This window comes from Balearica regulorum, chromosome 2 (genome assembly GCF_011004875.1).
Source record: "Balearica regulorum gibbericeps isolate bBalReg1 chromosome 2, bBalReg1.pri, whole genome shotgun sequence".
NCBI classification, from domain to species: domain Eukaryota; kingdom Metazoa; phylum Chordata; class Aves; order Gruiformes; family Gruidae; genus Balearica; species Balearica regulorum.
Genome location: NC_046185.1, coordinates 47,076,091 through 47,330,531, shown reverse-complemented (window position 1 = coordinate 47,330,531; position 254,441 = coordinate 47,076,091). Strand labels below are relative to the sequence as shown.

At 40.6% G+C, this 254,441-nt stretch overlaps 1 protein-coding gene and 1 long non-coding RNA gene across 6 annotated transcripts; both read right to left on the bottom strand.

The window, feature by feature from the left end:
* Positions 1-41,216: 41,216 nt before the first annotated feature.
* Positions 41,217-241,866, bottom strand: NOL4 (nucleolar protein 4). Of its 5 annotated transcripts, none has more exons than XM_075744150.1 (12): positions 239,891-241,866; positions 205,402-205,551; positions 194,760-194,871; positions 194,140-194,252; positions 189,969-190,101; positions 124,264-124,547; positions 89,783-89,962; positions 88,839-89,030; positions 75,871-75,984; positions 53,291-53,471; positions 49,149-49,229; positions 41,217-43,241 (listed from the first exon to the last, which is right to left on the bottom strand). In XM_075744150.1, the coding sequence occupies exons 1-12, from the start codon at positions 240,155-240,157 to the stop codon at positions 43,048-43,050; spliced, it is 2,001 nt and encodes a 666-aa protein (XP_075600265.1). In that variant the 5' UTR covers positions 240,158-241,866; the 3' UTR covers positions 41,217-43,047. The 5 variants fall into 5 exon arrangements, with proteins under 5 accessions (XP_075600265.1, XP_075600269.1, XP_075600266.1 ...); XM_075744154.1 differs by lacking the exon at positions 239,891-241,866 and adding an exon at positions 238,984-239,399; XM_075744151.1 differs by lacking the exon at positions 49,149-49,229.
* LOC142600378 (uncharacterized) lies at positions 115,290-116,268 on the bottom strand. The gene is made up of 3 exons (XR_012833835.1): positions 116,038-116,268; positions 115,660-115,812; positions 115,290-115,551 (listed from the first exon to the last, which is right to left on the bottom strand). It is a non-coding gene; the product is annotated as an uncharacterized LOC142600378 (long non-coding RNA).
* Positions 241,867-254,441: the final 12,575 nt, after the last annotated feature.

Sequence of the window (254,441 nt, the reverse complement as noted above, 5' to 3'; positions counted from 1 at the left end):
GGCCCTCGGTAGGTCATTGAGCCCAACCTCAGAACTCACGGTCCCATCACGCAGCTCAGTAACTAAAATGCTGGAAGGAACTGGAGCTGTGCCAGAACTGACTCTGCTATGGTTGCCGCTACAACTGCGTGAGAAGGGTTTTCCACCCACTTTTGGCTAACTGAGTAACAGTTTTGTCTAGAACATATTTTTCCAGTTTACTTATGAAAATGTCAGGGAAGTGGTGCTAAAAGCTTTACTGAAATCAAGATGTGAGATCTATTGCTCCTCAGTCCACAGTGCCTGTTACTCTGTCATGGAAGGAAGGTAGACTGAGCTGATCCAGCTTCCTCTTGACAAATTCATGTTGACTGTTTTACTCGTTTACTTTTTGTCTCTGAGGGTGCTTATAAACTTCTGCTAGCACTTTTCCAGAGAGTGAAATAAAGGTCATGATATTAATTCCCTCCACTCCTCCTTTCCCCTCTTTTGGAATATAGGCAGTTACTATGTTTGTCCTTCCCCAGTCTTCCTTGCATCACCCATTTTCACCGGTTCTGCACCGAATCAGTCACCCCTTCGAGAGCCTTCCATTATTCCCACCTCATTTTAAAACATATAGCTCATACAAGTGCTCTCTAACCTATTCAAGGCTGAGATAGTACCCTCTCCATTAAGTAGCCAACCACCTGGCACCTGGGTGTTCCTCTCACTGCTGATGTATTTCAAGAGTGACTTCTTTTGCTGTTTTTAATGTCCTTTACTGGTCAAACCTAATTTTGTGCTTGGAATTTCACTCTTACATGCTTGTATTATAGGTTGCTGCTTTCTGTGTACTACCTTTCCTCAAGGAAAGAAATGCTCATGAAGAGAAGGTGTTATTAAAAGCTGTCCTCTGGCTATACTTCTCCCTTCTCTGAAGTAAAATTGCCTTGCTTCTTCAAAACTTTGGTTAAACTGAAAATAAACACAGGAAAACTCTCTGGACAGTCCCAGTCCATAAAGTCATTTTAAACTAAATATTGAAATACCTATCAATCATTATTAAGAAGTTCTAAAAATTAAAAGATGACATGGATTTCAAGATCTTCAAGATCAATAATATGCAATATACAAGAGATGAACTATGGCATTAAGATCATAAGGACTCATTATAAAGAAAACTACTTTGACACAGCATATGTATTTCTCAAGTTACAGCTAGTCCTGAAACAGAGTGGTCTGCACTGAATATCAGAGAATGAGCTGAAAAACTAACTATATCTCACAGTTTAACCCCAGTCAGCAGCTAAGCACCACACAGCTGCTCAGTCACTCCCCGCCGCAGCGGGATGGGGAGAGAATCAGAAGAGTAAAAGTGAGAAAACTTGTGGTTGAGGTAAAGACAGTTTAATAAGTAAAGCAAAAGCCACACACACAAGCAAAGCAAAGCAAGGAATTCATTCCCCACTTCCCATGGGCAGGCAGGTGTTCAGCCATCTCCAGGAAAGCAGGGCTCCATCACGTATAATGGTGACTTGGGAAGACAAGCGCCATCACTCCGAATGTCCTCCCCCCGCCCTTCTTCTTCCCCCAGCTTTATCTGCTGAGCATGACGTCATATGGTATGGAATATCCCTTTGGTCAGTTGGGCTGTCCCAGCTGTGTCCCCTCCCAACTCCTTGTGCACCCCCAGCCTGCTCGCTGGTGGGGTGGGGTGAGGAGCAGCAAAGGCCTTGGCTCTGTGTGAGCACTGCTCAGCAGGAACGAAAACATCCCTGTGTTATCAACACTGTTTCCAGCACAAACCCAAAACACAGCCCCATACAAGCTACTGTGAAGAAAATTAACTCTACCCCAGCCAAAAGCAGCACACTATAAAAAAATGATAAAGTAATAATGAGCATAATGTCTGTATAGTTTAAAAATTGGAAAACCTAATAGATTAAGTAGATACTGTACAAAAACATCCATTTCAAAGGACTACTTCATGTGTCATAAACAGTGAATTAAAACTAATTGCACTTTGTTACCTTGCTACACATTTTTCAGAATTTAACATTTTTCCCTGATTTTCTGTGGCTTGTAGTTATTTGACCCAGTGTTACAAAGTGTAAAAGGGTACCAGTTCATAATTGTAGGATTTTAGATCAATTTAATGTTTCTTTTACCTGTGTAAAGATCTATGTCACTTGTAAAGGAGCAAGAAACTATTTCCTCTAATGTTAATATATGGTTTGGGGCCACCTCGTGCAGAAGCATTACATGTGCATGAAGTAAAACCTCTAGTTTGGGGGACAGTCATATTCAAAGCACGTACACAGAAAAGAAAGAAACCAACTGGCATTATTTATGTTTTGATTTTTTTTCCTTAGAATAGGTTGAGATTTGTTTGGAACTGGTCTGCATGTGCAGAAGGACCCCAAATTTGAACATCCGACCAAAGTGCAGCAAAACCCACGCTGAGGCAGCTGCTATCAGCCTGGTGCAGTAATGCCCCCTGTCACTTCGCCAAGAAGCGGCTGTTGCAGGAAATAAATAAATTCTCTATCATTTTACCAAACAGGACAGGTCTCAGCTTTGGCAGATGCAGGAGTGTAAAGGAAATAAATGCTAATCAGACATTTAGTAAAGTAAACACTCCTTGTTTGTGCCTCAAAAAATAATCCTTCTGCTGGTTGATACAAAATGTTATTAAAGAGTATGGGGTTTACACACGTGAATTTTCTTATATTGAAGATCAATGGTGTAGAGAAGTAGATTTATTATTGCTTAAATGATAGGACTTTATTAATAAAGTACTTGGTTTTACAGAATAACCTTTTCTTGTATTTTTAAATTATTACTATTTGTCTGCCTACTTGCACCCTCAGAGTTATTAACATACTTTATGCTCATCCTCCCACTGAAAAGTGCATGAATTCACAGTGTTCACGCTGCAGTAACTGGGGATGCAGCTGCGTTACGCAGCACAAGAGCACATAAACTGTCCCAAAGTATGTGGGGACATAAGTTAATTACATATGCATTTGGGTACGTTACGCACAGAAGTTTCATCCTATTTACAGAACATATCTGCCAAAATCCTCTTTTTCTGCTGGAGAGTATTACCCTAGTAGATAGGAGGACGTTGCCCAAAATTTCGTGCTGTCCAGCAGGCCATACTGGCTCTATCTAAGCTACTGAGTTACCTGTGCCTGGGAATGCCTGTGAGCTCTCAGGCCAGCTGGCAGAGCCATCCTCAGGTCTCTCCTGGAATGGTGCTTCTTGGCCTGGGCCGCAACCTCAGAGGAGGTTATTCCTGCAGTGTATTAGTAGGCCTGATCGTGTTTAAGTGCTGGCAAAGGTCCTCGACACTTCTTAATTTACAATCATAGATGTAGCCAAGGTGTCCGTCAGGATGTACAGGATTTATTTCCTGTGCGTGAGTTGCATAGGTGATGTGTGAAGGCCCAAGCATACAGGGAGCTCGAGATGCATCACTTTTATGGGCATACCTCGGTCATCAGTAAATTTGGTGGATCCTGGGCATGTCAGACTCTCCGCGTGTGCAGTATAGACACACTTTTAGCCTGAAAATCTCAGGCAGTAAAATGATAACCCTAAGAGTGGGGCTGAGTCTGTGCAAAGAATTTTTTTAGCCTTTTGATCTTAAGGACGTACGCTTCCTTCTAGCATTTGCTACTGTGCTTTGTTGAAAAGCTGTAAGATTGACAAGGTTGCAGATTTTATTCATTATCTCCTTATTGTTGTGTTTCCCAGTAGTTTTTCACACTCAGCGACTTAGCACGCTTATGTTCTCAAGATGGAAATACAGATGTGGCTTGCGTATACTGTTGGCCTCAGCATTACACATCTATCACCTGTACTTTATTCCAGTATAATTTGGTCCTTTTCTTAGACTCATAGAATCATAGAATGGTTTGGGTTGGAAGGAACCTCAAAGATCATGTAGTTCCAAACCCCCCATTTTGAAATTTTCATTGTCTTCTGCAAAATCTCAATATTGGATTTTTTCCCCAGGTAAGAACATTCATAGTGTAAGCACTCTCACTTTTTCATCATCTCTCCTCTGCCTCACAAATGTAACCTTTCTCCAGTTCCTCTTCTAACCCTCTGACTGTATCTCCTCTATATCTACTTTCCTTCTCATTTTACTGCTCTGACTTGTCTGGTGGTGCTGTGTCTCCTGCATCTGCTGCCTTTGCTCTAATTCTTTTGGTTCCTCGGACTTTTAATTGCTCAACACTTGTTGGCTGCAGACATTTTGAGGGAACCAGGGTGTGTTTGGTCTTTGAGACAAATCCTCACTTCCCAATGATGTTTATCTCCAAAGGATAGTGGAGACTCGGTTTGATGTGTTTAAGATGAAGAGTGATTTTTTTTTATGTATCCAAAAGTCCAAGGATCTGCTTGGGAGAATCCCATGAGATACAGCCTTGGAGAAAAGAAAGGTCCAGGAGGGGTGGCTGATTTTCAAGGATGACTTACTCTGAGCTCAAGAATGGTCCATCCCTACAAATAGGAAATCAAGCAAAGCCAGCAGGTCTGCATGGATGAAGAAGGAGCTCCTCTGTGAATAGAAACAGGGTCTTATCTTTTTTTTCTAATTTCATCTTTCTAACCTAAGGACTATATGTTTTTCTTATGTTTATTTCAGACTTTTCACTGTATTCTGGTCTCTGAATAGGACTCCTCAGTATATGACAGTACATGAAATCCACATACCAACTTTGATTTCTGTTTCTGCAATTTGTGTCCTCAGAGCTGTCAGATGGAAAAATACATAGAAATATTGGGGGGGGAGAAAATTCTTTCTAACACCAAACTAAAATTTTATTGCGATAAAGAAAATAGTATTATTCTTGTAGTTATTAGTTATTAATTATGTTGTAGTTTAACTCCAGCCAGCAACTAAGCACCACACAGGTGCTTGCTCACTTCCCTCCTCCCAGCAGGATGGGGGGAAGAGAATTGGAAGCATAAAAGTGAGAAACTTGTGGTTTGAGATAAGAACAGTTTAATAATAATAACAATAATAGTAAATTGTAATGAAAAAGAAAATAATAGAGAGAAAACCCAAGAAAGACAAGCAATGCAAATGAAAACAGTTGCTCACCATCAACCAACCAACGTCTAGCCAGTCCCCAAACAGCAGCCCCCTGGCCAACCTTTCCCATTGTTTTATTGCTGAGGTTGACATCATATGGTATGGAATATCTCTTTGGTCAGTTGGGGTCAGCTGTCCCGGCTGTGTCCCCTCCCAACTCCTTGTGCACCCCCAGCCTGCTCGCTGGTGGGGTGGGGTGAGGAGCAGCAAAGGCCTTGGCTCTGTGTGAGCACTGCTCAGCAGGAACGAAAACATCCTTGTGTTATCATCAACACTGTTGTCAGCACAAACCCAAAACATAGCCCCATAGCAGCTACTGTGAAGAAAATTAATTCTACCCCAGCCAAAACCAGCAGAAATTATTATTATTTATAAGTAGTAATAGTACTAGTTATCAATTATTGTCTTCCTCTCCTTCTGTTTTTCACTATTTAGCTTTTGAATATCCTTCTTCTGTTTGCCTCTCAATTACAAACTGGGAAAAATCCAAAACTGTTTATGCAGTCTGACAAGTCCCAACATAATACTTCTTATTTTTGGCTTATGCAAGCTGTGTGAAAGCATGGTCCCACCAGTTTCTGCTGAGAGAACATTCAGTGAAGAATGAAAAAGGAAGCTTCCATTGATGAACATCCTGTTCATACCACCTCTGGCTTTCCACAGGACTCTGTTATTCAAGTTATATACAGCAAAGGAGTTGCTTTCCTGGGTATTAACCAATCTATCGATACTGGTCACCAAGATTTATAGCTAAATTACTGGGTCCAGTGTTGTTGAACACATACCGTGTCCACATCCCAATTCTGTACTAGAGTCATGCATCAGCCTCTGTGATTGTTTTTCATTGAAAGAAAATCTTGGCTTGCAAAAGAGTCAAAACTACCACTTTGACCTCTGAAAACACCTGATGAGGACATTTGATGAGCAGGATTCCAAGGTGTGCTTAGTAAGCTTAAGAGGTAAACATGGGTCAAACCCAGGTGACATTTCTAGTAAAAATAACCACTTTGAACACAGTATGTGCTATATCCAAGAGAAGTAAGCCTGAATAATGCCTGTAAAATGGTGTTTGTATAGGATTTGGTCAGTAAAAGCAAAAAGTCAATCCACAGTTCAGAGATCTGTAAATTCCAATAATATACTCTAAAGCAACAAAAGAGCACAGAACTTTAGGACTGAATTAATTTAACTTAAAATTCCTTTAGCAATATAGCTGTAATTGCTAATAAAGCTAAATCTGCCTCTCCTGAAACACAGTGCTGAATGAGGCAAGCGCCCTCAATCATTTCTTCCTCTTTTTGATGCCTTTTCATTGCTTTGGGAGAAGTGACTGGACTCAGAAATGTTATTTAAATGAAGATGCAGGTATATAAAGCAACATTTTGTTTGGCTAATCACCTGTTTTTCTATAGTCCACTCTAAGGAATCTAACTTTGGCTTCTCAATTCTGTTAAGACATTTGGAGTCAGGATTTCAGGATAAAAATAACTTCTCAAAATCAGAAGTTATCCTGATAGTGTTCTGACCTTGTCAAGAAATATCCAAAAGGTGAGAGTTGTTCTGATAGACTATCAGATTTTATGTATTCCTTTTCATGGTATTGATGATCTATACATATTTAATATAGCTAGTTTAACAGAAGAAAAAGCAGACAGGTTATTCTAGGAAGAATACATTTACATTTTGTTTGAAATATTTGCCTGGCTACATTTCCCCATTATTTAAGTGCATATTGTACTTTGATACATAATTAACCCAATTTTTATTTATCCTTTCTGAGAATGGTGTTGAACTTTCAAAAATATAACTTGACTTTCAAGAAACTATGGTTTCACCACTGTTTGTGTACCTATGCCATCCATGAAAATAAATTGATATTTTCTCCATGAAAACTGAGTAACAGCATATCACAGCAAGTATTGGTCCGAGATAAAATTCGCAAACACAAAGGCTGAGTTCAAAATATGTTACCCTTGCATGTGTAATCATCAAATTTAATAGACTGAGTTTAACAAATTACTGTATCTTTTGCAGGCAATAGAGAATCCAGTTTAGATTTAAATTGGAATGTAGAGATTGTGTTACTTCTTTCTTTGGCTTTGATGCATCTGCAACTAACACCCACCAATTCAGGTGTCCATAACTAACAACTAACATGGAAAACTTGGTTAAAAATTGCCAAATAACTGTAGAATGATTTAAAACCTAGAAAATCTGAAGTTAAAAACCTGAAGGTTCATAGTATCTAAATACTGAAGGTATTGAAGACTTGAACATGGATTATTAGTAGCTCACTATTTGTTGAAGGTATAACAAAATCTGTCAGTTGGAAGCTAAACTGGGCAATTTAAAATATATGTTTTTAACAATGACAGGAAAGTGATAAATGGTAAAGAGGTCTTGAAGCATCAAGAGTTGTGGCCGATTCTCCATCATCCATTATAAATTTGTTAGTCAAGCGTGACATGACATTTCACTAGATCTTTTCTATTTCAACAACTACAACTGAAGAGACACAGGTGTCATGGGCAAAACAGTCTCAAATGGGGAAATTTTTACTTGACTGTATTTACTGCCAATTAACACCATCTTCTGATTCAGGTATTGGGGAGGAGGGGACAGACATAAATGAGAAAACAGGCACTTAATTAACCCACTTTCCTTCCTCTTTCCCAGGCTCGTCTTAAGGCAAACACCTCCGCTCTTCTCTTCTTAGTGTCACCTTGCCTTGTTTTTGCTGTGGATTACGCTCAGTCCCTCCTTATCCATTGCGTGAGCCCACGGGCAGGTCCTGTGCCCAATGGTTTCTGCTGCTCCTTGTTTCTTGCTCACTTGCCCCCTGCCCTAGCGAGGACCACCCACAGCCACGGTCCCTCAGTGGTGCCCCTGCCCTGGCATGGGTCACCCCGAGCTGTGGTCCCTTGAGGTTGTCCCCACTTTGACACGGGTCACCTCTACGCCCCAAAATGTCTCCTTTCCTGTGACTTCTCTGTGCATCTGACCAAGAGCATGTCCCCATGTGTCCCCTCCCCTTTGCGGCTGCTGCTTTTTCTGAGCTGCATTTGAGCAGCGGCACCACGTGCTCCTTCAGTGTTGAAGTTTTGGCAGGCAATGGATTGCTCACACCAGTTCCGGAGCTGGACACGGCTGTTACCTGCTCAGGGCAATTCATGACCTTCTCCTGTGCAACCCCCAGCTACCCAAATGTTGCCAGTTATGCTCAATATAACAGGCATTAGGTTAACTTTTATTTTTCATATGTCAGCGTAGCTCAGGACCACAGAGTTTCTAAGCAAATGCTGTCCTACCTGTGCCTAAAGCAAGGCAAAGCAGATGCCATTTTTGGAGTTCCCAAACAGCCTGTGTTATGTGACTTGTTCTGCCAAATGCCTCCTGGTACCACAGAATAAAGTCCTGTTTGGAAGCACCATGTTCTTCCAATCGTCTGAGAATTATTTTCAGCTACTTTGTCAGCTTGTTCTATAATGACAAGAAAGCATATCCCATTACGTCGCCAAAAAAAAGGTGTAAAAAGAGTATTTTCTCTGAAACTAAAAGCAACCTTTCCATTTGACTTCAGTTATTCCCTGATCTCAGTAATGTGCAAATTCAGAAACTCTTTGCTCAGTCTTTAAATCTTCACTGTTAAAGTCACCCGCCTCAAAAAAGGTCCCATTTCAGCAAGGCAGATTTGCCAGGTTATAACTATTAAAACATGTATTTAAGTCGATCCTTTTTTATCAGAAAGGCCCTTCTAAAAACCTCAATGTAAAGTAGAAATTACATTCTCTACATTTCTGAAGTAAGCTCTTTTTTGAAACTCAGATGTTGCTACCTTTTTGCAATCGACACTCCCATTGAGTACCATTAGGTGTCAAAATTTGGCCTTCAAGCATAATCTTTTGTTGGATGTTAACAAACAGAAGTATGAGAGCACTCTGAACATGGGAGAATGAAGCCTACCGGTGACATTTGTTACTGATGATGTGGGGACCTGATAGATGATTTAATTGGAGAGTGCAAATTCAATTCCTGACCCACATGTCACTACACAGAAGGTTTATGTAATTATCATTAGTGTGTTGTTATTTATCCATGTGTAGATCCTGCTGACTTTTTATTACTCGCTGCTAATGTTGTCATTAAAAATGTATGCCAATTAACATAATTTTAAAAGGAGACATGAAAAAATATCTAATTTTGCGTTAAATTTCAATTATTTCTTTGATTTATTTTTCTTTCTTTTCAGCATTTGCAAAATAACAGTCTGGGTAGACAATGGATAGGAAAATAGTAGCCAAGTCCAGTAATTCTCTTACCTCTGTAGGTAAAGGTGGCAAGCTTCTCATTTTCTGCTAGGCAAATCATGTGCTGTCACCACTCCTCAGCCAGTCAGTTCTTTATTTTTTTAAAAAAGCACCAAACCCTAGCACAGATGGCATATCTTGTTGCAGCATTACACTTTCAGGCTCTTCATGAATCACTTGAGTAGGTAAAACAGCATCTGTCAATTTTATTCTATTGGATTTATTGAAACCAGGAAATTAGTAGCATGTAAGTATGTATTAGTCTCTACTTGGCACTTTATTGTAGTACTCAGTTATCCAAGATGGCAAATTCAGAGGTGTTTACTAAAACCTTTAGAGAGATTTTTTTTTTCCTGCTTTACTTGACTGAGGAGGCTTAACGATTGCAATGTTATGAGCCTCTGTTTCTTATGATGGTAAAAGCCTTGACATTTCTTTTTTAGATCAGCTTTTCAGAACCTTATACAGAGCACAGGTTTCATGTAAGCTTCAAGAATAAAATGGGAGGTGGGGAGGGATCTTAGCAGGGAGCTGACTACCACCAATTTTGGCACTAGGAAATGCTCGCTTTACCCAGGAGAAACTCGGTCCCTGGAACTGCTGCTGCCTCTCATCTTCTGCCAGGAGGGCTCAGTCCCAAGGGGCTCCCAGATGTCGGAGAGAGTTAAGGACCAAATGTCCAAAATGTTGAAAGGAACCCGTGGCGGTGATTGGGTCCCTCAGGCGAGGCAGGAGGTTGCTTAAGTCTAATTTTCTTGCTAGAGGACCTTATCTATACGCAGCTCGTTCAGTAATGATGTTCAGTTGCACGTAACATGTATAGCACCTTTTCTAAATGTCATCTTCTATTTTATACCTTCAGTTTTGAGCACATCAGTAATCAGACCAAAGTTGCAGGGTTTTTTTTCCAAAACTCACACTCTTAATTCATTAACAGGAATATAAATTACACTCAAAAGTAAACATTTCGATACTCTTTTCTTTTATTCTTTTGATTATATGCATTCTTAAAACCAATCAATTTGTGGTGCGTTTGCGTTTATTGATTTGAACAGAGTAAAACAGTGAACTCTTCTAATGTTGAGGTGTGCAGCTTTTAAAGGTACTCTGTCAGATCCAGCAAACGGTGCTCCCCCAAAATCTGATCTTTTACCTGTCCAGTTAGATCTTATAAAAGCTATTTCTGATATTGCCATCTGGTGAAATGCCAGTCATGTTACAACTCTGATTGTTGTTCCATTTCTCTGGTAGCTAAACCGCATTGTTTATTGTAAGTGAAGAGAGACTTGGAAGTTGGAACTTACATTCATAAACTCTTCAGTCTTTGGTCTTTCATTTCTTTTTCCAGCAGTCCCATCTGAAGAACCTGCCAGCATTTCCATTTTCTTTCCTGGTTTCAATAGTGAAGCTGTCCCAGAACTGAAGCCATGGGCAATCTCTGCACTGATGTCAGATCCTGAAGCATGACCTCAGCCATATGGAGCAGAAGTGAAACATGATATTGATGGAGGTCACTTGAGCAATGGCAGAAAGAAAATGCTGCCACAGTGAATTATTTTTGTTTGTTTGTATGCATGCTAAGCTCTTGAATGACTCTATAGGGAAGATTTGTCATGTATTTCAGTGCAGAAAGACAAGCAGTGTTGGAAGTTGGCTTGTACAAATGTCACTGGAAAACGAACATTCTGCTCATTAAGTGGATTCATAACAAGTTTCTCCTCTAAATGGAAGGACTGTTCTCTTTTCCTGCTTGCTCCTTTTCTCTCTCTCTCTCTCCTTTTTTTTTTTTTTTTTTTTTGATATGTATTTTGCTGGCAGGACTTACTAGCAGATCAAGTGATGTTTACTAGCACTAAACTCATATTGTTTGCTGAAGCACAGTGACATTAGCCAAAGGTATGTAACGTACTGTAGTACACTATCTGATACTAAAAGTTTCAGGTTTTTTGACAGCAGCACACTCAAGGCTTTGAATCATTATTCTCCTCTGTATGAGGAAGGCTAAGGCAAAGATGGTGATGAGATGGGAAATGCTCCATTACTGCAGTAGCAGAATACCAAAAGATGTTGGTTTGTGGCTGGCGCGTTCACAGGGAGGTGCTCAGGGGAAAAGGGAGCCTGTCTGCCAGCCAGGATTTAAGGGCAGGATGCTGACAAGTTGAATCAGGAGAGAGCACTGAAATAAGTTGAGGACTGTCAAAGGTTCAATAACTTCTAACATTCCTTTTATATTATTTCTGATGACAGGGACCAAATGACTTAAAAAAATCATATTGATTACAATTTAATTGGACATATTTATCCTGGCATGCAAAGCATTTATCAGAAGTGGAAGAATGATATGTATATACTGTGATCAATCAAATGCTAATTATAACTGCGGTAGCTTCCTATTTCAGAGGTCAAAGACTAGAAAATCTCTGTTGCTACGAAATATATTCACTGATAGAGAAGTCTGGGAGTTTTAGTGGTTTATCTTGTGCTTTGTTTTAATTCACAGCTTTAAATAAAGATCAGATAAAGCAGCTTCATAAGAGAGCTTTATGGGAGCAGGTTTATGTGTTAATTTACAAAATTATCCATGAATAATTTAGAACAAACATTAGATTTAGAGAAATGGACCTTTATCTTCTAATAATAAAATTAAAGAAAAATTAAGAAACAGGTAAGTTTATTTCTTGAATCAGCGAAGCAATTTTCCTCTGATGGATTAGTCCTATTTAATCAGAACAGTGAGCAGCTGGATAAATCCAAGCTAGAAGAATATTAGGTCATTTGTTAGCCCTTCAGCCAATTACAGCTGCAGCTGCTCTATGGTATCTTTTTCTTCTCATCATTGAGCTTCATTTTTTTCCTTGAAAACACTAGATGATGAGCCCTCAATAGATAAAAATGTAGGGCACAGAGATCTTACAGCATCAGGGTGCTGCTGGATAAAATACAGTCCCTCTCATCACCAGCGGAGAGTGTCAGTGAAACTTGTTTGTGGAACCGGAGAGCTGCAGGACCACAGTCCTGTTCTGACTTGGCAAGAAGACAGCTGAAGTGCCTTTTTGTCTTCTGCCCAAGGAACAACTTTTTCCTTTTTTTTTTTTTTTGTAAAACAAACTACTTAGTTCTCTGATGTTTTTTAATTGTTTTTTTTCAGGCTGTCATTATAATGGTAATGTAGATAGCGTTTGTGCTGAGCAGTTTGCTTTTGGTTTTATTATGGGTTTTTCTTTGTTAAAAACCAGGTGAACCCAGATGAGAAAATAGCTGGAAAATCTTCTCAGAGGTTTTGTGGTGGTACCAAAAGAGAGGCAGAAAATACTAGAGGAGTTTGTGAATACTGCCTGATTTTTTTGATATTTTGTGTGTTCCCCAGGACTAGGAAAAAAAGCTATTCTTCCTACAGCTCTTAGTTAATGTCCTGCGATTCACAATGTGTTTCAGTACTAAATAGGTTTTAGTGACCCCCCTATAGAAAGGATTTGATTTTATCTATTTTATTATCTCTAGAGCTTGAGATTTTTGCCTCCTCCCTCTCGTCCCCACAGTTACTTTATAGCAGCTTAGTTAAAAGAGAATTATGTTGGATCCTTTTACCTCTACGTATAACTAAATATTGGCTGTTTGTTTCCCCCCCCCCCATCCTTGGGCCACCCTGTGAATACAGAGGTTGGAGAGCTCACTGCCAAGGCAGCAGAGAAAGGATGAAGTGATGTGAGGGCCAGGACAGCCAACTCTAGGCTGCCAGTGTAACAGGGAAGGGTATAAATTGATGGAAAACCATCTTTGGGGTGTTTTGTTCAGCCCTGGTTACTGAGACAAGAACATCAAAGCCTTGCGAAGGATGAGTTATGGATCACTGAACAGCACAGGCACTGAAAGAAGTGCTGTGGATGTTCAGAAATGCATGTGTGTGTTTAAGGAGCATTGGGGTCTACTAGTTCAGGGCTGCGCTACTCAGACACATTTTTCCTCTGCGTGTTGGGGAAATTGCTACGCTGCAGTTGACCATGAAAAAGGAAGGGATCGCATACCTTTCTCTTTCTTTCCTCAGGGTGGTCGAAAGACAAAGTCACCAGACAGTGGCAGGCGCCCAGGGAGGAAAGAGTGAGGGTGGTACGAATGGTCCTCAGAATGGGAGTGAGTGAGGTCTTCCTGCAGCTTCAGAGCTTGCTTGTTTGAACTGGAACCTGGTACTTGCCCAAACTGAGAAGCACTCCTATGGATAATGTGCACGAAACCCAGCATGTGCAGCACGAGAAGCCAAATATTACATGAAGTTGTATAAATCTATGATTCGAGACTTGCCGCTCCAGCTGGATGCACATAAATCTATGGGGCCTGATGGGATTCATCCCAGGGTACTGAAAGAGCTGGCTGATGTCGTTGCAGGACCTCTCTCCATTATTTCTCAACTGGAGAGGTCCCAGTTGACTGGAAGCTGGCAAATGTTGTCCCAATTTTCAAGAAGGGTAAGAAAGACGACCCTGGTAATTACAGGCCTGTCAGTCTCACTTCAGTGCCTGGTAAAATTATGGCGAAGGTTATTCTGGGAGTTATTGGAAAACACTTGAGAGACAATGCAGTTGCTGGTCATAGCCAGCATAGATTCACAAGGCGAAAGTCCTGCTTGATCAACTTAATTTCCTTTTATGGCAAGGTCACCCATCTAGTTGACCAAGGAAAACCAGTAGATGTGGTGTTTGTGGATTTTAGCAAAGCTTTCAATACTGTATCCTTCTGGATAAACTGTCCAGCACACAGCTAGACAGGTCCCTAACACATTGGGTGAGACTCAAGGGCAAGATTTAGGATTAGCAGCTGAGGTCACTTGGCTTGTTCAGCTTGGAGAAGAGAAGGCTGAGGGGTGACCTCATTGCAGTCTACAACTTCCTAAGGGGGCAGTGGAGGGGGAGGTGCTGATCTCCTCTCTCTGGTGACCAGCAATATGACACGAGGAAATGGGATGAAGCTGCATCGGGGGAAGTTCAGGTGGACATTGGGAAAAGGTTCTTCACTGAGAGGGTGGTCAGTCACTGGAACAGTCTCCCCACGAAGTGGTCGTGGCACCAGGTTTGTCAGAGTTCAAGGAGCATCTGGACAACACTCTCAGTCATATGGTTTAGTTTTAGGTAGTCCTGTGAAGAGCAGGAAGTTGGACTCAATAATTCTTATGGGTCCCTTCCAACTTGAGATATTCTATGATTCTATGATTCTATGAAATATTTAGACCATGTCATGTAAGCTAAGTTTTGTTTTCTAACCAGTTGTGCAAGGTAGGTGGGAGTCTGTTTCTTCAGTGTCCTGTAGAGGAAAGAGAGAGGTATGTTGGTACCCAGAGCATCGCTCTGTCCCAGGCACTGTCCTTTGTTGGACTTCTAGCTGCAGCTACAGCTCTCCCTCGCAGGCAGCCCCGACTTGGTTAGCCATGCCATCTTTTGCACCCTCGCTCACTGCCCCTCTTGTGGCTTGCAGGGAGCTACTGGTGCTAGCACAAAAATGGACTCTAGCTTTGTAGCAGCCAGCAGCAGTTGGAGTTTATGAGATATTTAGGTGGCAAATTACACCTTGCATTTTATTGACTATTTCTGTCTATTATACCAGCTTTGTGCTATGGTGCATCCCCTGGGTTACTCCACATGGTAATAATAGTATGTGCTCTATCTAGTATGTGTTAATTTTAAATTATGTTTACACCGTGCATGAATGTGAATCAATTGAAGCTTGACACTACTATTTCAGGGTAGAAATAGCTAGTCGATATGAGCCGATATTATTGATTGGGCTGTTTGCGTGTCTGTTATGCAAACCATACAGGTAATGAATATCAATATACGAGAGTCTGCTGAAATGTTTTATAGTCAAAAGCATGGAGAGTTTGCTGAACGTGGAAGGCAGTCTCCCATGTTGGAAAGCAGCTGCCAATATTTTGGTACAATAGATTCATCTGTAATCTAAAGTATATATAAAAAATGAAATGTGAAATACTCTATCTTAAAGGGAAAACATGAACATATGTTTCACAGTACACTTCTGACACGTGGCGTCTCACACTCCAGAGCGACTTTTTTTTTTAACATCAGATACAGAGCTGGTGTTACAGCTATGGAGTTTCCAGGCAGAAGCAGAGGCACGGTGGAGTCTCTCTTCTACCTGTACTCTACTGTCTTGCACTGCTACCTCCTCCAACTTCGGTGGACCTTCTCCTGCCCTGTCCTCAGATCTCACGCGGTTGCTCTGATTCTTGCCTTTAAAACTTGTTCTAATCAGGTACATGTTCCAAGGAGACAATTAGGATTGAATAGCAATTAGGAATGGATAACATGTCATTATTGTAAATCAGGATTACTAAGCAGTCACATCATCTTAATTACAGTATTTGTAAAAGAAGAGACCAAATCCATGGCTGGTAAGGGAAAATTAAGACTAATCATAAGCCAATTGTTAGCATTATAACATGACCCCTGCAGCAGTCGTGGGGTACAGCTGGGCTGTCTCGGGAGCAGACCAGGGACGGAGCTGTGGCTCTGGAAGCTGTCACGTGGCTCCATGCTCCCCGAGACATAATGAAGAAGGATTAGTCGGTGCTTCCTTACTAACAGAAGACTGACTGTGCTGACTTGTGCACTCGGGGTGACTGCAGCACAGGCACCAAGTCTATTGTTTGTAACAAATAAACCCACCTGTTTTGCTTCTCTTATTCCCCCAGTCTGTGTATATGCCTACACATGCCCTAAGCAGACATGAGCTTACTTCACTGATGCTATAGCCTTACTGGAAGCTGCATAGCCTTGCTAATGTTTTGCCAATCTACAGCAACAACAAAAAAAAATTGTCAACAAGGCTTATTAGCTTGGGCTCAGTTTTATGCAAGCGTGGCTGTTGAGCTTTCATTTGGAGCTCGCTTGCTTCTAGCTAACTCCGAGTGTGGGCAGAATAAGTTAATGATGGTACAGAAAATGCCACGTAGACATGAGTTCCTCATGTTTTTTAAAAACATGATGTTCTTTAACACTTCAATTTGAGAATGAGTGATTAAGTTAAAAGGAAGCAAACTGATGAATCAACTCTCCCTGTTTAGAATGGGATTCCTCCTAGAAAAGCTGCTTCATTTATATTTTAGTGTTCCTTATATTAAATCAATCATCCCCATGTTGGCATTTTTTCTGAATCTTAGATGGCATTTTATGGTCTTGAGATGAACTTCCCATTGCTTGCAAATAGAGAGGCTAATACAATTCCAGGCACAAGGTACCAGGAGACTGATTTTTTGTTGTTGTTTTGATGGCAATATGGGAAGAATAATGACGAGTGCTATATACACACTAAGCAACATAGTAGCTCTAGCTCAGTGTACACTGGAAAATAAGAACTACCTGCTTGGGAACAAAAAGCTTCTCACTTCATCCACAAGGGCACAGAACCTTGCCCCTGTGAAGCATAGCTGGGGATGCTGATGTAAGGGCTACCAGTGCTTATTTTTCATTAAATAAATGAAGTTACAAATGCAGAATAGTGGTGTGAATATCTAAAATTCATAGACACAAACACTAATATTGTTCCATGTTGCCTACCTTGGTTATTAATCCTTTCCGGAAGATTAAGGAACAGACATTTTGATTTTTATTCAATATGCTATGATGAACCTGAAGAATATTGAAGAAATGTTGAGTTCTCCCTTGGCACTACTTCATCTAATTGAATCCCAATGATTTTATATTTAAAATCTCAACTCTACTTTCTTTTCTACTTTAAATCTGTCTCACGAATACTGTTCATTTGACTTGCACTATGACTTTCTGGAAAGATCATATTGTAGAATTATTAAATATAAATACCTTTGCCTTATCAGGCTTATCAACATATTGGAGGGGGAGTTTTCTACCTTTCTTGAAGAAAAAGGAATTACTATTTTCAAAGTTTGATCATTTTCTCAAGTTTAGGGATAAGTTTATGGTTTTTAGAGTGAGGTGGTATTCCAGTTCATGGCAGACTGTTACAGCAATCAGTTACCCTATACCAAATGCATTCCTTTTTGTTTACCACAGCCAAACTCTTTTTATCTGCATGAAAGGCATTGGCTGGTTCAACCAAATACTTCCTACGGGCTTGATGTTGATGGTCCGTATTACCTTCAGGATCATCTCATTAGATAGCCCACAGTGACTGCAGTAGTCTAGGGTATTTTATCTTTCCAAGAATATGTTCCTTCTGAATATGTTAGGTGACATTTAATTAGAAAATGCTGTTTTCAGCCACAACTTTCTCAAAGCACCCAAATGATAAGGAAGTTGCTAGTAACATTTTTCTAAAACTTCTCTTTCTTTTTCTCTTCCCCTTCTCCTTCTCTTGTGACCTGAGTTTGCAGGTGACATTTTGGAAGACTATATTTGCATGTTTCAAGTAACTCTGCATTTATCATACGGTGTGTTGTCGCCCAAGAATCTAACATTAGACAGGAAAAAGGTGGACGATGGCCTTTGGTGTAAAAAAAAAAAAAAAGGGAATTAGTAGGTTAAATTCAGTCTTGTATGCATCTGTTCCTTCACTGGACAGACAGGAATATTCTACAAAGTGTTTAACTTACTTTGATGGTAATCTCTTTGGGAAAAGGATTATAAAAGTCATGCAGTCTTACTACATATAAATTCACAAGAGGAGCCTCTTGGTTTTTACTATTGGGTTTAAAAAAAGAGGTATACGAATGTATGTCAATTAATGCTCTTATACTTTGCAGAAGATTCAGAGTTGCAGTTATATAATGAATAGATTAGAAGAGAGGAAAACTGTATTTCTACCAATTCTGCTCCTTGGATATTCAGGGAATACCAGCTACATTCTTCAAACTGGCAGCTCCCCAAGAGTCAGCACTTGGAGCCCAGAATAGAAGAAAAAGTCTTGGATTTTGCGTGGTGTATTCATGTGTTTAACTTATCGCTGTCATGTTTATCTCATGCAGATTGCATTGAAGGCAGTTGCTGCTCACGTATGCGTTGCTTTTTTCCCCATTACGTATGCAGAGTTTTGGAGAACAGGTGCGAATGAGACAGCCATGTGTTGCAAGTACATTCATAGATTACAGAGCCAAAGAGGAGGACTGCAACAGTCTAATCTGACTTCTTATATAATGCTGTTCTGTACCTGCATGTAGTAGTTTGAGGGAAAACATCCCATTTTGAGTCAAATATTTTTTTTCTTTAGCTATGTTAATCAGTAGTCTTCAATACTGAGGGCCTTGTTTCTTCTGCAGTAACAAACAGTTTACATGTTGAAGCAGAGGGGTGCTGCTGGGCTGTTGAATTTTAAAAAATGCCCACTCCATCAGCGACTGGATTCCTCTCCAGGCCCATGCATCTGTCATTGACCACCGGCTCCTTGTAGTCTGTGCAGTTGAAAGTCTTTCATTCAAATTTCTTACCAATTTGTTTTCATTTTCTTCATCTGTCTTGTAACAGGCCTCTTATATTTTACTTACTGTCACATTTTCTTTCACCCTCTGAGCTGACGATCCAGTCTTTGTTTCTCCAATGATTTAGCTTCTGCTTCTAATTTTCAGCTGTAATTCTATTTCTTCTCCTTCTGTTCTTTGTGTCCAAACTGGTTTTCCCTCCAGCCTTAGTTTTGTACATCAAAGGAGGAAAAAAAATTGTCTTCCATATCTGTGTTTCTTTAAATAGTGCACAGATTTGGCCATTTTCATGTGGCTCCCTCTTTCAGTGATGTAGCTTAGTCACTGTTTTCTTGCTGTCATTTCTAATTCCTCTTCTTGTAATGACTTTTCTCGCATTTGCAGATAAGCATTTTAGGATCCAGCCCTGCAGATGATCCTGAAGGTAATATGGACCATCAACATCAGGTCCATAAGAGGTATTTTGCTGAAGCAGCCAACACCTTTCAAGTGCGGCCCCTTCAGATGAAATTATGTTTACCTGCAGATAAAAAGAGTTTTGGTTAGCAGCCTCACTAGTGAATTTTTCCTCTAGCAAATCTGGGAGGGCAGGCTGCCCCATCTGGCTTCTCTTTCTCTCCTACTTTCTGTATTCCTGAATCTACCGACTTAAATATTTCCCTAACTTATTTCTGTTTTCCAGCACTACCTGGTTTTTCCCCTGTCACTAAGATGGAGACCGCCCTGGTTCTCAGAGTCCAGTAGACAAACCCCGTCCTGGAGGTCTCCTTCAGCTCCAGTTCTCATGGGTGTTGTGCAATCAGTATTTTGAAAGAAATCACTTCACTTTTCTTGATTTTTAAAATTTTCTTTCTCTGTGCTCATGCGGGAGAGACAGGCCTATTCAGCACCATGAGTTGATAAACTTCCGCTGCTTTGGCTTGCTACAGGTGGTGGAGAGCTTAAAACATACTCAAAACTTCTCCTAGAAGACACTCAAAACAAGCAGTAATGTGTGTCAAAAAAGGGACTTCTCTTGTGACTCTTCTTTCTGGCCTCCTAAGCAGTACAGAGCATGAGTCCTGTCGGACAGCTGTTTCTCCCCTAGAAGGAATTAAAAAAATATTCACTCTGAATATATTTGTGGAAGAGTATCCTGAAACCTTTGTGGTAAGAGGGAGCTGGGGCCAGCCACTAGAAGGCAACGTGATCCCACAAAAAAGCCAAAGGTAATAACCCTTTCAGAGCTACTTAAGCTGAAAACAGCACTTCTGCTCAATAAATTCACTTTTATCTGTTGAATGTGTAATTAGTAGGGGATCCATTAAAAATACAGCATTTAACTTGGGCAGCGATTGCAGCACCGCGGTGTTTGAAAGGCAGAGCATAAGAAGAGACAGTGGTCACTGCTGGCACATTTCAGTCTCATGCTTTACCAGCATTTACTGTATTTATCGGCTATGTTTGCAAAGCAGGCTGATGGCAATTTATTTGAAAATAGTTAAATGCAAATAATGGTCTCTTGGTGATCTTGATTTCTTAGACCTCAAGCTCTGTATGACTGTGTGAAGGGGATTTGCTGTGCCACCTTGTTTTTGTGGGCTATTAGCAGTAAATAACTTGTCCCTGTCAGGAATTTAATGCTACCAAAGCGTAGTCAATATATCCCTATGTCTGGGTGGATATACAGCTAGAAAATGTTCCTGTTCCACCTTTTTTCTTTCATCCCTCTTGTAGCTGAGAGACCCAACAGATGGTCCTTTCTGTGTCTGTGTATTAAAACTGTAGTATAAGAGCTGCCACTAAGTATTTTCTGTCTTTTAATTTTCAAGAAAACATGTAAATGGAGGAAATCCTGCTCTACGGATCAAAAGAACGGAGCCCAACTAGCATGGGGCTCTGCTCGCGGAGTGCTGCCCCAAACTAAGTCCCATACAGCTTTTAAATGGACCATCTTGATCTTTTGTCACCTGTTTTTTGGGGAGGTTTCCTTTGTTTCCTCGCATTCACCTGGAATTCCGCTCTCTTTGCTGTAAGTGCTTTGTCTCCTACAGTGGCTTTTGTCTCACCGGTGGGTAACAAGGAACTTTTTACTCACTTGTGGTTCACATGCAGCTTCTTCAGGCATCTGCCGCTGGCTGGAGGCTGCAAGATACGCCATGGTGTCGCTCAGAGCTCGTCTTGTTCGACAGCGTGAAGGGGAAGGAGAATAGAAAACCAGAGGGGAAGCATCCTGGCAGAAGGTAAATAACTTCTCCTCCCCACTATTCCTCCTGATTTAGTAAGTTTGTGGATCCAGGCAAGTGTATTTACTGTATAATCTAATAATATGCCAAGATTAAATTAAAACTGATAGAAAGGGGGATGATAAAATAATCATTTATGGCTTTGAGAGTACAAGCTCAGCTGTTACAAGTCAGGACACATAGTTGTCTTGTCTTTGCTGGCTATACCTAACAGAGATCTGGTTTTTGCACAGCTTTAGTCCTTGGAGAATAAAAAACCCTGTCCTGTACCAAGCCTTTGGATCCTCAGAAACAGCTCAGGATTGTTCTGTACTGTATCAAAGTGCTCTACAAGGGACAGGCACTTGGCTATCATGCAATAGCCATTTTTTCTCATTACCACTGTACTTGTATGTCTGGGGGGCAGGGGGGGCTCTGTGTGTGTGTGTGTGACAAGAATCAGCCACAAACCAGAAATCTAATTACAGAGATTTTCACATGTCCCAGCTCAGTAAAAAACCCTGGAGAGAAGGACAGGCAAACCTCCGCAGCCGAAGGACAAATCAATACTGATGGACTCCTACTAATCCCCGAGGCCACTGTGCAGGGGGAAGGCAGGGTTACCTGTGTGCCTGCTGGCTGCCTGGGAGCCGGGTCAGGATTTTGCTCAGGCAGGTGCAGAACCTGTTGTTTATTTAACAAGGTTGGTGGCAGCTGCTGCTACTGATTCGGAGCAATTAAAGAATGTGTTGTTCGGTAGGAGGTTGCCAGGTGCTGGCTGTCCTATATGCTATGACAAGCAGGGCAAAATTTCATGTAAACACCTGCCAGCATCCCAGGCAAACCTGTACTAACGGGCTATTATGTACCTGCCATTAAGCCATTTGTGAGTTTAGCTGACAGCAACATGTGCACGCCAGCTATCACAGCAAGGGCTTGAAGAGATAAGATATGCCAGTGTTTCCTTACCTCCGACAGATGCGAGGCCAGGATGTTTGAGAAACACCAACAACCGCTTCAGACTTTACCCTCTCAAACACGCAGAGCCCAGTCTGTAAGTGAGGTGAACCGATGCTGCGCTGCTGACGGCAGGAGAAAGGTACAATGCACATGGCAGAGCTCAAACGTGGACCAGGCCTGCCAACCTCAGCCTCGTGTTTCAGCATGGGGTTGGTTTTCCCCTGGGAAACCCCTGGGAACCTGGGTTTTGGGTGGGCTTTCTTGCCTCCACATGCACGGCAGTCAATGGCTTATAGGTTAGCCATTTAATTGATTTGCAAGTGTGTATATGATCTCTGCTCTGTTAACTGAGAGTGGTACAATTAGTGTCATTAGTCACAAATGACCCCCTGAAAAGAACAGATGCTACTACTGAAATAATCAGATCTTTGAAATGTTTAAAAGCATATCTTATGATGATTAATACCCTTCTGAGAACGCATGTGATGAATAGTGCTTCTGTTACTTTGGTGTATGAGGGACCCAGATATTGTGCTGCAGTCATCCTCTGAGAGCATAGTTCAGGGAAAGATGCCACAGTTACAGGCTGTTCCTTCTTCGCGGTGACTCAGCCAGAGATCAGTAGTAGTCTCTCAGAGCTCCTCTGCACAATGTCTGTGGCTAATAGCCCTCAAGGGACCATCAGCCAGCCAGAAATGGCTGGATCCCAGCAGCGACGTGGCCCCTGCCCTCCCGCTCTGGGTGCAGGAGTGATGCTGGAGGAGCGGGCAGGAGGGCTGGGTGCTGGCAGCGCTGAGCAGGGGCTCTGGGAGAGGCTCGGGAGAGGGTCCTGCAGCTTACAGAAATACAACAAGTAGTAACAATCATAACATGAGGAGGGGGAACCAATACGTAGAAGGTTTTTCAATTCATTGCCATACATTAGACAGTAAGAATGGTCTGCTTTATGAAGTTTGAGACAGTCAGCAGATTGCTGTTCTGAATTGTGCTTTGTTTTGAAAGTAAAAGCAAAAAAACTTACTCTGAATATGGTTGTGAGAACAGTCGCTTAAATCACTGACCTTACTGAATGGATGAGTTCAACAACAGTGACAGCGCTGCAGAACTGCAGCCTACCCCCCTTCCTGCAACCCCCATCCAACCACTTCTGTTTGCCACTCTGGGTACACTCTGTGACCGCTTCTTGCATTTAGGCAGATGGACTGCGTGCGCACGCCTGTTAGTACGGGTAATTGTGCATTTTGGACTGTTCAACTGAATGACAGAAATTCACAAATTTAAGAGAGATCCCTTTTGTATTGTAACAAGACAATCCCAATACTATTAATAGATGAGTATCCCAGGAGTAACTTAGCCGCGTTCCTTCATGGGGAAGGGAGTGACTCTTACTCAGCCTCACTTTCTGTGTACTGTGTATGTTTTGCAACAGCAATTATTATGTATGCATTTTTTCTTCCTTATTGAAAGGAAAACCTGCAGTCTCTTGCCCCCTGCAGTTTTTAGTGAATATTGTACATAAATGATTTATTTCTTTCTTTACAGAGGGCTTTGCTCTGCACGGCATCTGTCATCTTGGGATTTCCCCCTCCCCCTCTTGCAGAAATGTAGCTGGAAGCTGTTTGACTCAATTTTAACACAACTCAAAGTTGGTTGTATTAATTCCATCAAGCGTCTTTAACATTCTCTTTCATCTGGTGAGGACCTTCATTAATATGCACCATTCATGGTTAAGGTAGCACTTACAGGACCATCACAGGATAATGTGCGGATTACTACACTTCAGAAACACTGCCCTGTCATTCATCCATGAAATTTAGATTTCTGGAGTTGAAAAAAACAAAACACAACAACTTAATAAAAAAGGCTTTTTCAATCACTTTTTTACTTTTAATCAAAAAAAGTCATGCTAATAATTGCCCTTTAAGACATGATCACTTCATTTGTTGTGGCAGAGAGATGGGCAACAAGACAAGATTTCAACTGAAAGGCAAGAAAACACATAAATTAAGATGGATCAAAAAAGCTAACCTATAAAAAGTCAATAACTCAGTGGGATGCTAGGGTCCATTGCTGGTAGCTCTTCCTTAAGGGAGAAATAACTGTGTTACACTAGGTACCACATAGTAGTAACTGTTAGCAAATGCCATCAATTGTGACTTTTATTTTTTATTTTTATTTTTTAAACAAAGTTCAAAGTAGCATTCTGAAGTATCTGAGCCATCAGGTGAACTTCTGTGTAGAGGCCAAGGAAATGCAATTGCTGGCATGAGATAAAAGACAAAAATAAAATGGGTAACAGGACAGAGAAACTTTGGAAGTAGATGATGTATCAAAGAGAAGAACAACAGAGGTCGATACAGAGGAAGATTAAAGTAGAATAGGAAAAGTAATCGGAGGAGGTCTCAAGTGAAAGCTGTTGGAGGGTAAACTACATATTGCCAAGAAGGAAGTCTTTGAATCATTAAGTACACCTAGTGTAGTCATGCCTTTTCTGATGGTCAAAACTGCTCCCACGAAGTGAGTACAAAGATTTCAGCGGATGCAGAAATGAACCTACAAAGATCCTGAGCAGTGTCACCACTGGAAATGGCAAGTGTCACCTGCTGGGGCTTTGCTGATCACAAAGAGCTGGAAAACTGTTACCAACACGAAGCACATGCAGCTCAGTTGTGCATGGTTGATGGGAACACCCTTTCTCAGGCATGCCGTTGCCCGAGGACCTGGGGCCAACCACAGGGTGCTGGGACTCCGATGGGGAGATGAGGAGGTACGTAGGGCAGCTCATGGCAAGCATGTGAAATGCTTTGGTGTATGATTGTGTCTGGGTGTCTTGCAGAGAGAGACATCAAAAAGAATGGGAAGATAGGAGGCTTACCAGCACATCAAAGTGGAAGATGGTGCTAATGTGCCTGCACTGAGTTTGAAAGCACGATCACTTGTTTGGTGAGCAGAATACAGAGAACCTAACTTTATTTCAGCCTAAAGTAATAATATTTATTTCAGTTATTTATCAATACATTTTTATGCCTTGTGGAGGCCAGAGCAAAGGATCAGGGCTGGGATGTAGGAACACATTTGTCACAACAGAGTTTTCAGGAATGTGGTGGCATGAATTGCAGTTGAAGCAAGAAACCAAGGAAGAAGGAGCTTCATATGAGAAGGAGCACCCTTGTATACAGGATTTTTTTTTCTGCCCTCTGTGCCTATAAAAGGATAACTCTGGCTTTCCGGAATGGTCCGTACTATCTGCTGGAGGATGGATGGCTGCAAGGGTGGAAGGAAGCTGTGGCTCCAGACTCCCAAGAAAGTTGAGACTTAAAACATATTGGGTGGACAGATAAGTTCCAGGATAATGACCTGGAGAAGAAAGGAGAACAAAACAAAAATTACTAAGAGAATGAGATTATCTGTAAGCAACAGACAAAAAAGGGGTTCAGGTGAGACCTTGCAGCTCCATGGTGAACTACAATTTAAGTGCCTTGTCCTGTATGTGGACAGGCACATGAAGCCTGACCTCTCTCGGTGCTGCTGGTGAGAGATGGGCTGGAGATGTGCTTCATGCCGCATGCGTGCACAATGATGCGTTGAGCTGGAAACCATTTACAGGGACCTTTGTGGCTGAGGGGTCAGGAGAAAGGAAGGAAAGCAAAACAGCTATGGCATGGGAAGTAGGAAAAGCAAGGTGTTGAAAGTTAGGGAAGAACAACAGGTGAGGTGGGAGCTATGGCTGCAGTTTCTCTTCTCAGACTGCATGGGCCACTTGGAACTGGGAATTACTTTCCCTGCCCTTAACCCCAAATGTCTGTATTTGTGTGAAGTATCATTTATGGGGCAATTCCATAATTTTTATAAAGATGTTGTAACTTGTGTATCACAATTGCATTATATTAGTTATTCGTATACCAATCCCACTTAGTTTCTCCTCCTGCATTTAAAAATTTCAGATATATTGTACCTACAAGCAAATATTGAACATTTAGTAACTACTAGCTTCTCTAAAAATAACATTTAATCATGGGACTGTGTACTATTTATTCATGGCAGGAATATTAGCAAATGCTCAAAGGATGTGGAGAAATAGTAGAAGGTATCAGGAAAAGTTTCCAGAGTGAAAACTAGGTACTGGGTTTAGAGTGTTCAAAAAGAGTGTGCTGCCAGTGGATAATGGTTGGTGTTGAGGAAGAGAGGAATTGCTATGATATCATTAGGCCTTCTGCTTCGGAAGCTGCTGGCTAGGGGCGGTGAGGGGGCAGAGAAGGAAGCGGGTTTAATGAATTGCTTTTCTCAGGAAAAGGGAGCTTCAGTCTTGAAGGGGAACCAGAGATTGGAGTAGGGTAAGGCAGACTTATTTCTGCTTACGAGGAGGACAATTAGCCCAAAGAGGGGAAATAAAGATACTGACAGATTTCTGTGTGGGAAGGGAATGCACTGCTGGCCTGAGGAGTGCAACAACCTCCGTGGAGCTCTAGATAGTAGTTGGGACTCCATCAAGAATTTGTGGTTCTAGGAGCACTGTATATCCCGAATTTATTGAAATTGTTCTTTGTTTTAATCTTGCAGCACTGCTGAAAGCAGTATCCGCTCTTGGGTTGCTTTCTGCCTCAGAGAAGAGAGCAGGATGTTGAACAGAAGAGACATGGTTATCTCCACTGGGACTGGGCAGCTCCTCCATGAATCACTCCATTTTCCACTTGAAACTAGGGCACATGATAGGAAAGGATTTTCTGATGAGATATGTAGAAATATATCTTCACTCTTTTGCTATTGACTTCTTCCCCTCTCACCAGCCTTCCCCTCCCCTGTCCTCTTTGCCAGTTACTCTCTCATCTGTTTTACCCCCTCTATTGTCCCTGTCTCAGGTCTCTCACACAAAGCCTGATCTTCTTCACTATAGTAAGAAGGGATTGGAGTAACAAGGGATTTGAAGAAGCAAAATACAAGCCAGAGGAAAAAATACTCAATTGAAGGAGGAGTGCCATATTGGTTGTCTTGTGTAGTGTTCTCATTCAGTGAAATTAACTGTACATCCCCATAATTAATTCCTTTTTCTTGCAGTTACATCAATTAGTATATAACACAGATAAAGCGAAGAAGCAGTGTTTGGTATTTTGCCTTCACAGCCGACAGTGCAATATGTTAAAACATTGAATTGTCTATGTGCTGCAGATCATTTCTCCCTTTGGGGAAAAAAAAAAAAAAGTGCCCACCATTAAGTCACTAGCAAAGAAAAATGAGCCAGAAGTTTAAGGCAAGGGGGCAGTGCTTCAAATGTACGTTTTATGCTGCTAAAGAGATCCACAGTACTGTGACCAAAATCCCATTAAACGGAACACTTTCTATTTAAATCTTCCCATGACATGTTTCTGGTATTGCTGTACCAGGGAGGCACATAACTGTCAGGCTGAAAGGCTGCTCTTCTTCCTTTCCTCAAACGGCTCCGCAGACTCAGGCTGTCACTTCCAGCTCAGGATCTCAGGCTAAGTGCCAAACTTCTGGGCTGAACAACACCTTACCTCTGACTGCTGCCAAACCCCTTGACTTGCGTACCTTACCCAGCGAGACATTAGCAACTGAGTGCTCAGGTAGGAAAGGTGAAGACCTCCCAAGGGAAAGTGTGGTGCCATCGCTCCAGCCCCAGCCTCCGTGGGCCACCAGCTTTGCTGTGTCCTTCACGGGACGAACGCCAGCATCAATGTTTTGGAGGGTGCGTTGCCTGTCCCTCCCCGCTGGCAGAAAGGAGTGGTCAGCAGTAACTCAAACGAGAAGGTTTTGGTTGCTGCTTTTTCAGCCAGCCTTTGGGCGCTCGAGGCAGGCTGTGTCTTCTGACCTGCGCGGGCAAAACGTTTCTCACCACGCAGGGTAGCAAACTGCGGTGAGTTACAATTACAGCCTGCGTTCACCCACTGTCTGACGTTGTCTGAAATACCACACTTAGCTTGCTTTCAAGGGCTGATCCCAGCACCTTGGATATACTTACGTGCCTTCCATTAAACACTTGTTAAATGCTTTTAATAATCCCAAGTGCTGTGTATACAGAGTGGGGTGCAGGGGTTGGTTCAGAGGAGCAGAGAAACAGACGCTTACCTGAATCTTAATAGATTGTCATCCCCAGCTCCCCAATTATAGATGATGTTACAAACAATAGTGTAAGAGAAAGAAGGAATCTAAATGATAAACTAAATCTAGGAGTCTTACTTTGTTCGCTGATAGGCTAAAATATTCCTCCTTTTTTTCAGTTCAGTATAGGAAGGGCAGCTTTTTTTGCTCCCATGTCAAGTGCTTTGGTGCAATCATAATTTTTACAATGTGGTCAACTATAGCACTATTTTTATATTTACTTAGTTTGTAAAGTGTGTAGAAAACTCATTAGATTTGGGATTCCTCCTAGAAACAACTAGTGGTATCCAGTAGCTGAACAAGAGTTGTTATTTGTTGTAGTTAGACATATTTTTCATTTTTGCATGTTGGCTTTGATTTTTCATGTCTTGTGCTTGGATACTGAACTTTGTATCATGGCTAGATGTGTTGTCTTAGCTTTGGTTTTCATGCTTTATCCCAGCATGTCAGCAATATTGAAAAAGGGAATAATTTTCAGGTAACTATTTGGTGTCTATCTAAAGTGATTTTACACCCTTCTTGCAGTTTACAGTGAACATCACAGTTACTGGCAACACTGGTAACCTCCTTGATGGTCTCAGAAAGGACACAAAGACCTGAATCATCAGGTAAGTACTAGCTCCAAGGCACCTGATTTCCCATATTATTCCTTAGTCGTATCGGGCGATGCAGAAGTCTGAATTAATGTTTATCTCTTCCGTGGCTGAACAGGACCCTAGCATCCTTCCTAGTTCTGGCTACATGAGAAGTAAACTCAGCTAAACGTCACACACCCCCCTTCCCCAACCCCCAATCCCAAATAAACTAAGAGAAATAATATATTTAAGGGAAGGGCATGTTAAAATATTGTATCTGTCAGGTAACTGAGCCCATACTTTGTTGCAAATATTTTTAAATCATTTTCCTGGCCAGTATTACTATTTATCAAAGCTCTCTTTGTTTAAGCAAGGGCTTGCTGCCTCACAGCCTGTCTGCTTGGTCCTGCAGCGCAGCCATTATGCTGAATTTATGACACAACAGTAATTACTGTGCCAAACCCAACCAGCTGCTGTTTAAAAATGAACACACACACCCCCCCCCCCCCCCCCCAAATCCAAGAAACAAAACCACTGGATTATGCCTCACAATGCAGAATTAGATGGTAGAGGACAGGGAAGCTTTATTCAAGCGCTAATGTTCACCGAACTAGCAGGGCCACTGGAAATGAATGGCTAAGTAGCACGCTGAAGAAAGGTCTCCTCCAAGTTTGGTCCATTGTAAGAGCCCTTCTCAATGTACAGTGTTGCCACAGTATAAGGCACACAGAGAGCCAAATGCTCACTTAGAGTGAACAAAAGCCTGTCTCCCGCTGTTGCTTAATGCTGTAACTTTTATTAGCAGCAAGTGACAGCAGTTTAGCCTCCCTTCCTTTTTCTAGATGATTACATTCTTAAGCCGATTGACTGTGTTGACTAAAGGCAGCTGTTGATCCACACTCTTTCCTCTTACACACACAATGGCACACAAAGAAAAGAAACGCCAGATTTTGTGTGTTCAGGATAAGCTTAAGATTTTGATTGCCTCAATAGAGGTGAAAAATTGCTTGCTGTATCAGGAGCCTGGGATCCCTAAGGACACAATTTCCTAGCAAAAGCAGGTGGGGCTGTGGTGAGTTTGGGAGCCCAGAGCTGAGCCTCCCTCCTAAGGTCCCCTTCCCTTCCCTCTTGCCCCAGACATGGGGGGAAGTATGGGCAAGGGGAGCACAGTAATAGTTTGTATTTGGTTGGATTTGGGCCACTAAGTCACTAACCTTGTAAAGGGAAAACCCTACCAAGGATTAGTGAAACAAATATAAATGCAGTCTGCAATCTTCACACACAGTTAAAAGGAGACGTGTAAATGGAATTTGTTTTCTTTTTCCTGCGTGTAGTGGTTGTTAATACCTAGATCTGTTTTGACCACTAAGTCTGGGTGGGTGCTTTGCTCCACGCTCAGAGGACCCTCAGGACATCCAAAGTGGTAGCTGTCTTTTTTGCTGAGGCTTAGGGATACGACGCCAGTGCACGGGGATGTGGATGGTGTTGAACCTTCAGTTCACTGAACTTGCAAGCCATCCTTTGAGCTTGTAGAGAGCACTACTATAGGGAACGGCATTGGGAAAGCATTTGTCATAACCACAAAACAGCTGAAAAAGCTGGTTCTTGGAGGTACTCCCTTTAAATAACTTGCCTGTGTGAATTGGCACAAAATTTTACCCAGGAGGAAAGATGACAGTGGAAGTGGTGTTGCAGCTATAATTACCCAATTAAGCATTTTTCAAGGAGAAACATGTCTTAGATATCACCTTATCCGGTGTAAATTACTGGAAAAAAACAGTGTCTTTCTGCAAAGATTTAGGAGACAAATTTCCTGGCTCAGCCTCTGTTGGCTGCAATGCACAGTAAATACATCAGCTAAAAGTCTCAGGAGAGGTTGATCTAACAAGAAGTCTCCTGCCACTGTCTTATCTCAGGTGAGAGGCAATTTGCTGTTGAAAGGAACATCCAAGAGCAAGTCCTCATTTGCAAAAAGAAAATACAAGTGAAGAAAGTGGGATTTTTTTCTCGTGCACAAACCAGTGAGGCAACGTGGCTGCAGTAAAAAGGGATCTAACCACAAAATTCAAATCTACGTTTTCCTCCCTGGCAAAACTGTGGGGTATCTGCTTAGGAGCTTCTCCAGCTAATACAAAAACACACGCTGAAAAATTTGTTCCAGGTGAAATCCAACCGAATGCAGCCAAAATACAGTCACAGCTTTTAAAGGAATGGTCACGTGGGAAAAAATATTTTGACATCTCAAACTGCAGTTTTCAAAAATGGTTAAAGCAAAAGGTACTTTTCCTGCTGGGAAACTGTGCCATCTGTGTTACTGCTTTGGAAACTACAATAGGAAAAATTTCTTTTTATTGTGTTCCTTCTTTCTAGAAGGAAAGAGCAAACAACAAATGAGAAATGCTGGCATCCTTATTATCTTTTTTTCTCCTCTCTCTCTACATATACCTAAGCTCCCATTCATATTTGTGTGACATAAGATGATTTATGCAGCTGAAGTATTGGCCAGACATACCGCTTGTAAACTGCTGGAAAAGCTGCTTGATTCTGCCTTGTGCAGTGTGAAAATGGATTTATGCACAGTGGAGGAACTTAACAGGGATGACAATTGGATAACTGACATTGTTACGGTAATTTAATAAGAGGAGAAAACCTAGACTAGATCTCAAAAGCTTGAGTAGACATAGATAATAGCTCACTGGTAAACCATATCCTGAGGAATGAAAGTGCTGCCAGTGTGCTGTCAAATAGGGAAATTCTATTCAGTAATGAAACAAGACACATTAGTGAAGCAGATGGCTTTCAAGGTGGTAACAGAAGTATGAGTGTGGCTCAGAGTTGGAATAAAGTGGTTGGGAGGGTCAGAGTCCAATGGAGTTAGCACTGAGGAACGGAAAGATGCTTTATTTTTATGAACATGCCAAAAAGGTGCTTGTTTCAGAAACGTCTTGGAAAGTTCTGTACCCATTGATGGCATTGTGTGCTAAAATATGGTATTTTAATTTCAACCCACCAGTGCCTCATTATAGTTCATACATATCTATTTTCTGTATTTGTTCGTATGGGTATTTTTGTCCCAACAAAGGACAGATAATATAAGCTGAGAAGATCTGTAAGAAAAAAAAAAAACAAAACCAAAAAAAAAACCCCAACAAACAAACCAACCCAAAAACCCCTGATGATGACAATCATATGAAAGGGTTTAAAGCTGAGTTCCACAGCGTCTCTTCACAGCACCTTCAATCCCTCCCTACTGTCTTCGGAATAGTCCATCAACTGTTACATTACCTCAGTTAAAAGAAATTCAAGCTTACTTACAGCATCCCATGTAGAATACGTCTGTTAAAGCTGCTTCTTAGTGAAGAGCTGTTGCTCTCCAAAAGCTTAGGCTAAAGCAGGAGCTATGCTTTTCAGGTAGGGATGGTGTCTTTGACACGATCGATCTGCTCCCTTAACTAGGACAAACCAGAAATGAAATACAGCTTTAACTGAAGCTAAAACCCCAAATGACTGGGTTATCTGGACTCCAGGGCACAGGAGCTGAGTATGCAATACTTACCGATCTGGGACACGCCGATCTGGGGTGCACCTGTCCCTTGCAGACCCTATTGTGTTTGAACACAGCACCTCCTTTTCCTCCTCACCCCTTTCCCAGCCACAGTGGCTGCCCTGCCCGTGTGAACGTACATGCACCAGTAATCACTTCGATGTGAAACAAAAATCCCAGACAGATCTTTTTCATCATTCGGAGTTGCATCTACTTATTTTGGTTATCTCTACCAGTAGGTGTCATGATACAGCAACCTGTGAAATTTCTTGGTGTAGCAGGACACAAAGTGGTTAAATAAACACTAGTAATTATGGAATTTTATTTAAATTATTGGATGTCAGTGGTTAAAAGGGTGGTTAATTTTGCTAGATGCTACCACCCAGCCATTAGACTCCTTGAGTGTGCTGCAAATAAAAACCTCAGTCACTACCCAATTATTATTTTTTTTTATGCCTAACATACCTTTTTCCCTTGTTCTAGGCCTGGTACCTGCCCTTCAGCGGGACACACTAACAGTGGGGTGGGTCAGTAACTGAGGAGTGACATCCTCTGAAGAAATTCATAACATCTCCTTTGAAGAAAGAGATTCAAAACGAATGCCACACACATTTGCTACATCAAGAGCAGCCCCCCTGGCTGGTTTTGTCACACATCAAAGCACACTCACAGCCATGTCCATTTTTGTAATGAACCCAGTTTCATCCTTCTGTATGGAAAAAAAAAAAAAAAAGAGCTGTCTAGTCTGAGAAATTAATTAAAAGTAATTGTAATATGTCAGGTAGTCAGGTTCCTGGGCTAACTAGGATCATCTCCATTCAGTAATGTTGCTGTGCCCCACTGCCGCTGCAGTTCTAAATGTAAAAACATCACAGCAAACTATGACTATAACTACACATCACATTTTTTCGCTGCTCTTCCCTCCTGCTAGGAGAATGATCAAACATTAAAATACTTTAAATAAGCATGAAAGAATGCCATGTTAATATCCATATTTCAGAGTGGGGTAAGTGACCAGAGAATGGGGAAAATGTTTTGGCATAGGCACACCTGTATTCACAGACATGAGCTGCTGCAAATTACAGTATGACACGTGCTTTCTTTCACCTTCGTCGTAGCAAGCCTGCAGAGCAGCAGGCGCTCTCAGCGCTCACACATGTCCGTGAAGCTGAGGGTACAAACCCCAGTCAGAGTGTTTCGTTTTCAAGCCTTTGCCTGTACAGGCATGCTGCAATTTAAGTGGCATAAAGTAGAGTTGCTTTTAAGTTTGATCAGATTGCTGGCCTGATGACTTCTTCTGAATATGTCTCCTGCTCCCAATGAAAGCATCTGGTAAAATGCTTTAAGTTTGGTTTTCTTTTTTTGTATTTATCTTAGCCCTTAAAAATTCTGGTTGCAAAAACAAACACCCAAACCAACTACATTACATGAAAGGGCCTGTTACTGTTCAGTGAGGGAAGAAAAACTACAGATTGTAACATCTTATTAGAAATATATAAACCATCTACCCTTGCTTCGTGTTCTCAGCAGAATTCGTGGTCTGAGCTCCAGGGATCTTGTATATCCATTCTAGGTATTTTAAATTGTTTTTGCAACATGTATTTTGAAGCTACTATTGTGTTTTTAAGGCATTTGTGTTTACAAGTGAATTTCTAGATTCTTGAATTGTTAGTATGAGAAAATAGATGGAGTCTTATTAAATGGATTCCTCAGGACAGATGATAGAAGCAAAATGTTTAAGAATATGCATTTCCTTTTAGTGAAAACCCCCAATCCTACAAATTCGGTAAAGCCAAATGCGAGTGAGAACGAATATAGCATGAGGTGAAGAAGGCACCATGGAAGTGTAGAGGGTTAACCACGAAGAGCCCATGAGTGACCTCTAGGCAGGCAAGACTTGCCGGTGCTCTAGCTCAAACTCCCTGAACCCTTCTGGCCCTCTGACTCGGAGGGGCTGGTCACTCAAGTCTTGAGCATTGGATGTAACACAACACTGCAATAAGCACTGCCATCTGCAGAACAGAATCAAAACTGCTTAATGGTTAATAAAACTTCTTCAGTTTGACAAGTGTGGGTTTTACACAGCGCACCTCCGCCATGTCATGTTGTCATTCTTGAAGGAAATTAGATAAGATCACTACATTATTTTGGTATCTCAAAATACTATTCAAAGTTTTACTTCGGGGAGAAGTCCAGTCTCTGTTGAATTCCTACCATAAACACACTTACTTTAAATACACTTTGGGAAAAGAGAAGGCAGTGACACAGGAGCAGGTATTGGAAATACTTACCTTAAATCCTGTTCCTAGTTATGCAAATGTTTCTCAAACATGGAGAAAATCAGCTATCCTCTTCTGGGGACCTTTCTGGGGATTAATTTTCAAAACTGCTGCTGCTCAGCAGCTTGCAAAAACACAGGTTTGGTTGTTTGATGCCAGACTGGGGCAGTTTTTCACTTGTCTCTGGATTCAGTTTCAAAGCAATACTCTCACATAAAACCACAGAGAAATATTCACAAGGAGAAGCTACCACAGTGTACCTGCTTGTCACGAATAACCATCACTTCAGAGTGGTTTACCATTTATTAGTGCTTACATGGAAACTAAATTTTACAAGTGAACATTAGCAAATTAGCTAGCAGGTTTCAGTGTATGACCGTAAGGTCTCTGGCACCCAAACCAAATGCTTACCCTTTTTGAACTGGAGGAGAACCAGTCAGTGGTGAAAGAGCTTGCTACCTTCATCTTAGAGCTGTCAGCTTTCCAGAAAGAAACATATAGTCGGAGTATTTGGTACGGGCCTCCCAGCTCTGCTGTGGTCATTGGAAGAACTAGTATCTTGAGAGACATGTAATCAGCTCTGCACTTCATCCAGGTAAATGATGTAATTGTTTTAACTGAATATCTTTCTTATTGTTTTAGTTGCAGTTATGACTGAAATTCCACTTCAGCGTAAGTGCATTCTGTTGGTGGGTGTTGCCAAATCCTGAACTGGTAAAGCTACGGCTTAAGTGAATGCTTCTCATTTTTATTAAGATTTTCTAAGCTCTTAGCTGGAGAGCTGCTTTCTGTTCAACAAGTGCCATCTCTTTTCCCATTCAAGAGAGGCCCCAATAGCTGTTATTCACAGCCTGGAACAGTGTCTGCTACGTTTGAGCTGTAAGTAAGTCTTTCTAGTTGTTCACTAATATAAATTTAGTGAACAAAATGTTGACAAGTCGAGTAAACTGTGCCCACTCAAAATGTGTCGAGTTGAGTCTTGACTCAACTTAAGACAAACAGATCTGGATCTGCAGAGTCCTTTCAGAGCTTGGTGCTCATCAGGGCACCTGATGCCTACTGATTTCTTTCATTGTATTGTGTCATTCACACTGTATTACCATAACAATGACATCCTCTTATTGGTGGGGAGCAATAGAAGGCTAATAAAAAAATCAGTACCCTTGTTAGTATTCTCATTCTTCTGTACAGAAGAAAAGAAGGAAGTCGCCTTTTACAGTAACTAGGATGGGCAGATGGCCCTTTTTAAGCAAAGAAGATTCATTTTCACTTCTTTACATCATAAAAATGTACGATGTAGCATAATGTACAGAGAGACAGCTAATAACAACATTTCTCTCTCAATTTCTTGACAATGGAATTCTCTTTAACGTTCTAAAACATCAGTATGAAGTTCCAGTGACAGTGATATAGGAAACTGTGCCACTGGAAGGTTTTCTGAAATGCTACTGAAACATCCCCAAGCTGTCCACAGTACCTGAGCTATTAGCATTTCACTGAGATTTTCCCCAAACTCTTCATCCCAAAAGTACTGGGAATGCAATGACCAGCCAAAAGGCCATCGGGAATGAGCATCATACACTAATCATAACAGCATGCTCCTATGCATATGGTAGTAATGGGTCAAGACACATACCTCTGGGATGCCATCCAGAGGGACCTTGACAGACTGGAGAAGTGGGCCCATGTGAACCTCATGACGTTCAACAAGGTCAGGGGCAATCCCCAATATCAGTACAGCCTGGGGGCTGAATAGATTGAGAGCAGAGAAGGACTTGGGGGTCTGGGTGAATGAAAAATTGGACACGACCCAGCAATGTGGGCTTGCAGCCCAGAAAGCCAACCATATCCTGGGCTGCATCAGAAGAAGCGTGACCAGCAGGTCGAGAGAGGTGATTCTGCCCCTCTGCTCCGCTCTCATGAGACCCCACCTGGAGTACTGCATCCAGCTCTGGGGGCCCCAGTACAAGACAGACATGGAGCTGTTGGAGCAGGTCCAGGTGGGTTACAAAAATGATCAGAAGGCTGGAGCACCTCTCCTGTGAAGACAGGCTGAGAGAGTTGGGATTGTTGAGCCTGAAGAAGAAGAGAAGGCTTCGGGGAGACCTTAATGCAGCCTTGCAATATATAAGAAAGACAGAAAGAGACTTTTTACCAAGACCAATAGTGTCAGGACAAGGGGCAATGGCTTTAAACAAAGAAGGTAGATTTAGATTGGATGTAAGGAAGAAATTTTTTCAATGCAGTTGGTGAGACGCTGGAACAGGTTGCCCAGAGAAGCTGTGGATTCCCCCTCCCTGGAAGTGTTCAAGGCCAGGTTGGATGGGGCTTTGGGCAACCTGGTCTAGTGGAGGGTGTCCCTGCCCATGGCAGGGGGGTTGGAACTAGATGAGCTTTAATATCTCTTCCAACCCAAACCATTCTGTGATTCTACCAGGATCTAAATTATTTGGTGCTTAAACCGCTAAACTTTAGTTAATAACCATGTGGTAGTTTTTTAATTTAGCGTGATTTCAAGTCCTTCATGAGCAATGTTTCTAAGGTAACGGAGTGACAAAGAACTTGGCGGGGAGAATAGACACAGTGTGCTGCCATCTTTGACACCCAGGTCCAAAGAAGAGAGTGCACTTCCACTGTGAGATTTCCCCACACAGCAGAAGAAATCTGGGCTCCATATACTGTAAACAAACACTATTAATAATAGTTTTAAGAAATGGAGCAATCACATGATTTTGTGCTTTAGCACTGAGACTATTAAAGTTTTCTGAATGTGAACCTCAACTGTATGCTGGATATTAAAGATTTATATTAAATTTATAATTTTATTTTTTGTTTTTTCTTTATAGTTTAATGTTTACATTGAAAAGAAAAGAATAAGCTTGGACAAGGACATTAAAAAAAATAGCTTGTGCCTCTAATTATAAGAGAACAGATCTGCAAGTTAAGCTTTCCTTGTAGCTTGTAATTTTCCAATATCGGGGCAGCAAATGAGCGCCGATAAGGCTGCCTGCTGGTGAGGGCAGTAAGAGCTTTTCTCAGCTAGAAGCTGTTCCTTCACATAGCAAATGTTTCCCTCCCTGCTGCAGAATATGAGAGGAAATAAATAGGTCAAGCTTGTGGTGCTAAAGCACTCTGAGTTTGTAACCATAAATAAAATTACTTTAAAACAGTTAGAGACACGTTTGAAAAATTAATGACACTTATCCTTTCTATTTTTCCCGGTTTTCCTAGTGCTTTTCCTGCTATGAGTACTTCACTGTGTTGTGGCTGAGTGTGAAAAAAAAACTCACCAGCACTAAGAACTGATTAGCAACCCTACAAAACAGCAGCCTTGCAGGAAAAAGGGAAAAATGTCTGATTTAAGTTTCCAGCAGAGCATTAGGAAAAACTTCAATTAAAGTTATTTTCTAAAAACCTTGAAAATTCAGCAACTCTGTTTCTTTTTAATTAGCTACTGTGATCCACACCCCTGCTGAGTCAAGGGTTGCCTAGACTCTCAGGGAAAATGAGGACAATCCTATCTATGTGCAATTGGGAGACCTGATCCTTCTCCCAACTCCCCTTACATCATAATTTTATAGTTGGCTTACCACAGCAAAGGTGTACTTTCAAAACAAATTATACGTGTGTGTATATATATATATAGTCACAATAATTAGAACTCATTTCCATTGTGTTTCCAGACATTATTAGAAAAGGGAACAAAAAACTTTGCATAAAATATTGTTCTCCCCACTCAGAGAAATTAACTGAATTAGGTGGCACAACATAAAATTTCTATTCATAAAGCAGTTATTAATTTTACAGCCTTTGCAGCTCCTTTGTGCTCCTTTGTTCAGTGGTGAAAAAAGAAATTTAAGCAGGTTATTTGGGTTAAAGAACTATTTCTGCACCCTCTTCCCCAACATTTGATCTAGTCCAGAGGACAGCTTAGCAGAAAAAGAGAATCTGATTTTTGGACTTTATGTACTACACTTGGCACACCTGGAGAGGACAGGACATTGGAAAGGAGTCAGCAGACTTGGCTTGGGCATTCACAGATTGCATGGCCTCAAGCAACATCTTTGCCTTTTGTGCCCAATATTTCTTTTAAATGATATATCACACCGTATGATGTCATTCTCAGCAATAAAACATGGGGTGGGCTGGAGTGGGGTGTGTGTCCAAAGTAGCCATTGCTCAGGGACCTGCTGGGCATCATTCTGCTGGTGGGAGGTGGTGAGTCATTGCCTTTGCACCATTTTTTTCTTTTTTTGTTCTTCACTTATTAAACTTGACTCACTTTTTTTGCCTCACTTTTGCCCTTCTGTTTCTCTCCCTGTGCAGCTGTGGGGAGTGACTGAGTGACAGGGTGGGGGTTTCCCTCAAACTGTTGTAGGCTATAGACATCCAATTAGAAAGCATTGCTCTATGCTTATTCTATTCTTCTGGTCAGCTATATCATCTACATGTTTATCTGTTTCATTTATTACCAGAGCCAGGATACAGGCTATGTGAACATTTGGCCCTGCCTGCTACAGCCATTTTATAGTCTTACATACTTACTCCAGTAACCATTTGTGTGGCACCGCTTGATTTCTGCCATTATTTCACAGTTCATTTTCACGTGCCGGTAACTTTTTCAATAGTGGTTGGAGTCAGGGCTAGATCCTGACTCCAGGATTTACTCAGATCAGCCTTTCTTTACATAGAAAAACATATGTCTTCCTTATGAATGCCTCACAGGCTGCTCAAAGCCAAATTTAGAGGAGTTTTAACAAACTTATGGGAAGTTTTTAGCACTGGAACTGGAGAGAAATTAAATTGCTTCTTGTTTCAATGGAGTTTTACCAACAAAACTTACCTCTGCTTCAGCTGTAGTCAGCAAGGACCCAGGTCATTACAGGAAGAATATTCAAACCTTTCAGTATAACTGATTTCCACTTAGTTTTGTAACTATGGCCATGTACATGTTCACCTGCTTTTCCTCATTCACAAAATTCATTCTCCATATGGGATGGGCAGGTTTTGAACTGTCAAATACTTGCTTACCTATGCACTGGTTTTCTGCAGCTTTTGATACTCATTGTGGCCAGTATGGCAGTGATGAGGTTCTGTAATGAGACACGTATCAACTTCAAGCACTGGTATAATAAAGATAGTGGATACAAGGATAACACTTTTCTGAAGGCGGCCTTAAGCAGACATACTCAGGAGACATGCCCACGCTGGAAGGGACTGGCCTTATCCTAACAGCAATATTTAGGCTGAGGTGATCAGGCACGGATTACAGAAGATGTGGATAAGAAAAGTTATTTCTGGATACCTGACTCAGTCTATGGCTGGAGCAAGATCTTCTCCACCAGCACCTTTACTTCCTTAGGAGGTTCAAAGCAGGCAGAGAGTAGGTGCTTCTGAGACCTAGAATGGATCCAAGAGGGTGATGCTTGGATCTAGATTTGCACACACAAAAGCAGACTGAGTTTTATGGTCTCTCCTTCACAGGATGAGACTGACTTTCAGTACCCTCTTAGAAGAAGAGAAAGTTAAAACTATAGTTGAATCTATGATTGTTCCAAAGAAGAGGTAAATAAACCCAGTCCTTAGAGGTGGAAACAGCTATAGAGTAAAAATCCCACCAGTCTGCTAGAATTTGGCACAGATAAAGCGTTGAGGACTGAAAGCTAAGTATCAGTATGAGCCTTTAGAGAAGGACATCAGCTGCTCCAATAATTGAAGAAGGCCCTAAATATTTCAGAGAAGGCAGCCAGAAGAGGATGTATGTGCTGTAGAAGACATACTTGGAGAACTATTAAAGTAGGCTGGGGGCGGAGAAGGAAAAAGACTAGCCATACGCCTTGAACATCATATGGTGACCCTCAACTTTCCTACTTCTCCTTCAAGAGAAGGATTAATTGAGGGAGAGCAAAGAGGAGTCAGAAGGCAGAGCACTGAAGTAAATCACTTACCTCCTCTTCCTTGAGCCTCTTGTCCTTATGTGGATTTAGCAACAGAGCTTGAAAAAGCATTGAGGCTACCCAGTTGAGAAGCATCCCTGGCTGGCAAACAGCCTCTTAGACAAACTGCTGGTTGCTGCTTAGTTGGCAGTTTGAGGCTCACTGCCCTGCACAACAGGACTAAGGAAACTTTGAAACCTATGCATAGTTGTCACTCTTCTTCTCTGTGGAAGATGTATGACAGAGCTTTTGTTTGGATGAGGCCAAGATAGTGACCTGGCACAAGATGCCGCTTCATCCCCTCTGAGAATGCAAGAGACAGAAGAAGCTGTAGGTACATGAAAGTGGAATAGAGGAAAACGGCACTTGAGTCCTAAAAGGCTTTTCAGTCCCTGGTGAGACAAAAGCTGAGGCAACCACATATCTACGGTAGAGACAAGCAACGGGCTTTCAGAAGCATGGTGAGATGATGTTAGGAAAAAATGCATCTCTCAAGTGAAGGGTAGCAACTAGTAAGAATTTGCAACAATATTCTTATATCCAAGAATAAGTGCCTTTAAAAAGACATCAAATAGATTTTTAAGAATAAACGTAGAGTGGCAAAATGGTGATGCCTCCAGCCGACTTAAAATTATAAAATGCTAGTGACTCAGATCTTGTGGTTTATGGACCAGCCGCTTCTACTCTTCTTGAGGAAATTCTTCATTAAAACAAAGCTCCAGCTAGATCAGCCTACTGGATTTACTCAATAATTTTGAGAAATGAGGCTTGTGTGCCTGCATGAATTGGACTGGAAGGCCCTTTTTCCTTTTTAAAGACCACAGTATTTACAGCTTTAAATGCTATGTCAATTTAAATGTTATAATGTTTCACAATCATGTATTTAAACACAGAAATCTGTTTATTTACTCAAACAAAACAGAGGAAATGATTCCAGCCCTCAAGTTTTGAATTCTTGTTTAAATATGTGAACATCAGTCCACAACTTAGAGATGTTTGTGTATCTATGTACCTCCAAAATACTCATATTTCATAGGCTTTTTCACATTAATATTCACCAACAGTATCACAAAAGTTCTTTTTCTTTTACATAACTGTAAGCAACAGTAATTCTAGAAACACTAGAGAAAAAAAAGCATAGCAATGTCCACAGTTACAAGAAAAAGTGCACATTACTTGGTCACAATCACAGTCATTACTTGGAAAACTATATGTAACAAGTAGATATAAAATATCACTGATGCCTTAAACTCATTGTCAAAAATGGAATTACATAAAATTTTGTACATGAAATAAGGCAAATTTAGGAATGCACAAGAAACTTGTTATTCAACAAAAGCTAAACAACAGAACAGATAGTACAGTAAGCATAAACTAAAGTACTTTTTACTATATACTTAAAAATAAGCCTGCCGTAGTGCACAAAGAAAACACCATTAATGTGTAATCAATATTATAAAATAAGAAATAGAGGGGTTGGGAAGAGTGGGGAAGGGGAGAGAAGAGTTTTATTATACTTGCAGCTGCATCCATTTACAGTTTTGTACAGGTTTTAGCTAGGCCTGTATTTGTATTATACAAATCATACCAGAAGTGTCAATGATGACCTTCCTCCGTAAGAATTTTGTTTAAATTAAGGAAAAAAAAATAAATACACACAAGAGTGCAAATTTTCAGATTGTCACTTGCAACCTCTTAACATTCATCATCTACATCCAATCACAACTAGAGGGACTTGTACAGGACAGCAGCAGTGATCATGGAGTTAGATGAGCTTACCGTAAGAAATCAATTTATCTTTTTTTTTTTTCTTTTTCTCAATGATATGTCTTTTTTAAAAAACCCTCAACTCTTTATTAATTGCTAATAAAGCTGCAATATATTACAGAATGGAGTTGAGAATGGTATGAATGCAGGAAATGCATGCTTCCTTTGGAAGGTATTCCATAGATGACAATTTACAGTACACGGGGGAAGAATTATCCAGCATCAAGAGTTACTCGTTGTAGAAAGAATATGAAGTTGGGGAGAAGGGCACAGTCAGGGGTTTCAAGAGAGGAAGGAGGGGGGGGACTTACAATAGCTCCTCAAAACATTTTCAGGACCAGTGAAAAAGTTTACCAAAGTAAAAATGAAAAATCTTGAATGAAAACAAAAATTTTTTGTTTTGTTTTTTATAAAAATTACATTTTTTTAAAATACAAGATCCTTTTAATTGCAATTGTGCCCTGTAGCAACAGGACATTTGGCAACGTTTTGCCATATACTGCAGCTTTAAGTCCAATGAGTCAGTATCACATTCCACTAATATTGCACTTGGATCTTGAACCTTTTTTTTTTTTTAAACCATCACAGCATCTTCTGTTTCCTCCACTTCTTAGAACGAGTTAATTTCTAGCCACTTTTTTGATATTTATGCTGACACACTAAAACAAAAGCAATAGGCTGGACACAGTAAAGTACCTCAGAAATACCAGAGGTTGAAGTTCACTCGAAGCACCTTAACACATCACTTTATGGATCAAGAACAGTGTGGCATTATGGTAATTAACTCTCCTAAAAGACTGTGCAGTAACTGAAGTGTGTGCTCTGGGAAATCAAAATGTCATTAGTGGAAACTCTGAGATAAGACCAGGCCAGTGTGAAGGTCACATGACTCAGTTCTGCTGCAAAATAAGGTTTTCCAGTTCATCTGCAGAACGCAATAAAAATGCGGCTGATTCTCGATACCCTGCCACAAGCTGCCTCACTGCATTTATTTCAGTTGGACTCAGCTGGGGTCTAGAGCTTGAACTACTGGAGGATCCAGAGCTGGTTGCTAACTGCCTCTTCATACTAAGATCTGTTGGACCTGCAGATAACAAAAGAAAAGAAAAGAAGCTTCAGATCTGCTGCCGGAGACTTTTCACAGGTTTGTAGCTACAAGTGCAGAGTAGCAAAATCTGCTCTCAGCTGTGAGAGTGCCAGTGAGAAGCAGCAGAAACAAGCAATAACTGTTCAGTTACCAGTTGCCTTGACAGGAACCACAGTGATTTATATTTATATATGACAGACACCCTTTAAGTTCTACTTACGTAACACGAGCAGCAAGCCCACTGCCAGCAGAAAATTAGCCTCCTGGGGGCATCCCAACAGCGTAAGCCCCTTGCAACCCAACACTGCCCTGGGATCTGAGGCTGGTGAGCAGGCAGAAGGTTCATATCCTGTGCCTCCCCCAGCTCCAGCTGCCATTATAGTCCCCATGGCAATCTGCACACTTGCAGTTTTTATCACAGAATATCAAACTTACATTCTCTAGATATCTATTTTCACATTTTATGCTTCAGTCAGCATGCAGCCAGATCGTGAATCCCTTACAGACGCAGATAAATGGTCATTCACTTGACTAGCCCTGACGCCATGTGATCTCTTATATAAATAGCTGGTCATGAATGAGATTAGGCTGGTGACAATCTGGCTGCTACACCGAGGAGTACACTATCATCTGTGGGGGCTGCATACAGCTGGCAATATATTGCAAGGATCTTGCAAGGCCCGAACAGTGACAAGACAATCTGCAGCCCTCACCATGTTGCACTGGCAGCTTACACCAACGTGCTTAGCACTTTTCGTCAAAGAATATTCTCAAGACTATGTATGCTGCGTGCAGAAGACAGCACTCCTGAGGGCAGTCAGGAAAAATGACACTGTTCAATTTCAGCTGGACAATGTATGTCAATGCCAAGGCTTTCTCAGCATTGGCTCATTGTATGGACTTTGCTTCCTAGAAAAAGACCAGAATTATTTTAAAATTTAGCATATTCAACTATGAATGGATGTGTTCTGTATTCTATACTCTAGAAATTCTCCTAAATAATGCCACCAGAATCACAAGATTCCAGTGAGTCCAGAGGAGGGCCATGAAGCTGATCAGAGGGCTGGAGCACCTCTCCTGTGAGGACAGGCTGAGAGAGTTGGGGTTGTTCAGCCTGGAGAAGAGAAGGCTCCAGGGAGACCTTATAGCAGCGTTCCCGTACCTGAAGAGGGACTGCAGGAAATCTGGAGACGGACTGTTTACAAGGGCACGGAGTGATAGGAGTGAGCTGGAACTATGAAAAGAAACTACACAAACAGAAAGGGTCCTATTAGATCTTCTTTGCTACTACGCAACTAGCATGAACAGCACCTAGCCTTACAACTGTATTATCCAGTTTTACACGAGCATAAGTGAACTGACTTTTAAATGACTTCCAGTGTACAAAGGATAGATAACAGGACAATTAACTCAGTGAATTTGTTTCAGTGTGACCGCACGCTGCAGGAAAACAATCACAGTGTGAAGACGCTCAGAGGATATTTCTAAGTAAAATCTTAACCCAACATAGAGAAGAAGGGTATACAAATCATAAAGCCAGCTGGACTGAATGGTTGTAAAAAGCCATTAAAGACTTCTGTATTTATTGAGGTGATAGTGAAAAAGCTACCACTGACATATTGAGGGCATTGAGCTCCATATGAACCTACTTTAACTTTTATGTTCTTTCCTTGACTCTCATTCATGTCACAGCCAAAACCACACACACAATATGTGGCAAAACTGAGCTTTTGTGGCAGACACCATCTTTTTCTGAAATGAAACTGAAGGGCTTTTCTCATTGTAAATCCAGATTTTTAAGTGATTGAGTAGAATATTAAGTTTATTTCACTCATAAGTAGAAAATACATAGAAATGCACTTGCTTATGTCTCTCAGATTTTCCTTACAAAAACTGATGACACAAAGTAAAAGCACCACTCTGAAAGAAAAACTAGAAGACCAGATGCCCAGCATGCATAAATCAGCATAACTCCTCACAAGTCTATGTAGTCACAGTGATTTATGCAAACTGAAGATCTGGCCCTGTATTCCTAGCTGTCCTGATCAGATATCATGAGGAAAGTTTTTTAACCCTTCAGAATATATATCTTTGAACCCCTGAAGGTACTGGAAATAAAGTTTTGTGCAAATGCAAATCTCCCGTCTGCACACACAAGACACCATTAGGAGCCATAACCCCTCTTGGTCTCGGAGACTTTTGTTGTATACGGTGTTCTTGTATACAAAGGAAGTAAAAAATCTCAGATTTTAACTTAACCCCAGCTACTTCAAACTATTTGATTATTTTTTTTTAATTTCTATATACTAGGAAAATAGGATTTTCATTCACTTCCCAATTCCTGCCTTGTACTTAACAAGTAACAGTGCTGTCCTCCTTCCCTTCAAAGAAAAGCCCTCTAAGCAAAAAAGCAAAGAAATCCAGGCACACAGGAAAATGTTCATGGCTATGGGCTCAGGACGCTGGGTACACCCATGCCTTTTCAGGAAGGGAAGCTGGCAGAGAGCTGAACAGAAAGAGAACAAGCCATGCTTGATGTGGGGATAAGGATTTTAGTTCTTTTAATTATGTGACCCCTACACCTCACCTCCGAAGCTTGCCTATGACAGCCCAAGCTTTATATCTGGAAGAATACCTCACTCAGAGACTATCTCCAGGATGTATTAATAGCTTTTAATAGCTATGATAGACACTCACTGGTAGTATTACTGATTCTTAAAGGTTGTCCAGGCTGCTATATGCTAAAAATGCTGTATCTTATCTGTAGCTTCATCAGTCATACCTGGTCATTCAGAAAAAAAGGAATAAATGCATCTTATTCTTATAGTGTAGATTTTTCCTGTATAATTTTATACAAATCAGCTACTGAAACACAGGAATCTATATCTTACTAATAAATATCCCCCACTTCTCTTTCACCAGAAAAATAAATCACAAATATTCTGAAGGCTTAAAATAGCTGCTTAAGACACACACTTGATGTACCTCCGTAGAATCATAGAATCATTTTGGTTGGAAAAGACCTTTAAGATCATCAAGTGCAACCTGTCTCCAGAAGCCATCACTACAGATGACTAAATCTGGAGAAAGCTGAACAGCTTTGCCACCATTTCTTTTAATAACCACCCTTACTTTAAATAGAACTATTTTCTTACTGTACTTAACATTATTTATTAAGCTGCCAGCCTTCACAGGAACAAGGAAGTGTATCCTTATACAGAGGGAAATCTGAATATTTTTGCAATGAATTTTGCAGTGTCGGGTTCCTCCAAGGTGATACTGCACATTTTAGCATATTGCTTCCTATCCTAGAGTACTTCGAGACAATTAAAAATCTTGACTGAAAATATTATCAGGTTCCACAATGTCTGTGACAGTGTGCAAGCAAAGATTAAGCATATATTGCAGAGATGAAGACAGGATATCTTTTTTATTTATTTATTTCTCTTAGTGCATACTATTATAACTCACAATTGTCATCTCCCGTGTTTTTATAATGGCACAACATTCTCTTAAGCAGCAGGTTAAACAAATTGCTGAGACAGATCCTTTCTTTTATACTCTTTCAGAAGTCTGAAGTATCGTTCCTCTGCCTCTTGCCAAGGCCACCTGATTGTCACTTTAACACAGGACTATTTTCGATTTACCACCTCAGTCCAGTTACATAGACCTAATTTCCCCTGTGAGGTGAAATGGTTCTTGTTGGAACCACATCCAGCTGAATACGAGAACTCTGAAAAACTGCTGTTCATATGCTAGACAATCATTTATCAAATTAGCTGCTGGGAATATCTGCCATTAAATACACTGTAGGACAAATGGCTTTTCTGTAAATTGCAAGACTTAAATGGAACTAGTTATTGCCTCATGCACCGCTCATTAGCAACATGATTTATATCAAATTCCAAAATATGGGTCAGATGTAGATGTGCTGTTACTGATTGCTTAGACACTATCAACTGTCACAGCAAAAATCCCTTAGGAATTGTATGCTGTCACTGGGTAGCCACCAATCTTATAATTAACAACTACTAAAGGAATAATAAATGTGTCAATGACTCTCAAAATTGTTATCACTACTGCAAATAATAACTTAGAATAAAAAAAAGTTTAAAAAGCGATATGTGTTTAAGCATCTCTGCTTGTACATTTTCATTAACAGTTCAGCAATCTTTTTCATCAGCAAAGATGTAAAAAGCAGTGACACTTATTTATAGAAAAACGCACTTGCCCATGCTTTGAAATCTCTCTTGTGTATCTTTTCTATTGCACCTATTCCCCTCTCCATTTTTTTCCCATGAGTCCATTTAGAAGTGAGTACGTACTAGATTCTCATCTACTCCAATAAAACTAAACAGAAGCAACTATCAAAATATGCTACTTTTTCCAAATCAGATGTATTTATTATTGCAAGAATGCTTATTGTTATATTATGCATCTGTCAATGTTTCTTTTCCTCCTGCCTTCAAACAGAGAGAGCAGATATGCCTAAAACTATTGTTTTAAGTGCCAGGAGATCTCGGATCAAGAAAACAGGGACTAATGAATTGGACCTTTTAAGATTCTTTCTCCCTTCTACACCTTTCCCTCTGGGAAACATACCTTCAGCTAGTCTAGATACCTTAAAAATCTGCTGTGTTGCCTGAGGAAAGATGTGAAAACACAGAAATGCCTATAGCCACTGAACATCATGCATTTTCAACAATCAGCAAACACACTGGTTTGTGACAAAAGAATTATGTGAGATCCTCAGTAATGTTTCCTATCCACCACAGGAGATGAATTATGTGACATACAACTGTCTTGCTTTAAAGGCTGGCTCCTGAGCTTTGTGCAAAGGGAAAAAAGTAGGATACTGCCAAATATATACACAGACATTCCATCTCCATTCCTATGGTAGGAGCAGACTAATACTTGCATATGCCATGTGTCTGATAATTTGAAGAGGAGGAAGAAGGGAGAAGAGGAATGTGAGGATGATCTTCATACAGAATCCACCCAGCATTTCCCCACGAGAAATTCCCAGCTTTGTCACAACATAGGTCAAAACATTTAACCTCTCCCAACCCCACAGTCTGCCTTTTTTTTTAAGTGGGACTAAACAAACTCTCCCAGGTTCCTAATTCTGTCACTCTTGTTGCGTGTCTCTTCATGCCCCAGGCTCCAGCTGAGTTAGAAACAAGCTGTTTTGTCTTTCCTTTCTCTCTCCACTTTGATGTCATCAGGGTAACACTGAGAACACTGAAGACTGTGCAGGAGTAGAGGTATAAACAAGAGCTGGAGAGAGCAACCACAGGGAAAATCCCTTTCAACCCCTACACCATGGCCAGCCATGCTGTGGGTAACCCAGTCAGCACTTTAAGAATTAGCTGCATACTGGATATTCTCAGCTGGACTTTATTTTTCCTAGTTTATTGCCAAGAAGCCTCTACTGATCATGCAAATGCTAAGATTTTACAGAAGGTTACAACTTCACCAAATTTGATGATGCGGAAATGAGGCACCCTCCCTACTGCCACATGCAAAAGTGGACAAGAGTGCTCCTCTCCTGGCTCCAGAGCAGCACAGCCATGCTGATTGCTGGGCTCAGCAGCATCAGCTTTGAGAACTTCTCCTAGCTACTCTTTCACCTTCAGCAGGGCTGCACTGCCTGAAGGACCAGGAGGCAGAAGGACCAGGACGGTTGATTTGCATGTGGCTAAAGTGGGGAACAACTGGGAGAGTGCAGTCCTTCTGTGAAAGGTGAGCAGGGTGGTGGGAGTCCAGCAGCTGCCGGCTGGACCATGGGGTGACTGGTCATGGTCGGCAGGCCCTCCTGTGGGAGAGGAGGCTGAAAGAGAAGCCTGCCAGGGCTCAGGATTTGCTTGTGGTGTGAATGTGTATGGACTCGGCGGGAGGACTCACCTGAGCTGGAAGGGGACTGGACGTTTGTGGTGCCTGGGATGCAGTGCTGAGTTGCGGCTGTGGTGGAGGTAGGCTGCAGATCTGTGTAGAGAAATGGAGACACAACAGCTGTTTTGTCTTACCGTGACATGAGAGCATGTCCTGCATGTCCAGTCTACCATCAAGTCTGAAACACTCTCTCTTTTTAGACACACAAAGGGAAATGACTGACATTTCTGCCTATAAAACCAGGCAATGATGCAGAAGAAACAGCCCCAAATCACCTCCAGAAAACCCAGCAATGGCAGCAGAAACACTCTCCACACCTCTTAGGGAAAATGAACTTCAGCAAATGAAGTGGCTGTGGAGAGCAAGGCTCTGACAAGCCCACCCTGGCTTCAGAGAGTGCTGACAGTCATTGGGAGAGGGCGGACGGTGACCCACTGGACAGAAACACATGGGGAGAAGGGGCAATCCCACTCTGTCAGGAGAGGCTCAGGCAGCATGCAGGGACTTCAACAGCTTCTGGTGGCAGCAAGAGATTTTGCTCCCAACAGAGCAGCCTGTCTCCTGTCCTCACCCTCCTGCCCTCAAGCTGGGCATCTGTTCAAGCTTGGTGCAGGTGTGATGGAGCAGGGCCAGCTGAAGCCTTTGTGGCTGGCTAGGAGCTCGCGAGCAAATTTTGTTTACACTCACTGGGCTACTCCACCTTGGAGATTGTCTGTTCAGTTCTGTAGCAGGAACTGCATTAGCCTTAAAAAAAGAGAGCTGTGGAAATGCACCCTTCTCAAAAAGCAGGTCTGCCTTAACATCTATGAGAATCAAGGACAATGTGCCTGAAGGCTTCTTCCCAGCCCATGTACAGGCTCACAGAGGTTCTGTCAACCCCGAGACTGCTTGGTGATGGGGTGAAGCTTTCCAGCCGAGCTGGCTTGGCCTAAAGGGTTTAAAAGCAGGGGAAAAAGAGACCTTGGTGCTGTAAGCCCAAACCTTTTCCTGCTGTGCTTTTTTCCTGCCCACAATAAAGGAGGCATCACTGTACAAGCTGCTGTATTCCGCTTGCTCATATTGAGCAGTTGGCATGAAGTGTTGCCCCATACAGTTGTGTAAGCAGCTAATTATGGTTCTGCAATTAGCCATGTGGAAGGACAGGCTGAGGAGGGAAGCACTGCAACAGCAGGCACAGAAAGGTCCCTGAGCCAGAGCCACCAAACAGTTGGGTGAGCAGATAGCTAAGTCTGGAAGATAGGATCAGAGTAGGGATGAACTTTATAGGGGAGGAAATAACCAAATTAAAGGAGTGACAGCATACAAAATACATGCATCAGTTGGACTACTAGATAGGAGAGCTAATTGGACACAGTCATTATATTACTGTGGGCGGGGGGGAAGTCCAGAAATAGGTATTCAAGCAGTGACTTTTAGCTAGCTTTTGCAACTTCTCCTTTTTTCTGTCTTAGCAGATACAAAACCAGACTGTATTTGTTTATACATATATCCTGACTGAGATGTATATTTATTTTTACACTAGGAGAACATTTGTAATGGTGTCATTTGATAGGTTACTAAATTGAAAAGGAAATGCATTCTTAAATTACTTATTAGGTCCTGAAAACAATTCACAAGCAAATATCCTGTTCTCCAGAGAGGGAACTCATTAACCATTGTAACAGCCTTGCATATGCTTGGAACAAGAGTCCTTGAAACAGAATAATGATTGCAAACAACTGTCCTTTGAGGTCTGTCAGGAGGGCAATGGTTACCCCTCTCAACTGCAATTCCATTCAGTCCTCTTAGTCTACAAATGAAAAAGCAAATATCCATGAACATATCAGAGAGGATTAACAGATCCCAAAGAACTGGCCTCCAAGTCCTCCCATTTCTCCTGCAGGGAAACCAGCTAATAGAGCCAGAGCACTTTACCCTCAATAGCCAAGAGATAATTAGGTTGGCTACTGCTTGCTTTTGTGTCAATGAAACTAAAAAATTGATGGAGTTGCCTTTCCACAGCTTTCCTAATGATCTTCCTGAAATGGCAAGTGGGTCACAAATCAGCAGCCAGCTAGACTGTTAGCATCAACAACTGGTTTCCAAGTGCTGGCACACAGACTTTCAGTTCATGGAGCTTATGTGCTTTGGATCCTGTAGGATCCCTGTGGAGAAGACGGACACCTTTTCACAATGCTCCAACTACGCACAACCATCTCGGAGAGGTCCAATGGTTTACTAGTCTTCCAGAGTAAGAGGACATACAGACAACATTTTCCAGTGCAAGTAGGGAAAGGCAAGGAAGAAGAAATGTTTAGGCATATGTCAGTATGCAAACTGTAAGCATCCACTGGTCCATTCACTCCAGTGATGTGACACAGGGAAATGCAGTGCACTGCACGGTTCCCTGGCTACGTTAGCTGTGCAGCATCTGGCAGTGTCTGAGTAATCACTGTTTGTCCTGCAAAACCCACCTTGATCTTTAATTGTGGAAAAACACTGGAGTCCTCTACATTAAAGGTACAAAGAAAATGTTCCTTCTAATCAGAAAGCAACACTAATTTATCATGTTGAATTTGTACCTCATTTTTAAAAATTGCATGCTGAAGTGACATAGAATACTTTTACCTAAATCCCACAATTGACTGAAAAATGGGAGTTATGAAAATGTATCCTGTTACATGAGGTTTGAAGCGAAGAACAAGTACACAAAACAGTTGTGACTCCTCACAGTTTATGTAAAACAGGACAATTCCGATGGCTTCTGCTGACAAATAACACATGGGGAGTTTAATCTTACTCTTAGTTGGGTGAAAGAGCAAATGCCAACTGTTTCAGTGGGAACTGGCTCAGACCTTCTCTGGTCACAATGTAAAAGACAATTTTAAAGTTCTTGTGCATTTTCCCAAGAAAACAGATTTCCACAGCCTGTCTTACTCCTATGAAAATATTTGATCAGAGATCATATTCAGTACCTCAGATGTGTTTTTCATGCATATGGAAACAATTGTAATCATCGTTCACTCTCTTTAAGTCAAAGACTTTTGACAACTAAAATATTATCTTTTAAAGCTTTTTGAAAACTTAATGCAAATTGTTCACAAACCTTTGAGGATTTTGGGGGTGGGGGGTGAGGAAGCAGACATGACTGAAGGTCACCAGGACACCGCATACCAATAACTCCTTGCAGGCTGCAGCCCTGATAGTGTTTTGAAAATCACTTAGCATGTTGAATATAGAGGCTGTAGCTGAACAATTACCATCTTGCCTCAGTCAGCCCATGTACCTGAAGCAGCATTCTCCTCAGCCAGAGAGGTATCTGCCAGGATAAAAACCCAGGGATTTCTCTGCCTTCTGAGAGATTTTTAAAATACCTTCTTGGAGGCAAGAGACCCTCAGGCTTCCAGAGTAATCACTTCCCTCTGACAGGCAGATAATACCCTTGTTATCAGAATGGGCAAACCTTGTCCTTTGCTCTGAATTTGTAGGAAATCAATATGGGGGACTATTTCAAACAAATAATACAGTTCATTTACATTTGTTTGTTACAAAAGCTTGCTAATGTAAGAAGAAAGGAATGTTGTCTAAACAAATGACACCACTGTTTGTTTCAGAGGGGCATACAACCCCATGGTGACACATAATTGCCTGCACCATTTTTAGTTTAGATGGATATGCTGATTTGTCATTTAACACTTGGTATACCAGATCCTTATCTGCAAAAATTAAAGTAGCTAGAGAGACCATGTGAGAAATCTAGGTCAATTCATTTGTGTTACAAAATATGGAGTTCAGTGTTTTCAACCTCCAGCCACAAAGATACTAATGGCCTCATTTTGTGATCAGTGTAGGAGAGGACAATAATGACAGGGTAGGTCCTCATAAAGTCATGCAAATCGACTGAAGATCTAACCTGGCATTTTTGTAGTCAGCTTTGTTAGACACTTCAGTTCAGTCTTGCCCTATTGTGAATTAGTCCCTAAAATCTGAAAGAAGACTAGCATGCAGTGAGCAACTATTTTGCTCAGCAGTGGCTGTTTGTGGGATTGTGTTCCTGCTCGTTATCTGATAATAGCCAACGGATATTGAACCCCTTGGACTAGCTTTCTGTACAGCAGGGGGAAACGTACGCATGAGCACATATACACCCAGGCGCATTTTGTAAGGAAACTCACCACTGCTAGAAGCATCATTGAGATTTAGCAGCCCACCTCCGAGCCCTCTGTAACTATGGTAACTGTAGGTCCCATTGCCATTGATGTACAACACCTCCTGTGTGCTGGAAACAGCTGATGTTGAGTAAGTGACCTGGGCTGGCTCCTGTTTGTACTGTTTGTCAGCTGGAGCAGCCTCATCCTGAAAAAACAAGGAAAGGTTTTGAATTATCGTTACATTTTACCTTGCACGGGAGGGTCTTCTCCATTGTTAAGACTCCATATCTATTGTTTTCAGAAAAGTATAATACAAGTTAAATAAGCACAGATATGTTTGTGACTGACTAAATATCAGCTGAAATGAAACGATGGAAATAAGCAAGAATACAGGTTTCCTACAAATCTGAGAATATTCATTTATTTGTGCTCCACAAGCCAATCATACTGTTTCTCAAAGGAGAAGATGCATCCCCTCACCCTGAAGACCCCACAGTCTCCTGCAAAACTCAACTCTGTCCAGAAACAGCGTAGGAAAGGATAGAAAAAAGCCATTACTTTCTGAGTACAGGAGTGACTCTTCCAAGCCAGAGAATCATATCTTTCTTGATAAGACAAACCAATACAGAATGCACCAACTACTTCTTTTAATGTATCAGCCTCAGAAATTATAGAAGGAATAGAGGAATGGAATAAAACAGCATTTCCTACATCCGCAGAGGGCTGAGTGTCCATCCACAGAAGGACCAAGTGGTAAGGATGCCTCTGCAAATGAGACTTGAAAGCATTTGCTACCTGTGTATGAGTGGTGACTGTTTGTACACCATCAGTTCCCCTCCATGCTTCCTGTGTGCCTCTTGGATGCTTGCATAATATTTAAGAGGATTTAGCACAACGGCCCTCCAATTTTTCCCTCAAGGAGATCATGTTTCACGTGAAAGTGTATTTTTCCCCATCTGCACTTACTGTACCTACTGCTTAGAGCACCTCAGCTCCACTCACCATCACAGAATGCCCCTGTGGCAACTTTAGTAATGACACAGGTGAAAATAAGAAAAACATTAAGAGAAGATTTAATGTGGTTTCATAGTTGGAAACAAGGAAAACTATCAGTGTGTGACTGCTCAGCCCATCACAGGGACCTGAGTGCCAGAATTTCTGATTTAGTCTGCAAATGTATTTGAACTTTTTCTTTGTTTCTTTTAACTTGTAGACTTTTTTTTATGGGCCTGATTTTACACTCTTATCTGATGAAAATATATTTCAGTGATTTCAAATAAAATGGATCTATGGAAGAACAGCATTTAAAAAAATAGAGGTGAGAATGTTAGCAGACCTTTTCTGAGTAGTTAACTGAAAAATGATGTTAGCATTTTGTCCTCTTTGTGTAAGATTTTGTCAGTTTTATGCCTCTCTTCTGCACAACCCTTTTATGGTTGCTAAATATACTAAACTTATTAAGAATGTAATAAAATATCTCAAACCTTTTGACAATGTTTACTTAAAAATAAGAATGTATATACCGGCACAGAGTAGTCGAATAGTTCAAACAGTGTCCAGTCTCTGTGTTGAAGCAAAAAGGGTTGTGAAGCAGCTTCCCTGCTTGCATTAGGAGCAGTCGTAGGTTCCACCTCTCAAATAAGATGCTACCAATTTTTCTGAGATAAAGATATCCCTGTCTTGTAGACATTTATTGGTTAAAGAGGCTTGGGTGCAACTGAGATGACTCAGGAGAAGGAATATATATTATTAACAGAAAATTTAATATTTAATACAGAACACTGAACCATTGGATAATTAATTCCATAAACAATCAGAATGAAGCCTCTTGGGCACTAATATGAGCTGAGGCAAAGCTTTGCATTTTTCAGAGAGTTGGCCAAACTGGTCTCCTGTGCATTTTCTTAAGTAATAATAGGCTTAAACAAAGGGCCAAAATTGCAATGTATTTTTGCCAGGAATTCAACTTTAATATCATTTACCTTTCATCTCCAAAGGTCATTGCTGTCTCTTACAAAAGAAAATGTATTATTTTCTATGAGAAAATATTCATAAGCTATACAGTAAAGTTCTATCTTGGCAACAAAGCTTAAATCATCATCCAAATCTTTAACACTCTCAAGGCTGAGATGTTCTGGGTCCTTATGTCTAAAACTAGATGATACTTCCTGCCATAGGCTTACTCAGAGCCTCATTTTATTCTCACAAAGATCAGTAAAGGATCTTCTGCAAATTTATCAAGGACTGGACTGTGTTCAAGGGGTGCAGTGGAAAGGGGACTAACTCCTATAGCTGAGCAGAGTATCTCAGCGCCTGTCTCTTTATCCTGACTGTCTGGCACCCACAAATTTGCTGTTCCTCAATTTACATGTCCTCTGGAGCCCCTCTAGTCAGTGCACTGAAAACCTAACAGTGAGTTTATTGCAGAGCTGATGCAGTGAGCTTCTAGCAGAGCACAGCAAGCAGAGCCTGGCCGGAGGGCACAGCAAGGGCGCTTGGTGCACCTTGGTGCGTACCAGCTCATGTGTCAGAGCACATCGCCAAGACGTGGGAGACAGAGTACTGGCTTCTTGTTGCGAAACACAGTGAAGAGGCGGAAAATTTGGGATGCAAGGTCTTTGCTAGCTATGGTGAAGAGGGGACCTGAACTCAGAGCTGCCATCTCCTAGCAACCACACTCAAAGCAAAACTGTGGTGGGAGTCTCGCTGAAGCTGTGCCACTGTATGGAAAGAAATGCACAATTCATAGGGCTACAGAGATAGCAAACAGAAAGGGAGCATGACTCAGTTCCCTTTCAGAGAAGAGCTGCCCTGGGAGGCTTCCAGCCCTGCTCCCTTCCAGCTGCTCCCTAACACAAAATTCAGAAGCTGCTCTGAGGTTGGGAATCCGAGGCTGGGGCCGTGCTGTCTAAAGGGGATCTTTGTATCAAAATAATCACGGTCCTGTGCAACACCGTTGCGTGCCACAGCCGGGGCCTTGGGGTATAGCCCAGGCATCCTGGTGAGGAAGGCACCCCTTGAGGGGTGAAAGAGGTTGAGGAGGACGCTGAGCCCAGGACTCGTGGTTCTGCGTGTGAGCTCTAATCTCTCAGCCACAATACAAGAGGTTACTTCCTCTAAGTATTACAGATATTTTTAAAGAACAGACCAATCACCTGTACCTAAATGATGAATAAGTTGCCATACATTTCAGACCTGAAATCAAGGCCTCATCTAAGTGCTTCGCTCAGTGCTTCAGGATGACTAAATGCAGAAGCAGGGCAGGATTTTTGGCAAGCATTTTCTGAGCAGGCTCAGGTGTCAGCCCTACCGGTAGGATCAGGGGGGTTAGGTGTTACCTCTCATACATTCCCCTGGGATTTAAGCATTTTTCAGAAATGTTTTGTACTTCAAAAGGCAAAACTATGTTCTTCCTTGCAGCCACACCAAGGATAAAGAAGCCAGGCTCTCTTTTTCTTGGGAAGAGAAAACATATTCACTTTTGTATACCTGAGATTTATTCTGCAGAGGTTCATCCTCTTCTTTCTTTTCATCTCAATTGCTTTTGCTTTTAAACCAATGTAGAAATTAAACAAACATAATGTTTTTCCAGAACTGAGATTTTTTTAATATTCTATGATGTTAGTCGTTCAGCACCTCTTGTTTCCCCCTATATTATGTTTACACTGGAAAGGCTTAAAAATTTATTTAAAATTATATTTTAAAAATATTTTCATTTCCTAATAATCAGTAACAATTAACTAACCATTTATTAATATGTTTGACCTAACTACCTGGAGCACACACTGTTGCAATTCATAACAAATTTATAAAACCTGCAAAGTATTAACTAACCATTTTAAACTCTTTATAATTTACTTTTAATAAGAAGTATGAACAAGATGCGGATAAAACATTTGTCCATCTAGAATTTGACTTATACCATCTTCATTTTGTATATGGCAATGGAAATAAGTAATCCTTCTAACAATATTTCTCTTCTGAGTTTATTTTGGAGGAGAAGTAATTTAAGTCTTGAGCATATCATCTGGAAAATGATGGAAATCACAGAAATGCAGAAATACTTCTTAGGTACAAAAGCATGCTAAAGTACAGAGTTATCTGTTCACTTGAAGAAGTGGAAGCATGAAGTACATACTGTGATCCTCAACTTGGTACGTATCAGAGGTATCTATGTCTCAGTTTTATGTCCAGGTCTGTCCTAAGAGAACACAGTTTTTTCCTTAAAAGAGCAGATAGATGCAATTTATTTTGTTTTTAATCACAGAACCAATTAAGGAATCCTCTAAGGACAGTACATACTAAGAAAACATTTCATGAACTATTGCATAACTTGTATATTGAAGAAACCCTGCTCTGCTCTGACTGATATTCTGAGCAGCTAATGAATAGTTTAAAAGGAAATACCATCCACTGCAACACAGATGCTAGTGCAGAATGTCACGACTGTGGTACAAACAGCGAGGCTCACGGGCAGTGCCCCAGCCTCCTGCTCCCCATGCCAGCAGAGGCACAGCGTACACATTTCTTTTCAGAGTCTGTCCTTTGTGGAACCCACTCTAACAATGCCATTGCTCCTTTCTGTTCCCCATCTCCTTCACCACCACCAAAATAATACAAAGAAGTAATAGCTTGTTAAAATAAAAAGCCCTGGCAAATCTGTGCTACGTTGAATTTTGATCCCATATGTACACAAGCATCAGGAATTCTATGTATTCCCATTAAGAGAGAGCAGTGCTATTGCTTTGGCTCCACTGTTAGCAATAGGCATTGCTAACATGTAAATGTAAATCCTGAAAGGGAGTGTGTACACAGACCAATTCACCTGGACAATGTTAGCTGACCATAAAGCTAACGAAACTTTTGCAACAAGAATATAAATGGTAATATGTAACACAAATGGCAAAGATGGTGACATGCATTTAACTACTGCTTTCATGAAATGCAGTGTCTACCAGACTGACAATTAACAAGTCTGAGAATGACAGCTTTTAACTGCCCCTATGTCAAGGTGATTTTTTCCCACTCAACTAGGAAAGAGACAAAAAGGCAAACACATTTTTGCCTCATGTTTCTTGATACAGTCTTTTTTAATATGTTAATCTGAAAAATGCGGCTTGCTTGTTCTTGTCAATAAACACTTCTCTTCGAATACCACTTTGAGGTTAGGAAAACTCAAATACAGATTAGTCTTCAAACAAATAGGCAAGCCAGGGACCCAATATTTGCATATGGTCTTCCAATTTTTTCTGCATAGGAAAAAAAATTCATTCACATGAAAAAACAGAACATGCTTTCATGTGCTTTAAATTTTTTTTTAGCCTCAACAGCTTGTAGTATGGCTTTAGAAGAAAGGAGATAATGTTTTGTATATTTTTCCTATTTGGAACCCACCAATTTATTTCTATGATTTTTATATCAAAAGTAAAATAAATAGAAATGCATGATAAAACCATGTGGCACTTTTCAAAGCATACCCAATTAATCCTCACAATACTTCTGTTAGACGGGACTTTTATCAGAGCTTTTCAGATGGCGAGATTCTGGCAACAAAGGCAACCTTAAGCTAGCAGTACCTAATATGTAAAGTGCTTGAGTTTTGCAATCATAACAACATAACAGGCTTCTCTTTGTGTAACTTAAGTTTTAAAATAATGGGCAGGAACTCAGAAGTTCTATCATGGGGCACCCTGCTGAATTTGCAGAAGACTGTGGGGCTGGGAGCTCTCTGGCCATCTCAGCTCTTGTGCAGAGAAGCAGCTGCCGGGGCAAGCGGCCATCACCGCCTGCACGGAGCAAGGTGTTTAAAGGAGGGTGAGCCACAGGATTCCTGGCTCCCATTGCAGGGCCCAGAAGGTGACCCCTTCTTAGACACCTGGAGATCACAGCCATTTCCCTGCCTGTGACCTGATCATGAATACATACCTTGTGCTCTGTCTCTTCAAACTTATTTCATACTGTCTCTTCAAAATCCCTGACTCCTCATCCCATCCTCCTTGCTTCTCCAGTTTCATCTTCTACCCTCCATCTCAGTTTCAGTCTTCTTGCCTAGAAAATCCTAATATCTTCTTTCCAAACAAGTGTCTTGATGCCTGATACCTCAGCAGCTTCAGCAACTCAAGCCCTTTCATTTCCTAATTTGTATTTAATTAGTGTCACATCCACTGATGGTCCCATTCAAGATTTTCTCTCCCTCTTCAGACTCCTGTCAGTCTCCTAACTCCCAAAGTTCTGTCCCACAGGGAGCAAAGCCAGGTTCCACAATAGCCAGGGCAGCTCCTGATTTCAATTCACATTATTTTTTGCTAGTAATATCTGATCCTCTTTCACCACTAGTTCTTTAATTCATCTGACCAGTTTCCTTCACATTGCCAGCCTCAGCTACTCACTTTCTCATCCAGCTCCATCTCATAACCTCACTTTCCCTTCATCTCTTGTTATCTCTGCACCTGCCATGGTTCACAACCCCAACACTCTTCCCCCCTTTTCTGCACTGAGATCAGATTCCTAGTCACACCCACTGAAATTTGAATAATCTGGGTATTTAGAAACTAAAATATTTTGACTGTGTAAGCATATGCATCCAGTGTCACATCCTTGGCACAAATGACACCACTATATTGTCAAGACCAAAACACAGAGCCTTTTTTTTTTTTTTTTTTTGTAAGGAATGGTAAATACTTTTAAGAATCAAACTACCTTTAAAGGACAAAATTTTCCTCATTCTTGAAAATGGCTGCAGTTTTCTGCGAAAGAGTTCAACAGATGGAAGACACGTAGAACAGTGGGGGCTGAAGGTCATGAAGTTATCAATCACCAAACTGCATACCTAGTATTATAATGGGAAGTGCCAGGTAATCTTAATAAGTGACGATACTACCAACTGCTTACATGACACACATTATTCTGACAAGACACGGGATCTTTTATTAGCTTTAATTACATTAAATTAATTCTCTAGTGTTTGACCCAGCTTTTAATTTTATGACCAATATCCTGGAAGCCTAGACAGCTAAACATTATTTTGGCACATCACAGTAGGCTAAATTTTCCTTTAACACTGCAATAAGGCTGTTGACTCAGTGTCCTTAGCAATCATGGAAATGGTATTTCTGTAAATGATGGATGTCAGTTTTCACTTTAGTTTTGGTTTCCATTACACATTTTTTCTCCCCTCTCCAGTTGCTAAGGTTTGTGTTGGGATTACTACTCACTAAATAAAACCTGTTCAAGACTAGGGAGGCCTGAACAAAATGAAATAGACCTACATAATTCACAGAGTCTGAAATCCAAATGAAGCTCCACAGTAGTCCTTTGCATTGGTTGACCTTCATATTTAAAGTACTGAATATTTATAGTCCTTTAAAAGGACAACATATTTTAATATTGTAGGAGGTGCTCTTACAGCTGTAATCTAAGCATGGAGGCAAGGTAAGGTTTGTAGGAAAAGGTAACACCTTTTCCTAGACCAGGAGAAGAACTTCTGTGCCTAAAAGTTGATCTAAGAAAAGATACTAGCTCCCCCAGAAAGCCTTATTTTTCTTAAAACACAATGAGCAAAAGCCAGATTTTCAGTTAAGTCAGCAAAGTTTCAGTACTCACAATAAGAAAAGCCAAGTATTTGCTACAGGTTCCCTCATGAATTTGTGCACAGAAAAGTTAATTCATGTGACCTGTTTGCCATGCTGCAACCTGCTTTCATACTTCAAAACTATTTTGAATATAGATCTACAAAAAATCCAGTCCCTATATTAAGGGATTATTAATCGAAAAATAACATCTACCTGAGATTTGAACGCATCACACCAAACCCCTAGCTGAAACCTGAAAATTAAATTGATAGAATCGTTATAGTCTGTTTAGGAAAATATTTAAAACATATCTCAGATCTATTTTATCCAAGGGGCAAAGTTATTCTCTGATAACTTTCCAAGAGAGATATCTATATTTGTGTGTGTGTATACACACATATATATATTCACACATATATATATATATATATGTATACATCCACTTGGGTATTTCACCACCACTCAGGCTAGTGTCTGTGTTCTTTAAAATGATGCATCCATCGACAGTCCCATAACCTGTTGTCAAAAATCATCAGGACAGATATAGATTTAAAAAAATAACTGCACTTCTGGACAGATTCCTTCCCCTTTAAGTTTAGTTGTCCTTAATAAACACCATTCCAGGTCTTCATCAGAGGATAAGGCACAAAAATTACGGATGAGGTCTATGCACAAGCAGCCAAAAGACTGCTTTCCCCAAAAGTACTAAGAATAAATTTGAGCAAACTGGCTAAAATAAAACTTGAAGTCAAGTTCAAATAATATCACAGAACTCATGCCAGACATTTTTTAGATTGGGAAGTGTTTTGATAATTCAGGGGTGGACTTAGCAGTGAAATCAAGAGGCCTATAATTGCTGTTTCTCCTCTTGTAAGGAACAGCTAGGAGACTACACAGCTTTCTATTTCCCACCCTCTGTAATCAGATCTAGACCATGCTTTTCCCTACCACTCTCTCGGCATTATTTTCTTCACTTTTACTTACTTAAGTATGTAAAAAAAATAAGAAAGCCTGTTCTTGTGTGATATACTACTCAATTTGTAGCTCAGGTGGAGCTGGGTATTCCAGCTAAGCTAACATTCATGCTTTAGCCGTGAATCTAACATCTCATCATTACATGGAGAGACATCAGTCTCAGCTTAGAATTTTCTGACTCCTGCGCAGAGAAGCAACTGCCAGGGTAAGTGGCCATCATCATCTGCACAAAGCAGGGTGTTTAAAGGAAGATGAGCCATGGGATTCTTGGTTCCCATTGCAGGGTCTGGAAGGTGTCCCCTTAAATACCCAGAGATTGCTGCTTTTCCCTTGCCTTTCACCCAGTAGTGTATATCCCGTATCCCACCTTCCTTGCTTCTGTCTATCATCTCATCATAACGTGGAGAGCACACCAGCCTCAGCGTAGAATTTTCTGGCATAGACATAATGTTATATGAAAAAGTGGTCCTAGCATGGAGATGCAGCTGTATTGAACACATTACTGTCAGAAGTCTAGGTATTAATGATGATTTTGCTATGAAGTCCAGTATCAAAATAGTTTTCATATTTTAGATAAACAATGATAAGTATATTTTTTTAGATGGTGAGGAAATAATGATATAGTCTAATTGAGCTAAATCAGGTGTAATCCAGAGTCCAGTTAGTCATCTAAACTCCCTGTAATGCCAGTGGTGATGTGGGAACTCAAAGAGTGTCTATCAAAATGTTAAGTTAGCTGCCAAAAGTTTGAGGACCTCCAAAATGTCCTCCTGACACATGGTATAGAGCCAAGAAAAGAAAGCACCATGCTTCTGTTTCAGATTAGAAGGGCAGTAGGTTCCTTTTGCTTTCAGGTTATTAACACTGAAATGAACTGCCAGCATCAGTGCTGTCCCCAGGCATCAAAAATGACACGAGCCAGTGTTCAACAAGAAATGAAAGCATGAGACTGACATAGAAAAAGAAGATGAAAATAAAAAGGTGCTATTGTGTAGAAAAGAGAATAACGAACCTCAGTCTTCTGCATTTCTGGTAAAATGACACATTATTTATAGACTGGAATGGGTCTGTTAACCTTCAATAAAAGGTTAGTGTTTTCACATTGCAGTGTTTGAATCGTGTTTTTTCACCACTGCCACTTCACCTACAGAACAGAAAACTTTTCTGGAAGAGGTAGTCAGATAGCTGTTGCAAGGAGTTGCCGGAGAATCACTTTTGCTGAAGCAATAGCAAAGCAGAGGTATCATTTTTCTTAGCCTGTCAGCTTGAGCCAGTTCATTATCCACTGTGATAGCAGAAGAGCAACATGAGCTTTCAGAGGTCACCAGTGCTGCTGGTTGAGTATGGACACGTGGATGAGCTATTCCTACAGTTTAGATAACTATGATGCAAAGTCACTGGGGAAAGGGAAACTGAGTTCTTCTAAAGGACCATGTCTCCCTCTGTCCAAATAGAAAAGGATAGCATTTATCTTTTTCTGTGGTGTCTGAGATAAACTTATTGTGCTTTAGTGAAGTTCTAGATAGCTGATTTTTTAATGCACTTTCCCTGGTGTGCCTTTTTCCATCAGGAACAAAGGAATGTTAAAAAATGTAACTCAATGTGGCAATCACATTTGAGGTGGACTAATTATAGAAAGTGTCCTGCAAGTCAACCTTTTCTATAGCACTTGCTGTTCTGGTCTTAGGTTGCAGTTATCACCCTTCATAAGCTATTTCATAAGTTATATTGGACATGGTGGTGCTGTTTATTTTTCTAGAGAATTTTAATGCATGAAAAAAAATAGTTAGCTAATGGTTTCACCACTTTTAATTGAAAGTTGTCTCAACATCCAATACAGGTGCATAGTGCAAGACTGAATAGTACACTGCACTGTATGCACAGCAATGACTTCCTCAGTGGAATTTTAAATAATGTCTCCAACAATGGCCAGCACCAGATTACAAACAGCTACAGGCACGCAAGAGGCAGAACCGGACCTGGTTTGAATATGTGAACTTTGCCAATGCGTTTGACTTTTGGCAAAACTCCTATGTGCTCATGGCGTATTTTACAAAATACATGTGATATTTCCCACAGAGAAAGTGGTCCAAATTCAGGGCCACCACTTTCTGCTTTGCAGAGGAACACCAGAGGAGAGGGGGCAGGTGGAACTTCTGCTCCTCCACGCTGTACCAGCAGAGAGCAGATTTGTTAGGGCCCAGGCCTCATGCAGAACTTCTTCCTCTCAGGATAGGCAGAAGATAAAGGCAGTTTTTAACTCTGACCTAAAGAACAGCACAGCATGGTCCTTGCCTCGGGCCTTAGAATAAGTTATTGATTTAGGCCTTGTTTCAGTAGTCAACCTTGAGAATCCCCACCGCCTCTCTTTGCATCTCCCCACCCACTCTCAGCCAACACTGTCCTTCAAAGGAAAGCCACTTTCCCTTCGGAGACTGCATCACCGACTCCTTCAGCCTGCCACAGAGGATGGCACCAGAGGGAATATGAAAGGATCCTTTCCTTCCCTGTGCCGCCTCCATGGATCTCTCAGCCTAAGATAGCTCCAGGCACAGGACCATGGGAGCAGGCTTGCTAAGCCTGCTCCTAAGAGAGCCCATTGCGTACATGCCTGATCCTAAAAGTGAAGCACTGCATAACGAACTCCAGGGCCTAGCATGCCCCTGCTGAAATTAGATTAGCTGAAAAGCTGAAGAAAATAAAGGCAAAACTTCAGTGGAAATTAGGTACAGGTTATGTTATGTTTATTCTTATGTTGCTGCATATCCCCTCTAGTCCTTTCAAAGACAATTTCTTTGGCAGTGGCACCTTGCAGAAGAACATGGCTACAGATCATTTTTGCTGCTTCCTGATTGACAGGCAGTACAAATGGAGGAGTCTGAATATCTGACCTTTCTTCCAAACAGAAACAACATAAACAGCAAGAAAACAATGTCATCTTTTCCCATCCCAAGAGCAGTTTTGCCTGCAGGTAATGGTGCTGAATGAATCAATGTATTGCTGAAACTGATGCATGATGACAAAGGCGTGGCAGTACTTAACTGCTGAACCAGAAGGATGCAAAGTGAGAGAAATTCCTCCTTCGCAGTGTATTCCTCTCATTCAGAACAAACCTTGCTATGCCTCAGGCAGCTCCACTTTTATGATCACGATCAAGCATTTTTCTCTGCATTTTTCATACTTATGTGTGCTGTCCTCAAGAAATTATCTCAGTGCGGCACTCCTATAAGGAGTTCCCCCTTGCCGACATGCCATTTTTTTAGTGACTACAATGGGCAACACTTTCAGCATTACTCCATTCAGTGCAGGAGGACTGTGGCACCAGAGCACCAACAGAAAATTTTTAAACTCATGAATCAAATGTTTAGGGAGCATGCAGGGGAAAGTGTGTGGGAGTACTGGAGCAATGTTTGTGCCAGCTTTGCAGATTTATTACTACAATATCATCACGGTCAACATAATTAAACCTCCTACTATAGGTCTCTTCATCTACTGCATTACAACTGATATCACTCCCACCACTGACAGCATATTTTCTTGACACAAACCAGCTTTCCATACACCTGCTAGATCTGGGGTATGGAGATGCAACTACTTAAAAAGGCTTTATTGGAAAACTATGAGGTATGAGATTTGGACTTTTGAGTGCTTTTTCCTATTCCTCTTCTGCCCCACACTGTCTTTCAATATTGCATATATTGGACTCTCTGACAGGGAGAATGGACCACTTTATATTAGATTAGTCTAAATGAAATTCTTCTTCATTTAGAAACAGAAGATGACAGCTTAGACATGAAGCATTTGAGGTCAATGCTGAATTAACTTCCTCAGTTTCAACTAATTAAGAATGTCTGTGTGTTCTGCTTTGAAAAGGAAAAAAATAAGTGTGCTGGAGATTCTAGCATATTGCCGTATTTACAGTATGGTGTCTCTTCCACAGGCAAATTCTACTGGGAGTTATAGATAGCTGTCTTTAAAAAAAACAAAGGTTTTTTTGTCTGTCAGAGTGAGCAATTACATTTTTGCATGCATTTAATGACCATATCTTGTTTTCAACAGTAGGTTCAGCTATTTTAAAGATATTTTACTCTGTGCTTGATACAATTTATTGCTAATTATTTTATGTCAAATCTGCCTTAAAACTTGAACTGCATGTTTGTGAAAATCAAAATTCTTTCTATGAAGTCAATGCAGGATGTCTGGTTTTGAACACTGCCTCAGGTACAACTTGACTTTTACAGATTAAAAAAAAAAAAAAAAGAAGAAATCTTTTAAAAATAAAAGGTATTTTTAAAAAAACCCTGACCTCCCCACCCTGTCTCAAACTATTTCATAGAAAGAAAATGTTTTGCTACTGAAGACCACCTGCTCTAAATTTATGACAGAACTTGGTGCACATCCTTTAACTTCAGTACTGTGAGAGTTCTGTATTTTAAAAGATTCAGTAGATAAGTGATGCTTTAGGGTATGGCCTTTTGATTCCACAATCATCAAACCAGAGTAGCATAAGCTGTGGAAGAAACAAAGAAATGAACTTTGACTGGCCTTTGGAGGATGTACTTTCTGATTTGCTTCATTAATGGAGACAGTAAAACTGAAGCTTAATATGAAATACCATGAGTAATAAGCATGAAATTTGTGCACTGCAGTACAAAACTGTTCCCCAAATATTCTCATTTCAGGGGAGGATTCTTCTGGCACGATGCCTGGGCTGCTGGCCACAGCCTGCTTGGCTGCCTTGCCCTGTGCCTAGCCTCTTTAGCAGCTGGTGCTGCTCCCAGGCAATGCATTCATCTCCTGCTCCCACAGCTTATTATTTTTTTATATTTTTTTCTTAGAAAAAATATGTTTCTAAATTTAGTTGAGGGACATCAAGCCAGTTGTTGAATCACAAACATGTTCCTGCTACCAAACATAAGCAGTCTGTGCATACATTTCTACATATATTATCTGCATGGAGAATTGCACTGTTCTAACTGAGGAATACATCTGAATCCATTGTGCAACTGATGCCTTGAATTTCGGAGTAATTTATGATTGTTTAAAGTTTTCTAAATCTACCAATTCATTAACCAAAACATGACACTCTTGAAAAATAAGAGTTTGCACATGCACACTGGGTTTGCATTGATTTCATTAAACTGGCCCAAACTCTGCGTGATAACAGGGATTTACTCACCAGAAGCATTATTTGCTGCTTGTGCTGTAGGCAGGAGGGCATGTGCAATGAAGTCATTAGCCAAACACAGGAAAGGAAGGACAAAATCATGCTTTTAACATACTTGTCTCTATGCTAGAAACATCTGAGCAGACAAGAAAATGCCTCACTTTTAATATCTTCTTGCCATAAGAAAGGAAGGGATAAGTATAAAGCTCTCTATTCCTGGCTTTCAACATGGGAGCAGGAAGAACAAAAGCCCTGACTCTGAAACCTCCATCTTTGGGCCTGAGGAGAGAACTTTTATATCTACATTTCCACCAGCCTTTCCTCTTCTGCCTCCTTGACAGGAGATGGATTTTAAAGACACAGGGAAGAAGGCTGTTCGGGTCCCTGTTCATTTTCATTCCACCTATGGTAGGAAGGGGGATAAGGTTTTTTAAAAGTTCCTGTCCAAGAAACAACCTGACACTCCATTTCTGAGCCTTCAGCTTTATCAGCCTCCAGAACAGAAAACTTACATTGGCATCAATTTTACTTCACGTTCAAGATCTTATTGCAGTTTGGGGTGTTGAAAGTGTTCTCCGAAATCAGCAGCTTGAAATTTAACTACATACGCTCAGCACAGAAAGCCTGGAAAAATAAAGCGTTTTCTAATTTAATGATCTCCATGTTGAGGTGAAAAATTAGCTGCTCACCTTAGGGCCTCACTGTAAATCCAAGGCATGAAATTGTTTGTAATTGCATGCCTTGCACATTATTCCTTTCCAATACATGTAGCAAATTTAATGTCGTTTGGGCTGGAGCGTGGCAGGAGGAAGGTTGCCCTGGAATACTCAGCAGTCCCTTCCAGCTGCATCTGCTAATAACAGAACCCTATCCAGCACTGCTGAAACCAGGAATTTTGCCACTGACTTGAAAGGCAGCAGGATTTAAAATTACAATGCATACCACTTATTTTCTTCCCCTTGACAATATGGCCAATGCATTCTGGGTAGGAAGCTAAGTTTCCCAATACTAGTACATAATTTGATCTCTTGACAATAATCCACATGCAGCTAAACAGTGCCTGCATAACATTTTGTGCCTCAGTGGTTAAAGCATATCATTTGGAACCACAAAAGCAAACCAAAGACCAACTCAGAAGTAAAATAATCATTAGGTGGGGAAATGATGGAAGTGAACAAGGCCTGAAATGCAAACTAGCATGTGGGTATCCAAGGACATTACGTGATCATTTTGAACACAGACAAAAAAAAGGATAAAGTACTGAAGTGCAGAAATGACTGTGATCCTTATTAAATACCAAATCACAAAGAGAGGTCTGAATACAAAAAGCTAGTATTTATAAAGCTTCTGTAGTGTAAGAGGCATTGAGGTCTCCGCAAGTTAAAGAGACTTTTGCCTCTTGTGGTTTTGGGGATTCCAATTTCTATTTGTTTGCTTTATGATAAGACAACTATCTGCTTCCCTTTGCTCTTTTCTATTATTTAAGACTCCGCAAGCCTCCCATTCTGAAGCAAAAATCACTTTCAGCTGGAATTTTGCAGGTCTTATGTAAATATACAGCAGAGGAGGACATGGCCCCATCCCTCCGCACTGCTGCCACTTGTGGTCAGCATGGATGAAATGCCTTTTCTTTCTCATCCTCCAGAGTAAATTAGGCTCTGTGAAACCCAAGAGGAAGGGAACTCCGGATGCTTTCTCCTCTGCCTCTAACAAGGATGTATAGTTGATGTGCTCTTCCTGCATACTGAACAGCTGTGGCAAGGACTCCATCTCCTGAAACAAAACCATTTCTTCGTGCTCCCTCTGAATTCACAGCTTCCTGCCACAGAAGCACTGCCTCAGCAGGTCATTCTCAAGTGTCCACTGGGAGATATTTTTGCATAATTCCCTTTTCTGTAACCAATATTGTCTAAATCTGCCCTTGATACAAAAACAGACAATATAAATGACAGAATAAAGAGAGCATTTAAGGACCCTACAATTTATTGCTTCCTTCCTCCTGGGACCTACAGTACGCATTGATCAGGAAAAAAACCAACAACATACACGTGGGGACACAAATATATATCCTTCTTCCTTCTTTCCTGCTGTATGAAGGGTAATACAGGAAATAACTGCTCAGTGTCGAGGTTTAGAAGCTGTGCATTAGCAGCACGGCTGAAACACAAGTTCTCTGTCCTCAAATATGACGGTTTAAAGGCCTCTTCCTCCTCACTGCTGAAAGCCAGATACACTGATCCTGAAATGGATGTCCATGCCCTCACTGCAATTCAGATTTTTAATTAGTTTCTTCCAAAACAGTTTTACAATTACCTGTAATTTGTCCACCAGTAATTTCCTTCCTTCTTAACAGAGACACAAACTGCTCCTGGTCTGCAACAGCCAGGCATTTTATTTTTTTAATACAACTGTGCTTGAAGAGTCTTTCTTTTGGTCAACCCCCTTGTTACATGCAGAGAAATGGCACCAGAAATTGTATGGAGGCAGATTATTAATATCTCCTTACAAACCTCAATTTCTTTAAAAATGAACATTTAGGAATTAGATATAAATGGAAGGAAATACAGCAGCGGTGATTTCCAAGTGGCAGTACATGTGCACTTTTATTAATATTCCGATCTATTGCATTAGTGCAGAACCTGTATGCAGTCTACAACTGGCACTTGTATCAAGCTGCTCTATTCAGGTTGCTGCTATGACAACTATCCAGAGGCAAATGTCAGGTCAGCTCCCAGCATATGTGTCTAGGCCATAATTGCTTTGTCAGAAACCTAATAGCCACCTACTCCTACTCCTCTAACAGTTAAAAGCAATATCGTTAAAATTATTAAATGTTGCAATATTCTTAACACCCTATTCATACGCTACTAAAGCACTGAAAACTTTAGATTTGCTTTCCTTTTATCCCCAAACTAGAATGGGGATGAAGAATATGTTTAAAGTGCCTATTTGCAAATTTATGTTCACTTATGTTTTGGGGTCTAAACTTTCTCTTCTTTGGGGGTTAGATATTATCTTTCACTCTGCCATGATGATTACTTATATTTAATTTGCCTGGTTACAAATCACAGCATGGAAAAAAATTACAGCTGTCATCTTGATGAGAGGTTTCTTAAAAAATGCATTCAGTGTTTATCATAAAGAACTGCTTCATAGCATCATAGTGCATGATAGTCTGTGCACAGTGCATAGACTTGGTCTTATCAACTTAAAAAGCTCAAATAAACACAGGTTTTTTTAATTGAGTTTAGCTTTTATAACTAAATGAACTGGTAGCTTCCACAAGACTCAGAAATATAACCTGCACACTTATCCTAATCTTATTTATTCTGATCTTAGATCACATCTTTCAACATTATGATAAAAAAGGACATTTAATGTTTATATTGAGGGAACTTTTTTGAGATGCCTAGCAGAGAGTAAAATACTTGAAGCAGAGACAGAGACGAAGTAAGTAATACTCTTGCAACTGCAAAGCCGTCTTGGAGCCATCTCCAAATATGATCTCATGTGAAGAATTAAAGTTAGTCTGCATATAACTGGTTTGTTCAGTGAAAGGGAAATTGTCTCCCATGCACACTCGGAGACATACACATATCCTAATAGCTTCATTGTATCAACTTCTATTTGCCTTGTACATAGTGATAAAGAATAGTTGAATTAAATCAAACAAAATTACGAATTTTACAAGAAAAGTATTATTCTGATGTCCGTGCAGTCAAGGTATGAGGACAACACCTTCACCAGGCTATACAGTTGTCTGACTGTTGTTATTTTCAGCTAGTCTCTGGAATGAAAAGAAACTGTACCCTTTAAATTCACATTTTAAAAAATGAAAATGCAGAAAACTTTTTTGTTATGGTGTATATTCTATAAAATATTGACTGACAAGCACTCTGTGAAGAGCCTACTAATTTAAAAAGCACCAGCTCTGGCTGAGAAATGCCTTTGTTAGGATGGGAGAAATGTAAGACAACTTTCATTTTCTTCTGAGCTTAAGCTCTCTTTGGGGTCAACTTGTCATTTGCTGTTAACTACAAAAGAGTCACACATTTCATGTCTGATTATTTCGGGCATAAGGATGAAAGAAATGTACATAGCTCACTCCTTTGGCTACCCAAAAAATTGCTAAAATAACACGGATTGAGTTCAGGTGAGGATCCAGTCCACTGGCTTCACAGTCATGTGACCACTACTCTCCTATCTATAAATATAATAATGAATTCTCAAAGGTCCAGATTCCTAACTAGAACAAAACAACATGGTGCCAATGAAGCTACATCAATTTTCTAAATGATCTGGCTAATTATACACGACACGTCCATAAAGAGGTTCATACACTCCTTCAGACATAGTATTCTATGATTCAGTTTTAGTCTCCTGCTTCCCCATACTCATTCTCCCTCCTTGGTCCCATGTGCTCACATTCTGTCTTCCGATTCTCCTCCCCATCCTGCTGGGGGGGAGGAGTGAGCAAGCAGCCGCGTGGTGCTCAGCTGCCAGCTGGGGCTAAACAATGACACCGACCAAGACACAATTTGGTTTGTAAAGTGAAGGACACAACAAAAGAAGTTATCCTGTTCACCATATGTAATGAATGCATGTAAAAAGGGCTGTATTTTTAGCTCTACTTAATTTGTTTCATGACTCCCTTGTTAATAGTACTCCAGAACCTCCACTTCAGTGCAACTGCTTCACACTGAATATGGCTAGAGATGTAATAAGGATCTTGAAGGATTATCCGAGGACAGCATCCCAAGATATTACTCAGAAGCACAGGAGATCTTAAGATTTCAGATAATGTCTCTTCTATCTCTGACTGAAGCAAGTCATAGAAGGTCGATCCAATTATTGTTTCTACCTTTTTTATCAACTGTGATGAAAAAAGTCCTCAAAATTCAAGACTGGAGTTGCCCTTTTTCAGTATCCAGACTCAGCAGAGATGATTTGGAGAGCAACACAAAAGCTCTGCATTGCATCTGTACCCACTGCCTGATCTGGACTGTGGAAAGATCAACCAAATCCAGCCCATTGTCACGAGCTTTTCACCGTTGGCAGTAGTATCAGGAAACCTGTACTATTTCAATATATAAATCTATAAAATTTGTGCAAGGGAATAAATTATTTTTAATATCAGGCAGATATTTAAATGGAAGTGACAGAACTCTTCAGTCTGGTAACAGGTATCAAATATGTAACTCCTCGGCACTTAAGCTACAGGCCAACCAACAGAGCTTGATCTCAAGATAATGAAAACACACTGAAGCTAAAGAGAGCACTTGAGTAACATCTAACACGGTCGGACAGCCATAGCATTACAGTCCAAGCTACCATGACCTAGTAAACACATTTATATTTCTTACAGAGAAGTCTTAGAAAATGACAATGATTTTATTGTTACAGTTTCAAAAACTACAGGAAGGTACTTGTTTTCTGACAGACAAGATTACATTGAGTTTCCCATTATGAAATAAATGATTGCCATGAAAAAAACCTATTTTTGAAAATAAGAAATTGATACCAGCGAAACCAGTTTTCATTAACTTATTTTTCAAATTGAGTTAAGAAATACAAAGATTGTGTGAGTTGAATTTGAAGCATACAGGTAGAATGATGGCTTTTTTCTGCTTCAGACTTAACTTCAGTAAACTTAACAAAATCACTAGATCAGGGCTATATTAAGCACTACAGCTATCAGAAATACTTCTAGAAAATCATTCATAAGATGCGGTATTTGAATGCCTGCAGACACAGGCATACAATTGGAGAGGTTTCTTCGGAAGAAATAACAAATCTGTGCACAGGATTGTAAGTATATAAAGCCAACCCTCCACGTTTAATATTTCTGAAAGAAGCAGTTAATAGTCATGAGCATAGTGAATACTCTATCTGTTCAAAAAAAAAAAAAAATGAGCTCTTAGAAGTTTCCACAGTTTTGATTTTTAAACTGGTTCTTTTTGCTGACCAATAATTGAGATGGCTTTTCATCAAACCACTGTTAAAATTAACACTGTAGGCAAAAACATATTTAGTCTGGAAATTCATATTACTTCACCAAAGTATAGACTTCCATTAGGGACGTACATGCAACATGCTCAGAACTTCCTGCTCAGGGACCGCGTTGTGCCAGGGAGAGGAGGAGAAACAGAGAAGAGGAAAGAACATAAGACAAGAAAAGGAGTTCAAGAAACTGCTGAAGTTTTGTCTTAGCTTCAGGGCTGGGCATAACACTCATTGTGTTCTTAATACATTCACGTTTTATGGGTAATACTCTGAAAAAGGTGGTGGTGGGGATGCAAATTACATCTCACTTTGAGGCAGATCACCCCTCTGGAGAATAAAAGGCAGACCTTCACTGTGCTGCATGCAAGAATAAAGCAGCTTTAATGCAACGCTTCCATTCAGTTCCGAGGGGAAGTGCTGAATGAGTGCTCTTACCAGATCCTCTTAACAATCTACTTTCCAGGACTATTCAATGCTTGTCCTCCATTAGAAGATCTCTTGACAAAATTTATGAAGTGGTAATTTTCATTATCCAAATCTTATTTCCCCTTTTCTCCTCCCAGATTTCCACTGAAAGGTCCTCAAAGCCTAAGTCCACCTATTGGTATAATGCCCAATTTCAGAGCTATGGGACAGCGTAAAAACAATATGCTGAACTGAACTTTTTCAACCTTACTCTGTCTAAGAAAAAAACACAATGAAAATACTTCATTTTGGATATATGTAAGAAAAGTGAAGGAAATTTAAAAGCAAGTAAAAATAAAAAATAGGAAGAGGAGAAGACTAGAGTCCTTTTACCTATGAAGCACTCTCCCTGGATGTGAGGATACAGGTCCACTTCCCATCTCAGCATAACAACCAAGCACAGCAGTGTGTGTTAAACACTCCACTCAGAAATACTCTGGAATGCTTTGCTCTCAGCCTAGTTTGTTAATGTCACATACTTGGAATAAATAATTAAATTTCAATGGAGCTGGCTCTAGAACCAAGGTTTTCTATTTCTCTAGTGACTTAACTATTCCGTCCTGCAGGGTAAATTTCTCACTGTAAGTTTTATGAAGCTACCTAACACATATTCCTGTAATTTTTTTCCAGCCAAAACTATTCAGAAAATCTATCCTGAATTCACAAATAGTTTTGCAAGCACCAAAGCTACATCAACCCAGCTAATTTACTGCTTGCTGAATCAAGTGGCTGGTGCTATTTGCAACTGTCTCCACAGTGTTCCCAGAACTCACTGCCAAAATGAGGGCAGAGCTGAAGGAAGCAGAACCCAACAACTGTTCTTTGCAGGCAGCTTTGCTACTTTAACATCACAATTGTAATTAAGGTAATCAGTTTGGAGCCATTCTGCCTACAGATTTTTAATTCTGTAATGAAAAGTAAAGAAATACCTCTCCCCTCAACAATAAGTTACCAAATCTTTCTATGATAGTAATACAACAAATAAAAGAAAAAAAGAAATCCTATTAATAGGGTTTTTGAGTTCTGTCTACAGTTTTAAAATTGTTTTTATTTCAACAGCTCTCTGGCTCCCTGGAGAGTATTATGGGATTCTCACTTAACACACTCAAAAAGTCTGCCTCACCCAGGCTGGACCAAGGAATTGAGCTACTAGTTTTGTGCAATGATAGTAATTGATGTTCATACCAGGCTTTTCTAGTTCTCTTTGGGGTAAGCACATCAATTTTGTAGGTTGTAGGTTTTTTTGTTACTGAAAAATCAGAGAATAAATGAGAGAATATAAAACCTGCAGAATCTGAATGAGCACTACTTCTAAACTAAGCTATAATTAACATTAGAATGCTTTGACATCCCATGTGATTTGTAAATCTTAAGGCAAATTTACAGCAATAATGAAAAAACTAGCAAAAAATAGAACAGCAAAAAGAAATAGCAATATCCACTTCCTGATCCTAAACTATTAATGTTCAAGAAAGAGTAGTAGGAATCCTTTATTCAGTTAGGGCACAACCTGAAAGAACTCAATGGACTATGTATAAAAGGAAAATGTTCTTTTTTTTTTAAAAAAAAAAAAAGAAGTCTTTTCCACAAAAAAAAGTTCGTCTACCATGACTGAGGCATATTTTTGGAAAAACTGAGATCTTACTGAGATTTGACTTTGTGATAATCATGAAGAGAAATAAAGCATAATAGTCTTTGCAATAAGAATATTAGACATTCACTGTATCTGTGGAGCAACTAAATAAACAAAGCCTGGAATAAGCTACCAGTTTGATTTTTAAAAATTGAAAGAAAACATGCAATTCTCAGCAAATTAAAAATAATTAAATCCTAACATGCACCAGAATAGGTGAATAATCACATAAAAAATTAAAATAAATATTTATATGAGCTTTAAAAACTCACTAATAAGTTAATTGACAGCATTTTGCTATATATCACAATAACTTTTCTATTTCAGGCAAATAGGTATTTTCAGAAACTTACACTATTTCACCTTATATTTACAAATGCATACACATTTTGAAAGACAATACGTGCACAGATAAACACACTGACTCATGGATACATGCACCATTTCTATTATTTATGTAAATTACATATACTGTATGTTTTGTTCCTTTTAACTCTAGTATGCAGATTATACACTATGCCCTCAAAATCTACAACCGTTAAAAAGCAAATATATAGCTTTATCCAGCTGGACATTATAAACATACTAGACACCCTCATACAGCTTATGTAAATATAGACAAAGACATGCTTGTGTATTCATTCAAAGAACTACAGCTTTTGTATTTTAATTATTCTTGCCAGCAAGAAACATATAAGGGACTGCACCACCCTTCTGCATGGCATCCTATGTAAATGAGTCCAGTGCATTGATAAATACGGATGTGGTAGACCCCCAAACAACACAGTACCTGCTGTCTATCCAACCGCATCCTTTTTGCAGCATTTCTGCTTTCACTCTCACAGGCGGAAGCCAGGATACTCTCTGCAACTGCTGAAGTAAGGTGTGAGGGAATAGGTCGTGACTATGAGAGAAAAAAGAAACACAGAAATTATTTCTAGCATAATCCATGATATCCTTTTTCAAAGCACACAATACCATCACCTAGGCAGGAAAGTCCTCTCATTGAAATGCAGTTTATACCAACAAAACAGGGAAATGGAACTCGTAAAGATGAAAAATGAAACTAGTTAGATGTTAAGGCTGCAGCTGATCCATAGATCCACGAGAAGCCCTTTCCCCCCACAGCTCTATTGTCCAGTGTGTTTAGTCTGGCTCATTAAGCTGTACTTTGAACAGACAGTGGCATATTCTCTGCGTTCCAGCAGCACCCTGGCCGTCTGATTCTTGTTAAGAAAACTGAAAGGCTTTTTATCCTGTACAGCATGTGACAGAGATGAGTAGTGTCTTTTTATAGTCATAAAAAAAAACAACAACAAAACAAAAAACCCCAAGTGATAGGGTTGAAACATCACTCAAAACATAACAGATTGTCAGAACATTTCAGAGCAGTCTCAATCTGTAGTATATGAATATTTGCATTCCTTGCTGCAACATGACTGATGTGATTAAAATGACTTGAAAAAAATAAATTTGTTTTTCTTTTGATAATGCCAGCCTTCCAACACTATAGATTTTTTGTGCTTCAACTAGATATGGTTCATTTTTCCGATTCAAAACCTCTTGTTACTAATTTCATAGCTTTGACAAGTTTTAGGTTAAAGGTGCAATGAATCCCCTCCCCTGCCAAAAAAAGGAATGCTAAAATCTTTTTAGGTCCCTTGATGGTTATGAACTCCACTATGATCTTCCCTACCATTTCATTAAGAAGAATATTTCCACACCTTTTTTTCCTTACTACATGCAAAACAATCTTTCTGAAAGATAAAGCTCACTATAAAACTAATCCTCATCAATATACAAAGATATATCTGAACTACCAAGAAAATAAAGAAAATGGGGATAATAACACAGATAGTGACATACATATAAGCCCATTCCAGAGACTGCAATTTATTGAACCAGGTTCTGAACTTCCATAAATTTTCAAAGCTTCATTCAACTCAATAGTACTATGTAAATTTATATCTACTGAAGAACTGGTCATGTAAGGAGGGGTTTGGGGGTAGGGTTTTGTTTGCTTTTAGGTTTTTTGGTTTGGGGTGGGGTTTGGTTTTTTGTTTGTTTGGTTTGGCTTTTTTTTTTAAGAGTTTTACCTTCTTACTCCCAAAAGCATAAATATGAACCTGCTACGAAATGTCACTGAGTTTTGGCAGCAAGTTTTGAAGTATTCCCATTCAGTTCTATAGACAACTTTAGAACAGATTCATTATATTGGCTCAATTGATTTTATGGTTTTCATAACATTCCAGAAACTGTGGAACCAAACATTACTAATATTACATTTTTACCTTTAAAAATTAAAGTCCATTGATTGACTTTGGATGTGCTCTGCAAAATGCCAATTTTTAATCTGACACTGTACTTTCTCTAATGCGTGGGACCAGAACCTGAACTAGCTTTTAGGAATAGACAGGGATTTATGGGTCTCCCTCACTAGTGCAATAGGCCTATTTCTCCCCACTCGTACAAGAACAAGCCCTCTGGCATCAGCATAACAATCAGTGGCCGCAATACTACAATAAAATATACTTTTGATTTGACAGAACAAACTATTGAACTTGTTTCCATGTTTGAAAATAAATCAGTCTAAGAGATGAGGGACACTAATGTCAAGCCCTGGTGTCATTACAGAAGTTAACATTTCAGTACAAGCAGACGCCTTCCTCAGAGCTCCAGAGGAGGGAGTAAGTCTTTGTGGAAGGTTTTCACTGACAAAGCATTCTATTTATTATTCTTCCTACCTAGAATGGTGATGTTACTCTGAATTTGTTATTGCATCACTTAGCCACACTAGATCCCTCCCTGTATTTGGTGGCCAAGTATCACTCTATATGTCACTGGTTTATGTAGGTTCAAGGTGCATTGACTATGTTGGCTGCATGGAAGTCTCAGTGTGGTCCTGTAGCAGTGGCCACACAATGACATTCTTGAAAAATGGTGAGTAAACACCTGGTTAATTCCTCCAGTTCAGGTCTTTAATTAGCACTATAACTATACCTATACATCAATGGATTTTTAGAAGGTGACATATGAGCCAAAAAATTAATGTTCTGACCAAAAAGTAAACTGAACCCAAGTTCCCCCTGCTGCTTTGTTTATGGGAGAGAATAGGTTTATTGAAGTGTTTATAAAATAAAAAACAAAGAGTTACCATAAAAATGAAGCAGTCGTGTTTTTCTTTGAAAAGGAGTGCAGTGTTTATATGTTCACTGCTGAAACATTGAACACAAAGTTAATACCTGCAAAAATGAGGAATACTCCAGGTTATGGAGTATCTTCCTCTTGAAATATGTGTTAACCCATAATTTCTCTCACTCATCACTGCAGCTGGCTGTTGATATGTTCATGTCAAGAACTACCTAGAGTGAACCTTGGGGAGAATGTAATGAATGCATGGTTGAGTCGCCTGGGGAGTAAAATTCTATAACAAAGCACAGGAGAAAAATCATCTGATTAAGGTTCAGTCTCTATCAACTTAACTGAGACAGAGCACTAGTCTGGCATTGACTGAGAACACAGTCCTCTGTCACTAAAAGTAGAGCTGTTAAAAAGAGGATTTTCTGTCCCATGAAATGCCATATCTGTGAAATGTCAAAAAGACCAATTTTGCAAAGCCTTGCCTAAGAGGAAAAATTGCTTTGAAATAACCACTTTTAAAAAAAAAGGTTTTAAATAAACTGAATTAATAGCCCCATCTTCTAAGCTCAGAGGCCCCTTCTGGTTTAGCTTAACTTCCTCATCTTCTATACTTCTGATTATTCATGATCTCTGTCATGACTACCAGCTATAAAACCACTTCTGTAAGAAGCTCCAGCATCCCAGTCCTTGTGGGTTCTGAACATTTCTTAACTCTCTATGCAAGGCCTTGGAAAACATGGCAAAACCGACATCATTCAATTCTGCAGAAGGAAGCCTGCAGATCTCAGCCAAACCTGCATTTTCTAGGTTCCTCTCTGCAGGCTGAGAGCTGAGTGCTGCTTTCTGCACATTTGGGACTACAGCAGGAAATGTGGGAGCCAAGGAGTCCTCATTTCCAAGGTCTCACAGATTCCCTGCACAATCCCTGGATCCACAACCTGCCCAGTGGACTAGCAGGAAACCAGGTTTCATTTTACTGGAGTATATCAAAACAGAAAATCTTTGACAAACTAACATTTCTTTAGGAGGAAAAAAGAAAAAAAAAGCAGCATTCTCCAAATTTCCTGACCAGCTTTAACTGGCAGAATGCACCTAGTGTTGTTTGATACATAACATTCACAGCCCCAGTCTGGTATTTCTTTCACTTCACAGCCATTTAAAGCAGGAAATAACTATATTGGAATTACCCATGTGTAAAACAACAGAAAAGAAGCAAGCCTCTTAACTGTAGTCTACCAAAACAAGTGGTTCACATGGAAAAATTAGAAGGCAGGATAACATTTTTGTCATTTTGAACCAATGACAGATAGAAAAGAGGCATGTGAAATATTTATAGTAACTTTCAGGTGAAGAGTTGAATAAAACTTGGAGGGAAGCTAGTTAACAGATTAATACAGACCTTCTGAGAAGACTATATGCCTCTGTCCATCACACAGCAGCAGTATACAGAATTTGTATTTACTTGGCAACACGATACTGCTTGTGACTCCACTAAAACAGCAGCCACGTTTTGAACACACATAATTCTTTGCTTTTGTACATCTCTTCAGCCAACACACAACTAATGTTCAGCCTCTAACACAGTGTAGACAAGGAGCATTTTGACAAAAGATGTAAGGAAAACTTGCTAGATTTCATGTACACGCAGATGCCTCTGTTTCTAACATCTTTTGAAGTGACTGACATTCAGAAGTGGTTGAAATTCCCACAGTAGCCCAAGGGAGATGACCAACCACCTCTAGTTCTCTCATATTTAAAACTGCCTTTCAAAGTAATTTAAACCTGACTCTCGAGACCACCACAGAGCCTGTAGATGACGACAACGATGACAAAGCAACGAGCACACTTAACCACTATATCGGACAGGAACACTTTCATGGTTTTATGAGAAATCATTTTTGTGCAAATTCATATGAACGCTTTATACACTTGTCCCCTTTTCTCTTTCTGAAGAGTGTACAAATTATTGACAGATATACTTTTGCAGATTTCTTAATGAAAAATCAAATTAGCCAATACTTCTTTGTAGTCAAATAACTGTTTGTCTGCTTTAAAGAACATTAAAGCCAATGAAGATCCTTCCATGGCTTTGGTGGTCTTTAGATCTGCCTCTCAACAATCAAAGCATCTTGCAACAAGCCCTTCTGGAGTTATGGAGTAGTCCTGCAAGGTTGTTGATTTTTTAGTAGTTGAAATCAGAAATCCTTGGCCCAGAACTTAGCTCTGTTAGTATAATCTCTGATTCCCTAACATAAAAGAGACTAGCACTTTCAATATGCTGTAAAATACCCATTTGCAGTACCCACCTCTACAGTATCACCAGATCTTTTGTTTAAAGGGAGGTACCTTTGCAGTATCTTCACAGGAAATATAAAACACCTTTTTTGGCATATTCACACAATTCCTGTATTTCTAAATGGAATCTAAAAAATTGCTATGTTCTAATTTCAAATGTACATTTTTGGTATAAATCTACCAATTATTGATATAATAGATGGATTATATTTCAGTCTAAACCACTAGGAGCAGTATATTCACCAAAGAGAAGTTTGCAATCTGCTGCACGTGCTGTCCTCCTGTGGTTAGAGATCTGTTGTCTCCAAAGTTACTACCTTGGCATTTTTTGTGAGATCCAGTATTTACTTACAAATAAAAGCCAAAGTTGTCATACAGAAGCTTGGTCTAGATACTCTTACACATGTTACATCAGTCTGACTCAATTCTGAAGAAAATACACCTATCTATTATGTCAGAAAATGGGCACACATGCTGTCCTGTCTCACTCGGTGGGTGAGGGTGAGGTTAACTTTTTAATTCTCTGCACGGCAATCAGGAGTAATGACAATTGTTCTAGAGTTTTAAACAAATCACAAATTTACTTAAGACTCAGCAGAACTACAAAAGATAGAAGCTTGGCAAAAGTTATAACCATACTTAAAACTTAGCAAAACTATCAAAGATAATGGCTTACCAAAACTTGTGACGAAATTACCCTAATGTGCCCAAAATGAAGTTAGAGACAAAGAGAATGGTGGAGAGGAAAAGAGAGAGAGAAAGAAAGAGAGAGAGAGAGAGAGAAAAGAGAAAAGATATCACCACCCTTGGGTCCAGCGATGTTCTCTGCTTGTAGTTGTAGTCCTCAGGTGGCAGGCACGCGCCAAGAACTTGTTTCCCCTTTTTATAACCCAATGTGCCCACCCCATAGGCGGGCGTCTGTTATCACAGTATGCACTCAGGAATGTTCAGAAATGTTCTAGAAATGAGTCGGTGGGTTGTGGGGCTCTTGGGGGGGGGGGGGAGGGGGGTGTCTCACTGCCCCCCTACCCCCTTCGGGGCTGACCAAGTGAGTGGTGATCTTTCACAGGCACACAGCGCACAGGACACAGATGGTCTTTTGTCTACATGTTTCAGGAATAGAGGAGTGGGCTCACAAGACGTTATCCTGCTTCTGCAGGTTCCGTTCTTGGTCGACACTCCCCCATCATCAGCCCATCCCTGCCCACGTAAAGACGGGTGTTTGCGACATTCACTTGTTATCAGAGCCTTACACATGCACACCTGCTAAAATGCCAAACTTTGTAACCTGACATTTGTGCCTTCTAAAATACGGCCTTCTAGTTTAGGCCAATTAACACTGAAAAGGAGATCTTTCACTGTAAGACAGTTGCAAGCACGTAAACATACCAGTTACTTCATTTTGTTCATAGAGACCCTAATATAAATGGATGAACTCTAATATAAAAGTGTGAATGAGAAAATATTTTAACTACTACTCAAACTTGAAAAAAAAAAATTAGTTCCAAATTTTCCAAAAAGTGATTTGTCATCCAAAGGTGAAGATGAATGCCTAAAATGCCTCACTGGCAGTAACTGAGTTTTTCCAGAGGTACCACTAAGCATTTCTTTGCATGTTGGGCTCCTAACATGATACTCCCTAGTGCTCTCCTACATGTCAGCTTTTTCCTCAGGTATCATAAGACCAGTTCATTTACAAAATGACATATTGTAAATTTGCCACAACTCTTTCATACTACCTTATCAAGATCTAACACAATGTGTCAAAATCCCTAACGTATTTATAAAAGTATGCAATACCTAAATTGCATTTTTTTCATAGAAAACATCCAAAATACTTTAAAAGACAGGGTATACATTATCTTCAAATGAGATTTTTTACTCAGTGTAATGCAGTGAAATGTATAACACAGAACTGTCCTACACAGCACAGTTACAAAGGATTCAGAAACCTTTCCACAGAGTATTTTTAATTTTACAGACTGTACAGTACTGCACTCTATTGGATGTACTTTCATAATTGTTAGCACAGAATAGTGAACTATGAACAACTGGACTGGTGTTGTAATGCTTGCAGCACTGTGTTTCAGTCTGGGGTTTGATATATTTTCCTCAATCTTGCAGTCTTGTGATAATACTGAATTGTAATACCTAGTTAGGAATTCAAAGAAATAACTAGAAATATTTTCCTAAATGGCAGAAGAGGCTTTTTAAAACATTCAGTGATGTCCACATCAGTTTTTTTTGAATTTTCACCTTTAAGTACATTTAATTGAAACATTGTGTGTTGCACCTTGATTATGACAGCACCTAAATATATCCATATATATATCTCTTAACATATCCATATTCCTGCCAAAATGTTAAGCAGATGACACGTTGCATTCAACCACCCTTCTGCTGCTGTGCCTACATACGGGGCCAAGTCCTGCTCTACTTATTCAAGAGAGCAGTTTCAGTGGGGCTAGTGGAGATTTTAAGTGACTTATGTGAACAACAGAAAGAATATCCATCTGACTTTATCCACCTAAAACTCAAGTATTTTGTCTGAACTAGTCAACTAGGTTTTTTGGTTTCTTTGAAAAGACAGGTATCTCCAGAAGTTGACCCATGAGACAGCTGGGGATGAACCTCTCTGGATTGGTTCATCTAAGTGCTTCACTGACTGCTGAGAGAGCCCAAGTCTCCTAATTTCTTCAGCAAACTTAGGTAAGATTACCTCTATCCCAAATTTATCTGGTATTTCATAGTGATAGACAACTCCAGGAATCATCGTGCTCTGAACTAATTCCTTCTGAGTTAGGTGTGGATTGGATTGGACACTCCACTAGCAAACAGTTTACTAGCAAAACTCTGGAAGACTAGGAAAAACTCTGTCTGATTTAACATTATTCCCCGTTTCCCTGAAACAAATACAGTGAACTGGCTCCCTATCCTTAAGCTACTGGCACAAACCAGCTAATCAAGTAACATTGCAGCAGAGGTCTCAATCTAAGTCAGAATCACAGCGTAAGAAAAACTGACAAATTTACTACTTCTTTTTCTGATTTCAAGCTTTTAAGTAATCAAAGTGAACATTCTTGCACCTCTTTTTTTTTTTTTTTTTTCTTCGTAAAAAAGGGGAGGGGAGTGTTTATATATCAGACCTTATGGCCATTTTGGAGGGGACTGTTTTTCTTCTAAATTCAATTTAAAAAGTGAAACAAATGTCAAAATTGCTTTCCTATCTTTTCCTCTCTCACAGAATGTAGAAGATTAATTACTATCAGGTTGCTAGGTATTTTTCATTTTTTTAGTTTTCTTCCTTTTTCCAAATATCATGCCTTTTTCCAAGCTAACTTCTTCACATTTTCCAAGGTTACTGGAAAAAGTGTAACTTCTTCCGCCACTCACTTTTCCAAAACTGCCTATACTTGCAAAAGTTATTGAAAAGCAAAAAGTATCTGAGACAGATTTAAAAGGCAGTACTTAAAAATCATGAGTATTCACTTCACTGTTTGGGGGGGGGAAGGAGGGTAAATATTTAAGAGCCTTAGGGAAACTGTTTCTAGAATATTTTTTTTTAAGGATATGTAAGACCCAGTGGAAAAAGTCAAAGTTTGTCAGAGAGTAGCTTTTCCCTTTTTCAACCAGATTGCCCATCAGACTTACATAAGCTAACCACTATCTAACAGGGGTGAGAAGCTTGGAAAGGAAAGTGACCATTCAACAGAGTTTGGGTTATAGTACAAAACGACGACTCTATTATTATTTGTAGATCTTCATGAAACTGTTCTTGTGATAATTTTCTTAATGTTTCCCAGCTTATTAATCAAGATTAGGTATGCACCCCTGCATCCACAGACCCTTGTCTTCCTGCAAATGCTCGTGACCTTTCTAGCCATCAAAGGCCTGGAGGGCTGAAAAGCCATGTGACTGCGAGGGCAGCTGCACTGTTCAGCACTGGATTCACTAAATAATGAAAGCTTTCTCTCTCTAAAGCTAAAACTTAAAAACAGAGGCTAGTTATCTATCACAAGAAATCTTAATGAGGCAGATTTCAGAAAATACATCCCCTTCTGAAAACCAGTCCCCACCGAATTTGCTCAATCACAATATAGAAGCACTCCAAGCCACTCGACGCATTTAAAACACCTCGATCAACATGTGCACAGTTGCAAATCGTTAAAACACCTCTTACAGCCAATTGGCACAATCAAATGACAGAAGCAGTGAAAGATATAGAGCTTGGTTATTTGTTATTGAGGCTGGCGACAGGACAGAAGGAGCTGGAATGAACAACACTGGGATGTGACTGAAGAACTGTCATCAGGGATAGTGTGACTCTTCCTCTCTGACACATCCAAACTTGTCTTCAGACAACGAAAAGCATTTACAACTAGCCTTTTCTCTCCAATACATAAGAGCACTTTGCTCTTTGATACTATTGCTTTGTATTACAGTAATGCCTAGGAAGGAGGGTTTCCTTTTGCTTAAACAAAAAGAAGAATGTCTTTGTGAATGAAAGTTTAAGACCTTGCTTTTGCCTTGGGATGCACATAGAAAAAATGGCATAACTGTGAAAAGATACCGTAAGGTGCAGTTTCCAACTGAATGCAGTGAGATTGACGATAGGAGATCATGAAGATAAGAGTGAGCAGATGATAGTAGTAAGAAAATATAATTAGTAAGTCAATTCAACCCCATTTGATCATTTCTAACATCTAAATTTTTTCTGGACTGTAACTAAATAAATAGATACTACATATCCTCAGCAGCCGTCTACTCTTTTTCTTCTTTTTAAAATTGGTAGTTTTCTGTAGATAAAGAGGTTGGGACAAGTCTAAAGCATGGATTTTAAAAATATTAGTGAAACAGGTCATTTGCCCATTTCAGCATGTATAGCATGTATAAGTCACAAAAGACATAATGTATGTAAAGGAATTCTCATTAATATCAATACTCGAGAGAGAGGCAGTAATATATTTTTTTCTTTTGCTTATGGACTAATGGAGAGGAAAAGAATGTCTTTAAGACCATCAAGAACTTTAAGAAGTTCACAAAGTGCTACAGCATAGCACAGGTGGAAGCATAACCTAGAGATCCCATCCAAAAGCCAATGATTTCAGGACTTGACAAACTTCCCTCCCAATGAAAGATCCTCAGCAAGATCACAGAATTTAGTAAGAGAACATTCTCAACAGTCCCTAAGCCAGAGACAATGGCAGGAGAAAAACAATCTTACAATTCATGAGAAAAACTTTGACAGTGCCTTGTTGAGGGATATGCTTGTGTCAGAATGAAAATGAAAGCGGCACAATTATAAGCTGTACAGTCAAACGAGGAAAGTATTTCCAATGTAGAAAGAGAACTCCTCAAAGGAATATTTGTAACAAGAAGCTATGCAAGCTGCCTTGGAGTCCATGGACAACTATCTGTCATAAGTAGAAGCAGAATAACCATCAGAAATCTCTTAAAAATATTAATACTAAGAAACACGTTAATTAACAATACGAACACTCATAAGACTGAGCCTTTCCCATTGCCTCAGAGCTAGAACTGGCCTGTTATGCAGCAAGAACTGTCATTCGGATTACAGATGGCAAATAACTGACAGAAGCAGGCTTCAGGCATACTTTTTCATCTCTACCATGCTGTCTTACGCTAATTTAACTTAGTGTTTACATTTTCTCTTCACTTTACAATATGACGCGGTAGATAGCTGCACTGTTCCACACAGTCTGAACTGTCATATGCCATATATGAGATTATTCTCTTTTTCTCTCACAACTAGATGCCCAAAACGTAGTATTCTGAACCTGAGCAAAATGAAAAACTTGTGTTTAATATGTCTATAGCAAAAGGCACCTCCTGTAGAGATTATTATCTGACATCCTATTTATATATATAACAACAGTAGCACTATTGCTCCTGACGAGATCATTATCCTGTTTTGCTATATTTGAGGGTAGCACCTGATTCAAATCAACACTGACACGTCCTTTCATGACTGTTTTGAACAAATGTTATTACGCAAAGTGATTCTTTTCCACTGTCAAAATGGTAAGTACATTTAAAATAATCATACCTCTGTCTATGGTAGCACTTGTCTATGACAAGTGTCTCTGTCTATGGTAGCATTTTTAAAAACTGTTTATAATCAGGAGATGTTGATACAGTAATTTAGAAAGCAGAAAATAATTAAAAACAACAAAAGGATACAAATTACATTTCAGAATTATTCAAGACATAACAATAAAACACCACTTATTGTCTTAGGAAGTTAATGGGAGCTCCTCCAAAGACTTTGGATAGTCTTTGGCTCTTTTTCGTACCTGCGAACGGGGAAGCAGAACAGATTTCCCTTCAGACCCAAGAGGGCTGAAATCTTTGGCATAAGCTTCAGTGCCTTGTCACTTCCATTCATGGGCAGCAAAGTCAATATTTTAGAGGATAATTTGTTTCTTTAGAAAGAAATAAAGCCCATCATAAACTGTCATGGAACATTATAAAAATAGGGAACATTTCTAGACTACAAAGATCTCCTATTTGGATCATGTTCCTGGTAATCTCTGCTCCATTTCCCCTCCCAGGAATAAATTTGATCCTGCAACCTTCATTCATATGAAAGTAACATTTGCAAATGTGCACTGAAGTCAAGCCAACCTACCTCTTATGGGTCAGACTGTAAGCTCCTTATTCATATTGCAAAACAGTTGCGCAAGTCTTTCAGATAACAAAAAATGAGCCAGTTTACATAACTACTCATCAACGTGAATAATGACAGTAATGAGGCCACAAATTGGAACAGTGAGGAGACTTGCTAGCATTGGCTAATTTTGTAAGTATTTTCAATTGAAAGTACAGCAAAATAAAAATATTTGGCACCATGAAAGCTGAACTTGATGTTACTGGATTATATTCAGCCAGAGTGAGTATATGCAATTTGATGCTGCTTAGTATATCGTAGAAAATATTTACTTTCTGCTTTACCTTCTTTTATTCTGGAAGGCTATACAATCTGACACGTACACCACCAGTCAATCTTTGGCACTTTTATCTGTACAGATGTCCTTTATTCTACCTGTCTCTCTTCATCTGTGTTTCCATTGCTCAGAAACAGTGTTATCCCAATATTTCAAATAATAAAACCATGCAGTCAATTAGAATCACAAACACATACAGAAATTTAGTTTCTGTCTTTGCTTTTTGTGTTATCCACTAGTGGTCTTACCCTACAAATAAACCTGATATTTCGTTCTTAAAACTTTCAGCTAACATCTTAAACAACAAATGGAAATCATAAGTATTCTGCAGAGACTGCAGGAAAGAGAAAGACAGAAAGAGAGAAACAATAAAATTCAATCATCTCCAGCAATTTTTTAATGTAATCAATGGGTTTGCAGATGATTCATTAAAAAAAATAAATGGTATGTTTAATCACTAAATGATATTTATTTGTAATGATGAGGTGATTTTATTGTCATCTAAAGGCCAGAGAGATAGCTAAGACACATCAAACATAAGGTGTGTAGCTACCTAGTTTCTTCTGACTTTCCTGGATTTTGGAAATACAACAGTTTTTTAGAGATAATGAAGCTACCAATTAGTGAGAAGATTTATTATTTACCCATTCTTGTGCTACTGAGTAATATTAAAATATTAATGTCTGAAAACACCGACAGTTGTATACCATCATAGCTTTCATGGTCTTTTGTTCAATTACAATTACTAAACCATTGGGATGCTCAAACTGTAAGCTTGATGTCTGTGTTTTGAAACCATTTAATGTGTTTTGCACACTTATGTGTCAACTGAAAGATTTCAAAGGAGTACTTTTTACTGGCTAAAATGTACAAGAAAAAAACCCATTGCCAGTGTGATGTTACTACACTGAGCATTTGCTTGGATTTAGCATTTCTCATTGTATAACTTCTACAGAGCTCACAGAAATCCAGTTAGCAGAGGCATTTTAAAGAAAAATCCATCTTGCTGCAAGACTTTTCCAGGCAAAAATCTCTTAACTGTAACTTAAAGTAGGAAATAAGGCACTATATATGCCATCATTTGTTTTCCCTCCTTATGCCTTGCTTTGTTCTTCTTGTCCTATATATCTTTACTAGTTCATCTCATGAACTTTAGTGTCTCAAAGCATTTTTAAACCAGTGAACAAAGGGAATAAATTCAGGAAGAATGAAGGAGGGAAAAAGAAACCTCTGACCTGGTATTACCAAAAAAATAAACAAACGAAAAAAAGACACTAAGATGAAAACAAAATAGTGCCATGGATTTACATATGGGGTTTTGATGGAAACTAGGGCTGGGTTTTAAATCAAAACTCACCATCTCAAAACCACTTCTTTTCATCCGCCTGCAGGACTTGAGGTAAGTACGTATGCGTTTTCTGGCACGCTCTTGATACTCAGGGAATTGTCGCCTGCATGAGTCAATGATAGCCTGGATCTTTTCTTTGGGCTGCTTAGAGATTGGGACCATTCGGTCCAAGTTTTCATCTACAAACAGCCTGACAAACATCTGTTGGCAAGAGGGAGACAGAGGAGATGGGTTTGGAGGGTGGCTCTCTTCTCTTCCTAGCTTCCTGTCTTGATTACTGATAGGAAGACATTTTTTCTATCCACTGAAGAGCTTTGTAATGGGAAGCCAGAAATATTAAGCAAACAGTTCTTTAAAGGGTTATTTTGGGGGGGGGCTAATTAAAAAAAAAAAAAAAAAAAAAGACAAGAAAAGAATAGTCTATAGGATACAGAACTTGTGAGATAAACCAGAACAGATTGTGAAAATAGGCACTACTTAAGTTTGATTATTAACAATAAGCTGTGATTGCTAATAATTTTATTGAACTGAATCTCACTTTTTCTTTGTTTGAACAATTGCATGTGTTTTCATGCATAATTACATACATTGGAAAAGCAGCTGACCACTGGAATGGTCTTCTGATAAACTAGCTACAGCCCCTTTCCATTCAATGGGTGAACATGCACATACACACATCCACATCCGCACACACAGGCGCGCATGTGCACACACACATACAAAACAAAGCTTTTGTTTCCTCACTGGCAAAGATGGCACTCTGCCTTAAAATTCTAAATAAAACACAGTAAATCTGTTGTCTGTTGGCAAGAGTTTAATGTGCATTAAAATAATAATTGAAATAAATCCTGCAAATTAAATTAATGTGCCTTTAATATTGTCAAACTTACCCATAAATAACAATGAAAAGGAATAGTAGATGTAAGCAAGACAACCAGTGCAAGAGGACTTACATTAAAAGCTTTCAGTCGCTCAGCTTCTACTCCATCTGATTCATTAACCTTCTCAGGATCTTCCTGCTCATCATGGTCATCCTCATCCTCATCTCCTCGATTCAGAGACAGATCTTCAGCACCTCTGCCTACACTCTCATTCTTGCCAGAGTCATAGCTTGAATAGCTATGTGCAGGGGACTGAAAATAGATAAAACAGAATGCGTTTGTAAAAATTCACCATGGAAATAAGCATCAAAAATGCTTTATAAATATTTAAAGAATTCCACGATTTCTTTATATTTTGTTCAATATAAAGTGCTCATAATCCTTGTAAGAGTGAACAATTCTCAATAATATTCACTTCAGTACTTCAAAAAAAAGTGCAAATTCAGTAAATCAATTAAGAGATGAATTACCTATGATAATGACAGTTAACATGAGATATTTGCCATATAGCCTTAAGTACTACAAAGAAAATTCTCTTACAAATACCAACTTCTTTGTATTAGCCAAGATGTAAATAAGAGGCAGTTGATTTGCACAAAACTCTAAAGGATTAAAAATTACACATTTTAAGGCAAAGAGGATTTAAGTAGGAAATACTGATATTAACCCAATCAATATGAAATATTATCAAGAGCTGCAACAAGTTATTCAAAACATGGAGATGATTATGTCCTAGTTTCACTTGCAAAACCCCAGAATGAATTAGAGATGTGTAGGTTTGCTAACATTTTGAATGGTCTTCTGAGACTCATATAGTAAAACCGTTTTACATTTGCATATTAGCATTCAGAACTTTCCCCTGAGCAGAACATTCAGCTGGATAAATCAGATGACCATCTCATTAAAGTGTATCCACTTCTAGGACCAAAAAGTTTTCAATTACCAAAAGTCAATACTGTGCACTTTTCCATGCAATATCAAGACTTCAGTTACCTGTTTCCTCTGCACACACTTCAAACTGCAGACCACAAAAAGGCATCAGTAGTAAAAAGCCTTCTACAACTTAACACTCTAAGATGAAAGTTTTCGCCCAGTCACACAAAAGTATCAGAGAGTATCTTCACCAGATTCACCTTTAGGTAATTCAGAGCACAATTTTACTTCTATAATAATTTAGTCCTGTAATATTTCGATATTTTCCTCTCTTACTTCAAAGCATATTGTAATCTATTAAGTTCAGACAGTCCTGAATCAGGTGCTACATGATGAACTTCACATTCATGCTTTTTTTAGGTGCCTCTTGCCTAAATGTCACCAAAAGTTAGGAGCATAATGCCTCAATCAAAAATACATTTCAAATACTTAAAATCACATGCTTTGATCTACATTCTGAGCCTCCTAAAATTGTCTTTATTTCAGGGTTTTTTCACCAATCATAGAACGTAAGTGGGGAGTGAGGTAGGAGGGAAAGGCCAACAAAACCATTCATCTTTAAGGTATACTTCTTGCTTTATATTCTTACTCCAACTTCTTTTTTTCTTTCTCTATTTTAATTTCCACCTTATGTTGGTCCTCTGTACACCATCAGTTTTGCAGTCATTCCCATTCACTTCATTGCCTTGCCTTAATAGCACTCATACTCCAAGCCTTCCTTTTTTGTCTGTCCTCCCCAGACTATATTCTCACAGTACAAATCCCCTGGAGTTCCACTTTTTAATCCCTAATGCTTTTAACATCAGATCTTGCATCCTTTCTCATCCTCTTCCTTGAGTCTCTTCACTCTCTAGACTACTCTCCATTCCCTTGACCCTTATAGTGCCACAGGGAGAATGAGAAATCGAAAGAAAACAGAAAAGCCAGCCTCTGGATACAAACACCTCCAGCAAGTAGCAAGCACAGTATCACCTCTTCTCTTCCTACAGCCTATGACCGCACAGTTACAAGGCAAGAAATTAGCCAAAGTTCAGGATGGCAGACACGAGATGGCATGGGAAGGTAAGACGTGGGATACCAGCAAAAAAAACCTGTTCCTTTTCTTGACACACTGATATTTTGTTCTGGGAAGATGATGAATATCTACGTTGCCACCCAGATAACTCATCCTTGCAGGAGGTGTTGAATCCATTGAATTATGAGGCTCTGGAAGAATATGGTTCCATCCTGATAGAAGATCATGGCTATAACTTATCTGAGTGTCTAGTGTATATAAGCAACAGTATTTAACCTGGCCAATGGCTACCAGAAGGCCAACAGCTGCAGCCTGGTAGTCTGTTATGAAGGAGTAAGAAGGGTGTTTTTCCTTGAACCTGAAGAGATAGCCAGAAGAAAAAAAAATAGAGAAAGTTACAATTAATTAGTTGTTACAATTGTTGTCCTTGTGTCCAAGTTTTATGCAGCAGAAGATCTGACCTAGACTGCAAGACTTGTTCTTTTGTATTTCTTCATTTCACCTCGTACTACAGATATACAGCATGCAGAGGGCTTCTAGATAGTCAAAAAGCCATTTCATGTGCTAGGCACCATATAAAGCTGTAGTAAGCAGAAGCTACTGCCCTGAAGAACCCTGTCTGAAACCCTTGTTCTGCAAACACTTGATTTCACATGAGTCATTTCATCAGACTAAATCCAATTAGACTACTCATGTGCATAAAATTAAACAGATGCAAAACTGATTTCAGTATGTACATATGTTGGGCTGGATGCCAAGATCATAAATTATGCACCAGGAATGAGATTTGCTTTTGTGAAGGAGAGAAATTCAGGCCAAAATGGATTAGCTATGTCTCTCAAAAATGCAATAGTTTGTTCTTTTTTTTTTTTAAAAGAAAGCATTGCACAGAGAGCCTTGTCCAATGTCTTCTCCAAAATACTTATTTCAAGAACAACTTTAGCATCTTAAATGAACCATGGAGAATAACGTACTCTGAGAAAGTCGCATGGCAGGAATTCATATTTATTCATCATGGATTTGAAGGCTGTGTACAGTAGCAAGAAAAAAGGTGGGGTTTTTTTTCTAGCTGTTGCATCAGCAAACTGAGGGAAGAGGTTACAAAAGCTCAGTTAAGAATAAAATTTCTACCTCTTTGTATTTCTGCACAGGTGACTACTGAATCAGAGAAGGAACAGGCTGTTTCTCTCACTTCTGTTGACTCTGCAGTTGTGCAAAAGCTGATAAGCATTTTCTTTTGGTACTTTATTAGTACTTTATTAGCTACAGTGCTAAACAAACATAGAGTAGGACAGCAGAGGACAACTTTACCTTAGTACATGTTCCACAATTTTAGGTCTTGCACTGTCCTTTCAAAACACTGCTCCCACCTTTGCCAGACAGGAACCTGCTCATTCAGAATCCTGTACACCCCTTGACATGTACATTTTTATGGTCCTGCAGTGAACTAGACTGGAGAAGTGATCCTGGTTAAAATGTTTTGGATTATTTTGTTTTCTTTTGCCAGTGTGTTTAAGACCAGGATAGGTTCTTGGCTCCAGCTCACCACCTGAAAGCACAAACCTTGAGGCTGACAGGGGAGTGTGAACATGGAAGCGATAGAGGCAGCACACACAATTGCTGTTGACAGCAATGCGAGATTAAAGCAATCATGGAGCGGAAGGATTAGTAGGCACAAGATGTTCCACAGGTGAAACCTCTGTGCTTAACAAATGTGGGTTGAAAAAGTAAGAGACAACAATGTAAAATGAGAAAGTATTCAAGGAGACCAAATGAGGCTGAGGCTAAGGCCAAGAGTATTGACTCCCCAAAACATTTAGATGATTATAAAGTTGACTTTAAAATACCAAAATGTTGATATATATATTCTGGCCACTTTGTCCTTGTCCTTTTCTGAAGGTTCTGAGTTCATTAGTTTAAACTTTTCCTTTTAATAATAAGTATTAGACAGTTCTGCATTATAAAAATGAAAGTAAAGGTTCTTGCCTAACAACCTGTTTTCAGGAGCTTGTAACATGAACTATCAACATCTTTGCAATACATTACGAGTCAGCAACAAAAGTCACCTGAAGTAAGTGTCAAATCGTACAATAAAAGACCGAGGAGGACATCACAGTGTCAATTTGCTGCCACAGAACAAGGTCAGAAGGCCATTCTTGACCACTGTTTGTCTGGTTGTTATCTTTAAGACTTCCAGTGACAGAGATGTGATGCATCCCCCAGACAATCTGCATCAGTGTTTCACTGCCTTCAGGAATTATTAAAATATTCTTAACATCCACCTCTGACTTTCATAAACAGTACTACGCGTATTTCTTTTTCACCTATCTACCACATATCACAATGGAGGACAGCTGTATGTGGAAAAGGAGCATTCTTTTCCCTCTTTACAAGAATCTTTCAGACAGGAGAGGGAATGTTTATAAGAGCACGTAGCGACAGGACAAGGGGTAATGGGTTTAAACTAAAAGAGGGTAGATTTAGATTAGATATTAGGAAGAAATTCTTTACTGTGAAGGTGGTGAGGCACTGGAACAGGTTGCCCAGAGAAGCTGTGGATTCCCCCTCCCTGGAAGTGTTCAAGGCCAGGTTGGATGGGGCTTTGGGCAATATGGTCTAGTGGAGGGTGTCCCTGCCCATGGCAGGTGGCTTAGAACTAGATGATCCTTAAGGTGCCTTTCAACCAAAACCCATTCTATGATGATATGATTTGAAGACTGTTATCATGTCCCATCCTCTCAATCCTCTCTTCCCAATAAATTAATTTCTGCTATGAATCTCATGTTTTCCAGATTCGTAATCATTCTTACTGGTCTGCTCTAGATGTTCTTTATTTGGTGTGAAACTTTCTCAAAAAGCAATTCCCAAAACTCCAAAGCGTATTCAATTTGAGGCCCTTCTATGGAAAATATATTAATTTATCGCTTGACTGATTTCTAATATGCTTACAGGAGAAAAAGCTTATCACCTTATTTGCAAGATAAAAGAATACCCCATATGTGCAAAAGACAGTAATGCAGAAACCCCCCCAGTTGCCAACTGAAGTCATGCTGTTATTTTGTGAGAAATAAAGCAGCAGTAATCCAGAACATTAATAAATATAAAGTCTACAATAGCGCCCCAATGCCTGGTAGGCTCAGACACTGGTGTATGGCTATCAGACATGGTTTGGAGGATGATGCCACATGAACTCATTGCAGGAGGCTTCTCCCAGCAACCAAGAGCTAGAAATGCTTAGCTATCCCAGTAAGTATACAAAGAATGCTGTTGATTACTGGACCAAAAGTTATTCAGTGCCAGAAAGTTAATTACTGAGGCTGGTTATTTGTAATGACCAAAAATTGCAAAAATCATGGCTTTGTGATTTTTAAAAAATGCCAGAAGGGAACAAAAGACCCCACCTTTTGGGGTAAAAAAGCCTCGGCAGGAAGCCTAGCAGGGGTTTTTTTGGTTTTGTTTTTGTTTTGTTTTGTTTTTTAAATGAAGCTTCATTTCTCACATTTACATTACATTTTACATTTACATTTAGTTGGATAGTTCTTTCAGTTGATACATTAGACACTCATAAACCACAGCACTCCTGTAAGCTGAAGAGATTTGAAGAGCAGGCAAGACAGTAGCACAGGTTTCCATACTGCATGGAAAGGAAAGGTGTTGTGAAACAATGTTTACTGGTAGGCAGAGATGAAAATGCTCTACTGGCTATACATGACTCTCTTCTAGAAACCTGCTTCCACATCTATAAGATTTACTAACTAAAATTTTTTAATGAGTAAATAAAACCAAAATCTAAAGCTGACAGAATTTTGTTTGTCCCCTCAGTTGTACCTCCAACCCTTTCTTCCTTCCATTTCTACATCTGTCTCCCTCTGTACCACTGAATACACAAAAGCCTACAATTTCAGCAATTACTCTTGCAAATTAGGTGTGCTTTTCTGCATATTTTCCCCATGTGCTATTGTGTATACATATTTTTATAGAAACCATTCCTATGACACAGAAAGGGATTAGAGTATACTGATGACACTAGGTTTGATTGCTTTGAAGACATTTTTCTGGAATTGCGAATTAAATTAGAACTTTAATTTTTTTTTTTATTTCACAGTTACATTTTTAACTGATTCTACATATGACAAGGTTTTGAAAAAATTGTAACGCACTGGGTTTTGCTGAACTGACTGTAAGGAGTGTGCATTTTATTTGACACAAACAAAATTAAAAGGTTAAGCCTGTAAGGTTAAGGGAAAATTTATGTCTTATACCTTCCCCTTAAAATATATATATTTGAAATTAATATTGGATTCTTAGAGTTCCACTTTCTCTCCTGTACAAACAGTGAGTTTTCCATATTGCACAGAACTTGCCTACAGAAGGCAGTGGAGGTTTTCTTACATTAAATCTATAACATACGTAATATAAATAACACATTAGAAAACATAAAATACATTTGGCAAGTACGTGCCCTTTTCGTATTGAAAGAGGTGAAACAATGAATTCAAATGTTCCTATCTTTTTCTCCTCAATTCAAACAGTAAAGCAGGAGGCATAACTGGAAAACTAAGGTTCAGCTATTATCCTAAGCAATTCTCTTTCAGTTTTTATAGATAGAAGTCCACCTCTCTATTATTTTTCATTAATAAGCCATTTTTTTCACAATCCTTCTTAAATCCTATGCCTTTCTCTCTTCCAGATTTTACTGTTATTATCCTTTTTACACAGCTCCTTTAAACCTTCATACTGTCATGTGTGTGGAACTTTACTGCCCATCATTTTTTTCTCATTACAGAAAAGACTGTGAAGTCTCTGATACAATTCCAGCATCTCACCATTTATTTCAAGATCCAATTAACCTCATTTTTATAAACTTGTCACACATTTGCTCATCTTACCCATATCTTTGCATCTGACTATGACCAGTTTGCTCCCCTTTTTACACCACAATTGGTCTTTCCAGCTCCTTCATAAAATTTCACCCTTGGTAATGGGAAGGCGTCATTGTGTACAACTCTGCTATTTGGAGCATGAGGATAACAACATTTTTACTGGAAGAACAGAAAGATGAAATCTAGTGTTTCATAGGTTTGCTCTATAAAAGTGTTATCTAACATGTAAAGTGTTATGGAGTAGATTGTATGAGACATTTTTACACAAAACTTGTATTACGCTGAAATATTAAAAGATCTTTTCTGTTTGCTCTGTGCTAAAAATGTGATCTCCAAAAAGACAGCTGTTCAGTTATTTACAATAGGAACTAAGAAATAAAAAGATTTTTCTCATGAATTATCTTTGACATGGTCTTTTCTCCAGAGTCATTGTTTTCACAGTAGTCACTGAGAACACAGTGACTGTTCCTAGGACTACCTACTCATTCTTTGTCAGTAATTAGCCAGTCTATATCATATTATCTGTTTGCTTATCATATCCCTTTCACCAGGAGCACATTTATTAGCCATAGGTAGAGTAAACTCTAAATTACCCAGACACTTTCATTCCAGCAGGATTTATCTGGATAGATAGAAGTCTGGATAATTGAAAGATAAGAAGTAATTGAAAGAACCCCTGAAACGCAGATCTTCCTGTGGTATATTTTCTCCTTTTAGCTAAAATATAGTCTACCCTAGGTCTATCCCCGCTGGTATTGACTAACATTATTGAAATATATCACTTTGCCCTAATAGAAAAAAACTCTGAAATTAAGTAGAGAGTAAAAACAGAGGCAACTGAGAATTCAGTCAAGTAGAAGAATGAAGTATATTTAGAGGCAATAGTTTAAGGAGCTTTTTTCTAATTAATCCACAACTAATCTCTTCTTACCTGATTCAGCACCTTCAGGAAGGCTGCTGCTCCTTCCCCAGACATTCTGGAGGGGGAGAATTCTCGAAGGATCAGAATAAGTATGTTTAAACCTCCCTAACCCACCAGTGTCGAGAGTACCAGGGCAGAGCTGATTCAACAGAGCAGGAGACTCGCCTACTTCTCACGGCTTTTATTTTACAAAGTTGTTTTATTAATGACTTCTAGAACTCCTGTCACTGAAGTAGGAAGACAGGTATTTTCAACCAAATACTAAAAAACTCTAGTTATTTAACCCTCAATAACTGGTCATATTGCAAAATGTGGCTGCTGTGGTTTTGGCAAAAATACAATGTCCTTTGCGGGAGTTGAAAAGTCAAAGCTAAATGGTGACAAACTCAAATAAAAGCCTAAATTATTTTTGGCATCATACACCACTATTTTGAAGCTTTAAAAGGATCTGACAGAGTTTCTATGAGTTTGAGAAACAGGGGCTGCCACACAGGAAAGCTCCATCACAAACTTCTAGATTTCTGCAAACAATGAGCCAATAGAGAATTTAAACATTTCCTATACTACACCCAAAATCAAACCGGGAGATCTGAATGAAGATGTTATACTCTTGTGGGAGCCTACCTTACTAAAACAAGGCCTACCTTATTATCAAAGGTAAGGAAACTTCATGAGTGGTCTCCTGAGGACACCATTAGCATACCTTGCAGGTACTACCACAGCTCTGTGAAGTCAAGAGCCTGGGAGTGCCCCATGTAGTTCTTGTGCTTTTGTCAAAATGCATCAAAAACGTCTATTGGAAAACTACCATTTCTAATTTTTGGTCAAATTTTGACCCTGACGAGGTTCAGCCCCAGCTGAGCACCAGGCGGCTGCTCGCTCACCCCTCCCCTGGCGGGATGGGGAGGAGAATGGGAAAACAAAGGCAAAGCCTTGTGGGTTGGGGTAAGGACTGGTTACTGGGACGGCAAGGGAGAGGGAAGCAATCAACAACAGTGCTGATGATGGAATATTCACAACGGGTGATAACAGAAAGCAATTTACTGATCCCACAACCCACTGGACACTCAGCCCACACTCAGCCCGTCCTGGACCCACGCCGAACCCGCCCCTCCCCGACTAGCCCCCTTTTATGGGAGCATGATGTCACTTGGTATGGAATAGCCCCCTGGCCAGCTTGGCTCACCTGTCCTGGCTCCTTGTGAAAATTAACTCTATCCTAACCAGGACAGACCTTTTGCCAAGAACCTTTACAGTTTCCACCCAGATTCTACAGCCTTCCATTTGTCAGGTTGTTGTTTTGGTTTGGGTTTTTTTGTTTGTTTTCTTTTTTAAATGAAACGGTTTATATGGGGATTAGAGAATATTTTTCTCATGCAATATACCTGAGGTACACATTACAGGCAGGTAGTGAGCATTTTTGACCATCAATTCTTTGGTCAATTGTTAGATGACTGACTGGTAAGAGCTACAAACTATTCTGCAAAAGTACTGGGCTATTAATTTCTTCTCAATTCTATTTAAATTGAGGATGAAAGCTCTAATGTAGGCAAAACATTTAGGAAGTAACTAAGACAAAGAAGACCTATATAAAGTTGAATACCACAATGCAAGCCTCAAGACTCTCACTCCTCTCTGTCTTCATCTAAGTGACAGAAGAGTAAGACATAACCGAGCACGTCAACAGGGGTATGACAGTCAGGTTTCATAGGAACTCTCCTGCAAGGAAACAGCAGAACCCCTGACAAAACTCAATCTATCCTTTAAAGAGTCCATTTACTGGCCAACAGCACTACTTCTATTTTTAGAAAATATCCCAAACTGCTACTAGCTTTCAAAACAAAAGTAGTTGCTGAATACTACAACTGAAGTCTGACTTAGGTATTAAGGTATTGTCAGCAAAAGCAGGAACTGAGATACAGGAGTGACAAAAATTATTGAGTAGTAGTTTAAGTGTCCTAAGCTTACTGTTTTATTTCTAGGATTTTAATTTTTTAGGGGTATCTGTATGTGGGGAAATAATGTTATTGTAAATACAGAAGAGTGGGGTTTCTTGTCAACATGGCATCATCACATGCTCTATTTTAATCCTGAGCACATTGCTGCTGGAAAACCTTTGTAGAAGAATCCCCTTCCGCGCTTTACCGGTGAGGAATACAAACCACATGCAATTCACTATTTTAGTCATGGGCCCCTTGTCAAACATCTACAATAAACTAGAAAATTGCCACAATCTTTGTTCTTTTTTTCCTCCTTTGCTATTCCTTCTGGTAATGCCCCTTAATTCAGTTTAAACCATTTTTTCCAAGCTGCTTTCCCCTGAAATCTTTTCTTTCTCTTTGAACTCATTATGCCTGAGTTCTTATTTGCTTCATTCTCTTGACTCTCATACTATTTCCTTTACATCTTCCTCCCTAAATTTCTCTCTGCTCCCTCTTGCCATAAATTTAAGCTGTGACACCAAAAGGGTTCAATAACCTGTTTTCTTCTTCAATTACAAACATGAAACATTAGGCTATTTCCTCAAGTCTGAAAGCATGAATCTATACTGGGAAATTATGTGCTTATTTGTGAACATCATCCCTTGAGTCTACAAGTGCCAGTGCTTTCCTTTCCTTCACTACAGGTGAAGCCCTTGCTAAGAGAACTAGAACCACAGAGAACCTAAAGACTTTGTACCTGCCCCTTTATTCCACCACATTTTTCTTCCTCTCACTCTTTACTATGACAGTTTTCTACTCCTCCATAGCAGCTCAGGTACATGCAAGCTTTTTCTATCTGCAGAGCAACGTTCCCAAGGAGCAAACTCTTTAACAGGTGAAAGAGTTCAAGTTATATCAGCAGGTCAGAGGATAAGAAATTTTTTTGTTTTGACACTTACTTTCACCCTGCTCCCCTGTCTCTATGTATCCCAGGAAAGCTGGAAGCTACATAGCAGGCTTCCAGGTTGTACAAAGTCTCAAAAGAAACTGCCAGAGAGTGACAGCAGAGATAGATGTCGGGATAACAATACATCAGCACTGCAGGGTTTGTGCATCACAAGAGCAGCAGCAGCAAAGGAGAGGAGCATTTGTTTTCACTAGGTAAAGAGAAAGAAAGCAATGAAAATGAAGGACAGCTCTGTTCCATTCTTGCCAGGACTTTGGCAGGAGTTGTATTTGAGGTCCAGGAACTCAGCAACTCCCTCTAAAGTCTGCTCAATGCTACACAGCAGCTAAACTTATTACACACATAAGCTGAGTTGCAGGCCTGTATTTTCTAATAAGGAAGGAGAAGCAGCATTTTTAATCCTAACTCATATGAGCAAGAAGAACTTAGTGCACAGAACAAAAGTGGGAAATAATGAGGAACTAAAAACGATGATTGGGACAAGAGAGGAAAATGGTTTAACAATGGACCTTTCTTGGTGTGCTCTCTCTGAATTTATCATAAGCTCTTCCCCCTGCTGATTTCCTCTTCCTACTTCATTCCTACACAATAGCATTTCAGAGGTTCTCCCACCTTTCTCCTTTCCAGTCTGAACATGGCCAAAGTGCAAATGTTTGGGAAGGAGATTAAAAATCAATTGGTGGAAGCAGTGGAGGGAACTCCAACTCGCCTGTCTCTGTTGTTTGAGACAAATTTATGCGCTCTCTCCTTCAGTTTGTGCTGCTCAGTCACTACAGTCATATGCCAGAATAGGTGACAGGAGACAATCCTGTCACTCCTTCTCTTCTGATTATGAGAGTCTGACCAACCATTTTTACCTTCAGAAGTACCGATTAGAGGAAAAAAAACAGTAATGGTAACATTGAGAAACAGACAAAAACCCAAAGCAAATTGATTAATGACATGCATGTAACCCAAAATAATCTGTTCGGTACTGAACAGCCATTTTCAACTGATCCCAATAATAAGATGACATATTAAAGATTGATTTCTTTTGGGGAAAGCTAGGAACACAAATAGGGACAGCAAGAGGAATATATTGCTTAGAAAGAAGTATAGGGCACAACTAGAGAGTGAAGGACTAGCTTGTTCTTGCTTTTCCTTTCTGTCTTTTGCCTCTATCTGCTTATAGCAGCAACTTTTTTTCCTTTGCTGAGCTTTATAAAATGTCTCTGGAGGTAAATCAGCTGGATTGTGTTAGCAACTAGCCCTGAGAGGTAGAGGTTAATTGCCTTAATTATTCCTTAAGGATCAGGTGATGAGATTTAGAACTCGAGACCAATCAGGAAGAGACAGACAAAGATGGGGATCCTGAACTGGAGGGGCTGTTCTAGTTTGCAATAGTCTGAATGACAGGGGAGCAGCTGAGATGTCTGTAGGATGGAATAGGTTACTGAATAGTTCCCTACTTATCTACCACAAATAGATCTTTAGACCGATTTGTAAGAAATGCATATAGTTTGACCCTCCTTGTTTAAGCAAGGAGAAATAAAGCATTTATGATACGAGTAAGCCAGATGTATTGCTTGAGGTTAGCAGATGACAGCAATATTGCAGAATATTGCAGAAGTCCTCATAAAGGCAATCTCTAGCCATTAGTCCTCCAGATCAATGCATCCTTAGGATTGATACAAAAAAACCACCAGGAAACAGAAACAACAAAAGAACCTTTCAGTCCTAAAGCCACACTGGCTGTGCTCCTGCTAATGACACATTCTGATATTCTGGGGGTGGTGGATAGAGGACAATATTACAAAAAGCTTTAAACATGACTCCCAAATGAAAAGGCAATTCCTGATCAAACTATTCAGGGGACCAATTCTAGCAAACAACACAGTTGTGTTGAAGAGCAAATCCTCTTCCCCAGAAGAATCAGAAAGATCACAGTAGCCTCCTAAATCCCTACCAACATAACTAAGTATCTCTATTGGATCGTAGCTTTCATGGTACCATCCTGAAGAAACCAGAAACTCTCATTGTAATCCTTTTTTTTTTTTTTTCTGCTCCAGACAGTACAGCACTTTCTAACTTGTACAAACATTAGTATATATTTGATACAAAAGCGAGCTAGAACTTTTGGGTGGCCTGGTTATAAATGAGCCCTGGGACTTTGTATGCAGCCTGTTCAACTCTCAGGCCTGTGAGAAGAGAATTGTCCTGCGTCCTCCAGGATGGCATGGCAGTGTAAGCTCCCAGAACAGCTGCTGCTTGGAAAGGAAATGGCTCTCCCAAACTTGGCTCTGTGCTCCGGTAGTCTCTGTGATTTCTTGTAGTTGCATAATCTTTGTTAATTGCAAAATGTTTCTGTCACATTGATATGTAGAGCTCAGTTAGAAGGAACCATGCAGACATCAAGCAGCACAGAAGTTTCCAAGATGATCTAATAGACCTGGTCTGCATAAGCTCAAACTCATTTACAACAAATAATATATTTAGTTTCTATTAGGAGAGGTATTTTGAGTTGTAAATTCTAGGGACTGCTTTGTTACATGCATTCACTTTAGCTTACTAAATCAGTGCACAAGGCTCAGCAATGGAGAATTCCCCTAGCAGACTAGAAAATCTTAATTGGCAAAACTCCACTTCCTCTAAAAACCACATTCAGTCCACATTGTTGTAGAGGAAGAGTTCTGGGAGGAAAACCAGCTAGAAGTATACCAGAAAAATGGAATAAATCAGAGCAGGCAGTGCTTTTTCTCATATTGCTGTCACAACTCAATGCCTGACTATGGAGTGGTGAAGAGCTATAAAAACTGTTTTGAATCTTGTTCCAACCCAAATGATTTAAAATCCCCTCCCCCCAAAATTCAGGGAAAAGGGATTTGATCCTATATTAAGTCAGCTTATCGCATAAAGAGAATTAGCTGAAAAGTTCAGATCCATATCTGAACTGGCCTAAAGCTTTAAGAGTTTATCTCTGTTTCTATTTGCTTTCTTATGTTGTATGACTACTACTTTATCCTTAGCTTCCATAGATGAAATTGAAAGAACAAAGAGGAAATAAAAAAATAATATTTTTTTTAAATAAAAGTCATCTATATGTCTGTTTTGAGAAAGTGGTGACCCTCTCATGGTGCAGCTGCCAACGCTGTGTGCTCACCCATTCTTCTCTTTCACAAAGCTCTACCCGAGCTCAAGACGTGCAGTGCTTTGATCTACAGGCTGAGATCCTTTTGGAGTACAAATGGGGAACGTAAATCTCATCTGTTGTATTGTATAAACCCAAGAACAAGATGCACAGAATGTGAGGGACAGAAGAGTTTTCTGTGAACACCTCCCATCATTGTCACTGGAAGTGGCATTGACTCTGCTCTGTTGTGCAGCCAAGCCACAGACCAGGAAAACAGTAAGCAGGAATTAATTTTAAAAACTGAAAGGCAAGGATAACTTCAGTAAAGTTCTCCTTCCCTAGAGAGTAACCAGATTTAATAAACCTAAGTAGAATAATCTCTTTTGCACATGCACTGTGCAGTCTTAGTGTGCCAGACCTGCTGCACGCATCCAGCATCATCAGCTGGTGCTGGCATCCCTGCAGCTCTCTGAACTCTTTCCTGCATGAAACTTGCTTTCTGCCTCATGAGCTGCATCAAAGACAGCTCAGAGCTGATTACATGGAGCACAAAGTCACGTGGAGTTGAAAAAGCACCCATATACCTGAAGCTGGTTTAGCTGCCAGGATTTGCACTGTGATCTATGTACCAAGAAAACATTAAGAGTTTTCATCCCAAGACCTTTACTGGTTCCTTACGAACGATTAAGTCAACAGTGTGTGTCCTAAGGGTTAGGGTACAATCTACGTTTTGTGGATTTAAAGATAGGTGCACAAAACAGAAACCAAACTCATCTGCTCTTTCTTGTCTTACTGATTTTTGTACACAAGAGTTTTTGAGAACCCCTGATGTGCATCTAGAAAGCATCTCAGCTGGTTATCTAGATAGGCACTGGACATTAGCAGCCATGAGTCTCTAAATGTAAGACTTCTCAATGAAACTGGGAGTCAGCTCATCAGAAGGAATTTGTAGGGGAAACTGAAAAGGCTACAGTGTATTTATTTCGTAGCTAAGGGATTACAGACATATTTTCTAAAATCCAAAAGAAAACTTTATGACTCAGAAAATGATCCCCATATAGAAGGTTTCCTGAAACACATACGTACCAGTGCAATTTTTAAAGGTATATACACCATCAAGCTTTGCAACGCCAGAATTTATAAACCAGCAACGTTTACTCATCTGTAAGGCAACATCTGTAATATTACTTTGTATATTTTCCTTTCCATTCCAACTTGCTAAATAACCTGGCAATCTTCTAGTCAACAAAATAAATACAACAGGATTTCCTTTTTTAGACCATGGGCCTACAACCCCCTATAGTAGGACTCTATTTGAACACAAGGATCTGCTCACGTGTGGCACAGGACACTAATAGCTTTGTTTTCCATTATTAAAAAGTAACACCATGCAGGCAATGAAAGTATATAGAAATTTGTTTTCTCCGGTAAATATGACCTCTTCAGTTTTGTCAAGAAATTTTGCAACTCCAGTATTACTATTTATAAATGAATGCGATGATATGGGTTCATGCTATTGAATTTTTCTATGCAGTAAGTGATTTCAACAATGCCACAAGCAACAAAGTGTAGGGATATGACTCACTCTGTCAGTCATAGCTCATCTCTGAGTCCCATAAAGGAGTAGCTTTAATATCTGTTCAGTGATTCTTATACAGAATTATCCAATATATTATATTTAAACAGGTTTATCTTCAAAAAGTAGAACTGAAGAAACCTGACATCCTATTGATTTATGTCCTAGATCCCCAAGTCCTCATCAGCATGCCTTCTCTGTTTCACTCCACATCTCTACCACTTCTTACAGGGCAAGAGTTTATGGCTTATTGAGGGCTGGGGAAGTCCTCATTGCCCACGCAGCTTCTGCCTCTCAAAATGAAAGGTCCTCATGAAGGCAGCAACCTGCTGACCTGAGTCAAATGCTGATTTTCACAGAACTTGTAGCAACTCAGTATTGTCAAGATTCCCACCTTATCCAATTAGATTGAAATTGGACAATAGTTTCAAAGGTTAGGCAGGGACAGACAAACTGACAGAGCATAAAACACTTCCTTAGGAAACAAAACCAAGACAATGATCAGCACCACAACAAACATCTTTTCACATTGATAGAATAAACTGCACCATATGGATAGCAAACCAGATAAAACTTTTCTTGCAACCAAGATTTTAAAAAACGTTCTTACCTGGGACATAAGTAAAACAGACACAGTCTGGCATAAAATCTTTTATTAATACTTTGCATCTAAATGCATTTTTATGGAAAGTCATCCTCTGAAAAGTGTTAACAAGTATCTTGCAAATTCTTGCTCTAGGTCGAATGAATTTCAAAGTGGTGTGTGAGAGGTATCCATACAGAGAAGAATCCCATATTTATTAGCCACTTCCATAGTACTTTGAGCATGTATTATTATTTTTCTGACTATATGTACAAGTATGAATATGTTCTGTGGCATTATTATGTAGTTCACAATACTGGATAAGGCTGGGAGGTAATATTTTTCATTTATTTAATATAATTTAACCTCACAGCTTAGCTGAAGGTAAGAAATGTAAAGTGATGGTTATACAAAATCTGTTGAAGGCATGAAATAGCTTCCATGAAAATTATTTGATAATATGATGTTCTTAAAAAGATTCAACTTTCCAAGTAGCTACTTTTATTTAACAAACCCATGAGAGGTTGGCTAATGTATGAAGCAATATGTCTGTGCACAGTCACGTTCTTTTTAATGCCTTGCCTTCCAAGGCCCTGCTCTTAAGACATTATGTGTGACCAATGGACCATCCAGTAGTTTTTAATTGCTAATAAATTCTGCATAATATACTTAACCAGAGTTCCACATGAGTTTTAGGACAACCCTAGCTTTTTTTATAACCACACAACCCCAAGTTTATAAGCTGAAAGCAAAAATTTCTACCATTTACCATTCAGCCTTTGAAAAGTCAGGGAAAAAGACACAAACTACTCTCCTTAATAGGGTTATCAGAAAAGCTTACAACGTCTTTTGCCAGACCACTCACTTTTTACTACCTCAGACTTCTTGATTTGGAAAAGAATCCCCTGCAAGCCATCACTCAAACTCCAGATGAAGGATGAAGGAAGCTAATTTTTTTCTTCAACCTTCCTCTTCATGATCCTTTGCCAAAAGTGGCATTTCAAAAAATATCCCTGGAGTCTGGCAAGTCTACTCCCACCTTGCAAAGAAGATGGAGCAAAATCATCCAGTTGCAAGACTTCAAAGACTGAGAGAAGCTTCTGTTTTGATCCCTCACTACTCCTTGCCAAAGGCTTATCACTGACAACTAATCACAAAGAATTCTTTCCCCTACCACCACTCCCAAAATATTTTCTAATATGCTCATGCTAATATCTTAAATGAGCAAATAATCCTTATTTATCATCTTGTTAAAATTAAGAAACAAATGTACTATAATTGCACACACACCACAAAAGGTGCTGAAGTGTTGGAAAACTCTCTTCTCAAGAGGAAACTCTACATCTTGTGTGTGCTTTGTGGACTACACTCACTATTTCCAAGGCCAGTATTTCAGTAGCTGTTTTATAAAAAGCCTTGAAATAAACCTGAAGCCTATTTATCTTCTCTTTTTTTTCTACTCTTTGTGTGCAACTAAATCAGTCTCCAACCTGACACTTCCTGAATAATGTTTCTACAATGTATTTTTGTATTTTTTAATGATTTTTTGATCCTAAAAAAAAGCAGCACTGGTCAGTCCTAATGGCCACAGGCAAATCCGTGGTTTGGCACATCTCTGAACATCTACAGCTAACAGAAGGATCAGGGGATGAAACTTAAGGCTTTGCTGCCTTGTGTTTTTCAGAGCTCATGTTTCACAGGCTTTAAGTAACTGGAGCTATGGAAACACTCTTTATGCCTTAAACTTTGCGCATCAAAAATGGTTTACCTTGGTTAGTGATTTCCTTGATCTGATCACTAAAAACTGCACAGCCCTCAATTAACTAACTAATTCAAGGTAAGAACATGCTGGTTTTTTTCTGGAAGGATGAAAAGCTTTAGGGTAGGATTAGTGAGGCCCATTAATTTTTGAAATTAAATGCTGTCCTTTTGCTTCTTCATATCTCAGATTCTGCTTTTCCATCAGAGACAGAAGCAAACATCTCTATTGTGTAAAAGTTAGCTGGCTGTAGCCTGAGTACGGCCCGTGGAAATTTGTCCTTGCAGACTTAATACAAATCCTCCCATGTGAGACAGGAATGGGCGCTAAAGCTAACTTTATACCTTTTACCACTGCCACTTAAAAGCCTCTTATGTTTTCTGTCATTAATCCATACCCTCGTCAGGACCTTGGGTGTACCATCGGGCTTTGTTTTTTCTGGCCACCTCTTCTGAGACCTCCACATCTGTGCTGCTTCCCAGGACCCCCACTGAAGCTGAGCTATGCTGTGGGCAAGTGGGGGCCAGGCTGCCCACCGTCTCCTGCTTGTCTGCTGGTCACTGGGCTGGCGGTGGGACCTGCTACTGCCACCAGCCCTGCCCTGTACACTGCGGGGTGCCGTGGGGCTATGCCTGCATCAGAGAGGGCACTGTCCTTGGGTCATGGCCACCCTCAGCTCCCCAATTGCCTTCCCTTACGGAGAAGCCTTGCTCTTGCTGCTCTCCAACAATGCTGGTGATCGAATCTGCTCCAAGTACTGACATGCCATTTGTAGAAATATTTCCCTTCAGTGCTCTGCTGCCAGTCTTGCTTTTGAACTGCTTCACACAGGATCATTTCCTTCCTTGTTCTCTACTTAGAAAAACATTTGGAATAGCTTCTTCAAAAGTACCGTATAAAAGTACTATTGCATCCAATCTAGTTCCATTTTCAACAAAATATACAGCAAACCTGCTCTGTGAAAATACTACTAATTTCATTTTGCATGCTATTTGCTAAATTAAAGTCTCCATAACATTACACTGGTTTCTCCACAGTTTCAGAATTTTTCCCCCTTTTCATACTATCTCAAAGGTAAAGCATTGACCTGAAATGTGTGCTCCCAAGATCAGATAGGGAATGTCTTCTATTCTTGCCTATTTCATCACTTGGTCTAGTCAATAAATTGTCTTTCTGAGCCTTTTTTTGCTGAAATGAATGACAAGAAAAGGTCACTGAACTAAAGCAATGGCAATGTAAAACTCAGACTGTGAACTGGGTTTGAACAGGCAGCTTTTGTGACTCCTCTGTTGGCTTTTGCCTTCATATATTGAACCAGAGGCAACAAGGCAAACTTCTTCTGTGGCACAACTTTAAAAAGAGATACTGAAATTCGTGAGATCATCTGTTGGGATAATCCTGTATGAAGAGAAGATCACCATACAGAGTGGGTCCACTTTTCAAGCCTTCTCTCAACATGTAATTATGTAGCAGATCACAACATAGTTGACTTAAATTAACTTGTAAGGCTGATTGAGGAAGAGTTCCCAACACAGGAAACAGAAAGTAATAATATAAAAAGTAATTTATGCCAATTAGGATGAACTGGCAGATGAAGTGAGGGCCTAAAATGGCAGCATGGCACTGGAAATTTAATGTCCAAGTGACAAAGCCATTCCAAAGAAGAAGGAAGGAAGAGGGAGGCTATTGCACACCCAGCCTCTGACCTGCAGCAGAAAGACTTTGCAGAGCACTGCAAGACATGGAGCACTAGCAGATGTTAATTTTTGCCCTCGGCTCTGGATATTCCTTGCTATTGCAAGTAAAAAAGCTCTTAATTTTTTATTTTTTTTTATGTTTCCTATGTTATGTGTTTCAGCTAACACTTGCCCAAAAAACAGTGAATTGTAAACATAGTGCCCAGCTGTCGTAACACCAGTAAGTGGTACATGTAAGCTACTGTGGGATCTGTTGGTGACAACATTAGTTATATGGCTTTGGTGGCTGATGTGTGTAAGTTTTAGAAAATGGGCTGCTGGAAAAAGAATCTGTAATTTAAATGCGTGTATAAAGGCACACTGTCAAAAGAACTTGCCAGAAACACATGGAAAATACATAGGCCTATTAAGCAGGACATAAATTTAGCAACCGGGAGAGCACTCAGCCAAGCAATCTATATATACCAGCACTGTGAAACAAGGATTGCATGATAAGAAGTAATATTTAAGGAGGAAGTCAAACAATTTGCTTGATAAAGGTACACAGATGCACGTGCACATTCAAATTTTGTACATAAGTTGAATATCTAGATTTAAAGGCCAATGCTTCAGTGATTTGTATTATTTTAATTTTGACTTTTTTTCATAATTAAGGAGAAGAAATCACACTGCTATATAGCTTCAGACAATTGTTCTGACACCTCTACTGTCTCATCATCCTGCAGTTCTCTCAGTTTTGGCTATATACTCATTACTTAGTTCAATCAATGATCCAATCAGCAAATTAATAGCTGTATCCATTCCAACTCTACAAGGCCAGAGCCATGTTCTGAGACACCTTTAAAGAAGTTCAGAGGCCAAATGTTGGTCCCCCATCCTCAGGAATATAAAAAAAGACTACAGCATCAATGGAAGTGGAATTAACTGCAGTTTGTAACAAAGTACACTGAACTTACTCCACTGTCAAGAGTGGAGTCTATATCGATGTGGAAGCCAGTCTGAAAGGGAACTAGATGATGAGATGAAAGGCAGCTGAGCCCCATTGCTATTTTAGGATGGCATAGGAGCACTATGCAGTGCTGGCAAACATAACGCAAGGCCAGTGTCCTTCCAGAGAGGTGCATGCTAGGCACAGATTGCCCTAGGGTCCCTACAAGGGTACCAAATGCCCATCTCTACGCAACTGAATCCCACTCTGCTATCTAAAACCAGGATGAATTGCCACAGATGCTAACTTCTCTATTATGGAAATACACTATACAGGGAAGCAATATGACTAAATTTAAAGAAAGCATCTAACTTTAAGGCAACTAAGGTTTATTCACATAAGGCTTACCAGTATCTGAAGGGGCCTACAGGAAAGATGGCCAGGGACTGTTTATCAGGGAGTGTAGTGACAGGACAAGGGGTAATGAGTTTAAGCTGAAGAGGGGTTGATTTAGATTAGATGTTAGAAAGAAATTCTTTACTGTTAGAGTGGTGAGGCACTGGAACAGGTTGCCCAGAGAGGCTGTGGAGGCCCCATCCCCGGAAGAGTTTAAGACCAGGTTGGATGGGGCTTTGGGCAACCTGGTCTAGTGGAGGGTGTCCCTGCCCACAGCAGGGGGGTTGGAACTAGATGATCTTTGAGGTCCCTTCCAACCCAAACCATTCTACAATCCTATTCTATGATCCTGAAGTACTTACAATATAGTCCATAGGATCTCTTGTGTATACATATATACGTTTTCATGATGAGGGCTGGATAGATTTATCAAGAGAATCAGTTAAATTGTCTTCCTCGTGATTCCAGCAAAGCACAAATTAAAGCTTTTTTTTTTTTTTTTTAACTGCTTTGCATTTTAGCTATGCTGATAAAACCAAAGGAAACTTTCCAACATCTATTCAGTTGAAGTTGACTCTGCCTCTTTACCCTAACAGAACAGTAATGTCTGGAGATAAGAACCAGTACTGTGATTAATGTTCAGGTACAGCACACAGGAAACAAATAACTTCTCCAGCTTTCCTACAGATTGTTTGGCTTTGGGAAAGTCAATGAATTATGTCATGCCTGTATTTACTAATCAATAGACAGTGACAGAATATGCTTGCCTCATGGGAGTGATCCAACGTTAAGCTGATTTATTTTTATTGATCTTTTCAGAATCCCTAACATGCTAAGTAAATGCAAAGAATTAAGATGCAGGAACCTCTGGCAATTAACATATTGGTGAAGGTATAAATATCTCATTCATGTTGTATGAAGTTATGCACAGAATTATCTTATTAGAAAAAGTATATCCTAAAAATTAAATTAACTTTATGAATTCTAGATGTTAAATGACAAATGTAAAAAGTAACACTGTAGCATCATATACAGTTAAAGGGCATAATTCTTGACTAGGAAAAGATAATAAAAGATAAAGCAAAAGCTTTGAAGATCCTGCCACCAGTGATGCTGCCTACCTTACATGGGCAGAATAGTTCGAGATAACTAAGCGTCTCCCACTTGAACAGTAGATTCACAGAGCCTAAATTCATTTTTTTAATTTGCTATTTGGCATATATAGCCCTAGATGTAAGTTCCTGGTACTGTAAACATCATTATAAACTCAGCATTAAATATGAAAAAAAATCAAAATCTAAACAGAAACAGAGTAAAAGTAAAGCAGCATACTCCCTGCGAATTTCCTACCAAAAAAAAAAAAAAACCCAAACAAAAAAAACCCCGAAAAATAAGGAAGACACAAAGTGATCTCAAGAGAGTTTAGAGTCTTAAAAACTACTTACCTCTTATAATAATGATCTTGAATTGGCATACTGAGTGCAGTAAAAATAAATATCCTGTCCTAGGTTTTATACCCCAAACCAGATGTATGCAGGGCTAAGTACTAAAGACTATGAAATATAGACATCTAGGCCAGGTTTTTCAAAAGTTTATGCCAGGGAACTGGCAGTCTGAGACGCTAAAAGCCTTGTTGGCTCTTTAAGCATTCAAGACACTTCTACAGATTCATAGATGTTAAGCTCAGAAGAGAATGCCTGCACTGTAGAACATCACCTGGTTACTCTTGAACAGGAGGGAATAGTTGTCACTTTTTTCGTAAACAACACAATCATGCCAAATAACTTACAGATTAATTAGAACAAATATTTACAAAAAGAACAACTACTTTATGTAGAAATTTTTGTGTAATAATTAACGACTTTCATATGAATGGTTGGTTATAATCATTGTAAAAATGTTTCATCTTAATTCCAGCCTGAATTTAAAAAAAAAAAAAGTTCATCCGCTGAGTCTTTTAATAACTTTACCTTCTAAAATAAAAGATAATCTATTAATTGGTAAGAACCAGTGAGATCTGTGATGAAGTCACCACTCCTTTATCTCTAACAAGGTCATTCTCTCTCTGCGTAGCATGTTTTTCAGCTCCTCACTGCTTTATCAGTTATTCAAATCCACTAAGGCTTCTAATATCTTTTTTCAATATTACATAAACCTTCATATTACATGTTTCCTGAAGGCAGGGCAGACACTTAATTGCTTGATTATGTATAGATGTGGATTTTTAAAAGCATCTAATGATCCACACAGAAGCATCAAACTTGTGAGACAGTCACCTTTAAGGCGCAACAGACACAAGAAGCATATTCCAAAAGATGCTCATATCTCATTCCTCCATCCCTCCATCTCCATGCTGAGTGAAGAGGGTATGAAGTGGCACGCATTCCCCAGACTCATCTGACTTCTTTTCCAATAAACACAGCTATTGCCTCTAAGCAATACACTGGAGGAAACAGAAATTTTTAAAACCTTTATTTTAGTCATTTAATACAGTTTTTGACACAGGTCCAGTCCCACGGGGTTTCATCTGCAAAAGATTTTTGAAGAGCACATGACTAACTGTACAAAGTGAGACAAAGATACACGCATTCAGAGGGGGGTCCAAAAAACCTTATATATCACTGATTCAGTACAAAAGGCCTAAAGAATATCCATGTGTCTTTTCTGAGAGCTGATATAGAGCTCAGAGTATAAAGTTGAGAAGTGAGGACAGGCCATATTGGGGCCATTCGTGGTAACCCCTAAGGAAAACAACTCACCTTTCCCTGTTTTTCATGTGGATTCTTTTATCCATCCAGAGACCGCATAGCCCAGGAGCTCAATGGCGGAAGGCACATGGCAGAAATTCTGAATAGTTTTGCAAGGGATCTTCCTGATGGAGTCAGATAATTCTCAAATGTCATGGGAAACATAATAGGAGGAAACACATTACTTCATGACCTCTATCCAAATATAAAATGGAGTCAGAAGCAACATGCAAGATATCATCCTGATTTTAATTAAAATGCACATGAAAGACAATCACACACTCTTGTCTACTGGAGCACCTGTACACAAAGGTTGGGGGTGTGTCATTGCAGGTGCCTCAACAACAAGAGATATAAGCTCTTTGTATGCTCTTGATTCATATGTATGATTCCATCAGCTTTGGGTCACAGTCACTGGATATGACTGTTCTCATCAGACAAGGGGGAAAAACGAATGAATAAATAAATAAATAATATTTTTTTTAAAAAAAGAGAGAGTGTGTGTGTGTGCATGTATGTATATGAAAAGAACAGCACGTACTGTTACCTATCAGACACAGGGAGTAACTTGTGGCTTATTCATGATGAGAAGAGTTAAGAAAACACAGAGTGAACAGGTGTGAAGGCATGTTGAGGATGACAGTCTGTGACCAAAAGCAGCTGATGAGAAGAAGCGTGTATATAGGAAATATTCAGTTGTACCATGCCTCAGTTGATCTAGGCAAGAGGTGCAGTACTTCATAGAAACTCTTAGAGCTCCAAGAAACAGCAGCTTAGTAAAAACTCTACAGATGCATATGGAATTCATCCAGTACTAAAATGTTCATGATATGCCACACTTACATGGCTGGAATGAAAACTCACATCAGTAACAGACCCCTACCTTTGGCTGCACATCTCCATACGTGCTCATGTTTTCATACTCTTTCTCAGTGCCCAGAGAAAAGTAAATGTTGCCTGTTTACAGAGTCCTCAAACACCACTTTCCAGCATCTTTTGCTGATTGAAGAAGAATACTGTTCTGTAATATTTGTAACAGTAAATTCCTTACCACACTTTACAAAATTAATGGATCGCTGTATTTTGACTGTGTTTAATAAATACAGCACACATTTCACAGCTTTTGATGTCTACCTACATCACCATCCCCTCCCTGCCTCAATAACTAATGTAGATGCTGCTTTTTTAATTGTTTCTTTGAAGTATTCAAAAATCAGTCACTGTTAGAGGTGAAATATAAGGCAGGATGTTTTGATGAAACATATGGCAGACAAAACCTCAAGCAGACTGATAGGGATTACTGGAGGTTGTTCTTTTTTACTCCCTCTTCTGCAGGGAATAAGATACTGCTAGAGACCATCTGGGAAATCCACCCAGCAAATCCCTTGTTGTTGCAGAGATCTAGGACATCAACAATGACTTCAGTACCTCACTTTTTTCCTGTGGCATATTACAGTTGCACCATTGTTCCTATAAGACTGCCGGTTATTAATCAGAACTTCATGGACGTTGCGATGCTTAGTGAGCTGAACTGTTGTAGATCCTCTTGGAGTAAATGTCTGTTACCTAGGTTGCTATTTCCAGAGGACTGGACTCAGTAATTCAGGTGATACCTTAGAGTCCTCTCTTCTGGTAACTGATATTATTATCTACATCTACTATTTTTTTCCTAAAAGCAAAATTTCAGCTAGGTCTTCCTAGGAGGCTTTGGAAGCAAATGGAGGAGAACAGAGGGGAGTTAACAGAAAAAGCTGAAGCAGCAAAAGGAGGGTTAAAAGACTAGCAACAAAAAGAAAGATGAAAGAGTAAAAAATAGTTAAATAGTTTTAAAGTTATATTCTACTTCTCCTTCGTTCCTCTATTAAAAAAATGACCTATTCACTTCTCTCACATCACCTTGCAAATCTAGTTACGTGAATAAGTAAGTATCCAAAAAAAGCATTCAGTGTTCTAGTGTACCTAATTATTCGCAGCAATTGCTATAGAGGGAAAATGGAGAGCACACAAAAGCACAGTTTGAAGGTGTATCAAGTATTCAGCAAGACATTTGACTACTGGCATTCATTCAACAAAAAACAAGATTAGAAAGGAAGATGTCTGTAAGACAACTAATAAAACTTATCTTTATTTTAAAACCTCAGCAATATGTTGTTATAAAAGTCATATAAAGGAAAAAAAAAAGAAAAAAAACCTTTGACTTCTTTCCTCCCTTTCTTCAGCAGCTGACTTCATATATAGAAAATAATACAAAATCAGAAGAAAAAACTAGGGGTAACATTTCAGGATTATCAATTTCTTTAATAACAATATAGTTTTGGAGGAGTGTAATGCACGTAGAAAGTGGCCAGTTATCGAGGTATTCATCACAGATGAGTTTTGAGGATCAGCTCTTCAACCTCTGCATCTGAAAAATAAAAAAATGACAGTGCGTTAGCTGTAAATAATATTAAGATTAAATACAGTTGCAGTAGGTAGCAATTATTTTTGCCCTATTATATCTTGCTCAATTTACCATCAAATAGTTTTTAATCCTCCAAGAGTAAGATTTGCTCTCAGTCTTTTTCTAGTTGGTGGAGGAGCTGCATATGTGATAACAGAAGGAGAAGAAAAAGCTGCAGTGAACCATTTGACCTGGTAGGACTTTAATACAAATTCAATTTCCTTCCTAAAAACAAAACAAAACCAAAATAAAACACAAAAGCAAGAGTTAGGGATTGAAGATATTCATTGTGTACAAGACCCAGCCTTGAAGCTATCTGTCAGGAACAAACCCTGGTTGAAGTCAACAGCAATTTGTCTGAAAGGTACAGACTTGGGTTCTCAGGCTGCTGAGTTATAAAACGTTCTTGGCTGTAAACAGGGAGGGAAGTAGTAATTTCATACACCTTACCTCATTGATTGCAGATACACTTGACAGCTTTCTCTCTTGTCTGAACAGATGTCCAGCCACTAAAACCAAGTTGGACAAAGTCCTGCGTGCCCTCCAGGTACAACTGTTTGTTTCAGTATGAGGGACCAATGACTCCAAAGGTGAATGTGAATGAGGATAGACAGCTGGATCTGTGAGTAATTCACATGCAATCCGGAACTGACGGCACCACTGTCTGATACTTGACCAATGTACACTTGTTCCTTCAAAAAAAAAACTTCTGAGAAAATTTATAAAAGGTCACATTAAAAGTTATTCTCTTCCATGCCAGTTTTACATTAGCTGGGATTTCATACATATATGGAGCCAGATTGTATTCTCCATTACAGATATGTAAATCAGGAGTAGCATCATCAACTTCAGTTTAATTGTTCTGGATTTACATCATTGTAATGAATGCCCTGCAGGAAACCAATTTCATTTTCAAGAGCTTTCACTGAACATGAAAACCTGCTACTAAATGTAGCATTCCTCCTCTTTCCATCCTCTTTCAATGGGAGGAATTAGACATAGAACTGATGTCATCATAGACAAAGGACTTTGATGAATGTGACTGTTAGAGAACACGAGAGCGTTCGTATTTTCTGACAAACACTGCATTGATTTTTTCATGCACCTGGAATTGTCTCTCTTCATAACAACGTTCTGTTTAGCCATTTAATAGGGGTAACCCCCAAAATCAGAAGACTGAAGTCTGGAAAAAACAGTGCTTTATAAATTCAACTTCTTTTTCAAGGCAAAGACTTATTAAACCATTAAACTAACATCAATTTTTTGGTACCAAAAAACTTCTCAATGGCCTGTAACAATTCTCCTATCAAAGAGCAGAAAAAAAAATAATCTTTTCTTCTTCATAGAACTATATTCCTTTCTCCAAACAACCAATAAACTGATTTGTGGAGCTCTAAAATGTGATTTTCTCAGCTTTCTCAAGGTGTTTGATAACATGGTAAAGCAAAATATAAAGGATTCAGTCTTTACAATGAGACCAACCTATAAAACCCCCGTGTATGAAGTAGGAATTAATAGGGAAAGAGAACACAGGCTAGTTTGTCTCACTCTTGTGGAGGTGAGTGGGTAGGAAAAAAGGAGCAGATCACAAAACTCCTTGCATACACTTTTTATTCTCCTTTCATTAATGTTCTCCATGCTTAGAAGAGAAGGGGCCTATCTCCTTCCATTGCAGTGCGTCTTCCAAGGAGCTGTGAAAAACACTGGCATGCCTGCTACTCACAAACCTGAGTATAGCAGAGAAAGAAAAAGATGCATACTTCAATAGAACATTTGAGCCTGTCTTCACACACCAAAGACATGACATGCAAGCCAAACCTCCTCACAGGTTATTCATTACAGTAGCAAACAGAATTTCATGCTAAGCCTCTTCCTAGTCTTAACAATTAAGCCATAAAATAAGGCTGTCAAGCACCTGGACTGCAGACTCATAAGATATTTACATTAACAAAACAGCAGTCAATAAAGCATAGCATTACTTTAACACTTTCTATCTGACTATGGAAATGAAATACAACATAACAAAAAAAAAATAATCTAACTTTCTCACCTAGGTAGTGAGATCCAACTTCTAGCAAGAGAGATGAGTGAGAAGTTCTGTGGAGAGGATGAGTTGGAGTCAAAAACTCCTTGCTGAAAGGCTTAACTAACTCCTAATCTAGATTCATTACCTGTAACTTGGGCACTTGCAGCATGAACTAGAAGGGCAAAAGGGTGTTTTCTTTGTACGAAAAAAGCCAACATTCAGAGTTTAATGGTATCCTCAAAAGAGGAGGAGACACTTCTATCTTACTGCTCCCAGCTTTCCTTCCTGCTTAGAGCTGAGGTAACCATATCATATAAGCACCATATGACAAGGCTCCAATTCGGCTGAAACCTATCTATCTATGCCACTTCAATATAAATGAGTGATGATGAAAGAAAAAAAGAAATGAGAAATGGTTTAGTTATGAAGTAAAAAGAAAAAAAAATTAAAAATGGGAAAAAAAATGTCTCCAACACTGTTCTTCAATATGCCAAATTCCCACAATGCATTTTACCTCTTGCTTCAGGTAGATGCACACCTGTTTCACACTTCATTAAGAAAATTTTTTAATAAATTATTTTTTAAATGACTCAATAAGCTACTATCAGTCTATATAAAAGTCCACTGTAATTCCTGAGGACTCCACTTAGAAAAAAATTATATGCTCCTTTATATTCTGAGCATTTCCCCAAGCAAACCTGCAGACAAAAATACAGGCAGAAGGGAACTAGACAGCAATTTCACATGCCTCAGAGACACACTGTCAGATGTGACGATGTTCACTGGATATTAGGAATGACCTTTCATATTTTACTAAGATACAATCATATCTTTAAAAAGGAGAGTGAGAAAGAAACACATGAAAACTCTACCTTCCTCCTTAGAGATGGTGTCTACCTGTGGCTAAATTCATGCGCACTTTTGGAAACCAGCTGGATTCATGAGGCACCATCAGATTACAACAGATTTATCTGCATACTTGCTTATTCGGGTCAGGCTGCTTGTATGGTTGTGCCCAGTTTCCTTCAGTAATGATGAGCTCCAACAAAGCAGATGTTACAAGATTCCACAGCTGGACTAACCACCAAAGATGACTAAAGTTTTAACTGCAGGAACTTCAAATGACTCTTCACCCAGGATCTCACATATGCTCTGGCTTTCAGACCCCATGCAACGTTGCAATCTTTAAATACCTTCTTAGAGCAGGACCTGTCTTAAAAGTGGACAGCCTGCCAGACTAACCTACCGTAGTGTAAATGCATCCATTACAACACCAGTTTGAAGCTGCAATAGTTGGGAGCAAACAGCCCTTGGCAGGCCCATGACAATAACACTGTTCTTTACTTCAGGCTGAAGAAAAAGCTTAAGAAACACTTCAAAAGCCTAGCATTAAAGGAGTGGCAGAAAGTAAGATCTTCCTTTTAGAAACTACATGAAAGCTCTGCCTTGTTGTGAACCACTGTAACTATAATGACATGCACATTAGAATGCAGTATTATAATTAAAGGTCACTGTATGCAGCAATCATTATTTACTGTTCTCTCCTTTAAAACTCTGCTTTTCTTTTCAGACTTAGAGAAAAATTACTAATCTTGTACACTTCTCCATGCAGCCAATTACACACTCGAGCTAAACATAATGCATACTAACTTATCCTACTATACATCCAGAGGGCCTGGAAGTGTCCAATTTTTCTATCAGAAATTTTGTCTGGTAGAAGAAAGAAGACATTAACCAACCGTCCCCAATTAGTAGGTATCTGGACAAAATGGACACATGGTGTGTGTCCTCCTTGTTACTCCACTTTAATGCATCTCCTAGGCATTCATGACCAAACTCCACATGTTTCTATCTGGGAAATCCCAAAGAGAGGGTTTGCATATTAGGAATGTCCTTTGCAATACAGACATAATGAACTATTTATTAATCCAGATAAAGCACGTGGCACAATATGTGTGGTTGGTTAGCTCAAAAACCTGTTTTTCCCATACTGTATCACAATAACCTTTTTATTCAAATGCAGAGGAGACAAAATCACTTAAAAAGAGCGGGCTTCCTATATTTCATTAAATAAATGATGTGGAAGAGATAAAGCTATATAACGAGATTTCAAAATAAAATAGGGAAAATCAATAACACAAGAATCAGAAATCAAAAATCTCAGTGCTTCAAAGACTTCATCATGGTCATAGAGAAACACAACAGTCTCACACATAAGTATATAATGATCTAAAATAATTTATATGTGCATTTAACTATTTGAATTCATAGAACTGCATTTGCAAAGCATTTACATATGACTATAAGTCTTTTGTAGTACAAAGACCCAGCCTTGTTAATGTAAATTTGTGTATATATTTTTGCAGCTAAACAAAATTTCACTGACTTCAGTTTAGCACTGTATGGTTGTAGAAAGTTCTACTGCTGTGAACATCTGAGTTGTACTGGAGGAACAGTTCCCTAATATCAGCTTAACAAAAACATATATAAAGTATATATATACATACATACTTACATATATATATTTAAGACTATGAAAATCCATTTCTTCCTTGCATAACATTTTTTCAGTGAATAGTAAAACATTTTTGACCAAATTTTAAGGTTATGTTAAAATTCGGCAACTCCCTCCACTGCACTCAGCATGTGGTCTTTTTACACAACGAAGAGGTTACCATACATACTCACTGTCTGACACTGAGGATTCAAAGAGTAAAGTTACACTGCCCTCTGAAACGTGATTCTTGTTTAAAGAGTGTAATCAACATTAGTTTTAAAATTCATATTCTGAAGTAACTGAACACAGCATTCTTTAAAAAACATACCCAGTAGTTTGAAAAGTTGAATTAAAATTTGTTCACAGGGTTATCTAATTTCCAGTTATCCATCAGAGTCTTGTCAGACAAGAAAACTTGATTTAATATTCCCAAAAAACTACATTTCTTACAAATCACTAATTACTTCCTCTGTGTACATTAGAGAGGCCTGATTTTAGGAAAATGTTAAGTATCCCTGTTTTGACATCCAAAACTCTTTCACAGAATGAGGCCACTATCTAGCAAACTTTCCATATAGCATAAGCATATAATTGCTTCAAATAGGTATTGACAAGATGAATATTCGAAAAATTGAACTTCCACAAAGAAATAGCCATTTTAAAAAAACATTTGCCTATTAGCTCCCAGATTTACAAAGAAAATATGATGGAAAAACTACCAGTTTTATCCCAACTGCTTCTTCTGATCATATTTCTGCAGCACATACAAAATTATCAATCATAACTGTATTGTCAAATGGTGGAGCCCACCACTACACATGTGAAGGAAGTATCGTTTTTATAAACAGTGTTGTACAGGTGAATACCTATAATGTAGTTTAACAAAACTGCTTGTTTCTGGAAAACATAAACTCCCTTAAAAAAATCTGTGATTTGGTGGAGGAGGTATGATGTGTTGATAATTTTCAACCAAAAAAAGTAATCTTTTGGCTTTTTGCAGCTATATTGAGCTCTGATGTGTTATCTTTAAACTTAGCGACAGGTCGGAATGGATGCAAGTTATCTAGAGAAACTGTGGCTTCAAATTTAATTAAGCATATATGATGTAGTATCCAAAAAGGAGACTCAGAGCAGGCAGGGAACATGTCAGCCAACAGATCTTTTCAGCTCCAGCCCTTTGCCTGTGGGTTTCACAGAGTCCTGGCCATCACAAGCAAGTAACATCTTCTGCAGGCTGAATGGGCCATTGTAGAAGCTGGTGGAAGCATAATGTATTACTTCCTGCAACGCTAGCCCAATAATTAAAATATGTTTCCCTTCATTTAGAAACCAGGTATTTTCCTCCCTAACTCTTCACATATCTTTTCTCAATTCTTTGCCACATAAAGATACCATAAGAATACCAATTTATAAGAAGTGGCTTATCAATTTGATATTTGGTGAACACTGCAGATGATTTTGTCATGAAAACATGATTAGAGATTACGCTAAACACATTTGCTTACCTATCACTACCAATGATGCCATTATTCAGGTCTAATCATGTCTCATAACTGTGTAACTGTGAATGGCTGGAGGTTAGATGCTGTGAGAGCGCTGGGAGAATTCCTAGATGACTTCAAATGACAACCCACATACTTGGTGTATTCTGGGTGAAAAGGATGTCAGAGCTGGCTCCTAGTAAACTATAATACCTTGTTAACCTTACTTGTTCTTTATTTTGTTTTCTTTTTGGCAGAGAATTAGATTTCCAGCTAGTTCCTTGGAATACCCTGGCCCAAGTGCATCCAGTGGGTACTGCACATGACTAGGAGTTTGATCTTCTGCATTGTTCAAAATTAATCAGCTAAGTAATGGCCAGAACACTCTTCTGGAGGGGCCGAGTGACCTGAATCACCACGGGAAGGCAAAAGGACCTCCTTGATCAGGTCTAGGGCTTCTAAAACACTCTCTGACTCTTTAGCATGTAAGATACCACTTAAGGTAAACCAGCAGTAATACTTATATGTATGCGTACGAAATGCTGAGATGCTGTACAGTCCCATTCTATTCTAATACATTGACGGTTTTTGTTCCTTCTAAAAACAAGAGTAGAATTTCTCTGTTAAATATTAAATTGGCCACAAAAACATTCTTTTACTCTACAGTCAGTTTACAAATCTCTGACAAATTTTTGTTTATCCCAGGACTGTGTTCTTCCTGAAGTCTTCACTCCATATTTAATAATCTTTACTGTATACCTAATAAATCATATACTTAAATGAATGAACTGTAAACATCAGCAGGAGTTTCACTAGGACAAAAAGGGGAGACAAATCTGCATATTGTTGGCAGTATAGAGTGGGTAGGATGACAGTGAGTGATGAAAGAACATATCAATGTGGGGGATGATTCAGGCCTCTTAAAGTCTGTAGAATAACAAAGAATGAGATGGCTTTGATTGTCATCTCAATTCATTACAAACAGATTTTTAACACTTTTTTATACTTTTTTTTTTTCATCTGAGTTGGAACTGATGAAAATTGGAGATGTAGCATTAGGCTATGCTCTTGTCTTAGCTATAAATGAGTTCCACATTAAGACTCCTCCCTTTCTTCACCAAGCTTATTTGTGTATTTGCAAGAGTAATGGCAGAAGCTGCAATGTACCTCAGGCAAAAAAGCCTGTGTGTCTATCAAGATTTGGGTGACTGGCTTATAAAAGGTTCATTGGAACAATGTGCCCTGGAGCAAATGAAGATACCATTCATATGAGCCAATTTGGGACTCTGTGCAATGAAGTACTGAGTAAATCCAGCTCTGGAGTGTATACACGCTCTGAGACAAGCTATTTAGAATATTTTCAATATAGCGAAAATTTGTGGAAACAAAAATATTCCATGCAGATAAACAGGTTTTCATAAAGATTTTATAGAGAAGGTTTTGGGATACACGATTTGCTAAACTGGAATGGCCAAGAAAGAGAAAGGCTAACAATCTCCCATTTGGTTTCCCTTTCTTCTACACACCAAAACCAGACACTGCAGTTAAAAAAAACAGTTCACGTTTTTATTTTTACTCCGCAGGTTATGAAGACAGGAGTTGAAACGTTAGCAGAAATAAATATTGTTCTCTAGATATCAATCATGTGCAATCCCTTTCTGGATATACCTAGAAAAAGCGATTTTCCATATCACTCCTACTTCAAAGCCCTGCAAAAGATGTGGTCATTCAAAGTATATCTATGTTGTCAGGTTATTTTGTAATGGGTTACTTAGTGTTTAGCATTAATAGTAGTTGGGTCCGGTACTAACATTCTCTTATTGCTGCTGTAAAAGCGGTAATCCAGTTGGAAATTGTCAGATAAAAACCAGGAAGTTGTCACCAATAAGATCAATGAATAAATTCTATGATACAGGCCATTTCTTCACCCTCCTTACAGTATGCCCTCATGACAAACACCTTTCTATCTAATCTCTAGGATCTGTCTTTATCTACACTGTAACCACCTTCTCTTCTCCTTACCCACATAATGGAAACTACAGAGAAAAGCCCTCAGGGGATTACAGCTTCTTAAAGCAAACTTGTCAGTTTTAATTCAAGTTAGGTGCAGGTATAACACAAACAATCGTGAAGGAATCAAATCCATTCCTTTCAGATGATGATCATTCACATGTAGTAATTTGCTTGGGCATATGCACTTAACATTCATACGGATTCATTCTACAGATACATAATACATGAAATGAGATGGTCATCTTTAAATATACATAGATATATGTATATCAGTATATATACATATATATGCATCACATTATATACATATTTTAATATCTATATTTTTCAAATGGGTAATGTAGACAGTTCTCAATAAATGGACTGATGCAATTCATGCCTGATGGAGAACTGTACTGGTTTTTGTCAGTGTGTCAGCACAATATATATGCCTATATATATGTATTCACCCACGTATATCCACATACACTTAATATACGTATGTCATATATGTGTAACAGAGCATACAAATCTATATATAGCATTTGAGTAATGATGTGACAAACATTAGACACATTGCATTAATTGCTTAGCTGGGAATAACCTTTGGTTTGGCCTCACAAATCTTTTCCTTTTCTAAGCTACACACTTCATATCTGGAGCATGTGGAAGCATCTTACCTTGCTTCCATTTTCTCTTGACTCCCGTTCCATCTTGAGATCAGAAATTAGGAGAGTCTTGTATTTGTTCTTTCCATTACTGCTGTGATCATCTAGTCTGTATTCTGAAGTCAGCTGAGCAGAGAGGGGACTGTCACTCAGGTTCAGAGGCTGCTCATCCTGCTCCAGATTTGTTTTGCCATTACTGTTGGTTTCTGCCATCTCCCTGCAGTGTGTTCCCCCTGAAGCATTGGAACTGTGTCCCACGGTCTCATTGCCATTAAAACTCTCTGCGGCTGAATCATCTATTAAAAAATATATATTTTCAGTCACATGCCACATCATCATCTCTGTCCAGTTCAAACATACTTTATACCTTCACAATGTTTTTTAAAATAGAATTAAAATTGTTTATATTACTAGCACGAGTACATTTCTGCAAAATGTGCACACACACTCCTCCACGTTTTCGACTCAAAACTTTATGTAAATCCATAAAATACTACTAAGTTAAGGGAAATTATCTGGGCTGAGACCTCAGTGTCACTGTGTACACAAAAGATAAGTATCACAAAGGATTTTTAGGGACAAAGTGACAAAGTCTGCCTTAATTCCTCTGTCCATATGTTTATGGATCTACTTAGATTCCTATACCATGCTCATTACTGCAGTATTGGATATTTCTGAAATCAACAGGGATGCACATGATACTGAGAGAGAATCTAGTTCTCAGGTTTTAAGGGTGCAAAGCAGCATATGTCATATCCATAAACATTTTCTTGCACAGATACGATGCAAACACATCTGATGTATTCACTGCTGGCAGTAGAGATTATACTGGAAAAGTTGACTCCAGAAACAAAGAGCATCTCTTCATTTTGTACTGGTGTTCATTCACTTTTCTCATTCATTGTGTGTCATAATATATTTGAAAATACTGCTCAATAAAGGATTAAATTATCAACCTGAAAGATACATCTGGAAACTCTGAATGTGTTGGTGTTACCCCTAAGATTTTACAGCTGAAATGTATGATTAACATGTGTCTTCACATGCTTATGGGTTTGTGTAGCCTGTGTTTGTCAGCACTGGAATTTGCCATCTGTGCTACTACTCTAAACAATCTTTTGGCCAACAAGCTTTCTAGTAAAAGAATTCATCCTTCACTGCATTAAATGGCAGCAGAATTTGGCCCTTAATTTGCTTACTTCTTGTTCTCTAAAGCACCTCATTTTTGGCAACTTACATGGTTTTTCTAATGGTGCAAACACCTGCCCAGGGCTCTGCAAGCCTATACTTATTGCAGACAGTGAAACTGGAAATAAAACTGGGGGGTTAGCAGCCAGAAATGTGTACAGATTGGAAGTGGAGACAGGGAATGAGATGGGCCTTAATATATTAGTACCTTAACACACCATCTGCTTTTGGGCCCTTCTAAACAACTTCCAAGGGAAAGAAACAAACATATCTATATACACATGGAATTTAAAAAAAACCCATGAGGATACATTCTTTAAAGGATGTGCTCAGAAATACTCATGCTTGAAATGACACGATTAATCAAATTGTTGACTCTCCATCATCAATACAGTAAAAACCAACTATTCACTGCCCTCAGATCAGACTTTAAAAGTGAAGAAAATATTATATAAATGGGTAATGATCTAATTCAATTAAGTATTTAGAGAGCCATAGACAAGCCATCATACATCAGTGGCTTGCTTGCTGTACTCATCCAGCACTTTTATGTCATGAAGTATACAGGACAGGCACACGTTCTGAACATATTTTTTTAAATTGCTTTGCTTCGTACACCTGTAAAAAAAAATCTAGTTTCATGAAAATACATAATAAAAATCATAATTTAAATGCTTTTATTTAAGGAACATTTTTTGATTTTAGAAAATGCTTTATAAATAATGGCTGCAATGAAAAATAAAGCTATGTTTTTATATGGACAACTTTTACATTACCTCTTGCAAATACAAATGTATATCCAATAAAAGACATAACATTCCTAGAATAAGACTTTTAAATGTGTACACCAACCCAGCTTGCAACAGAGCAACAGAAATGTTCTGATTTAAAAACCTACTTGAGGATTTCAGCTACATAAATGAATAAGATAAGCAAGATTTATCCTTAAACTTGCTATCATGCCCTGAGACTTATGTCTTACAGGGCACAACACATTAAAAAGGTTAAAATTCTAAATGCAGTTTCAGAAATAAATATGCAATTTCATTATTTTGAATGAGAAAATGACATTCTAATATAGGGCCTTTATTTTTTTAAAGAAAATAGTGATATTTACAACTCATTTTAAAGCTCTGAGCTATCAGCAAGGAATCCAAATTTCTTTATTTAAGAGAGAAACACCTTCATTACCACTGATTCGTATTTAGGACTGTTAACACATAATTGGCTTCTCGATTATCAGTTTAACAAGTGACAGTTAGCTTCAAACTAATTAAATCAATTACTGATTTGGTCATCGAATGAGGTATGCTCATCCCTTTGAAGGGCTCAGAAAATTCCCTGCTGTTGGAAGCAAAGAGAAAAACAAGTGAGTAACCAGAGGATGCAAAGAGCCAACTAAAAGCTGGGGGCACTGCCTATTCTGCAGCACACAAGTCTGATCCATAGGGAACTTCTGTGTCCCGGCACCCCAGTGTCCCACGTCACGCCGTGCAGAGGAGACACTACCAGAACACAGACAGCTAAATGGGAATGATGGAGTAGGAAGACAGCTGTGCCTAGTGCCAGACCCAGCAACAACAAAGTCCAAAACAGCCTTGCTTTGGCTTATAATCATAAGCAGTAATGCTTTTATTTTTTTTTTCCCCTGTATGATGAATGGTTGACAACTAAAACCTACACGTGAGAATGTTACAATGTAAAAGAAAGAAAAACAAAACAGATTTTTTTGTATTTGTTCTACACCACAACCATTGAAAAAAATCCTATACTGAGTAAATGTGATCAAGCATTATAATATATTAAAACAATAATACAGTATTTACATGATTTTGGCTTTGCTTAGCAAAAGCTTAGTTACTTCATGGTAAATCACAGTTTCTCCTACAAAGTCAAATATCTACTTTTACAGTTATTTAACCTTGCTTGTTAGAAACATGAACTGTTGTCTGTCAGGATAATGTTCAGAAGAACGGCTACAATGGCTATAAATCACACTTTTGCTAAGTAAATATAAATATTTATTGCCATAAAAGAGATCAAGAAAAAAGTAGGGGTTTAGCACTAGTAGTCCCTTACAGATGTTACCAAGGTAACTAAATTACAAGGTTTAGTGCATTTCCCATCCCTGGGCAGCTGGTCTATTTTTGCCAAGAATAAGGCTACTCTAAAGCAAGAGTTTCTGAGGTATCAGAAACACAGACCACATCAGGAATAATGGGAATTGAGGAAACAGGTAGGAGGGTCTGGCCCAGGAGAGGAAAAGTATGTTACATTCACCCTCAAATATGGGCAGCCATGGCCCCAACACCTCCCGGCACCGCTCACAGCCACTGGGCCAAGCCGCCCCGCTCCTGGGCCCACAGGGACTGTGAGCACACATGGCAACCGCACAGCTGCAAAGGGGAAAGGCTGGTTTCGTGGAGACCTGTCCCTGGGACCACCGTCCTCGGTGGTGACCGCCTCTCCGGAGGATGTGAGGTGAAGTCTCACCTCCTCACTGCGCCCTGTGCAGCTGGCGAGCAGGGGCTGCACCTAAGCCAGGGCCTTGGGAGGGACCGGCAGTTCGCTTGCACAGTTCTCCCACCTTTATTTATCACAATACCTCAGCCACAATAAACTATAAACTGCTAATGCTGCAAGCCTTTTTTCTTACCAAATATTTTTTCCCCCATCCCACAGAGGCGTGACGGCTTGGGGAGAGCTGTGTGCAGGCCCAGGAGAGCCGATGCTTTGCCCAGCTATGGCCACCAGCAAGTGTTTCTTGGGGGCGGCTTGCCAACAGCTACTCCTTCAGGACAAGAATACCATTAATGGCAAGCAGAAAGGAGTAGAGGCCAGGGGCGCATCCCTGGGGCAGCGGAAAAGGCTGCGGGAGCACACTTGGGGAACATGGTGGCACCCCTGGGACCTGTTGACATCATGGTGGCAGTTGGGGGCTGCCCGGGCCTGCCCCTGCCCCTCTCTGGGGACACCGAGGAGGCCAGGCCCACCCCAGCCCAGCACATGTGGGGCAGCAGCCATTAACCTGCTGCAGGGCTGCCCCTCCACGGCAGGCTGAGCAAACCGTAGCGGCCCTCCTTGGGTTCACCACAGCACCACCACTGGTCAGCGATTGCTCCAGGCTCCCTTCCCACAGCCAGCTGATGAGGGGGGAAAATAAAACTCCACCAGGATCAGCCTATGTCTGGGTACTTGGTACCGACTGCACCCCCGATGCAAGAACAGCAGGTTTTGAAAACATGCCTCTTGTCTGAAGCACCGCCGTAGGGCAGGTTTTATGGGAAGACCTCCAGGGAAGCATGCCACAGGCACTGGGAGCTGAGAGGGGAGGGAGCAGAGGGCTTTCCTGCCCTGCGCTGGGTGTCAGGGCAGTCACAAAAGAGGCTGTGGGACAAGCTCATGTCACCATCATCTATCCACAGGCATCAGCCATGGTAGCGAACGATGGCCTCATGAAATGCTGCTGCTTGCTCAGGGCAGGCCACATGCACAGGAACTGTGCAGTTTTCAAACCCTTACCCCAGCACGCTGGAAGACTGGAAGCACATCTACAAGTGTTTTTGTTACTTAAGCCAGAAAAAGGAGAGTCTGACTGCAAAACATGTATGTGTTTCACTTCTCAAAAACAGCCAGCTGGTGCCTCACTTACGCAGAGATTCTGCTCCAGGGATTAAAGAGCATCACCCCTCAGAGAAAGCCTCCAAGAGTTGAGGGAAGGTACCTTTGAATTGGGCAGCGGACACCTTCTTGCTGAAGTAAGGAGCACCGTCCAGGCTTAGGCATGGATTTCTCACTCATGGGTTGGTACTTCTTAAACCTCTTGATGCCAAGACCTCCTTCTCCCGCCTTGCACAGAGCTCCACGCTGATCCCCTGGTCTGACCAACACCCTTGGGGCACCTTCAGTCCAAGTACCCAGTGTTAGGGGTAATTCTCAAACAAGAACTGCAGTAATTTTCTACTTCATGTTAGTTTCTTATTCATCACACTGCATTACAGCTTCCATCTCATCCTTGTAGATCACCTTGAGGCCAGCTTTGTTTTTGCAGACTTGAGAAGTCCAGGCTCCTGCCTGAGAACTTTCCAGGCTCATTGCACTCACTACTGTGTTAGCTTCTCCCCCACCTTCTGAAGGGAACTTCGAAATGGTGGAAGAAAAGACAATGCCAAAGCAAGCCCAAGCAAACAGATACTCTCAATATGAGTTTTGATTCTCAGAACTGTTGCATCCTTCATTTCAATCATCTGCCACAGACATTCACATTATCATGGCCTAAAAACCCAAAACCCAGTTTCTCTGCATTTATATATTTTTATATATATATTTATATATATTTCTGTATATTTAACTCCTTGGATTCTGCAAAGTGATTTCCATGACAGTTGATAGTTTAAGGGCACACTGATTTAGAGCAGGAAACCAGGTCTTAATTTAGAGGATTATATTCTCCTACCAAACAATGTCTAGATTTATGAATGGGCAAACAACATATATTGCTAGAATTAGAGATTCTTCTGTTAAAGGTTAAAATACAGTTCTTTGACCCAGAGACAACTGTCTTCAGACCAGATATGTCAAATGTTCAACACCATTCTCAATAAAAGTGCTTTCTTAAATTAAAGCAAGTTGAAGTGTGCATCGAATCTGGCTGGAAGAAGAAGTCCTTGAAATACCAGTTTTCTGAGAGCACAAATCTAAGATCTGAATTCTGATATAAGCACCACAGAAGTACCATGAATCTCAAACCAAGGTACATATGTACAACTCTCACTTGCCTCCTTGTGAGAAAAATCTCCAGATGTTTTAAAGGATCTCTTGCACTACTCTTAGCAATCAATTTCATATTATAAATCACCCAGACTTTTCATATTCCTTGCAGGTAAGTTGCGAAGGAGTCAACAAGCCATTCTACGTAAAGACAGATCTCTGCATAAATCCTCTCCCTCTCTCAAATTAATTCTCAGGCTAGAATTCAATTAATATTTAGAGTATGCTTAAATAGTTTTTACAGCTGAGATTTCAACTACCTGAAACTTACTGCATATTTTACTAGTCAGTAATCCATAGCATGGCCTTCAGCGCTAACAGCAGTAGTATGGCAGAGTCCTACAACCTTAAAGCCACATGGAAGCTCAGATCTGCTGAAAGGACAGACGTGGTGATGGGTCAGGGAGCTAAGGAACCCTCTCATTAACACTAAGAATGAAGCAAGAGCCCCATGATATCAAAGCAGCTCTAACACAGCTCCCTTTTTTGCCATGAAGCAAGGCAGAGAGCCTTCTTAGGAAGCAGACAAAAAGCGAGGGAAAGGCAATTAACCTTATAGCACCTTTGGCTCTTTTGAGACATTCTGACTACATGAGGACATCCCACAAGACAAAAACATGCCTGGTAGTAATGAGTCAGATTAATCACAGCAAATGAACAAGGCAATTGTTGGGGCCACTTTGTTCATCCTGCTCTAAGTGGAGATGGGAAAGGGGCACATATGCAGCCCAAACAAACACTGATGCCTGCAGACTCCAAGGTAGCATGCACACAGGTTGAACACTTTGAGTGGATTGCTTGTTGACAGAGCATCTCTGAGAGCCGCAGTTACTGTAAGATGGGTAACTGTTCTTTCTAAAAGGAGCAGGTTGGATGTGAATGAGTTGAGTGGGATGAGTGAGACTGAAGCTGCTGGCTCTGCAAGCATAGGCTGTCATAAAGCCCACTCCTAAAGATTGTCTACCAAAGTCCTCTATGGTGAAGGTTGCTTTAATCTCTTTGGGCCAGATACCACCAGCCCAGGTCTTGCTAAACACCACCTTACGCCCTCAGCGATCTGATTCATTTGAACAGGATCGCTTGCAAGAGACAGTATTGCAGACCAAAGAGTGACAGACTCCAGACCAGTTTTGAGTTACTATGCTGTTCTCTTTAACCTTTGGCTTCAATATTGCACATGCTTCATTTTTCCTATGTTAAAACACAACTTTAATGAAAATAATATGCTCCATAAGCAAACATTTAAAACTAAATTAGTTACATTCATTCTGTAATTCCACAAACCCAAACCTTCCTAACGGGAGCTATTGAAAAAATGCTCTACTGGTAGCAACTGACAGCAGGCAGTTTTAGGAGAAGAACACCATGAATCAGACCAAAAAGTTGGTGTAGAGTGCTGACTCACAGAAACTTCTGTAGTATGAAATAATAACAGACACTTTTCTAAAAGAACTGATAAAAGCAGCGAGGTCAGATTTCACTCCCACCACTTTTCACAATGACCATTTAATACCAATTTGTCACAGTTATGTATTCGGTTATGCTTCATTTACATCACAAGTCCAGTTTCAAGCACAAGTTCAATACATAACTTAAAAGCCCGTCAAAGTCAATGATATCTATTCATCTGCTCCATTCTCTTTCATATTATGATAAAGAACAGTGGTTGAATTAATGGAGGTACGAAGGTGATTTCAGACCCTCTATTATAACCCGTTTCTTAAAGCATAAGAATGGCCATAGTTGGTCAGATCAAAAATCCATTTGGTGCAATAGCCTATCATCTCTAGCAGTGGCTATTAGGAGATGTTTAAGGAAGAGGATAAGACAAGGATATACAATTCTTCCTCCTATGGCTTGATGAGCCCTTAATAATTTTCAACTCAAGGTCCTTCTGAGCTGGATGTGGTTTCTAGCAACATACTGATGCTCAACAGATTTCTTTTCCATGCAAATACCCAGTCTCTCTTTGAACCTGTGTAAACCTCGAGCATCCTTCTCCGCTCCTCCAAAAAGTTAATGCCACTAATTCTGTTTCTACTAAAATGTCAGTACAGTGTCAAGGAAACAAAGAACAGGAATTAAGAAATGAGTAAGAGCCTTTCCAGAGGACAGGAGTGGGATGATGTGCACAGAGCTCAGTCCCTTCCTTCACAGTGAGACTGCATTTGCTCCATTACAAGAATATGTATTAATTGTCCTCTTCAGGTAACCTCACTATCTTTTTTTTCTCCTTTTGATACATGTAGCTTTCATGATGTGATGATTGGCTTCTGTGAATTCAGCTATGGAACTCGCTGCATTGCACGATGCCAATCAATGAGTCTCACTGTTGTTTTCAGTGGTGGAGAAATAGGTCAGGAGTTACTTCATATGATCACTCACTGCATGAGTTCATGAAAAGAAAAAAGAACAAAGCAAACTACAAAACTAATCCCTAGTATTGTCAACAAGAGTACAGTAAATTTTGTAGGTTTGATGTACACATGCACATACACAGTGGAATCAGCATTAGCCAGGCTCATTTCATTGTTAAACAACCCCCCCAGTAATTCACAATTTTTCCATGGATAAATGTCTCTTCTTGTTGGAGGCACAAAACAGGCAGATATTTTATTCAATTATAACATTAAATAACAGAACAGTGAACAACTGCCACTCCATGATATCAGCAACTATCAGAAAAATAACACTGCTCTGTCAGTCACAATGTTATAGAAGAGCTCATTTATAAAGCTTCATGAGTGATTGCATGCTTACTTTGCCTGCAGAGCAACTGTCCCTGCATATATACAACGAGATGAAGCAGAATGGCTATTAGGAGGGTACTGCACATGTAAATAACCAATTGAACAGCTCACTGGGTGCACAGTAGTCTTATTATCACTATGCATTTAGTTTGTACTTGTGGTTTGGCATTTCCACTTCAAAACACATAGCCCTCGCTGCCTCTGGGGAGAAAAATCTCTGGTTTTCTCTTTACACTGGAGAAACCTCTAGGGCACTTTTTGTGCCTAAGGCTCTATCAAGCAGTTCTTCATACAGAAAACCTGCAATTCTTCTGAAAGTTTTTATGCTGTGTATGGGATCATATTTGAATGGCTCAGTGTCATCTGGGATTGAGAATTGTGGCTTAGAGCTCCATCTCTGGACAAGTGTTGCAGGTACAAGTTCTCAGCCCAATAACATATGAGTGATATCACAGATATTGCCTTACATTCATCCCAAACAGGACTCCAGACTTCAGAGCAGTTTATTGATATGAAGCTAGGAACTGAGGTGGGACACAGGCAGGCAATCAGGCCTCAGGATAGACTAACTCTGACTTTTGAGATTCACTGAAATTCCAACTATAGAGAGAAGACATTAGCAACAAAGACATTTGAGATGGCAACATGTTAAGAAAAGGAGAAATGTGAAGCCTTTTCCTTCAAGTAAAAAGAGGTAACCTAAGAGATCATACCCTCTCCTCTTTCTTGCCCAGCCTGGAAAGGGGTTTATGCTGCTCTAGCTGAAGACTGCCGTGGGTAGCAGCAGCTGCTGCCACTCCTGGCAGCAAGAAGAATCTGGTGCTGTGCCAGCAACAGACAAAAGAATAACGCATAGGTTCATGTTCGATGCCTAAACGTCAACCTAAATGGGGCTGAAAGGAATTATGCTAAAGTTATCTGCCACTCAGACCTTGTGCATATGTATGATGACATATTTTACTTCATGAGGATCTGCCAGAAGACAAGAGCAAAGAGGAAAGATCAAGTAGAGGAAAATTCTCTGCAGACTGGATGCCCAATACTGGCATTTTTTAATAAAGCCCTCTAAAGTGTAAAATTTAGCCTACCAGCTTTAGTGTGTTGAGTGGGCTCACGCAGTGGTATCAGTCGGTACTTCCTTCTGGAAGGGTGAAGCCCTGAGCACAAGCAAGACAAATGATTGCTTAACAGCTCTGCACCTCCTCAGCAAACGGCTTTCTGTTCTATAAAGGCAGCAAGAGGAGGGCAACCTAAGGCTCATTATATCCCCTCCATCAGTAAAACTGGGAGAGAAAGAGGGGAGAAGCCTTAAGAGCAAACAGAAATGGCTGCTTTGAGCTTCATACGTCCTTAGCAACATTTAACCCAAACTCCTACTTGAGTCCCCAAACATTACAGCACAAATTGCTGGATTAGCCTGTCTGCTGTATTCCCAGCAGAAAACTGAGACGAAGTTTCCTCTTGAAATGTGAAAAACGCACGTCTGTTAACATTTTGCCTATCACTAGAAGACTACATTGAATTAGAAAAAAAAAAAAAAAGAAAAAATCTTACATACCCAACCAAAAAAAAAAGAGATTTGGGAAAATGCGCAAATGTAGGAAAATCAAGAGTTTTGCTGAAGTTCAACAGATGCTGTTATTATATTTGAAATTTTATTTTAGAGCCATACTGAAGGACACTTGCAAACATTCTTTGCTTTACATTTGTAATGTATACACAGTCTCAAAGACTGTAAAGTAGCTATTTAGGTGCATAAAACAAAGAGTAAGTCAAAATGCCCTGTCAGACCAGTATTTTGGGTACCTCTATAATAATGAAAATAGTTTAATTGAGTTGACAGCATAACTCTCAGTAACAATATTTCTGCAAATAGTTCAGACCCATTAGACTCTTCATCATCAGGTTTCTATCTCTGTAGTTTAGGATTTCAAAATGACAATCTAATTATTTTTTTTCCCCCACACAGAAAAGTATAAAGACTTGTATCAAGTAAATTAAAGCCATTTTGTTATTCACAACTTTATACTAAAAGCTATGACATAAAAAATGCTTCATAATTAGAAGTGAAAACATTTCCTACCGTTTTTATAACTTTTTTCTAGTTTTCATTTGATAATGTTGGTAAAATCAACTGTTTTTTGCAAAACATTTGGTATTCTGTCACATCCTTTCCAATCCGTTTTTTCCACTCATACTAACATATAGGCTTTCAGGAAAATTTCCTAACTCAGCAGAGTAAAATAAGTGCCTCTAATATTCACATACTGAAAATCAGTTTAAAAATAGGTAATAAAGATCTAATTTAGAAGAACAAGAACAAAAGTATATGAATTATCTGTACTTCATCACAGTTCTAGCACTGCCAACAGTGAACTAAAACTTCCTTGATACATTAGGAAAGTGGATGTTAGTGAAGCAGAAGTCAGAACACTAAATATCCAAGTTTAGGACTCCATTAGGGCTGCTGTTTTCTTATTTAATGACTGTGATGTAATTAATGTTTTTGCCAAGACAGTGTCTCAGTGAGTCAAGTGTTGGATTCTGTTACTGATAGACTGTAAGTTTAGAAATTCGATGAAGAATTCCAGAGCTTGGAAAGCTGCTATTACAAACTTGACCAAATAAGCACGTTTGAGGGATATAAATTACATGTCCCTTTTACAATTCAGTTTGCTTTTTATTCTGTTACTTTAAAATGCTTATGGATGTCCACGGCAGCATGTACATTACTGTTTTCTCATTTGAGCATACCTTGGGTAACTACAGTAAGTGGTTTCCTCACTGATTCCGTGAAAACAGTACTCTGGTCACACAGGGCAACACTTTCTCCATCTGGCAAGCAATCATTTTTGAATGTTACATTCATTATGCTTTCCTAATTTTAGTTTTCACTGTATTGAGTGAAAGTTAAAAATATTCAGCATCCTCAAAGGCCAAGCACAAGCCCAAACACCAGCAAAAGAATGCAAAAGGTGACAACAGTCAATGCTAAGGAAGCTTTACTTGAACACAAAAATATTGCCACTGAGGTAAAGGACATAAGCATATTGGGAGTCTCCCTAGCATGGTGATACAATTATAAGCATCAAACAACAGCGAGAAAAATAAACAGTGCTGATGGTTGGCCTCCCCTTGATCAGTCTCAAAAATCTCTCTCACGTAGCGAATGCCAAAACTCCCATGAGAGATGTACGGGCATCATGTTACGCAGGGCATTAGAATCAGTTTGGAAGTTTACAGCAGTTAATATTTTTTCCAACTCAAAATTTGCATGGCCCAAGACAGCAGAATCCCGAATCATGTAATATAATTTTGGTTGAAAAATGGCAGATTTGCAAACTCTATGCACAAAAATCCATGATTTGAGGTCTTTGCCACCAATTGGGTGATACCAGGCAGAAGACAGCAGATTTCCCATGAGGTATTAATACTACAGCAATGTCTCTTCTGCCTTCATTGAAGTCACCACTTTTAAATCCCAGCTGCCTCATAACACTACAAATAGACATGTTGACTTCCAATCTGATTGGCAGAATTAAAACATGTTCTTTACTTTTCAGAAATTATTTTTGGCAAAAATAAAACATGCTCTTTCATTTTCAGAAATTATTTTCAGCACAGACAAAGTTAATAAATTTTTTTACAATTCCCAAAAGTACAGCTGAGCATCTGGTCACACATTGTCTAAAACTGGATTAGAATAAGAGATATCTGAAGACAAACAAGAATGATTTTGCTATATGGTCTGTCAGCACAATATCTCTGGCAAACCAAGTAACTATGATTCAGTGCTCAGAAACTCCACAAAGCCTAAAGGATCTGATAGATAGTTCTGGCATATCCACTGCTATTCCTCACCAGAGCTGTGGATTTGAAATTGTCGCTGTCAAGCCACCTGACTAAGCAACGCATCTCTTGTTTCGAACTTTCCCTTCCACTGCAATGCAGTGGACTGCACTTGCATGGGGAACAGAGCAAGTATGAGAGGATGCATTGAACAAAAGTGTAAATGAAAGATGGGAAAACTTGAAAATTATCTGCGCTGGGTAACTTTTGCATGAAGACTATAATTTTACAGTTCCTTTCTGAGAAGCTAATATCAACAGAAACACTACGGGTTCTTGGACATAATACTATTTTAGTAACTTTCAGAAATTTTCTTCTCATTAAAGGCAGTCAGTTTGCCTTTGCTGAAACATCACGGAGAGCTAGTCTCAAAACCATATTACTCACCAAGGCCAGAAAGTAAACAGAATGACACCCTTCAGAGAGAATCCCTGAACTGTTTTGCAGTTCTTTGCAGACTGGCGAGAAGTCTTAAGAAATAAAATAACTAGTGCATGATTCTAATTCACTTAAAGGCTTCTGGTAGACCAGCAGGATTCAGCAATGGGACAGAGCTGGCGAAGTGCTCACCAAGCCACTTTCCATTATTTATCAGCAGTCCTAGCTAACCAGGGAGGTCCCAGTTGACTGGAAGTTAGCAAATATGATGCCCATCCACAAGAAGGGCCAGAAGAAGGATCTGGGGAACTACAGGCCTGTCAGTCTGACCTCAGTGCCAGGGAAGGTTATGGAGTAGATCATCCTGAGTGACATCACACGGCACATACAGGACAGCCAGGTGATCAGGCCCAGTCAGCACAGGTTTATGAAAGGCAGGTCCTGCTTGACTGACCTGATCTCCTTCTATGACAAGGTGACCCGCCTGGTGGAGGAGGGAAAGGCTGTGGATGTTGTCTACCTGGACTTTAGTAAAGCCTTTGACATTGTTGTTTCCCACAGCATTCTCCTGGAGAAACTGGCTGCTCACGGCTTGGACGGGCACATGCTTCACTGGGTCAAAAACTGGCTGGATGGCCAGGCCCAAAGAGTTGGGGTGAATGGAGTTACATCCACTTGGCAGCTGGTCACAAGTGGTGTTCCCCAGGGCTCAGTACTGGGGCCAGTTCTCTTTAACAGCTTTATCAAGGATCTGGATGAGGGGATTGAGTACACCCTCAGTCACTTTGCAGACAACACCAAGTTGGGCGGTAGCGTTGATCAGCTTGAGGGTAGAAAGGCTCTACAGAGGGATCTGGACAGGCTGGATCGATGGGCCGAGGCCAATTGTATGAGGTTCAACAAGGCTCAGTGCTGGGACCTGCACAACAACCCCATGCAATGCTACAGGCTTGGGGAAGAGTGGCTGGAAAGCTGCCTGGTGGAAAAGGACCTGAGGATATTAGTCAACGACCAGCTTAATATGAGCCAGCAGTGTGCCCAGGTGGCCAAGAAGACCAACAGCATCCTGGCTTGTATCAGAAACAGTGTGGCCAGCAGGACTAGGGAAGTGATCATCCCGCTGTACTCGGCACTGGTGAGGCTGCACCTCGAGTGCTGTGTTCACTGTTGGGCCCCTCACTACAAGAAAGACATTGAGGGGCTGGAGCGTGTCCAGAGAAGGGCAACAAAGCTGGGGAAGGGTCTAGAGAACAAGTCTTATGAGGAGCGGCTGAGGGAACTGGGGTGGTTTAGCCTGGAGAAAAGGAGGCTGAGGGGAGACCTTATTCCTCTCTTCAACTCCCTGAAAGGAGGTTGTAGTGAGGTGGGTGCTGGTCTCTTCTCCCAAGTAACAAGGGATAGGACAAGAGGAAATGGTCTCAAGTTGTGCCAGGGGAGGTTTAGACTGGATATTAGGAAAAATTTCTTCACTGAAAGTGTTATCGGTCATTGGAACAGGCTGCCCAGGGAAGTGGTTGAGTCAGCATCCCTGGAGGTATTTGAAAGATGTGTAGATGTGGTGCTTAGGGACATGGTTTAGTAGTTGGACTTGGCAGTGCTAGGTTAATGGTTGGACTTGATGATCTTAAAGGTCTTTTCCAACCAACACGATTCTATGATTCTATGATTGATGAGGTACCACTACCAATGAAATTTAAGAATGTTTTAACCGCAGTGAATCAGTCCCGTTCTCACTAAAATTCCAACAACTACTTATGTATAGATTGTTGTTAAAGGTCAGAGCACTAGAAAAGGAAATAATAAAACCATACCAAAGAGTCCAACAGTAATACCTACTTGGCCTCCTTATAATATGGGATTGGCTAAGAATGCAGGGCAGCATAAAATTGTGCAAAATGACCATTTGCTGATCTGGTCCAATGGATCCGTGTGTGGAAACCGTCGGGCTGCTCTTGGTAACAAAGCACCCTGCCCACAGATGATGTTCTCTGTTGCAAAGCTAGCTAGGGGAGGAAGGGAGAGCCTAGGGCAAGAGTACTCACAGAAATGCTTGGTGTTATTTTAAGTAACAAAATGGAGGACAATGATATTGCAAAATCTGCTATATAATTTGTTTTCCCTTTAAAATCTGTAAACAAGATTATCTGGCCCACGATACACTTTGTATTTTCAAGGGATCGTCATTGTATAGCTACTTGAATGTAATTGAAATGCACATTACAACCAGAAACAGCTGTATGACAAAGAGCTGTATGGCAAACCTGTTCCCAAGCTTCCAGAGAAGTTAGAAAATATACAGTGTTTGCAAAAAACAATGCAGAGAATAAGCAACGCTTGCTGATAGTCTTCCTCCTGCTTAAATAATCTGTAAATGCCCAACAAAACAACAGAATCCTGGGAAGTTCTTTCAGATCCCAGGTTTGCTCTCCAATTCTTACCATCACCTACTTACAGTGATCACCTTCCTTCCTAAACAACAATTATGTACCAGTTCTGAAGTAATTGTGTTTTCCAGAAGCTTAGTTTAAAATATTTAGAAGCAGAACATGGATCTGAAGCTGGGTTTGAGAACAGAGTAAGATTATTACTTCTGGGTGGAAATTTGCTATCATTGCATCAAGGAGAGAAGTTATGCATGCTGCAAAATGAAACACGTGGTATCAATCTTGATCATGAATAGAATGTTATTTACAATAGCTATTACAATCTTCGTGGGCTGTTATCTTTTATATCCAGTGCAAAAGCAAACAATAATACTGATACTCAACAGCATGAAATGCCTAGTGTTCCCTCTTTCACGAAAGAGCAGCAGATTTTTCCTTTTCTGCAATTGCAAATAACTGCCATCAGAAGAAATAATACAAACTAATGCAACAACAAAAAAATTATAACCTAAGTTATAAAAAAAAGCTGGCAATGGTAAATGCACTCTGAGCAAATCTATCAATTGCACTTCAGACACAAATTTGGGAAAGCTTGTTGTGAATGGCATCTAGAGGTGCTCCAGGTATGACAGCTTCTGTTCCTTATTCTGCATATAGGAATCAACAGAAAACTTCAGAGCTAGATATTTAATTGCTCCAGAAATTACAAAACAATCTAGGGAAAGCATAATTTTATTACCCCTGATTAACTGAGTGTGACAGGCTCCAACATACAAGAAAAGATTGACACAAAATGACCAATCATACTGTAGATGTCAGTTCTGGTACTTAAAGTTTCAGCTGTCTAAGCAAAGAAATGGTTACCATCTCTGATTCTACAACACATGAACAAAAACATTTTGGAGGACTCAAATGGCAGCCTTTTTATAATAACCTCTCTCTTTATTACCCTGTGTCGATTACAGCAGCTTCAATAGAGAAGCATTTAGAAGGTGGTCTAAAGATATCATCTTCCTCTTCAGAGAAGTTTCTAATATTTCAAAGATATTCTTGGTACACCACTTTATGCAAACAGATAAATACAGTTTTTCAAGTTCCTGATCTTGTCTCCCCAATGTTAGCTGAAGTCCCAGAACAGTGGGATACAGAGTCAGTGCCTCTCTCCTGTATAGTGAATATCCTGGTGTATACACATCATCAATAGAGGAAAGAGAAAAACACATGTAGATGGAGATAGAGCAGTTATTAATGACGCAGAAAACACCTAAACTCAAGTTGCTGCTTTACTTGATTGACATCAGAGGTATGAACATGCATCTCTCAACCCTAGGAAAAATGTACTGTGAGGCTTTTGGACTTTTGGTCCAAAATCTCTCAGGCTGAACTTGACAAGCCTTTGACGATTAAAATTTTATCAGAATTGCTTTAATTCAACATTATCTTCTTCCATTGAAGAACACCCAAGGAAGCTCTAATTTGAAATATTTCCAATAAATTGCAAAAACTACTCAACAGGTGTGCTGAAAATCACTGGTGCGGAGTCCCTTTTATGTAGACGTCATTACAGAATCACAGAATCACAGATTGGTAGGGGTTGGAAGGGACCTTTGAAGATCATCTAGTCCAACCCCCCTGCTAGAGCACGATCACCTAGAGCAGGTTGCACAGGATCGTGTCCAGGTAGGTTTTGAATATCTCCAGAGCAGGAGACTCCACAACCTCTCTGGGCAGCCTGGGCCAGTGCTCGGTCACTCTCACAGTGAAGAAGTTTTTCCTCATGTTCAGATGGAACTTCCTGTGTTCCAGTTTGTGCCCGTTGCCCCTTGTCCTGTCACTAGGCACCACTGAAAAGAGTCTGGCCCCATCCTCTTGACATCCACCCTTTAGATATTTATAAGTGTTTATAAGATCCCCTCTCAGTCTTCTCGTCTCCAGAGTAAACAGACCCAACTCTCTCAGCCTGTCCTCATACAAGAGATGCTCCAGTCCCCTAATATCTTCATAGCCCTCCGCTGGACTCTCTCCAGTAGTTCCCTGACTTTCTTGAACTGAGGAGCCCAGAACTGGACACAGTTCTCCAGATGTGGCCTCACCAGGGCAGAGCAGGGGGGGAGAATAACCTCCATCGTCCTGCTGGCCATGCTCTTCTGAATGCACCCCAGGACACCACTGGCCGCCTTGGCCACGAGGGCACATTGCTGGCTCATGGAGAGCTTGTTGTCCACCAGGACTCCCAGGTCCTCCTCTGCCGAGCTGCTTCCGAGCACGTCAACCCCTAACCTGTGCTGGTGTTTGGGGTTATTCCTCCCTAGGTGCAGGACCCTGCACTTGTCGAATTTCATTTAGAGTTTTGCTCAATTGGCAGCGCAGCCTTCTGGTGTGTCAGCCACTCCTCCCAGTTCTGTATTGTCAGCAAACTTACTGAGGGTACACTCTGTCCCTTCATCCAGGTCATTGATGAATATGTTGAACGAGACTGGACCCAGTGCTGACCCCTGGGGCACACAGTTAGCTACAGGCCTCCAACTAGACTCTGTGCTGCTTATCACAACCCTCCGGGCTCTGCCATTCAGCCACTTCTCAATTCATCTCACTGTCCACTCATCTAACCCACATTTCCTAAGCTTGCCTATGAGGATGTTATGGGAGACAGTGTCAAAAGCCTTGCTGAAGTCACAAGAATTGAGAATTACCCAATTCTCAAGCAGTCTGTTTTCCCAAAATGCATTTCTTTCTAACTTCAGCACTGAAATCTGCAGTTTCTGGAGTTTCCTACACCACAAGCCCCTGCCAAACTCAACACTACAGCTGCTGCTGCAGGAAATTAAGATAAAATACTGGGAGTAGAGGCTGAGCTTTTGTGTTGGAAGTGGACTTATGCTGACAGTACATTTGCAGACAGTAAAAGGACTGGTACTGTTCATGCAATTTCTACATCATGTGATAACCACAATGTGAGCCATCAAAAACAATCTTCAGTAGTTTATGGAGTAGCAAAGAGCAGAATGGAAGGACATTAGTGAATATCATGGCAGCCTTGCCCTTGGACTTGAATATCCAAAACATAGTTTTGATCAGATCCTGTTTGGCTTGCTGCTGGCTGAAAGCATTCATTCACAAATCACAGATGCTATCAGGATTGCTGCTGCTGTTGCCGTCAACCCACACATACACTGGTCTTCTCCTCAGCATGTTTCAGAAAACAATTTCAACCATAATGACCAGAGAAATGGCAAACTCAAAATGACTGATTATCCACCTAAAGACAGACCATTAAAGGGGTCCAGACCAGGATAAAATAACTAATCTATTGTCAAGAATAAATTTGCAATGAGAAATTAAAATGCAGCACGTGTGAAAAGATTCATCACTCAAATCTTGAGCTCACACTCATTCTCCCATCCCCTGTAAAACTCCAAGTGGACTCTTCTGACAACAGAATGACAGAAACCCTGGCTTCCCGTTGTATAAATTTCTACTACGATTGCAATTTTGATATTACTGATATTAACATTTGATATTTTGATACTTTGAATCTAAAATAAACCTCAGCATTGCCCTAGAGGATGCATGTACACCCCTCATGCTCCTTGTAGCCACCTGCTGTCATGGCCTCACAAATGGCCTCTGGAGAAGACTAAAAAAATTGAGCTCGCTGTGGCTAGAAGCATACAGAATGGGAATAACAGAGCTGCAACAAGAACATTTCCACTCCTTTTAGTGTTAGGGCTGTCAGCCAGACAGCATGTAGTATCTCAGCTACCACTAGAAACAGAGAACTTGCCCAGGAAATACTGGTTTCTCTCCCTTTGCATTTGGCCCTGCTGAAAATTAACATTGCTGTTTTGCATAGCTCTTCAGCTAATATAAAGAACTTATTACACAGAAAGCCACAAAGCCAGCAGCAGAGCACTGAGAAAGCACTTTTTAATTAACTGCTACAAAGCTGGCCAGAACACCATGCACAGGGCTGAAATCTACCTTTGGATGCATACGATCTTAATCTCACTAGAGTCAACAGGAGCCAGTGTGTGCAGCTTGGGAAATAATTTAGTCCATTAAAATCATGCAATTTACATACAATTAGTGGCTTCAGAGTTTTACTTTTGAGGAGAAAAGGAAGATAAAGGAGGTTTAAAATAATCAGAATATTCCCATGTGACTGGCTATTACTGTTTCAAATTAGGGCAAACTGACAACTCAAAAGATATTTTTAAAATCCTTGCAGATTTGTTTAAACAAAAGAAAAATACAAATATTAATCAAAATATTTGAGCTTATGTTTAAAGACAAACAAAATCTCAATAGATTTAAACTTCCTGTTTCAACTGAAGATACACTTCTTTCATTAAGGGCCACTTCTGCTACCTTCAAATTGGCCATTTATAATCTCTTTGGAAACTTGACATATATACCTACATTTTAAAGGAATTAAACAGACAGAGATGCCTCAGGAAAAAAAATGCCTTGCAACCAAGAAAAAATATCATCACTATTACTGTTTTCTTATTAAAACATGAAGGATAAATCTCTGATATGGAGAGACACATACATTGTGTGTAAAGTTTGAATATAGTATAAATTTGTTATTTCTGTTGTTGATTTAATGAAAAAACCAGCAGCAAGATGCCTGCTGGGGCAGAATCAAGTTTGTGATTTTATCATATTTGTGGAGGTTAAAAGACAGCCAGGTTCTGTGAGGTGCAGCGAGCCACCTGGGAAGTGCTGAACATTTTACCCAGTTTTCTCTGAATGAGTATCTCAATGAAAGAGGGACAAACTGTTAGTCATGAATTCTAAATGGAGGTTGTAGGCAGAAGCGGTGCTGTACAAGCTTTGGGTTGTTCAGGTTTTTTTTCAGCAATAGTGAGAAATGTTTCAAGGAAAGAGAGTGACACACTATTAACAATATTTGTCTGACTGGTGTCATAATTCAAAACCTTGATCTGATAAATCAGTATATACTTTAAATCATCCCACTTACTTTTATGCATGGAAAAGACTCATCAGAGAGCATTATGTTAGCCAGTTCAACATCTAGCCAGCAGACAGCCTAGACAACAGTAGGACACAGTGGCACAGGGAGCGGGCAGCAATACCCGTAGGGAGCAGGAATGCTGGGCAGAAATGGAATGAAGAGAAAAGCCTGGGCAGAAGAGTGACCCACTGCTGTGGGGAAGCCAACAGTTCTCACACAGGAGAGTGCTGTAGAGGAGCCCTGGCAGAACATGCTATGATGTCTATTATTTTTAAGAGTTTAGGAACTCTGACTTTTTTGTATACAGCAAGCAGACACCTCTGTTTTTTACTTTCTCGTAAGTCAAGGAAATTAATTTTATTTAATTGAAACGAGTTTATACGGAAACTCACTCGAGTTTGGAGGCCTGTACTCCTGAGCGTAAGCAGTCTCTACTAATTGTACCTGCCCTGATGTAATACAGTTCCACTGCTACTAGGAGTGTTCACATCTTTTTCTCAGAAGAGACCGGAACACAGGTTATGGGTTTGGGTGCATGCTTTGAACCTCACTGCACTTCCTCACGTGCACTTAGTCCTGTTTATAGTCGGTGCTTAAAGTTGTCTAGAAACACAGATAAGGACTTCCAGTGAAAACTCAGTCTGAACAAAACTTGGACCAACTTCCTAAAATCACACATTTTGCAGCATACAGAAAAAGCTGAGACAATGTTTGACCAGCCAACATTATTCCATACACAAGTTAATGCTAGAGAAAAAAAAGGAAACAAATTGTGACCTTGAGACAAAAAAAATCCAACATCTTGGTTAATTTAATTTAATAAAAGGACACAAAAGGCAGAAACTTTGTGCAGTTAACTGTCTAAAATTTTTTAAAAGGTGTAAATAGCTATGTTAAAAGGTGTCACTCTAAAACACTGCCTCATGGAGGTGGTGAAAATATACAATTAATTCTCTGATAAATGTTTCCTTGTGTTATTTTATCACAGAAGGGACTTTTTAATCAGTAATTTAATTTGATGGATAACAGACAATAATTTCTGAGTGCTCTTTCTAATGAAAAACATTTATTTGATGAATTTTCTTTTACCCCGATCCCTGCTTTGTTTGGCACTTGGGTGGATTCCCTGTCGCCCCATATGTCTACCACAAATTCAAGGGCCAGCCTGAATAATGACTTAAAGCTTTCATACCTTTTGTGTTTATTTCCATAGTCCTCCATATACTAGATGTACACTGGCTGCTGAGTTTTTTAACTACAAAGCCAACAGACATTGTCTTTGATTATCAGTGCTCTTACTGTTTGGTAAACCAGCCAAAAAAAGGAAGTTTTCAGGGAAGACCGCTCAGCTTACAGGTGACTCTTTCGGAGCTGCCCTGGGAGGAAGGAGAAAAAACCAACTGTCCCTTCACTACCTATTCCATGGACCCAGGTTTCTGGAAAGGCAACGCAGTGCTCTTTCATCATATTAGTCAAGATGCTTTCCCTTTTTACTCTCTAGACACACACAGAACTACAACATACGCTGTTTCCTTAAGCGGACTGAGTGTGTGTATTAGGTTTTTGCAACAATAAACATTTTAGATACGAGAAAAATACCTATTCTTCAAGGTGAAAACAGATTTTTTACTTCCTCGGTGTTATATTATCATGAATCACTAATGGGCCTCATTAAAACAAAGACCCCATTTGTCTGCATATGTATATGCATATATGTATTGCAGACACACATATGCATGCATACATTTTATACATGTAAAACATATATGCATAAATAGATCTAAGTTAGAGAATACAGCTATATATATATTACATAACCATTAAACAATGATAAAGTTATTTTTTGATTAAAAACTCAACAGAAAAAGCATGCATACTAAAAATGTAAAAATACACAGGCTGAACATATAAACTCTGCTGAAAAAAATAAGTTTAGGAAAAGCTGATAGTAATAAAAAGCAGACAGTTAAAATCCTACTGCAAACAATCTAGTTTAAAGCTGGGAGTCTTGAGCATCTGTTGAAGTGAAATACAGGAGCAAATCAAAGAAAGCCAGAGCATTAAAATAACCAGAAATGGAATAGCGAGAATACCCTCTGTTTAACTCTACCAGCAAGAAAACAAACACGCAGTTCACACGCCGCATCATGTCACACACCACCTTAATTTAGCTACGTTAAAATGAGTTTTCCTCAAAGAAAAGCTTGTATTATGACTATACCTTTAAAAAGCTCATGTTTTCTTTGTTTGGGTTTTAATATGAAGAAAAAACAAGGTTGAATCAGGAGTTGTAAATTTTCATGCTTAATTTGATAGTTCAGCACTTTTGCAGTTGAGTTTGCAGCACACAGCGATCGCTTTCCTCATGCTTTCCCGCTTATTTTTCAGCACACAGGAATTCTTAAGCACGCCACACAGTGCATACACAATTTGTAAGGCACGCTCATCGTCACTTGTTCAGCTTTATGCACCAAATGAGGCATGCTTCAGGTTTCTAGGTGCGCATCTCACGTTGATGTTTTAAAATTTTATCACCTAGTTTCCAGGGAACTGAGGCTTTGAATCTATATTTGAAATACCACCTGAACAGGTGAAACATATTGGTATTCCACACACAGCCTCCTGCTGTCATTCCACTGTTGGCATGGGACAGTCTTCACCAAGACTTAGAAAACCTCATTCAATATTCCTCTCTGGAGGATCTGACACTTACTGTGAATTCTGCTCTTCAACTTAAATACCAGTGTCTGTGGCAGGCCAATTCTATCATTGCAGATACAGCATCCCTCAGGCGAGGTCCAACCTTTCTCTCGCAGTGCACCCAGGGATTAGCTTGACTTCCCCTAAATTCTCTCCAGTGCACAGTACGAGCTAATCTTTCCTGTAGGAAGCAGGAGATGGGGTTGCCATGACAACAGAGCACATTCTAGCAGTGGGACCACTGAGATGAGCTGAAAAGACGACAGTGAAACATGCACTCAGCCTTCCTCCGGGGCTACGGGCTTCTTCCTCCAGGATTTAATTCCCCTGCAAGTCTACTGACAGGCTAGGAGGTTGATTAGCTATGTATTTTGCTAGGGGGAGATTACTAGTTAAGAATATGGTTGAGAGATCCCAGCATTATTTAATGAAACTGCCATTACTGGTTACGTCCAATTGCTGGTTTTATAAGCAGCGTGGCTGCTTTTAAACCACTACTTGTTCATACACATTAGTCCTATGCTTAGTCCATGCTAACATCTCACTGTAATAAAGAAAAAGAAAGAAAGTCACAAGGCGAGTCCTGCACTTCATCTTTGGTTTTCCAGCATATTAGCCAGGCGGTCTTTCTTTACTGGTTTTGCACTCATATACATACATGCACACAAAGAGCACGGTACAACATCTGTGTTTGAAGCTCAAAGGTTCCTGCTGGTGGGGGAGGGGATACCGAGAAAAGCAAATCACAGCGGCCACGTGTCTTACAGAAACAACAAAACATCCACAATAAGCTTTGGGAGCCCTGTTCATCAGGCAAAAGAAAATTGAGTAATCCATACTGTAAATATCCGCTATTTACTGCCCCAGAATAATGTCTGGATCCTATGGTTTAAATGGTTTTTTCTCAATGAGAATAAAAGAAATTTTTTATAGTCTCTGCATTTCAATTATTTACACAGTTTTAATTGTTCAATCAAATTTTAATGCAAAGGGCTTTTCTTTGTGTGTTAATTTCTTACAAACCCACACAACATATTATTGTGGTAAATTCCTGGAGGCTGGGGCATGACTGTGTCTTCTCCTGTTACTTCAGACACAAACGTGTCTCAGTGAGCTTTCACATTAAAAAAGCAGCAACTGAGAACATAAGGCCAGTTTCTAATCATGTTTTTAACCGTCCATTTGCACAGAACAGATTCCTTCCTCCTTTGTGCCTTGGCTCTCGAGCATGTAACGTGTGTGGCTACAGACACGACGCCCCATCAGGAGGTAAGATACACCAGCCCCCTCAGCACCTGTAATGGCCTGCCCTATCTGAGTACTGAAAGAGCTGTACATGAGTCCATTTTACACCACCTGAATCCACCTCTCTCTCTGGAAATTGAAAGAAAAGAACCTTCATGATTGTCTCTGACACATGAAAGACAAAGAGCCCAGAGGCTGCATGCATTTAGCCAGGACTCTGATGGGTAGGGGAGGTATGGAGGGGGCAGGCAAAACAGGGGGCAGATGTGTAACAGCTTTCCCTGTACAGGGTAGTTGGCAGGTTAGTCCCAGCTAACAGCCTCAGCAAACTACAGAAGGCTGGGAATAAGGCTTTGGTTGGAGAGAGAAGGTGCCCTCTCAGGGAGGCACCTCTCTGCCTGGAATGGGTAAGGAAATTGTTGGGAAGTGTGGGGGGATGGGGGCAGGGGGAAGGCCAGGTTGGATCTCCAAATGATCATCAATTCACCGTTGTTTTTTTTCCTGGTGCTACACTAACTGCTTTTACAGTGCGAAGCCTCCAGACAAAACCCAACAAAAAGCATACAATTTCTTTTCCATGGCTAGGCAAATTGCACTTCTGTAACCTTGAAAAGTATCTCAGCGTTACACAACCCTTTCAGTTTTACCTTAATTTGGATCTTAGCATGTGTCAGGAATATAAATGCACAAAATAGTATCCCTCAGAATCTGCTGGCTCTGACTCATCTCACAGCTTGCTATGAAGCTGAATTACGCCACACAGTATAGCACCTGTATTTATTATCATTTAATTAGTGTTAGGTTTTTCTTTTTTTTTTGTTTTCCCCACTTTTCCACTCAGGTTCTATGCAACTGGAGAAATGCCAAATCGTGTAAGTGACATATGGTTTTGCTTTTGAAATCATCCAGCCAGAATTCCCAAATACTGAAAAATCTTTGGCTAAATAATTATCAGCTCGAGAGACAATATTTTACACCTTTAATTCCACTGGGAAACACTGATATTTGTAGGCATGCAAATTGGTTTTGAGGAAAAAAGGCATATAATCAGACATTGAATGATGTTACAGATTTTTCCTGTCATATGCTGTCTCCTTACCATGTGAAAAGAACAGTTAACAGCAAGATTAATGCTGTGAAAATAGCTAAACTACTATTATGGTTAATGAAAGTGAAGTTCTGTTTCCTTTTTGTTTCACAAACTACAACTGTAGAAATCAGTAAATATTGCTCTTAGAATGTAAACATTCATTTCTTAACACTCATGTGCAGAACTTCCATTTAATAATACTGAATCTTGTCTTTCTGGAAATTCAGCCTTTCAACCAAATACAAAACATAAATACTATATCCCTTTAGTCCTTGGATAGGGAATGGATTTCCCGGCCAGTACTCTAAACAAGTAGCACCCAGTTACTAAAATGGCTCCAAATGAATCCCGACCATCTTCTTCCCCTTTCTGGCTGAAACTTCTTGGGTTTTATTTCAGATGAATACCGGAATCATTCCCTCAGCAGGAACACACCCTCTCACACACATGTGGAGAAACAGAAGAACATTAAATGTGCAAAGTTCAGAGATCTACTGGAACATTCCAGAGATCACGGGTATCCCTATTGTTTATGTGTCTCCCTGGGTATATCCAGGGAAAGACAACTGGTTTAGTGGACCTTGCCAGAACAAGGAATGAGATAAAATGAAAGGTGATGACACGTATTTAAGCAATCTACTCTAACTACGGAACAACACGTACCTGTAAAGTATTAGGAGCAGAGAAGAATGCTCCTAAGGCTCGAGTAGAGTAACCAGCACTAGGTCCTTAGCAGCACCAACGTGCTACCACTGCTCTCACGTGCCCGCTCTACCTTTTTTGAAGGTAGAGGCTACCTTTATCAAGGGCAGAGTCTGAATTTTGCCATCTGTCTACCCTCTTGTTTGGGAGGGGGATGAGAGGTGAATGCACAACAGCCACTTTTCCTCTCAACAGGACACCCACAGTTTAAAGACAAGACGTGGGAGCCCAGAAGACACATCCTGTCCTACGTTTCTGCATGAATTCACAGCTTTGGCCACAAATGAGTCTGATGATTTCATGTTGAAAATAAACAGGAAAGAAGACAGGAATATAAAACTATACATAGGTCCAACTTGAAAAGTTGACACGAGAAAGTGAAGGTTTCTGTTTTGATTTCCTTTTTACTATGCTTAACTGTGAAATCACCATTGAATTCTCATTTTTATTATATAGTTTCTGTACATAGCTGTTCACAGAGTCCTTTGAAATCTGTGGGTGAAAGGAAATATCCATCTTCTGTTTAAGAACTATTCATTTGAATTAAACAATGCTAAATGCTGAGCCCTGAACAAAAGGTTTAAGCACAGGTAAGTCTTGCCGAAACAGAGAAACAGTGCCCAGTGCTTTACAGGATCAAACCTGTGATTCGGGATTTTAAAACCCCTAATTCCCTATCCTTTCCTTTCTCTCTTTAAATATATCTTGGTAATTCAGATCTTGCTTTTGTCAGATGAATTCCTGATATGAAACACTGAGTGACCTTCAGTCCTAGTGCAGTGATAAATGAAGAATGAGAAGCCTACACCAGCGCAAGCTGTACCACCACCTTCTGACAGCAAACACTCAGTTTTCATATTCCAGGCACAGAACTAATGGCCCAGAGCAATCAGAATACACCTGAATATGAAAACGAAAAAAGAAAATTTTTGCTTTTGCACTTCAAGAGTGTAACAAAACTGTTCTTAAACACAATCTTAATTTATTTTTTGGAAATGGAACATATAATTAAGAATTTTCCGCCTGAAATTTTATCCACTGGATCATATAGGCAATCAGGACCTATTTCTGGTACCTGTTAGACGGCTTTTCTGCACCTCTGATTCCTCTCAATTCACAGACTTTACTCAAGATTTACAAATAGGAGTAGGTATTAGCAGAATCAGCGTTCAGGAATTTTGAATCAAATGGTTTTGTAAGTAATGATACATTTCAGGAGATATGACTTTTAATATGCAAAATGATAAAAATAACTGTGATTTCATTCTAATAGCCAAAGCAATTTATACAGAACAACTAAACCAGCCTGTACTTGTAAAACATTGTAATATCATAATAAATGTAATATCATTTTGCCTTCTTAAGCAAATCCTTTGCATTTTGGGAATGTAGTGCCAAATGCAGAAGTACTCACTGAAGGGATAAGCCACCCCATTGTGAGACATGCGCAACATTAAAAAAAAATTATTTCTGCACTGAAACTATAAATGCAAGATGAGGTCAGAAGATACAATATGATGATCTTTTCTGTAACATTAGTTTATCAGATTGGGAGTGGTGGAGAGGCTAAGATAAAATTGCTCTTTCAAATATCTGTTGCTCTAAAAACCAAATTTCATAACTTTCTTAAACAGGCCATGGGGTTGGACTAAGCAATTTCCAGAGGTCCCTTCCAAATTCAACTCTTCTGTGATTCTGTGACTTACACAGGCTACTTTGTGGCAGCACAGTCTCTGGTGAGCAAGCCCAACAATAAGAGATTACACCATACTTTTGTCTGAGAGACATTCTTATTCAAAAAAGAGGATATATAGAAAATAACGGTGACTTTGAAATGCACATTGTTATTTCCAGCAATGAGCCCCTACCACTCTCCTGAAAGAGGATAAGAACAGACATGCTCTCCTGACCCTGACATCAGGCAGCACCTGGACGCATGACCCAGAAGAGACTGAGCATGTTTCCCTGGTGTACCCTCCCACCACCCAGCTACCGTTAGGTCAGACATTTCCTAAACCTGACCTTATATACCTTGGCTACATTGTCAGCTTTGTGGACCACACTAGGAAGTAGGTTCTGGCCTTTGGAGCAGACTGTCTTGCGTCCATGCTGCTCAGGGCAGGACTAGCTTTGTCCGCACAGCGTAACACTTAACCTGTCTCAACTGTATGGTAACCCCAAAGTAACAAGTGATGAGACAGACACAGCACAGTCCTCCACAGCAGCGGTTGTAAAAGCACAGCAATGACATTGCATTGAGATGTCCAAGTCCTTGGAAGGACTTGGTTGTCGGCGTTCCCAAGAGGAACCTGAATGTGAACTGCATGGACATGGCGTGTATGATCTGGGCACCAGACCTGGATCTGAAAAATGCAAAAAGCCAATGAATAGCTTAAAGGCTCATTCTCACCTTTTAAAGTTCTTCAAGGATTTTCCCTCCATTGATTTTTCTATTTTTTTTCTTTGAGCCTATATAAACATTTGCCATCTACAACACCCTTTTGTGATGCACAAAAAAAGTATCTTCTACTTATTCTGGTCATGACCTCTGTTAATTCCATCTGATGGCCCACACATTTTGTGTTATGAGAGACAACAAATAATTTGTCTGTCTTATTCTTCTCCATGCCATTCGTGACTTTACAAATATCAGTCATGTCCTCTTAAATTATCCTTTTTCCAGGTTAAAGAGTCATAGCTAATGTAGTTCCTTCTCTTATGGAGAAAATTTCCTATGTTTGCTCTTCCTTATCACCTTCCCCCAAACCTTTTCTTCTATATACTTTTTGGAAAAAGGAGGGCAGAATGGCACTGTAGGTACATAAATTTACACAGAGATGTGACAGGAATATAAGAATTGCTATGCTGGGTCAGAGAAAGTCCATTTAGCCTAATATCCTGTCTTTGACGGTGGTGAAAAAGGAGATGCTGCTGTTCACTATTTTGCTGTCTAATTCTTGCCTAGTGGATCCAATTGTTGTTCATCTGTATTAAGCTCTGAAGTGTCCTCCTTCTATCCACAACCTCATCAAGGTTTATGTGCCAAAAAGCTTGCCTACATTTTCCCACCGCACTAGCTGATTTGACATCTACCTGCAAATCCCGTTTAACCCATATCTTGAGCATTCTTTCTACCAATTCGTAACACTATTTTTTCCACTATTTTGCACTGGCTGCTCTAACATCTGTCTACGAATCCTATTTAACCTGTATCTTCAGTGCTACTTCAAACAATTCTTAACACTCAATCGTTTGTCAACCATTACTGAGCACCGAGCTGATGTTTTCCCAGAGCTATTCACCATCCCCCCAAGATTTTATTCCAAGGTGGTAACAGCCATTCACGGCCCCTGTATGCTTACATAAATTGAGGACTGCATTTCCTCATTACTTTACATTCACCACAGCTGAATTTCTTATGTCATTTTATCACCCAGTACCATGAGATTCTTCTGTAACTCTTTACAATCAGGATTTATTTTATGATCTGGAGCAACATAGTCTTGTCAACACCGTGTCACCTTGCTCTCCAGCCTTTTTCCAAACTATTTATGAACATTTTGAACAGTAAAAGCCCTACTGCAAATCCATTTAGACTCCACTGAGAAAACTAAACGTTTATTCATATTCTCCATTTCTGATTTTTCAACCACTTAGATACTACGGAGCCTTTAGGTGGGGCCTTGTTAAAAGCTTTTAGAAAACCCAGATGGATTATGTTTTCATCCCCGTTGCTGAGGGCTACCCTCCTTTGCAACAGATTTCCACTGGAGCAAGCAAGCTGAAATGGCCCAGCACAGACCTTGGAGAGAGCTAACAATTCAACCGAGTGAATGTTTGGGCGTTCCAGTGGTCGGGCTTGCAGACCCTGACCCTTTTCTGTTCAGCACACAGATGTACCCTACACCAGCCACAAGCTCAGTGACTCTTTCACAGACTAATATTGACTCTTAACAGGTTTGAGCTCCTGATTCTTCCCCAGTACATTGTATCCCTACTTTGTGTTATTATGCTCCTGCATAGAAACCCTGTTCTTCAGGGCAGTTTCTACCGATGTGACCATTGAAGACCTCTGATATTTTCATTTGCATTTCCCTGGAAACCAGCTGCAACACTGAAAGATTCATATTTGCTACCTTCCATTTCAATGCAAGATGCTTTGAAGGTCAGATCATTTGTATCTACCTAAATAAAAGTGTGAGCATTAAACTATGCATTCCCAAATAGAAAATTCAAGGCACGGGCACTTAAAATATTTAAATTAAATATGATATGGGTACTATCACAAAAAGGTTGCATTTAGCACCATGTAAATTTGGACAAATGAAAATGTTCAGTAGTGTAAAACCTAGTCACACTCTGAGATAACAGAGCCCATTTCCAAATCTGTTTTCCAAGTTCAGTGCTATTCCTGTTACACAGTGTTAAAATATACCCTCTTAATTTATTTCCCTTCTGTATCTGTTACTTCTAATATTTATATTTAACTCTATTAAAGAAGTTCACTGATTTCTGTTTAGCTTTATTCGTGTGAATTTTGCTCTACAAACTTGTGTCTTTATGCATAATCTACCCACATGGGGCAGGCTAGCATCAGGTTGGGCTTGCCAGACAAAAAAAAAAAAAAAAAAAAAAAAGATGACCAACGTATTTACTGCTTTCTTCTTTTAGTGTATTTTGGTCAGAAAACAACATCTCTATGTTAAAGTGTACATAGTACTCAGTCTGGCTTTTTCAGCTAATTTTAAAAATCCAGGAAATCTAAGTGTTTATTTTTCAAGCATTGAAGACATTCAAATGTTACCTAATCTAAATTAGCCTTACAGTAGTAATTTTTGCTTCATTGCTGATATTTATGATATTATGGAATATTGATTAATTTTAAGGATTACCAGTAAATACGCTAAGGCTTACTTCTCCTATCTCGCTCTTCTGTGGTTATTTCCCGCTTGTTTATTTCCTATCCAGTAGCAGAAATAGCTCTACTGGAACATGTCTTCTAAATGCATAAATTCGTTTCCATTACCTAAAAAAAAAACCCAACCAAAAATCCCACAGCATAATGCAATTGCAATAGATATTATCAGGATGATAAATGCTTTTTATAGTGCTCGTGGTTTCAAACAAAATTAATTTTAGAAGCTGCATCAAATTTCCTTCCTATTACTCCAAATCATGTCACTACAGCACTTGGACGACCTTCTGTGCATTTCTGTGTTTGAACATGTTTAGGTCTGTTTTCAATGTAACATGAAAATTGATTTTCCCTGATACAATATTTGGTCTTTTTAGAATTTTACAGCTTCTTTTTCCATATATCAATTTAAGTTACTGTTAAGGAAAAAAGATACTGATATTAAAAAAAGCTGGAAACAGGATGCAACAACACATAGTGAGATGACTGAAAGGTCTGTAAACAAACAGCTCTGAAAGACCAAAAATGCTGTTTTCCCAATCATGCCAGGCAGGAAGTTCTATTTAATGCTCCCTGAACAGCTTTAGGAATTCAGAGCAGGAGAAAACATTTTAAGTAATTTCTGTCTTAAAGATCACAGAAAATAATGAAGTTTACATAAAACATATTGGCTGATGATGTTTCTCCAGGAGCTGCCATTTATAGGCAGACACACAAAGAAATCAAGATGAGGGAACAAGAAAAGTGACACCATGTTAATGGCCCAGCAAAGTGACAAAAAAGCATCCCAGCTATTTATCTCAAAATCTATGGATGAATATTTGGTATAAGGCCAAGGGTACCAAAATCAAAAAGTGAAGCGATTTTTTCTTTTTCTTTCACAACTATAAAAAGAGGCAAGAAAGATATGCTAGCCAGCTCTGGCTTGCCAAAGCATCATAATCAAGGAACGTACAGTATGGGAAAAGAGTTGAATGCTCAAATTTTCATTCTGGTTCAGTATATGGCAGTATATTTGTAAGAAATTTACCCATATTATCAGATGGCTGCTAGAATGAAAAATGGGAAAGAGAATAAGGTGGAGCTAAAGAACATGCAAGCTGTAAAACAGATGCTTTTCAAACACCCAGTTAGACAGGTAGATCTAAGACATTTTAAGCATAGCTGACCTGTGCTGGAATACCTGCATCAGTTCTTTGCTTTGCTACGAGGTGCATCTCTGGAAGACTTGTATGAGACACTGAAGCAATAGCACATTAAGAGGACATGAGGAGGAGTATGAAGTCTCCCTGTTTCCACCAAGTTCCAAAGCTCTGTGAAGTTTCATCAGCAGGTATATAAATAATAATTCTTTGGCCCTGGTAGGAGCAACAGCTAAACTCAGTTTCCAGAGGGGAATTATGAAACTGTCATTTAAATTCTCACCAGAAGAGACAGCAGTTGACTGATTCAATATTTCAGCTGGCATTAGACTCAAAGAATTACATGAAGAAAATATTCCAAGGACACCTACCCTGCGGTAAATCATTTATGTATTGCAGATAAGAAAAACACACAAAAGCTGAGACATGAGATCATTACCTGGGTCATAACCTTGGCTGCTTACTTGCAATCCCAAGCACAACTACAGGCTGGGCGAGGAATGGATTGAAAGCAGCCCCGAGGAGAAGGACTTGTGGGTGTTGATGGATGAGAAGCTCAACATGAGCCGGCAGTGTGCGCTTGCAGCCCAGAAAGCCAACCGTGTCCTGGGCTGCATCAAAAGCAGCGTGACCGGCAGGTCGAGGGAGGTGATCCTGCCCTTCTACTCCACTCTTGTGAGACCCCACCTGGAGTACTGCGTCCAGTTCTAGAGTCCTCAGCACAGGAAAGAAATGGACCTTTTGGAGCAGGTCCAAAGGAGGACCACGGAGATGATCAAAGGGCTGGAGCAACTCTCTTACGAGGACAGGCTGAGAGAGTTGGGGTTGTTCGACCTGGAGAAGAGAAGGCTCTGGAGAGACCTAATTGTGGCCTTCCAGTACCTGAAGGGGCCTACGGGAAAGATGGTGAGGGACTGTTTATCAGGGCGTGTAGTGATGGGACAAGGGGTAATGGCTTTAAGCTGAAGGAGGGTCAATTTAGATTAGATATTAGGAAGAAATTCTTTACTGTGAAGGTGGTGAGGCACTGGAACAGGTTGCCCAGAGAGGTTGTGGATGCCCCATTATTGGACATGTTCAAGGCCAGGTTGGATGAGGCTTTGGGCAACCTGGTCTAGTGGAGGGTGTCCCTGCCCATGGCAGGGGGGTTGGAACTAGATGATCTTTGAGGTCCCTTCCAAACCAAACCATTCTATGGTTCTGTGATTCTGTGATACTTGATCTGCTAGCTAATTCTCACAGATAGACATTAAGTTGAGGAACATCTAATAGGGACAGAATGGAGATGGCACCATAAAACTGATCTAAGAGCATTCACTCTTAGAGGAGGAAAGTGGAGGAAAAGGGATATCACATCCACAGGGTTATTCTAAAGCTCAAAGCAAAGCATTCTCCATGTGGATAGTAAGGTAGCAGGAAAAAAATACCATGTCAAGACAGTGATTGATATCTTCTTCCCTCTCCTGCTTTGAGAAAAACAAAATTTAATCAGTGAATTTGTGAAAACCAAACTCCAATAGGTTGCACAAAAGGGAGGAATAGAACTACCTGAATGAACTTCTATGGACTGTCTACCCTAAGATATCAAATAAAAAGATTAAATAGTCTTTATGTCTCAGCTGAAGTGAAAACTTTCCCTATTGCTTCTTCCCAATGATGGTGCACAACTGGTCTGCAGTACACTACCAGATAGAGCACTACTTTTAGAGTAAGGAAAAATCCTACAGCAAAATCCATTCAAATCTGCAGGAATTACTGCAGTGATTTCAGCAATCTTGGGATATAGTACATTGATGCAGCATTGATGCTCTAACTGGTAACAGTTTGTTCACCATAAAAAAGGCAACAACATGCTTTTAGTTGTATTTTCTAGTCACAACAACATAAATAAATTCCATGTATAGGACCTTGATTAACTTTGCTTACTGAAGATCTAGTCCACTGATGTCATCGGGGTCCAAGTGCTTCAGATACGGAGGGGGAGGATGATTCGACATTCACTATAAAGAATAGTGACAAGTAGTGACAAAACCATATGAAGATCCCATGGTGCCAAAATTGATTTCAGTGAGAAGTGCACGGCCAGGACTAGGGGGTGGAATCCCAGTCATGCACAGCAGCTCATGTGGGTCCTGCATGAGTACACTAATGAAGAAGTATTTGCTAAAAATATTTGCTGCTTCTTCAAACTCTGGTTAAACACTACACAGAAATTCATACAGAATAAAAATTCATTAATATATCATGTTCTTTGTGCTTCTTTGAACTTTATTGCATTATCACACCTTGAAAACTGATATTATATAAGAAATACTACCACAAGATGATCTAGATTTAGAGAAGACACAATGAAGAAAGACTTAGAATAGAAGGTTGTGTGGAATGAAGTGACATTAAATAAACTCTTGGACTCAGTTTGGAAAAAAGGATGTCTGAGAGAGGGGCTTTCAAGGATCTATACAGTGATAAGTGGTGTATAGCAGTAAACACGGTATTATTCTACACTGTTTCTCATGCTGCAGAAAATTGGGACACAATAAAATGACTGGGCAGTGAGATCATAAGAATCAAAAAGACATTTTTGCACACAGGACATCATTAAGTTGTGGCATTATTGTCACAGAGTTTTGCAGAAGCCGAAAAAATGAACAGTTCAGAAGTGAAGTGAATGTAGTCCTGCAGCATAGATCAACTGATGGCTATTCAATACAGTTTTTTAAAATCTTTACTCAGAGAAGATCATAAAATATCGATTGCTGGAAGCTGCAAGGATGTACTAGGAGAAGTACCATCATATTTTACTGTTTATATGGTCTTTTGCTCAACATATGCTTAGAATTGGGATATTTGGCAAGATGAATCTTTGCTTGACACAGTGTGATTATTTGTTCTTGTTTGTAGATATCCAGGCATCACCTCTAGATGTGAAATACTTGATAGTATACACTTCATAAGAGCAAGCAAGCGAGCAAAGTGCCACAGGTAAAGGCAGTGGGGGGGATTCCCTTCCCCTAACAGCATCAGAGAGATGATCTGTAGCAAAACAGGAAGAAAAGGCAGTGTTCAGCTGCACGCTGCATTGCAAGCCTGCTGTTTGATTTTGTGTCTACACGGTGCTAATTATCATCATGAACCAACATAAAGGCTGAGTGTTACCTGAATCTCTTCCTTACCTCCTCCAGTTGTCTAATATACTTTTTGCCATCAGGTGAAGTAGAATTCTTCACTGAAAAGTATCTATCATCTGAATCGTTTTGCTCAGTTCAACCCTCCTGAGGCCTTTTAGAGTTTGTTACTGCTGACAATTTGCTACTTTTTTTTTTTTTTTTAAAGGAGAATAGTTATTTGATGCACCAGTGGTTACACAAAGAAACAAACAGGTCAGACAAAAATGAAGGATCTCTGAAAAAAATTAGTCTTTTTGGGGTGGTAGAAGAAAATGGCTAGGCAGCAAAAATATCACAATGGAAGTGACCAGTGTGGAAGCCCTGCTCTGGTCATGAGAGGAAAGGATGCAGAACTGGGATTCAGTGGGTTTGCATTTCTTTCCTAGTTACCTCTGCCCCGGTCAAGTCGCTTGATTTCTCTTTGTCTTGTTTCCTCTCTGGAGAGTGGAGGTGATAATAGTTCTTTAAATATATTTATTTTCTGTCTTGCTTGATTAAGCAGTAGGCTTTTAGGCTAGGGAGTTTATTATTATGTATGAGTACAATGCCTGGCATAATGGTGACCTGATACAAGTCAGGGCATGTAAGTGCTAATGCACTTAAATGTGTATGTACATTAAACAGAAATACTTAAAAACCCAAACTAACCAACCAGCTAACCAAAAGAAAAACTACTTGAGGACAAAGAATAGGCAAGTCCCTGGCTTTTCACTTCTGCCCTTTTTTCTCTCTACTTTCCCCCGTACTCTGCTGGCCCTCTCTCAATTTCTTTTCTTTCACCTTTCTGAAATGGCAAGACAAATCTCTCTAAAACAAAACCTGACTCTGTTTGATGGTGTTCTTCAAAAGGAAAAAGTAAACTGTGAGGGAATCGCTGCCTGAACCGCATGTGCCTGCCTCCTCCAAATACGCACTTGGACGTGATGCTTAGGCGTGCTCCTTAACGGTTGCTCTGTGCTGCAGCTGGACCCACCAGCTTGGCTGCTTGGGCCACCCTCATCTCCCTCTTCTGTGCAAAGAGTGACACACTCATACACGCCTTGGAGGCAGAGCTCAGTGGAGACGCAAGTGTTACAGGCAGCCCCACAAGACGTGCCTGCTGGCAACGTCAAACCAGTGTACCAGCATTGCAAAAACAAACCAGAAGCACACATCTGTCCTTCTCACTGGGGAACCAATACCCTAGGATGCTGGCTTTAGAAAGTGGTTCCCTGCATCCGTGACCTGTAGTGATTTTGTGTCAGGAAACGTGATCAAGAATTAAAAAATAACATAAAAGGTACTTCGTTCTTTCCGTGAAAATCTTTAAGCCTCAGATGTAGGGTAAAAATGTTGCCATTCTCATTTTGTTGTAATCAAAGTATTTATGTAATCTGAGCGTTGGTGGGGAACAGTCTTCCTGAATCGTGTTTACCTGTGGGAGTTTCAGAACTGATGAGTAGGTGGGAACTAACAATAATACCCCACTCATCTCACTGCTGCGCTGCATGGTTGGAGCTAGGCTGGTACCAAGACTAGCCATCAATGTTAGCATCACCAATTTTGACTCCCATAGTAGGACATGAGACTTCTTAGCATTTCTGGTTTAGAGCTGTGGAATGGAGGATGGGAAGGAAGTGGCACTTGAATTCCTTAAGATTTGGTTACACCCCATCTCCATGCACTTAGTATAATTTTGCATATTTTTCATTTCTTAAATAAGAAGGTCACAGTTCCAAAGATGAGATCAATTTATGTATAAAAGAGATTTAGGAGCTGTAGATTGGGAAGTGCAATTCTGCTACTCTTCCATATAAAGTTATCAAACACAAAGGGCTTCTATGAAGATCCTTCTGCAGAAGAACATACATGCTGTTTGTAAAGCCCATGTCAGTGGGTCTGATGGGCTAGACTTATCCTGCAGACTTTTAGGATACACATACATTTTTCCAGCTAAGAAATTCCACACAGGAATAGAGCAGTACATCTTAAACTATTTCCTCCCTTGTTTAGCACATACCTCTAAGAAATATCAGAGAACACATTGCAGATGACCTCAGCTCATGTATGGTAAATCAGGAGAACAAAACTCCCTAAGGAAGCTAAGTCCCAAACAGTATGAAGTGTACACAGCTGAAGTTACACACAGAAACAGGTAGGAAGCCAAATGCTGTTCAGTTAGTAAATGATAAAGCATCAAAAAGGGGCTGTATCTTAACTGTGCCTCCATATTATAGATGCTATAGTTCAGGTTTTTAGATTTTCACAGTATGAAAAGAAACTGGCAGTCATACAGTGGTTACTATTCTAGAAGATCCCCAGGAGATGATATTTATTTTGGTAGAAAACTGTTTCTGAGGATAGCCTCATGGGAGATTCAGTACATCTCTTCCTAAGCTTCCCAAGGGGACAGCAGTCAGACAACCTCCCTTCAGCATCCTTCAGTACAACACAAACAACATAACGCAGGACATTCGCTCAGGACAAGCAGACAGCCACTGTCAGTGTCTCATTAGGCTGTCATGGGAAGTAAAGGCTTCAGATACAGGGATATTAGTATTCCGGCTACTGAATCTATGGTACATATAAAAGCGATCTTTTCCCTGGACTTATTTACATGTATATTACTCAGTACCAGAGGGAAACCTTTTCCAAGGCTTTCTTTCACCCAACTTGCAGCACACAAACCCAGGTCCTGTCTCTAAGCCACAGGCCTGAGGCCATTCTATTTATAGACACCCTAGCCTTAAGCAAAATACCCAGTATGTCGATCCAGTTAATAAAACCAGCACCATAGATGGCTTTCTTCAGCATATTATCCATATCCAGTTCACTGAGTCTCTGGTATTTAATTAATGCATTTAATATGAACACAGTATCTAAATTCTTTAAGTTGCCCAGGTTCCTGATCTCACATATCAAGTGAAAAGAACTCCAGTAACTTACTTATCCATAAGTTTCACTTTCATGATACCAAGTGCCCCAAATTACAAGCCCAAAATTACCAAAATCATTAGAAAGATCACACATATATTCATAGGTATAGATATATCCTAAAATCTGTATTTTGTTTAGCAAAATGGATTTTTGCATTTCATTTAGGTGGGGTTTTTGGGTCTTGTTTGAATAAGCCATTCTGCTTACAGCTCTCCTGAAATCAACCACATTTTCTGGAGAATTGAAAAAAAAAAAAAAAGAAACAGAAAAAGCTTTTATGGTCCTAAGGATGCTTTCATTGTGAATTCAGTCAAATCTGTTAACTATATATGCGAGCTTAAGAAAGGGTTGGGAATCTTGCAGTGAACAATATTCCTCTCATTTACTCCTAATGCCTGAATCGTGTTTCTGGCTGAGGTCCCAGCCTGAGACAGTGGTGAGCATAGCTAGTGCTAATAAACTGACATTTGACTTCTCATCCTCTCCTTGCAGGGAAAGGAAGGCCGAGGATGGAAATTTGCCACGTTCTGCCCAAGGGAAGGAGAAATAAGGTGCCTTTTCCTAGTCCGGATATTTCTTTTTCCCTCAAATCTACTACTTGCAGAAACAAAAAAGAAGCTGTGAAGGTGGTCACATACTGCCGACACAGATACAGGGAATAAAGCTTAGAAGAGGTGAATCACCAATTCTGGGGCAAGGATAACTAGGAATTCAAGCATCTGGAAAAAGTGCCATGCTGGCTCCACCCCTTCTGCCATATAATTCCATTTAAACAGTATATTTTAGAGCTAAAAAGAAAAATGTTTCCATTAGTTTTGCTACATTGAGAGTCTGTAAGTAATGCCCCATTAGCCTCACATAGCTTACATCTGCTTTTACTTAAATATGAAAAACATAATAGCCCATGCTCATACTATATCTTGTATCTTTTCTGTCCCTCACACTAATCATTTTCCGCATTCATTCCTCTCAAGTATGGGATGTTCAGGACGAAAGCCAGACAGTATTTTCCCTGTTGCCCAGCACTCTAAGAACAACTCAGGGTTGTACAGAAGCTAGTCATCACCAAATCTGCAGGGACCTAGCACCAGAACAATTTCTGGGGTCTGTGATGATGGTGATGATAACAACAACAAACCCCAATAATAATAATAACAACAACAATAATAATAATAATTTATAGCTTTTTTCAACCATGTCTCTCAACAATAGATGAAGATAGATCAAATCATTCTTCATTCATGAGCTGAGATAAGAGGTGGTGAATGGATGACAATGAATAGGACAGACAAATGGCTGGAGAACGCACCCTCTGTCCTCATATTTCCCAGCTACTCTGGCTATATCTGTTTTGCTCTATCCAGCTTCACTGGCAAGACTTCTTTGGAGCCCTGACAGCAATTTAAAATTACCCTTTCCCTGAAACCCTAGGGAGGGCAGAGCAGCTCCACCACCTGCTCTCCCCGGAGGGGAATCCCTGTCGGGATGCTGAATCCAGACCGGCGCAGGGAGACGTGATGACACTTCCCAGCACCACCTTGAATGAATCTGCTCTTTTGCCTTTTGCACAAAGGACCTGAGTGATTCTCTGACTGTTCAATGAAGAAAGCAAGGATATTCTTAAAAGAACTAATTTCACAGGTCTTTCTTAAGGAAAGCATTGCCTCTTCATGTGGCATTTCCTCTTTAAAGTGAAGAGGGAGAAAAATGAAGTATTTCCATAAAGGGCAATAAGTGAGAAATATCTTGGGCATGAGTTATGTACACAGTGGCCATTTATACATGGGTTTACCAAATCCCTTAGTACAATGATTTACCAAGTTGTACTGCTATCGCACTAATGATTTCCCCTCATATTAAAGAAGTATACTCATACCAAGCACTCCGATCAGTAAGAGGCACATGTGGATACCTTCAAAGATATTAAGGTTGACAGATGTGGCCATCAGATTTTTTTCAGTTATAATAAACGGTCTTACAAAAAGACAGACTTTGTAGATTTTTCTTTTCTTTAGCTGCCAGCCATCAGCTACTGACTTCATGCACACACCTCATTGAAGTCACCACACTACCACAGCCCTCATCCCTCAATAAATGAAGAAAACTACTCACAAGGTAACAGCTAGCACTAGGCTAAGAACAGGAGGAGTACAGCAGTCACAATACGGTCAGTACACAGACAATATTTCATTACAAGACCCAGTACAGTACACAACACATAATCAATATTTCCACTGAGATTCATCCCAGTTCAGCAAAGCACACAATTCAGTGAAGTGCACATCAGGAAAATTTTGCAAGTGTGCTGAACCTTAGCACAGCAGCTGATTTCAGCGACACTACCTGTGACAAAAAAAAAAAAAAAAAAGGCAAAAAAAGGTATCCCCACTTGTCAGACACCAAATAGGAAGCACCGTCAGATGAAATCTGAGGAGTCTGACACTTTGTGACTTGTTAGGCCGCAACAAAGAGGCTGTAAAAACATTTTGCTGAGCAGGAACAGTCAGTCATGTTTATCCATCAGCCAGGTCTCTAGTGGATCTTCTCATGCCCAAGCCTGATTCCCTACAAACTCTAGGTAAGGAGCTCATGAATCACAGGGCAACTGTGCCCTACTGATTTGGTTTGGTTGGTTTGGTTTGTGTTTCTTCTGACTGAGAAGCAGTATTTGTCACCTGACTGCAGAGAAGTCTCTGGGAAAAAGTCATTAATGTAACATGTCCCTCTCTTTGTCCCAACAAATACGTTCCTGATCTTTTGATGAATAACTAGGCCTACAGGAAATACAGTAATCTAATTCCCACTTGTTCTTACAAATTTTAAAAGCATCATACTAAGGTCATTTAAAAGAGGGTTTGAAGATTGTTTGTTGATATTTTTTTTTTGAGAAATAAAAATAATCCTCAACGGCAGATGGAATTCAATAATGCCATAAGAAGCCATTAATAGTGGAACAATTTCATTAAAACATTGTTTGCTGCAAGGTTAACTGCTAAGAAATATATTCTATCCATTGAATTATATTATAATTTACTTACCTGGTGAATATAGTTGGCAATCTTTTAAGTCACTTTTCAGTTGTGAGTTTTACAGTGCAACTCTTCCCTATTTCAGTTAAATACTACTTAATTAAAAAACACACTAAGAGGTTAAAAATTCAGAGTATTAAAATTATACACCTCACAAAGAAAACAATGTTTCAAAAGAAGTGCTTTCTTTTGGATGGAACATTTTTAATACTTGCAGAAATAATTGATGCTGGCAGAATTTTGATAACAGTAGACCTCTAGTGGCTATTACTGTAATTGATGATTACATTACTTTTTTAAAAATAAAATATTCTATTCAGAAAACAAAACAGAGAAAAAAATAGAAGCAAAACTGCATCGAAATGTTAGCAGAGTACAAAAAACATAATAAACTTCTTATTTCACAACTGTTATCCAACAAGCATTTAGAGGCCCAGTTCTAACTGGTTTTAATAAAATTACACAGCTAAATACCTTTACAAATCTAGTCATCAAAACCCAAATCTGAGTCAGCGGTAGACATTTTAAAATTTCCTGAGACTAACTCAAAAATATTTGCCAAGCACTCTGAGGGAGGTATTTAGAGGTTGAGTCTGACAAGGGACAGGAAAGCACTGCCTCGCTCCCCAGCTGGGGCACGTGCCCCCACCCTGCCCACGCACCATCCCTCCTCACTCTGCATTTCAACAAAATGCAGAAAGGCAAAGAGAATGAGAGGACAATCTCTATGAACATATCTGAATGTTGGCCATCTTACTCTTGCCATGTGACTAGTTAAAAGACTTTGGTGATATTTAGGCCTAACAAACACTTAATGGCTTTTTTAGATAGTATTAACTACCTTTTTCTCTTAGGGAGCCCAAGGGGAATCAAGGGGTTTTGTGTCCCAAGCAGATACACTTGGAATCTTACAGTGTTAGTTAGAAAGCAGGGCCTCCCATTTACCCATTTAAGAGACTCCATTTTAGTTGGTTTGCACATACTACGTCTTTCAGATGTATTTTAGATTCAGAGTAGCTGTCATCTTCTCTTCACAGTGTTGCATCTTCACAAAACTACTAAATCAAAAGAGCTCTGCTAGGTCAAAATTGTTCAAAGATCTTTGGTATGACCTCCTTCACATGCTGGTGAAAAAATGATTAATCATACGTACAATCAGAAAAGTCGATTCTTGTTTAAAGGACAATCATGTGCACCTATGCATGAAATCTCTTGCCTTCTGATGGACCTGTGTGCCAAGGTGACTTTCACAACCTCAAATGGTCACAAAAATGTAATTCTGAGCTACCTATTTAGGTTTAGAACCTAAATAAATGGTATCTGGAAAATATCTTCTATACATAACCTTACATTTATTTGTGTACACGCAGATAGAAAACACAACACTCTCAAAAGGTTGAGCCTTTACCAGGCCACAGGATTTTAAACAAGAATTGAAGGCCTACATAATCAAAGACATATCATTTGAATGAAAGAAACTCAGTGGAAATGAGTCCAAAGAGATCCAAGCACACACAGGGAAGCGCAGTGATGTAAAATGTGTGTGCCAGAGCAAAAATCTCTCCCTCAAGGAAGACCTTCCAGTACACAGTCATTGAAGCTATTCTTGACTGATTATTGTAGGCTGAGCAGTTCAAAAATAGAGAGTTTAAAACATTTGCAGCTAGGCAACTTTCAAAGAGTTCAGCAGATGATCTCTTGGCAGTCTATGTCCAATAGCTGTCTATTCAGATAGGATGATGGCTGTTCATTATCAAATCATCTCTTTGCTTAAGGGTGTTGCCAAACTTGTTAATGATAAGTTTGGCTGAGCAACCTGGCTAACATTGGGTGCAATATTACTCTGCAGAAACTTTGTGCTGTGTGCCAGCAGAGACAACCTGCCATTGCAAAGTAGGTTGAGCAATACAAAGAAAAGTTATATGTATTTAAAAAAACCAAACAAACAAACAAAAAAAAACCCACAACAAAACCAAACAAACAAGCCCCAGGCTTTTGGTTAATTTATTTATGAGGATTCTTTGCATTGCTGAGCAAACAGCTACAAATTGGAAACTAAACAGTGTGTTAGTTCCCAGTATTTAACACTTCTCAGGATCTAAGCATACTGTGGAAGTGCACTGTTTATTGTTCTTTAATTTCTACTAAAATAGTATTTTGCTTTCTCAGTATATCAGCCAGATCCTCCAAACCCAAGAAGTATACTGTGTGTAAATGAGATGACCTCATCGCTTAGATGATTCTTGACACATCCTGCTAAGACAAACCTTCATCCAAACAGTTAAAATTCCTGTTCCTTACCCTGCTCCTGAGAAGCTTCCTCAGAGCCCAAAGCTGGGATGAGCCAACCCTTCTGGACAACCTTTGGCTCTTCCTGTATGCTCCTGGTTATGGTCTCTTTGGAAACAGAGCAGTGGAAAGCCGCTCAATAGGGAACAGCTTCATTTAATTGAGCTTCTCTCATTGCAACTAAGCACACAATGCCTCTACCTTAGTATGAAGGCAATGTGGAGTGGCACACTCGATGGAAATGGAGTAAGTTTGAACTCCCTTCTGTATGTGTTTGAATCTGTCCTGAAATGGAACAAGAAGGGTCAGAGTATCAGCAGCTATTAATGAAGAGCTGCGAGCTCAAGGCATTTTCTGGGCTCAGCTGACCCTGAGGGGACTCCAGCCCAAGGCAGACCATGCAGCAGACTGAAGATCTGGAATCAGACTAACTGGTGAAACTATCCACTGTTGCTTCTGCTACCAAAATTCTCTGTGTGTTGCAGGGTTCATTGGTACTTTTCAACTCTATAAAACTCGTCTGGGCTAAAGATGTGGATGTGTGATTCATGAGACTCCAACACTAGCTAATAAAGACCTGGAACCTGGGTTCAAACTTAAACATCACAGACATTTATTTTTTTTAAACAAGGACTTTAAAGGGTTCATTGATGACCATGTTTAAAGCAAAGAACAAAGGAACTCACTGGCCTTTTGTGTTTTTGCCAAAACTTGCCTGCACAGGACCTCTATAGGTATAAGGAGAAATATGTCATGATCCAAAATCCCAAAGCAAGGCCTCAGCCCTACCTTGAAAGCATGAACATCTCACAGCTTCCCTACAGCTTTTTACGTAACCATGTCATGCAGCCAGCAGAGCTCTTATCAGAGGGAAAGCTTCTGCCCTATCTTCACAGCCATCCTCTCCTTTCCTGTGTGAACGTGTCACTAGAAGTGCCTGCCACACTTCAGGTTGAGCTGAGCTGTAGCACGCAGAAAGAAAAGGCTCCTACTTCGGATACCTTTGGCCAATCCATATGTTCTACCCATTCTCATATCTGGCATGTTCAGGGAATCTAATTTAGAGTAGTAAAGACTATCTCACAAGATGTAGGTGGATCTTAAAATACCCTCCAGGTCTCCAGTTTAGTGTAAAAGCTGCTCCTCTTTAATATCGAAGGAGTGAATTTGTTGAAAGAAAAAAAAAATTTATATATAGTCACTGCTGAATCAGTGTGAACATCCAGGAAAAAAACAAATACAAATCATTTTCAGTGTTCAGGGCCAAAAAACATCCTTTCCTTCCAAAAGCTGCTCACATTTCATTAAGGAGTAGTGCAGATTTAACTTAAGGTGGAATTTTTTCCACTAACTCTACAGCTCCCTCCCATTAGAGCTTGTAGTTGCCAAAAAACCTCCGTCACCTCTGTTCACACTCATGGGAGGAATATGACAGTAATGTCCTCCCTCTTCTTTACCCATTCAACAGAGTTCCTGGACACATCACTCACAGCCATCAATAAATTCCAGCATCACCAAATTGGTAACTCAATTTATTAAACCTTATCTTTTGGACTATTTTGTTTTCTTTATTTCATAGTCTGCAAGCTCTGTTCTGGCCTTCAGTCATATTGCTGGCAATTTCTGATACCTCCAGCTTCTAAATAATATCTATTGCTGTGACTCAAGGCAACAGACATTCTTTTTCTGTCAAAGACCTGTCCTTGCCTCATTTGCCCAGCTCCATTGGCCTTCTGATTTAACTAGGGAGATGGGAGAGCAACCTTTCTGAGCTTTGCTATCCCTGCTAATAGCTCTAGACATTCTGGATTAATGATGCTCTGAGTCACTGGAAATGGCTGTCACTCTTGCTGTACGGATGGGTACATTTAACAAAGATGATAATATTCCCCCAAATGCTCCCAACTGAAAATGCTTCCTTTAGTCTTACTCCTTAGAACAACAAAACTACTGAATCAGGCCTTCAATTTAAATGCAAACACCCTCAGATTTGAAAAGATACTCCACACACAGAGGGTGGGTGGAAGAGGTGACAGTGTCTCTTCTGGAACGCAGACAACATAATACGGCACGCCACTTACGCCGTGCTACTGACTCGCTGGTATTCCAGAACAGACGTTGTTGTACTGAAATCAGGCAGGCGTTTCCCACAAACATCGATGTGGTTACTTCACCACTGGAAGATGAGAATGGATAGCAGGTGAACATCAGCAGGTTTTCTTTATTACCACTGCACTTTGGAATTATAAATTGTGCTTAATGATTGATGAAGTTAAGATTATATTTCTCATACTTACAGGGATGCACTGACAACTATCAACTATCACAGAAATCAATATTGCAGACAGAAAATAATAGCTAGTTTTAAACAAGGGCAGAACCTCGTTTGCTATAAACCAGTGTAGGCCCATTGAGAACATGATGCAAGACATCTAAATTTGCCTGCACTGACATTTTCCTTTCACACACTGGCAAGTAATACTCTTTTAAATAGCTTCTTTGTAAGGTGACTAGAAGAGAACTTGCAAACCTTCACCAAGAGCAGCACTTTCAAGGCACAAATGGCAGAAGAGTGCTCTCTCTCCTGCTACCTCTCTGCAGGAGTTAGAGGTCTAACTACCACTTACGCCTCTGCCAAGCCCCTCACTACTGCCTCTCCTTCTGTCTGCCAGACAACTCTTTGGAAAACTGTTTTTCCTTGCTGCTAAAACTGACTTTCTCTTCTCATACTCAGAATCCATGCCAGAAATCAGTATCAAGATAGCTTACCTTTTTATTTGCTCTACTCCAGTACATTCTCATGGAAGTACATGCCTTTCAACCAGCCAGCACCCCCTCCTTTACTACTCTTCTCCTCTGATATGACATCAATTCAGCTGGCAAATAACCAAATATGAAGTATTGAGAAGAAATATTTCAGACTTCCTTAGATTGAGAACTAAGGATTATTATGAAAACTGTTTCTCTCCTGCCAAAACCCACACCTTAGAGACAAAAAAAAAGCCTCAGTGTTCTTCCCCAATAGCTACAGGAACCTGTGGGGAAAAAAATGGTTTCTTATCACTTTGACTCAAATGCACAAAGCTTTTCACTCCACAATCCATCTCTTTCTCTGGCTGTCTTGATGTTTAGATGATAGCAGAAAAAAAAGCCTTTTAACAATGAAGGCGGCCAAATGAAAGCTGGTAGGAGGAAGGAAGTGCCTCCTGATCATCTTCCAGTAACAAGAACATCCAGCTTTAAATTATTCAGCCCACTCTACAATTTTGGAACCTTTTAAAATTCTATGTTATTGGCTGCCCAAACAGCCATGGCAGAAAAAAAAAAAAAAAAATCTTTCACCTATAATGACCCAGAAATCTTCTTTCTTTCTCTGACACAGGCCTTATAAGCTGGAGCATATGAGTTCTCACCTTGATTACTGCTATCACAGAATCATAGGGTGATTTGGTTTGGAAGATACCTTTAAAGATCATCTAGTTCAACCCCCCTGCCATAGGCAGGGACATCTTCAACTAGAAAAGGTTGCTCAAAGCCCTGTGCAGCCTGATCTTGAATGTTTCCAGTGATAGTGCATCTACCACTTCTCTGGGCAACCTGTTCCAGTGTTTCACCACCATCACCATAAAAAATTTCTTCCTTATATCTAGTCTGAATCTACCTTCTTTTAGTTTAAAGCCACTGTCCCTCGTCCTGTCAGTACAGGCCTTGGTAAAGTCTCTCTCCATCTTTCCTGTAAGCACCCTTTATAATTTGAAAAGCTGCATTAAGATTTCCCCAGAGCCTTCTCTTCTCCAGGCTGAACAACCTCAACTCTCTCAGACTTTCTTCATAGGAGAGGTGCTCCAGCCCTCTGATCATTTTCGTGGCCCTCCTCTGGACCTGCTCCATGTCTTTCCTGTGCTGAGAACTCCAGAACTGGGTGCAGTACTCCAGGTGGGTTGTCATGAGAGCAGAGTAGAGGGGCAGAATCCCCTCCCTCGACCTGCTGGTCACACTTCTTTTGATGCAGCCCAGGATATGGTTGCCTTTCTGGACTGCCATCACACATTGCCAGCTCATGCCCAATTTTTCATCCACAGATATTCCCAAGTCCTTCTTTACCCTCCATTCATCCCCCAGTCTGTACTGCTGTTTGGAATTGTCCCGACCCAGCTGCAGGACGTTCCACTTGACCTTGTTGAACTTCATGAGGCTTGTACAGGCCCACTTTTCAAGCCTGTCAAGGTTCCTCTGGATGGCATCCCTTCCTGCTAGTGAATCAACTGATGTCATCTGCAAACTTGCTGAGGGTGCACTCAGCTTCACTACGTTGTTGATGAAGATATTATTCATACCAGTATGGACCCCTGAGGGACACCACTTGTTACTGGTTTCCACTTGGACATTGAGTCATTAACTGTAACTCATTGTACTTAAGAATGAAATCACCTATAGAAGAGCCCTCAGGAGACCATTTACTCATCAATACCAATTGTCAAGTCCACACCAGTCTTATGTTCTCCACTCAATCTCTGACCTGCCCTGCAAAGCACCACTGGAAGTGGCTCTGAGACGAAGCCTCTAAGATGGGCACTGTCATGTATCAGGAGAATACTTTGAAGGATGGAAAGAACTTCACTATAGGTTTCATATATATATGTATATATGGAACTTGCTTCTACAAAAGACAGCCATCCAAATTTATTTTTATGGTGCTTCTGTGAAAGAAGAATGTGCTGCTAAGCTGTTGTACCTACTGCTGCCCCTCAGATATAACCTGTAATATTCTGATAGGAGCTACAGACACTGACATCCACTGTTTCTTGCTGTTGCTCCTATTGAACAGGAAAACACAAGTTGGATCAGATGGCACACACCTTGTGATTTGTTTGAAACACATTCAAACAAAACCTTTTCCACCCACACCAAAACAACAAGAAAGCAAGAGACACAAACTTATTTTGCCTTGGAGTTTCAAGAGGTATCGGAATATATACCTCTGAGAAAGAGACAGACTAGTGGAACCATACTCTGTCCTCCCTGTGACAGATATAGGAACAACCACCAGAAAAAACACAAGATGGAGATCCTGTATCCTCTCCCCACCAGGCAGAAGGAAGTAGCTTAAAGGAAAGGAGTGAATGGAGGCAAGTCTATGCTCAAGGTGGCATATAGTTGTGGGTGACTCCCTTCTGAAGGGAATGGAGGGTCCAACATGCCAAACAGACCCTCCTCTTAGGGAAGTCTGCTGCCTCCCTAGGGCCTTGGTTAAGGACATCACTAGACAATTTCCTAGCCTGGTACAGCCCTCGGACTATTACCCACTACTGATCTTCCATGTTGGTGGTGATGAAGCCACAACACATTGTCCAAGGGTGATCAAAAGAAACTTCAGGGCCTTCTGCTGAGGGAATCCACAGCACAAGCAATTTTTTTCCTCTCTCCTTCCAGTTGCGGACAGCAATATTGGAAGAAACAGACGCACCCAGTCAGTTAGTTAATACATGGCTCCATGGCTGGTGTCACTGCCACAATTTGGGGGTTTTTTCGATAATGAGATGGCCTTCATGGCACCAGGACTGCTAGCATCAGATGTTGCTCATCTTTCTCAAAAGGGGAAAAGGGTCTTTGCTCACAAGTTAGTGGGGCTGATTGACAGAGCTTTAAACTAGACTTAAAGGGAGAGTGGGATAATATCAGGTTCGCCCATGACAAGCCATGGGACAAGATGCCAAGGTTAGAGGGATGGAGTGCTAGCAAGGGCCCTCAGCCTGTTGCTCTGAAACTTGCTGGGTACACTGGAGCACACTTGAAGGTTTACAGAGATGAGCCAGGGGCTCCTGAGTTAATAGAAGCCAACAGGAAAACACCGGTGAAATACCTCAAAGGAATTAAGGTGTTTTCCTCTAAGAAGGTGACATGGCCAACAGCCCAGCTGAAGTGCATCTATACCAATGCATGCAGCATGAGCAACAAACAGGAGGAGCTGGAAGCCACCATGCTGCTAGAAAGCTAGTTGCCATTACTGAAACTTGGTGGGATGAATCCCATGACTGGAGCGTGGCTATCAATGACTACAGGCCGTTCAGAAGGGACAGGTCAGGAAGGAGGGGCAGAGGGGTTGCCCTCTACGTCAAGAAATTGATAGATTGTGAAGAGCAATCTCTGAAGAATAGCTACAAGCAGGTTGAAAGCTTATGGGTAAGAATCAGTGCCTGATCAAGGGGAGCCTATTGATGAAGCCTTCTTAATCCAGCTACAGGAGGCATCGTGCTCACAGGCTCTCATCCTACTGGGGAACTTCAGCCACCTCAACATCTACTGGAAAACCAGCGTGGCAAGCTGTAGGCAATCCAGGAGAGTCCTGGAATGCATTGAGGATAACTTCTTAATCCAGGTAATAGACAGTCCTACCAGAGGGGATGTGTTACTGGAACTGTTGGTCATCAGCGCAAGTGAGCTAATCAGAGACATCACGACTGCAAGCAGCCTGTGCTTCAGTGATCATGTACTAGTGGAGTTCACAGTCCTGAGGGACAGGCAAAGAGTAAAGTCAGGACCCTGCATTTTAGGAAAGCAAAATTCCAGCTGTTCAAGGAGTTAGTCATTAGGAGCCCCTGGGAAACTGCCCTCAGGGACATGGGAGCAAAACAGAGCTGGCAGATCTGTAAGAATGCTTTCCATAGACCACAAGAGCTCTTGATGCCCAGATATAAGAAAACAAGCAAGGAAGGCAAGAGACCAGCATGGATGAGTCAAGACCTGCTGGTGAAACTAAAAGACAAGAAGGAAATTGTCCTGGTTTCAGCTGAGAGGATTGATTTTCTTCATAGCAGGTAGTGTGGGGATATGTTTTGGATTTGTGCTGGAGACAGCATTGATAATATAGAGATGTTTTTGTTCTATGGACCTATTGTTGAGCAGTGCTTACATGGGGCCAAGGCCTTTTCTGCTTCTTGCACTGCCCTGCCAGCGGGATGGCTGGGGGTGCACAAGGAGTTGGGAGGGGACACAGACAGGACAGGTGACCCAAACCGACCAAAGGGATATTCCATACCATATGACGTCATGCTCAGTTTATAAGGAGCTTGGGGGAAGGGGGGAGGGGTGGCGGCATTCGGAGCAATGGCATTTGTCTTCCCAAGTAACTGTTACGCGTGACGGAGCCCTGCTTTCCTGGAGATGGCTGAACACCTGCCTGCCCATGGGAAGTGGTGAATGAATTCCTTGCTTTGCTTTGCTTGTGCGCACGGCTTTTGCTTTACCTATTAAACTGTCTTTATCTCAACCCACGAGTTTTCTCACTTTAACTTTTCCAATTCTCTCCCCCATCCTGACGGGGGGGGGAGCGAACGAGCGACTGCGTGGTGCTCAGCTGCCGGCTGGGGTAAAACCACGACAGAAATGCATAGGCAACAGAAGCAGGGACAGAAGTCCTGGGAAGAGTATAGAGATGCTGCCCAGTTGTGTGGGGATGGGGTCAGGAAGGCCAATGCACAGCTAGAGCTGAACTTTGCAAGGAACACAATTAATAATAATAATAAGGGTTTCTATAGGTATGTCAGCTAGAAAAGGAAGGTCAAAGAAAGTGTACCCCGCCCCAATGAACATGACCAGCAGACTGGTAACAGCAGACAAGGAGAAAGCTGAGGTACTAAATAAAATTTTTGCTTCAGTCTTCACTGGCAACCTCTCTTCCCACACCTCTTGAGTGGATGGACTGCAAGGGAGGGACTGGGGGAGCAAAGTCCCTCCCACTGTAAGAGAAGATCAGGGTCATGACCACCTGAGGAACCTGAACGTACACACATCTATGGGGCCTGATGAGATGCATCCCACAGTCCTAAAGGAATTGGCTGATGTAGTTTCCAAGTCACTCTCCATGATACTTGAGAAGTCATGGCAATCAGGTGAAGTCCCTGGTGACTGGAAAAAGGGAAACATTGCACCCATTTTTCAAAAGGGTAGAAAGGAGGACCCTGGGAACTAGCAATCTGTCAGCCTCACCTCTGTGCCTGGGAAGATCATGGAACAGATGCTCCAAGAAGCTATGTCAAGGTATATGGAGGACAAGGAGATGATTTGAGACAGCCCACATGGCTTCACAAAGGGAAAGTCTTCTCTGACCAACCTAGTAGCCTTCTATGATGGAGTGACCACATCACTGGACGAGGGAAGAGCTATGGATGTCATTTATTTGGACTTCCATAAGGCCTTTAACATGGTCCCCCACAACATCCTTCTCTCTAAATTGGTGAGATATGGATTTCATGGATGGACTATTCGGTGGGTAAGGAATTGGCTGAACGGTCACATCCAGAGAGTGGTGGCAACAGCAAAATGTCCAGATGGAGATCAGTGATTAGTGGTGTCCCTCAGAGGTCCATATTGGGACCAGGACTGTTTAATATCTTCATCAATGACATAGTGGGATCAAGTGCACCCTCAGCAAATTTGCAGATGACATCAAGCTGAGTGGTGCAGTTGACACACCTTGAGGGACAGGATGCCATCCAGAGGGACCTGGGCAAGCTTGAGAAGTGGGCCCATGTGAACCTCGTCAGGTTCAACAAGGCCAAGTGCAAGGTCCTGCAGCTGGGTGGGGGCAACCCCTGGTATCAGTACAGGCTGGTGGATGAAGGGATTGAGAGCAGCTCTGCAGAGAAGGACTTGGGAGTACTAGTGGATGAAAAGCTGTACATGAGCCGGTAATGTGCGCTGGCAGCCCGGAAAACCAACCGTATCCTGGGCTGCACCAAAAGAAGTGTGACCAGCAGGTCGAGGGAGGGGATTCTGCCCCTCTGCTCTCATGACAACCCACCTGGAGTACTGCGTCCAGTTCTAGAATCCCCAGCACAGGAAAGACATGGACCTTTTGGAGCCACTCCCAGAGGAAGGCCACGAAAATGGTCAGAGGGCTGGAGCACCTCTCCTGTGAAGAAAGTCTGAGAGTTGGGGTTGTTCAGCCTGGAGAAGAGAAGGCTCCAGGAAGACCTTATTGTAGCCTTTCAATACTTAAAGGGGGCTTAGAAGAAAGACGGGGACAGACTTTTTAATAGGGGCTGCAGCAACAGGACAAAGGGCAATGGTTTTAAACTACTAGAGGGTAGATTCAGACTAAATATAAGGAAGAAATTTTTTACTATGAGGAACAGGTTGCCTGGAGAGGTTGTAGAGGCCCCATCCCTGGAAACATTCAAGGTCAGGCTGGACAGGGCTCTGAGCAACCTGATCTAGTTGAAGATGTCCCTGATCATTGTAGGGGGGGTTCAACTAGATGGCCTTTAAAGGTCTCTTCCAACTCAAACTATTCTATGATTCTATACTGATCTGGTTGGATTTACCCTTCACAGAATTGTCTCTTCTAGAAATTCAGGCCCATGGTATTTCTGAACTCTCTGAGATGGTCTCTAATTAGAACACAGGAAAATGTATCATCTGCTTAATAACAGATTCCCATGCCATAAAGCTCTGCCTCTCTTCAGTGATCATTTCAGTTTACTTAGAAATAGATAACTATAGAAAGTGATATATATGTGATAAAAGAAATACAGATTTATAAATACGGTTATGAAACATACAAATAGAAAATCTATTCCTAGTAATAGATACTTCTGTGTACACTGGAATTAGTTTCGTGCTTGATCCATATTGTGTAATGAAATATACAACAGGGCCAACATACAACTCAATGCTAACTTTATTTTTAACAAATGCTGCTGGAAAAATAACTTGGCAAGCTGGCAAGCTCAATCTCTGCTACTCCCTAAGCAGCCTTCCTAACCCTCTACTCTCTGGATTTTTCGTCAGAACTGATTTCTGTTCACGTCTGTGTGTACAGCCAGGGAGAAACAAACAGTAAGGCATCCACTGCATTCTCACATAGGAAAGAAAGCAAAGTAAAATTTCCCTGCCTTGAAGGGTGCTGAAGGGGGACAGTTTTCACTCTCAGCAGAAATAATGGAGGAGTCAGGACAGTGCTTTTATCCTCATTTCTTTCATTCAGGTTCAAAGTGTAGATAATTGCAGTATTCCCAAGAGGTAGTCAGATAGCATGGGAGACTAGATTTCTTCCTAACCCACAAGACAGGAATATCTTTAAAGAAACTCATTATTATTCAGAAAAATTTACTCTGCAGGGTAAGAACAGTTTAAAAACCAGATAGTTATTTCCGTTCTAACTGTACACAAAGAAAAAAACCCGGATATTGGTACTGCTAACACCTGCTCTCTCCATCATCCGTCTGTACTTGATGGTCAGTTAGGTTTGGGGACTTACTAGCCGGTTTGTTCATACCCAGGTGTTAGCCAGCTCACCTGTTACTTGTGTAACTTCAGCTAAGAAGCAATGGGCTTTTGTTGTATTACAGTATGCTAGTTAGGTGGGCCATATGCCTGATTTGGGACACCCTAGTTGTCCTCCCCACTGAAGTCACATTGCAGCATCCTCTTCTACTCCCAGAGGCTCGTACCAAGCACCTGCAAATACAGCAGATTCCCTAGAAGACATCAAAGCCATCCTAAAAAAAAAAAAAAAAAAAAAAAGCCGTAGATAGAACAGAACTGCCCCACAGCCTACCAGCTGGACTTCTCAAAACCAGGGAGTACACTGAAAGAGGGTCCAAGAAACAGCAAAGACTAATAGGATACCACTACCCATCCAATGGAAGCAGAAGCTCTTTCTGAAAGGAACCTGTTCTTCTGCATGGGCATGGCGGTGTTGGAGCAGCCTGTAAAAGGCTAGGAGTGTACACGGTTTCCTAGGTGGTGAAGAATCGTTTCTGAGAAAAAATAATCATTTTCCCCATGTCCACCCTGTCCTTTGCAAAGCTGCATTTAAGTAAGCTTCTATTGAAATCAGCACTTTACAATGCCAACAGAAAGAATTAAGTTCAAGAAACACCATAGAACCCTCTTTCTTAAATTACTGTGGAGAACTTGGCCAGTCTATCATCCTACTCTTCAAAATCCACCCATACCACAAACCTTTTAATGCTGTCACCACCATTTCCCCACCTCCTTGAGTAAGCAATCATTTTAGGCCCTTTTTTCCCAGGGACTGAATGGAAGCATGCTGCTGAGTAGCTGATTCAGAGAACAGCAAAATACGTGTCCTTTCTAATAGGCTTTACAACATCCATGCTTTTAATTAAAACAGGGCATATTTGCAGGACCTATAACAACATGTGCAACTGCAAGTCTGTGACTACAGGTGTACAGGAATAACCGGGGATTGTAGTCTGATCCAGGAACTGATGCACAGTTCCTAGAGAGCACATATAACTAGTAAAGCATCGCAGAAATGTAGCAGGAAGAAGAAAGGAAGATACAGGAACACAGACAGAGCTTGGCTCACTCACTGATGGTTTAATTAAAGCACCAGTAGCAATTTCAGCACCCATATGAACCACTTTAGGATTAGTTCAACTACCCAGAACCTCTTACGAAAACATGAAGGATGAAACCTCGTCTCCACTGGAGTTTGTAGAAATCCTCACCATTGATTTTAGTAAAGTTTTCATTGCACCCATATATTTTGGACATGATCGTGCTGGATACAATTTCCAAAAGCCAAGTCACTAAATCTCAAAGTTCTTTGCAACGTTTCATAAAAATATGGTCCTTGGACAGTTAACTGAGAGGGATATTTTTTAAAAATTACCAATTGCTTTTAGACAGACAGAAATCCTAGTTTTCTTTGGTAAAGAAGATGTATACAGACCTTTAAACTATTCAAAGATTATTTATCAATTCTTCATACACATACAAGGAGTCCTCTTAAAAGAGATTTGACAGCACTGGTTGCTTCCATTTACATTCTGCCCCTCTAGACCACCTGGCTGTTCTCACTGTTTGTACCACCTCCTCTTGAAGAGGGCCTATTTCTCCCATTGCAGGTAATTCACATTAAAATTTCTGAAGTCTTGTAGTTCTGTCTCTTCATCCTCTCTTTGACAGGCTGCAGCATCAGCTCCCTTCAGAATAACCATCCAAGAGACGCTTAAGCAGTGTGACGTAACAAACCCACTGCATGTCTTCGCAATTAAGTCATTAAAATTTTAGTATGCGTCATATTTTGGATCTTCTTGGAACGGTAACTTTGTGTAACTGAAATGTCATCTCTCTATTTTGTTTTCTTTGCAGAGAAAGAAAAAAACACCCTATTCCCTGTCTGTATCTCCTAATTTCCCAGCAAAGCAGTAATAGCAATTATCACCCCTAAGAATTTAGACTAGTCTGTTGATATCATGGTTTTATCACAGTGTTTCCCAAAGCACAAAATCAAATTTTCTAATCAATTATTGCCCCAAAGTACCTATTACTGTTGCCTTATTTAAAAGCTGCTAGTGAACCGCATGCTTTATTCTGGTTTATGATCTCATTTAAATCTCCATGCCAATGTCGATGCTTATGTGAAATCCAAGTTTCAGAGTGTGAAAAGCTGAACACAGAGGTTTGAACTCCACCTTCCAGTCAGAAGTAATTGTTCCTTTTACGCATGTTTAACAGTTTGTTTATAGCAGGGATCCAGGACGGTTATTAACAAGGATCACTCTGCCTTGTTAATACAAGGCAACAAATACAAAACAACTCTACTCAGTAAAGCACACAGGACATCAGGGCTGCTAGAAGTTCGGTAGAAGCAGTCACTAGTTCTCTCGGAGACGCGTTAAGCTGACTCCTTGATTCATTTCACGAGAAAGCAGGCTTATAAAAATGCTGAAATGAAACTGGAGCACTGAGGAAGGACTTAAGATACAAAGATGCAACTATCCCCATAACCAGGAACTTCTGCAGTAGAGATTGATCTCAGGGCAGTATTTCTGCTGGAAAATCACATTCCAGCTGCAAGACTAGCACACCAATGAGTTGTTATCTGATGGAAATGGAGAAAAGCTTGGAGCTCACCTAAGGCATCAATTTCTCTTCATTTCCTTTCCTTGCACCTAAGTCTGAAAATTGTGTATGATATAAATTTGGATTCTTCCTTTATGTTAGCTTTTATCTGAATTTATTCTAATGGTAACGCCAACCCTTACAGTTGAGGTTCTGGGTTGGTTTCTCACACACCGTACAGCCCACAAAGGCAACTAAATAGGGTGTGCTCCTTCGCATCTTTTCCCAGAGTGGGTTTGAGTAGCTACTAAAGTCTGTCTGTCTGTCTGGAAGGGTGCTCCTTCAGTGAGCAGCACTGCTCAGCGCCCACCTGGCAGGCAGCAGTAGAGACACACATCTCCCAGCAAGCTGTTAACCAGTCACCAAGTGCTAAATAAACTTGTAAAAAAGCCTGGCTGTGTTTTAATCTGTGTTGATGCTAAATGTAATTGTTGTATTTTTCTGCCTCCAGTCGACCCGCAAACCATCACTCCCATCTTTCTCACAACAACCAGGCCGCCAGCATTCACCAATACTTGGAGGACACCGCTGGAGCTCAGTCTACCCTGAACCTTTCAGGATGATTATACCATTTCTTCCATCCTGCTATTAAAAAGTGCCAGAGAGAGAGTGTCCCTCTGCCTCAGAGTAACAAATATGGTTACTATTTGGCAACATTAAATCAACTATTTGAAAACACGGATATCAGGAAAATATATATATAACCACTTCCTATGTGTTAAATATTACAAAACTCTATGGTGCTGAAAAAGTACTACTCTTTTTTGTAATCAAATGATTTGCATTTGATTAAAAATTTACTCCTAATTTTCAGCTTTCAGTATTACAAATATTTTATCAAACAAGAAACACTTTCAAGAAATTTCCATTAAAAAAAAATCTTTCACAAGAGATCCCAGTGTCTCCAGGGAATTTCCTGTTCAGAAAAAAAAATGAATAGCTTCCTTAATTAAAATATAACACAGTGAAGAATTAATGGCTAAATTTAATCTTCTTTAAAGCACATTGTTCTACATTCCTTTTAGGGAAATAAAAATGCTCTATTATATCATTCTATATTAAACATAACAGAAAAGTGGAATCAATGCCTAGCATGCACTTTAGTAGTAGTTATGAAAAGAACTCTACCTATACTGTAAGGAAGTAGATAAATTAAATCAAGCAATCTGCGCTCATAGTCTCTGCTAAAGTCAACTGGTATGTATGAAAGGGTAAACTGGGTAATGCATGTGTACTGGAAAGCAAAACTAAATCCCTATACCTGAATGCCCCTCCTTAATTTTGATGTTACAGAGACATGGGAGGGGAAAGGCTGAAAGATAAGGGAAAAGAACAAAGAAAATCAACCAAACCCAAACCAGCACTTTCAGAAATCCTCCTAGGCTTAGTTACAAGGGTTTGCATACTGAAATCAAAAGCAAATTGGCTCCCTTCAGTACCTGCGTAAGGAAGAGATAGCTCGGTTGGTCAGCAGTATTGCCAAAGCGAAATATCTATTGATAGGGGACCTGTACACCACCGATGCAACCCGCAGACCTGTTTTGAAGGTGCAAAAGAATACAGGTCTGCAGCTAGCCTTTTACTCAGGAGTAGGCTTCACTTACCAGGAGATCGCTGATGTAAAAAAGAATGGCTGTGAATAGAGTGAATGATCTGCAAGCATTTTAGCATTACTTGTGAAAAGATAATTCTAATTTCTCAGCTATTATTGGCTGCAAGTATTCCCTGATGTAATTATGGAGTAATAGCTGAGAACTTGATTGTAACCAACAGTTAGTAGTTTGTTGCTAACAAGGCAAACATGACAAACAATTTTGAGGCAATTATTGTCATTACAAGCCACACTCAATTGTTCAAGGCAAGCGTAATAGAAAGTGACAGTTGTGCAGCTGGGAGGGTGGTGCGGGAAACAGGATTGTTCTCTGGTTACAACAGACCAGTCAGACTCTAGCAGAGAGTCTGCTCAATGCATAATTCATGTTTAATAATATTTTAGTCTCTAAAGCAAATTACAGTACGAGATAAAAAACAAAGACGTGTCAAAAAAAGAACACAAGTTATTAAAAGATGCAAGAAGACATGCGGAAGTAAAATGGAGCGGGGGGAGAAATACAGTAACTCTACATACTAAAAGAGTCCATCTTAAAAGTAATCCACTTGCTACACTTCAGTGAGAGGGGTGCTCATGTCCAAATCCTAGCTTGAGACCTTCGATTAGGCAAGTCTACTGAGTTAGTGAAGTTCTGGAAGTTCCTTCCATTAATCTGGAGGAAGGAAGAAGTACTCTCCATGGGGAGACACTGATGCTTAATTCTTATCACATTTGAGCTGTATAGAGAGTCAAAGGAAGATTTTCATCTGTCGTACAATGGAAGTGCCTCATATATCAGCTCAGGATTCTGATGACAATGCACATACCAGCTGCCTTGTCAGCAGCCAGTACATTAAAATACTTGATTTGCTGAAAATTCCACCCAGTGCTCCTTAATGATGTTAAGGACTGAAAGTTTCTAACGCAGCTGGACCAACATTTCAAGCTCTTGCCCAGGCTCAGTATGATACATTATCACTGACATCGTAACACTGCTCAAGTGTCATTACAGTGTCACTCGTAGTGCCTTTTGCACTGACAGGCTATCATCTCTAAAGAAGCCATTAACAAGCCACTGAAACTAGATTTCCACAACTCTCTGGCTTTCTGTTCTTGTTTCACCATCTTCTTCCTCTTTCTTAAATTTATTGGTTTATGCAAATAATATTACATCAGAGCAAATCTGATGGGCCAAATCACCCCAGGTGTAGCGCCACTGCAGCAAAATACTACTAGTACTATATGCCAGGTTCTCAGGTCCACTTTAACTCTGCTTAGGTGAAGACGATACTGATTTTCTCAGATAGGGCAATATATTATAACTAACCCCCTGTCTGAAGAAACCTTTGTGATTTTGACGTAAGATAACATTTAGCACAGCCCATAGACTTACTCAGAAACACGCGTATGCGACTGTGCTGTCTTTTGCTGTATTCAGTAATGACGCTGGTGCTTGCAAAAGGTGGCAGATCGACAGCTGCAGAGACCGGAGACCTTTGCTTATCCTCACAACAGATTGCCGGGCAGCCGAAGCAGAGACCTTCCTCATTCTCTCTTGCCAGCTTGTCTCAGCCCTCGTCTTTGGGACGCGGTTGTTGCACTCATCCAGCCTCTGCTCTGTCTCCCAGGATAGGGGAAAGGTAGAACCTGTTCATATAGGCGGGCTTTCCTCTTCAGGGAATTTAGAGCAACATCACAAAAGACTGTGATGCTGTACTGCTGGCATTGCCTGGATGTTACTGTACTCCTCTTTTCCACTGCCATGAGACAGGCCGGTATCTAAGATCTCTGGGCTAGTCTTTATTGTTTCACCCTTAGTCATCAGAAGTGAGCAAGTTGCACTGGCTCGAGTAAGACTGGAAGGTCTGAATTTATCACAAAATTCAGTCAGCTCTCCTGGCCCTAGCTCGAATGTAATTTTACATGGTCTGCCACTTCAAAAAAAAAAAAAAAAAAGCACAGTAGCATTTGTTTTTCTATACTCTTTATAAGCTAACAGTGCTACCTCCTTCATTCTTAATCAGCCCCAACCCTCACTATTTAGCAAAAATTACCTTTTGCTTTAGAGTAAAATGCCTATTAACTTTGCGTGTCCAATGTCTTGTATAATTTGTAAGCATAATAAGCAATTTTTATAGCAGTATAGCTGTGTTTGTTAGTATTGATCTACAATTTGCAAATAAACCTAGTCAAGCCACAGAAAATCCCCAAAATGAAAAGGCTTTGTAAAAGTATATGAGGTTGCATGTAGGCAGGCTACTTTTTATTTTATTTTTAATATTTTTATTACAGCTTTATGGCTTCATGTGGTAATTTCACTCCATCCCATATACCACAGAAATGTCAGGTGCTTTGTTTTGAAGCCTGAAGTCAAGCTTTTAAGTAAAAGACACCCAAACTCTGCAAACATTTCAGCTAGTCTTTAGTGGGCTTAGTGGAATTATATGAAGTCAAGTGGGCTTAGACCTCATATAAAACAAGCATATTTGTAAAACCTTTCAGTGCTTGAACAGAAATTCAAGGCACAATACCCATTAATGTAAGTTAATTTTGTAAATTAATGTAAAATATCATTTCTACTGAAAATTCTTAATTAGCAGCAAAAAGCTTGCCATGGGTTTAGCGCTGGGAATCGTCTGCTCTCATGTTGGCTTTGTTACCACTCGCTTGACTCAACATCAAGAGCAAGGCTGAAACACAGGCAACAGCAGAGACGATTTACTCCAATATGCTCCTTCACCAATCTGTCCTCACTTTGGCCTGCAGTTGGTGTTCCAACTCATCCATCTCACTTCAATTACTTTGTGGAAAAAGAAAAGTCAGTGTTTTAAGACAGGGAGTCCAGGTTTTAGTGGAATAAAGACAAAAGCAGAAAGAATTACGACAGTACAACCAGTTGAGAATGGGAAGATGGATTAAACGCTTGGCTTGCACTCAGTTCAGAGAGCGCAAACCGACAGCAAGGCTGGTTACAGCAAACTCTGCACCCTTGCACAGACAGACAGTTTTGACAACTTAATCAGCTAATGTTACTTGTTTCAGGTAAAGCTGTTGAGTAAAGATTATAGCTCCGATGCAGCAAACAGGTATTTAGATGACTGACTCCAATACTTGTATCTACCACAAACGCCAAATGAGTGAAGGGAATAGTTAACATGAACAACCACATCTCCTACATCTACATTGTGGAAAGTCTGGCAACTTGAACATGCCAGGGAAAGAGAACTCGCCCCATCCAAATGACCACAAACTACTTGAAGGCATAGCTTTCCAATGCATTACAGTACTATTGCTAAATTTTATATAAATTGGAAAAAAATACAATCAGGAAAAGCTTATTTGTAATCATGCATCATCTAAGATCATAGCACAACCCCTGTCAAAGGTTGAATTGTGACATATTTTGTCATAGCTAGCTGCTATAAGCACAGGCTCCATACAGTGCCTGTAAGGGGGAGTTCTATATAAATACGTATAAACATGTAACTATCATTTTCTAAAAACTAGATTGAAAAGAACATAGTCCCTCCACCCAAATCCAGATAAAGCATTGATATGTTTTTGTGTACCTCAGTACGGTGAGAAATACTGCAAACAAATTAATTCTGCATCTTGCACTGTTAGTCAACCAGTCTCATCCCTGATTTTTATTTGAGAGCTCACATAATGAAAACAAACAAAAAATTCAACACAAAATTTATACCTAGCTCTTGTTACTTCTAGAGTTGTGCATGTTCTTAATTTCCTCTAATCAGAGCATCCCCCTACACCTCTCTCAGGTCTTGGTAAGTAATGAACCACCACAGCGAGGGAGCAAACGCACTCAGCCGTTCTGCACAGGGCTCCAGCTAACAGGCGAGGGCAATGAGAGTCCCATTTTCCCTCAGGGTAGAAGCTCTTGTTGCCCCTCTGACAGACCTATCTCAAAGTCAGTTTTCACTACAAAAATCATTTTTGTACAGGTTGAGGCACTAATTAAAAAAGGACAAGCTCCTTTATTTCCAACTCAGTTTGCAAACCTTGCCTGCTGTCTGTGGTCTGAGACAAGGGCAAAAGATCCAGCCACATCAGGGTCCCTAGAGTGTTATTAGGAGAAAAGAGAATTAAAGACAGCTCTCAAGTGGGAGCTTTGCCTGTGGATGAGTGGTACGCAGGGCTCGCTCCAAAGAACCAGCTTAGGGCAAGAGAGCTGTAGCAGGTATAGGGAAGCAAGAAAACAGGGGCAGGCAAGAAATTAGGGGCAAGCAAGGGGAGAGGGTGCAAAAGAGAAAGGAACGCACAAGCAATTTGCAGCCCTATTATCCAGCTGGCTGCTAGGGAAAGCAGCTCTGAGGCACTGGTAACCAGATAGCCCTACCCCATTCCCAGCTGGGGAATGAACCGATCGCAAATTAGAGCTGCTTTCCTTTCCTAACTCCCCAGGGAAGAGCGGCAGCTCTTTTCCAACTCCTCCCTCTTCGCTGCAGCAGCCCTGCAGGTGCTCAGGATGCTATTTTCAGCCATTCACCAGCAGGTGTGACTCAAGGCCTGTTATTTAAAAGTGTACAAAGGCTAATTTAAAGTGAGAAATGTCCTTCCTAGTATTGTGACGACTTCAGTACTATGGATACAATTCACCAACTCTTCTTACTTTTCATTTCTTCCGCAATTCCCTATTCACTTTCAATCTAATATGCTTTATACAAGGAATTTTAGGAAGCCTCGGTACATTTGCAGAGCCCAGGACTTTTGTCCCGGTACCAGCACCCAACTACCATGAGAAAACACACATCTTCCCTCTCCGTGCCCTCCTTCCCAGCATTTTTCCTACCTGCCATGACATTTCTGGGTGAAGTCTGTTGCTTTCAGCTGATACTGTGAGTTGCTCTCATATTTGCCGTTACTCTATATATGTTCAAACAATCTAATCATGAGAAACAGAACACAGAGTACTAGACCGGAAGATATTGAGAAACCTCAGGACACATTTTCTCATGTGAGCTCTGCAATGGAGTCCCAAAGCCAAATGCCTGTCTGAATATGATGCAGGTATAGCCCCAAGGGAAGAGGGTATGAAAGAATCTTATTCCTTCTATGTAGAAAGTGTCAGCATTCCACTACGCTCCGATAAACTGAACTAGAAGGGATGTCTCCATCCATCCCTCAGTGGCGTGGCCGAGCTCACTGTTGCATTCCTCTAGGGTACATGAACTCTGTTTATATCCTAGTACCAAATCAGTTCAAAGCCATGGAAAAAAACTCGATAGACGTCCCAAAATATTCTCACGCTTCCTTATATGGAAAGCCAGGTAAGCATAGTGATACAGCACAGCACCTCTAGGCACACTGGAGCTATCACTAATCCACCCTAGGCAGCAGTTTTCCTAATAATTCCCATTAGCAAATCATTCTCCCAGTGAGGGTATGCTTGGGGCAGCAGAAGACCTGTGCTGTCTCATTCCACCACAAACACCATGCCCAGCCATGTGTGCAAAGGCAACCTTCCACAGCAGTAAGTTTTCACCTGCCAGAATGCACCAAAGACATTTCAGATAAGCCAAATGCCAAGTGTCTTCATCTGTAGATTGAATGTGGTGGCTGGCATAAATTCTCATGGATATATAGAATAGTTTGAGGGAAGAGGGCAGGACTCGCTTCAGACACACATATTCATGCTTAGGTGATATTTTTGGTGTGCATGTGTTATAATTAAGTATTAAATTCATAAAATTGTACAGTGAAGGCTGTGAGGGCAAAAGGGATTGCACTGCTAAGTTCCCTTAAGTTCTCTTTTGTCCTCCCTCCTTCCTGTTCCCACTTCCATCCCTTTGTCCCCGTGTTCATTACTTTCTTCCAACCTTATTTTTTCCTGCTCTCTCCTATCATTCTTCTTCCCCTCCTCCCTTCTGTAATGTCTTTCAGTTCCTCCTTCAGCCTCTTCTCCCATCTCTGAAAAAGCTGTGTTGCTATACCTAGCCACACTCAGGTTTGCCACCTGACAACAGCTAGCACAGGAAAACCATGAAGCAGGAAGAGCTGCTATTTCAAATCTCTCTATCAGCAGATGCTTTAGCCAGAAGCTGCAGCAAAAAAATAGGATTGCCTTAGGAAGGTGAGCAAATACCATCTGGGAGAAACGGAAGGAAAACTGAGAGATTTAAAGCAATTCTGTAAGATCACACTACCTGCAGTTCAAAGACCACAGTGCATTTATTTCCCATACATTTGAAATAGCAAGTGACAGATTTGCAGCATTTTATTGTTCATACTTATGCTCTAATATGATTAGATGTGGCACTTGAATCTGGTTGCAGCAGGTATTAAGACATGTATGACAGGCATTTCTTCACAGGTTGCTGTACTGAGCTATAATTTTTATTTCAGACACACACATGCACACAATTACTCCTAAGAAACACTCTAAATATGTGAAACAGATTGACTATATAGGTAAGCAAAAACCTCTAAAGCACAGTTTTGCAGCGAAAGCCAGATACATAAAAATGGCACCTTCCAAAGTATCCCTGAAAACCCTAACTTAGCAGTATTATTAGAATATATTAGCCCTGAAAAGTCAAACTTCAACAGGAAAGTGAACTGGCTTTCCCTACATCTTGTGCATCTGAACTTCTCCTTTAGTGAACATATGTAGATAGAAATTAAGTCAAAAGTTGCACAAATTTTGTGATGGCTTGAGGACACTAGGACAGAAGGCAGCTGTGGTTAGACTCTGGCCTACCAAATTATCATAGACATCTTCCTCCTTTATTTGTCCAGAAAGCAACACAGCAGAAGGTCCTACCCATCATCAGATCCTATCAGCAGCTATGCAGCACACCCGTTCTCACCTCAATAGCTTACCAGCTAGCATTCCACCATAAAGTGGAAAGAATCCAGCTTAACTGTCAAATCCCATATATTCATTCAGCGTGCAGGAGAAATGTAAGAAGCACTTCTGAACTGGCACACACAATGAGGAAATTAGAGAGTAACAAACAACAGAATACCAGTATGTTGTTTCTAATAGCAATAGAATAGACCTGCATTTTGGGGGTTGCGCATTCGTGTGCCACCCATGAGCCACTGTCACAGTCTGTAATGGACAGGCTCTGTGCGAGCTCCGTACCCAAGGAGAAAGTTCATTCCAAACCAGGCCGATCTAGCTTGTTCTGAGATCAAAGAGAACACATCTACACATCTTCTATGCAAAGTAAAACTTCTATGTCTTTCACCAACAAATTAGCTTTGTGTTATAACTGACCTAGAAATAATTAACATTCGGATTTACAATGCTGCTCATTCTGCTTTACCTTCTTTTTACCTACATTTCCCTATTGAAGTTTGTCTTTTTCATCCTTTCTTCTGAATATCACATCCCAATTCCTAGCTCTCAACCAACCACGCTTCTGTCACACCCCTCTCCCTCATTTCAACCAGTAAAAACAACTTTCTCAGCCTTCTGGGTTGCCTCAGAAAGGTTTGAGTTTCATTTCCTTTAATGCCTGTGTATGGTCACGCTACATATATAAAAATAGTAAAATAATAATACTTAACATATAGCGGTCTAAGCACTCACCTGTTGCCTAAGCAACAAATAAATTAACCTGCAAAAGACCCAACTTCATCCTTTTCATGCTGAGACATAGGGAACATACATTTCAAATTACCTTATGAAACACACTATGAAGAAAAGGACACAGCAGGTACTAAATGAAGGCACAGAATGGGAAAAAGACAAGGCAATACCGCATTTTCTGTATGAAACGAGAGCCTTACCATCCTGCTGGCCCTGGATGTTCTGAGGACTTTGCATTCTCTCTTCCAGATTCGAGCTGAGGTCAGAGTTCACAGCGGACATCCTAGTTGAGTCACTCATATCAAACTCATCACTTTCTATAGAGCTTTCATCCTGCAAATGGAAAGTTTCAGGGACATGTCAGAAAACATCGTGCGCTGTTCACGTTATGTGTGCAATTCACTCATTCCCGTTCCTTTCACCCACACCTGGTGTGGAGTGTAATCATGCTCAATCTTTGTGTATATAAGCAAACAAGCAGAGCACGTAAAGAAGAGCAAGGAAAACACAGCGTTTATGTGATATGATAATCTGACAAATGCAATTTGTTCAACTCTGACGATACTCCATTGCCATACTCCATTACCTCACTCGTAATTGTTTCCATACTTTCTTGCAAAAGAGGGCTAATAACTAGAGACTCCACACCAAGTCCTCGTTATTCAAATTTTGTAGAGGAGAGCTTTCAATATTCCCTGCCTGAATCCTCTACCTTTCCCAAGCCAGGTCGGTAACGCCATGATGACCACTCACACGAAGATATTTCTGAATGGCAACTTGACCTAATACGAATCCACAACCAAATTCCCTTGTCATGATGTCACCCTTACACTGCTACTGTGTTTAAAGAAGCGCCTATTAAAATGATAAAGCTTATAAAAGTTCTGAGCATGCTCAAACAACAGTCAATGGCAAACCTAAGTAATATAGTTGTATGAGAATCACTTCAAATTTATTCTGCCTCATACATCTTTAATATCATTTATCCATCAAGTCTAATTACAGAGTCTCTACTAGGGATGAGAGCAGAGGGCAAAAAGAAAAAGTCCTGATCAAATATTTTGTCCCCAATTATAAAAGCAAAACAGTTTTGGACCTAGTCCAGCAACTGTTTACTTGTTTATCATATTTAACTTTAGTTTTTTCAGTCCCACTGAAGTTCATGCGTGCACTCTTAGATTAAAAATTAAGCATCCACAAGTCTTGCTCTGTACGCTGCTGAGGCAACACGCAAACCCATGGTGATATATTTTCAGAAACAACTTTTCTCAGATAATTACTCCTGTTATGAAGAAAAGCCATTTAAAGAACATACAGAAAAATAAGGCAGATAACTTTGTATCTCCTGGATATTAGTTTAAAATACTTTTCCAATTAATGTATGCATTTTTTAAAACAAAAACAGAACTTTAACTGACAGGATTCCAACTGTTTTTTCTGGGTTGCTCACCAGAAGTGACTTAGAAAAATAGCAATCTTTAGAAAATGATTTACTGTGTATTTGTTGTGAACTGATTTCTACAGATGCCAATACAGCTGCTTTCTTCTTTCTGAGCACTTGGCCCTTAAATCGATTTCTCTCCTGGGTCTCAGTGATGTTTCCAGCTTGCATGGGTGTTTCTCTTGGTTTTGGAAGAGAAGTTCCCTGCAGTCACATGACTCTTGTTGAACGGGGAGGAGGTGCTGCCGAATGCCATTCAGGAGTGAGGGTGGGACAACACGCAAGGCGATGCCGTTCTGCACTGTCTCACCAAGACAATGACAAATAACGAAACAAACACACCTTGTTCTCAAAGTTTTGTAAAAAACTGAAGGGAAGAATGAGAGCTTCTCTAGCGGGCACCTGTCTGCTTTGCCCAGCTAAGGTGGGAGCACCCCAGTTACAGCAGCCGCAAATACGGGAGCACTGCCCTCACGCAAGAACCGTGGTCCCCACCAGCCTCCTGCCCCAGACAGACGGGGCCGAGGCACATGCCAAGCTGGTTCTGAGGTTCAGAGAAAAGGCACATTGCTTGTTCAAAGAGCAAGATCAGAACACAAACTCCCCCAGACCTTCTGGAAGGCTGTGTCTCTGTTAAGACACAGTGGTATTTCTTACTGAATCCTGCAGAAACCGGCAAGCAGCAGCTTACGTTTTCCAATTCTGAGGTTAGGCAATCTGCGTGGGCTCCCAGGAAAGACTCTCTGGCTATCCAACACTTGCATAGGTATAAAACAACACGCATGGGCAGCCTGTGTTTGTCTACGGCACTTTGCGGAACATCTCCACCTCACTCCCCAAACTGTGTAAACATTTATCTGAACCTGCGTGGACACGCAGGCATGGGGAGAGGAGCTGGGAGCCACTGGCATCTGCGCACCGGTTGCAGCACAGCTGTAAATTCCCACACAGTGATGAGTTCTCCTTTTAGATGAAGCCTGTTTCCCTTTCATCGATGGCCTCCGCTTAAAAATGATGAATTGAGGATGAGAGAATTAGGAGGCTTTCAGTCACTGTGCCAGCTAGTTGTGGGATCCAAGTTTACTCCTGTCTCAATTCCACCCCCTCCACAACAATACAGATATGATTGATGAAACCTTGGAAACAGAGCCTTCCTACAAACCCAAGCAAGTTTTTTAAGTGCATGAAACAGTTTAAATGTATGCATCAGAAATCTTGCTGCTTTGTACTATAACATTTTCACTGTCGTTTTGTTCTCAGTGCAACAAATGTACAACCTGGAGAAAAAAGAAATTCGTAGCAAAACTCTGCTTTGAGAAAAGATATAAAGATTATTTTGAGAACTTTCCTTGTGCCCGCTCTTCCCTGCAAAGACATTATTACTAAAACATATGAAAAATTACTTTTCTCTTCATAAATCCAGTGCCGCAGACATTTCATACGCAGTAAGGTTAGAGCTGCAAAACCGAGCTGGGCAGGGAGATACGGAGCAATGGTGCTTCCTGCTGCCACCCTATCAGTTCCACTGCTTCATCTAGATGAAAAACTGGTTTAACAAAAATTTCAGGCATCAGATCAGAAAGGCTACACCAAAACATTCAGGCTGTAGAAGCACTGTGGCAGGTGGCCCTGATCCAGCATGAGTGCTTGTGGGAGGAGTAATTCTCAAAGGGAAGAAGTGGAAAAACCAAGGAGTCCTTTAACTCCTAAGGCTACTGCAGGGATAAAGCCTCTCCTCTCCTGCTGCTTGAAATCCTGCTGCCAGATCCCTGAAAAGGGGCAGAACGCAGAGGGGAGACTCGATAGGAGGGAAAGATGACCAGGCTGTGTTTCTGCATGAAGAACTCTGAGTTGGGGATGTCTCCCCACACCCTCCACAATTAAGAAAAAGGCACAAGCGAAACAAGGATCCTGGTATTTCTAGAAAAGTGATGAAATCCCTGTTCTATGGGCTGTTGAATAATTCATAAATCTCCACCAATAGCCCCTGTATCTACTTATTATGAAACGAAATCTGGCTGACTCCACAGAAGTCAGGAGTCCGTCAGGGTCTTTGACCTAATCCAGCTGCTAAGGTTGGTTTTGAAGGTTTTCTTTATTAAAAAATATCTTGTAGTCAGGCAGAAGGACACAGCATGCAGAACTGCTTTTTGGCTGGCACGTAGCTGGGCTTCTAACTATTTGGCAGCTCAAATGGTAAATGAACACATTTCTAGCAAAATGAGTTTATTACAAATAATTTGGTAGGTGCCATCCAATTGATGAAGCATTTCTTAAGATCTGGAAAATCCCTGAATAAATCACAGAAAGAAAATAATTTTTGAGAAGAAACAAATACAATTCAACTCCAATTCTCTCTGAAGAAGCTTGATTCTCAGTCTACTTCTTTTTCTTTTTTTCTTTTCTGTCTTTTTTATTCAAAGTTTCAAAAGTAACCCCCACTCTTATTTATCAAGCTTTTTGCCTTAAAGATTTCAACTGATGTCGCCAGGGCTTCCATCTATCACACTATAATGTGTTGCATCCTGGCCGCTAACCTTGAGAACACCATGACATTCATTTCAGCTGTTGATGGTATTGCTTTCTAGAAGTCGACAATGAAAGTCACTGCTGAGCACAGCACTGAGTCTGGGGTGACCATGCTGCCCCCCGTTACCCCTTCCGCTGGTCCAGACAGTAAAAGGGCACCTTCAGGTAATTTGAAGCAGTAAAGCATATTACCCTCAACCATGGAAGGGTGGTAAGTCATGACCTTTTCTCTCAACCTGATTACTTGCAAACAGCCCCAGTTTGGTTTCAGACTCACTACTTTAGCAATGAAATTATAAAGATGGGATCGACAATCATCTTCAGTTCAGTTTCCTGGCTACCACAAAGACAAGTACCAAAGAACACAGGAGAACAGAAAAACAAAAGATATCAGGTTTTACCTCATCTTGCTGTGAATTTAGTAGCTGCAGCTTCATGTGTTTCATATAAGCCATAGTAATTGGCATGTTGTAATCAATCATACTGGTCACCAAAGTTGGAGGTTTTCCATTATCTGCAATAAAAATATTTATTATGCGTTGTATTTTAATTGTGGAGGCTACTTCAGCCTACTCCCCAGTCAAAGTCAGACAGTTATGTCATTTAGTTCTAACTTTGGCATTTTCAATCGCTTGTAGGCTGTACAGATGGAAGTCTCCTGAAGAAAAACGAAAATGAAGTTCCAACTCTGAAAAGTGATGAGTTCTTCTACCCTAAATGACTACAGCACATGCGCCCTATCTATTCCTTATGTTTAAGCCCCCATATAAACATTTCCACAGCAAAATAAATTATTTCCTCCAGATAAAACCATCTTTCTATTGAGGGCGCATATGGTATTACACTCCATCCTTAAGTGAAAGCAGAAGATTCACTACCTTCCAACTTAAGTAAATGAGATGATCTTATTGAACTGTTCCAGTCTACCAAATTTTTATGAACCCTCACTTAAGCTAGGAAAATATAAATGGGTATTAAGAATAAAATGACTTTACATCCCAGTATTTGACACTAAAACTACCTTTATGATCCGCTCCATCTGGGTTTAAATGCATTCTTTTCTGGCACTCTGAGCAGCTCATTAGAAATCGTGTCACCGCTTCTCTCGGTAGGAAGGCATAGGTCTCTGAAATCTGAAATGAGTAACAAAATATAGGTGTTATTATATAAGCTGATTGAACATGATTTAACAGAACTGATCATTATCTTTCCAAATAATAAGGCATATTATCTTGTGATGCCAGGAAGCACAATGAAAGCATGTTCTGCATACTATGTAGGATTTCAAGAAACATCTATCCACTCTGCCTACCTAGCCTCTAACGGCTAATAGCAGTCGACACCGAACAAAATTTCACTTATATCAAAAGGGGGTTTGTTTTCTGTTTACAGTTTTTTTCAAATTCCTTTCAGCAGAAAGATTCACACATAACAGACTCCCACTGAGGGATGTTTTTAATAGGAGTTAAAAAGCAATCTTTTTCTTATAACCAATACCAAAAAAAAAAAAAAAAAAAGTGCTTGGCTTATGCGCTCTATTTATTTTTCTTGTAACAATAAGTAGACAGATACAGGACTTGGTGTATTAGCAGCAATGACAATCTCCTTACTATTTTAACTTTGTATTTGAATGTTTTGTGAAAATATTCTTGGAAAGCTTGTGATTTAATACTATGGAGCAAATATGTTATTTTTACTGATAGTTATAGAATTTGGGAATTGCTTGATTTTAAAGACTCTGCTTTACCTGGAAATATCTTGAAACAACAGATTTTGGTTGTTTCTTCATTTCAACATTATCTTTCTTTCCAGTTATATACTCACAAGTAGGCATCAGAGGGAATTATTTTTTTTCTTTTTTGAAAGGGCAGAGAGGGAAATAGTTATTGCTCTTTTTAAAGATTGCATTCCCCCCACCCTCAAGGGTGCATGTATCTTTATAGACATTTTGCCTTGCTGGAAAGGACCTGGAGGTTGGTGCCAAGCTGAAAATGAGCCAACAGCATACTCTCTGAGCACAGACAAAGCACATCTCAAACTGGCTACATTACGTGTATGGCCAGCAGATCAAGAAAAATTATTATCTCTCCCTACTCCGTGCTGCTAAGACAGCAGCTGGAATAACGTGTCCGGGTTGCCCCTCCACAGTTCAAGAGGATGCTGAGAAGCAGGAGAGGGCTCTGCGGCAGGCCACCATGGCAGCTGGAACCTAAAGGAAACCTTGAAGGAAAGGTTGAAGGAGCTGGATTTGTTTCATGTAAGTTATGAGGCAGAGAGAGATCTAATTGCAGCCCATCGCTGCATAAAGGGGAGTTAAAAAACTGTGGAGAGAAACTCTTCAGAGGGTATAACCAGGGACAACAGCCACCAACTGCAGCTTGGGATGTTCAAACTGGACATCAGCAGAAACTTCTCACTAAGAGGCCAGTGCACTGGAGCAGATTTACCAGGCAGGTGGAAGAATCTCCAAACTTGGATGTTTTCAAGACATTACAATGCAAAGCCACGGCTTTTCTGTGATCCATTATATATGTCGATGTATATACACTGAACAGTGCAAGTGTTGTGAGGAATCTCTAGCCTTTCTTTTCCCAACTACAGTCGTTGTCTTGCAGTGGAGATAATCCTTAAAGAAAGACAAAGTCCCAGCAAGAGATATTAAACGAGTCAACTGATACCTGCTTCTACTCCTTTATTGTAAAACCTACAGCGGGATTTGATTTCCTGTCAAGTACTGTGTTGATGCAAGTCTCTGTAGGGAGTGCAGAAGGATGGAAGTGGGGCGTATGAAAGTGTGGATACAGAAAGGACAAGATAACTTTCTTTAACTGGATGTAAACGGGATTACTTAGTGTGAAATCACTTGTGCTCCTCACAAGGGTGCTAAGAAGAGGAGGAATGGCCAGTTTTAACTCTCTTACACTCTTGTCCTTGGCTTGTCACTTACTTAACCTGTGTTGAAATTACATTTCCTAAAACTCCACGGACCAAATTTATCAGTGACAGTATTTTGGAAAATAGGTGGAGTTTAAATTAGTGTTTGTTGATGTGACATGAGTCATGGAAATACGTGGGAATGATGCACTGTAAAATAAGAACGCAAAATATACCATCCTGTTTATGGTATTGTTGTTTAGGCTGTTTATTGTTGTTGTTTCCTTACATAACAGAAATCTTATTTGGCGGGGGGGTGGGGGGAGAGAAGAGGATTTGTATAAAAGCAAGATTTCTTCTGTGATGAAAGTTGGCAAAGATTTTCTCTGGGTCTGAAACAATTTATCTGAAAATGAAGGCACTAAAGGAAGCCACGTTTAAATGGGAGATCCTACCAAAAAATATTTTCAGATTATTTTTCCTGTTTTTAATACCACAGAACAGATGCTTATTTACCTTTCTAAATATGAAAACATTGGTTATACTCATGCTTTATGGAAGGACTTTTAAAAGGACTTAAAATCAGCTAGAATTTAGCATTAAAAAAATTGGTAAGTGCATATACGCAGCAACTTCTCTCTCATAACAGTTAACACATTTAGCACTGTATTGAAATTAATGGAGCTTACCCACGGATTCATTAGTTGCCTGCATTTGATAAGAATGCTCCATTTATTCTAATCAAGCATCTCTGTCAAAATTCCAGCTCTGCTCAAACAAGATGAAACTCCTCCATGGGAAGCAAGTGAGCTAAGGCCCAGATTTGATAGGTATGCTCCACTGACTACAAGGGAACCGGGTTTTATAACTAAATTTGTCCACATAGCAGATGCTTGGGTCTCCAACCTCCCACTGCAACACGGTTTTAAGGATGCCCTTCCCTAAATAACACCAGTTTTCACCAACTTCCTCCCCTGTTTACTTTGTAATTTGAATCAATCACTTACATTCCAAGACTTCAGCCTGTATAAATTGGCATAACACAATAGGTATGACGTTAAGAGATATGCAGAGGACATAACCCACAGCTTTCCTTATTCTCGCTGCTTGAATATAGACAAAACGCTCTTTCTAATTTTCAGTGCCAGAAAGCTTACAAAAAAAACCCCCAACCCAAACCTCATGTCCCCAACAGTGTAGACTCCTGTTTGCCATTCTCATGGAAGAAGGGCACGTCTACTTTACAAGATGCAGACAGCCACCCGCTCGCTCTGGCCATGCTCCGAACCAGCTGGCTTAGCACCAGCTGTAGCTGGGAAGCTCTCTAACCAAATTAGCACAAGGCCGAACACAAAATCCTCTATATTTCACCTCTCAGTAGAGTTTACCTTGTGCACAAGGTTGGGCTGATGTAGTTCATGGAGCTGGCTTGAATGTATTTCAGAGCACAACCTGGAGGCCTATGACACTTTCTAAGTAACTATACAGAAATACCGTAGACAGTGGTCTGACTCCATCAGGAAAATTTGTTTCTGTCCTCTATTCTATCTGAAAGAAAGCAATAATGACTCAGTCCTCATTGACGCTGTATATTCTCACCGCCTTCAGTGGCCCTGCTCCTAGCTCTCATCTCAAGGCCATTAGCTGACAAAAAATATAGCTAGACCATCTCATTCAGTGATGTGCTGCAATAAAAGAATATTGTTTTTATTGCAATTCCACACAAAAAACCCAAACACACACACTCCTACATTTTAGGAAAAAAATAAGTCAGAAAAGTGAATTGAAGTGGGGGATATTGCATTATTTACATCCACACACAATGCAGACTGGAATATTTTTGTCATGACTTACAGGAAACCGCTCATGCACATGCCCGTACCAATCAAAGAACAATCAGTGCTGGTTGACCATATTGATAAAATTACTTGGATCGCTTTAAAAAAAATTATATTTTTTTCAAATATGAAGCTTTAGAAGTATCCTTATGGGATTCCTTATTCTTACTAGTGGTTTTATTGCATTAGAATATCTTCTGTTGTAGAAATGTGTTATCTTGTATATACCTGGATGTATTCTGTATCACGGACAAATTGGAAAATAAGCAGATTCTAGCAGGTTGGTGTTTAGGTATTGTGTACTAGGTATAGCTCTTACAGTTGAATGGTTTTTTAGATTGTAAAGGAAAAAAATATATAAAGAAGAAACTAGACATCTGGAGCATTAAGCAAAGAGTGCAAAAATCACACAGGGTTTGTTTTAGCCTCAAAAGTTACAGGATAAGAAGCCAACATTTCCTAACAATAGTCCACGTGCACCTACACATATTTTGTTTTACCTCTGAACTCAGAGGAAACTAAAAAGAGTTGAGTTCAGTGGCTTCAGAGTCAAAACTTTTATGATCTTATTTCACTGTTCACAAAAAGTCTATGATACAGTAAGATTTTGACATATATCAACCCATCCAAAACATTGCCCAACAACGAAGGCCTTCTAGACCTAAAACTGACCTACATGCTGTTTACTGGATCCCATGAAGAGCACAACTACTACAAGGCAAGTAATCCAGTACCTGAGCATGTAATGTGATTTACATTGCAGCTAAGTGATGCGTGCCCTAATTGTCTACGAGAAGTGCATTGCATTCCTATTGCATCACTGCAGGCAGACAAAACGGGCAAAGTCTCCTTTATACTCTTCAATATTCAGACGATTTAAGTGCAGGATGTTGCAATGATGTAGCTTTCAGAGCTACATTTTTATTTGGAAAATTAGCAAGCTCTAAACTGAAAGGCAGATTTTAGGACACATATGGCAGAGCAAGAAAGACAAGTGTGAGGAGAGGGAGTGAAATTTTGCAAGTGAACCTATTAACCCCTAAAGAATTAACATGGAGGATGTATGTGTAGTCTGGAAGATACAATGTGTCAGAATAGATTTTGTGTGTGTGTGTGTGTATTTTTTTAATCAAGGAGGGTAAGGGGAGGGGGGGGCGAGCATGATCCAAAGAAGACTTCCAAGAGTAGAGAGACAGAGACAGGGAGAGAGAGTGAAGATGGTAATCTGTCCTGGGCCCACAGCCATCAAACCAGGTGGCAGAAATTGGTTTCTTGATGACAGGAGGGCAAGCCAGCCAAGGAAAGTCCTCTCCTTTCCTCAGCAAGAGGTCAGAAGAGAAGGCTGACATAGGAAAGCAGATATATTACTGCTGGGAGTTTTATCAAGAGCTTGCTACCCTGCTATACTGGGGAAAATGCTGTTCCCTCTTGTGCTAAACTTGCACTTCACAGCTCCCTTCCCTCCCTGCGTAACAGAAGCCGTTTTCTGTGAGGGAAGCGATGGGGAACACCTGCTAGCGGGACCACTGCCAGGACACTCAGCACTCGCCCTTTGCGAAGAAGCCAGAACAAATCCATAGGGTAAAAGTGCACGGGGCTTGGCCGTTTCGTCGTGCACACAGGAACAGCACGAATGCAAGGATTTAAGTGTGTTAAGGTCCTGCACAAATCTCATATTCTGCCGCTTCCCCAAGGACAAGGTCTGCCCTGGACGGAACCAGCCAGGCCCTAAACCTGCTTTAACCCTGTTTGATCAGAGAAGTTGTACTTGAAGGAGGTGATGTTATTTCACAGTGCGTCCTGTCAAAAAACATGTTGCCTGTGATGCTCAGAGGGGACTCGCAAGCACATTCCTGTTTTGGGAGGGGAAAAGAGTCACACCATGTTTCATAATCTGAGGAAGGTTTTTCTTAGGGTAACAGGAAAGAGGGATGCTACTCAACAGCCTGATCCCAAACCAGGAAACATTTATTACTGCAACAGCTGGATGAAGCACAGGACCCCAGATATTGCCCCACACCTAATAGACTTCTGTTATGCCTCAGATGTTATATATTTATGTAGTACCTATCTGATCAGAGTCTTGCCTCAGGCTACTTTCCCTTGACACATCAATATCTCCCCCATGTTTTACAAGCCTGTTTCTCTTCCAGCTCATCAGCCCAGTGCTCTTTTTTCATTCATGGGTTGGGAGTTTTATTAACTGACCCATTTCTCCTGCTCAGACATCACAACCCTCACTCACAACTCAAGTTCAGTGCTGTAACATTTCAAGGCTTTGCAGGGTGGCTACGCAGGCTCAACAGGCAGATATTACATCATCCTTCACAGGTAAAAATACTCAAGTAGAATATGCACATAGAATTTAAAGTCCTTAAGATGGCTACGAGACTTACACAAACAGCTCTTGGGTAGATGATGCACTTAGTTATGGGAAACTTTGTCCAGATACGGTATACAAAGGTGAGGCAGTTACTCTATTGTTTAAATGAATGAAAATAACATCGTTTTTAAGAATATTAAAGAAAGTAAAGAAAATAAAATCTATTCTGAAATACAGGGCTTGATCACTAAAACTGGCCTACCTGTACCCATAGCTGGGCCTGAGAGGAGACAGAGATGTTTTCCATCTTCAGTCTCATCACAGACTGTTTGAGTTTCTTGAAAAATATAACAAGGCTATTTTTTTTCCTGGTTTGCACTGAATCACAACAGTGTTCTAACAGCTTGAGCCTGTTGCATGATGCTGCTTTTCCCAAACTTTTCCCAGTTACTCCTACCTCTGATATACCCCTCAGCACTCGAATTTAAATTTCAGAATCAGCTGAATGGTTTAAGTCAAGAAACGCAGCTCTACAAAGGCACAGAACGCCCGCTATGCGCTTGTTGCACACTTTTCCCAATACACCAGACGGATTCTTTTCCTGAACGCTTCCCTGATGTGCATCCCCGTCTCCTCTTTGACACCGCGGTTCTCCTTTCAGGGTGGGATGCCTATACAAAAGTAAGTTCTTCAGGACAGAGAGGGAAAAGCACTATCCCAAAGCAACGCAGTTCCTCTAGGACACTGAGCTGTAGCAGCGGGTGCTAACAGAGTCACCCCAACGAGGATCCTTGGTACTTTCTCCCGCCCGCTTACCCCATTCCTTGCATCAGCATGTTTCACCCCACCTCCTATGGAGCCCGGCAGAGGACCCAGGGAAAAAGCAGGGGGAGCAGGGACCTGTTTGGGCACCGGCGCTTTCCTTGGCACCAAGAAACGTGCTCTTTTCACCTTCCGCACCTTCCTAGTCACCTGTGCCCCTGCTGAGCGACCGACTCGGCCGGGACTTGTGTCACACATCCTGCCTTTGTGAGAGAATTATCTCCCGGTTTTCCCTGTTTGTAAACGTCCCTGGGAACCGGGGAACTAGCCGAGATTACAAACATTGTATTAAGTATTCCGTCAGTCTGGCGTACTCCAGATATGACTTAAAGTTCTTGGTTTCGTTCTATATATATAAGCCAGGTCTTTTTTTTGCTGGTGTAGGTCTACCTACAGTTATGCTGGCAAGGAACACAGGCCGTCAATCTGATATTGTATAGAAGTCGGGCACTTGAAATGAGCACAAAACCTGTCAGTTAAATGGGAAGCTCACTCTTTTTTGCGTATTTTGAAGGTTACTCTTCAACATCATCTATATAGACTTTGTAGGATTCCCTTCTCATTTTTTAGCGTGCAGAGAAGAAGCAAATGGGACCTTATTCTAAACTTAAATATTGAAGCACAGATGCTTTCCTAATTAATCTATAGAGTTTGTGCCAAGAAATCTTAAAGTTTGAGTTTGGTACATTGCTGCCCCAATTAAAATATAAAGGCTCCCTTCCAATACACTGTTCTTTTAGAGGTACCGAGCATCACATCCTATTTATCTTCCTGTGTAGCACCGCTGTAGGAAATCCCACAGAAATCAGTTGTAAAAATGCCATTCATTTCCACACAGTTAACATAAACTGTGCAGTCAGTGCAGATTACAGATTCACTAATTGAGTTTGTAAGCTGTTCTGAACATGCTTTCAGAGAGACATACTGGTGTATTTTAGCACTCCAGAGTCTGGGATGATGCCATCAAAAATTAAAAAGACTCTACCTATTCCAAATTCCTAACTCTATATAAATGCGAACAGTAGTTAATTAAGTCACCTTTGACAATTTCACTACCCTTCTAATCATGCTTGAGTGCTATTCAAAATTTTGAGTGGAGCAGGTTCACTATTGAAAATAGAGACACACATATAAGCAAATTAATTACTTGAAATCAATATGTTGCAATTCTTAGGGCTGTGCCATTAAGTTTTTAGAAATACTCAGGTTCTGAAAATCCATGACAATATTTATGAACTTCAGAAGTTTAGCAATTTTGTACCAACATTGTGGTGGTTTTCTCCCTGTCATTTCTCTGTTAAAATGTTTCGGTTATCCAGCCAGAAAGCAGAAGCAATGTGATCATCACATGCCAGGAATTATGAATAAAAAATAGCAGTTGTAGCATACAGTTTGTGTTTCCTTCCTGTAGAAATTCTTCACTCAAACTATTTGGTGAATACTTATGCATGATAAATACACTCACAGATCTCAAGGATGATTCACTTTTGACATGCAAATAAAGAAACAAGACTAAATTAATCTTGTTCCCAATTCACTTAATAAAATTAAACCCTACCAAAGTATTTCAGTTTGATTTATAAAGCTTTTAGGCTACCGTGTTTTGGGAGACACTACCTCTTTCCTCCTGCAGTCCCACAGAGGAGATAGATAGGTACTGCGTGGCTGGCTGGAACAGACCAACACTACATTTTCATGTACAGGTCCAGTAAAGGAGCATGCATTTCCCCAGTTAGTCTGGTACAGTTAGAAGCATGTTTACTTAACCTAATTCTCATGTTGAGATAGAGAGCAAGAGTTGATATTAGTCTGTTCTGGAGTCTTTTTTCCTTTTTTTAATCTATGGCAGTCTTTAAAAGTTACGTATGTGAATCTTGTCCTTGGGAAATAAGACTCAATGCCCTCAATAAACTAATATGCAATGAAATGAATGCACAAATATTGCAGACTCTGGTAATGACACAAACTTACATTTGGGCATCCTTATCCTCTGCTCATAATGACGTAATAAGCTCAGGTCTCATTTGCAATAAAAGTTGGCATCAAGTGAAACTACTGTGTAGGCTATTGAATCCGCACAATTAGTTCTCCTCACAGAAGATACACTAGTTGTCTTTCATGCTGTTCACAATAAACAAATTTCTTTTATTTGACCTGTAATCATGGGATTCTTACGGTAGTAAATATTATAGTTGGCATGTATTTGTAGGATGATGACTTCAAGTATTGTACTTATAGTTGGCAGTATTCCTTATGCTTGTATATTATTCTATGAAGTTTGTGACCTATACCTTTGAACAGTTTACTGAAGTAAAACAAAATAGAAAGAGAAAGGTCAATGAAAATATTACTTTTCTAATGCTTTCTAAAAGAGAAGATACCAAGTATCAAAATGGCTGATGTGACAGATGAAAATGAATTTAGGTAGTTTGTGTTTGTTCACCCTGGAATAACGCTCCAAGCCTTACAAAAGCACACCCAGATGATTGATATCTTCCTTCATATATCTATCTTAAGGTCAATACCACTGGGAACAAATTATAAGAAATTTTGCCAAGAGCTTATCCCACAACAAACCATCTGAAATAGCCTATAAATAAAATATCTGTGAGGGGATTCATAGATACATAGTAAAGATTGATATATACCTGAAAAAAAAACAGTAATGGAAAAATAGCTATTTCTTACGGCTAAAATTGAAGATATGGGTATCAGAAACCTGCAGTTCCCCCACATTTTGGTGACCTCTGATGAAAAATGGCTGACACGACTGCAGGTTGTTTTTACGGTGAAGAACATTGTGTTCAGGGTGACAGGTCACCTCGGGGCCCTGTGCAGAGTCCCCCACCGGCCCCATCCGGCTGGGGCCGTGCGGAGAGGTGCCTCGGACGCCCTGCACCCCGGCCGGGGCTGTGGGACAGGTCCTGGCTGGGAGCCCTGCCCGGCTGCCCTGGGGGAGCCCCCGGTGCTTCAGCAGCTGGAAACAGCTGGGCAGGTGGATCAGGATCAACCGCTGAGCATGCCTAGCACAGCACTGCGCATGGAAGTTGGGCATCCAAATCCAGGCAAGCGCATACATTTTAAGCACCTTGGGAAAGTGCAGTAAATGTTTCATTAGTTCTCTGTAAGAAAAGAAAGTGTTATATTTGTGCCACAAACTGCAAAAGCAATTTATAGCTATTTTAAGAAAGTGGCTGAACTGGTTAGGTCGAGCAAAAATATGCAATTAAAAATCTTAGAAATAATCATTTCTCTCTACTCAGCCAGTTTATGCAGATGTGAGAGCTGCCCTCGCACTACTTCTCTCATCGTACCTAGTAGCTTTCCGGCCTTTTGAATCCAAAAGATATTTACAAGTTTTCATACCGTTAAACCATTAAGTGTACTTAGTCTGCAGCAATAAACTATAAGGCAACTTCATTCATATCCTGACGTACAGCACCTCATTAAGCAAAGTTGTGGCAATACCTTCTAAGTCTTATTTAAGACTTCATCCATTTAATAACAATGAATACAGAGTTATTAGAGAAATTGTCAAACCATTATAGAAAGAATAAATTCTCTGCTTGTACCAATGAGAAAATCTCTACTGAATTCAATGGATCTGGCCTTTATTACACAGAAGATGTTTCTTCTAAACTGTCTGTTTTCAGGCATTATTGAAAGACCTCTGAAATAAATTTGATGGTGAGGGTCACAGTGCTGATCCAGTTGGAAAAAACACAAATCACATGCCATGTAACTAAGCCCAAATAATTCACGCTTTTAGAGACTGATGTTCACTTTTAGTTGGTTTTTTTACTTACTGCTTTATACGTTCTCTTTTGTCCAGCATGTTTTCTGATTTGTTCTCCATTAGGCCCAGTTTCAACATGCATGGAATAGATAATGTCAAAGAAATCTTCTACGACGGCTACCCGCCGTAAAGACAGCTTCTCATCTACACCTACTCCATCCTGAAAAGAAAAAAAAAGAGAAAAGAAAAAGTAAGGAGGATGGGATGAATAGATAAATTATGATAAACATGGGACGCGTTCTCCTTTTTTAGCAGGGAGTTAAAGACCCTTCCACTGAGATCTGAAGGTCACCCACCCTGTGAATGACAGAAACAGTATTGTAGGAAAGCTGTATGCTCAGAACGATCATATAGACCCTCGCAAGCAGTCGTTTTGCCAAGCCAGGGCATTTGGTCCCTTGATAGAAAGAGATTTATTTTAAAAATGAAACAAAAGGTATCCGTGCTTCTTTCTCCAAATGCACAAACAAGATTCAAAGGCAGAAGCAGTCCCAAACACGTGGCACAGAAATGCATTATGCGTCTGTTAATAAGAACGCAACAGCTTTTATCCTCTCGTTGCCCTCCCAGTAAATCTGTACCTAGCATTTCATAAAGGTATTTAATAAAAGGTTTTAATTCACAGGTGACAGAGCTGACTGTAATTATGAATACAAAGGAAGTTGTTACAAACAATTTACCCTTGCAAAACCTGCTTGAAAAGGAAGACATATCACAATATGAGGAAAAGAAAGGGATGTTTTTAAAATCTGTGATTTTTGCACACAGATGTCTGGCTGGAACAAGTGATAGAAAAGTGAGGACACCTACCATCTGATTTTCAAAAGTGATAGTGCCATGGTAGCTAAAGACTTCTAAACAGAAACAGTCCCCAGCGTCTCTGAAATTCATCAGTGCAGTTCAGTTCCCACCTTTTAAATAGGACCATCCATATGAGAGGTTTTTTATTTTACAGTTGTCTATGGATTCAATTCTAATGAAGGGGCAGGAACTGGGACTCTTGTTTTTCCAAAGCAGGCATCTATCAAGCAGGCTGTGTTTTGTAGTACAACTTAAGTATACGAAGAATAAAACAAGAATGGCCAATTCACTTGTACTCTTGTACTTCAACACAGTATTTGAATTTACACCTCTGGAGGCAGCAGTGTCACCTAACCTGCAATGTGTATTTTAAGCAATAAGGGTGCTCCATACTTAACACATTTGATAATACCATTGCTGCTGCTGTAATTCATGCCACTTATTTACATTGACCCTTTTGTGACAAAACACATACAATTATTGCTGCAGTGACCAAATAAAGACAAAAGATGAGAAATTAAAAGGCATTAATTATGTATGACTCCCAGTTGCCGTCCCCCTACTCATAACTTCTTACTAACCCATTCCATTAAGTTTGGTGGATGTGGACAAACATGATGTATTTTTCCCACTGCCCCTATTTTTCTTCCAGCCCACTTACTTTTACGTTTCATAGAGTTCATGGAAAGAACCCAAAAAATCCCAATGGCTCCAAAGAACCCCCCAGGGTGACACAGAGTAGCTCTGACACATTCCCAGTAGTGATGGAGAAATTGCAGTGCCTTTATAGCATAACTTTCTAAAAGTGCATGACTCCAAATGATATCAGGTTAGGAGGTGGTGATACACTACCAGCCACACAAGTTTTGTCCTGTCCTGCTCCAGTATGCCCAACCTTCTTCAGAGAGGTCCCTGTCCAAAGCTACGTGATCCCTTCCATTTGCACAGCAGGTTGTGCTCTTTATTCCCGGGAGACAGCTGGACCAGAGCAGAAACCCTGCACGTGCGTAATGAGAGGACTGCCATAGTGCTGGTGGAAGTGACTGTGTTGGGGATTCAGGGTGGAGGAAGACGAGGAATTTGCAGTGCAGTCTCCACCACAGGTTAAAGCCTCAGAGAGGTCAGCTGGGAACAGTTGCTCTGAGAAGGCATTGAGGCTCCCATCCCATGAACAGTCCCTAAAATTTCACTAACCGTCAGCTCAAAAATTTTGTGGCATCATGACAGGTTCTGGTATCAGCATCATTAAGAATTTGCTTGGTATTGCCCACCACTATTGCTCACTATTTAAAAAAAAAAAAATGCTTTAGAGATGGGCCCAACATAAAGTCCAAATCTTAACAGCTTTAATCTTTAGGGGAATTCACATGTGAGCTCTGTAGGGGTTGCCCATCTTCAATCATTATTTTCTCACCACCCAAACGGCACGGTAGGATCCCTAATGATTTCAAACACTCTTATTATGACGACAGTGTTATCTCACACTGCTCTCCGAACACTCAGAAGTTTATAGTGTTGATTAACTGATAAAGATTTAATCTGTTTATTACTAATGAGTTTTGTTTTAGGAAATTTCCTACGGGGAAGCTCTCTATCTAATTAAAGAGAAATGCATTACAACAATATTAATTTAAAACCTGAGATGCCACCTCAGCAGAGCTGACACATGCAAACATTAGGAAGACATTCAAAGAAGAAACTCAGAAACTAAACTCATTTTGCTGCTTTTGGCAGCCATAGTGTGCAGTGCTTTTTTTTGATGGTCCTCCTACCTCCCTCCCCGGACACTGACACCCAAAGGTAGGGAGGCATGATGTGGGTGTGTTCTTAAAGCTGCATTTCTCCATCCAGTTGAATAAAACAGTAAGCATTGCTATTACTTCTAAAAATACAAGGAAGTAAAACTCTCTGTCATGCCTCTTAGTTGAAATGCCAGGAAATGAATACAAACTTTCCAAATCTTGTCAGTCAAAAAAGAAAAAAATTGTTTACACAGAGTGGAAACTGCTTCAGAAGAAGACAGTGCTATTATTTAACATCTGTACTTGTAACTTCATCATAACTTTATCTGGTGGGACCTGGACATGACTGGGTCAGGCTTCATTCTGCCTGGTGCTGTAAGGTAGACCTTGTTTCAGAAAGCCTGCAGCGCTGCAGTAGGTGCTGAGATGCTGTAAGCAAGCTGTTCAGTCCCTCTGGCAACACGCAATGCTGTGCAGAGACATAAGCCTCTAGCTGCAGAAGCAATACACCAGATGAGTAACTTGAATAAGGTAGCTACTCACTGAGATTTTTGATATCCTAATACTGACATACCAGCAAGTAAAAAGCTGGGCAAGCGATGCAACACCAAATCTCCATTTAAACCATTACGTCTCTGAAGTGGACGCAGTTGTATCAGGCTTTCCTGCCATATGTCATTACAGTACACTTTTATCCTGAAATTGCTATTTGATAAAGGCATTAACAAAGCAGCTCTACTTTAGAAGCTGGCTTTGGGTAAAAATTTTCACAGTGCCTAAGGGGACATTTTTTTAGCCTCAACTAAGGCTAAAAAGAGACGAATGAGGAAATACATGATAATGCTATTCAGATGTCTGAAAGGCTATGAAATGTCCACAAGGGACAGGACAAGTAATAGCTTTAAACCACAGCATGGGAGATTTACATGAGACATTGGGAAAAACTTACTACTGATGTGGATAGTCAAGTACAGTAATAGTTTGCCTGGGGAGACTGTGGGATGTCTGTCACAGGAGGATTTTGAGAGCAGGTTAGGCAAATATCTGTCAGGGACAGTTTGAGTAAATCCTGTCTTGCATAGACTAGATATTAATTGAGTTCCTTCTTGATAATTCTATGACTGAGAAGCTTAAATGCCACTTTCAAAGTGACTTCGGTACTATCAACTCTGGAATAGCAAGGAGGATATTTATAAATCACTGAGGTATTTTTAGGACTTTCACTCGTCATGGCAAGAGTCCAAGCCCCACTTTCAAAAATGACTTAGGAATGGAAGCCTCACTGAGTGTGTCACTTAGACTCTTAAATCTTTGAGGCTGAGTTCCACCCCACTTATTCCAGCCATCACAGAGGTATGTCCCTATCCTAAACCAGTTGTCTCAGATTCCTCTCTGACCAGCAGCGTGACAGGCACTGCCAAAATACAATTCATCCTTATAGTTGCTGGAATGGTTTCAATCTCTACCAGTGAGAAGTTATTTAATTTTACTCTTTGCATTGCAGAGATTCCTGTTTACTCTTGGTTTTATGTTTATTCAGTGATCTTCCTATGTTCTTAGGATACAAATAAATAGATGTTTCTTTTCATTTTCAGCCCCAAAAATTCCATTTGCACTCTGAGATTAAAGTTTTATGCTTGTTTGGTTTTAGATATCTACATAAAGAATAGATTTCTGGACAGAAGTGACTTTTTCAGAGCGTTGTGCACCTCTCAGAAAGCGCTAAGGATCTCTTTGAACAAGGATGCTGGAGCAGAGAGTCAGTCTCTTTTATTGAGGTGGAACCTCCAGGGCTAGTGGGAGTAAAAAAGGGGAAAAAGTTTGCCAGTGAAGTGAACAGATAAAACTCTTAGTCAAGACAGCAAAAAGATCTATTAAATTAAAGGTTGTCATTTTTATAGTTACGTTGCAGAGGAAAAAAAAAATTTAATACAAGCCTTTAAAATTAAAGCTACTGAAACAAAAGTGCTTGCAGTTCCTTGCTTGAGAAAACCTGCACCATCTCATGTTGAAACTTCTTGTGGGAAATAGGTGTCATAAAACACCCTCTTGATTTGTGAATAAATATAACTATCAGCATCTTTACAGTGTTTGAAAAATATTCCTATAAACACATGATAGACTGAAACAGAAAATAAAAGTAAAGGCATGGTTGGCTGTTTTATAGAAAATGTTCAGGTCTATAAAAATCTCTCTTGTAAAAGCATCAGAGCCAGAAGCACCTACAAAACATCAGGATGTAGATGGACATAACAATGAACCTTAATATTTCATCACATAACTTAAATCACATACAAACGCAAGACTGCTTTGAATGCAGAAATACGATGCGTAACATTTTTCTGATATACATCAGTTCAGATGACAGCAGAGTTAAAGCACATTTGTGTCCCCACACCTCTGCTGCCCAGCATCGCCTTTTGCAGTCTTGAAGATGCATTTCCAGCAGATGGGAAGCAAAGTCTTTTGCTGACTGAAACGTTGTGCTCTGAACAACCTATATCCTTACCAAAAGTTTTGCACATAAACCCCCACCTTGTTAGTTGTTTATATGTAAGGAGCTCCTGACATGGTGTATGTGAGTGTTTTACTCCCTTTGGATTCAGCACTGGAAAATTTTGTATTGTAAATGTTAGGAGTGGTAGTTCCTGTATAACATGAGTCTCATATACTTGTCTGCAGAAATCAGTTAAAATAAATTATCAGACTGAAAATCCCCTTATCCATTATTTCCTTTATCTGCTTGCTCAGTAACGGTAAAAATATTAATATTTAAAAAGAGGGATGACCACTTCAGAATGTCTCTTACTCCCATAGAAATGAAAAAAATCTAGTTTCATCAGGGCACTGATTTGGATTCCCAGGTTATTAGTATATCCATTTGAATATCTAACTCTTTCCTGTCAGCTCAGTATAAATCCACAACAGATCAAAAGTTCTTAGTATTTGATAGCTATTATTAAGCAGCCTAAAAATAAATAAATTGATCATTTCTATCCAGTTCCTAATGGAAAGTCTCTATAACAGCAAAAGGGGTATTTATTATTTAAAATTTATTGTTTCTGTTACTCATTACATGATCTGTTTGAACAGCAAATCTCATCTTTTACCAGCAGATGGAGACAGGAAAAATCAGAGTTATACTAAGGCAGATACACACCAGAACCATTTCCAGCTGACAAGTGCTCTCTCTGGAACCTTTAGAGCAACAAACCCTACAAAGACTAAACACTGAGCTGGGATACAGCAGCAATGAGTCAAACTAATTGTGGAAACAGATCATGAAAATAAAGAGAATCAAGTGAAAAAAAATGGCAAATTAATATGCCATTTGAGATGAGAGACTAAAACTAAACAGCAGAAACAAAGTTTGGGGATTTTATGAAAGCTGTAGGTGTGTCCTCTGACTGTCTTGATGGGGGAGCTCAAGAGACCCAGTAAAGATAAAAAAGATCAAATCAATACTGAGCAGAAGTCCATTTCTCCATTATCTCTTGGACCAGTTCAGATGATGGGACAGCACCAAAGCAAAATCTCTGTCCACAAATAAGGGGTGAATGCTGACTGCCATATACATCTAAAAGATCTCACCTAAAAGGAGCATCCTGCTGAGTGAGACCATCATCTGGTGTGAATCCCTAGCTCTATTAAATTAAGCCCTCGTGATTAGAGATAATGGGTTATGAAACCCAACTTGCCAAACTGCAAAGGGAAGGTCTGCCACCTTTCTTTCCTGGAAGTGTAGTCAAATGGGCCTGGAAATCATTTCATGACAGACGATGTACCTTCAGAGGCCCCTTTGGCATGAACAGGATAATAACTTGGCCAGTGGTCTCTGAGATAAATATTTAAAGCTCTTTCCATATTGGAGAGGGGCAGAAACTTTTCTTTCTCATCTTTCTTCAGAAGTGTGGATGGATAGGCAGACCTATCATCATCAGTGTTAGTGCAGGAGAAGAGCTTGGAAATGAAATGTGGAACACGTCTACGGACTCTCGTGTCTCCTACTGAAAATAAGCACGGATATGGGAGGCAAGAGGCAATTTCAAAAAGCTGCCTTAGACCAAATGCACCCAGAGCCCTGAAGGAATGGCAAGAGAAGACCCCAGTGACAAGTACAAGACAGGCAGAGCCCTGGCTGCAGTTTACTCTTTGTTGTTAAGTTGTAGTTAAGAGTTACTTCTTAATTCAGGTCTGAATACTGTTTTCACTCAGCACACTAACACCTGATTATTTTTTTTTTTCCTTAGGTGTTTAAACATTTACACAACCACTCTGAACAAAAACGGGTCACAAGACAGGCCACATTTTACTATTTGTGAAGTCTGTTGCTGCAGGCTAACCAAACACCATGAGCTGTATCCGTGTCAGCAAGCGGGGCAGCACAGGAGCCGCAGATCTGTAGAGCAAAGCAGTTGATGCCAAGATGCTGAACTGAAGACCGTGCGTATTTCAGGCCAGCTCAAACCTGGTCCCCTGCACTGGACACCCACTAGGTGCACACCCACTAGGTGCACACCTGGAACAAGTGCAGCTTTCTTTTACTGAAAGGAATCCAGTTCCTGCACTGAAAAAAGCCACAAACCACTGCCATGTGAAACGAGCACAGTGAGCACAGCCTTTGTTTCAAAGGCCCATTCCTCTTCCAAACGAAAATGCCAGTACAGATGCAGACATAGCTTCCTTCATAAGACAACGAGATGGGATTTTTCACACGTGCGCGCTGTGGTGAACATCACCCGAACTGATGGGTAAGGTACTTAAATACCTAGCTCAGGGACACACATGGGCCTGGTGTGGCTGGGGAGAGCAGAAAGAAGCTGGACACCTATTGTGACATAGAAACCATATTTGCCACGTTACTCCCTCTACCTGCCTCCCCCTCCAGAAAATTCTTGCCTACTTAGCCTGTTAAAATGACAGATGATGCTTCCATCGTTAGATGCACAGTATTATCACAGCTGGCCTTTTTTGTTTTGGTTTGGTTTGGGTTTTTTTTGTCAGAGAAAGCCAATTAGTGCTGTATTCTCTCTACAAAAGTATGTTGAGTTGGTGTATTTAATATAGGAACAATTAACCCAAGCATTAAATGCATCATATTCAGTGAAAAGTATGGGACGATTCCAACTAAACCAAAGTTAGAAGTGGACGGAGTGAGAGGAAGAGCATGTACAAAATCTGTGGGGAGATGGCAGTTTGCACTTCAAAAGTGAACAATTGTGGTCAATTTCTAACACCAAAAAACCCAAATTAATTCAGCAAATTGCAATTTTTTTGTGATTAATTTGAACTTAACTATAATTTACCAATGAACTCTTCGTTTTAAAAATCATCTAGACAATAATTTCTGATCTTAGGCCATTTCTGAATAGTTGGTTCAAAAGTCTGTATTTTAAAAGACAAGCACTATAATTATTTCCTTTCTTTTTTATAATCAGCTTGTATTATTTCCTGTTCCCTGAAGGATGCTGTCTCTTCTAGTGGGTTAGCTTTCTATTAGAAATAATTAAGTTTTGAGTCTGCTGTCTATTTTTTTGAAAATATTCACTAAAGTTCTGGAAATCTCCAGCACACTTCACTTGCCCACTTCAAACTCACTGTTTGGTAAGCAGCTGAGAGCCAACAGACCTAGCTAGGAGACTAAGGATAACTGAACAGAGGAGGAGTGTAACATAGCCAAATTTAACTGAAGTTTTTGTTTCAGCTCACATTCATGATCAAAGTTTTAACGCGTTTATTCCTTCTCGATGACTCGTTAGAGGATTCATCTAGGTATGAGGAACTTCTACCAGAATTTTCTGTAACTGTATGAATTCTAAGCAACTGCAATTTTTAAGCTTAAAAAACTGCCAAGACTTCTGTTCTACCATGAAACAGGATGAAAGTGTGTGGAAATTCACCCCATTAAAGTAAGCTGTTATTCTTTTACTAAAACTGAGCATAGAGATAAGTATTAGGATAGTTATAAAATAAGATTTCTCCTAAGAGACACCAAAAAAAGTTCAAAGAAGTGATTCTGAGCCTGGTGGTAATCTTTCTGTGTACAGATTTCTTCAGTTGTTCAAAAAATTGTAAATACACCACCAGGCTAAGCCAAAAAATAGGATGACAACTCAGTGAAGCACAAGTGACCAGAACGAATACTGCAATTACATTCCCTTTAAACACTTCTTCGTGTCTTTCTACTCTTCATACATTTTACCTGCTCTTTATATCTGCCAAGCTGTAAACAGTTCCTCCAGGACTTTTCCAGAGAAGACTGCAGAGCCAAGCTAAATGCTGAGCAGGGGAACTGCCTTTCCAGTCTCATGGGTAAGCGGGAAGGGTCAGCTACTCCTGGTGAGTATTTTGAAGGGAAGGGACTTCAGCTCCCCACTCTGACAGTTCAGCACACTGTACATTAATTTCCATGAAACTTTGTTTCTAAAAGTTACTAGCAATGACAATACATGCAAAACTTAGTTTGACTTTCATCTCAAAATAGACAGGTTTTTGTATCTATACAGCATTTTGGTGAGCATGAAAAGATTTGCTTTTCCCAAATATGAGATTTACCAGGATAAAACAACTAATCCTCTTCAAATATTTTTCACTGTAGGGGATTTTAAAATGAATGGGTATGGATCCTAGAGTGGATGTTTGGTATGTTTTGAGTTTTCTCCTAAATTATAATATCTGGTATTGTCATCAGTTCAGCAAAAAGAAATGGGAAAACTACTAAATAAATGTTAACTATTATAAACATTCCTGTCCAAAAAATGAACAGCTACACAACTATATTTTAAAGTGTGCTATACTTTACAGGTATTCAAGCACTAGAGGAATGCAATGTAGATCTATAATGCCACCTTTTTTCAGACTGATGAAATGCAACTACCGTACGCCAAAAGTAACCTAATGTTGCCGTGAAGCTTAAATAATGAGAACTCCTTACCCCAAAGTGCTGCCTGTGAAAATAAATGTGTATTTTTAAATTAAATTCCAAATACCCATAAGCCTCTGATCCAAGGGTGTTTGCACAGGGAGCTTTTTTAATAAATAACGTGAAATGCAAGTGCCAAGAGTTACATACTACAATCAGGTGCCAAGAGGATACCACACCACAGATCAACACAATTCAGTGACAAACTTTAAAAAAAATAATAAATTGCTTCAAAATCCTAGTTAATTGGCAAAATACTTCAAAAAGTCAGGGGAACAGGACGGATCAGAAGACTGCTAATGGGATATAGTGGGTTTGTGTATAGATCTCTGGGTTAGAGAACCATCTCTGGGTATAGAACTCCAGCAAGGGCTTCCGTCCCTTAAAGTTGCTTCCACCTTCCACCTGCTGTCTACTGGAAGGAGCCCTGGGGTGGCGGGGAGATGAAGTCTGTGACTTAATCTCTCCTATCAATTCACTTGCTTATGTGAAATGAGTTCACAGTCTCAGCACAGTTCCCAGGGGACAGCTGTCTCCATCACCAAAACCACTGCTACAACAGACCATTAGGTGCCATTAATCGGTAACCTCATTAGCAACATCAGTAAAGACACTGGGGATCAGATTTTAAGCTGCACTGGTGCTGCACAGGCAGCTTATGTAGAGACAGATGAGAAAACATCAGTGGCTTTGCATCACTCGTACAAAACCTCGGCGCTGATACAACCCAGGCGCTGGTTCAGCAACCTCGCTTGCTAGGCAAAGCGCAGGATAACGACAACGGTCCCCAGCTCCAGGGCCAAAGGGGACAGGAGTCTCCAGGGCACCCCGTGCTCCACCCGTGGCCTGGTTCTCTGACCACATTACCAATACGCTTCCCACGCGGGAAGAAAGCTGTTTGCTGCAGGGAGCAAAGAGGTACTTTCCAGACTAAGTATTCCTGGAGTATAAACTAACAGTCTCTCACAGGGGTTCCTTCAGACTTCTGCAAGGGCAGGGATTGTGAAGGGGCTCACTGTAATTGCACAGGTAAGGAATGTTACCTGACCAGGGATACAGGCCACTGGGGACGCAGCGGTCAGATTAGTACCAAATCGAGTGCACGGCTCTGCGCTTGGCACGCTGACTTCTGCCTGCAGGCGGGTTTAGCCGCAGTGGTGGTACAGCCCTGATGATCTACCAACATAAGCAGGAACTGTATGGGGAATTAGGGTCTGTTCTCAGATGAAGCAACAAAGTACCTAGAAAAATCAGGCAAAAAGTTGGATACACAGTCTCTCCGCCAGATCTGAAATGGAAGCAGCAAATGTCATGTCAGATATTGGCACTAAGTTGTCGGTGTAGCCTGCAAACGCCATGAACCAAAAACCATGTTCTTCAGGAAAATCCATTATGAGGAGTGCAAGAGTTATCCTTCCAAAAATACATTAGAAAACCCAATTTTTTGATCCTATCTCAGATCTGAGGGAGGGCTTGCGCACTCAAAAGTATCATCAAACTAAATTAGTTGGTAAATAAAGAATATTGCAGTTTTTTAATTAGTTTTGTTAATATTTGCATGTGTGTGCACAGATCAGGTTTTACAAAATGAAATGACCCCAGCAGACTTATGTGGGGCTCTTTAACAACTTATTTGTTGGCTTTTTCTTTAATTAAATTACATTTCCCTAATTCTATTTTTTTTTCACTCCTACAACAGCACTTTTCTCTCCTGGGTAACCTAGGCAAGAAAAAGGGCCAGATGCAAAAACCTGTGTTTCTCTGAGGAAGCACTGTTGCAGGTAGTCAAATCATAGAATCATTTACACCAATCTTTTCTCCTTTTCTTTTTCCTCCCTTCCCCAATCGTAAACAGAGTCCACAGCATGAAGAGGCCAATCCTTGCCAGCAGAACCAAGTTTTGAAACACACGGCTCAACCATATGTTCAGTCCTGACCATCGTGATAGTTAGGAGGCTGACATCTGCAGATGGAGAGTTCATATCACCATTCAGCACAAACACGCTGCTACTGTACACTGAAGTCAATATTAGCCAGACTTTGCTTAGGAGAAATTTTCAACACTGGTCTACGGTTTCACCTTGCCAATTAATTTTTGCTACAGTGATGTAAATGAAACATATATCTAAAAAGAATCTAAGAGAAAAATGCTGGTGGTGATTGCAAAAGGGAGCCTTTACGAATCCTTTTGGGAATCTCCTTTAGAAGGAAAGTAATTCTGTATCAAATATTATATTGAAGCTGTTCATGTGACAGAAAACACTTGCTAATATTACACATGATGAGCCCTCACGAAAGCCCACCAAACTACATTTGGCCTGTGGGGTTATGCACAAAGAGAATACAAACAACTAAAACAGTCTCCTGAACGTCTTTGAAGACTCAGTAGACTCAGTTTTTCTCTAAATAAACTCTATCAATCTTTCTTTCTGTAAGCACTAGAAGAACGTAAGTCTCTCTTGCCTTATTTAATGCCTTTCTGAAAGCAGTGAGAATACTCAAATATTTGTGGGAGTGATATTGGTTCTTCTCACAGAAGCAGTAAGATAAAATGCATTTTCCCCACTGCTTCTTACTTTTTCTCCCCCTTGCTCCTCCTGTCAGGCTATCTGCAGCTCCTCATGCAGTCCAAACACTTTTTTCAGGGCTTAAACAGATTTACGGTTAGCAATTTCCACTGGGACTGCCTGCATGTTCTCTCAGGCATGCTCAGACACCACCACTCATCTGAGGGCTAGGAATCAAAATCTGTTGTCTGTTCTGCCACTGGCAATGAATTTCAGTGGGTTCATGCTTGTTGTGTCCTTCGTTCAGACCTTTACTCCACAGCGATCACCTATACTTAAAAGATATGCCTCCGTATGAATTTTCTTTTAAATGTTTTGCAGTCTTATCGAACATGCACATTTATCACTGATTATAGAACAGGAGAGCAAATGGAAGTATTTTCCTTTATTATGTTGCTTTGAAGCTGAAACAGACATAGATGTCTGGACCATAAACTCCTAGTAGAAAGGGGTTAGATCTTCAGTTACCTGACTTTTACTTAGAACATTCCCTGCATCAAATCTGAAGCACACCCTAGACAGCAAACAGTTCAAAACAATGATAATTACAAATTACAACATTGACTTTGCAAACGCTGTTTTGTTGGGTAAATTCAGCTTCTTAATTTTTTAGTGAAGATAAGAGGTACACCCCAGTTCTGATCACTAATGATGCTGTCCACCATGCCTTTTCTTTCTTTAACAGAATTTTAAAAACCCAGTCAAATAATGAAGAAAAACATATTGTTTCCTCAACAGTATTTCAAAAACAGATGTTATGAATAAGTAGGTAACCAGATTTACCCAACATCTAGTGCATGATAGAAGACAGAAAATCAGATTATTTGCAAGTTAAAAACTCCCTATTAATCAGATGTTTGCAAGTCTCTGCCTTAATGTAGGCCTTCCCATGAATTTACTACCATACGGTATTGCTTTGCATGCTAATATTAATATATGTAAAGCACAGTTGATGAAAGAAAAGGAAAGATGCAGATGAAATAGTCTGCTCTGTATAATTAAAGTTCATGATTATTCTTTCATATCTGCAACAGTTAGTATGCAAACTATATGAATCTTCATAATTATTAGTACAATTCGGTGCTCAAAACATGAACCGAGCACTATATTAACTTTTTTTTTTTGAGTGTGTATCCTTAGTTGCACTTTCTCTCTTTACATAAAAAGAATAAAAAGTTTTACATTTCTCAGCTGTTTACCAGAACAGGAAGAAAAGTTGAAACATAGTCTTAGAATTCAATTGTGTATTAAATACAGCATAATGACTGTATTATACATCAGGTTCACCAGAATTTGGCACTCCGTCTCCTAATATCTTAGTTTAAACTAGTGTGTTCAAACTGTAGCAAAACCGTAATTCACCAATATTAAGTGACTTGCCCATTTTCTCACTCCTCTGTGTATACTGGCTATATTAAGATAATGGGACACAGCACTCGGATGTCTTCAGTAATAATGATGACAATAATGTTTCTCTTCCTCTCATTACGTACACATGCTGTGTACAGTTTGACTGATGGACACGGGCATCCAACCCAGAGCCAGCTGTAATTCACGGTTTAGCTTGCAACGTGCTACGGAATCTCTGGAGATGACTAGTACTATACAAAATCAGGGACGTTACAGATGAAAGAAAAATCACATGGTGATTTAGCCGCTCCCCTGACAGAAAAAGGACTGTCTTCTGATGCTCATGATGGACTTTCTTCTGTCTTGTCTTAAATGACTCTTCTGAGGTAGCTTTCACCAGTGCCTCTGAGAGACTATTTTACAGACTAGTAGAGAGGTAAATACAGGATCTTTGGCTGAGCCCGTGCCAACCGCCTGCTACAAAAGGTTTGCAGACTGCTGTGCTGCTGTTCCTTATCTGTGTTCACTTGGAAGACAGACACGATACTAACGCTCTCTAGGACTCATTTGGGGAACAGAGTCTCTCTGCCATACTAGATCATAACTGCTGAGAAAGAGTTAGCAAGGGCCTCTCGGTGGCAGTGAGAAATAGGTGATCACCTCCCTAAGGCTTTGCCAGATCACTGTTTCCAGCCTAGCTCTCAATTCCTGCTCTGCTCCTGCCAAAACCAGCTTCTCTTGCAAGGGAATTCCAGCAAATTCTTTCTTCATTAATAATAACATAATTAAAAATCCCATTGAAGACTCACATTGATTTTAATAAACTATGGCTCAACCTCCCAAATTGTCCTATTCTCTCTAAAATGACGCTCTGCCTGGAAAGGACTATGGACACACCATCATCAGCTTCAGTTCCTCAGCAAAACTGATACAGAGATCACAGTTTCACATACACGTTAGAGATGGCTAAGGGTATAAAGCTTCAAATCTGTGTTACAAGGAGAGCCAACATCTATTTTCATCTTGCTGACAACATGAACGACATTTTTATTCTGCTGAACAAAACATTAACAAGGATTGAATTTGCAAATGTAATATTTTGTTTCTTTCTGCATCAATTCAACATTAAACTGCATCTTCTGAGATGCTGCTGTGCCTACAGGAATCTGCAATTTGCTTTTCTCAAACCTTCACCTTTTCCATACATCAGGCTTGATTCTACCTGGACTACATTTCCCAAGACACACTGTAGAAGGACATCACGTGTATCATGAAACATTCAGTAAAATCGAGGATGCCAGTGTAGTAGGAATTCTTGTATCACATCTCTCTCTTTGTAAATACATTGCACCCACTCATTTGCTTGCACTTTATAGCAACCACTATCTGCAAATAACCTAAAAGGCTTTGCAGCACTTGCACCAACAGATGGAGTCAGCTATGTGGACTGAATATGTACTTTATCTACATCATTTAAGCCTTGTCTGCTCTAAGAGAAATATGCTATTACTTTATTGATGAATCACACCTGCTACCCAAACCACACATAAGGCCAGATCTCTCTCACTAGGAAAACTTTAAATTCAAAATCCTACAACTGCCAAATCAGCATGGATCACCAAAAAGATGTTAAAAAGACCACGCAGACAAGCCCTGTTCCGTCCTGTGCAAATAGCCTATTACATTACTACATTTTGAGTGTTACAGTCTTTAAACGGAAATGACACAGTAATTTCCCATCAAATCAAATCATTTGTAGCATAACTTTTCATTGGGGATATTCTGCATGTATCCTGGAATTTGCTTTCTGGGGAGACATCAGGCACAGCTGCATGTCTGGTAAATATGTGTGTTTGGTTTTTATGTATGAGTGTGTGTGAAATTAAATTCAATTTGATTCAATAATGCTTTACTGGCATGGCAAGCTGGCTAAACATTGCCTAAGAAAAATGAACAGACTCATGAGTGTCACTAGCTGGTACAATGCATTTGGGATGGGGTTTCATTCTGTATCTGGGATTTTATCCCACCTATCTATTCACCACTACAGCCCATTTCCCATCTTGCTTAGTCATTTTGAACAGTAACCTGCCATCTGAGGGTACTTCACAACACAATGCCACTCTCCTTCTCCAGAGGTCATAAATATTTTTTCTTCAGGCTTTTTCACAAACACATTTTATGCTGATGATACCCAAAAAAATCTTTCTGAAACTCCCTCAGATTTTGGATGTTGAAGAAAAAAAGAACTGCTCCATTTCATTTTCTCCTATTAGATCTGCTCAGCTGCTCCTTTTTTTTGTCTTTTTTTTTTGTCTCCTGGTTTCCTCTTGTACCTTACAGACATTCCTTCTCCATTCAGTGTATCTGTTCCAGCTCTGCGTATTCCCTAAAATAAAGACATCTACTAAGATGACAGCATCCAGTATAGCATCCTATTATTTGCACTCATCCTTCCCAGACCTCAGTTATACTGGGTATCATGAGTTACAGAGAGACAATCATAGAATCATAGAACCATAGAATGGTTTGAGTTGGAAGGGACCTTAAAGATCATCCGGTTCCAACCCCCCTGCCATGGGCAGGGACACCCTCCACTAGACCAGGTTGCCCAAAGCCCCATCCAATCTGGCCTTGAACACTTCCAGGGATGGGGCATCCACAACTTCTCTGGGCAACCTGTTCCAGTGCCTCACCACCACCCTCATTGTGAAAAATATCTTCCTTATGTCCAATCTAAATCTACTCTCAGTTTAAAACAATTTCCCCTTGTCCTGCCACAACAGGCCTTGGTAAAAAGTCTGTCCCCATCTTTCTTATAAGTGTCCTTTAAATATTGAAAGGCCACAATAAGATCTCCCTGGAGCCTTCTCTTCTCCAGGCTGAACAACCCCAGCTCTCTCAGCCTGTCCTCACAGAAGAGGTGCTCCAGCCCTCTGATCATCTTCGTGGCCCTCCTCTGGACTCACTCCAACAGCTCCATGTCCTTCTTGTACTGGGGACCCCAGAGCTGGACGCAGTACTCCAGGTGGGTTGTCATGAAAGCAGAGTAGAGGGGGAGAATTACCTCCCTCAACCTGCTGGTCATGCTTCTTTTGATGGTGGTGATGATTATAATGGTTTAGAAAGAACCATTGTGATCAACTCAACTGATGCTACATATAACTCAAGCCATATAAATTCTCTGAATTAATTCTTGCAAGTTATTTATGCTGTAAGTATTGTAGCAATTTATTTTGCATTTTTGGTCCCATGGAAATCAACCTATTAGAATTAGGGTGCCAGGAAATAATGGCATAGATGTTTGCTTTCACATTTGAGCCTCCTGTGCTCCTGCGTTACAGCAGAAGGAATGCCTTCTGGTTGTGGTGAGATGGCAACTGGGAAATACAGTCTTCAGCGAGCCATTTACTCGAATGCTCTCCTTTTCCAGAGTTCGCTTTATGGTGCAGCATATTCATGCAATATTTTCATATTAAGCTTTTACAATCTGATTTGTAAACTTCAAAAATGAAGCTTCTAGATGCCCCTATTATGAAGCTGAGCTTTATACAATTTAAGATGCATTCAATGTTCCTATCTCTGTAATTAAATTTTAGTCTGGTTTTTGTTATTTTGAGCACCTTTTGAAATTTTTTTCAAAGAGCTTACTAGGCATTATGTTGAAAGGATTCTGCTGAAATTTTATCCTTAATTTTCTCATCTTTCATATTTTTGGCCTTTAAGAATAATTATTTAACTGATATTTGAATTAATGAAATAGGGTATGGGAAATCATTAAATTGGTCTGAAAAATCTTATGATTTAGGAAAAAACATACTCCTTTTGTTTCCTGCTTTCTAAGTCTACAGGGTCCACTTGGGACATCTGCAGAGTTTAAAGTGAAAGTTCTCCAACAGCAGCCTGCAAGACAATTCGTGGTTTATACATTAACAGTATCGGTCTCTAGAACCACACTAACCACCAGCATTTTATACACTCATCAGTCAAAAGCCTGATAATGAAATACCTATGGTCCTTGAGAGATTTTGAGAACTGACAGGGAGTTGTTGCTACGACTGACAATCTCTTCTATACACCTATGAGGATTACTAAATGATTTTTATCTGACTTTTTTTAACACAAAAGTAGAATTTTCATGAGCATTTGACTGGAGATGGGATTTTTCAAGAAAAAATGACAAACACCATGGGACTCACAATGAAACTGTAACAATTGATAACACTCCATTTTTAAGCTATTTTAACATCTATAAAGAGAAAGCTTCCTGCTCTTTTTTACATCAACATCTTTAGAATACAGATGCGGTTTTGTGGTTAGTTTTTCACTAAGGAATTCAATTTTTATTTTCATGCGTGATGTTATTATTGGTCAGGTATTTTACTATCTTTTTAGGTCTCAGCTGCGTTCTGTGGGAGTCCTCCAGCTGTATTCGATGACACGCAATCCAGCATTTAGTGAAGCTGATAAAAATAGTTTTCTTGTATTACGGCTAAGAGAGAAAGCTCTTCTAGTACCTGGGGATAAGGACTTTCCTCCAATCCACCCCCTCTTCCCAGTTCGTGGGCTGCCCCATTCAGCTACATGGAGGAAGAGACACAAGTCTTCTTCACAGGGACAGACCTGGCTTCAAAATACATCAGATTAATATTTGCACATCAGGAACCCAAAACCACATTTTCACATTGGAACTATATGCAAACATTTTTATTGCCCGTAATAGCCAGTTTAGCACCTTGAGGACAAAAAGCTGAGCAACGCTAATTTTCAGTGATAGCTATAACTATACACTATGCTACATACCATATAGCTGCATACACACGCAGTGAGAGAGTGCCAGGGCTGGTAAGCAAGAGGCATTTCAAGTGCTGGGTTCTGGCAAAAGCAGAAAGCGAGGGTGAACACCAGCAGTGACAGCGGCGCAAGGTTTTATTTCCATTCCCTGCACCTCAAGTCATGCCAACCACGACATGTCACTATTTACAGCAAGTATTTGTAGCTGCTGTGCCGTTGGGCAGCCCTACATCTGCCAGCAGGGTCTCATGTGGCATCACGTCATGGTACGGTGAATTTACTTAAGAGACTTGGGGCTTGTTTCCAAAGACAAGGGCTTCCCTACGTCAAACCGCTAGCTCCCGGAGGCCTGTGATGTCCACAGGCTAGACAGCCATAGCGCAAGTGTGCTGCGGGCATCCGGGACCACCCTGATTAAACAGGTCCATCTTGCTGCATCCGCACACCAGCACCCATCCTCTGCTGGAAACAGGGCGGGCTAGCATGGAAACCCACCCACACCACTGCTCCAGACAGAGGAGCGTATCGCTCACCTACCTCCAGTGCTAGCATTATACTGGGTGCTGCCAGTGCCAGCAGTAACCACCATGTTGGGCAGGCACAGGGCATTTGCTGCTCTGAAAATACACCGGAGCACCTATTTTACCTCACGCTATTATCAGCCCGCATGTTTAACCTCTCGGGTGCTGGCTAACGGCTCCGCGGGGCACAAACCGAGGCCCGGCGGCCGACGGGATAGCGGCTGCGGGCCGGGTCGGATCCCCCTCCGCCCCTACCAACCACAGCCCTTTCTCCGGAGAGCGGGCACAGCCTCGCAGGGAGAGGCTCCGCGGGAGCCAGGCCGCGCTGCGGCGGGGAGCGGGAGGGAGGAAGCAGGCGAGGAGGCGATGGCCGGGCAGGAGCCGCTCTGCGTCGCCTCAGCGCCGGCGGCCGCACAGGTGCTGCCGCAGCCCGTCGCCATGGGAACCGCGCGGCGCGGCAGGGGGGGCGGTGCCGAGGGCGCGGTGGCCGGGCCGGGCCAGGCCCCCCCCTCCGCGAGTGGGAGTGAGGAGCGGGGGTGCGTGTGTGTGTGTGTCCCGGAGGTATTTCACTGTTACCATAGGAACAGGCGGGGGGAGGCGATGGCGGCACAGCCGCACCCTCTCCCCGCTCCCCCCTCCCCCGTGCCCTCAATGCCTGCCCAGGCCCTGAATCAATTAATGGAGCCGCAGCGGCGGCAGAGCCGGCACCGGGCTGGGGGGTGGGAAGGCGGCAGTGGCGGCGTGGCCCTCGTCCCGGCCCCCTCCTCACACACACACCCCCCCCAGGGCAGCCCCCGCACCCAGATGGCGTCGCGGCCCGGGCTGCCTCCTGCGGGGCGGCAGCGGACCGCGGGTCGCGGCAGATGGCCCCTCCGCAGCCGGCGCCGCTCGGCTCTCCCCCGTCCCCGGCAAGGTGCGCCCGGGGAGAGTTGCTCCGGAGCGCCGGCCGGCACCCCCGGGAAGAGACCCGCGGCCTGTGCAGCGCTGGGAGAAAAGGGGAACAACAACAACAACAAAACCCCAACCCCTCACGGCGCGGCGGTTGTTTACGGCACCATATGGCTGCAGGGGGAGGGGTGAAGGAAATGTCTGCCGGCTGCCGAACCGCTGCGCTCATTATGTCCGATGGAGTCACGGTCACCGCGCCTCCCGCCAGCGCCCGGCCCGCCGCCTGCCCGCACCGCAGCCCCGGGGGCGGGGGGGGACGGGGACACACGCACACGGCTCCCCGCTGCCTCAGCTCCCATCGCACACACGTTTTGGGGTACGGCGTGTCCCGGAGCGGAGGGACCCAGAGAACCCTCAGTATTGCAAGGGATGGTTTGAGCTCCAGGGAATAAAACTAAGAGTGGTCTGGCTGCTCTTGTGTTGATAAACATTCAGCCCCTTCCCCAAAGTCCGTCTCTATTTCTGTTACAATCTGTGTATATCCTTTGTGTAAAGAGGACCGTATGCGATACAGCTCTGCGTTAAATCACAACACTGCAACACTTGAAACGTAAGAGGAAAAGGCAAAATAAAAACAAATGTCACCAGCGTTTTTTGTGCTGGGGTTTGAGATGAAAACCTGACCCGTTTCAGGGCATTTCTGTTTATCGTTGACATGTATTAAGAGTTGGAATTGAAGTTCTGGGCATCAAACACCGCAGCGAGATCCACCAGCGATTAATGCTATTTTTTTTTTTTTTTTTTCGAGTGAGGCAGTCAGTCATTTCAGAGTAATCCTTGCTGCGCAGCACTGATGGAGGCACGCTCGGTGCAGCGCATCCTGCCTCTGGAGAGCTTTCTCGGCTAGGGGCAGGGGAAATGCTTTGAAATGGCTTATGTCTCTCCTCTCAATGATTCATAAGATAGGTGCTGAACCTCGGTATTATTAGAGAGATAAAATCCACAGACTATGGGGTCTGATAATAGGCAACTCTACTGCTATCCATATTACCTTCTAAAATTGAAGGATTGATTTTTTTAAAGCATGGTTTGCTACTTAGCAGACCAATCCTACTACTATTGTAGTCAGTGGGATTTTACTACTGACTTTAGTGGGAACAATTTTTTGCCTTTAAAATGGTCTATTTCACATTATTATGGTAATGTCATTCAGCAATTCTTAAAATCGGCCTTCTTGGCCGTGGACGTTTTAAAGGATGAATGTACAAATTATTTCAGCCCAACTTATTCACCTCATTTCTGCTCATGTCCAAAGTTTTGTTTAGATAAATAAGACAGATAGATAACTTATTGCTCCAGATGGTTGTGGGTGGATTGGACCTAATAGATTCTCCAGTTTCATGTTTTTAAGGGGTTTTTTTTTGGTTTGTGGTTTGTTTTTTCTTTTTAATTTTACAGAAGCCTACTTTTAGAAACCCATTTGTAGATCTCCTCTTGTGTGCAGCTTAGACTGCATTTGGTTGCTCACCAAAATAGCGTGCCTTCCAAAGAAAGATTAAAAATATTAAAATGCAGCCAGCACAGTGAGCGGTTCAGTTCAACTGATGTTACACAAACGGGCTGATCCTACTGCCCATAGATAATATACATTTGAATCTTGGCACCTGCCGTTGGATTGGAATTCAAAATGAGAAACAGCAGGCTTCGAGGTCTGGAAATAAAGGCAACATAAGGAAAAAAAACTGTTCTGTGCCTATTAGTAAATAATAATCTGCAGCAGCAAAGACAAATGACAAGGATCGAGGAAAACGCGTAGCACTGCGGACATCAAATAGATATTGGGGCTATGACACAATGGCGAACACATTCAAATTCAAATTGCAAGGTGTATCTAGCACTTGTATTAATTATTTTCATATTTGTATACAGACCAGGTTTTTAGTGTCTAGTGAGATTCTGCTTAGCTACTTTCTGCTATATCATGCTGTAATACTCATGTTGATGAATAAACTCCAGTTTGAAACAAAATGCTGGGGAATATACATAGAATTTGTCCAAAATTTTGCTGAAATTAAATTCAGCAAAACGAAATGAAACCAAACCATCGTGTTTCATCTTCCTCACATTTCTCCAGGCAGTACTTAATATCTTAAGGTTGTTCTGTGTTTATAGGTGGCCAACAGGTATGCTTAGCTGCAGAAATGCTGGTTTTGAAGATCAATAGTAGTTTTATTACCAAATTAACAGGAAGCATCAGCCTTCTTTTACCTGGTTTACCTCATTAGCTTTATTATTATTATTATTGTGAAATGCATAGTATGTGTTTTCCAGGCTTATTTTACTTTCCCCAGCCTCCACCTCTCCCAAAGCTGCCTTTCTTGCTTTAGGATGAGCTTGTAGGGAGCTATTAAACCAAAGTTTGTTTATACTTGATTGGATTTAACACTTTACTCCATTTGTTCTCTCATCTCACTTTTCTTCCACTCTTATTGGAAGCAGGATTTCTCTAAAGCAAATATAGTTCAAAGAGATAGGGAAAAGGGAAAGAGATCTGAAATCTCCCCATAGCATATGTCCTAATGCAATATCCGTAGAAAAGGGAGAATACTTAAAAACAAGCAAACTAACCATCTCAACAGTGGAATTGAGGATAAGTGTATGGGTTGTGTATGTTTAGTTGGGAAGGGGAAAGGATGAGAGATACGCTTTTAATCGACTTAAATACATGGGGAGTTTAAAGGACTAAGCTCAAGCTTGTTTTCTAGTTTGTTTTTTCCCTCCCTAAACAATCAGAAGGTGGGGATTTCTACAGCAGAGAGCTGTCTGCACAGTGCATTGCAATGAGTGCAACTCTGGTATTGCAAAAATTATAACCAAAGAGGTGGGAGCAGGGTGCTGCTAGCATTATTTTACAGCTGAATTTGGCCTTGCTGTAATTAAACCTTTCTAGATATTCTTAGACATTTTATAAACATGTCTATACACTTACTAAGCACTGGTCTAGCACATTGGAATATATTGTGGCAAAACCGGATAGCAGTTATGAGTAAATTATTCTTTACAAACAGAAGAACTTTATCTGAACGTATCCTGTTGAGAACTTGGTCATTGCCACCCAGTCAACCCATACCAACCGACTGGGGTATTGAGTGCACGTGGCGGATGCTTTGTGGGGCGACTCCTCGCCTGGCAGATGCCTAAGCATCACCCAAGGACTGCATTAGGTCTTCAAAACAGGAGCATAATCTTTTTGCCAAAAAAAAAAAAAAAGATTCACAGACCTGCTGCTGGTCCTATCCCAGAAGGGGATTTCATCCAGTGCAATTTAGGATGACAGAACTGGTGCTTCAAAGCCTCACAAATTTCACCAGCTTGACTCCTTCCAACTTCTTACAGCTACAGTTTTTCAGCAATTTTGTAGGTCTGTTAGTTCACTCTTTGGATCTATTAGGCAAATTAACAATTCACTTTCAAATACTTTCACAGAACCACCAATTTTGTACTTTATTTGCTTGCTTTCAAATTACAGCAAGAATGAGAATGCAAATTTGTTAATTTTTTTTTGTCTGTATATGTGAAAATTTTCCTGACTTTAAATTTATTAAGAATTAAATTTTTAAAAAATCTGGTAATTACCTATAAATTTATTAAAGTTCAATGATTAGTTGCAGAAAAGACATCATTCATTAGAAATCTATTAATTAAATTGTACTACTTATTAATAAAATTTGACCTGCTTTCGCCTATTTAAGAATGCTTTTTCCTACTCAGTTTTTGAAAACAGTCCTTTTGGTTCAAGTTGAAAATGTAGGCATTCAAGTAGGAATACAGGTAAAACAATCTTTTGAGTTCCACAGTTTCCTCAAAGTCCAATGTATCTTGCCAAAATTGGGCTGATTTGAAGAGAATAATATTAGAATTTGCTATACAGAAGGGCAGTTAAAAAGGAAGAAAGTAATTTTGTTTTATTTTAGCCAGCTTTATTCAACTCTAGACCTAGCTTTATTTATATTGCTTTATTATTTGCTTCGGTGCAAATTTACTTCCTTGGAAGCTCACCATATGCCCAGTTCAGCTCTCAGTTACACCAAAACAATGATAACCAGGCCTTGCGCACTGGTAAAACAAAGCCAAGGGATTTGTGTAGGTTTTCTAAAAAAAGCGGGGTCAAAGTCCAATGAGTTTACAATATACGTCTTTTTGAGAAGTTCTGGGTTTTGCTGCTGCATCCATACAGAAGTTGTTATCCCTTCTCCTTGCTGGATAAGCCCAAACTGAGACAAAAAGGGGTAAATAGATGTGGTTTGTTGGAACTACAGGTTTTAGACAGATGCCTGGAATTGGAATACAGCACTCATTAAAAGAAGGCTGAACTGTTTGCTTGCTACGAATGAAATACTTTAGTATTATGGCAACCATGGCTGTGGGGCTTTGCTGAACTCTCAGAATATAAAAAGATAAAGGTTATCAAAAGACGTCATAAAAAAATTATGACTATGTCTAGATTAAGGGAGAAAAGAATGAGTTACATTCTTTATTGTTTTCCACTGCTGTTTCTTGAGAAATGTAATGGGACGAGTCATCTAATTAGATATATGCCACACTTGCTGGTCAGACTGGTCAAAAGCAAAAGTTATCAGAAATTGTCATCATTTGAATAAGCTAATACCATATTTGCAATTAATTCTCTAATAATTCTGCTCTTTTTTTTCTTCCCACCATAGTAAGAGTTTGGTAATAGTTGCAACAAATACACCAAAAAAAAAGCTAGCACAAGTAGACAAAAATACAGAGGTGAAAACAGCACGTTACTTCTCATCACAAGTGGAGTAAATTGGAAAACGGAGGTGGTTCATTGCAAACGTTCTGTGTAAATCACAGTAATCTCGTGCACTGGTCCACGTAGGATAGTGCTGGAGCTCAGAAATTTGATCGTCTCCTTCCTTCCTCCAGACTAGTAAGTAATGTCACTACAGCAATGAGCCATAGAAACTGCTACAGTCAAACTGACCAACAAACCATCTAGTCCCAGTCTCCAAGGGAGTCTGCAAAAGACATTTCAGAGCTCAATAATTAGTAAATAAACAAATAAATCTCTAAACAAAATATGATGTCTCCAGTTGCATTGTGCAATAATTACTTTCCTCTGCTAGCTTCAGCCACCCTAAGAACACATACCTAAAACTTAATAATCTATTCACGAAACAAGAGCATGAAGGCTGAGACCACCAGCAATACTAAAATTCAATACAAAGAGGAAGGGCATGGGAAGATGCTGGGATTTTACCACGGTCCACAACTCTTTGCTTGTGTTGACTGTATGGGCTGGAACGTGACTAACCCTGGTAGAAGCTCTATGGGAAAACACCAGGGGAGATGCTGCAAGACACGAGGTAGCAGCAAGGCAGCAGGTAAGTGCCATCACCAATGTCCCCGTGCCTTTGGGAACAGAGAAAGAAGGGCAGGAACATGACCTTGCCCTCACTTCTGCTCCAGCCAGCAAAGCTGAACTGATGTAAAGAGCATACTACATCCTTGTGAGAGCCACGGAGCTATCATTCTCTTGTAAAATCCTTGGAAGAAATTTTGGCTGAATCAATCAGAGTTTCTCTAAGGGCTGCAATGCAGACTTTCCATTCCCAATGCTATGGGTTATAAAACAATGGCCCGGCTTTGAATTTACCTTTTGAGAGGGTTCTCAAAAGAGTCTTAGAAGATGGAATAGGATTAAAAAGGATGGCTGCTGATTTTTCTCTCTCTGCTGTTGATCAGTATTTACACCACACCATTTCTCTGAGCTTCTTTCTACCTCTTCACATATCTGTTTTCCACTGTGCATTTTCTCTTAACATTAATTTTTCTGGGTGATACAACCATTACAATCTATTTCTCTTAAGTACCCCTTTTCTTTAATTAGCTTAGTTACCTTCCCTGGACCTTTCATCTGTCATGACCTTTTAGAGATGAGGTAAATACACTAAGCATGTTATTAAAGGCAAGGACATACCATTTAATTAATGAGAAGAATAAGTTTTCAATATTATTCTCTATACTTTTCCTAATACCAATTTTTGTTATCCCCGCTATTCTTCTTGAAGATATGCTTATTGATTTGTTTGAAATTATTCCTAAATATTTCCCTTGAGATGTTATACTAATTCTATACATTTTAAATGTGATTGAAAAGCTTGAATCCTTCCTTTCCTCTCAAAAAGTTAATGTCACAATGGTATAAAATGTAAATTATCTGGCAGTGGTCTGTAGGGAATTCTGCCTGCCATGATTTCTCCTTTTTTCCTTTGTTACGGTATTTCTGTTTTCCCTCCCAAATCTTCCTTGACTTGCTTAACCTAATTAATTTGCATTTCCATCCAGTGTTGAAGCCCCTTCATTTGTCTGAGGTTTATGTGTATACATGTGTATATATATACACTTGTGTGTGTGTGTGTATATATATATATGCACATTGGACTGCATTTGTATCACTCTCAAACGCTTCCTATGGCTTCCCAACTCTTCACCAGCTTTAATTTGTCATCATAACCGGTTTCAACCCTGCTTTAGTAAAGTCAGTATCAGATTGCTTTCATTTCAGAAGGAAGCCAGAACCAAATTTTCACCCGAAAATTATTTAAAAGACTTCTGAACACGACAGGTTAGAGGAACATAATTAACCCTTACAAAATCCAAACTAGTTGCACCAACCAGGTATGGTTCATATTGACACTTAACAACTCTATTTTTAATTATTTTCTTATTGGTTTTTTTTTTTCTGGTGTTGAAATATAGTTCACTGGTCTGTCATTTCTATGAACTATCTTTACCACCTTTTTTTTTTCTCTTTCTAGTACATTTCTGGCCATCCTCCAGTATCATTGCCATATATAGTGGCAAATGATATATTTTAACAATATTTTAGTTACTTCATTCTTAAGTTCTTTAGCATTCTTGGATTTGTATTAGTCCCAGTGATGTACTGCAATTTAATATCTTGATTTGCCATCACATCTTTCTTTTATTCCTCTATTTCTGACCATTCTTCAGTTTCACCACCTGAAAAATGTAAACCCAGTACAGATATTTCCTCATTGCCCACAACAGAGAAGATACACACTGAAAAATGGAGTTCTGTGAAACCTTTTTATACTCCTTCTCTTTCCTGTTTGCCGAAACCTCTGGCCATGCATTACCTGTTCTTCTCTTACTGTATCTAAATACCTGTATAACTACTTGATTGTTGCTCATCTTCTATCAGTTCGGGGTAGCGAGCATTAGTCCATTCACAAGTTTCATTTCCCACATGCCAATGCAATGCTGCTTTACCCTACAGAGAGGTCATGCTTTAGTGAGAGCTACTTCACCTCTGGATCTGCCTTGAACAAAAGTTGTCTACAAAATCCACCCGGCAGTATTGGTAGTGGTATGCGTTAAGTCCAGAGGCAACAAAGAGAGCAATCACAAGATGTACACATTTAAAAATTGTATGGTGAGTTAGTCGTAAGTCATCTAAGTGCAAGCGATCTCACCTCCTAAATTTTCTTAAGTACAGTCAAAACGTTACCACATCCATTTCTTGTTGTATTAAAAACTTTGGGGTAACAAAATTTACAAAACTTCCAGACACACAGATTTTACTGGCAATATAATATATATATAACCTCTTATTTCCCAGAGGAGCTTAATTACAGGCTCTCAAGTGAAAAAGGTTGAATGAGTTTTATCCTAGGCTCAAGTAGGTCATTTAATAAAAATTGTCCTTCCAAGTCTATACAGAATATTTATTTCTGGAAAAAAGTCTTTACCTGAGGTTAACTCTAACATAGATCAGATTTATTAAGTAAAATGTTCACTACAGATAGCCCCTTAAGTTGAAGAGTATCCACATACACAACTAAATGGTTCAAACCCTACAATTCAATTTCAACAACTAGCTTTAAACCCTGCAGATGCACATAGTAACTGTCAGGTTTTGCAGCTTGCAAAGTTATTGAATAAGCAGTTAGAAGCCTGTACGACTCTCTGCGATAAAGTTGATCATTGCTAAGAAAATCCGTTTGCATCCAGAAGAATGCTCAACACCATAATTTGTAGCAAGTCATTCCTGGATATTGGCAATGCTTACCTGGATATTTTATGTTTATAAACCATTAAAAAAATACCTTGCTGGTGGAAATGTAAGGTTTTGAGGCTTATCTGTTTTAATAAAACAGAAATGTAATTTAAGCAAGCTACAGGATCACTTTCACTGCTGCTGTAGGACAATGCAAGCAACTGTCATGCACCAGCTAGTATCTCCTGAGTTTTCTAAAGTCAGAGAGGCTTCTGGCAGTTTTGAAATGACACACACAAGACAAAAACATCTTTTATGCCCTGGAAAGCTCTACTAATTTTGGAGACTCTGTTGATCAGGGTCAACCTACTCAACAAGGAACAAAAGATTCTTGTGATGCTCTATGGTGCATGAGGGGCTGCAGAATCTGGTAGGATCCTCCTGGAGAGGGTTTCCTGCCACGCTGTCTCATCATCTTTCTCCGCATCTCCCTCATTTATATCTCTCTTCAGACAAACTCTCAACATGTGTATCCTGCATACGGGGAAATATCGGGACCCAAATAGCTTCCTTCAGAGCAAACCCAACAGCTGCTGGTTGCCTTCTTTCAACAGCAGACCAAAACTCATGGTTCAATGTCAGCCAATTTTAATTTATTTCTGTAGCGTAAAATGAAATTTGAATCATTAACTCCCACATTTGTCCGGCACTAGCACTAGCCTTCTTCTCACAAGGGCCTGTGTTCATGGTAAGCCCTCTCTACACAGAGTCTTTCTCTGTGTGTGTGTGTGTGTGTATATATATATATATATATGTGTAGTTTCTCTGGATTGTCTCCTTTCTATCCAGAGCATTGAACAAGAACAATGGTGATCACCCCAAAAGATAGTGAAAGAAACAAACTGTCTCCATAAAAAGATCAGAAAAAGCCCCATTATGCTGTACTGATGCCTGTCAGCCCATTTTAGCACCAACCTGCCAGCAAATGCTTGCTTATTTCTCACTGATCACGTAGCTATGTAGCCACAGAAACAACACGCAGTACCTCTGAAGAAAATCAGGGCTGAAGTGTCTGAGCTGGAGTCCCTACCATGCTGCAGCTTCACCGACGAGAGGCTGAGGGCAAGACACTGAAGAACCAAGTTCACTGTCACCTCAGTCCTCTCGGCAAAGGTTCACAGCAGCATGAAAATTAAACTGGGAGGTTTTATTTTGTATCACTGGAAAGATTTGGGCTTTCAAGCTACGAGCCTGGCCTTTACCAGGGGGAGCACTGAATCTGTCATCCTCTCTCATTATATGCATGGGATGGACACATCAGTAGTAGGTTTTGTTATGGTGTTGCTATACCCTATTTAATGTACCTAAAGGAATGTTAACGGTTTCTAGTTTTACAGAAGCAGCACTTTAAAATGCTCACTCTTTAAAAATTTGTTCTCTTTGGCTCATGCTTCTTTGGAAAATTCTAGCTCAACATTGTTACCGAGAAATCTCAGATCCTCCTCTCCCTTTGCCTCCCTCTCACACACACGCGTGTGGAGATAGCACCTTACATATGGCCGCTTTAACATTTTTAAATTTCAGGACAGAGCTATTCTCTTTATTCATGAACACTTCGCTGAATGCCTGCATTAAGAGTTGCCAACTAAACCGTTTTTGTTCCATCTGCTGTGACCATTTTCCAGCGCTGTCTCTCTGATTCACCAGCATCCCTCCTCACTGAGTCCATCGGGAGGTCTGCAAACGGCAGGGCAGAGGCTGCGGGTAACTGGAGGAGACGAAGCTCTGCATATCTGAACAGGCGTTAAGGAAAACGAGGTGGGCAGTTAAAACGGGACGGATATGGCAGGGCTCAAATACCACTTCTGAGCCCGGAAGGTACATTTAACGGGACTGTAAACTACCGCAGAATTGTACCGTGGGATAAATTATAGCTCACCCTCAGCATCACCTTTCTGTGGTACTTACTGCCATTATGTGTTGGCAGTTCAGTAGGCTACAGAGCTACCGATATATATTTGACAAACTCTTTTATTAATTTTCTATATTGATGGCTACAAAAATGGGGAGAAACGCAATGAAGCAAAGCTTCATATTTCCAGCTTGCTATAAAATGCCCTAAAATAATGGACAATTTAAAACATAAGATAATTTAAACCACCATATTTTGATATATAAGCTGTGATCTGTTTCTTCTATTGTTCATAAACAAAGTAATTTATATAAAATCAAACAAACCATAAACTCGTGTGTCCATCTACTATTCCTCATCACTAACAGAACAAGAGGTGGGCTGGGATACGCCCTGTTCCATAGAACTGACTGGCCTATAATTTTAAGCCCTAAATCCTGTAATCAGATTCAATAGTACAGCCCTGCACCTGCAGAGATCCCCTCTGGCCTGCCGGCAGCAATCCAAGAGCTACCAGATCCTCCTGGAAGATCTAAAGATTTAATTAAACTGAACAAAATTTGGTTTCTGAATGAAAGTTCATTCTATGCTTATAGTTGGAAATTATAAAAGAAGACATGGGAAAATTCATATATTAGGCTTGTGATTTCATTAAAGTCAGTGGAGTCATTCCAAATTAATAATGACAGAAAAGCAGTCCAAACTTGGCCTCTGAGGTTATGTTCTATTAGTTTGTTAATACCATGTAAATTGTATATTCGAGACGTATCCTGCAATCATTTTAGCCCTTCTTTTTTTAAAGGAAAGTTCTGCTTAGAATCTGCTGATACAGCTTGGCTCATTATTTTATAACGTATTTTTAAATCAAGACTGATTTTTTAGGAGCCATATTTGTGTCTATGGACAACATCAAGAGCAAGGGAAAGAAAAGTGGTGAAAAGAAATTTGTTTTCAAGTTGCCAATGGATAAATCTTTCCAGTTAAAGAACTATGCAGAAAATACACACCAAAAAATCCACCATAAAAATCATGTGTACGATTGGAAAAGATACTAGACTAGAAATACTAGTTCTATGCATCCTTGTGGATTGTGAGTACCAACCATTGGAAGTGGATACTGTCAGTCATTTGGCATATGTGTTGGCCTAAGACTTTTATACAGTGTGTCTAGGCCAGGCATAACTTCACTACTTTAATAAGGTGCAGCTTGGGCTTAATGAAGGAAAACCTCTGACGGTAACAGTAGCAATCTGAAAAGTTGTGGCAGTGAGATAGATACTGGGCGGGTTGCACATAGGAATACCTCACTGCGTGTTGTCCCGCTCTGGACCTAAAATGGCTGTTTGGCAAGGGATGTTGTTGCCTGGTGACCAAAAGTTCATCTCCTAGGCCACAGAGGGATGTGAACATTCAGAAATTGATTTGTTCCTGTTGCTCTTGAGGAGACCATACCCGTAAAATAGATTAAGCCAGCACATAATCATCTATGCATTCTCCTTGCTGGCATGCTTAAACTTGGTACTGAAGCTAGGCCTGTGATTTTGAGCTACTTACCAACCAGGCAATGGAAAAACCAGGATAATACCTTGTGCGCTACTGCCCACAGAATATGAAAGTAGACCAAGCCTCAGATACTGCGAGACTGCAAGACACCCCTGCTTCAATTAAGTCTGTGTTATACATCTAGTCTGTTCCGGTGCAACCTCCCAGTTGCTATCAGGCTCTCTTTCTTTCATTAGAATCAAGTAGTTAATTAGCCCCAGCCTGTCCTCTCTCCTTCTCTCTTTCCCTTTAACGCAGCAGTAATGATGTCTAATTACCAGCAGCAGTGGATTACAGCACCATCAGGAGCAAATCTCTCTGGCTGACAGCAAAGCTGAGCAGCAAATCTTAAAGCTTCAAGGAGAGAATAATTCCTAATGAAGTATTTGAATATTTGCTTATTTTTGACCAGCTTGTGACTGTAAAGTCCAACTTGTAATTTCATCCATCCTGTTACTGCAGAGGGAGTGCTCATGCTGCCAGCAGTGATTAATTTTAAATTGAAATTACTTTTTTACCTATGGTGAGATCAAGTGACGGACAAGAAGAGGGAGAGGATGAGGAAGGGATTCGCTGTTTGGGGATCTGTTACTGTTTGTGGCTCTCTCTGTGGACTGTATGAGCTCAAATGTATGGGATAACAGCGAGGAGAAAAAAAGTACAGCAAGACAGTGGAGATGTTTCTAAATGGTCATAAATTAATAAACTCTTAAATAATTAGTAAGAGTTAAAGAAATGAGAGAATGGGCTTTTAAGGCTTACCAACAATTACCATCTGATGAAAATCCAGTCTTTCCCCCTGTAACTTATCATTCCTGGCCAGGAAATCCTAGGCCTCTTGAAGTCAATAGCAGCTTTGCCACTGGCTTTTTCCGGGCCAGGGGCTGCATCCCTCTTCCATCACCCGGGTTGTTTCTGAGCCTCCAGCGCCTCGCAGGTGCTGCCCCTGCCCTGGTAGTAGCTCATACAAACCATTGCCACCCTATGGGTCTATTTAAATACTCCTCTGCCTTTTGTGATGGGATAGTGACACCAGATTCATGGGTTTAGGAGGGGACATGATTTGTTTCTCAGAGCTGAATGTTGTATGAGAGTGCTGAGTATCACCTTTTCTCACTTACGTTGGACAACAGATTTATGTTGGCCAGCAGGAGGAAATTTTACCTACATGCAAGGCCTTTTCTGTAAGGGTTTATGTCATTGTTCAAGTAATGTACAGATATTTAGGAATTGCTTACAGATAGGTCATGCTAACTTTCCTTTCTTAGCAGGCATTCTTATTTTATTAGGATGCCTGCTTGGTTACTTAAGCTATCTGAAGAGAGTTACTTCTATATGAATATAAATACATATATAGGGACATACAGAGACATTCACAGTTGAGGGTTATGATTCCCCCAAATGAACAAAGGTAAGACCAGCAAGGTGCTCGACCTCTCACTGAAATCTCTGGAGGAAAAGGAAGTAAGAAAAATTTTGATTATTTAATCTGAAAATAAAATAGAAGAGGGGGTGCAAGGTCAGACTCCGGGCTCTCGTGGTCTAGCAAAGGTGAGAGAAAATAGACATGCTGATCATCACTGCGTCTTGTGTTTCAGAGGCCAAGAACTGCACTTAATTTTTAAATTCCATCTTGTAAAATTAAGGTTAGCATTTTTATTTAGTAGCATAGTCAATGTAATTTTAAAAAATACTGAATTTGCTTACAGTTTTGAAGTTGAAATGAAAGGATAGTCTTAGGAATAAACGATCTTGCCTAGTGGCTCTCCAAAATTATTATTCCAGTAAGCAAAACAGATACTAAAAAATACCGACCTAATTGGAGTCTTCTGCTTTAGACAACATTTTCATTATAAATTTTATCTGCAATACCCTCTGGGGTCAGAGATTAGCAATCAGTCATCTAATGACAGAAGAGAAATCTGCCAAATTACCTGAATGTATAGGCAGACCTAGAATACTTCGGTGACTAAAAACCATAGAGAGGGAACAAACTGTGTCCAGAGCTTCTCTTTCACTTTAAATCTTTATATCTGTATACTCCTTAAAATTAATTTCCCACCTCTACCTCCTCACAGCCATGACGGCGGTGATGACAAGGGGGCAAATATAAGCCGGCCCCCGGGAATGCCCAGGTTTATGACTTCAGCGAGGCAGAGAGAGGCAGATTTCCCCAGCAGCCTACGTCACAACCCAACCCAGAATACTTTCCAAGAAGCCCCCTTTGCTGCGCCACCCAGCAACCTTCCCGTTAGGTCAGAATAAGCTGCCACTCAAAAAAAAAAAAAAAAAAAAAAAAAAAAAAGAAGAAGAAAAGAAAGGAGAATATTGCTCATCCAAACCAAATGCCCAGGCAGGAATATTTTTAATTGCCAGGTTTCCTTTCTCAGCTCCCCCTCCCTGCCCGCCCCACGCACAGACAAAAGAAGCTTAGCTTGCGTGACCCAGAGCATAAGAAGTAAGAATAATGATACATTAAGAGAGTTCAATAGGCAAAACCTACTTGCAGCCAACAGTCCCCATCTTCTTAAATAGGAAAATCTGTCGCTTCTGCCACCACCAAGCATAATAGCTCTCCCGCTGTCAGACCTGCGCCGAGCTCTGCAGCTCCAGCGCCTGCCGGGGGATGCCACGCTACCCTAACGCATCAAATTGAGTTTTAAGCCTTATGGCTGCGAGACTCGTGCAACCCCAGAAAGAGGAACAAAATACACCCTTCCTTCGGTCATGCGGAACCCCCTCTCCCTTTGTTGAGCATCTTCTCTCCCCGCCGCCGTTACTATCGCAGCCGGCGCTTTCACAGCCAGCCAGGCACATTCGTGCCGCTCGGCGGCTCAAGGGCTGCGGGCTAACAATAAAAATAAAATAAAAAATAAAAAATAAATTTAATTTAAAAAAAAAAACAACAAACCACAACTGATATACCGAGGAACACACACACACACACACACACATCCCCCCCCCCCCCCCCCAAAATCACCGACCGGCGACACGCTTGGCTTTGTGCCAGGCAGGCTACCCCCGTGCGCTATCGATCAGCCCCGCCGGCGGCGGGGGGCCGCTGCCCGGGGCGGCGGGGCCCGGCACAATGGCCGGAGCGGCGGCGGCGGGACAATAGCCCACCCCAAACCCGCCGCGGCGGCCCGGGGAGGGGGGGGAACGGGGCGATGAGGACGAGGAGAACGACACCGACCCGGCAAGGGTGTGTTGTGCGCACGATCGCTTTAAATAAAAGGACCCACAAAGACCTCGGCGGTGTATAATGTGACAGGCAAACGCAACATGGTGATGATGACTTGGGGGAAGAGGGAGGAAGGAGCCAACTGTGGCTGCGGCTCCCCCTGTGCCTCTCGCTCCCGGAGCGGGCTGCAGCGGCCGACATAGAACAAGGAAGACAATTCTCTACTAACCGTGGTTTTGACTGGCACGTACAGCACTTGCTTCCCTCCTCCAGCACCACCACTGACCTCGTCCGAGTTGCCGAGCTGGAAGCCTTTAGATTTGACCCAGAATTTGAATTTGGCATTATCCGTGGAGCTCGACTCGGAGCCGTTCAGGAGCTGGACGATCCGGTCGTATTTTTTACGGGTCACCGTCTTGGTTTTTCCTGAGTCCCCGTAAGTCCTGAGACACCAGTCTTGAAACTGGCGGTACATGTCCCGGTCGCTGCTCTCCATAATCTCCTAGTACACACACGCACACATGCACACGCCGGGGCGCACACACACACACACACACACGCACACACACACACACGGGCAGACACAGACACACGCACACGCCGCCCCGAAGCGGGCCGGGGTGCGGGGCCGGGCCGCCCCGCCGCACTTTGCACCTGTTCACCCAGCGCTCATGAAAAATGCATCCACCTCCGAGCCGGAGCGAAGGAGGTCCCGGTGCAGGCAGATCCCAGCGGATTTTTTTTTTTTTTTTTTTGTTGTGGTGGTGATTCGGGGGGGGGGGGGGGGAGGCCGGGAGGGGGATGGGTGAGGGGGGGCAGCAATCAATTCAATAGTGTGGCAATGTTCTCCTTTTTTTTTTTTTTTTCACAGGAGGCAAAACGGGTTTGGTGGAGGCTCGTCTTATCCTTCCACTGTACGTGATCAGTCTCTTTAATAATTGTGCAAGGCAGGACTATCCCACTGGCTCCAGCAGCGTCTTACCCGGAGAGGGTTCGGGTGGATAAATAATTAAAATCCTATCCCTCGGCTTAGCGAAGAGAAAAGAAAATATTGACTCGGATCCTTCTTCTTTTCCATACATCAGCTGCACCCGGATTCACCCTGGATAGTGCAGGTGAAGGGGAAAAAAAAAAAAAAAAAAGAAAAAAAAGCCCACCCTCCTCCGCCCCGGCAGCCCACGGCTGCCTTCTCGAAAGGCTTTCTGTCTCTGTCCTGGCGGGCTGTGCCTCTTCCCAAAGCCGCCTCGCCGCGCAGGATGGAGGAAGCACTGAAGGGCAAACTGGTCTCTTTGCTCCCCCTTTATTCCAGGGCTGGGCGGCTTTGCTTTAGATATCCCCGCTCCGGGCATGAAGGTACTGGAAAGAAAGTTCTTACCTGCTATATTCTAAGCATAGTACATCCGATCCGCGTTTTAAGTACGTATTTTTAAATTTAAAAAAAAATACTAATAATGGTCTGTGAGCATTTCACTTCCTCATATTCAGTCCCACTGAATTTTCAGATGCCCTTTTAGGAATTTTCCTCTATTTATTTACTTAGCAATCCCAGCAGATGGAGAGGGGAAAAAAAAAAGAAGAAAAAAACCCCCAGATATACACGAGATAGGTTCGGATATTGGACCAGAGGAGAGAGAGATCAGTCCCAGGAGGATGTTGGTAAAGGAAAGGAGGCGGCTCTCGGTTGCTCTGCCTGTGTAATGATGGTGCTCACACATGTAGGACTCCTCGGGTGCGGGGTATCCTTTGGTCTCTGGGCTAAACTGGCTACAAGGCATTCAAGTAAGTTTGCGTGCGGATGCTGAGCAAGCCCCCTTTTTAAAGGGGGAAGAAGAAGAAGAAAAAAATAATCAGTCTTGATTTTTCCCCTCCCTTTGCCACAGTTTCAGTTCACGCCGGAGATTTCCGCGCTCTCCCCGGTCTCCCCCGCCGCGCCAAGCAGGACACCCCCTCCGCGGGGGGAAGGCGCCGCGGCGGCGCTTCCTCTCGTCGCCTCTCCGCGGCCGCGCCCGCCCGCGCCTCCGCCATCCAGCGCCCGGCTCCGCGCCCCCGCCCGCCGCCGGCACCTCCGCGGCTGGGGCACGCGTCCGACCCGGGCCCGGCCGCGGGTTGCGCGCCGGGAGCCGCGGGCCACCGTGCCGCGCCGCTCCGCTCAGCTCAGCTGTGCCTCTCCCCGCGCTGCGCTGCGCTCCGCGACGGGCTGGCGGCAGCGGCGGCGGCGGCGGCGCACCGGGCCGGGCCCAGCGCCGCTCCGCGCCCCCCCCCGCGCCCTGATTGGCCACCGGGACAAAAGTTTCTGTGGCGACGGCGGCGCGGCGCGGTGACGGGCAGCGCTGTCCCATGTCGGGATGGCGCGCGCGGCGCCCCCGCCTCCGCGGGCACGGCAGGGCGCGGGGACCGGCGCGGACCCGGCCGCGGACCGCCGGGAGCGGAGGGGGGGGGACATAGGGAAGGGGGGGGGAGAGAGGCGAGGGGAGCGTTTCCATGGCGATGTCTCCAGGCGCAGCCCCCCCACCCCCCGCGCAGACGGAGCGAGCGGATCAGCTGACACATCATTAGCTTAGGACCTAATTATTGCTTATTGGAGCAAGAAACGCGCGCCGGGCCGCGGCGGGGGTCTGGCGGCCTCCGCGCCCCTAGCGGACACCCCCCCCCCCCCCCGCCCCGCTAACCCGCCCCCCCCTTCCCCACCGCCGCCGGCCCGCGCACGCCGCAGCCGCCGGCGGAGCGGGGGAGGAGCGGCGGCACCGCGCACTTTGCGCCGCACCGGCCGGCGGGGCTGCGGCGGGCCCGGCGAGGGTCCCTGCGGGGACACGTGGCCGCCGCCGGGCCGGGCTTTCCCGTGGAAACGGCGAGCGAAGCCCCTTCACGGCGACCGGCTCCTCCGCGGCCCGGTCCCCGCCCCCCGCCCCCCCTCGGGACACCCTCCCGCATCTCCTGTCGTATCCGGGACCCTCCGCGCAACCCGGCTCCGCGCTGGCCCCGGGGTCGCAGCGGCGCGTTGGGGCCCCGCGGGCGGGCGGAGGGGGGAGCTCGGCCGGGCGGAGGGGCGGCATCGCACCCCGGGCTGCGGCGGGGCAGCACCGCGCTGTGCTTCCTCGCAGCGAGCGGCCGCCTCCCGGTTGAGCGTTTGCCGTGCGGCTGCGGGGTGGAAGGGGAGGCCGAGGTGAAGGGAAAGCCAGGCGCCTGCCCTTTTCTCTTCAGTTGCGCCGAAACGAAGGGGGGGGTGTGGGGTTCCCGAGGTTTAACTCGGTGTCCTCCGCAGAAATCTTCCCTGTGCCTGGGTTTCCAGTCACCCGGGGCCTGGAAAGACCCGGCGCAAAGGCAGCTGTGGATTTTTCCTGCCCAGGCTTGGTCAGTGACGAGCACCCTCTGCTTTCACCGCCTTGCACCCCGCAGGAAAAGGCCGCCATGCGCTGCGGTACCAGCGACAGTGTTTACCCCGAGCATGGATTTCTAATGCAGAAGGGGCAGGTGGTAAGAGAGCCGGGAGAAGCCTTTCCTTGCGCGCCCCAGCCAGACCACGCTGGTCCATTCCGCCGGCCCCACGTGTGGGCACCTTGGCCCTGCTGCTCCTCTGCTGTCTCCCTCCCCCTGGTCCTGCGTTTACTTTTTGTTTTTCTGCTTTCTGTCTAGAAACACCACCGCAGACACAGGCGAAGCCGGGAGAAGACTGTTGTTTAAAAGCAGCACGCTGAAAGATGTTTGTGTTGCCGAAACCTTTCCTGGCATCTGTAAAATCGGAGAGAACAAGCTGGCACAATGGGCGGAGAAAAGTAGGACTTAAGAGATAACCCAAGGAGGCCTGAGACGACTTTGTTGGCCGCAGGGCCCATAAATTATCTTGGCAGCCCTGTTTCAGTGTTCGAGGAGCGCGGGACTCCCGTCCATCACAGGATCTGGAGGAGAGGCAGTAACAAAGGAACTGCTGTGCGGAAGGGAAACGAGGGGAACCTCGGTGAACCCTCACCCAGCAGGCTTTATGAGATGGAACATTACTTTAATGTGCCATTATATCTACATTTAGGAAAAGGGTCATAACGTAGATTGGGCTGCGCTGCTAAACAATTCTGTCAGATAATTGTTCTCAAACCAACCTCCTGCTGAGGGTCTCGGTAACTTCTACATCACACTGATACTGTGCTGTGCCTGAATCCAAAGTAAGCTCACAAAGCGAGGGAGGGAAAGGAAGATGTGACGTAGCCAGGAGTGGTGATCCAGACAGTTACAGCATGGATCGAGTGAAATGCTTGATTTAAGCAGGAGTGCTTTAGTATATCAGAAAATAATTCCATATCCAGGAGTACCGCTTTGGACCATGTAAAGAGCCATATGCCTTCTCAGCAGAGACAAATCCCTAAATTCAGTCGAGTTTGGATCATGCCTTAAAAAAACCCCAGAAATATTCATCATTTTTTCAAGCTGTTTAATGACAGGAAAGACAACAAACAACAGCGGATGAAAACCCAACTGTGGGGCGGAGTGGGGATGGAGAGTAGAAACTAGCACATTTAACTCAGCTGGGTTTGTTGCTTTGTTTTACAGTTAGGATTTTTCATTTGCGTTGGTGAAAGGTAAGGATGTTTAATTACTGGTTTCCATTAATCACTTGGCCAGAAGTCCTGGGAGCATCCTGGAACCCCATCATGCCAGGCAGTGGATCAGCACAGGACACAAAAATGATGCTTGCCATAAAGAATTAGTGATCTAAATAAGGTCAATGGCATGGTACATGACTTTACTTTTATATAAATATACATTGTAGAATATATTTGCATAACCTATACTCATTACATATGTCCATATATGTCTATAGTAATTTCAGCAGAATTTATATGGTGAGTTTAGAATGCAGATTTTTAATTTCCAATTTTTAAATCATCTAGGACTCTGAAATTAGTACTACAAGATTATATTTAAATAAGGAAAATTACATGAGGTTAGGTCCACTGTCGCAGGGGGTTTTTTTGCTATCAGAATTAACAGGGTTGAATAGCGCAGACCAGAATCTCCTTGCAATGAAAAGGGCTTGCACGGAGCCTCCTTCTGTCCAGACTTCTAGTGACAGCCTGTTACTCACCTGAGCTTGAAGAAACTCCCTTAGCATCCTCGGGGATGTGTCGGTCCTTCGATGCCATGGACTGAGATTCTTCTGCATTCTGCTGAACTTACCTGCCTTTGCCAGAAAATGAAAATTTCTGTCCTCTGGTTTGGAGACAGCCTGCCTATGGCAAAAATGGATTGTTTGCTCTGCAGCCAGCCCGAAACAATGCAGCACCAACAGATGTGTGAACTTTTCCATTCAGTGTAATGAAGTGTTAGTTGCAAAACAAAGAGTTTTGGCAATTTAAATTGCCTCGTGCATTAGGCTGTGAAAGAGGTTTAAAATAAATCATGAATAAGTTATAAATATTGTATATTTGGAATTATCAGCTCTAACGAGTCCACTGGCAATAGAAAGCGAAGACTTAGGCAGAATTGGGCCTGATGTCTCTCATTAAAGTCACCAGTGTTTCTAGATGAAATTACAGTGTTGTGGTGACATAGCACTGAGTCGATAGAAAAAGCTGAGAAGACACTTTCAAGTTTTTTAAACTTGCCGAAAAAAAGAGGCTTTTGGCTGAAATCTATCATCTGACTCCTGCCAAAGAGGAGTGTTTAGAAAATGTGCACCATAATGTTTCAGCACCGTGCTTGATACGGAGTTATTGGATGGTTAAGGGTAGCCTTTGAGGGGAAGAATTTTATGTCGCTTGTTTTTTTGTTCACTGACATAGTTAGAAAAATGATTTTGACACTTCTAACTTGCCATGTGCAGGAGTTACGATGGAAAGTCCACCTTCTGTGCAGACTGAGAATCTTCCTTGCTGAACTGAGAGAAGATGCGCTGAGGGATAAAAAAACCACAACTCCAAATAATTTACTCTAAACTGCTTACCTGCTAGCACTTTTCCTCTCTTCTGGAGAGAATTTCGGTGTAAGTCTGTTGTCGTGTTCTTTACAGCCCGGTGATGGCAGCACCCATGAGCACTGCCAGCCCGAACGCTCGTGGAGGCACAAGTCAGTGTTCACGCACCGCACGGGCTTGTCTGTGCTGTCTTCCTTTGGGCTTGAGTGCGTGACAAAATCCCACGAGCAGCTGGATAATCAAGCACCTCATTACATTTGGAGAGGCAGAACTGTGCTGTGACACAGCTTCCATGAGGAGAAGATGGTCACCGTTCCACCTACTAATATTGCTGGCGAAGGACCGCTCTAGAAAGTTGTTCTTAATAATTTAACTCCAAGGCGTTTGCTGCTTAGAAGATCAGAAACTAGAGAGGTGGATACTTGGTGGTATTAATGTATGAAAACTGCAAGCAAATGAACACCTCCTGGGTTTTGATATATCTACTGAATGAGATGTCATGAAGCAAAGCCTAAACTATTCGTTATTGTTAAATAGAAATGCTTCCCACAAATTCTTTGTTGTTTCCAATTCCGATATTGTCTATTTTTTTCAGTAGGTTTTGGTCAGTTACTGCTGAGTTTGGAAGGTTAAGAGGGGATAGACCAAGGCAATGACTCGGAGATGGATCATAAGAACATACTAGATTGCTAAATCTTTGGGGGAAAGAGGCTGTATGTTCCTGGGTTTATAAAGAAATGGGAGAATGGTGCCATAATTCTGGTTAGGATCTTTTCACATAGTGGTGTTGATGACGCTGATGAGAATAATATTGGGATATATTCCATCTTTGCCTTTTAACAGTCTAGTTTGGAGACATTTGGAATCTCTTACGGAAAATACTCAAACTCACTTTCCCTTATTGCAGTTAGAAAAATTCAGACTCTGCTTCGTTCTACAAAGCTGCTTTGCTTTAAGTAGCAGTTCTGCAAAACATAACTTCACATATTTCTTTTACTGTGTGCTTTATTACTGAGAATATTTGCATGAAAACAGGATCTTTGTTTAAAAGTTCCTGCTTCTTATTCATTGCAGCTTGTTGGGTTGGAAGCAATTACGGTACCTTCTGCAGAAGGCTCTGATCCCTTCAGAGCAGGAAAATATAAGCATGAATAGACTTTTAAGAATGTAAGCTCTTGTTTTCATGCAAATGTCCTGATTTCCTTAGTAATAAAGGAAAAGGAAGTAAATATGTGATGTACAGTGAAACAAAAAGAATGTTTCAAATGTGGTAAAGTTTGTATATGGGCATCAAATGTTTTTTAATGTTGTAATGATGCCTTACATTCAACTTTGCTAGCTTTTATCCTAAAGGAGAACGTGTACACAAAGGATTCTTTTTTTGTTTGGAGGATTTTTTGTTCTTTCTACAGGTAATGTATCTTTCTCAGCTAGAGCAACACTAATACGAACTAGCTACTGGAATATCACCCAGTGTGTTGTCTAAACCAAGCCAGGACTAATGAGGCAGTGCTGAAAACTCTAGCAGCCTATCTCTGTTAACCTTCTCAACTTTATTGCCATGGATGAAGATGTGATAATTGGAAATTTTGGCAGAAAGGTCCAGATATGGTTCTACAGCCACCATGTCAGGCATGACTAGACAAAGCCAACAGTGGAGCGGAATGTGGTTAACCAGCTGGCACTGTCCTCCGTACAACAGGAGGAAACTGTGGAGGAAGAAGAAACGAGAATTACTCAATCTGAAATATTTGGCAAAATACAGCATTAATCCCTCCCTAGTATAAAATATCATCCAGATTTTACTTTTGCATTTAACATAAAAGTAAAAATCCAAATTTTACTTTTGCAGCAGCAGCATGGGGTCATCCTGCCACTTCACAACATTAGAGATTGCTAGCTAAAGACCAAAAGAGAAGAAAGGAGTGTCACCTCTTGTTGCAAATACTACTCCCTTCCCTATTTTATGGGCTTCAGCTCCTTAATCTAATTGATCTTGCTTCACAGGTGAAATTTGCTCAAAGTACTTCCCAAATTTGTGCCACTGTAGTTTTAATCTAAGCTAGCCGTGCTCATTAATTGAAAACACCATGCACATTTTGCAGTTACATGTGTAGGGTACCAGAACGGGTCATTTAATGACCCAGAATAGGGTCATTTAAAAAGTGCCCTTTCAGAAACTTATCATTACTGGTAGCTTTTGACTTGGTAACATTTATGTGCTGTTTCAATGTCCTGAATAATGTTATCATCAAAACACCGAATCGGTGCTGTTAGCATCAACTTTAAGCAGCAGAACAGTATAAATAGTATCTGCCCTCATGTGACTTTCCCCCACTCACCAAATGCAGCTTATCTGTTGCACACTCCTTACACTGGTCTCTCTGTTCCTGTTAAAATACTGAATTTAACTCGGTAGAACCCCATTCCGAACAATAACAACAGAAGAAAGATCATTAATTTTAAAAAGTCTGCTGGTTTTGGCTGGGTTAGTGTTAATTTTCTTCATAGTAGCTAGTGCGGGGCTGTGTTTTGGATTTGTGCTGACAACAGTGTTGATAACACAGGGATGTTTTCGTTCCTGCTGAGCAGTGCTCACACAGAGCCAAGGCCTTTGCTGCTCCTCCCCCCACCCCACCAGCGAGCAGGCTGGGGGTGCACAAGGAGTTGGGAGGGGACACAGCCGGGACAGCTGACCCCAAGATATTCCATACCCTATGATGTCATGCTCAGCATATAAACTAGGGGGAAAGTTGGCTGGGGAGCCACTGCTCGGGGACTGACTTGGCATCGGTCAGTTGGTGGTGAGCAATTATTTTTCATTTGCATCTCTTGTCTTTCTTGGGTTTTATTTCTCTTTTTGTTCTTTTCCTTTTAATTACTATATTATTATTATTATTGTTATTATTTTTCAATTATTAAACTGTTCTTATCTCAAACCACGAGTTTCCTCACTTTTACCCTTCCAATTCTCTTCTCCCCCATCCTGCTGGGGGAGGAGCGAGCAAGCGGCTGTGTGGTGTTTAGTTGCCAACTCGGGTTAAACCATGACAAAAAGTAAACACAAACAACTAAATTAATTAAATAAAAAATTCTCAGAACAACTGGGGATTTTTAAATAGAAGTGAGATGCAGATACATATTTACGGCAAGTAACATTGGTTGAGACCCAAGAAGCAGTTTTGGTTTGGTTTGGAGGGTTCTCGTGGCTGGTTGGGTTTGTTTGTTTGTTGGTCTGCCACGGTCTGTGTGCTCTGCCTGACTGGGTTATCCCTTACGCCTCAGGAGAGAGGAGAAGACCCTTGACCAAGGATGGTCCCTGCCACCTGTAGAGCAGAGGACACTGCCACAAATCAATTGAGTAGAGAATTTCGAGGCATTATATGTAAGAAACGCCCGGGATAGGGAGCTGGAAGTAGTTCTTATTGTGTCTTGCATGTCACCTAGCTTAGACATGCAGGCCTGGAGAGGACCTCCTCATAGGTCCCACCTGCTGTAAGTGCCTTGTGACATTTAGTCAAGAATGGTTTGCAAAACATCTATTCCATATTTCACCTACACTCCAGAGCTCTCCCAACCCTTTAAGTCTTCTAGAAACCCACAGAAAGAGACAAAAATCCACAGTAGTTTGCAACAGCAGGGAAACAGTTGTGGTGCTCTGATTTCTAACCAGCTGTGCCCTACCGCAAGCAGTGCAGCAAGGAGGCACTAAGTGTGAAAGATGACAGCACTCAGGAATTAAACGAGGTATGAGCCCAGGACTGCCTCTCTGTGCTCTGTCTCTGGAGATCTGCCAGAATCATGGCATTTATCTATACCAAGACCATGCGGGTTATTTGCTCTTAGAAGCAGGGTTATTTAGACCTCAGTGTGCCTGTGTGTTTCCTTAATCCCATATTCGTGTTACTCAGAACAAAAGCCACAATCAGAGCCTTACAACAGCGTAGATGGAGCCAGACATCACCGTGACCGCTCTGCCCAGGCACTCCTTTGATACAGCCCCTCACTCCGAGCTGGGATATGGAAAGAGAAGTAGAGATGGAGCACGAGGCAGCAAAAATGCCTGTTTTCTTTCAGGAAAGACTTCTTTTAAGCAGCGGTATTTCTCCACCTGCTGTCCCCAGCCATTTAATGACCACTGTCTACTATACAAAGCAATCCGAAAGTGGCTTTAACAAAAATATCCTGGTGCCTTATCTTTTGGATGCCTACAAGCTTCCAGAATACCTCTGAGGCTTGTTCATTGCTCTTAAAGCCTGAGGTTTTCACCTGAACCAGCATGTTCTTTTATATAATTTTGATTTCTCTCTTCCCAATAGGAACAGACCATTGGATAATGCTTCAAGGCTCTGAAACAGAAAAAAATGCTTAGTGAAGAACCTTGACGGTGACAGCAGTATGCCTGAAATGTGAAGGATTGCATGAATATTTGTATTTATGACCACTAGCCTATAGAGAACAATGCTGCCTTAGCAAAGTCCTCACTCTGTTTAACACATACTGAACTTTGCAGTGTTAAGCTCTATATACTTTCATACATTTCTGATTGAACTTTGCATAATGGTTCTTAAGAAAGAAAGTAAAACTGAAGCTCCTTGTGCTTCCCACAGACATTTTTTGAACCAGAGGTGTGCTTTGTTTTCTGAAGTTCATATCCCCATTCAAACAAATATGCAATAAAAAATGTGTTCATGTGTGAAAAAGCCATATGCAGTATTGAAATTCTGGCCAACTTGTTATACAGATACTACACGCTAGAGAAATGATGACTCAGTAGGGGAATTTTACTCATCATGTAACGCACTCAACTTCATAAGCAACATCTTGCCTTCACTACCCTTAGTCATGCCAGAGACCAGGGAGGTAGAGATGTGCATGGCCATAGGCAGAGTAGCTTCTACTGTTTCTGCTGTCTTTTTGTGATTGGGGAGGGGGGCTTTTTGGGGGAGTTTTTTAAAAGATATTTACTCTCTCTCTGTAAGATCAAGCGCTGTCATGGCGCTTCTCAGTCTCCAATGGGAAGCAAAAGGCCATTTGGGCCTTTGCCTCCAAACTTGCAAGACTCCCTGCTCTGTAATCACCCACTCTGTTGTACTTAGCATGGGCAGAAAGTCCATATTGGCAGAAAGTCCACCTGTTGGCATATTAGTGACTTTCTATTATTTCATACATTCATTTTGCTAATTAATCAGAGGAAATAGAAAAAGAACATAGGCTAGACCAAAATTTGTCCATCATACATTAGCTCATGCTGGCTGGCCCAGTTGTTCATCTTGCTTTTTTCTATCATTTTTATTTACACATTTGGATTCATGAAAGAGGTCATCCCTTAACCCATCACTTGCTACAGGCCTCTGAGAATGAATTAAAATACAATAAATCCATCTGTAGATTCAGTATCCCTAGAAAACAGACAGCAGGTTTGCAAACATATTGCAGGGAATATTCGTGGTGTGTTGAAGTATCCTGTATCACTCCTTTTCTGTTCTCAATACCATCCCAAAGTACAGATACAACACTAGAAGTTCCTTTTTCAGCCCATTTTAAAAAGTAAGCTTGAAATACATCCTAAAGGGTAACTAAAGGAAAAAGACTTTTCCAGACTTCGCTTTGTCTGTAACTCTCTCTGGTATTGCAGGGTGTCGTGGCTATGGTGGGTACCATTCCCAAACAGGACAAGGGATGTATCCAAAAAGACTACCTGGGGTGTTGGAGAAAAATCCCAGTATCTCAAGTTCTGTCTGGGAAACCAAGCAACAATCACAGATCTTGGAGCACACAAGAAAAATAGTCTGTTAAGGGAGTTACTGCATTTTGTTCTCCATGTCTGAGGCACAGTTTAGCGTATCTAAAGAAGCAGTTCTTCAAAGAAATCCATTCTCTGTGGCACACAGCTCTTGCCAGATCAGCCCCATTTCAGACTGAACATAACCATGCTTAGGATCTCCAGACTCACATCAGGGCTCAGTGTATATATTTATAGTATTGGGGTCTTGTCCATATATATAGGCTCTCTAAAAAAAAAAAATAAATAAATCAAGAGTAATGGTGAATAATGTGCTAAATGTAAATTTTCAATCCATGGATGTGAGTCAAAGGGTCAATGCCCCATATCTGCTGCAGGATTTCCCAGAGTAAAGCTGTGTTGGCTCTGTATCGGCAGAGGTGCCGTGGTGACTGAGGTCGCTCCTGGCTCCACCATCGGGGACTGGTGGCCAGCAGAGAGGGGTTCAGAGAGGGGCTTCAAGAGGAGAAGGAATGTCTTTCAATGAGAGGCTTAAGTAGATCAATCTATTTAGCTTAGCAAAGACAAGGTTAATGGGAGAATTGGTTATAATTTATAAATTTCCCATCTCCCTGTAGAAAGAGAATAGAAGAGTAGAAATTTGATAATATATGGCATTTCAGTGAAGTGGAAAAAAGTCTGACAAGAACCAGTGAAATTTGAAACTAGACACATTTTAACATGGAAGGTAATTAATTATTAGAACAATTTACCAAGGATTGTAATGGATTCTCTATCACTAGACATTTTGAAGTCGAAAATGATTGATTTTCTCAGAGAAATGCTCTAGTTCCTACAGGAGTTAATTCAAGAAAGTCCTGTAACCTGTATAATACAGGAACAAAAGAGATGGTCACAAATTGTCTTTCCTGCTTTATGATCTATAAACTTGCACCAAATAGCTAATGCGTAGCTGCCCGTGTCCTATATTCTCCAATGTAACTAGTAAGTTAGATGATTCAAATGGTTCTAACATTTTCCCCTTTATTTACATTTGCTTGGGAAATGTACAGTGAAGGACTATAATATAAACTACACGCTTGCTGTTCATGTGGGACATTCTGTCTGGCATAGGTGTCCAAAGATTTTAAGGCTGGGAAACTCCTAATCACTACCTAGCCTGAGTACCTCCAGCACAGAGCACCGCATTTGACCCCCCCATTCCTCCACTACTGGAGGTGCTGATGTCTAGTTGACGGCAGCTATTTCCAAAAGATGCGTGGGTTATATTTTGCCACAGGGGTGCGGGGGGAAGCTGGATGCTCCACTCCTTGTCCATCTCGGTGGAATCTAAGCTCCTGATTTTTCCAGGCTCTTTTGTAAACTACATCCCAAACCCAATTTAAAGAATGAGGTCCTGCCACTGCTGAAGCCACCAGACACCTTGACTTGGATTTCAGTGAATTCCAGTAGATGAGCCAAAATGATGCTGCATTTGCCAAAATATCAATTAATAGTTCTCCGTGTATTTTGCTATGCAGAACTAAATGAAAAATAAGACACTGTTGGACCTCTCTGACCAGGCCCTCTCTATTCCTGATCACCTTTCACTGAGGTGTATGAAATAAGAAGGAAAAATCTGCTTTGAAATAGGCAGAGAATTTTTTGTTTCAGTACTTGTCCGAGGTCTTCCCAGCCACTGCATCAAACCATACTGTCTAAAGCCAGCAGAGTGTCTGTCTCTGAGCAGTGCTCAATGCAAATGTTACTTGACCTAGAAAATTACTGCTCACGAGGAAAAGGAGAACCCTTTTGATATTTTGATGGTAAGTCATGGAGACCAACTATACAGGGAACTGTAAATAAACATTACTTCAAAGTGTAGCTCTGGGCAGTTCTGCATAGTTCATCTGAAGCCGTTACAACATACATAGCTATATAAAAGCGTCGAGATAGGGGAGGGAGTGTCTTTTATTATAGCTGGAGAAACAGATATAACAGTTGTTCTAATCAAAGAGGTTGGTTACTTTTTCCTGCAATCTTTGTGTCATGGCCACAGTGCTACCACTCTCTGCATAAACAGTATTGTTAATAGAACTAATTTTACATATAGCACAGAGTACTTGAGAAATAAAACAAAAGCGATGATCATACACAGTAGAACATGCACTTTAAAGCAAAGATTGTTAGGTTTTCTCACTGACATTTTTTTTTTTAAACAAAATGAGATGACAAATTTGTTTATAAAAATAATTCCCTCTCCTTACACATTAGGTCTGGAAGTTCAAATAGGTAGATATAGCAGTAAAAAAATAGTTAAAAGAATCTGCAGGTTGAACTATTGATGTCAGTTACTTCCTTCACAGAAGATGATACCCTTTTATGAATTTTATCCATGATCAAGTTGAATCTATATTTGCTATAATCATGCGCCATCTCTTTCTGAAGAAAGATCAACTCATAATCACTTTTCTTAACTTCATATTAAGACATAGTGAAGTTAATTTAAAAAAACAACAACAACAACAACAAAACCAAAACACAAACCACTTTAATTTTAACCAAAGAAAAGAAAAGAGTTAAACACTGGGTATCACTTTTTTTTTCTGTTCAAATTAGGTGGCAGTAACAGAAAACAAAAATACTCCCCTCTCCCACTTTCCTTTCTGAAGATCCAAACAATCACTCCTTTACCAAATGGCTGTAACGTAGAGCTACACTGGGACTGGCATGTTAAACACCTGAATGAGACTCCGCTTGCACAGGGCACGAATGATTCAGATATGAGTGATCTGACTGTGGCTGATGTGCATTAGCAGCAGAGATTAGTCAGTCAGCCCTATGCGAGTGTTCGGGTGGCAAAATGAGCAGTAAGTGGCAATGCATTGTAAAGCATTAGAGATTTTTGGAGGATGAGGGAGAAGGAGGGAAAATTGCTGCTATCTGCAGTGCAATTTAACAGGTAACAGCAACTTTGGAAGAATAAAAAAGCAGTCAGAACCTCACCTATTTGCAATATTGGGTCAATTAGGTGGTTAGAGAGTAAACCCAGATCTGGGTGCTGTTGGGGCAGTTCCTGCTTTTGACATGACATCCTGTGTAATTTTGCTCAGGACATCCATAGTGACTTGATTTTTTTAATTCTCCAGA

Bases quoted from the DNA above. Each gene is read 5' to 3' on its own strand.
- NOL4 (XM_075744150.1), bottom strand. From the start codon at position 240,157: ATGGAGAGCAGCGACCGGGACATGTACCGCCAGTTTCAAGACTGGTGT. The intron at 194,872-205,401 runs GTAAGTAAAAAA...TACTCATTTCAG, and splicing joins AAAAGAGAACGTATAAAGCA to ATTTCAGAGACCTATGCCTT. The intron at 89,963-124,263 runs GTAAGATGCTTC...ATCTATTTTCAG, and splicing joins CAAGAGAAAATGGAAGCAAG to TCCCCTGCACATAGCTATTC.